The following is a 235333-nucleotide window of genomic DNA, read 5'->3' as shown; positions in this document are numbered from 1 at the left end:
CTGCCTGTTAGTGCTTCTTGGAATATAAATCTGATATCTTTCCATTTCTTTTCATATATAATTGACCCTATGCAAAAAATAAGACAGTCTATGGTTACATCTAAGCATCCAATAACCCACATTTTAGTCCAATCTCAATCTTAATTACAAATCCCATTAACATAACTGTACCTTAAAATCAAACCAGCCTAAGTTAATAGTTAGATCATGGCTAGCCCTACTCTGCAGTATGTGTAAGTGTGTGCGTGCCGGTGGCAGGGAAGTCAGGCGCAGGAAATCGAACTTGGTATAAACGGAGTGCTAAAAACTCAGAAAACCAAAATATACAAAATAATACATGTGGGTACAAATCCCGTCGCACACCAGAACATAACTTGCACATAGCTTACAAACGAACATTCACCGACAAGGACATGAGTGGGAACAGAGGGTTAAATACTCAACATGTAATTGATGGAATTGGAACCAGGTGTTATACAAGACAAGACAAAACCAAAGGAAAATGAAAAAAGGATCAGTGATGGCTAGAAAGTCGGTGACTCCGACCGCTGAACGCCGCCCGAACAAGGAGAGGGACCAACTTCGGCGGAAGTCATGACAGTAAGTAACTTAGCTAGCTATAATTTCTTACACCTTTATGATAGCAAACAGGCTATCTAAAAATTGTGGTAATCTTTTGAGTAACGTTAACAGATTAATAATAACAATGGTTCGTTTTGGGTTCAAGTACGAAAATCTAACTGACTTAATGGATTTCAAGTTACTGAATGTTAACTTGCTGAACACTGACAGCTGTAGCCTACTAGTTACCCCACATTAGCTAAACAGTCATATACTGTAACTTACGACACTGCACTGTATATGCGTGTATTACTAGCACAGATGTAAACATAATGTTAGGTTAAATTGGGAACCAATCTCTCTTATCTGAGTAACTGTCTGTTAATGGAGCCAAAGGTCTAACATTAACTTACACAGCGACTCTACTGTTGTAAAAGTTGTTCAGGAAACCTAAACCCGATGCTAAATCAAATATGATGCTTTGCCGATCATGAAAAGAGTTTGTGGAGCTGTGGAAACACTCTCTTCTTCTTCTGTATGTTCTTCTTCTTCTGTATCTAGCAGCCAACGTTAATATTCTCTCTTCCTCATCCTCGATTTGAAAACATCAAAATAAATTATTCTTTCAACAAGAGGTGAAATGAGATGTCAAACAACATCAAACTGCCAGTAGCGAATAAAATTTGGGGGTGGCAAATCAGATCAGATGTCCAGTGCCACCCCAAACACCCCTCTGGCTCTGCCCCTGCATGGAAGCTAAAGACAGCAGCCTGCCGCAAAGCAGCCTACATTCCCAACGAGAGGCCCGGAGTGGATACAAACAACAAATAGTTTTGCTGCCCTGGATTCTGATCTTCCTGCACCTTCGTTGCTGTGGCTACTCCTACTCCTTCCCCTACGATTTCGAAGTTGACGTCGGCTACCTTCCGTCCCTGCTCTGGATTGAGCGGGGCTTCTCCATCTATCGGAGACCTGCACCATCCTGTGGAAGTGGGCGGATTCCATCATCCTTCTCTCCAGCCGTGATTTTGGGCAGCTCCATGGTAAGAAATGTGACTGTTCCTGGTGCAAAACAATGTCTTATCCCGGAGATTGAGTAAATTACATCACTAAGTTGCTCCCAAATGTATACTACACCAGGACATGGACATCGATTCTATCATGAAAGGCAGCTCTGAACAGTTGAAACTGCATTTAAAAGATGATTGACTCTCTGCGAGACACTAATAAAATACCCCTTATATCTGGCCCTACGCCGTCTCCGAATCGTGACATTGAACACTTTAGCAGTATTCTTTCACTTCACAATTGGCAATGGGATTATTGCAGCTCAATGGGTGTAACTTTAGTTGACAATTTCAATACCAAGAAAAAGCTTCACACTGTAACCAGTGCCTGCAATCTGGTTCAGGTTATCTGTCAACCTACCAAGGTAGTTACAAACAGCACAGGAATGAAATCATCAACATGTATTGATCACATCTTTACTAATACTGCAGAAATGTGCTTGAAAGCAGTATCTTGACCCATCAGATGTAGTGATCACAATATAGTAGCCATATCTAGGAAAACCAAAGTTCCAAAGGCTGTGCCTAATATAGTTTATAAGAGGTCATAACAGTACGTTTTGTAGTGATTCCTATGTTGTTGAAGTAAAGAATATTTGTTGGTCTGGGGTGTGTAATGAGGAGCAAAAAGACAATTAACTTGACACATTTATGAAATTGCTTATCCCAGTTACTAATAAGCATGCACCCATGTGGATTGATGAGGAATTGACAAATTGTATGGTTGAGGGATGAGGCAAAAGGAATGGCAAATACGTCTGGCTGGACAACCGATTGGCAAACATAATGCAAATTGAGAAATTATGTGAATAAACTGAATACAAAGAAGAAGAATCTACACTATGAAACAAAGATGAATTACATAAAGAATGATAAAATAAAGCTTTGGAGCACCAATGAAATTTTGGTTAAAAAGGCAAACTCAGCTCCATCATTCAATGAATCAGATGGCTCATTCATTACAAAACTGACTGATATTGCCAACTATTTAAATACATTTTTAATTGGCAAGATTAGCAAACTTAGGCATGACATGCCAGCAACAAATGCTGACACTACACATCCAAGTATATCTGACCAAATTATGAAAGACAAGAATTGTAATTTTGAATTCTGTAAAGTGAGTGTGGAAGAGGTGAAAAAATTATTGTTGTCTATCAACAATGACAAGCCACCAGGGTCTAACAACTTGGATGGAAATTTACTGAGGATAATAGCGGATGATATTGCCACTCCTATTTGCCATATCTTCAATTAAAGCCTACTAGAAAGTGTGTGCCCTCCGGCCTGGAAGAAAAAGTAATTCCGCTACCTAAGAATAGTAAAGCCCCCTTCAGTGGCTAAAATAGCCGACCAATCATCCTGTTACCAACCCTTAGTTGAAAAAATAGTGTTTGACCAGATACAATGCTATTTTACAGTAAACAAATTGATGACAGACTTTCAGCACGCTTATAGGGAAGGACATTCAACAAGCACAGCACATACACAAATGACTGATGATTGGCTGAGAGAAATTGATGATAAAAAGATTGTGGGGGCTGTTTTGTTAGACTTAAGTGCAGCTTTTGACATTATCGATAATAGTCTGCTGCTGGAAAAATGTATCTGTTTTGGCTTTACACCCCCTGCTATATTGTGGATAAAGAGTTACCTGTCTAACAGAACACATATGGTGTTCTTTAATCCAGGTAGAATCAGGAATTCCCTAATGCAGCTGTCTAGGCCCCTTACTTTTTCTATCTTTACTAACGACATGCCACTGGCTTTGGATAAAGCCAGTATGTATGCGAATGAATCAACACTATACACTTCAGCTACTACAGCAACTGAAATGACTGCAACACTTAACAAAGAGCTGCAGATAGTTTCAGAATAGGTGGCAAGGAAGAAGTTAGTCCTAAATATTTCAAAAAGCAAAACCCTAAACTTCAACTAAATCGTGTGATAAATAATGTGCAAATTTAGCAAGTTGTGGTGACTAAACTGCTTGGAGTAACCCTGGCTTGTAAACTGTCATGGTAAAAATATATTGGTACAACTCAGATGGGGAGAAGTATGTCCATAATAAAGTGCTGCTCTACCATCTTAACAGCACTAGCAACAAGGCAGCTCCTACAGGCTCTAGTTTTGTCGCACCTGGACTGTTCAGTCGTGTGGTCAGGTGCCACAAAGAGGAACTTAGGACAGGGCAGCACACCTTGAATGTACACAGGGAGCAAACATTACATGTTAATCTCTCCTTGCTCAAAGTAGAGGAGAGATTGACTTAATCACTATTTGTATTTGTGAGAGATATTAACATGTTGAAAGCACCGAGCTGTCTGTTTAAACGACTAGTACATAGCTCAGACACCCATGCATACAAGAGGTCTCTTCATAGTCCCCAAGTCCAGGACAGACTATGGGAGGCACACAATAGTACATAGAGCCATGACTACATGGAACTCTATTCCACATCAGGTAACTGATGCAAGCAGTAGAATCAGATTGAGATAAAAAACATAAAATACACCTTATGGAACAGCGGGGACTGTGAAGCAACACAAACGTAGGCACAGACACATGCATACAGACATGATAACATAGGCACACATACACATGGATGTTGTGTTGTACATACCGTATGTGGTAGTGGAGTATGGGCATGAAAGCACACCCTTAGTGTGTTGTGAATTCTGTAATGAATGTAATGTTTTGAAAATGGTTTAGCTGCCTTGGCAGCAGCGAATGGGGATCCATAATAAATACAAATACAAATACAACATTGTATTCAGCCGCATGTGACAAATAACATTTAATTTGATTTTGAGTTAGAATCTGATCAATGTGCTGCATTTGGAATGCCATAGTGATTAAGGTCTTATAGCAGCAACGTATATGATGAGTGTGTGTGTATGTGTGTGTATGTACAGTATGTAGTGTATTTTTGTTTGTTTGTGTGGGTTTGTGTGAGTGTGAGTGTCAGTGTAGTGAGTGTGTGGATAGAGTTGTGTGAGTATGCATAGGGTCAGTGCAAAATAGGGTCAATGCAGATAGTCTGTGTAACCATTCGATAACCAATTCCGAAGTCTTCTGGCTTGGAGATAGAAGCTGTCTTGGAGCCTGTTGGTCCGAAGACCCGATGCCCCGGTAACGCTTGCCGGACACTAGCAGGGAGAACAGTTTATGGCTTGGGTGGCTGAAGTCTTTGGCAATTTTTCGGGCCCTCCTCTTACACCGCCTGATGTAGAGGTCTTGGATGGCAGGGAGCTCGTCCTCAGTGATGTACTGGGCCGTCCGGACCACCCTCTGTAGCGCTTTGGGGTCGAAGGCAGTTGCCATACCAAGGCCAGTGCTCACTTTCAGTAATGAGATTTCCTGGCCAAAAATATATCTCACTAAAATTGAAGGTCAATATGTTTATTGCTTTCTCTAAAACTATTTGTATGACAAAAGATGCCAGAGCAATAATACTCTCAAACCAAGCTATTAAATTAAATATAACCAAATATAACCAAAAACACACAGTATGCCTTATAAAGTCTGGAAACTGTTACAGTATAATGTAAAATGTAGACCTACTATAATAGCCTCTGGATTGTAGACAACATGAGTCGTTTCTGTGTATGTTTGCACACAGTGTTATATCAGGTCAGTGTTGGAGAGACATACTTGGTAATGACCCCCTGTTGTGTTATTGCAGTGCTTTGATTAACAGAGAAAACAGATTAAGACAGCATCTGTTTTGGATGGTCTGTTTACAGTACAACTTAATGTAATTAACCGAAAGGTAATCCATATACAGGCGTCACACAGCCAGTATAACCTCTATAACCTCTACTAGCTAACTAACAGGAATATAAATTATATCATGTAAAACATGAGTATTACCTCTATCATTTTCCTCACTTACAATTTGAGCATTATCTCTGTGCTTATCTGGTTCGAGGGAGGAGGAAGATAAGGATGACTGATTCTGTATCCGTTCTCCCCCCCCATACTCAGCCCTAGGGGGAGTCACCCTGCATTAGCATCAGAGCCGTGGGAGGGGATGTCGCTGCGCCTTCCACACTGATCTGTGGCCATACCAGTCCATTTCTTGACTCCCCCTCGCTTCTCATTGCAAAGGCTCTTACTAAATGCACACATGTGGCCCATTTGTGTGTGTGTGTGTGTGTGTGTGTGTGTGTGTGTGTGTGTGTGTGTGTGTCATGTCTTCATACTGTATTCGCAGTTTCATCATATTGCTCACTCTGTTGCACTTAGATCACAGAGCCCACGTGAGACCAATGTGACAGATTGAAGGAGAGAGGAGAAAAACACACAGGGGGAAAAGGGAGTGACTTGACAAGTCAAAATAAAATACATTTGCTACAGATTAAAGGGTGTATGTGTGTGTATTGGCTTTAGGCAGCCTGACATGGGTAGTTTATTGGGGGAGTGTGACCTTTATAGACTAGTGTTGGTATGTGTATTCAAAGTGTATCTAAACATGTATGTGTCTATGGACTCCTTTAGTGGCCATCTAATCTACAATTCTCATCTTGGTCTCATCTGGACCAGAGAGCTAATTTAGCCTTTTCACAGCCACTGTGGAGACTGGCAGAAGCCCAGTAGCAGTCCTCTTATAGGGCTTAACACTTATCTTACTGATGACTGCCCCCCTGGGGTGAACACTGGACATGCAATGGTGTCACAGTCATCATGGGCCGCTGAAATCTCTGACTTCCGACTTCAGCGCGTTCAAGACAACTAGGAACTTTGGAAAAAAACTAGCTCCGACTGGCATTTTTTTTTGAATGGTTATCCAAATCGGGATTTCAAGCCGCAAACTCAAGCCTCTTTCTAGAGCTCCAACCTTCCGACCTTAATATCACAGATGTCATGATTTGACCCTGTTTTTTTCAGAGATCTCAGTTGTTTTGAAATTACCATTACAGTTTACCAACACAGATCATCTCACAGTTCATCTTTTACGCTGCTGCTACTCTCTGTTTATCATATATGCATAGTCACTTTAACTATACATTCATGTACATACTACCTCAATTGGGCCGACCAACCAGTGTTAAAAGTATGTTAAGTTTGCTGAAAATAAACGCAGTTGACAGTGAGAGGACATTTCTTTCTTTGCTGAGTTTATGTAAGTTGAAAACATTGTAAATTAAAAGCACTTTTGAATGTGTGTTGGTGTCCCTAATGTTTTTGCTAAATGTGGGCCAACTAAAAATGTCAAATTCAGTTCACACTTTGATCGAAAAGTTTAGTAAAACAAAGGCTATGGAACCAGTTACTATATAATGATTAGTTGAATCAACTCCATTTTTGTAAGCACATCGCATTGCATGTCTGAAATATGCTGTATAAATAAAGCTTGGTTTGATTTGAATAGACTTCCAGACACTTTGAAGCTGCTCTGGCAGCTCCTGGTGGCCTAACACCCTATTAAGACACTTTTGCAGTTACCTGTACATTGGGTACACAGCGCAATGAAATGATTACTTGCAGGATGTCATGTGGGAGTAAACTGAAATGAAAGTATTTCCGATTCACTTAGGCCCAAACATGACTCTAAATCACAAGGACGGTCTTGATTAAACTAAACTAAATGTAGACTAAATAACTGTGACCTTAGACACTGACAGTTTGACTTTGTGAGCCAGAGCTGATGAGGATAGAATCAAAGAAAGCACAGTTGCGTAACATACAGTGAATTCACAGTGTTCAGACCTCTGTGAAGCCAAGTGCGTTTGTAATGTTCTGACTAAACACTATCATGGCCAAATCTGATTATCTGCTCTAAGAATTTTGGGAATTATGTAAAAAAAAATTTTTTTAAATGATGTAACGATGTTTGCCTGTCAGGGTACTGGTCTGTTGTGGGTTCACTGCTGGAGGGGGGTCATTGAACGCATGGTTAGTTTGCAATTAAATACCCTTTAGTCTCCATGGTTCATTCTGTGACGCTATTGTAGTACTAGCAGTAGCAGCCTCTCGCTTTGGAACAGCACTTAAAATATACATTTTCACACAAATAAAGAACTTCTGCTGTTCCATTACATTATACTCTATGATTTAATTTTAGATATACAGTTGAAGTCGGAAGTTTACATATACTTAGGTTGGAGTCATTAAAACTCGTTTTTTAACCACTCAACAAATTTCTTGTTAACAAACTATAGTTTTGGCAAGTCGGTTAGGACATCTACTTTGTGCATGACACAAGTCATTTTTCCAACAATTATTTACAGACAGATTATTTCACTTAATCACAATTCCAGTGGGTCAGAAGTGTACATACACTGAGTTGACTGTGCCTTTAAACAGATTGGAAAATCCCAGAAAATGATGTCATGGCTTTAAAATCTGTTGATAGGCTAATTGACATAATTTGAGTCAATTGGAGGTGTACCTGTGGATGTATTTCAAGGCCTACCTTCAAATTCAGTGCCTCTTTGTTTGACATCATGGGAAAATAAAAAAAATCAGCCAAGACCAAGCCAAGAAAAAATATTGTAGACCTGCACAAGTCTGCTTCATCCTTGGGCGCAATTTCCAAACGCCTGAAGGTACCACGTTCATCTGTACAAACAATAATACGCAAGTATAAACACCATGGGACCACGCAGCCGTCATACCGCTCAGGAAGGAGACGCGTTCTGTCTCCTAGAGATGAATGTACTTTGGTGCGAAAAGTGCAAATCAATCCCAGAACAACAGCAAAGGACCTTGTGAAGATGCTGGAGGAAACAGGTACAAAAGTAACTATATCCACAGTAAAACAAGTCCTATATTGACATAACCTGAAAGGCCGCTCAGCATGGAAGAAGCCACTGCTCTAAAACTGCCATAAAAAAGCCAGACTACTTTTTGGAGAAATGTCCTCTGGTCTGATGAAACAAAAATAGAACTCTTTGACCAAATGTTTGGAGGAAAAAGGGGGAGGCTAGTAAGCCGATGAACACCATCCCAACCGTGAAGCACGGGGGTGGCAGCATCATGTTGTGAGGGTGCTTTGCTGCAGGAGGGACTGGTGCACTTCACAAAATAGATGGCTTCATGAGGAATGGAATTATGTGGATATATTGAAGCAACATCTCAAGACATCAGTCAGGAAGTTAAAGCTTGGTCGCAAATGGGTCTTCCAAATGGACAATGACCTCAAGCATACTTCCAAAGTCGTGGCAAAATGTCTTAAGGACAACAATGTCAAGGTATTGGAGTGGCCATCACAAAGCCCTGACCTCAATCCTATAGAACATTTGTGGGCAGAACTGAAAAAGCGTGTGCCAGCAAGGAGGCCTATAAACCTGACTCAGTTACACCAGCTCTGTCAGGAGGAATGGGCCTAAATTCACCCAACTTATTGTGGAAGCTTGTGGAAGGCTACCCAAAACATTTGACCCAAGTTAAACAATTTAAAGGTAATGCTACCAAATACTAATTGAGTGTATGTAAACTTCTGACCCAGTGGGAATGTGATGAAAGAAATAAAAGCTGAAATAAATCACTCTCTACTATTATTATTAGGACATTTCACATTCTTAAAATAAAGTGGTGATCCCAACTGACCTAAGACAGGGAATGTTTACTAGGATTAAATGTCAGGAATTGTGAAAAACTGAGTTTAAATGTACTAGGCTAAGGTGTATGTACATTTCTGACTTCAACTGTACATTTCATTCATGTGGCAGCTGCCCAAAAAAACAGGTATAAGTGTTCTAAAAATGAAACCTCTCAAAAGCAATATACTGTGGAGACCAGGGTCAGAGTCAAATCCATTTGATTTTCAATCAATGCATTATTTTTATTTGTTATTTTATTTAACCTTCAGGTAACTAGGCAAGTCAAGAAGTTGAATAGAAAGTACAGAGTATTTCTACAAAAGTCATACATTAAAACAGCGAAGCTACTAAGGTGACAAGAGGTCAGGTGATGACACTGTCTGGAAAGCCTTCCCTGTCCGGAACTATCCTCAGTGACATTTGCAGGGGAGGAGAAAATATTTTTGAATGCCATATTTTTAACTCATATTTTTTAGATATCACACCGTCTTCGTTGATGTCAAAAGGGCAGCACTGTTTACAGGACAGATGAAATATTTCTCTGTTGTTATTGAACTAACTTATTTCAAATAGAGTAACAATTCCAATAGGTATTTCTTCTTCCCACCACGTCCATTGGACATGAACTATAGATTCACATAAATGCAGTGTTATGTTGTGTAACATAAACACATTCAGCTTTCTCTCCCCAGCATGGCTCCTATTCAGATAATGATGCTCTGTGAGATAATAAGGGGAATTATAGTCTACACACGATGCTTTAGAAAACAGTTAAATGAAGTCACCTGTTTCTAGGGTGAAAGGAGAAGATCCATTTGCAATGGATGAAAGATTTCTACACAGAGACCATTAATCTGCTGTGGGAAAGAGGGCGGCAATGGGCCTCAAATTTTACAACCTCATATAAAATGAGCATAATTAAATCATTCTGTAAGCTAAATAAGACGTACCATAAATAGGCCTACATGAAACATAGTCCTACATACAATAATTCGAAATGTTAACACCAGTAAAACGATTAACAATTATTTCCTCTTCATTTCTGTAAAAGCCTAATAAATAATTTAAAGAGCATGTTCTGATATTAAGGCCAAGTGGAGTGTTTTTGTTACTGTAGTACCCCCTGGAGGAGATAAACACAACCATTCAGTCAGTCATGGATTGGATTTACATAGTGTTTTTTCCACCAGGTGCTGATAGGGCTTTACATCGCATGCAGCAGAAACTGCCCACATCCACCACCAATGTGTAGCACCCACCTGGGTAATGCCATGGATGCCATTTTACGCCAGAGAGAGAAATACAAAAGATTGTCAAAGTGAAAAAGGGAAAGGGTATAGCTGTGACCTGAGTGGAAGGATGATGCATTCAGCAGAACATGTTGCTACCCTCAGTGCACCGCTGACCCTTGTGTCACTATTACACAGGACTGGATTACATCTGCCAGCTGGTGCCTCTCTCACTCCCTCCTCTCTACAGGTCATCTGAGGAAAGAGAGGGAAATAGAGAGGAGGGACAGATACAGTGGAAAGATAACAGTACAGCATCCCTGTTCAGTACGGTGTCAATGCACGCAGGATGGTTGGTATGCGTTAGTGTTAGTGTGGTTCCTCTATGGGGTGGATGGTATGGGTTAGTGTGGTTCCTCTATGGAGTGGATGGTATGGGTTAGTGTGGTTCCTCTATGGAGTGGATGGTATGGGTTAGTGTGGTTCCTCTATGGAGTGGATGGTATGGGTTAGTGTGGTTCCTCTATGGAGTGGATGGTATGGGTCAGTGTGGTTTCTCTCAGGAGTGGATGGTATGGGTTAGTGTGGTTCCTCTATGGAGTGGATGGTATGGTTTAGTGTGATTCCTCTATGGAGTGGATGGTATGGGTTAGTGTGGTTCCTCTATGGAGTGGATGGTATGGGTTAGTGTGGTTTCTCTCAGGAGTGGATGGTATGGGTTAGTGTGGTTCCTCTATGGAGTGGATGGTATGGTTTAGTGTGATTCCTCTATGGAGTGGATGGTATGGGTTAGTGTGGTTCCTCTCAGGAGTGGATGCTATAGGTTAGTGTGGTTCCTCTATGGGGTGGATGGTATGGGTTAGTGTGGTTCCTCTATGGAGTGGATGGTATGGGTTAGTGTGGTTCCTCTCAGGAGTGGATGGTATGGGTAGTGTGGTTCCTCTATGGAGTGGATGGTATGGGTTAGTGTGGTTCCTCTTAGGAGTGGATGGTATGGGTTAGTGTGGTTCCTCTATGGAGTGGATGGTATGGGTTAGTGTGGTTCCTCTATGGAATGGATGGTATGGGTTAGTGTGGTTCCTCTTAGGAGTGGATGGTATGGGTTAGTGTGGTTCCTCTATGGAGTGGATGGTATGGGTTGGTGTGGTACCTCTATGGAGTGGGTCAATTCTCTGTGATTAGATCAAGTAGATCCTGCCTCTGGGGATTAGTGGAAAGCTCTGACACCAATCGGACATCAAGAACTGATTATCGGAGCTTGTGGGTCTCACACACAGGCTTACCTCAGCTATGGTTACCAGAGTGTTCTATCAATGTCATGCTTCACACTTTTGCACTGAATATTCTTCCTCACTGTAATAGTCAAATGTATGTGCTGTGAACAAAAACTAAAGGAAACATCTTACTGTATACATTTATTACCTTTGTAATAACACTTCAATGTTTTGAACAAACTTTTTTGCTTATTTGATAACTCCTCCAAAACACATCTGTACTATATTTACAGATATAACAACATATCTAAAACAATGTCCTTCTCAACAATCATATCAACAAGAGCTTTAGGCAAAGTTCCTCAATTCTTCTGTAGAACCTTTTTTGGAACAGTACCATTCTCTCACACAAAACTGGAGATAAATTGCTAACAAGCATGGCTGCACAGGATACAAAAGAGATGCAAAACATACATAAATTCCTTAGTGGTTTACATTCATTATAAATGTTGTACCATTTCATCCAACTCTGTATAAAGTAGACCCTTCAAATGTATCCCTTTGGGAATAACAGGAACTAAACACAAACATTTAAGACATAATAAGTGTAGGGACAGGAGGCTGGTGGTAAACTTTGATTGCAAATGACTCATTAAAAAAGCAATAATTCTCACTAACAACATTCACTTGACAGACATCTCTATTACCCTCCAAGCACACAAATGACTGCAGGCTTAACTTTACAGAAGCAAAAGAAGAACAAAAACATTGTCTGGTTTGCAGGGTAGCTACCATGGCTCAACATAACTGCACTGACATAATCAATGCTGAACAGCTTCAAAATAGTACCGTGATAAAGGGTTGAACACAGACCCATATTTTTGGTGGAACAAATCCCTTTTAATATCCTGTCTTTTCAAGATTTCAAAGAAAATGACACTATTGGTCAAAAATGACAACAAAGTCAGGATATCTTATTGATACGATAGTGACATTGGCACAAATCAGTTAGAAGAAGTGGTATGGCGTAAACACAGGATACAACAGATCTTCATGAGAAAAAGCATGCAACATGAGAAACAAGTGACTTCTCTCTGTGCGTGATTACAGAATGGTTGATGCTAAGACGTCTGCTGTCAGTGATGTTGCTGTTGTGTGGAAACAAAGCTTTGGCATGTAAGTTGCTTTGAAATGTTCTCTCTACATCTGCTTCAGCATTCTGTACCTACTGTCATTTAGCTTCAAGATTTAGTTTTTCACTTTGGGCTCTACATAGAGTTCACTGCACTGTCCGTCAAATACCGTACCATCTACCAACAAACATTCTGCAAATGAAGAGTACTTCAAACTAACAGTCTTATATGATAGAATGCACAAAGACTATCAACTTCCAGGCTTAATATGGGGGTTCAATCTAAAACAGTTACAGCAAAAACCTTCCAGAGTCAGACAGCGTTAACAAAAGGGTATGAGAATACTGTTTTACATGAACATAATACAGAGATCAGAGTGACTTCGTCCTTTGATGATAAGCAGCACCACTGCACACGTAATCCTGTTACTTCATCAAATATAGCTTTACAAGAATCCCAGATATCTGATTGCACAACTGATCCTGAAAATTGTATTTTTCCACTATTCTTAATTTAAGCTAGAATACATGTTGAGGACACAATCTTGGTAAATGTAGAAATGTGTCTAGGCTAGGGGCTGTCATATGAAATAGAGTTGAGTTTACACCTATGGTGTGAGTTCCCTCCTAGGTGAGAGGTAGTGTCAGTCCAAATAGCTATATTCTAATAGAAACAATTCCCTGCTGAGCAGCTTAGAGAGAGAAGTAAAGGAGGCATTCGACACTGTAGTAGTGTGGAGGCATTCGACACTGTAGTAGTGTGGAGGCATTCGACACTGTAGTAGTGTGGAGGCATTCGACACTGTAGTAGTGTGGAGGCATTCGACACTGTAGTAGTGTGGAGGCATTCGACACTGTAGTAGTGTGGAGGCATTCGACACTGTAGTAGTGTGGAGGCATTCGACACCGTAGTAGTGTGGAGGCATTCGACACTGTAGTAGTGTGGAGGCATTCAACACTGTAGTAGTGTGGAGGCATTCGACACTATAGTAGTGTGGAGGCATTCGACACTATAGTAGTGTGGAGGCATTCGACACTGTAGTAGTGTGGAGGCATTCGACACTATAGTAGTGTGGAGGCATTCAACACTGTAGTAGTGTGGAGGCATTCGACACCGTAGTAGTGTGGAGGCATTCGACACTATAGTAGTGTGGAGGCATTCAACACTGTAGTAGTGTGGAGGCATTCGACACCGTAGTAGTGTGGAGGCATTCGACACCATAGTAGTGTGGAGGCATTCGACACCGTAGTAGTGTGGAGGCATTCGACACTGTAGTAGTGTGGAGGCATTCAACACTGTAGTAGTGTGGAGGCATTCGACACTATAGTAGTGTGGAGGCATTTGACACCGTAGTAGTGTGGAGGCATTCGACACTGTAGTAGTGTGGAGACATTCGACACTATAGTAGTGTGGAGGCATTCGACACCGTAGTAGTGTGGAGGCATTCGACACTGTAGTAGTGTGGAGGCATTCATCACTGTAGAAGTGTGGAGGCATTCGACACCGTAGTAGTGTGGAGGCATTCGACACTATAGTAGTGTGGAGGCATTCAACACTGTAGTAGTGTGGAGGCATTCAACACTGTAGTAGTGTGGAGGCATTCAACACTGTAGTAGTGTGGAGGCATTCGACACCGTAGTAGTGTGGAGGCATTCGACACTGTAGTAGTGTGGAGGCATTCGACACTATAGTAGTGTGGAGGCATTCGACACTGTAGTAGTGTGGTGGCATTCAACACTATAGTAGTGTGGAGGCATTCGACACTATAGTAGTGTGGAGGCATTCAACACTGTAGTAGTGTGGAGGCATTCAACACTGTAGTAGTGTGGAGGCATTCGACACTGTAGTTGGTTGCTTCTCTGTCCGCAGCTCTAAAAGCGGATAAAGTGTAAGGAAAGATAAAAGCACACAGTCTGGGAATAATGGCATGTCGCCTGAATAGATAGAGGAACACATAGTAGGTTTCAACACAGAATATAGACCACAGAAAGACTAACTGACAAAGACCATTGACATGACTACAGGAGACATAATGACAATGACTAAGAAAACCACAGGAGGCCAACAAACAGAATCAAAGAGAGGGGCCTGCTGTTTTGACAGACTGCTCTCTTTTTCTGCTGCAGTCTCATGACACAGCCTGACAGCACCAAAGATTATGGGGTAAAGGTATTTATCAAAAGAGACTAATAATGAACTAATTAGAAACCACAGGAACTCATTTGTGAATGTATAAAGTAATGAAAACATTAAAAAAATACATGAAACTGATTATTACCTCAGAAAGATAAAAAATAATAATGTGAATACAAAATAATACTTTTCTAAATACATATGACATACAGACTGCAGCCCAACTACAGCAGCTGCTGGTGGATACAACACTGACCTTCGTGGAATGTCAATCAATCAAAACACTGAGGGGTCCAAGGTCAATCCACTAGGTTCTGCGTTTAGTTGTTGATGTCACTTTATTGACTTCATTTCCCCATCTCACTAAGTGCTTACATTTGGCTTGGTACAAATACATCTGTGCTTTGAGTTAATACAAAATGCATAGGTATTCCAATATGAGGAATCAGGCTTTCACAGGCAAAATTGTTAAAGTGCATGTCATTGATAAAACAGCGTACTACGAATGCAGTATCAATGTAATTATTTTGTACTAATCATTTGGCCTGTTCCCTTTAACAAAAATTGACAACTACTGGGCAGTACCTGTCCTTCATAATTAGTAAAATACCCTTCATGCATAGATACTCCACAGAAACATCTAACCACTATGTGGAGTGAACACTGGACTTTCTATACCACAGATGGCTCTTCTCTTTTTTTGGCACTTCTGGTTAAACTATGGCTTCTTGTTATGGCCTTTAAAAAAAGAAAAGAAAAAAAAAGAAAAAAAAGAGTTGAATAGTTATTGTTCAGCATAAGCTGGAGGGTGGACAACTGAGAACCAGCTAGGCTGGAGACTGGCCTACAGAAGCCCAAAGAGAGGCACTGAAGGCTGGTTCTCTGTCGTGTTAAGTCCTGGCGGAGTGGAGCTCTACCACCGACCACTGACACTAGCCATGTCAGCGTGGAACTGACGAGACAGACGACCGCTGGCTCCCCCTTCCAGGAAGGAGGATCTGATAGGAGCCTCAAAGAGCTTTCTTCGGTTCTTGTTCAGTTCTGGAAAAGACAAAAGTACACAATATTGCATATCAATTGCAATTCTTACAGATATAAATGTTAAATAACATACTATGTTTTTCCATTAAGAAATACAAGTCCGACAAGTCAATTCAAACTGTAATCCATATGAAGGGAAATTCCATTTTATTGGTCTTCCGATGCAGTCAAGAGTTAAAATCAACAGTGACAGGAAAATGTGGTTCAAATAGCCAATGAAAAATGAGAAAAGCTCACATCAACAAGACCCCTCTTTGTGGCCCATGAGTTTGCCGGGCAGATCACCAAACTATATTGGACACAATTCTTTCAAAATGCGTCAATAAAACAGTTCAGCATCCTTTGAATGATTCATTTTATGGCTGAATCATCACCATCTGTCAGCAAAAACCTGACATATGATAATTGAGACTGGTAGCTTCAAAATTGCTCTTTTTACTGGCAGAAATACAGGAAGTGGAACTTAATGAGTTGGGGTTGCCTTTAGGAAAGAAAGAAGGGGGAAAGGGAGTGTATTCCGGTTTTGGTGCCCTTAGAGTCCTTCAACAGAGATTAGAGCTGATCTGAGCTTTGCAACAGAGCGCATCAGTGGAACTAACTCACGCCTAGAGCCCTTCTCCTCACAACAGAACACGAATACCTCCCTCTCCCAACCTCAATGTGACCCCCTACTGCACCAATAACAGAAAACTGACTTAGATATGATCCCTTCTAGATATAATCCCTTTACTCTAACAATACTACAAACACATGAAATCATAATACATGAGATGAAGGACAAAACATGTTATAAATGTAACATCCCAGAAACTAAAGGAATACATATACACAGTGTACAAAACATTAAGAACACTTCCTAATATTGAGTTGCTGACCCTTTTGCTCTCGGAACAGTCTCAATTCGTCAGGGCATGGACTCTACAAGGTGTCGAAAGCGTTCCACCGGGATGCGGGTCCATGTTGACTCCAATGCTTCCCACAGTTATGTCAAGTTGGCTGGATGTCCTTTGGGTGGTGGACCATTCTTGATACACACAGGAAACTGTTGAGCGTGAAAAACCCATACAGCGTTGCAGTTCATGACACAAACCGGTGCACCTGGCACCTACTACCATTCCCTGTTCAAAGGTCCTACAATATTTTGTTTTGCCCAGTCACCCTCTGAATGTCACACATACTGTAATTGCAACAAAAGGTGGCTCTACAAAGTCCTGACTTTGGGGTGTGAGTAGTTATGCACGCTCAAGTTTTTTTGTCTTATTTCTTGTTCGTTTCACAATAAAAAATATTTTGCATCTTCAAAGTGGTAGGCATGTTGTGTAAATCAAATGATTTCCCCCCCCCCAATTTAATTCCAGGTTGTAAGGCAACAAAATAGGACACATTTCAAGGGGGTTAATACTTTCGCAAGCCACTGTATGTCATGGAAAGAGCAAGTGATCCTAATGTTTAGTACACTCAGTATATATTCAATCAAAATGCCACCCTTCTGAATCCTGTTCACTCCTGGCAGACAAAAGGTTTTACTCCTGTAGTCATGCATTTATAAACAAGGATTTGTTCATGGAACCACAAACATGTCGGGCATTCATTGCCTTGGAACCGTATGAGGATCCGAGCTCCTCTCTGTCAGCCAAAAAGAGGGACATGACTTGCACCACGGCCTACTGAAACCAATGGATGGCAGTGAAGATTATAATTAATGTTCAGCTATGGGTCAGTGGAAGTACGTGGCTATACTCAGGCATGTGGCAGAGCCAGAAATGAGAGATTTAATGAAAAGCATTGAAGTCCATTTCACACCGTCTCCATCAGGAGAGGTTCTGGGACGCCCAACACACCCCTCAACACTTCTGACAGACTTCTGACAGGAGCTATTATCAGCACATACAGCCCAGCAGGATCAGCCTGATCTCCCACATGTCATTGGAACTGGGTTCACACAAACACACAATGTTTGGACATTACCGTAGTCATTCACACCAGAGATGGCAAGCAGCATTTTCCTGCGTGCTCCAAATGTGGTGATGCCCAGCTCTTTCAGGTCCTGGTCTGTAAGAGTGAGGAAGGTCTGGAGATCGATCTGAAAAAGAGTGCATGTGTACAGTCAATATGTTTATTATGTCACTGCACACAATACCATTTTTGGGATTACAAAATAAAATCCCCCTTTGCAACATAAAATACCTGGGGCCTCATTTATAAACTGTGCATACGTACAGAATATAGCCCAAAATGTTTGTGCGCCAGTACACACAAAAGTTGTCATTTATAAAAATGTAACTTAATGTGAGAGTTTTCACCTCCCTGCAAACTTTAGACCATGTGTACACACATCTGTTAGTAGTTTAAATATTGTATTGCAAGCTGGGGTGATATGACAAGCTTATTCATTAAAAAAATGAAAAACAGGAAAACATTAACAAGAATGCAGCCATTTGCCATTAATGAGAAGAGCGAAAATTGACGTGTTTTGTTTTTAGGATCTAAAATAACTATTTTCTTTTCATAACCATTGCAGAATTAATTCCTCAACTTTTCATAGGACCTAGCAGCCAAGTAAATAGATAGGCTATATGCATTTCAAGTCTTGCAATCCCATAGGTAGCACAGTTTATAATGTGCAGTCGAATTTAAAAGGTGAACAGTTGATATTTTACATTGAAGTAGGCCTATTTATGCTACTGTTACTGTACTGTAATTGCATTTGGGGACATTCGTGTAATCTTTTTTTTTTCCCCCTTTAAGAAATCGCTGGCATTCCATCATATTTAGGTTGGGGGAAACGTTGATGCAAAACATTGTTGAATTCGGCCTCCCGGGTGGCGCAGTGGTTAAGGGCCGCGCAGCGCCAGCTGTGCCATCAGAGACTCTGGGTTCGCGCCTAGGCTCTGTCGTAACCGGCCGCGAGGTCCATGGGGCGACGCACAATTGGCCTAGCGTCGTCCGGGTTAGGGAGGGCTTGGTCGGTAGGGATGTCCTTGTCTCATTGCGCACCAGCGACTCCTGTGGCGGGCCGGGCGCAGTGCCATTGTTTTCTCTTTCAGAAACTGACAAAGTCCTTTACCAGATACAACATAAATTACTGCTAAAGATAACCTACATTTTGAGATTATTATGGATAAAAACAATATCATTTCTATTTGTCAAACAGCAGCCAAGCATCGATCATCATGTCACCAGAACAAGACCCTCATTATTTATTGGAAAGGAGCATCAAGCTCATCACCTTGCACTTTCACCACCATGTGAAGTTCATCATCATTTATTTCATCGGTGGCCTAATAAACGACCTGCTTTCCCGAGTTGTAGTGGGAGGACCACACAACATATCACGTGACTCCAAGTTTACATTGGTTATTCTATTAATATTTGCGCATAAAGGAGTTACCTCTGCCATTTCTCGCATAATTACATTTTACAGATACAAAAAAATCCCACCATGCCTAACGAACAAATTGTCTGTCGGCATTTATAAAATTATACCAGCATTTCATGTTTCCATCAGCTCGGTCGTGACGTTTTTTCATGCGTCAGTTAATTCATCTGCATGAAATGGTTGGATGGAAACGTGGTTATTGTCACCTTAAAAGGTGAATGGCGAGCATTTTCCAGGAAGAGTTTTAATGCTCGTTCACAATCACACAGTTTTACGACAGGTCTGATTTATAACAGGAAACATGCATATGAATGGCGTGCACCAAGTTGATATATTTCAATATTTTTGTAGGTGTGAAATTTACAATGGTTATAAATGAGACCCCTGAAGCCTATCCATTATTAAGTATTTGCAATATGTGTGCTCGCTCTGATTTCAATAAAAGTAGTTGGATATAAATAGTCTAGCCACTGGACCATGAGGACCACTCCAAAATATGTTGCAAAAAAAGCTAGGTCTAGGTCAAGCGATGGGCAGCTAAAATGGAACTCAAAGCTCCCAGCAAAATGTTTAAATCCATTTATTTATTGACAATTTCTACCGGAAAAGTTTAATATCAGCGTGAAAATCTTAGCCTAAGCACTGATCTATCCATCCGTAAATTCTAGCCTCTCTCTGATATAGTCAGCCAAGCAGGGATGGATGGAGGTGTCTGCTCCCATATTAATGTGGCTATCCCATGCTACGACAGCTATAGACCAGTACCTCCTGCTGTTGGAACACGTCTGTGTATTTCCCCAGGCCCAGCTTGCTGAACAGCTCCGGGAGGTCCGACCCTTTCAGAGAGGACTGGAGACTGCACCCGTTGCTCCCGGTGATCGAGGAGATACAGTCCATGTAGTTACTGCTGCTCAGATAGTGCTCTGCAGCTGTCAATCACAATGTGTCACGGGAAGACAAGACAAGTCAGACAGTCGTCATTAAAGACTTTCATAGAAAGTTATCATTGTAAAAAAGAATGTATGCAACGTAAAATAAACCCTGACATATCTCGCTGCCAAAACATTGTGACTAAATATTTGTATCCAATTAGAGCAAGAGAATGATTTTTGATTGTTTTTAATGTGTGCAATATAAGCCAACATACTGTGGATAAAATGTGCTTCTCTACAGCATTACCGGTAGTGATAGGCTTTGATAAATAATTGGAGACAAGGGCAAAAACAGGAGTCGGATATGAACGGAGTATCTGGTCTCTAGTGCAGGTGTGTTGGAGGAATGAACCCATCTACTCCCACACACCCTAACGTTTTAATTAATGAGACAATCTTTACACAGCATCTGCTGTTCAAGGTTAGATGTTTTGAATTATGCATCATCAAAACTTTTAAGAGAGTTTACTTTAATTACTTGGGAGTGTGATGATCTAGCCTTCTTGCCTTTCATTCAAAGTTCAGATGGGTATCTGCCGAGTAGCTCACCGGATTTGTTCTGCTTCCTCTTAGGACTGCAGACAGACACGGGGAATTCGGCATGGCTGGGAAGACAGTTCCCACCCCCATTCCTGTCTCTCCAGTTGTCAGAGTCACTGCCGTTGCCCACCCCCTCTCTGCTGCCGGAGCGGGAAAGAGACAGAGGGGAGCCCTGGGGGCACAGAAAGGGGACATCAGATCATACTGGGCTGTAGTTTTAACTTCTCATTATTTGGTTTAGTTCTGTGAATCAGAGTATCAATTTAGTTTAGTTTTCAATAATTTACTTTTTGCTTTACATATTTACATGTTGGCTTTAATTTTTAATGCAATCCATGATGATGCTTCATATTACAGTCTTTGCATAAGCTTCATATCAGGAATGTTACTATGAACACGTTCTCTTCAACAGCAGAAAAAAACCTGGTCCATTGGTGTTTACCTCATAGTCGGAGTTTACCTCGTAGGTGGTACTCATGGTGGGTTTGTAGGGCACGTGGTTGGCCCTGCGCAGCTCCTTGATGGTCTCTGCTGGCATAGACTTGGAGAAACCCAGGCCACTCCACGTGTTAGTGGGGGTCCGCACCTCAGTCACAACAGGCTTCTTCAACATGGCTGGACACAGACACAGATAAACACCTCTGTTACCAATTAGTGCGAAAGGTCAGAAAAAACAGACTCAGTATCCCTTTATTTATTTATCCCTCTTCCTCCCCAATTTCGTGATATCCAAATTGGTAGTTACAGTCTTGTCCCATCGCTGCAACTCCCGTATGGACTAGGGAGAGGAGAAGGTCGAGAGACGTGTGTCCTCTGAAACACAACCCTGCCAAGCCGCACTGCTTCTTGACACAATGCTCGCTTAGCCCGGAAGCCAGCCGCACCAATGTGTCGAAGGAAACGCCATACACCTGGCGACTGTGTCAGCATGCACTATGCCCGGCCCGCCACAGGAGTCACTAGAGCGCAAAGGGACAAGGACATCCCGGCCCGGCCCACCCTCCCCTAACATGGACGACACTGGGCCAATTGTGTGCTCCCTCATGGGTCTCCCGGTCATGCCCGGCTGCGACGCAGCCTGGGATCGAACCCGGATCTGTAGTGACGCCTCTAGTGCCTTAGACCGCTGCGCCACTTGTCAGGAATACAGAATCCCTTGAGACTAGACAGGAATCGCCTGAAAGATTGACACTTACCCTTGGTTGCTAACAGCTTTTTCTGTTCATATTCAAGCGCCTGAAATAGAAATGGAGAGGAAGGTCAATGTCAGTTTTAATACTTGTCAAGTTCCCATTAGTCATTTATTGATACGTGAGTGCGAGTATGTGAGAGAGAGAAGTGGAGTTGGAATACCTCTAGTTGGCCCTGCATGTTGGCAAAGGAAGAATGTGGTGCCAAGCGGATCCTGTCCCTCTCGTTCTGCTGTGCTGCCCTCTCTGCTGCCCGCTCACTGCCCGGTGCCCTCTTATCTGTCACTGGGCTGTCTGAAGCACTCGACTCTGGGTCTGACAGTAAGCAGTCTGAGCTGTGGGTGGGGCACAAAAGAGAGGAACAACTATATTAAAAGGACAAGTTACAAACGCCATCACAATAGAGTAGCCTATAGCACAGAAAAGACATACAGCACAGCTCAACAGGGTAATGGTATATTAAGATAAAGCATGACAGAATGCAGTACAACAGTGCAGTCCCCTGCTTTGTCTCCAAATAGCACCCACCTCAAGCCCTTTTCCCCACTGACGTTCCTCCTGGAAAACTTAAGTCCTTTTACAACAGCAGTTGTCACAAAGTGCTATTATTTTCTATTCTATGAATGCATGGGAGTCATACCAACTGAACTAGAATGAGTTCTAGTCCTATGTTCATATCCTTTAGGCATGGGAATGGAAGAGTGAGGACATCTGAGATGTAGGTAGTGTCTTACTGTAGCTCTGGACAGACATACTGGAGATGGGAGTTCTTGGTCCCCTGGAGGAGCTCCACCGCCTGCCGTTTCCCTGACGTCTTACAGGAAGCCAGCATCTGCTTCAGCTCGTTTCCATTTGCTGAGTGAGATGGGCTTCTGGGCATGCCCACTTCCACAAAGGTGTCAGAGCCTGGTGGAGAGAACGTAAAAAAGCATTTGTGAAGAAACGGTAACGTGGGATATTATATTTCTTCCTTCATGATTTAATAATGTCGATCAGTAGGCTAAATATACTATTATATCCTTTACATGTGACAAATAAGATACAAAGAATTGCTAGATTCTTATAGAATCCCTGTGTTTGACAACCAAGCTTTTGTACTTCCATAGAAACCTCTTCTTTAGAGTGTATTATTGCTTAGCTTTCCATTGCCTGTCATGCATATATTACAGTACGTTCTTTGCACCTGTAAGTCACTCTGCATGATGGCATGAGCATGACTAAATGTAGCTGCTAAACCTCACAGTTGGCACCTGTGTTATTAAAAAACAGAAGCGGTCAATAATGAAGGGGCTTTTTTCTTCCAGGCAGTAACCCAGCCTGCATAACATGATCTGTGTGTGTGTGTGTGTGTGTGTGTGTGTGTGTGTATCTAGGCCTTGACAGCGTAAAATAATAAGATGTCAGTCACCTTAATTAACATCTCCAAGCTATTATGTTTAGTTGATTCACCCTGGGCTCGATGGTAACGGGGAGCAGAGCCAGTTGGGACAGGTTGGAGAACACAGGAGGTGGTCAGGGAGAGGAAACAGTTACTACTGTCACCAGCCAAGCTGGGGCTGAGGAGACCACGGAGCTCCAGCTCCAACAACATGGGAACGTGAGGAGTGTGAGAGCAAGGCTACACTCAAACCACACATGTTAGAGATGCAGGAATCTCGGGACCTCAACCACTGGAATACCAGCCATTGAATGTCACCTTGTTGCAACCTAATAAAAGTGGTTTAAGAATGGGGACTAGACCGCATAAAACAAATATATTGTGGTATAAATTAATTTAGCAGTTTACAAGGCCAAATACCTAGGTTTCCTTGTGGGTTCTATAAACCTCTTTATAGTAAATCTACAAGAGCTATACATGTCTATGTTGTCTGTAGGTGCGGTGTGTGTGTGTGTGGTACCTTGGTCTTGGTTGGACTTGCTGGAGCGGGGTTCTGATGGGTTGTGTCCGCTGGCCTCCTGGACCGAGTCACACTGGTTGGGGTTCAGAACTGTGTCTGCCAGTGACGCACTGGACATCCTGCCATAGACTGAGCCAGGATGCTGCATATACAAACACAAATGTAGCTCTATATATTATACTCACTATAGGCAAGGTATATATTCAATGTAACAGCTAGTGAGTATATATCTATGAAAGTCATTCACCTTGACATGTCCATTGATGGTACAGGGGCCTTTGGAGCAGTCAGGGACCCCGTTGGTCTGCTTGTCGATTGGGGAAAGCCCGGGGGGAGGGGAGGGGGTGTTCTGGGTGTACCCCTGGACCCCAGAGAGCAGGATACTGCTCAGAGTGGCCTGGGCTACAGGGTGCATCATCAACTGAGACGAGAAGCCTGGATACACGAGGGAGAAAATACTACACCTTTAGCATAACATTTTCATCATATAATAATTTATTACATTATACAGAACAATCTCAAAGTGCATAACTATTTTTTTTAAATGGACACAACTGACAAAAGGGCAACTGACAAAAAAAGCACAGCTGATGCTACAAAGGACACAGCTATTAACAGAAAGCCTTCCTAAAGACAAAGGTATTTAGGGCCGTTTTAAAGAGCCCAGAGTCTGTGGTACCTTCAGGTAGTCCAGGAGGGAAATCCAGAGGCTGGGTATCAATCCCTTATAGCTATTTGTGAACAAGGTACGAAACCTGAAAGTGTGAGACAGAGAGAGTTTGTGCACTAGCCGTCAGTACTCACCTTGGGTGCTGGTGAGAGAGCTGGGCCACAGTGAGGAGGAGGGAGATGGGGTGCTGGGGCTGGGGTTCTGCATAGGGCTCATGGAAGAGTTCAGACTGTTGAGAACAGAGTTTGGAGCCGGGGAGCTACTGAGAGAATGGGGCACTGATGCACCTAGGAAGCCTGGAGGAGAGGAAAACACAGATAAGGCTGTATCTCAATACAGTATCACTCTTAAAAATATTTTCTTCCCACACCAGTGATTGATATTGTTGCACACTACCACATCACTCATCAAGTCCTTTCATATCAGTGGTCAGAAAATAAAGAGAGACACTGGGTCTTTGAAAAATATAACTCAACAGTCAATAACTCCATGTTAAACCGCTACTCTATGTTTCAACCAAATGTATCAAAGAAGACTGAAACAGGTTTGTGGGTTTTACAAACAGATAATTTAACTCCAGAAATAAGGCTCGGATTTCCTTGGCAGGCTGAGCTGTAATCTGATGGAGAGGGATGTAGTAATTAACTATAGGCTGAGATGTGGAGGCCCATATCTTACCCATGGGCCTTTGGGTTCATACTGTACACCCCAGGAAGGGACTGTCAATGTGGTCACTTTCCAGACATAAACCTCCTAACAGTTTATCCCATGATACATAACTCAAGATTTATTCCGTTGTAAAGGAGTTTGTCTCATGTTATTTTCAATTGTATTTCTTATTATTTATTTTCGCAAGATAACAATACAGTTGGATTACATACAGTATGACACAAGCCTCTTTCTCCAATCACTGGTCTATAAACGTGTGGGAAAGAGCCTAGGGATGACATTTGTATAAAGACACAATAGATTTCCTTTGAGCATTCTCATAATGGTTTAAGAGGTGGATGCAAAGAGAACTCCATTACTCAGGCTGCTCAGCCCCAGGCCAGCAGAGGCCAGGATGTCCAGGCCGACAGGACAGATGAGGGTGGGGCCGTTGGTGGAGGGGGACATGGCTGATGACACCCCGTTGCTCTCCAGACCCAACAGAAACTTCCGGGCCTCGTACATGTTCACTGCATTCCGCTCCACACTCTTTACTATCACAGACTGAGGAAGGGAGAGTGGGAGAAAGAGAGAGATGGGGAGACAGACAAGCGGAACAGAGAAAACAACAACATGACAGGTTGATGTGCCTAATATATTGTTTGGATTTGGATTATGATGTGCAGTGCTTTACAGTTAAGGTCAGGAGATTTTCCTGACCGTTTGACCTGACCAGAAAACATCTTGGGCCCTAGCTGTACCATTACTCTAGTAAAGTAGCTCTGGATTTGACCACTATGTCTACCATAAGCCACCTCCAAAGTCGTTTTCGAGAATTTGACAGTACGTCCAACTGGCCTCACAACGGCACACCATGTGCAACCACGCCAGCCCAGGACCTCCACATACAGCTTTCTTAACCTGAGGGATCACCTGGGACCAGCCACTAGGACAGCCGATGAAACTGAGGAGTATTTCTCTGTTTTAAAGCCCTGTTGTGGGGAAAAACGAATTCTGATTGGCTGGAACTGGCTCCCCACAGTGGGTGGGCCTACACCCTCCCAGGCCCACCCATGGCTGCGCCCCAGCCCAGTCATGTGAAATCCATAGATTAGGGCCTAATTCATTAATTTCAATTGACTGATTTCCTTATATGAAATGTAAATGTGAACTGTAACCTGTAAAATTGTTGAAATTGCCGCATGTTGCATTTATATTTTTGTTCAGTATATGCCAATTTATCTTACATTTTCTACCGATCTGCGTGCCAGTTATGGTTGAAATATCAAAATTTTTGTGTAACGGTTTCATTTAAATTTATAATAACGTCTTCGATTTCTCAAATTCATTGTTATGTGCTTAATCAAAATTCTATTTAAATCTAAATGATACAAACCTAAAAAGTAACTTTTATTGCCATCTCTTACAATGCTGTGTAGTACTCCCTTCACAGAACAGAGCAAACTGGCTCTAACCAGAATAGAAAGAGGAGTGGGAGGCCCCGGTGCACAACTGAGCAAGGGGACAAGTACATTAGAGTGTCTAGTTTGAGAAACAGATGCCTCACTAGTCATCAACTGGCAGCTTCATTAAATAGTACCCGCAAAACACCAGTCGCAACGTCAAGAGTTAAGAGGTGACTCCGGGATGCTGGCCTTCTAGACAGATTTCCACTGTCCAATCAATGTATGTGTTCTTTTGCACATTTTAATCTTTTCTTTTTATTGGCCAATCTGAGATATGGCTTTTTCTTTGCAACTCTGCCTAGAAGGCCAGCATCCTGGAGTCACCTCTCCACTGTTGGGGGGGGTATACAGAAGCCCTATTTGGTAAAAGACCAAGTCCATTTTATGGCAAGAACAGCTCAAAGAAGCAAAGAGAAATGCCAGTCCATCATTACTTTAAGACATGAAGGTCAGTCAATCTGGAAAAGGTCAAGAACTTTGAAAGATTCTTCAAGTGCAGTCGCAAAAACCATCAAGCGCTATGATGAAACTGACTGCCACAGGAAAGGAAGACCCAGAGTTCCTCTGCTGCAAAGGAGTTACCAGCCTTAGAAATTGCAGTGGAAATTGGTGGAAATCTGTCCTTTGGTCTTATGAGTCCAAATTTGAGATTTTTGGTTCCAACCGCCATGTCTTTGTGAGATGCAGAGTAGGTGAATGGATGATCTCAACATGTGTATTTCCCACCGTGAAGCATGGAGGAGGTGTTATGGTGTGGAGGTGCTTTGCTGGTGACACTGTCTGTGATTTATTTAGAATTGAAGGCACACTTAACCAGTACGGCTACCACAAAATCAAAATCTCATCAAACCACAGCATTATGCAGATACGCCATCCCATCTTGTTTGCGCTTAGTGGGACTATCATTTGTTTTTCAACATGACAAAGACACAACACACCTCCAGGCTGTGTAAGGGCTATTTGACCAAGAAGGAGAGTGATGGAGTGCTGCATCAGACGACCTGGCCTCCACATTCACCCGACCTCAACCCAATTGAGATGGTTTGGGATGAGTTGGACCGGAGAGTGAAGGAAAAGCAGCCAACAAGTGCTCAGCATATGTGGGAACTCCTTCAAGACTGTTGGAAAAGCCTTCCAGGAGAAGCTTAAATGCATTTCAGGTGACTACCACATGAAGCTGGTTGAGAGAATGCCAAGAGTGTGCAAAGCTGTCATCAAGGCAAAGGGTGGCTACTTTGAACAATCTCAAATATATTTTGATTTGTTAAATACCTTTTTGGTTACTACATGATTCCATATGTGTTATTTCATAGTTCTGATTATTCAACAATGTAGAAAATAGTAAAATAAATTAAGAAAAAACCTAATTGGGGTCAGCCCTAACTTGATGTTCATGTTTAGTGTGGTACCTTGCTTGGCTGCTTTGGTTTGGGCTTGATGCTGATGAAGACATCCAGCTGTTCCATCAGAGCTGTGATACACTGGGGCTCCACCTCGATGTCCTCTTTTATGTCAAACATCAGCACCAGGGGCAGGCAGCCCTGTGGAAAACACACATCATCACATCCTATGAAACAGACCCTTGTTAAAGAACTATCACCATGGGGCAGAGTTTTTCCTGACCAGACATTTAAATTACATGACATTTAAAAGTATCCCCACAACCCGAATAGGGGTTGAAAATAGCAGATTTGGTCACTGATAAGCACCTAAACTGGAACGCAGTGGCTGTACAGTTATTAACATGCTATATATGATGTCAGAGCTCAGGGTCTCCACTTTACAGCGCTGTATGGGATTCAACTGACTGACGCTCTAAGCGTGAGCACCAAGCACAACTAGACGATGCCCCCATAGCAACATTTTTTTGTTGTCTGAGAAGGAGGACTCTATATTTTCTGAAAGATGAGAAATGTAAGATTATAATAAATACCGCTTTGATGTTATACAAGCAAACCACACACCCTTGAGTCCAAATCAGCGCTTCACATTTCCAAATGATAAAACTCAAGTCATTTACATTATCGTCATTTGTGATCGCTATGTTCGATGTACAGCTGCAAGGATGACATGGAGTCATACCCTGGGTTGTTCTGAACAGAATGAGCTTATGTTTGTTGTATTGTGAAAGTTAGCTGCGGAACCTGCACCTGAATGCAATCCATAATATGCGCATCACAATTACCAACCGTTTCCCTAAAGTGCTTCTGAAAGCCTAACACTAAGATTGTATTGTATAACTTAGCTCGTCATGTTGGCAATAGAATAAGCTTTCAAATGATGCCCACCTGACCCCGACAGCGATTTATAATGGAATGTTCTTGGATTGCATAACCAACAACAGTAATTGTGTGATGGTGGGGATGCAGGGCTGTGCTGCAAACAAATTGTGCACACTTTGGAGAGGTTTGCGTCCTCTTGGAGATACCAGTTAGACCTCTCACTCAAACCCTTGACATTTGTTTGTCTTATGTTGCACCTATCACACAATTTCCACTAATATTTTTTATTTTGTTTCTAAATGTATCCAGAGTATTTTCTGATTTTGTTATCGAGAAATGCCCAAGAAAAGCACAGTAAATGTAAAATGCACAAAAAAAATCCAGTGTAATGTTTGGAATCAGTCTTGTGTCAGGTGAACTGTTGTATCCTCACATTTGGTCTATCATTTCCCCATAACCTCCAAAGTGTTCTCCTTTCAATTGCTACCATGGGTATGCATATGCTTCTCATATTTACTCTGTTTGAAACATTTTAATGTGGCCCTATCCATCCATATAGGACAATTGTCACAAGTGTAAAGGGTTGAGAGAAGCATCAGTTGAAAAACAACACTACTTGGGAAATTCCAAAACAATTGACCAAAACAGCCTGTTTTGCATGATCCCACCACGAACTCCTTCCTACTTTATATTCAGCTGAGCGATAGAGGACTTCCCATCGTGTGTAATTAAATCAGTTTGGGCCAAGCTGGTGGTGACAGGCAGGGTCCGGAGCTGTAATTTACAGTCTGAGAGATGGTCTAAAGATGGCTCTCTGTGGGGGAGGCTCATCTCCTTGTCAAATGCCCAAAGGGGCGTCTTCTTGTGTGTCCCACTTCCCGACAGAGAAAAGTTAAGTTTACAAAACAATTTCTACATTTTTCTACTTTGGTTAAGACTGATGCCACAGACAAAGAACGGCTACACTGGCTAGCATAGCTGCTCTATATTATGGTTAACGTTTAAGCAGGATGCCAATAAGTTTTTTTTACCCAAAAGACAATTAAATGACCAACATATTACACATTTGCAACCCACATAGCTGATAAAGTGCCTTGGTCAGAGACAAAACAAAATAAAACTGTGGTTTAAATCAACAAAAATCCACATGCAGGGTAATTTTCCAACAGAAACAAGGCAATTATTCTAATCTATACAAACCATGCATGGACACATACCATGAGGTACTGGCGCGCCAGGCAGACAGACTCGATGGTGCCCTGGATGTAGACAGTAGATTTCTTCTGGGGGCTGTTAGGGTCGGGGAAGTGGATCTGGGCTCCTGTTCTCTGGGTGATGTGTTTAATGTTGCTGCCATTACGGCCCATCATGAAGAGGTGGTGCTGAGGGGCGATGTCCAGGTGGGTACTGACTGAGATGGCACTGGCAAGGCTTCCCGCCAGGTGCTCCAGCAGCATGGCAGTGCCCCTCTGGGATGAGAAGAAAATCACAAATCTATCAATTCAATCAGTAAATCTGCAGCATCTAGTAATATTTTGACTAGGATAAAAAAAAGATCTTACAGTGTGTTGACAAATGCTCAAAGGTGAGTGAGTGACTGTGTGGATAGAACTTTCTACTAAAGTTACCTGGGGTAAGTCTGGGGCAAGGAAAAAACACAGCTAAAATTAGATTAATTTGCACATCCAAATGTGGCAGAAGAGCAGGAAGAAAAACCAATGAAAAGTGTCCACCCTCTGTTTGCTTCTCCTAAGAGCTAGTGAAACAACATTTCAACCATAGTTTTACACCAAAGTAAACCACTGTTTTTCCCTTTCACCAGGCAGCCGACAGAATTGTCGGATTCCCTGCCTCCTCTGCAAACAATCACTGGAGGAATTGGAAGGACTTCCAATGGAACTCCAGCCTTCAGCCACTGAGGCCAGCACAGCAATCCACAGTGGTTTTGGCAGACCCCTTTTACAGAGCAAGATCTCCAACCACATAGCATACATAGTCCCCCAAAACCCCAGGCCCGATCTGGCAAGCATCCCAAGACAAAATGAACCCTCTACCCATCCACTAACTCAACTCCCCCTAGGCTGGGTTGTACTGAAGGCCATAGTGAGGGTGGGTCAGCGGTAGGTGGGTGGAGGGGTCCAGGGATGTTGGATTGAAAGGCTCTAGGCACCAGCCATAGCTCTAAGGCCCAGGGTGGAGGGTGTGGGAAGGGGAGAGGGCGCTCCAGACGACTTATATTAGACATTTACTCAGGAGGGAGATTTACTTGCTGGGTTAGAGAACAGTGCTTGGCTTTAAAAGCAACAGTACTGTAATTCCCACTAGGGAGCTGACCAAGCAACCCTCTGGTCACAGCAGTCCACTTCTCTAACCACAAAGCCCCAACCCCTGCTATTCTGTAAGTAGTGTGGTTCGATGATGGGTAGATGTGTGGGGTGTGGCCAGGCCTCACCTTGACGGCACTAGAGTTGTTCTGGGAGCCGCGGACCACTCCGGTGGTCCCGTAGAGACGTGTGGGGGGCTTGAAGGATACGTTGAGGTTGTAGGTCTGGGAGATGTGCTGCACTGTGGGGGAGCCTGGGTCAGGCTGCACGATGGCCGGCAACTCAAATGACAGAACTAGAGGGAGCAGCTCCTGAGAGAGATCGACGAATAGACAAAGATTGTGTGTGTGTGTGTGTGTGAGTGAGTGAGTGAGTGAGTGAGTGAGTGAGTGAGTGAGTGAGTGAGTGAGTGAGTGAGTGAGAGAGAGAGAGAAAGATGCATACAGTTATTGCCATCTTGCTATTACCATCATCATACTATTCTTTTGCGAACTTTACACAAATGCCCTGTAGTAAGTAACAGAGTCCATTTGAATAGTGAAGGCATAAGAGAGAAAACACATGTTGAGAGAGATCTCTTAACATAGGGTAGAGGCATGTGCACATCTACAGAGACATAACATGTCCCACTTCAGCTGGGTTGTGGCCAAACACGGCATAGAAATGTTAAGAAAAAACCCTTGGTGTCTATCACAACGCATTGAACTGTGCCAATACTCAGTAGGGACCTAACGCGTTACGCCCTTCATCAGGCACATGCTACAGCACACTTCCATTAGGAGCCGATTAAACATACAGTACCAATGCTGTAGTAGCAGATCATGTCTGCTCCTAGACGGTCTGTTGATATTCAGACTGTAAAAGGTCAAGTCACTAAATTATACATCAAGTCACGCCATCAAAGAGAAGAGACCTGACTAAAAGTGGACCCCATCACTCAAATCACAGCAGTCATTCAAACAGCCTGGAGGCGGCAGATTTTGCTGTAAAGTTCATACATACACTTAGGTCTACTCATGTACGCGCACGCACACACTTATCCAAACACTCTGTCTTGGGCAGTGCGCCATAGCTTAGGCTGCCAGAGAAGGGCATACAGCATGAATTACACTGACCAAAGAAATGAGCCCATGATTAATCCCATATGTTTCTGGGCCTACTTTTATATCACATTTCAGGGGTTCCACTGTTAAGGCAGAGATATTTAGGTCAGTGAGAAGGGAAACACAGAGAGGACAAACAGTACGGCCCCGACCAGGCTATGAATGAAGAATGGCTCAGACAGAGCTGACATAAGCTTTTTAAAACAGGTCTTCCTGGCAACTTTAAGCTTCATATTTATTCAATCTGAAGGTGTGCATGAGTTCTGCAGACAAGGGCAGAAAGGCAAATATTGCAGAAAGGCAAATATTGTATAAAGACTGTATAACGACTACATAAATCATGGACAAAGCTACAGACTAAAACTTTCATCATACACCATCACGTCTTCAAGGGCTGCAGTACAACTCAACTTTAACCTTTCCTTCAAAACACCTCTAACAAAGACCTGGCACAAACAAACTATAGCGAAGGTAAAAACCCATCTAATCACTGTTTTGGTCACAGGCAGAGAGGGATGAGGCCACCCAGGACCATTTACTTTTAACCCAAACAGTACAGAGTCAGACCCGGAGCAAACAAACTATGAAAGGTTTATATCAAAGTGGCAACTGACAGTGATTTGTTCATTTTCATTCATTTCTTATGGCAGCCAACATGGATATCAGTGCGAAGCAAAGTAGGGCTTGTATTTGGGTGAAGGGGTGGAAGGTTGCTGGACGTTTGGGATGAGGGTCGCTGGGCAGATGTTAATACTGTATGTGGGGTGGCTGTACAGATGTCATATGGTTGGTGAGTAGTTGTACTAAGTGGTATGAGTAAGAACAGTGTACAGGTTTGGGTAGTGGGCAGTAGCTGGGCTGCTGTTTGAAAAGAGGGGTGCTGAGTGATTGGGTGAACTGGTGGAGTATGGCTGCTAGTGTTTGGCTTTGGGAGGAGAGGATTCATGTCGCTATTACAGCTTATTTTCTAAACCCCTTCCTACAACAATGGTACACTCAAACATTACTTCTAAATTCAATTGGTTAACTTTGTTAATCAAGGAAGTGCATGAACTCGGTTGCTCCCTGTTGCCTGTGAAAACACAATCACGTGTGCTCGCACTCTTGCGCTCTACTTTCTTCTCCCTCTTCCTTTCCTCTCTCATTGAGCTTATTTGTCTTGGTCCACTTGTAAAGAAAGCACATGCGTGTGAAGAATTGTGATGGCGGCGAAACACAAGGAAGGTCTGGAAGGCAGAGGCTCACACGAGCGGAATGGCCCACCGCCCTCTGAGCTGGAGCTGAATCTGAGGCGAGCCGAGCACACTCTACAAGGCCAGACGCACTGTGTGCTGGGTTTGAACTGTTTCCTATGTGCCCTGTGCCACATGGGCTACGGCCAGAGCAGTACCTCGGAGTTCACAGGCTCCACAGCTATCACATGCAGTTATACGACAACTAAAGGATGACTGTATTGACACAGGCTTACAATATAACAGCCTGTTCCGAGTGCTATAGTTCAGACCTCATAGACCTCCATAGAAATGACATCCAACTTACCCTGATTTTGGCTCGAGCTGCCTCTACCCCTCCTGGCTGACCTGCAATGGACACCTGTTCAGATGGAGCGACAGAAGTCATTGTTATAGTTGAGATATTACAGTTCAATCAAACCTGGAATCTAAAACTGGAATCAAAACTGGGAAAAAAGGAAAAAGCTTAGAGCCAAAGCTCTTCTCTCTTATTTCCATTTGGTCCGGTCATTCTAATTTCCATAGCTTATGTTATGTTTTTATCAAAACCCAATCAGAATAACATCATAAAGAGAAAAATGGTTTGTAGGCTTTTACCATATTTAAAAACCCCAACCCGTAATTTCAAAAATTGCCTTTCAACACTTCATATCCTGAATGCGTGCCTGCAATTAAAATAATTGCGACAGAAATCTAAAAAGGAGATAAATGCCTTCATTAGATATCCTGCCAGCGGAGCGGTAATCTCTCTCCTCCACTCTTCCTTTTCAATCCTTTCATCTGTAACTCACCATAATGGAGTAAGGCATGCGCTGACCTAAAGAACCATAAATTCTGCCAAATTTAATCAGCACTTCTGAACAAATTAAGCCTCAGTATTTGAGACCAAGCGGTACCATCTAGTTTGGGTCAGCACTGCCTCCTCACACAAATGCATGCACACACACTGGGTTTGAGGTACAAGGTGTTCAAGGTAAGGGATAGCTTGCAAAGTTTGGTGTGTGATTGCATGACACATGCGAAGAGTTTGGCAGCTTGCCTCCTCCAGAGGTGTATGTAAATGGAAATTACAGCCGCTTCCAACTGCTTGTCTATCCAATCCAGCCCAAACACACTGGCTTCCTATGGCACATCCAATCAAAACAGCCAATTACAGCAGCTCTCTGCAACATGGTCATTTAAAGCCACTCTAGCAACTAACAAATGGGACATACTCAAATGAGAACAAACCAGTTTAATATGTGGTTAAAATAGTAAATACAGGTGAATAAAGCCTGTGCAAACAGAGAACCTTTGACAGTCCCACACAAATGTGGTTAATGATGGCACAGAACATTCATTCGTATTCAGTCTATCAGATCCTGTGTACATTGTTAATTGTACATATACAGTGGTGTCTCTCTCCGTACCTGGTTGCTCTTCTCCGCCTGATTGTTGCGGTTGGAGTCGGGGAAGTGGATGTGGCAACCCGTGTCCTCCATCACCTTCTTGATGTTGTTGCCTCCCTTGCCGATGACGTGGGAGTGCTCTGTATGGGACACGTCCATCTTAAGGGTTACCCTGTTAGTCTGCTGGAGGAGAGGAAGGAGGGGGAGACACTCTTCTTAAGCATGGCCTGCCATACAATGTACTTAATAATACTTAGTGAATGATATGATAGAAATCTTACATGCATAAATATTAAATTCTATACCACATAACTGTAAATCATGGCAATATTGTGAATATTGACACAGCTTGAATAACCCTCGGCTATTAAGCCGAAGACAAATAGGATGCATCTCTAACACCAAGACCCTTGCTCTGGTCCGACACCACTGCCAGGCAGATGGGGACACCATGAGAAGCTCCACTTAGAGAGGCATAAGGACTATAACCAATCATATCAAACATAAACCCTTTCAGGTGGCTAATTACACAGAGAGCTAAAGCAGATGACTCTAAAAGTATGTTAAATATTTCAAAAAAGTTTCATTCGACAAATCCATTGCTATAAAATGGCGACTTTTTTTATTTGTATTTTTTATTATACCTTTATTTAACCAGGCAAGTCAGTTAAGAACCAATTCTTATTTTCAATGACGGCCTAGGAACAGTGGGTTAACTGCCTAATCATGGTTGTTTCATGTTGTTTCATGTTGAACTCATTGGGGTGAAATATGTGAATACATTCAGTTGGACAACTGACTAGGTATCCCCTTTATGGAGGCAATCATGTGTTGACTGTGTGCAGAGAAAATACTTGTTGAGAGTGTTAGGATAAAAACTGCCCACAGGGGGTGCTATGGTGTGCCCATTTTGGGATGTGGTTTTTTGTTGCCATAGAGACAGGACATGCACCATGCCGAGCCAATACACACTCAGGAAATTAAGTACTGGCCATCTTGGTGGCAATTCATATCACACGTCTGAGAAAGCCGCCTGTCATTTGAACTCTGTTGGAGATGGAGTGAGTGAGCCAAATAAGGTGTGAGAGAGAGGGAAAATGGGCTGGGAAAGATGTGGAAGGGAGTTATTTTCTAAAATGGTGGACCCCTGCCACCTCGGTGAGATCCACAGGGCCCCTTACTCTCCATCCATCTCACTTTGCCTCCATCAATCCATTTCTCAGTGTGTTACCAAGCCACTCAAATAGAAACAGAACCAATTAGGAAGTAAACCAAGGTTTCTTAGGGCATGAAATGACAGCCAGAGACACTCACTGGATACATCTGTGACTACCTTCCCATAGTTGATAAATTACCAATGTCAGTATTGGTGTTGTCATGAGAACAAAACAAACACCTTTCCATCATTCATACGCACCTTTGTGTCGAGGACTGACATGATTCGGTCTTTGGCTTCCCTCACATTGTCTCTCTTTCCACAAACCTTAATGTGCGGATCTGAAGGGAGAGACGTGATGGAGAGGTTGAGATTGAGGTACGGAGAGAACAAAAGGAGACAAAGAGGTTATGAAGAGATTATATCATCACCCTTTCCCAAGACTGTACACCAGGTGAATGCATTGATGGCATTCATGATTATGACATCATACAAAACACTTGAGGTAAATGCTAATTTCTTATGTGCCAACTCTCATTATGGGCTGTTACACAGAAATGTTGGATCAATTGTGTGATCCCCCCAACATTTAGAAAGTTTGCATAGAAAATAGACACAACAATTGCCTGCTAGGGTGCGTTTCCGTTTAACTATCTTGTGTCGATAAAAACAGCTGGACGTATGCTCAATGCTCATGACTGTAGAGTCCATTTGGCCGTGCGGCAAGCCAGGTCCTAGGAGCCCCCTGTGTTGACTGTATGGAGGGGCAGGAAGTCAGTTAAGCTCCTTCCAGGAATCCCCCTCCCCGCACACACCACAAATAGCTCAGATTTACTGTACTCCTACAGAAGAAAATATTTATATTTAGAGTTCACTTAGACACTTTGTAACCTATTGACATTTGTTGGGTTTAGAGTTTTTAGAGCTGTTGAGCAGGAAAATGCAGATAAAAGCCTATACTGTTAAACAGAATAGTACATGGAAATGTAGGTAATGATTGAAAGAAACAGTGTGTTATACTGCGCTGTATAGACCTAACACCACAACAAACTCATTACACAAACCAAACAGAAACTCTCCATAGAGTTTGGGGCGGCAGGTAGCCTAGTGGTTAGAGCGTTGGACTAGTAACCGAAAGGTTGCAAGATGGAATCCCGGCGCTGATAAGGTACAAATCTGTTGTTCTGTCCTTGAACAAGGCAGTTAACCCACTGTTCCTAGGCAGTCATTAAAAATAAGAATTTGTTCTTAACTGACTTGCCTAGTTAAATAAAGGTAAGATTTGTTTTAGTTTTAAAGAGAGTCACAAAACAAAAAGTGAGGAGAGAGCACATGAACTGGCCCTGATCCCCACTGAGGAGAGATCTGGGTTGGCTAGGCTCTGGAATGCTGCTGCAGGGAAGCGTTTAGGAGCCTCTGTGCTCTACGTTTTACGGGCCTATGGGGGGATTGTGGGAGCAGTGGAAGGCTGTGTGGATATCGTCAGTGTGACATGGGACTTTCGTGCTCTCAACGCTGAGGTGAGATCACAGAAGGGTGAAAAAACAGCTGTGAGACGATATTTTGTTCCCCACAAAAACAACCCAAAAGCCTCTCAAGTCCACAATGGGTTACATCACGATAGGAGTGGGTGCCGTCTGAGACAGAAAAACAAAGTAAAATCACAGCAGTATTAGAAGAGACCCTCACAGCTTTGGTTTCAGGAAACATTCCAAACACACAGCTGTGACTAGAGACCAGCAGAGGGTGTTGGCCTTCCGCTTTCCCTACCCATCTGGCACTCATTACATTAGGGGGCTAAATTAGTGTTGCTATGTGTGATGTTAAACACCCCCACATTTTTTAAGTGTGACGCGTGTACTCTTATGATTGATTGTGGAACAGAAAATGAACACCCAAAGTCTTAATTTGGCACACCAAACATTCAGAAATACATACAATATGACAGCTGAGAAGAAAGGTCTTAGAAGTTGACACTTGACACAAAAGAAACCATTTGACCCTCTCTGCTTACCGTCAACGCTAATGACTTTTTCCAGAATGGGTTTATATTATTTAAAGCCAGGCACCACAGGCTAAAATATCATTTTTGCATCTACTTATCCATGTAGATTTTTTTTGGGGGGGGGGTATTTTAGTCCATTCTTCTTATTTTCAAGAAGAAAAAACAAGTGTCAAAAAGTTAAATATAAATTTATATTTTCATTTGTTTATACTACCGTCAAACTTTCAGGAATTGTAACCACTTTCAAATGGACATGGATCCATAATTTCATAGAATGTAACAAACTGAACTACATACATTAGTAACTTACTTTGAAGAGACAGTGACTGATTGAGTCTAATAGGTGTTTCTCATTTGGCAGTGTAAATCCATTGTACTTGGTCTTTAAAGCAGCAATCACCGCAGCTGAAAGAATAACGTATTTTCCCTCACCCTGTTTCGGTAAAAAGCTTGATCTCTCTTTTGTTGCTGATCATTTTCCTGCACTGCAGGTAATGCAAACTTGTAGTGTATTAGAGGTTTAATAAGGCTTCTACAGTTTGTAATTTCCACTTAAAAATGTCAGACTTGCTTGATTTGCCCTGACGAAAAATGTATCAACCCCTATAAAAAATGCCCATTAATTATAGTCCACATAATAATCCATATTTCTTTACACTGCAGGATTATTTACCTGCTGTAGCAAACTGGCTCAAATTAAGATCCTACATCTGTAGACAGCGCTATGGATACAAGGACTGGATATATAAAATATCAAAATTATAGTTTTTACTATGTTTTAGGTCTATATAGTGTTTGTTTACATTTACTTTGTTTACAAACATTGAAGTAAAACAAGTATATACATTGGGCTGTTATGGGGTATGACAGTTGAACTAAGTTCATTAGCCATTTATAAGTTATATTCTTCAAGAATCAATGGGTACATATCATTCATTTATATGCCCAAAAATTGATGTATCAACTGCAGATTGCCCCTTTAACTGCCATTTCCCAAAAGTCAGACTCTTCCCACACGTCAAAACATTTCTCAGTCTCAGAAGCATCTGCATTCACCAAATTCTACGTGGTTATTCTTAAACATATTCTCCAGACTTGAACAAAGGGAATTGTTGATATGCTGTCAAAACACTTTTATCGATTACATTTTCTTTTTTAAAAGTGTACCTTTATTATTTTACAGATAGAAAAAAGAAAAAAGTATTCATCCACAATCTGCTATGTATAAATCCAGTCCTGGAGTGTCTTAACAAAATAAAAGCTAAATATTTCAGCTGAATTCATCTGGTGTCCAGAAAAATGTATTTGCATGATATGCAAATACATTTTATGTCTTGTTTGTTTTACAATAAAAAATATGTTGCATCTTCAGTGGTAGGCATGTTGTGTAAATCAAATGACACAACCCCCCCAAAATCCATTTTAATTCCAGGTTGTACGGCAACAAAATAAGAAAAATGCCAAGTGGGGGTGAATACTTTCGCAAGCCACTGTATTAGTATACCTTTTCAGAAAAAAAGATAATAAAAAAAACATTATATTTGTGTCTACATTCAACTGGTAAAAGTTGACTGTGAAAATGATCCGATTAGGGTGTGGTGCCTGGCCTTAAAAAGGGAGTGACCAGGGCCTCCCGAGTGGTGCAGTGGTCTAAAGCACTGCATCACAGTGCTTGAGGAATCACTACAGACCCGGATTCAATCCCGGGTTGCCTGAGCAATACAGCACAAGACAAATATTCAAGAAAAACAACTAAATTCTTTAATAACAAGGTCCCCAATCTATATTTTCAATTGCCTGAGCGGCACCAGAACATCCAATTGTATTGCATTTTGTAGTTGGTTCCTGCAATGAGCGCCTTTAAAATTAAAAGTGGATTTACCTATTTCGGTGAAGACCCGAGGAACCTCAAGAGAACCAAAACCATTCACAAGGATGGTTCTCTCATATTTTAATATTTTAACAGCAACGTTAGGGAAGTCGGAAGCTTGTGCAGTGGAGCTTTGTAAACAAAAAATGAAGTGATCTACAGGACTAATGAGGAGCAGCCAACCTTTTGATACAAGACATAGTGGTGAGTAATAAAACTGTCACCTGTGATAAATCAAAGGGCGCTATGGTAGACAGTATCCAAAGGTTTAAGAGTAGTGGCTGCTGCAATCTGGTAAATGGTGTCACCATAGTCAAGACCTGGCAGGAAAGTTGACTGTACAATCTGCTTCCTGCTATTTAGGGAGAGGCTAGATCTATTTAAAAAAATAAGCCCACTTTAAAATCATAGCTTTTTAACTAGTTCATTCATACACCTTTTAAAGCAAAGTATTTTTCAATCCAACTGCCCAGATATTTATAGGTGGGAATCCGATCGTTGGGAGAACAATGCAATGAATAAATATGTAGACTAGCATTTTTTGGGGGCGAGAATTAGAATACATATATTTTGTCTTGCCCGCATTAAGTACACATTTTAAACCAACCAGGGCTTTCTGTGAGGCAACAACAACAAAGTCAGATTGCAGCTCTAACATAGCATGGTCAATAGTTGGGGCAATGGCATACATAACAGTGTAGTCTGCATACAGAATGAATAGATAGACCAATAATATTTATGTAAATAGTCAAGCGAACAGGTCCCAATACCAATCCCTGCAGTACACCTTTAGCAATATACAGGAAACCAGACTTGGCACCATCAGAAATCACACATTGTGTCCTATCTGATAGATCATTCTCAAACCACTTGCAAGAAGCCTGATCCAGGCCTATTTGAGCACGCCTTTGAATTAGAACATAATGGTCAACAGTGTCATAAGCCTTGGAAAGGTCTATAAATAAGGCAGCAATGTTTTTTTATGATCTAGATGATGTGTTAACTTACATTTCTTAGAACACATATAGCAGACTTTTGAACAAATAAAACCTGACTGGTACACATTTAAAAGCAGAATAGTTTCAAAAGTTATTAGCTGAGAGTTGGCATGTGATTCAGTCAGAAGGATCTCCTCTGTGTAGGGGGAGGACTTGTGCTGCTTTCCTAAAGTGGAGCGAACCACTCGATTTTGTTATATCTCATTGAACATGTCACCCTCCCTAGGAGAGGCGGTGACCTTGACAATTTATTGTTAAAACGAGAGGCCGCCTGGATCTTTAATTTAAAAACCCTTGCTACCTTCGGTCTTAACATAGACTTTGACCTGAAACCATTCTTGTGATTCTGCTATTCATTGAAAATGTCTCTAGGCCTCTGTAGCCAAATTGTATCTATGATCATATGCGATCATTCACGCTTTTTGTATGTTATTTTTATATCTAATAATTAACCAATGATATCAGGTCACACCCGGCTATGATTAGATACACCTGTGTGTGTGTCCTTTGACACCATATAAAACTAGTGACCAGCAGTGTATGTCATCATACCCTGAAGAAGACAGCTTGTCTGTCGAAATGTTGGATATTAGGTTATTCAATTATTGCATCTGAGCTGCTAGAGTATGCGGCTCTCTTCTTTTCTACTCAGCTAGCCAGCACCTCGCCTAAACAGGTGGGCGTTTCTTTCGGCTCCCATTTTCCTAAAGTTCCATTCAAAAGCTCGGAATTAAGTCAATTTGGCTCAAGGTACACTTTTTTTATATCCGCAAAATGACAAAGACGAAGAAAGATTGGGGAAAGAATGGGGGCTGAACCAACGTGAAAAGTTGGTATCCATTTAATCGCTGTGCTGCTGTCCCGAAAAGCGAAACATTTTCAAAATGATTCCCGTGTGTAAAGAGTGTGCGCCATGACCGAATGCCATGAATCTAGACTACTCCCTCGAGTAGTGTTGATAAGTAGAGAATAAAGCCATATTTACACTTTTACCTTTGATTGGGCTATGTGTTGCCTTTGAGCACTCTGGCAGGACACATATTTTCCTAAACTTTAAGTGCGAGCATGGCCATAGTCCACTTCAGCAGGAGAGGAATGGCTCCAAGCGTTATACACGTGCATAGACATTGTAAACACTGCTTCGCGAACTTGGAAACGATTAATTTGTCATATCATTGCGAATAGAGAGATTGATAGTATTCGTTTGTCAATAAACTTAGTTTACCTGCGCAAACCCCACACTCACCCTCCCTAAGTGTGTGGAGGTTGACTAATCTGTATGTAACCATTTCAAATGTTGTTCTGATGTATGTCGTATGTATGTCGCGTGACATTTCGCTGCGCAACTTCATAATGAGTAGGCCAATTATTTTTTTTGCCTTGTCAAAAGGCTTGGTCTGACCTAGGCGCTGCGGATATGCTCTATCGTTTTTTATATTGACAACTTTTTACAGGTGTATACAGTGCCTTCATAAAGTATCCAAACCCCCTTTACCTTTTTAAAATGTTGATTGAATATTAAAACAACCAGGGTCAAGCACCCTGCCCAAGGCCACGTCGAAAAATCTCCCACCAAGTCAAATATTGTGTGTAGATGGGTGAGAATTTTTTTTTTAATCACTACTGAATTCAGGCTGTAACAACAAAATGTGGAATAAATCAAGGGGTATGAATACTTTCTGAAGGCGCTGTATGACAAGTCACCACTCTGTGGCTATGTGTGGAGTGTAGTGATAAAGGGCAAAAAGGTGTTTAAAAAGCTACACATGAATGAAGTCTTCCATTTTCATGACTGGATGTCATTAATGAACAATTGATAGCCTACTGTTGTAATACCACAGATAAGCTTACTATACCATATATTCTCTGCAGAAGGAAGTTGATCGTTCATTTGGGTAACACCAAGTATAAAACAATGTAGGAAAGAAGAGTTAAACACAATGCAATGCTGTCAATTCAAAATGGATAGTTAGAGCATTTCCCACTGGTCATACATAAATGTGTAAGGACAGTGACCATTTATTCTCATGGTGAAATGTTCTGGTAAAGTGTAATATTAGCCTAAGATACTGTTTCTCCTATGAATCACTGACAGAATATTTATGATTCCAGAAAGTGGTACAAATAGTTTGTTTTGACAACCCCCAATTTAAAAATGATTGACTTTCAGATAGCTGGTGATTCAAAATTTAAACATAATGGAGAAGCAGAATGGCATGGGTATCCATAATTTGTCTCCTGTAGATGTGTTGATGGCTAACTTCAGCTCAAACTCACAGGTGTATGACATCCATTCATTGTGGGTAGATGTCAGGGTTGATTACAGTACCTAGACGATAGAGTACTCTCTCCCCTCCAGCTGTTAAGCAGAAAGGGTCACAAATACATGTCTTTTTTTCCTACAAATGTGCAAAAATGCAGTGCATGCACCCATGAGATAACTGGAAGAGATTACCGGACATTGTTCATACCCCTCCGTTTGGAATATATAATACTAAAAGGCTGATAGCCAACAAATCATAGGGCTGAAAAATGGACAAACTGTTCTTCCAATGTTAGTTTTGTGAATGAGCTTAAGAGGTTGACTAGGAGTAGAAGAGCTGTTAAAAAGATTTAGGGCTGTCCGACTCAAAACAAATCTTAGTCGAGCGAGAATGGTCTGTTTTTTCGGTAAATCGATTGGTCAACATTTTCAAAACGTGTATTTTTTTTCAATATATAGTTGTAACAGGTTTGCTTCCGCCTCTACCTGGGCTTGAACCAGGGATCCTCTGCACACAAACAACTGTCTCCCACGAAGCATCGTTACCTATCGCTCCACAAAAGCCGCGGCCCTTGCAGAGCAAGGGAAACAACTACTTCAACAACTACTTTGAAAACGCTATTAGTGTGCACCCCGCTAACTTGCTAGCCATTTCACACTGGTTTCATAGACACAACCCGTGTTTCAATAAAATCAACTACTTGTAGGCTACTGAGGTTGTCTAATGCTTTAAGCACTGCGATTAAAAATGAAGACACACAAATTACTAAAGAGGGAGGGAGCCGAGATCAATATAGCCTAACCAGACCCTCCTCGTTCTACAATCTTTTCCATTTGGAGTGCCAAGTTATCGAACCATTTCTACATGCCAGTTATGATTTTCGTGGAACAGTTACATTTCATTTAATAGTCTTCATATCTCAAAATCAAATGTCATGTCATGTGGTTAATAAAAATTATATCTAAATGAAAACGATACAAATCTAAAATAAACTTCTGTTGCCATCGCCAACATGTAAAAATAGCCTACATAAAGCCAACAAATAAAAACATTGCAGCCAGCAGGTTGAAAATATCCTGATAAAAATAAATACCCATTAAATCACATTGGCTAAGCATGGCCTGTCTGCAAGGAACTTGAAACATTGTATCAACTATTGTATTAATTGGTGCAGCCCAAAGCTCATGCTAGCAAACTTGTAACATTGTATAAAATATGCTGGGCCCTCAGAGTTTCCCTGCCAGTGAGCTGGACAGACACAGCTGTAGGCTATTTGCGCAAAGGATAAGAAGTAATCAGGTAGGACGATTTTATGATCTTTCCACCAGATCAGAGCATGAAGACTTTTCAAATAGGCTACATTGTGGAACTATTGCCATTCTCAATGGATATAAAAACAGACTTTGTTGACTTGCTGTTTGAGGCAAAGAAAAAAATACTTTGAAAAGCTCCACAGTGATGGTGAGTTAAGACAATCAGAAATAGTATCAGATCCCCAAATGGGCACATGTATAGGCCTACATTTGTGAGCAGGCCAGGTATTCTAGGCCTAGTTCTATGTGCAATCAGGTGCGTGTCCTTACTCTAGATGGACAGGAGCGCTACAAACAAAAAGACAATGAACATATTGAAACTTGTAAATGGAATGAAATAAACCAAAACTTGAAGCCTAGGTTGTGCGCTCTGCAAACAACGTGTCCACTCCTACAGTACAATGACAACGGTAAGACAGTAATAATAAATTGAATGCATTAACAGAAACTACATTAACCAAACAAACATTGTAGATTAGAAATGTACTACTGGTGATACTGGTGTGCCATTCCTGCGGCCTTCACAATGGATTAGTCCACTCAGACAGGCGTGAATCAGACAGGTGTCTCATGTGCCATCATTTAAAACATACATATATATATATATATATATACATACACACACACACACACACACACACTCGACTAAAAAAACTCTTGGCTCGACCAACAGCCTATTGACCAAACAATCAGCCCTAAAACAAATCCAGTGTAAACTCATCAACTTCTGGGTCAAGTTCAGGAAGTTGTTTTGGGATTTCACATCTGGCATGAAGATGCACACTGGCATTCCATTGGGGTCAACAAAGGGGGCATGTCGAAACCACCCCCCCAAACAAGCTTTAAATAGCAGTGGTATTTCATTGGCAGTGCACTGGAATTTCAGACATTACATGCAGATAACTCCTAACTCAACATCCCTCATACAAACTCACAAATTGGTGCAAATTCTGACCAGAGAGAAAAGTAGAAGGTTTAATCTTTAAACATAAGTGTTTTTAAAGTAAGTGGTGAAACAATGAAGGCTGCTGCGACCTTGATATACTTGTCCCCTCTATAATTACTTCCAGTGGTGTAAAGTACTTAAAAGTAGTACTTTAAGTACTTAAGTATTTTAACTTAAATAGTATCTGTACTTTACTTTTGATATTTTTGACAACTTTTTCTCCACTACATTCCTAAAGAAAATATGTACTTTTTTACTCCCATACAGTACATTATGCCTGACACCTAAAAGTACATTTCAAATGCTCAGGCAGGGCAGCAATATGGTACAATTCATGCAGACTCACTAAAACACAAATACTGCATTTGTAAATGATGTCCAAGTGTTGGAGTGTGCCCGTTTGTCCATAAATAAAATAAAAAAAGACATTTGGTGTATAACTTTTACTCAAGTATGACAATTGAGTACTTTTTCTACCACTGTACATTTAAAACTAAATACTTTTACTCAAGTGGTATTTTACTGGGTGACTTTTACTTGAGTCATTTTCTATTAAGGCATCTTTACCTTTACTCAAGTATGACAAAGGAGTAATTTTTCCACCACTGATTACTTCACTAAGCACATTCTTTCAGTTAAAAATAAAACTGATTCTTCTCGATTATAAAAATGACTTATGGGGGGTCATTCAGGGCTAAAACTAACAAACCTATGTTGTCATTGCAAATTCACTGATTTATATAGTCTTCATGTACAGATATCAGCAAATATCTTCCAAAAACAAAACTTAAGACTTACATCCGGGAATGAAAAGGCAACATTGGAGTCAAATGTAGAGCAGTTAACAAGAAGGATGTTCTGTTACACTTTTGACATAACCACAGCTGAGCTGTTGTTGTAGAATCAAAACATACAACATTCACCTTTTTTGGACTTGGCTCCGATCTTCAATTTGGAAGGCCACGCTATCTGTGTTTTGGTTTCATCCATGACCTGAAACAGATATTGGTCATAATCAATAAAAAGGAAAAAGAAAGCATCATTACATATCTATGTTTAATATACTGAACAAAAATCAGAGAAAACAATAACACCCAGGAAAACAATAACACCCTAATGCTTCTTTTTGAGACTGCCTATACTGTAGTCCGTTTAAATGTCCAATTTTACATGACAGATAACTGCATGGTACACATTGATATATACAAATCTTAACACGTGTCATTTTAAACATAACAGAAATCCAGCCTCACTTCAAATAAACAGTATAAATGAGGACCACGTTCTAGGAACCACTAGCCAGAAAAATTCACATGTCTGCTGTGTTTATGGCTGATTGAATGTGGCTCAAGGCTTGTCTAAACTTTGGACAATGCCTCATTGCCTCTACTGCCCTACACCTCCTCCAACCTCTTGCCATGCTGACTTTGGAGAGCACCTATGAAGAGAGGTCTACGATCTACAAATTTTAGGGAGAAATCAACCAGAAATGGTATGATCCAGCGAAAACATGGCTTTTGATATAAGCTTACTGAAACAAATGTACTCTGTGACAAAAAAAAAGCCAACATCTCCATATTTTGTGAAAGTGGACTGGGTGTTGTTGGCTTAGGAATACGTGAAAAGTGTCAGCTGCAATCTATGTGAGAGCCCTTTTACAAAGCTACCCATCGTAACCAGGAGCATATGCATGAATGTGAAACAAAAAAAGAAAGAGCAAAAGTACAAGTCCGAGAGGAAAGAGTGTGTTATTCTGAGGTACTACAGGCATCGTCCACACGCTCACGAGGCCGCTCACCGTCACATAACTTCCTGAACATAGACTGGGGATCAAACAGTTCAGCCATGAGAAACATGAACCATCTGCATCGCCTAATGGAGACCTGCTGACTGGTGGTTTACATTAGAAATTAAAATCTCAGAAAACCATCCATCTCCAAAACACAGAGATCTGTCCTTGTCCTTCAATTTCCTTGTTTTCACAAAGGTCCTGTCGTGATTATTTGTTTTAACGCGTACCAGGGGCTCGTGTTTTTGGGTGGAAAAGGAATGAACTCAGACTGGCTTGGACACGTGAGCACCCTATGAATGTTCCCTCATACAGTATGAAGCTGCTCCATGTTCTTCATGGACTCCAGTGGTTATGCAAGGACCTCCAAACCTCACATGGGAACCCACGCAGAGAGAGACAATATGCTTAGAGCAGATGTCCATGTCGATAAAAAGTTTGGATGGAAACCTGGTTATGTGAATAAAGTCTAATAAAAAATGTCATGACAGACCTGATGGAAACTTAGATTCACGCAATGACATGTTGTGTGGTCCTCTCACTACGACTCAGGAAAGCATGCAGTTTATTAGGCTCAAGATGAAATAAGTTACGATGAACTTCACATGGTGGTAAAAGTATGTTTGGTTTTTGGCATAATGGAGCCCATGTCATTCAAAGTTTTCCAAAAAGCACCTGGATGATCATCAAGACTTTTGGAAGAATATTCTATGGACAGATGATTCAAAAGTATAACTTTTTGGATGACGTGGGTCCCACGCCTGGCGAAAACCAAACTGCATTCCACTGTAAGAACCTCATACCAACAGTCAAGCATGGTGGTTGTAATGTGATGGTTTGGGGACGCTTTGCTGCTTCAGAACCTGGACGACTTGCCTTAATAGAAGGAACCATGAATTCTCCAACGTATCAGAGAATTCTACAGGATAATGTCAGGTCATCTGTCTGTGAGCTGAAGCGCAGCTAGGTCACGCAGCAAGACAATGATCCAAAACACACAATCAAGTCTACATTAAAATGGCTAAAATGAACACATTTGAAGTTTTGGAATGGCCTAGTCAAAGTCCAGACATAATCCCAATTGAGACGTTGTGGCAGGACTTGAAACGAGAAGTTCATACTTAAAAACCCACAAATGTCGCTGAATTACAGCAGTTCTGCATGGAAGAGTGGGACAAAAATCCTCCACAGCGACGTGAGAGACTGATCAACAACTACAGGAGGCATTTGGTTTTAGTCATTGCAGCTAAAAGGTGGCAGAACCAGTTATTGAGTGTAAGGGGACAATTACCTTTTCACACAGGGACATTGGGTGTTGCATAACTTTGTTTATGAAATACATTGAAGATCTGATAACAGTCAGTATCAAAAATATAAGTGGGGAAAGGGAAAAGGGGACAAATGCTTTTTCACGTGACTATGTGATCGTACACAAATGTAAGCAAGGTTTGAAATGATTGTTTCAGTCAAATATTATATCAGTTTGGGCTTTTTGCAGTCTACAAATTATTCGTAATTATGTTCCGGCCCCCTGATCAACCGCCCAAGAAAAAGATTGTGGCTGAATCCTAGTTAATGAGCCCAGATTTATGTACTGCGATGCATTTCTATAAAAAATACAAAAGAAAAGCAACTCTTTCAATAAAGGACACAGCCTTCATTCTGCAATTTTCAATCTTAATCCAGTACATTATTCATAGAGGAAATGTCAAAATTCTTCCATATGTTTGGGAAGTATAGGCCTGCTTGGCATCCTCCAAACTGACTGACAGACCTTCCAGAGCCAGTCTGAAACACCTGTTGGGCAGTGCTAGTTGAACGTGTGCATTTTCACTCCAGTATGACACACTCTTAAAGACCACTGATGGTTGAGTGGATGGCCCTTCAAGCATCACTGAGTTTCTCAAACATACTATAATCAAAACACAAATATGGAAAGTGAAGTGGAGCATAAAAAGAATACTTCACAATCTTACTTTAGGCCAACAATATGAAGATTAGGATACATATTTTTGCAGTTATTAGAGGGCCCCATGTAAACATGAATAATGATTATATCTATTTATAATCCCATTTGACTGCTCTGGTCAATTCAAATTGCAAAGATAAGATTTATTGAACCTTTGAAAATGTAGCCTACATATAACATACCTCAAATATCTGGTCAGAGTTAGGCTAGATTATTCATCCCTGTTGTTTACACACCACAGATGGGCTGATGAACTGCCATGCAATAACATAATTATGCTATGTAGCATTACTGATTGTGGGGCCTATCCACAAACACAGATTTTGGAAAAAAAATAAGAGACTTACTATTTTTTCATAAAAAAAGTCTCAAATTTAATCCAGTTGCTATGTCTCTGCATTCTTCATTGAAACCAATAAAACAAATCCACTACAGTATTGGCAGCTAAAAAATGCTTCCACGATACAAAACCCATTCCTACAGTATAACAAATGTGTCTTGTTGAGTTGCATTTTTCATTCTCTCACTAAAGACCTTGGCTCATGTTACTGGTCTTGGGTATTATCTTTGTCTAATGGCAAGAAAAGCCCTGCCAAGCTGGAGTTCTCATGAAAGCCCTTGGCTGTGACATTTCTAACCATTTCACAAGATAATACAAATAAAATAGACAACCAAGAAGGTCGTCTTTTGGGTGAAGGTGGAAAAAAAAATCAACATATTTTTGGATGGACTTCCTATCTAACGAACAGAATAGAACAGTTTGTTTTCTGAATCGAACAGATACTGATGTATAGGATTCTAAACTGCAAGGAATTCATGTGGGGGGCGGCAGGTAGCCTAGTGTTTAGAGCGTTGGACTTGAAGTGAAAGGTTGCAAGATCGAATCCCCGAGCTGACAAGGTAAACATCTGTTGTTCTGCCCCTGAACAAGGCAGTTAACCCTCTGTTCCTAGGCTGTCATTGAAAATAAGAATTTGTCCTTACCTTAAAAAAAAAAAAAAAAAAAAAATGTGGAAACAGTTTTGCTTCCAACTATGAGGACAACATGGTATACAGTAGACCTCCAATAATCTAGGACTCTGTAAATAACATTTTACACTGGGAAATCTAGCCCCGAGGATTTCCAAATTCAACATATATGATAAGTCCCATCTTTACCAACATTCCACACCAGCACTGAATCAGAGACAGTCTTTAGCACATTCTCTCAATCATGATACACGTGAGCTTATTATCATACATTTTATACGAACCACCAACGTAGACTTTCACTCTATAAACAAAACTATGTGCTCCCACTCAACAGTATGACAAACACATCTCTGGAACATTTTGTTCATCATATCCATCAGGAATTTCGCTCTGTGCCCCTCCCCACTTTGGCTCTTTCCCTCCCCAATTTTATCAGTCTCATGGGCCAATAATGGGGTTTCTGCTTAATTCCACAAATTGATTTTGTCCCGGTGAAGAAACACAACTCGCCTTTTTATTCTCTATGGTGCTTTGAAATTCTTCAGGTACACCAGAGCAACTACAGTATGCAGATTTATGCATTTCTTTCAAAATATAGACATTTCCAAAACTAGACACATTCCAAGAAAGGCCAGGGAATGGACTATGATCAGATATGATATCACATGATACAATAGATATAGGGATTGTATACTGTAGCATAGCAACATGCAATGCAACAACAGTTATGAGATGATCACTGCCCTATGTTGCATCCAATCAGGAAATGTATGCCTCAGTAAAGGCCAGGCATGTTTGGAAAGCCAGTTAATACAAAATCAGATCAAAACCCTATTAAAGGGATGTCAGATAATTGTGATGAAACCGACAACCAAATGTTTATGGAGATATATGCAATCATATAGATTCCCTAAGTCCAAACTTTACAGCCAATTACATTTTTTGCCGCCCTCCATTTCTTCTCTATAGGGTCTTGTTCAGGAACTTGCTTCCTCTCCATAGTTGCGGTTCTTGGCAAGGCCATACAGATGGGAGTGATTTCTGACAGACCACACACCATTTCAAGGGTGGATAGCGTTTATTTTTATGAAGGGCCCAGCAAATACCTCTCAAATGGGTCAGCTATTTGCACAAATTAGGTTAACTATACATTTAACGTTCCACTCTTCAGTCTTTCTGCTACTGTGCCCTTTTCAAGTAATGCATACATTTAGCATTGTGATCAGTTTCATTACATATTACACTGATTGGATCTAGCAGGAAGGTCAGATACATACGTAGTGCTATAACCCAAATCAAACAGGATGTCATTTTGGGAATGTCATCAAAAACAGTCACATGTGCCATGTACACGTGAGAGTATACAATGCCTATAGAAAGTCTACACTCCCCTTGGATCTCTTCACATTTTATTGTGTTACAAAGCGGGATTCAAATTGATTTAGTAATTTTTTGTCAACCATCTACACAAAATACTTGAATGTCAAAGTGGATGAAAAATTCTCACATTTTTAAAAGATTAAAGAAAAATAAAACCCTAATACGCCTTGATTAGGTAAGTCTTCACCCCCCTGAGTCAATACATGTTAGAATCACCGTTGGCAGCAAATACAGCTGTGTTTCTTCTTGGGTAAGTCTCACAAGAGCTTTACTACACACCTGCATTGTGCAATATTTACCTTTTTTAAAATTGTATTTAATCTTCAAGCTGTTAAGATATTGGGGATCATGGCTAGATAGACATTTTCAAGTCTTGCCATAGATTTTCAAGCAGATTTAAGTCAAAACTGTAGCTTGGCCACTCAGGAACATTCACTGTCTTCTTGGTAAGCAACTCCAGTATAGATTTGGCTTTGTGTTGTAGGTTATTGTCCTGCTGATGGTGAATTCCCCTCCCAGTGTCTGGTGAAAAGCAGACTGAAACAGGTTCTTCCCTAGGATTTTGTCAGTGCTAAACCATCCTGTTTCTTTCATCTTAAACTCCAGTCTTTGAAGATGTCAAGAATACTCATACCTAGGGCTGTTGTGGTGACCATATTACCACCACACCGGCGGTCACGAGTCATGAAGGCAGTAAAATTCCATGTGAACCTTTAGTCACGGTAATTAGGCTTCTCCAAGCTCTGATGCTGCTGATGGTCATTAGTAGCCTGCCAAACTTGATAACTCACTGGTACTCAGCACTCTATCATCCCTCTAAATGAACTAGTGTAGCCCACAGCCATTTGGCATAGCCAAATCAGGACCAAACGTAAGGACAATTCAGAGTATGCTATTCTGTTCTTCTGAAATAGACTACATTTTCTTCATATCATGCTTCTTTAGACCTGTCGAAAATAAAGAATGGATTTATTGTGAAGGTGTAGGCTATATTACATGGATTTATTAGACTTTAAAAAAATGTGCATCTGCATCAGTGGCTTGTAGGCTGTGTGTGGAAGCCAGAAGATGCTAAATATGTTTATGTTAATTAACGGTCAATTCCCGTGAGATCGACAGCTATTTGCTTGACAATCACCGACTGATGAAATTTCATGACCGCCACAGCCCTACTCATACCCTGATGCAGCCACCACCATGCTTCAAAATAAGGAGGCAGTTACTCTGTGATGTGTTGTGTTTGACTCAAACATAAGACTTTGAATTTAGGCCAAAAAGTTGTGTTTTTTTGCAGTTTTATTTTAGTGCCTTGTTGCATACATATGCATGTTTTGGAATACTTGTATTCCTCGTTTCACTCTGTCATGTAGGTCATTAAGGTAAAGGTCACTACAATGTTGTTGATCCATCCTCAGTTTAGTCCCATCACAGCCATTGAACTCTGCCATAGCTGTTTAAAAAAATTGCCTCGGGTGACAGCCCTAAGCAGTTTTGTTCCTGTCCTGCAACTCAATTCAGAAGGACAACTGCATCTTTGATGTGCCTGGGTGGTTTAATAAGTCATCCACAGCATAATGATTAATTTGACCATGCTTGAAGAGATATTTAAATGTCTGATATGTTATTGTTACCCATCACTGCCCTTCTTTATGAGGCTTTTAAAAATCTAACTGGTCTTTGTAGTTGAATCTGTGCTTGAATTTCAATACTTGACTGAGGGACCTTACAGATGTTGTATGGGGCACAGAGGAAGGGGTAGTCATTCAAAATCATGTAAAACACTATTATTTCACACAGTGAGTCCATATAACTTATTTGTATTTATTGTGGATCCCCATTAGCTGCTGCAGCTACTCTTCCTTACTTTGGGATTTATTAAGCAAAATGTTACTTCTGAACTCATTTAGGCTTGCCTAAACGACTATATTTTAGTTATTTAATTTGTTATTCATTTGAAAAAGTTTGTCGAATTTTCTTCTCACTTTGACATCATGGAGTATTTTGTGTAGATCAATGAGAGAGAAGAAATGACAATGAAATCTATTTCAATCCCACTTCGTAATGCAACGAAAAGGTTCAAGGGGGTGTAGACTTTCTGTAGAGTTTTCTATGTGTGTGTGAGGCACGGTGGCAATCAACATGGATGGAGTGGACTGTCTTCCTGTATCACTGTTGATTCAGCTGTGTGTGTGTGTGTGTGTGTGTGTGTGTGTGTGTGTGTGTGTGTGTGTGTGTGTGTGTGTGTGTGTGTGTGTGTGTGTGTGAGATAGACAGAGGGTTTAGGAGTTAAAGGGATGGGGTGGGTGTTCTCCTGTTTCAGTTGAGAGTCTTAGTTAGTGATCCATCCACTGTTTTCTTCCCATGAGACTGATCGCATGAATTTAACATGTGCCAACAATCCATGCGCTAAGTCTCACGAGCTCCATTATGTTTGGGGAGAAGACCTTAACCTTAAGGTGTTCAACTAATATGTGCATAGTTCAAAAGATTATCCCAAATTAGGAGCAACTGCACAATATCTGCTACTTTTTAAAACATAAAAAGTTTTCAAGTACTTACAGAGGAACCAACCAATTTAGAGGGCTATTGGTTTGCTGTAATGGACACCTCGCAAAGTCAGCAACTTCACTTAAATAATCATACAATTAATTCCTTCATTGCGATGTGATGACTCATTTTCACCCTTTCACTTACTTCCTCTACCTTGCTATCCCTCTATTCTCTACCAAAATAATCAAGACTTTCCTTTCTCACCCACTAGACAGCATAAAACTACAGGGCGGTGTTGTACTTCTAAAATAATGAAGTAGAATCCTTCTGGCCTCCGATCGGAGTGCATCAGTGCTCGTATATCAAGCTGGCGTTGTTTACAGAACCACAGCCGAGGGATGAGGGAGGGAGAGAGGGACTGGCTCAGCACTCAAATAAATTTGCCTGAAGCCTCCACTAAAGCTCTGTGGTCCATAGTCTACCAGTCCAACTCTTCACAGTCTAATAGCCCACCAATCGAACACGCCAAAAGGTTTAATGGTCCACGATCTACCAGTCAAACTATTCACCGTCCAAACATCGTATGGTCCAACAGCCTGTCGAACTGTTCAATGGTCCATGGTCTTTGAGTTAAATTGTCAAGTAGTTTTCACAATACATAATAGCCTACACAAAGTATGTTGTCCAACAGTCAAATACACCAAAAGGTCCATGTCACAATACATTACAAATGGTTTAATACACTGATCTGAGTGGGAAACAATGCTTGGACCCAGCATTAGAGGGAGAGAGAAAATGGGGATGGATGTGGTTGGGTCTGAGAGCTGGCCTGAACGGAACACAAACAGACAATGAGTAAGAGAGTGATCTACCACAGGGAAATGCCTGCAAGAGTGTTTTGTTTTTCTCTTACTGACCTCACAAAAACTTGCAGTTTATTTCCAAGGAATTGCTGGGACGCCAACCCTCACTATAAAACTGTATGTGCAGGTGTGTGTGTGTGGAGGGGGAATCATTGTGTGCATTTTGTGTGATATATGAGGGACTGCATACGTGTGTGTGGTACATGGGTGTGTTTGAGGGAAGGAAATGGTGTACTTCCCATTTTCATCGACTTCAACATAGTCCAAACACCCCATACATTTTATTTAGAATAAATCGTTCCAGATGTCTACAATGTTTATTTTTCTGACATTAAATTGGGTCTGTGTGCTGGTCATGCTATCGCAGGGAAATTCCAGACCCATTTGAATGGAAATTCTTCAATAAAAACTTCACAGTCTGTTATTGTCCTTTTCCGATCGCCAAACATAACTACAGTTAATGTACAATTATTGACCTTTTAAACTTCTGACCAGCATAGTTTGGAATGGAACATTGGCATAGTAATGATTGCATGTGAAGACAGGGCAGTGGCTTTGGAAAAGCATAATTGGCAAGCCAAGGCACCACCTACAATTATGTCAGATAAGTTTAATTGAATAAGCTACATACAGTGCATTCGGAAAGTATTCAGACCCCTTGACTTTTCTCACATTTTGTTACCTTACAGCCTTAGTCTAAAATTGATTAAATAATTTCTCTCCTCAATCTACACACAATACCCCATAATGAAAAACAGGTTTGTAGAAATGTTTGCAAATGTATAATGAAAAACCCCAACTTAAATATCACATATACATAAGTATTCAGACCCAGTTTGGATGGGAAGCTTTGCTGCACAGCTATTTTCAGGTCTCTCCAGAGATGCTTGATAGGGTTCAAGTCGGGGCTCTGGCTGGGCCACTCAAGGAAATTCAGAGGCTTGTCACGAAGCCACTCCTGCATTGTCTTGGCTGTGTGCTTAGGGTCGTTGTCCTGCTGGAAGGTGAACCTTCACCCCAGTCTGAGGTCCTGAGAACTCTGGAGCAGGTTTTCATCAAGGATCCCTCTGTACTTTGCTCCGCTCATTTTTGCCTCGATCCTGACTCATCTCCCAGTCCATGGCTCTGAAAAACATCCCCACAGCCAGATTCTGCCAACCCCATGCATCACCGTAGGGATGGTGCCATGTTTCCTTCAGATGTGACGCTTGGCATTCAGGACAAAGAGTTCAATCTTGGTTTCATCAGACCAGAGTATCTTGTTTCTCATGGTCAGAGTCATTTAGGTGCCTTTTGGCAAACTCCAAGTGGGCTGTCATGTGCCTTTTACTGAAGAGTGGCTTCTGTCTGGCCACTCTACCATAAAGGCCTGATTGGTGGAGTGCTGCAGAGATGGTTGTCCTTCTCCCATCTCCACAGAGGCACTCTGGGGATCTGTCAGAAATAACCAATTTCTTGGTCACCTTACTGACCAAGGCCCTCCTCCCCTGATTGCTCAGTTGGCCAGCAATAGGAAGAGTACTGATGGTTCCAAATGTCTTCCATTTAATGATGGAGGCCACTGTGTTCTTTGGGACGTTCAATACTACAGAAATGTTTTGGTACCCTTCCCCAGATCTGTACCTTGACAAAATCCAGTCTCGGAGCTCTACACACAAATCCTCCAACCTCATGGCTCGGTTTTTGCTCTGACATGCACTGTCAACTGTGGGACCGGTGTGTGCCTTTCCAAATCATGTCCAATCAATTGAATTTATCACTGGTAGACTCCAATCAAGTTGTAGAAACATCAAGGATGATCAATGGAAACAGGATGCACCTAAGCTCAATTTATAGTTTCATAGCAAAGCGTCTGAATATTTGTAATTACACTTGCTAACATTTCAAAAAACCTGTTTTTTGCTTTGTCATTATGGTTTATTGTGTTTATATTGCTGAGGATTTGTACTTATTTAATCCATTTTAGAATAAGGCTGTAACATAACAAAATGTGGAAAAGGTCAAGGGGGCTGAACATTTCAGAAGGCACTGTTTTTAGAGACAAAACACATGTCTAGAATATATGGTAAAAAAATAATGGGACGGCGCCCGGTTTGCATTTCTTGGACATTAAATGGCTGTAGGGACAGTTAAATTAAATGACATAGCAGTAGGCAATTTAACTTTCCTCAAAACCAGAGATGGAAAATAAACAAATAAGAATGCTAAAATAAACCAATGTCCATAACTTTTTAATTAAAAAGTATATTAACATACTATGGAGGGAGTTCAAACACTTCAGGAAACAGCACTTTAAACAGGTGCAGTGTCTTCAAACACTTTTCCATTTTCTTTCAGGTAATTACTTGGATGCCTATGCAATAACGTAGAGCAGACTAGTACAAACTCAAATGAGTCTTAGAAAAAAAAAAGAAAATATTTGATGGTAACAAAATATGACAACAAAGCGGATGCATATGTGTATGAATGTGTTGTATCCATCTCTGTCTGTACATGCTCTGTGTGTGGAGAGTAGTCCAACATTGGCCTATCAAATGTGCAGCCTCAACCTGTCAAGCACACGCCTGACTTGTGCATGGCCCACAATAGTTTCAGGTGCATTTGTTTCAAGTCAAAATTATACTAACGTATCTACAATCAGGACCCTATTAAACGAACACCGGACACTTTCATCACCTGAAGGAAAGTGCTCTTCTCTGGTCTTGAACACAATCCAAACATGATCCAATAATACAGATTAGAGATTTACCTTCTGAAAGAAATCCTCTCCACCATTGACTCGTCCCCCAGCGGCCGCTGTAGAGGAGAGGAAAAAGAAACAATTCATGAAACCATTAACTGTTAAATATACAATACTGTATAACATTCACAGAGCCAAATCACACTTCGGTTATCCAAATGTGAGGATACCATGACTAAATCCAAAAATCTACTTTTCAGTGGATCTCCATTCCTTGGGTATTGTCATTGGCACATCAGTATATACAATTTTGGGATTTAGATAGACGTCAAACTCATTCTTGATAATCCTTATAATTAGATACAGCTTCCTTTTAACAAATTGCTGAACTTTGTATAAAAGGTCTCAGTGCTATATTACCATTATGGGTGATCCATCTTTTTTGGATATTCACACTTTTGGACAGACAATGTCTCCTCCTGTATTAGCATGGTGCCATAAGGGTGGCATGAGGAATGTTAGCTACCAGAGAACTGACTGACAGATACCTGGCAGAGCACACAATTATGTAAAGATATCCATGAGTATAAGAAATATTATTTGAAAGACTTGCCATGAAAATATACTAAAGACCTCGGCTTCTGGTACTATATAATATGGGCAAGGAACAGTCTCCCAGCCACAGTGAATATACAATCATTTGTTTCTGATACAGATCATTCTGCAAGTCCTTTTGTCTGGCCTGTGGCTTTTCTGTTGATGTAAAATACATAGTTGTTCTCCGCAGAGCATTTAACCGTCATTTGAGGTGGTTTCTGTATTCACTTGATGGATTTACCACGTTTTCAGCGGAACTGGGTCAGGGTCACCACAGAACTGGTGTACAGTGATAAATAATGGCCTTGATGTAATGACAAGAATTAATGTTATGATCAACTTAACCCAATGTTCTGATTAGTATCACCTCTGGATAGCAATGCATTTTCTTCAGAAAAATTACAGAAAATGTCAACATTCAAAATTATTAACTGGCTATAATTTGTCCATGGAAACACACAGTATGTACCTTGGCAAAATACTGTAGGACAATGTCATATGTATGGTTGCAAAAAATATACAGGTATATATAAAAAAAATCCATCCACTTTCCCAAAATGTACAGGGTTTACAAAAACCCAGTTGGAAGATTCACACAATAAGCAAAATAACCAGAATACGCCAACCAGGATTTCTTTAAAAACTGGATTTTTCTGAAAGTTTCCAGAATTGTGCAACCCTAGTCATACGTCACCATGGTTTTCTATTGGAATACAGCACTTTTGCTTTCTTGTAATCAACATGTAAATAATGTTGTGGAGGGTTTGACAACTTGAGTATCAATATATCTGGTCCTGAGATTTATCCAAGTTGCTTCCCCACTCTGAAACCTGTCCAGTTTCATTAGATTTAAAAAGGTACCTTCTTAATTATCCGTCACCATGTGATCCATAAGGAGTGGTGAAATGCAATACTAGTGGCTTGACATTTGAAAGAAAACAAATATTTCACTGTTCATTCTCAATATAACATTTCCTCAGTAAGAAAAAATGTAGGAATAAGATAAATGACCCCAACAGGTGTTTTATTTTGTGTCCTCACAAACTGGCCCTTGGTGATGGAGTAATACCTTCATAAAGTACATTGCACACATGCTTGTACTTACTCCCCCGCAAAAACACCTCTGCAGTTATTTCACACGAGGGCCTGCTTCATTCAGAACAATGTAGCCCATAAATTTCACATTAAATACTATTCACAGTCCCCGATTAGTCTGAAAGCGGCTGCTTTCTTACAGGGAACATTATTTTAAAAATGACCAATAGTTATACGAGTTTGATATTTTAACAGAAGCAACAAAACGGCCTATGTGGCATCGATTCCAGTCAGAAACAGTTATTCTAGTGTCAAAAATGACTACAAAGTGTAAATTGGATAATTTTGGTCATAAAGTCAGTCTCGTTTAAAACGGAGTTTGAAACATCCGTGCGCCTCAAGGGTAAATGAAGGTTGGGTTTTGATTTGACGATGTCCATTTGCCCACTAACATGGGTAAACATCTGCGGTGATTGCACACTATCCAATAGTATATACAGTGAGACAGACCTGCCCAGCAGCTCCAACTTTGTTTACACAAGACATGTCACATTTTATTTTACTTGAGAAATACTGCGCCAATCACAGATGTAAAATTGCGCAACTGAAACATCCTCGTCAAAATGAAATACAGATTTCTTGAGTCATATTAGATTCATTCTGGGGATTTTGAGGAAGTGAAATAGGCTTCCGCGTCTAGTGTCTCATCATTAAACAAAAACACGAAATCGGTCAGAAACACACCTCCAAGACTGGAATCTCGTTTTCCTAATGTCCAACAGACAAACATATGTTCAATGGCTTTAAGGAAATGCTGTGTTTAAAAAAAAGTGTCTAACTGCAGGGAGCCTGGCTAATATACCCGTAAGACATGTCGGCGCTGCCAGTATGCGGTGTTTGAATAATAGGTTAAAATCCTCAAATTGGAATTGAAAAAAGAAGTGCAGGTTGGGGTCAGCATGCCCTGTGGGAGTTGTTGGTCATTGTAGATGAGGAGTGTGGTGAATCACACAGTTGAGAGGAGGTGGGAGTATTAGAATTGGAGGTCAAATGGATGAGGTAGATGGTACAGCCTATTAGGGCCACACTTGGAGAAGGGATGATACTGGCCTAGCATGTCTGACTTTGGGAAAGATTAAGACTCTGGTAGGGGGTGGGCCGGCATTATTGGAAACATACAGTATCAAATGACAGAATTGCACCAACAGAAAGGAATACTGTTCAGTAAAAACAATACACACTCTGATTCATCAAAATACTAACATTGTCTTAGTTCTGTAGGTTATGAGACAATGGAGACATAGCAGCAGGTGTACTGTAGCTTAGCATTTTCAGGTTTAGCCAACAGTTCTTAAAAGACACACAGAAAACTAGACAGAAATAAACCACACAAAACTCTGCTCTGTAAGGCTCTCAAGCAGAAAATGTGTTGATCAAATCTCAATGTCCACAACATAACATTGTTATTCAAGTGGTAGAATGAGAATTTAAACAGGGGTCATATACCAAGCCCTGGAAGGAAAGCCACTAAATCTGTGACTGTAAATTATTTAAGGTAATTTCCATGTAAAAGGACCCATGAGCACCAACATGAAGTTCATAAGAGATTGGGTGTCAAATGAAAGCCTTTTTTTGTAGTGCTGAGCGATTAACTGAGAATCCTGTTATGTTTCGTTTTTTAAACAACTAAGTCGGTGCAATTATTTGATTTTTTTTCTTTTTCTGAGAGCTCAATGCACACATTGCACAGTTTCTCTAGAAATAAATCAGATCCAGCCTGAACTGTGCAATGTAGTAGGGAGTTTCTAACAGGCCAATTCTACATAGTTTAGCACATAAAACGTGGTAATTAACCAATGTGACGATAATCCATTGCGTATCTACTTGTCCGGTCTGTGTTCCTTTTAAGCCTGCTACAGAAAAGACAGAAGAATACCCAATAATTAGGTGATATAGAAAGCAGCTGTTGCTTCGGGAAGTATCTCTACCTGAAAATACATGACCTAAGTGATTGATAGTTGGTATTCAGCAGTCATAAAAGTATACCTTATTTACATTGAAGAACTACAAAAGTGATTGTCAGACAGCATAGGCAGCAGCTCTATAGATAGATGACTTGAAATTAAATAAAGTCAGAAAAATAAAACAAATGTAATGTACACAACTAAACTATTTTATAAGAGTTAAGTAATGTGAATCAATTATAGTTACTTGTAAGCAGTAATGGGCAGACACTACCATCAAGGAACTTTTATTAATTGTTTTATTCTGTGTTGTTACAGCGTTCAACCCACATAACTCATAGTACATTTAATGTTTAAAAAAAATTGAAACCAAAAAACATTTTTTTATTTTAAATAATCGAACTGAAACATCCTCAAAAAGCAGTAATCGCTCAGCACTATTTTCGATCAATTCAACCATTTTCCATCCTAAAAATGTGGAATAAGCAAAGGCTTTGATTACTTGTCATACAGATGGAAAAGGGGTCTTAGAAAACATCTACCAGAAAAAGTTAAGGTATTACAAATACACCAACAAATACACCAACGTTGAAGAACCCTGCCAACTAATATCTAATGTACTTATATTTAGTTTAGTCAAATTTGTTCTGCTTTCTGTAAGTTTAAGAAACATTGCCTTGTGCCTTGAAATTCCATTACCAAAACACACAGCTTTAAAATATTTTAAAATGTATGTACCTCATGAGGAGAATAATGAAAGTGCACAGAAGTAACAAGGTAGACCTATCAATTAGGTATAGTATTTTTTTACAGATACATTTTGTTAATGAATTAGTAAGTGATTAAAACTCAATTCTGTTACCAAATCGATAACACATTTTCAGACAAATTGGTAATGCAATTTCTGCAATCAAATTGGATACAAAGGGAATTCATAGTAGTCACAAACCAAACTCGGCTAGCCGAACAAGTGTGCTCACATACTCTCTCGAAAGACATTTGGTTGAAAAACGAGAATAAAATAGGCAATAGTACTGTTTGTCCATTATGAGATGCCATAGCCAGTATACTATTCCTCAAAATAGAATGAATCTAAGATAATGTCAAAATTTGACAGATTTCTTGAGTTTTTGCGGTGGAGACCTTAGTCGCGCAATTTTACAATCAAACTAAGATGTTTGGTGCAGTATTTCTCAAAGAGAAAATGTGCATGACAACAAGTAATCTCTCCTTGAATGACAAAGACTTTGAAGAATTCCTACTGTTGACCAATCACAGATGAAGGGGTGTAGACTACAGCTCTGAAACTTCAGCTTGCCTCAAGAAAACACTTAATGTGCCCATACAGTTGAAAAACCTCTTACCGAAGAGTGTGCAAAGCTGTCATCAAGGCAAAGGGTGGCTATTTGAAGAATCTCAAAAATATTTGATTTGTTTAACACTGTTTTGGTTACTACATGATTCCATATGTGTTATTTCATAGTTTTGATGTCTTCACTATTATTCTAAAAAATAGTACAAATAAAGAAAACCCCTTTAAATGAGGTGTTCTACTCATTCAAGGGTTTTGACCAGTAGTGTACATTTACTGTACTGAACTCTACTTACTGTGTCCTACTTTGATGTCCTTACTTGTAAAACATAGAAGTCTACGACTGGTTTTTGATTTTGTCGGGTCCACACCAACCATAATAGCCATTATGTAGAATAATACCCCCAAATGCAAACGAGGATATTGCATACTTTTAGCTTTGTGTACCTACTTAAGATATGTCACCATGAAGAGAATGGCATTCTTATCCATAATTATGCATTTCTGTACAGTACAGGTCAGGGACCCATGATCAAATCCCATTACCGGATGTAAATCCGCTTCACTTACTGTAGTTCAATAATCAAAAGTTAATTCATAGCTGACACCCCATTCTTTTGTATTTTAGCCTCTTTTCTCCCCACTTTCAATCGTCTCATCGCTGCAACTCCCCAACGGGCTGGGGAGGCAATGGTCGGGTCATGATTCCGTCGAAACATGACCCACCAAACCACGCTTCAACACCGGTCCGCTTAACCTGGAAGCCAGTAGCACCTATGTGTCGGAGGAAACACTGTTCACCTGACGACCAAGGTCAGCCTGCAGGCGCCCGGCCCGCCACAAAGAGTCGCTAGAGCGCCATGACCCCCCCCCGGCCAAACCAACCCCTAACACAGAGGACGCTGGGCCAATTGTGCACCGCCCTATGGGACTCCCGATCACGGCCGGTTATGATACAGCCCGGGATCGAACCCGGAACTTCAGTGACGCCTCTAGCGATGCAGTGCCTAAGACTGCTGCGCCACTCTGGAGGCTGATATATTTTAATGTTGTTAATTCGAAGCAGATATTTAAGAGTTTTTGGAAAACATGGTCACATAAAAAAAACTGAGGCAGATATTGCCAAAATTCTGTTACCAAACTTTGCATCTGAACAGTTCTTCCAGTGAAAACATGTTTGTAAAATGTCCAGTGTAAATAGTTAGTCCTTGTGCATAGTTGTTAGGTATGTTAAACTTTTAAGTAAATGGTTTCCGTTTCTGAAAAATCGGAGTCTCAGCACAATTCTGTTACCGTGGAATTGCCCTTAATAAACAAAAGCACATTCATCTAAGAATGTTCATCCTCCGGCGGACCCCAATTAAAAACAGTCTGAAATAAAACGTGAACTAGATCGAATGATTAAAGTACTAATGACAAACATCCGTAATGCACAAGAAGGACCATCAGACCAAAATACTAAGTCCAACTATAAATGTCTTTGATGCCTGTGCCTGTCACCATGTTTGAAGTTATTGGCCATTCAAATGTACTCCATCCTTCTATTATGAAAAAGTGGAGAAAAAAAAAAGAAAAAAAAAAATATCTGGCATATGATGCAAGACTGTCGTAAAACAGTGTGCAACAACAGTGTTTTTTAAAGATGCTGGCGGGCAAATATAAACAGATTATGATGATTTGAGATAAAAGGCTTAATAATCACACAAGTGGGTATGTGTTGCACTTCATCAACTCAGCCTCAGTGGAGGAATACAAATAATGTGTTTTCTAAAATTCCTTATTCTGTAGACTTTTACACTCATACCCGTATATACGGGTTGAAAATGGCAGATTTGGGTAGGCTTGGGCAGTGTACAATATATACCACAGACCGGGGTATTTGGAAATAGCCACAGGATGGTTTTTCAATACCATCAATATCATTTAAACTACTACATTTTCATATTTGTAGCAATTTAAAAATAGTAAATACCTGCAGTCAACATTTTCAATACATTAGGAGATAAAGCAGATCACGTTCTTTATGTCAGCTGTCACATGACTTTACATTATGAAGCTTACATCGTTCTCCAGAACAGTTGAGCCAGTCATGTATCTGTTTGTAAATAGCACAACGGGAGACAACGGGAGCAGGTGAGTCCAGCTGTGTGTTGACAGGGGTTGCGTTTTATATTGAAAGTCAGTATTGTTACACTTCAATAGAGTGATCAGGGACAAGCAGCTATAGTTTTCATTCACAGAAAATACATTAGTGCAAGACATTCGGTAGAAAATAGCTTAATTTTCATCAGACGACAACATAAGTGCTGCGCTATTTCGCTGGCAGCCACACAAGTATATGAGCTTACAATGAAAAAGCAAGGTGTTTTTTGCAAAAACGATGCATGGTCATCATATGTCTAACGTTTAGGCCTATCATAATGTTTCTTGTTCATTCACTTTTAAATGTCCAAACTCACCAAAAATGACATTCGGTTGCTCCTACCTCCTGTATGTATAACTTGATGAGCTGGATTGCCTGTCTTTGCAATCAGTTTATTTTCATTTCTGCTGGTTGGCATATTTCACATGTGCTAACTTTGTTAGCATTCTGCTAATAGACGCCCAAATGGATTTTTTTTGGGTGTTTTGTTTTGCGCCACCTTGTGTACAAAGCCGGTAATAATGTGAATCCCGGTGTGAGATCAAGTATGACAATATGAAAATCTGGATACCGCCCAACCCTACTAATAAGTGCCTAATTTGGAATGCACTGGCTACTGCAACATGCTACAAATGATGTCAGAGTGCAGGCTCTGCACTTCACAGTGCTGTATGGGGCTTGACTGACAGCCGTGCTGAACTTGAGCACCGCACTCAACAAGAAGCTGCACACCTCCCACCTGCAAAATTGGGCAACTTTTGCAATTTTTTTGTTGTCTGAGTGAGGAACTGCTGTAAATTAAGAGGACTCAATGTATGTTCAAAAAATACAGTAGAAGTCGAAAGTTTACACACATCTTAGCCAAATATATTTTAACTCAGTTTTTCACAATTCCTGACATTTAATCCTAGTAGAAATTCCATCTTAGGTCAGTTAGGATCACCACTTTATTTTAAGAATGTGAAATGTCAGAATAATAGTAGAGAATTATTTATTTCAGCTTTTATTTCTTTCATCACATTCGCAGTGGGACAAAAAAAGTTTACATACACTCAATAAGTATTTGGTAGCATTGTCTTTAAATTGTTTGACTTAGGTCAAACTTTTCCAAGTAGCCTTCCACAAGCTTCCCACAATAAGTTGGGTGAATTTTGGCCCATTCCTCCCGACAGAGCTGGTGTAACTGAGTCAGGTTTGTAGGCCTCCTTGCTCGCAAAACACGCTTTTTCAATTCTGCCCACAAATATTCTATGGGATTGAGGTGAGGGCTTTGTGATGGCCACTCCAATACCTTGACTTTGTTGTCCTTAAGCCATTTTGCCACAACTTTGGAAGTATGTGTGGGGTCATTGTCCATTTGGAAGACTCATTTGCGACCAAGCTTTACCTTCCTGACAGATGTCTTGTGATGTTGCTTCAATATATCCACACAATGTTCCACCGTCATGATGCCATCTATTTTGTGAAGTGCACCAGTCCCTCCTACAGCAAAGCACCCCCACAACTTGATGCTGCCACCCCCGTGATTCGCGGTTGGGATGGTGTTGTTCGGCTTGCAAGCTTCCACATTTTTCCTCCAAAGATAACGATGGTCATTATGGCAAAACAGTTCTATTTTTTTTCTTCATCAGACCAGAAGACATTTCTCCAAAAAGTACGATCATTGTCCCCATGTGCAGTTGCAAACCGTAGTCTGGCTTTTTTATGGCGGTATGGAGCAGTGGCTTCTTCCTTGCTAAGCAGCCTTTCAGGTTATGTCGATATAGGACTCGTTTTGGATATAGATACTTTTGTACCAGTTTCCTCCAGAATCTTCACAAGGTCCTTTGCTGTTGTTCTGGGATTGATTTGCACTTTTCACACCAAAGTACTTTCATCTCTAGGAGACAGAACGCGTCTCCTTCCTGAGCGGTATGACGGCTGCATGGTCCCATGGTGTTTACACTTGCGTACGATTGTTTGTACAGATGAACATGGTACCTTCAGGCATTTGGAAATTGCTCCAAAAGGATGAACCAGACTTGTAGAGGTCGACAATTTTCTTCTGCGGTCTTGGCTGATTTCTTTTGATTTTCCCATGATGTCAAGCAAATAGGCACTGAATTTGAAGGTAGGTGTGGAAATACATCCACAGGTACACCTCCAATTGACTCAAATGATGTCAATTAGCCTATCAGAAGCTGCTAAATCCATGAAATCTCCATTATTTTCCCAAGCTGTTTAAAAGGCAGTCAACTTAGTGTATGTAAACTTCTGACCCACTGGAATTGTGATATAGTGAATAATAAGTGAAATAATCTGTTTGTAAACAATTGTTGGAAAAATTACCTTTGTCATGCACAAAGTAGATGTCCTAACCGACTTGCCAAAACTATAGTTTGTTAACAAGAAATTTAAGGAGTGTTTGAAAAACGAGTTTTAATGACTCAAACCTAAGTGTATGTAAACTTCCAACTTCAACTGTAGATGTTGAGGACTATAATGAATATCACTTTGTCATACAAGCAAGCCAAACAAGTCCAAATGTGCGCTTCACATGTCCATATCATAAAACTCATGTCATAGTGTCAACATTTATGATCACTATGTTTGATCTACAATTACAAGATGACATGGTATCATACCCTGGGTTGTTGCGAACAGAATGAGATTGATTTGTCTATTGTGAAGAAAATTTGCTGCAATTATGATTGGTTCTCTCTGAATTTCCATGTGAAATCCAAAAACTGTAAAATCATGTTTTATAACTTAGCTTGACATGGCAATAGGACAAGCTTTCGTTTTTGGATTGTGTAAACAACAGTAATTGTGTGATGGCGGGGATGCAGGGTTGTGTTCCAAACAAAACTAAGTGTGCTTGCTTAGTTCCTCAACGACACAGCTAGGAGAGCTAAAAAAAAGCACCTTATAGTTGAAGTCTCTTCCGAGTCATAAAAGTGCATTGAAATTAATGAGGAATGGGCACACTTTGGAGGGGTGTTGGGCCACTTGAAGACACCAGTTAGTCATCGCACTCAAACCCCTTGCCATTTTTTGTTTTGTTATGTTGCCCCTACCCCACATTTTTCAGGAAGATTCTCATGTTACTGAGTGTCTCCAGAGTATCTTCTGATTTCGTTATCAGCAAATGCGGTGAAAAGTACTGTAAATGTCAAATGCACATAAAATCAACAGTTTGGATTCAGTCTTGTGTCAGGTGAGTTGTTGTGTACTCAACTTTGGTCAAATTTTTTAACATTTTAAATTTTTTTTAATTTCACCTTTATTTAACCAGGTAGGCTAGTTGAGAACAAGTTCTCATTTGCAACTGCGACCTGGCCAAGATAAAGCATAGCAGTGTGAACAGACAACACAGAGTTACACATGGAGTAAACAAGTCAATAACACAGTAGAAAAAAAGGAGAGTCTATATACATTGTGTACAAAAGGCATGAGGAGGTAGGCGAATAATTACAATTTTGCAGATTAACACTGGAGTGATAAATGATCAGATGGTCACGTACAGGTAGAGATATTGGTGTGCAAAAGAGCAGAAAAGTAAATAAATATAAACAGTATGGGAATGAGGTAGGTAAAATTGGATGGGCTATTTACCGATAGACTATGTACAGCTGCAGCGATCGGTTAGCTGCTCAGATAGCAGATGTTTGAAGTTGGTGAGGGAGATAAAAGTCTCCAACTTCAGCGATTTTTGCAATTCGTTCCAGTCACAGGCAGCAGAGAACTGGAACGAAAGGCGGCCAAATGAGGTGTTGGCTTTAGGGATGATCAGTGAGATACACCTGCTGGAGCGCGGGCTACGGGTGGGTGTTGCCATCGTGACCAGTGAACTGAGATAAGGCGGAGCTTTACCTAGCATGGACTTGTAGATGACCTGGAGCCAGTGGGTCTAGCGACGAATATGTAGCGAGGGCCAGCCGACTAGAGCATACAGGTCGCAGTGGTGGGTGGTATAAGGTAATCATTTTACCATAATCTCCAAACTGTTCCCTTTTGCTTGCTACTATGCATATGCATTCCATATTTCTTCCGTAAGAAACATTTCAATATAGCCCTATCCGTATAGGCAAATTCCCACGAGTGTAAAGGATTAATAACACATGTACTCTATAGGGAACGCAACACAGCATTTCCAGCCAGAGGAGCTGGTGGTATGACTGGAGACAGTAGTGTAGTACAGGACATAAGGCTATGCGAGGAGTGAAAAACATCCTGACAGCAGATGCATGGCGTGCAACTGCAGCAAGCAGGCACGTGTATCAGAGTGCCTTCTCTATAAAAACCCCAAAATGCGTGACTGGGTTAAATGAAGATTAGGTTAAACGAGGACAAGCCATGGACTCATGCTTCCAGCTTCTTAGAGGAATCTATGGGTTTCACCATTCAACATTGTAATGTCAGGGGTGTATGTGAAATATGAAGTAAATGTATGATTAGTAATTGCCTATGTCACCATTTAAAAAAAGCCATCAAAATGAATCATACCCACACAGCCATTAGTTTAACATGTGAATATTCCAGCAAAACATTCCAGCAAAACAAAAGCATAATTTCTGTCACTATAAAATAGCTCCAGGGAGCAGTATGGAGGATGCACCACGAGCCTGGGCAGATTAATTAAGTCTGGTATCCATTAGGAGTACAGAAAGTGATATTCTCCCTTGTTTAGTAGGGTTGAGGGGTAAGTGGAATGATCATTCCACATACATACATAATCATTCCACATACAAACTAGGCTTGGGTGGTATACCGTATAGCGGGGTATTTGGAAATAGCCAAGGGATGGTTTTTCAATAGCGTCAACACCGTTGAAACTATTTTCTTTAATACAGTTGAAGTTGGACATTTACATACACTTAGATTGGAGTCATTAACTCGTTTTCAACCACTCCACAAATTTCTTGTTAACAAACTATAGTTTTGGCAAGTTGGTTAGGACATCTACTGTGTGTATGACACGTAATTTTTCCAACAATTGATTACAGACAGACTATTTCACTTATAATTCACTGTATCACAATTCCAGTGGGTCAGAAGTTTACACACACTAAGTTGACTGTGCCTTTAAACAGCTTGGAAAATTCCAGAAAATTATGTCATGGCTTTAGAAGCTTCTGATAGGCTAATTGACATCATTTGAGTCAATTGGAGGTGTACCTGTGGATGTATTTCAAGGCCCACCTTCAAACTTAGTGCCTCTTTGCTTGACATCATGGGAAAAGCAAAAGACCTCAGATAAAATATTGTAGACCTCCACAAGTCTGGTTCATCCTTGGGAACCATTTCCAAATGCCTGAAGGTACAACGTTCATCTGTACAAACAATAGTATGCAAGTATAAACACCATGGGACCATGCAGCCGCGATACCGCTCAAGAAGGAGACACGTTCTGTCTCCTAGAGATGAACATACTTTGGTGCGAGAAGTGCAAATCAATCCCAAAACAAAAGCAAAGGACCTTGTGAAGATGCTGGAGGAAACAGGTACAAAACTATCTATATCCACAGTAAAACAGAGTCCTATATTGACGTAACCTGAAAGGCCGCTCAGCAAGGAAGAAGCCCCTGCTCCAAACCACCATAAAAAAGCCAGACTACGGTTTGCAACTGTACATGGGGACAAAGATCATACCTTTTGTAGAAATGTCCTTTGGTCTGATGAAACATCAAAACAAATCTATTTGTCACGTGCCGAATACAACTGGTGCAGACCTTACAGTGAAATGCTTACTTACAGGCTCTAACCAATAGTGCAAAAAAGGTGTTAGGTGAACAATAGGTAAGTCAAGACATAAAACAACAGTAAAAAGACAGGCTATATACAGTAGCGAGGCTACATACAGACACCGGTTAGTCAGGCTGATTGAGGTAGTATGTACATGTAGATATGGTTAAAGTGATTATGCATATATGATGAACAGAGAGTAGCAGTAGCATAAAAGAGGGGTTGGCGAGTGGTGGGACACAATGCAGATAGCACGGTTAGCCAATGTGCGGGAGCACTGGTTGGTCGGCACAATTGAGGTAGTATGTACGTGAATGTATAGTTAAAGTGACTATGCACATATGATAGACAGAGAGTAGCAGCAGCGTAAAAACAGGGGTTGGGGGGGAAGGCACACAATGCAAATAGTCAGAGTAGCCATTTGATTAGCTGTTCAGAAGTCTAATGGCTTGGGGGTAAAAACTGTTGAGAATACTTTTTGTCCAAGACTTGGCACTCCAGTACCACTTGCCATGCGGTAAAATACAGAACAGTGGCTGGGGTCTTTGACAATTTTTAGGGCCTTCCTCTGACACTGCCTGGTGAAGAGGTCCTGGATGGCAGGCAGCTTAGCCCCAGTGATGTACTGGGCCTTACGCACTACCCTCTGTAGTGCCTTGCGGTCAGAGACTGAGCAATTTCCGTACCCGGAAGTGATGCAACCAGTCAGAATGATCTCGATATTGCAACTGTAGAACCTTTCGAGGATCTCAGAAACCATGCCAAATCATTTTAGTTTCCTGGGTGGGGGGGATAGGCTTTGTCGTGCCCTCTTCACGACTGTCTTGGTGTGTTTGGACCATTCTAGTTTGTTGTTGATGTGGACACCAAGGAACTTGAAGCTCTCAACCTGCTCCACTACAGCTCCGTCGATGAGAATGGGGGTGTGCTCGGTCCTCCTTTTCCTGTTGTCCACAATCATCTCCTTAGTCTTGGTTACGTTGAGGGATAGGTTGTTATTCTGGCATCACACGGCCAAGTCTCTGACCTCCTCCCTATAGGCTGTCTTGTCGTTGATCAGGCCTACCACTGTTGTGTCGTCTGCAAACTTGATGGAGTTGGAGTCGTGTCTGAACAGGGAGTACAGGAGGGGACTGAGCACGCACCCCTGTGGAGCTCCAGTGTTGAGGATCAGCGTGGCAGATGTGTTGCTACCTACCTTCACCACCTGGGCGAGGCCGGTCAGGAAGTCCAGGATCAAGTTGCAGAGGGAGGTGTTTAGTCCCAGGATCCATAGCTTAGTGATGAGCTTTGAGGGTACTATGGTGTTGAACGTTGAGTTGTAGTCAATGAATAGCATTCTCACATAACTGTTCATTTTATCCATGTGGGAAATGGCAGTGTGGAGTGCAATAGAGATTGCATCATCTGTGGATCTGTTTGGGCGGTATGCAAATTGGAGTGGGTCTAGGGTTTCTGGGATAATGGTGTTGATGTGAGCCATTACCAACCTTTCAAAGCACTTCATGGCCATGGACGTGAGTGCTACGGGTCTGTAGTCATTTAAGCAGGTTGCCTTTGTGTTCTTGGGCACAGTGACTATGGTGAACTGTTTGGCCATAATGACCATTGATATGTTTGGAGGAAAAAGGGGGAGGATTGCAAGCCGAAGAACACCATCCCAACCATGAAGCACGGAGGTGGCAGCATCATGTTGTGGGGGTACTTTGCTGCAGGAGGGACTGGTGCACTTCACAAAATAGATGGCATCATGACGGAGGAAAATGATGTGGATATATTGAAGCAACATCTCAAGACATCTGTCAGGAAGTTAAATCTTGGTCGCAAATGGGTCTTCCAAATAGACAATGACCCCAAACATACTTCCAAAGTTGTAGCAAAATGGCTTAAGGACAACAAAGTCAAGGTATTGGAGTGGCCATCACAAACCCCTCACCTCAATCCTAGAGAAATGTTGTGCAGAACTGAAAAAGCATGTGCAAGTAAGGAGGCCTACAACCTGACTCAGTTACACCAGCTCTGTCAGGAGGAATGGGTCAAAATTCATCCAACTTATTGTGGGAAGCTGGTGGAAGGCTACCCGAAATGTTTGATCAAGTTAAACAATTTAAAGGCAATACACTCAATTAGTATTTGGTAGCATGTAAACTTCTGACCCACTGGGAATGTGATGAAAGAAATGAAAGCTGAAGTAAATAATTCTCTCTACTATTATGCTGACATTTCACATTCTTAAAATAAAGTGGTGATCCTAACTGACCTGAAACCGGGAATTTTTACTAGGATTAAATATCAGGAATTGTGACAAACTGAGGTTAAATGTATTTGGCTAAGGTGTATGTAAACTTCCGACTTAAACTGTACATTTCAATATTTGTACTTACTTTTTAAGTAAATATCTGCTGTCAACTTGTGCAATACGTATAGGTGAAATGAAGAACAGGATCTTTATCTCCAGTCACAATTTTTCGTTAGGAAGTTTACCGGCAGTCCCCATTCACGTGGTTTATGAGCTGGGATCTTATCAATAAATAAAAGGCACAAAATTGCTGAGGGTTCACAAGGAGGGCATGTGTTAAGTTGTATTGTTACATCATCTTCTGGTATAAAAAACATAGAAAATAAAACACTAAGTGAGAATAGGCATTGGCTTGACATGTCAAAGTGGACAGGGATGAAATCTAAGTGTCATACTCTCACAAGGCTTTAGCAGTGGAATTATTAAGTTTGGAGCTTTTTGGGGCATGAAAAGTAAGGAAAACCCAAAGGCACCAGCTAAAACTCAAAATCATTAGGCCTGGTGAGACAAATCCTGATGGGACAGCAGTAACAGAGTGACTTAAGCACAGATGATATTGGGGTATAGACTAGAAGAGCAAGGTTTCGGTAGCCTACTTAGTGTGTTTATGTTTTAGAACTAAAACGAAACACATAAAACTATCTTTGCTCTGACACAAATAGTAAAAAAAGAAATACTAAATGACCAGTAATCATCTCTTTAAAAAGAGAAGGACCATTAATACAAGGTAAATTAATACTTATGGTGGCTTAATTACCAACAGCTAATATATCACAGATACAAGGCAATGTCAGCATATTAAGACTGAGATGGATCTGCCACATGCTGGAGCAAACAAATTCTAGGTTCTGAACCTCTGAAATTTCAGGTTTCCAAAATTTCTGTCCAAACTCTCGTGTGTACTTGTTAGCGGATTGTACAGTGCCTTGCGAAAGTATTCGGCCCCCTTGAACTTTGCGACCTTTTGCCACATTTCAGGCTTCAAACATAAAGATATAAAACTGTATTTTTTTGTGAAGAATCAACAACAAGTGGGACACAATCATGAAGTGGAACAACATTTATTGGATATTTCAAACTTTTTTAACAAATCAAAAACTGAAAAATTGGGCGTGCAAAATTATTCAGACCCCTTAAGTTAATACTTTGTAGCGCCACCTTTTGCTGCGATTACAGCTGTAAGTCGCTTGGGGTATGTCTCTATCTGTTTTGCACATCGAGAGACTGAAATATTTTCCCATTCCTCCTTGCAAAACAACTCGAGCTCAGTGAGGATGGATGGAGAGCATTTGTGAACAGCAGTTTTCAGTTCTTTCCACAGATTCTCGATTGGATTCAGGTCTGGACTTTGACTTGGCCATTCTAACACCTGGATATGTTTATTTTTGAACCATTCCATTGTAGATTTTGCTTTATGTTTTGGATCATTGTCTTGTTGGAAGACAAATCTCCGTCCCAGTCTCAGGTCTTTTGCAGACTCCATCAGGTTTTCTTCCAGAATGGTCCTGTATTTGGCTCCATCCATCTTCCCATCAATTTTTACCATCTTCCCTGTCCCTGCTGAAGAAAAGCAGGCCCAAACCATGATGCTGCCACCACCATGTTTGATGGTGGGGATGGTGTGTTCAGGGTGATGAGCTGTGTTGCTTTTACGCCAAACATAACGTTTTGCAATTGTTGCCAAAAAGTTACATTTTGGTTTCATCTGACCAGAGCACCTTCTTCCACATGTTTGGTGTGTCTCCCAGGTGGCTTGTGGCAAACTTTAAACGACACTTTTTATGGATATCTTTAAGAAATGGCTTTCTTCTTGCCACTCTTCCATAAAGTCCAGATTTGTGCAATACACGACTGATTGTTGTCCTATGGACAGAGTCTCCCACCTCAGCTGTAGATCTCTGCAGTTCATCCAGAGTGATCATGGGCCTCTTGGCTGCATCTCTGATCAGTCTTCTCCTTGTATGAGCTGAAAGTTTAGAGGGATGGCCAGGTCTTGGTAGATTTGCAGTGGTCTGATACTCCTTCCATTTCAATATTATCGCTTGCACAGTGCTCCTTGGGATGTTTAAAGCTTGGGAAATCTTTTTGTATCCAAATCCGGCTTTAAACTTCTTCACAACAGTATCTCGGACCTGCCTGGTGTGTTCCTTGTTCTTCATGATGCTCTCTGCGCTTTTAACGGACCTCTGAGACTATCACAGTGCAGGTGCATTTATACAGAGACTTGATTACACATAGGTGGATTGTATTTATCATCATTAGTCATTTAGGTCAACATTGGATCATTCAGAGATCCTCACTGAACTTCTGGAGAGAGTTTGCTGCACTGAAAGTAAAGGGGCTGAATAATTTTGCACGCACAATTTTTCAGTTTTTGATTTGTTAAAAAAGTTTGAAATATCCAATAAATGTTGTTCCACTTCATGATTGTGTCCCACTTGTTGTTGATTCTTCACAAAAAAATACAGTTTTATATCTTTATGTTTGAAGCCTGAAATGTCGCAAAGTTCAAGGGGGCCGAATACTTTCGCAAGGCACTGTATGTCCTTAGGCCAAGTCTGAACGAACTACTACCACTCACAGAATGGAATGGAATATAGAAAGAGCAGGATGTTGTTTTCTCACCAAGATGCTCCACCAACCAGAGGCTCTCAAGCTGAACACTATGAACTTCAGTACCTATCAGCTGATTCAACATGGACCCGACAAAGTGCGCATATAGGGGAGTATTTTTAAAACACACCTGCATACATGCCTAACTGCACACTCCCCCACATGCACATACACACTTTAGTTATTGCTTAAAACAAAAATAATTCACCAGTCATTAATGTGCTGCATGCAATACTACACCGTTTCAATCTTGCCATCCCCATCCTTCTCTCTGAGAAATGATATGACAGTGGGTTAAGATGGATCTACATGTAAAGCTATAATAAAGGACCACTGGAATGTTTAGGCAGGACGATAAACAGAAGGATGTGTCACTGACAAGCATGTTCAAATAAATCTACTCTAAATGAGCAGGATCAAAGACCTGATATTTTCATCCAGTATACAGTATCACCTTATAACAGACAGGTTGCTGGCAGCATTTGAGTGGGAAATCAAAATGAAAACAGATACAGAGTATTATTTTGTCTCTTCTTCTGTGGTCCATAGACAAACCATCACACAGGTTTGCATCCATTCACTAAACTTCAGTTGCCAAGTAGCTCTCAACTCCCACACTATAAACACAAGTAAGGACAGTAAAGACAGAAGAACCAGGGAAGTAGTAGCAGTGTTTCGCCTATATTTATTTAGCAGCGGCGCAACGCTGAAAGATGCACTGTGTGACAAGTTACAACATTGAATTGCCCGAGAAACCTCCTGTAATCCTGGAAGTGTAGCCAACCCTTTAAATATATGTACAGTGCACTCAAAAAAGTATTCAGACCCCTTGACTTTTTCCACATTTTGTTACATTACAGCCTTATTCTAAAATTGATTAAATCGTTTTTTCCCCTCATCAATCTACAAACAATACACCATAATGAAAAAACAGGTTTTTGGATTTTCTCTCTCAATTTATTACAAATTTTTGAAATTAAAATATCACATGTACATAAGTATTCATACCCTTTACTCAGTACTTTGTTGAAGCACTTTTGGCAGCGATTACAGCCTCGAGTCTTCTTGGGTATGACGCTACAAGCTGGGCACACCTGAATTTGGGGAGTTTCTCCCATTCTTCTCTGCAGATCCTCTCAAGCTCTGTCAGGTTCTACACAGCTATTTTCAGGTCTTTCTAGAAATGTTCCATCAGGTTCAAGTCCGGGCTCTGGCTGGGCCACTCAGGGACATCCTTCCATTTAATAATTATGGAGGCCATTGTGTTCTTGGGGACCTTTGATGCTGCAGACATTTTTTTCGTACCCTTCCCCAGATCTGTGCCTCGACACAATCCTGTCTCAGAGCTCTAGGGACAATTCCTTCGACCTCATGGCTTGGTTTTTGCTCTCTAAATCATGTCCAATCAATTTAATTTACCACAGGTGGACTACAATCAAGTTATAGAGAGATCAAGGATGAGCTCAATTTTGAGTCTCATATCAAAGGGTCTGAATAGTTATGTAAATAAGGTATCTGATTTTTATTTTAAAGAAATTAGCATACATTTCTAAAAACCTGTTTTCTCTTTGTCATTATGGGATATTGTGTGTAGATTGAGCAACATTTTTTATTTAATCCATTTTAGAAATAAGGTTGTAACGTAACAACTTTTGGAAAAAGTAAAGGGATCAGAATTCTTTCCGAATGCACTGTATGCCCCAGGAAGACCCAAGCCCTTATTGTGTTCCTGTCCAGAACGCAGACTGCTGTCATCTCCAAATGGCTCCTTTCACAGGGAAAAAAAGTATGTGCAGTTGCCAGGCAACTGTGAAATAATAAATACATAAATAAACAAACTCCCAGATGTGTAATGTTGCAGTGGAGTTGACATAGTGCCAGTACTGGACTCAGTTACCAAGGTCATCAGGTTGAGAAAATATGATACAGAGCTTACACAACTCACAACTCAACATCCATAAACACTAGACAGTTTAAGACATCCGACATAAACAGTTAAAAATAAAACGCACTGCTAACGAAATTGTTCCTTTTTCCAACTATAAATACAAGACAAATGGACAATTCCACAGTGACGGAATTACTCTGACACTCCGACTTTACACTTTAGAAAAAGGTAAACCAAACAAAAAACATTGATTTCAAAAAGTTCAACAAACTATATACAAACTCTATGCACAATGACAACTTCGAACAATTTACAAAGTAAAAAAAATTTTTTACTGGAAAAAATTTGCAGATACATTTTTCAAACAGAATTACAGTAAAATCTCCCTCAGTTTTATTCTGTTATCAAAGTTTGTATCATCTGCACAGTTTTTCCTGTAAATGTGTTTTTGTAAAATATTCTGTGGAATTTGTTGAAAGTACTCCTTGTCCATGGAGTATGGTTTGTTAAACTTTGAAAATCAATGGTTTTTGTTTGGTATACATTTTAAAGTGAAAATCTGAGTTTCAGCGTAAATCCATTACCATGGAATTGCCCATAACAAAAAAATAGGAGACAAACAATAAAACATATCTACAACCACTGATTCAGTCTGTTGGTTTAATTGCTAAGTAAAAGGCAAGATAATCAGGTGAAGGAATGATGCGTTATCACATCCTGGGCATCTGGGTATTTTCCCATTTCACCCCCATGTGTGAATTGTGAGTGAGTTGTTGCAAACTTTCCAGAAGCATTTCACAACCTGAGCATTCTCCTAGTACCTGGTATGTAGCGTGAGATCTAGCTCCAGAGGGGCTGGAGGAGTGTGTCTCACCCCAAACTTCTTGTTTTGCATTTTATAGCAGTAAACCAGACAAAATGTAAATCTGCACTTTGAAGGTGCAGAAGAAAAAGGGCTTTGAGTGAAGTAAAAAAAAAAAAAACAGGTATTCATTTCACCTCATTCACAGTTCCAGAAGCAGAGAAATGGGTCAGAGAGCTCAAGTCAAGTCAGACCATTGAAATACAATTCCAGGTTTTATTTTCATGAGTAAAGAAACAGGTTTTTCCACAAGACCCAAGCTAAATTATATTAGGGGATCTTGAAAGCTTCATTATGCTTTGGAGAAAGGACTTCACTGCATAAGAAAAGTTGAACATAATTGTATCACCATTTTTCCAGAAAAGGTTGGAAGAGAGGTGAACTATAGTATACAAAAGGCACAGATCCAGATAAAATAACAGTATGATTAGAAAATCAATTAAATCATTTTTAATCACATACCGTTTTGGCATAATGTATGCTTCCCACAATGTTGAGAAGTACTGCGTGCTGTTAAAGCTCCAATTATTTTATTCTACTATGGTATATTTAGGTTTACACAACTTTGAGCTCCCTCAAGATCCGTTACAGTAACGTCCACAGTAAACACCACTTAAAATAGCCCATTAGTTTAATAGTATATGACTTTGGACCCTTTCAATGTCTGACAGCATGTGGTTCTGGAGGTTAAAACAACAGGCCTGTGTTCTCCTGCAGTAGAGAGAGAGCCTACAGCACATTCCACACACGACACTCACTTCCTGTCAAAAGCTCTTACTCAGCACCAAGGAGGAAGACAAGAATGGGGGCCTGTATACACACGCACACTCCAGACTGTTTCAAGACAGAATGTGGACATGTGCAGCAGAGAGGAGACATACCCTTTTTTGGCATTTTGACCCAGTTTGTGAGTCTCCCTTTTTCCATACAGAATCAGTTTTACATACGAGCTCAGCATCAACGTACTCGGTTCTATTCCTATTGGGCGAGAGTGGGTAATGTTGCAGGGCATGGACTACTTGGTGTCACTGTACAGTTAGTTATTGTTACAGGCTTTGTTTTTTCCATTTATGTTTTGTGGTTGGACTTTAGCACGTATAGCTCATTGGCCCGTGGGGCGCACCAACTGGTGTCACCTTGTTGGTCAGTGTGTGTTACACCTGTGCTGGTTGCCATCATTGGTGGGAGGGTATTTCACCTGTGCTGGCCTAGGTACTGTTTAAGAGTGGCTGGCCCAGTGCTCCAGTTGTCTTGAGAGATGTGGAAGGTCACACCTTTATTTGGCTCTCCCTATTTTGATTTCTAGACAAACAATCCTTTATCCAAATCCCCTGGTTTCGTTTTGCACCACTTTTTTGTTTTGCTTCCTGTCTTTCACTTTAGTGTTTTTCTTTTGTTTGCCTCTTCTTGGGCAAATTTAGTGGGCACTCAGTGGACACCCCCAAGAGTGTCTTTCAGAACCCCTCCTGTTTCGTTTTGGTTGTTGGTCAGGTGACTCTGTTCCCCTTTCTGTTTCAGCAACATTTTTGGTTCTTGCTGAGGAACATGACACTAATGACATTTGGTTAGCATGAAATGAACAATAAAATGTAGGTCTCCAAATACACATCTGTTTACCTTGCTTGTAACTATGGAAACTACTCATACATGGACATATTCACATTTGTTTTTAGAAATTGAGGCAATGCTTTCCCACACTTGAGTGAATAAAAATCCTCTTATTATACTGAACAAAAAGTTACAGTTCATATAAGGAAAATCGGTCAATTAGGCCCTAATCTAGGGATTTCACATGACCGGGAAGACAGATATGCATCTGTTGGTCAAAGATGCCTTGAAAAAGGGTAGGGGTGTGGATCAGAAAACCAGTCAGTATCTGGTGTGACCACCATTTGCCTCATGCAGTAAGACATCCCTTTCACATTGAGTTGATCAGGCTGTTGATTGTGGCCTGTGGAATGTTGTCCCACTCCTCTTCAATGGCTGTGCGATGTTGCTGGATATTGGCAGGAAATGGAACACGCCATCATACACTCGATCCAGAGCATCTCAAACATGCTCAATCTGTGACATGTCTGGTGAGTTTGCAGGACATGGAAGAACTGGGACATTTTCAGCTTGCAGAAATTGTGTACAGATCCTTGCGACATCATCATGCTGAAACATGAGGTGATGGCGGCGGGTGAATGGCACAACAATGGGCCTCAGGATCTCATCACGGTATCTCTGTGCATTCAAATTGCCATCGATAAAATGCAGTTGTGTTCATAGTCTGTAGGTTATGCCTGCCCATACCATAACCCCACCGGCATGGGGGTACTCTTTTCACAAGGTTGACATCAGCAAACCGTTCGCTCACACAATGCCTTAAATGTGGTCTGCGGTTGTGAGGCCGGTTAGAAGTACTGCCAAATTCTCTAAAACAATGTTGGGAGGGACAGCTTATGGTAGAGAAATTAATATTAAATTCTCTGGCGACAGCTCCGGTAAACTCTCTCGTGACATCTGTGGCATTGTGTTGTGTAACAAAACTGCACATTTTAGAGTGGCCTTTTATTGTCCCCAGCACAATGTGCACCTGTGTAATGACCATGCTGTTTAATCAGCTTCTTGATATGCCACCCCTTTCAGGTGGATGGATTATCTTGGCAAAAATGCTCACTAACAGGGATGTAAACACATTTGTGCACAACATTTGAGAGAAAGAAGCTTTTTGTGCATACGGAACATTTCTGGGATCTTTTATTTCAGCTCATGAAACATGGGACCAACACTTTACATGTAGCTTTTATATTTTTATAAAACTCTACACCACATTCAAGTTTTCTTCCTGCACCAAAGTACTTGAGGTAAGGTGACCAGATTTTGGAAATTAAATGCACAAGAAAAAAAAGGAGGAAAAGGGATTATTGTTTTTGTTAATTATAGCACAGATATGTACTAACCCATCCACAGTTCTCGTTATCTTATCCTTTCTAGTAATTATAGAATCACCCATGTTTTGTAGCCAATGCTGGGCATGTTGTTCATGTGGTGGTTAAAATGTAGCCCATCACTGATCAAACATTCTCAGAAGGTCTCATAAGGTCTGAACAAACGAGTTTTACATGCAAATCTGATCGGACACAGGGTTTATTTAAATATCAGCCTCAATTTAACTTCCAGAGTTGCTTTTTTCATTCTGAGAGCTAATCAGTGACATTTCCGGGATGCTCTAACTCGGGACAGGCCACCAAAATCGGGGACTTACCCCGGAAATCAAGGATGTCTGGTCATCCTAACTTGAGGGCTGCAGACAGTTTGACACCTTACAATCATTAATGGATTTAAAACAGGTAATGCATTGACAGGAAATTTGAGGCATTTCAATATGACCATATCATTTTATTTAGAAGTAGGGCACCAAAACAAATTGTAATAATCTGTAACGGAGGTTCTCCATGGTCAGGGGACTTTTATTACTATTCAGCTCATTATTTCCCATAATTCTTCGGAAAAAGGATCTGATCCAAACTGGTAGGGAAAATATGCCACATAGGCCTAAACAGTGTTAGTGGGTATTTCCTACTAATGTGGTGATGTACAGTGTAGTCATCGTGATGTTTCTGGGTAACTGTTTCTCTCCGACAACAACCCCTACTCTCCTCAAACTTAAAAACTTACACACTCCCTTCAGCTCAACAACTCTGATACAGATAGCAGGGGAAACAGACAAAACAGAGGACACTATAAATACGTGTATATCCTCAGCCCCACTTAGTATACACGTATCAATTCAGTTAGAAGTGATATAATGCCTCTCAAAGTAAAAACAGTCTTGACATACAGTAGATCCGTGTGTGTGAACGTGTTGGAGAAAATATGTATTTCAACACCTCATGACCATCTGGAACAACAGATACTGGCTTAATGGATTTTATAGGGAGGATTGGAAAGAAGGTCACGCTGCAATGCAAGCCAAGAGAGACCTATGTATGGCTATTCAGATAAGATGTCTTATTACTTCACTAAATAAAAACACACACATTCCTAACAGTTTTTTTTTTTTACTACTCTAAATGAAGACTTCCAAAACTTCTCAAGGCTGGAGGTTGAGATGGGAGGAAATGTTGTTAAGCACCTGTAAAACATTAGCAAGGCTTTATACAGATCCTTGTCCTTTTGCATAGTGCAGGTTACACAAGTTTCAAAGCAAGGGAGTCCAGAGATACGGTCACAGACAATAAAACCTGGAGTAAACATATACTGGAAGTTCCCACACAATGATTTCATTATGGGTCAAACTCTGGGCTGTGTCCACTTCAGGACAGAGTCCCACATCAACAAAGCCCTCTCCTCTAATGAAAACAGAGCCAGATGTTCCAACGCTGACGATAACATGTAAGGACCAATCAGAGCATCCTAAACAGGCTTGGAGGTACATATACAGTGCATTCGAAAAGTATTCAGAACCCTTCCCTTTTCCACATTTTGTTACATTATAGCCTTATTCTAAAATTGATTAAATTGTTTCCCCCCCTCAATCTAAACACAATACCCCATAATAACAAAGTGAAAACAAATTTTTAGAATCTTTGCAAAATTACAAATTAAAAAGGGGGGGGGGTGACCAAGAATCCGATGGTCACTCTGACAGAACTCCAGTTCCTCTGTGGAGATGGGGGAACCTTCCAGAAGGACAACCATCTCTGCAGCACTCCACCAATCAGGCCTCTATGGTAGAGTGACCAGCGGAAGCCACTCCTCAGTGAAAAGACACATGACAGCCCGCTTGGAGTTTGCCAAAAGGCACCTAAAGGACTCTCAGATTCTCTGTTCTGATGAAACTGAGATTGAACTCTTTGGCCTGAATTCCAAGCCTCACATCTGGAGGAAACCTGCCACCATCCCTACCATGAAGCATGGGGGTGACAGCATCATGCTGTGGGGATGTTTTTCAGCAGCAGGGATTGTGAGACTAGTCAGGATTGAGGGAAAGCTGAATGGCGCAAAGTACGTAGAGATCCTTGACGAAAACCTGCTCCAGAGCTCTCAAGACCTCAGACCGTGGTGAAGGTTCAACTTCCAACATGACAATGACCCTAAGCACACAGCCAAGACAACGCAGGAGTGGCTTTGGGACAAGTCTCTAGATGTCCTTGAGTGGCCCAGCCAGAGTCCGGATTTGAACCCAATATTACTTCTCTGGAAAGACCTGACAATAGCTGTGCAGCAACGCTCCCCATCCAACCTGACAGAGCTTGAGAGAATCTTCCGAGAAGAATAGGAGAAACTCCCCAAATACAGCTTGTAGCATCATATCTAAGAAGACTCGAGGCTGTAATCTGCCAAAGGTGCTTCAACAAAGTACTGAGTAAAAGGGTCTGATTACTTATGTAAATGTAATATATTTCAGTTTTTTTATAAAAAAATAGAACGTTTTTTTCTTTGTCATTATGGGGTATTGTCTGTTGATGAGGGGGGTGAAACGATTTAAGCAATTTTAGAATAAGGCAGAGGCATAACAACACGTGGAAAAAGTCACGGGGTCTGAATATTGCTTAATGCACTGGTTAATTGTGCATATATAACATTTTAAAAACACAAGGATACTCTTACTAATGTTGAAGAAAGCATGTCTTTTAAAAAAATTGACAAGCCCCATGGGATAGAGTACATCCTGGAACTCCACCAGATAAGAGGTAGTAGATAAAGGCTATTGCTGTTTCACGGTTGAGATTGTATGACCACTCACCCTGAACCACTTAGAGATTCTCAATTGGATTGCCTTAATTCCTTACATCCTTTCCTCCCCTCCTTTTTGAAAAAGGTGAAAGGTAATCGAGGAGGAAACAAATACACTTGTATAAAATTAAAACTATCCTTTTCCACTAGGGCAATTTATGGTTAGAGGTGGAATCCTCAAATACATGTGTAACGTGGTTAAAAAAAGAAATGTAGCTAGTTATGCTAGACATTTTATTGATAAAACAAGTAGTAAATGTAAATGTATGCGTGCTTTTCTCCTGAGAGTACAACAGCTGTTTCAAAGGGGGTGTGGCAGATTTCAAAATGATTCCACCAGAGGCACTCGAGGAGAGGAGCAAACTCCTCTGTTTACCTATTAACGAATTGACACGCTCATACATATGGCAACCACTTATCGGTTTTCGGGTCCAGGAGGAAAAGAAGGGATGAGTTGAGGAGGATTGACTTCTCCCAATTGAGAAAAGGCCAATGACTGACCAGAGATGGAAACAAAGAGTAATATTCACTTCATGCCATGGGCTGAATGTTAACGTGGAGAATTCCTGCCATGGTCATAGAAGGCACTAGAAAAAAACATGTTAAAGAGATTGCCTCTGTGCACGCACACACACGCACAACGTTGCATACAGTATGTCCGGCAGACTTGGGTTTAGGGACGCCCTCTTGTTAAGTTGTTTTCCTGGAAAAGGCAGGGATGACATGGAGCTTTAAGGAATGCAGAGCAGCGTAGCAGCAACGGGGCCACAACCAGGTGGAGCTGAGCTGGAAGTGAGTTTGAGTGTGTGAGAGAGACAGAAAAATGGGTGTTACTTTAAAACCAGCTGCCATAATTCCTGTATACAAAAGACAAACTGCATATTTTCTTTTAACCAAAAAAAATAAAACAAGGCCATTAAATTAACAAAGAGTGCATCCTCAAAATCCTCAGGCTCGCCTAATTAACCTAAAACTGTTTTTATTTCAACTTCAAAACAGAATTTAAGAGCAGGTTTGATAACTGTTCTCCAATAAACAATGATTTTTATTATAACATCCACCCAAACAGACCTGGATTATATTGGGCACACTCATACACTGAGGAGAGGCTTAGATCACGAAACATTCATCAGATATTAACTCGTCATAATCAAAAGAGTACTGTAATGAAAAAGAAAATAATCAAGGGAGAGTAGAGCAAACAGAATCCCACTGACTAGACATCTTCATATCCAACAGGATAAGAAAGAACAGTCAAGACAGACTAAGGCATGGGTTGTCTTGTGTCAAGCTGAATATGAAACCCCTTGTTTTGTATGATATTATTTGAGCTTTCATGGGTTGTTTTCATTGGGTTGATTATCTCATATCTTGTTAATGTTCCCCGTATGGTCTCCTTTGGCTGTTTCTCCAGCTGATGGCGACTCACTATCTTCATGTGGGATTGATAGAGAATCTTCTTCAGTTACATAACGCTGGAATCTTCCTCTACAAGATTGTGTGTTGCAATAACAGATGATGGTCTCATCCTTTACACACTCCTAGGGACGTCTCATTAGAGACTGACCACACACAAACCTGACATCAGTCATTTAACTGTTCACTGACATGACAGTGACAGAGATTGATGATTAGATAGGAGAGTGAAAAAAAAAGATCACCACCTGGAAAACTATAACATTGGATGCAGGTCCGCTTTGTATCTCAGCCAGATCTATGATTATAGGTTTGTACAGTACAGCAAATATAGACTATATGATCTATTAACTAAAATGGTCTTCATAGACACTTTTAATGAGGTTTAATAAGCATTTTTAAAAATGTAGGATTTTACAATGGTGATGCTACCAATGACCAGGACATATTTTTAGGATAGTTTGGTCTCATTAAGGGGTCTTACTGAGAGAAGTGTTTTCGCCAGCTATTGAGGAAGGTAAAACTTGAGTCATGACCATAACACACACTTGTTCATAGCGACTCCCATTGGTTGAGTCGTGTGCATGCTCCTCAACTGCTGACCACAGCACAAACATTATTGATGCATGCGTGCTGACCATAGCCGTGGGAAGTAGTTTGGGTGCGGCGTTGCTGCGATCGTTTTGCTAGGGGGGTGGGGTAGAGCTGTAGAAACATTACTGAAGACATCTATATCGGTCTGCTAATACAGGACTAGTAAAGGCCAAGTGCACTACTTTTTTGAAAAAAATTAAACTAAATGTATTCTGAACAAAAATATAAATGCACCATGTAAAGTGTTGGTCCCATGTTTCATGAGCTGAAGCAAAAGTTCCCAGAAATGTTCCATACACACGAAAAGCTTATTTATCTAAAATGTAATGCACTCACAAGTAACCCGGATGACGCTGGGAGAATTGTACGCTGCCCAATGAGTCTCCCGGTCGCAGCCGGCCTGGACTCAAACCCAGAATCTCTAGTGGCACAGCTAGCACTGCCTTAGAATACTGCTCCACTCGGGAGGCCCCAGCATTTGTAACTTGGGTCTGATAATTATCTGTACAAAACCGTTAATCTGATAGTACTTGTGGAATATACAAATACTTGCTTGATGTTTTCCAGGTTCTTGAAATACTTTGCAAATGCAACTTACTTCTATGTGAAAACTGAAATGGTCTACTCTATTTTAGTAGATGCTCTTATCCAATGCATACATTTTCATACTTTTCTGTACTGATCCCCCATGGCAATCAAACCCACAATCCTAGCATTTCAAGCGCCATGCTCTACCAAATGAGCCACATCATCATCACAAACCACTTGATGTCTCAATGTACTCAAATATTGTATTGTGCATTGTTATTCTTCATGGTGATGGAAAGTCTCAGGGTACAAACCTACATGACCATACAGTAGTGTACATTTGCATTACGTGGTTTGTAAGGATGGTAAATTAATACTGCACGAAAAGTGTTTGTTTGATCAAGAAAACATTTTAATTTAATGTGGATGTTGTCTTTTCCCATAACTTTGCACCTTTTGATGTAAATGTTTGAGGAATTATTTTTATTTTGTCTGCGATTGTCATTCTAATGGTTTTCAGAGAAAAGTACAGGGCAACAACTCTTACAATTCCACCTATTGAATCCTGCAAGATACTGTGGATATTTATTTTTTTGCTCCTGCTACAGACTTCTATATCAGTCTGCTAATATTAGTAAAGGCCCAGTGCACTAGTTTTGTGAAGAAAAATATATTATTTATTTATTTTTAACAGGGGTGTTGCAGCACCCCTACTTCCCGCGGCTATAGTGGTGACCGTGACCACACGTAACAATGCTAAACTTAAGTCAGAATTAAATAACTAGTGTTGCATAAACTATTGTACCGTGTCTATAAAGATTGTTTTGATTGAGGCAACGTTCTATATTAGACTATATGCCCATCCTAGGGGGGAATAAAATACGATATGACATTGATTATATCTCAATTGCATCCCAGCAGAAGCCACAATATCTAGTTGCTTTCTGTGGTCAAAAGAAAGTACAAAGAAATGTTTCAAATGATGACCCAAAAAAATCTGCTGGACAGTCTAACGGCAAAGTAGACAAAGTAATACATAGGCCTACAAATGACTGGACACGAAAATAAGCAACTGAATGTAGATGAGAAAACTACAAATACCATATGAAGAGTAAAACATCGTTTTTGGAAGCATACCGTTGGCATCGTTCCCATTCTCAAAACAAAGGAACGTTTTAAACTTTTGCAAAACATGGCAAAAATATCTGTATTTCTTTCTTTACCTAATAACATGATTTCCAGTTTCTTGCGGTCCACTCGAAATCTCTCCTCCGTCCACTCCGGGTCTGGTAAGGCATGGGGTCCGCTCAAGTCATCCTCGGACCCGGGGACCGGGGAGTCAGTACTACGCTCGCTATTTGAGCCCTGATCCGACTGTTGCAAGTATCCGCTCAGAGAGTCGCACTGGGTAGCCATTGCGCTGCACAGCAACGTTTCCAATGGCCACTGCGTTTCTAAAAAAAAAATGGAAACTACCACGTTGTGGATTGTAAAACCTACTTTCCCTTATTTATCTATCACTTTGAGATTTTGTCCAGACACATTGTTGCGCATTGACTTCTTCCTCGACCGTTTCCTCGAGCCCCTCTGTTTTCCCCATTGAGTGGCGGTTTGCTGAGTCTAGAACACAAGTAAAGTTTCAGGTGTCAGACACAACTCCAATATGTGGGACTCCTCCCAAATGTAGTTTCTTTAGCATGTACTATTAATTTCTCTCATTTGTCCCAATCAACAGGTTTATTTTCCATTGACCCAGGTTTATCCGACAAAAACGTCGCAAAAAAAACCAAACACTCGCAAATGTGTAATGAAGATAAGTATAGGAGGAATGTTCTATAGATCGACAACATTTGTATTCGTTCGAGAGGTGTTCCTCTTCTTTTGACTAACTTTTTCCATTGCGACAAATTATAATGTAAACGGTGTTTTCGAATAAATTAGGATTGCCGAATAATTTTGACGGTACGCAGTTCACATGATGTCAACAAGTATCCTACCCTAACTATAAAGCTCCACTCCACATTTAATTCTAAGGGATGGATTGAAATTTACAGAATGGTTACCTGGAGGAAAATGGGGGCGGGTCATGCTTTTTCAATTTCAATCAAGGGGAGGATTTAGTATTTTTGTTCAATCTAGTTCAGGGGAAGGTCGTGTAATTTATTCTCAGTGTTTTAGAATCAGTTACTAATTAGGCTATAAATTGATGTGTGCTCGATGTTGCCCCTCATCTCTGATTCTCAGCTGGTACTGCAATGTCAAGTGCGCCTATAGGCTATTTCGTGTGTTCTCAATCAAGTGATTCATTATATTTCTATTATAGCTGCTGGGATGGTGTAAATGACATAATGAGGAGGACCGAAGGTCAGCATTGATAGCTTGTTACTACTATAATTTATTTGATTAAAATCAATAGGTTTCTTGCCCATGATGTATTTATCAGCGTTATTCGCCTCACAATAAGCCAGATTCGAGTAACTTACATTTTAGTGCTGAAACATGAAGCAGCAGCAGCTATGCCACAATCAATCTGCCTGTTTGACAGATTCAATTAGGCTGCTATATCCATAGATTTGTCGGTCAATTCCGCCTCTGTGTCAGTGAAGGGCTGTAAGTTTAAAACCAAGACTCAAATTGATGGGGTAAGAGAGGGTATGTCATAGGCCTACCTTTTATTAAAGAAAATGGCAAAAAGCACATGCCTATCCCTTGTTAGCTTAAGATTTTGAAGAAAATAAAACGGATCCGAATATACAAAGTGATCTATAAGTTATTTAGGGTGGCAGGTAGCCTAGTGGTTAGAGTGTTGAGCCAGTAACTGAAAGGTTGCTGGATTAAATCCCTGAGCTGACTAGGTAAAACTCTGTCATTCTACCCTGAGCAAGGCAGTTAACAACCCACTGTTCCCCAGTCACTGTGGATGTTAATTAAGGCAGCCCCTTGCACTTCTCTGATTCAGAGGGGTTGGGATAAATGTGGAAGGCACATTTCAGTTGAAGGCATTCAGTTGTACAACTGATTAGGTATCCCTTTATTTGGTCCGCGATGCTTTATGCTAGAAACATGTCTATCCATGCTGGCTTTTGCGGGCAACCTGAGACATGAAACAGATAGGTGGAAGGGCATACAGGCTGTAGCCAATTTATTATTGAGCAATTTACCTAAATGGGTAAAGGAAACCTTTAAAAACGACTTCATTTTTATTCAACAGTAAACATGTTTCCATCCACAGCTTGTATGTGAGGAGAATCATACTGTATAAAAAAAATCATGACAGCTGTGATGAAAACAGGAAGTTTCAATACAATTTTATAAATGCCGACAGATCATTTGTTAATTAGACATGGTAGGAACTTTTTGTATCGGTACAATTAACTATACGAGAAATGGTGGTGGAAACACCTTTATGCGCAAATATTGATATAACAACCATCATAAAGTAAATTTGGATTCATGCGATGATATGGTGGTTTGTGGTCCTCCCACTATGACTCGGGAAACCATACAGTTTATTAGGCTACAGATTAAATAAATGAGGATGAACTTCATAGGGTGGTGAAAGTGCACAGTGATTGATGCTTCTTATGTTAATATTGCTGTCATTTGGATTAAGGTATTTTGGACCATTCCTCCTTACAAAACATCTCCAGTTCAGTTTAGGTTTGATGGTTGCCGAGCATGGACAGCCCGCTTCAAATCATCCCACAGATTCTCAATGATATTCAGGTCTGGGATGGCCATTCCAGAACATTGTACTTGTTCCTCTGCATAAATGCCCGGGTAGATTTTGAGCAGTGTTTTGGGTCATTGTCTTGTTGAAATATCCAGCCCCAGCGTAACTTAAACTTTGTGACTGATTCTTCAACATTATTCCCAAGAATCTGCTGATATTGAGTGGAATCCATGCGACCCTCAACTTTAACAAGATTCCCAGTACCAGCACTGGCCACACAGCCCCACAGCATGATGGAACCCCCACCAAATGTTACTGTGGGTAGCAAGCGTTTTTCTTGGAACGCTGTGTTATTTTGCCGCCATGCGTAACGTCCCTTGTTATGACCAAATAACTCAAACTTTCATCAGTCCACAGCATCTTATTCCAAAATTAAGCTGGCTTGTCCAAATGTGCGTTTGCATACCTCAAGCGACTCTGTGGCGTGCGTGTAGAAAAGGCTTCTTCCGCATCACTCTCCCATACAGCTTCTCCTTGTGCAAAGTGCGCTGAATTGTTGAACGATGCACAGTGACACCATCTGCAGCGAGATGATGTTGTAGGTCTTTGGAGGTGGTCTGTGGGCTGTTTTTGACCGTTCTCACCATCCTTCGCCTTTGCCTCCCCGATATCTTTACTTGGCCTGCCACTTCTGGCCTTAACAAGAACTGTGCCAGTGGTCTTCCATTTCCTCACTATGTTCCTCACAGTGGACACTGCCAGCTTAAATCTCTGCGATAGCTTTTTGTAGCCTTCCTCTAAACCATAATGTTGAACAATCTTTGTTTTCAGGTCATTTGAGCGTTGTTTTGAGGCCCCCATGTTGCCACTCTTCAGAGGAGAGTCAAAGAGAACAACAACTTGCAATTGGCCACCTTAAATACTGTTTCTCATGATTGGATGCACTTGTCTATGAAGTTCAAGGCTTAATGAGCTCTCCAAACCAATTGTGTGTTCCAATTAATCAGTGCTAAGTAGTTACAGGTATTCAAATCAACAGAATGACAAGGGTGCCCAAATCTATGGCAAGTCTTGAAAATGGCTGTCTAGCAATGATCAAAAAACAACTTGACATAGCTTGAAGAATTGTAAAAAGAATAATGGGCAAATATTGTACAATCCAGTTGTGCAAAGCTCTTACAGACTTACCCAAAAATACTCACAGCTGTAATCTCCGCCAAAGGTTATTCTAGAAAGTATTTACTTAGTGGTGTGAATTGATTAAATTGAGATGTAAATTAGATATTTCTGTATTTTATTTTCAATAAATTAGCAAATATTTCTAAAACATGTAATTATGGAGTATTCTATGTAGATGGGTGAGGAAAAATATGTAATCCATTTTGAATTAAGTCTGTAACACAACAACATGTGGAATAAGGGGTATGAATACATTTGAAGGTACATAAACAGCCTAGGATGACATTGGAAGGAATTAGAGGGAAATAAGAGTAGGAAAGGAAAGAAAGGACAATTGGAGAATCTCAATTTCATGGTTCTCGCGTAGTCTCTCACCTTCTCAGAACCATTGGAGAAGAAGCTCAGAGTGGTGGGACCTCTAGCTATCTGATCCAATGGGTTTTGAGGAGGCAAGAAAAGAGAACTCAAGGAGTAGGCCTATGCAATTGGGATTCTTGGAATCGAGCTTGGAATGTCCCCAAATCAATTTTACAAGGACATGGAGAGGGTCTAGTGAAAGGTTGTCATTTTCAAACAGTGTTATCTAAGCCTCTACAAAGTCTTGACGAGGTAGAGTGGGACACAAATGTATTTCTAATGAGAAAAGTGTCCGCTTCATGTACATAAGTGTGCCACTAACACTGAAAGACACGCTTCAGCAAAAGTAGGGTTATGATGTTTTAGGGGTTGTAGCGTCCACCGAATAATAAATTCTTGTTTCATATTTTTTTTTTTAGACATTACCTTAATTGAACATCACAGGATTTGTGGTAGAGTGATTTATCTACCAAAAAGTGTCCCACCAATGCAGACTTCAGCTTATGTCTTCTATTCATTAAACATTTAAGAAGCAATTCACATTCTAAAGCATCCTGAGGCAGTGTGCCCAAATTACATTCAGCCAAGGCACATTTTTTTCTTGAGTGGTATGTCGAGAGGTTAGAACATAAATAATATATACACTGCAAAATAACCACAAGAAGCTCAAACAGATATAGTACTTGAATACAATCATTTCAAACCTTGATTACATTGGGGTATGAGCACATATGCCTCTATTTATCCATGGGAATACTTAGGAACAGATTTCCTAAATAAATAAAAATCACTGAGCTGATTTCCTGGTGATTTTAGTCCTTTGGCCAACAATGAAAATATATTTTTGGGGGGAAAACTTTGGGGGCCAAATAAAATCACCCGCGGCCACCTATTGCAACCCTCCAATACAGAAACAAGAGCCTTAATCTTTCAACTGCTTCTGTACAAGTTGATACCGTGAGATAACATTGTCGATCCCAGTAAAGATAGTTGAATTACCTCTGAAATTGAAACATTCATGAATTGACTTTAGGCCTACATTTTACAGCTCTATTCCACAGCAATTCAGGTAGTGCATAGGCTACATCAAGGGGACTGAACAAACAGTATGTATATTTTATTATAATTCAATGTTTAAGTTCACAATGTCAACTTCTATCCTCACCTAGAGCCTCTGTGAAGTCAGAATTCCCTGTCAAATAATTAAACCTGAGAGTCACAGAAGTAAGCAACCGTACCATGCCATTAACTGTGGAGGTATTGATTAGGAAAAACAAGGTAACTGTAATTGATTGGTGGTGTAATTTGCCATTGAACTGAGCATAGCAGGTGAGAACAGGTAAATGCTGTCATCTAGTGGTGAAGTAAAAAAAATGTCATGGGGACAATTTCTGAAATCTGCTGCCCTGACCAGAAAAAGCCTTAGATCTGAAAGAAATGGACAGGTATAAAAACCAATGTGCTAGAAGCCCCAATTTCCCCTCTGATATGATAAGAGGGTGCTTTTTGATGTTGCCATAATGTAGCTTCCTTTCAATCACTTCAGTTAAAGGGTTGATGCACAATGGGAAAGAAATACTGTACTTCTCTAAACACTAAGGTCCAGAACTGGAAATCACAATACAACACATCTCCAGTATCACAATAAAGACAAGATCCATTTGTTTTACTTTTTAATGCAAAATAATAAAAATAGATTAAGTATAGCTTGATACTATACAATAAAAATATCTAAAAGAAAGAAAAAATTACCTATAAGATGAGGGATGGGACTGGATTCATATATATATTTTTAAATCTTTATGGCCATCTCAGCAATAACTGAATAATAATTTATATAACATTGGGAATGTCAAAGAAAATAATGAGTTCAAAGCATAAAAACAGTTAATTTGGGCATAGAAAGTGCTTCCCATATAAAACACTTTCTTGAACCAGTGTGGATGAGGGGTGGCAACAGTACTTTGTTTTCAGAGGTGTCCAGGAAATACATTTGCTTAAGCTTTTTCCGTTGTCTAAAACGTCAGTCCTTTACATTGCATACTTTTGAGTCCAATCTCTTGCTAATCTGTTGTACCTGTAAAAACAAAAGAAAATGAAAACCAGGTTTAACAAAGACCGATTGCGCAATCTACAGCTAAAACGTACATTCAGCAAGTCTTGTTGTTTCAGCAGCCATATCACTATACAGTACATACCCTGGTAGGAGTGTCTATTTTCAGAATGTATGTTTATTCTATAATTGACTAGAAGCTGTAAACATGAAAGAAATTCAGTTAACCCACTGTTCCTAGGCCATCATTGAAAATAAGAATTTGTTCTTAACTGACTTGCCTAGTTAAATTTTAAAAAATATATATTAAAAAAATCCAAATTTTCCTGCTAAAAGAGGGATCGGGTGTGTGTGTGGGAGAGTTAACTTACTTTTCTTTGTCCTGCTTGTAGATGTGTGCTATGTCTGGGACTAGGGGGTCATCTGGGTTTGGGTCACATAGCAAAGAACATATGGACAATAAAACTGGAAGAACAAAAGGTGAGGATAACCAGGATGAGTTTATTTTGCAATTACACCATCACAATAGTCAAGGGCAACAGTTGAACAAATGAGGAAAACATTTGAGATGCATTTTGCTTTACTTATTTCATATTGTGCAATTAGGGTAGAAATGAGACAAAACAAAGTTGGTTTACAAACTGTGAATGTGAGCCAGTTTGTCTTACCTTTCGAAACTGTAAGTGCTGGGGACCACTGTGACCTCAGAATGTCCAGACAAATGCTACCATTACTGTTTATGTTTGGGTGATAGATTTTCGTTGTGAAGGCTACCTATGGAAAGACAATACATGCAGAGAAAAAATGTCAGGCCTAAATATGTGGTTGAGGGTACTCTACACCCAGGGGAATATTGAGCTGTGAGGTGTTTCTAACCTTTGGTGGTTTGAAGGGATAGTCTGTGGGGAAGTGGATGGTGAGGAAGAATACTCCTCCCTGATACGGGCTGTCAGTCTAAGAGAGAGATAAAGGTGAATTGTTAAACCAGTGATGTGAACCATAAAGTAACATCCAATACTCCAAATAATGTTAAAGCCCACAGTCAACCTCACTTTACGTGTCATTGTTTATAGCAACAAGAATGTGATGGGGGTTTACTGGAGACGATACACATCCAAGCATATCATGTAAGTAACTCAGTTACAGAAGGCTATACAGTAAGACAAGGAGACCATTAACACTTGTTTCTTTGGTGGTGCAAAAAGGTTGAGCTTATAACAAATGGGATCAATGCAGAATAAAGAGCTTCTACCAGCAATCAACAATGTTGACAATTATACTAGAAAAAAATGTGAATTTAGAAAAGGGCTTACAGGTCCCATGATGGTGGCTTGCCAATGAAACACTAAAATAAAGATGAGACAGAATAAATCATAATTATTGACAATAATACAACACAAATAGTAATCTAAAAGGAATGAGTTGACCAGGTAAACTCCCCTTCATGTCCTATCAACTGAGTCACATACAAAGTCCGTATTCATCCAATTTTATTTCTGCATTAATTTTTGTTTATTTGGGGTGGCCACAACAACTGTACTGGAACTTACAGTCCTCTCCAACTGGTCCAGCTGAGCATTGAGCAGGAGGGTCCCTTTGCAAGTCATGCAACTCCTGTTTAAAAAAAAACAAAAAAGCATGGTAGCACAATGAAATTTGTATAGGGGGGAAAATTCCATACATGTGCATTGACTACTTTAACAATGTTTTTACTTTGACAAGCCAGCCTTGTGGTCTATGACTTTATACAGATTCAAGTAGGCCTTGCTATAGCTAGCTTAGATCTGTAGATTGGAATTGATCGCCATATCAATAACTTACTGCAACATTTAATGAAGGATATCATTTAAGGCACATTGCTGATATGTTATGTTGAAATATACAGTGTAAACCAAGCAGATATAAAATAGCCCACTCGTGATGATCGCGGTTCCAGAAGCGTTTTTATTCAGGCCCACATTTCTGTCTATGAGCAATAACCAGAACAGCGACACAACTACCGAAAGGTAGCTAATTTATCTAGTTAACTAAAGTTACACCGAAAGCTAGTTAATTTGGCCATTTACTGATTGATAATGAATTAGTTAATGATTGACTGATGCTGGTAGTTAACGTAACTAGGCTAGCTAGTTGTAGCACAGAGCATCCAGATCAATAGCTACTAGCTAACGTTATGCTATCGTTGGATTTTGTGTCAGGACATTGACCAACCGTTTATTAGCATGACGACGTAAAAACATTTATTAGACACACTTACCTTCTGTATTCTTTTCAAAGCCATGTCAGCCCCCTGCTTTTTATGTATGATGTAACGACTGGACACTGTCAGTTGTATACCCGTTTCTCGGCTCAGCTCACAAAAATTAGTTTTGAGATATGTATGATTTCTTTTGTTTCCGCTTTTTGTTCGAGGAAGCAAACCGCGGTGAATTCTGGGGATTATAGTTTTTACTTCTAACATCAGCCTGTTAAAGTGACAGTACACTCTGGACAGCTGCAAGTAATATATTGGGCGCGTCCTCAGCCGAGGCGTTGCTGACGTATGCCAGATATGACAAGGCCTGGATAGGTATTTAAAGAATCAGCAAACCATGTAATAGTGTACCCAAGAATGCAAAGGTAACTGAACTAAATGACTATCGCCCTGTAGCACTCACTTCTCTTATCATGAAGTGCTTTGAAAGACTAGTCAAGGATCATATCAGCTCCACCTTACCTGTCACCCTAGAGACCCGCTTCAATTTGCTTTACCGCCCGAATAGGTCCACAGACGATGCAATTGCCATCACACTGCACACTGCCCTATCCCATCTGGACAAGAGGAATACCTATGTAAGAATGTGGCCCTGGGTCGGAACCCCTCCCTGTGAAACTGTATTCTATTATACTGTGTTTTAGTCAATTCCTCTCTGATATTGCTTGTCCTAATATTTATAGTTCTTCATTCCATTATTTTACTTTTCGATTTGTGTGTATTGTTGTGATATGTTAGATATTAACCTCGCTGTTGGAGCTTGGAACACAAGCATTTCACTGCACCCGCAATAACATCTGCTAAATATGTGTATTTGAAAATTTGATGGAGCGAGACACGTACAAGGCAAACAGGGTTGAGCTCCGCAAATCCATTAAGGACGCAAAAAGACAATACAAACTCAAACATGAATCGATGTTCGCGACGCATGTTTATCACAGACTACAAAGACAAAACCAGCTGTGTGGTGCCCACCTAAGCCTCCATCCCAGAGGAGCTTAACACATTCTATGCTCGCTTTGAGGCAGACGATAATGAGTCATCCAGGAAAGCGCTCACTGCTCTGGATTACCAGGTGCTTTCTCTCTCCAAGGCTGACACGAAGAAAACTCTCAAAAGAGTGAATATTTACAAAGCCGCAATGCTTCTTTACACTCTGCAAGCTTAAGCCGGAAGCCAGCCGGACCAATGTGTTGGAGGAAACGTCATACAGCTGGTGACCAAAATCATGCATGCGCCTGGCCCAACACAAGGAGTCACTAGAGCATGATGGGACAAGGACATCCTATCCAAACCCTCCCCTAACCCGGTTGACACAGGGCCAATTGTGTGCCACCTCATGGGTCTCCCGGTCGCAGCCGGCTGCAACACAGCCTAGGATGGAACCCTAGTCTGTTGTGACGCCACTAGCACTGCGATACAGTGCCTTAGACCGCTGCACCACTTGGGAGGCCCAGATCACGCTTTTCTAAACAGAAACACGCTTCTCTCATTGATCTTTCCCGACTGAGAGGACCTACTACATACACCTTAGCCTAATACATTTAAACTCAGTTCTTCACAATTCCTGACATTTAATCCTAATAAAAATTCCCTGTTTTAGGTCAGTTACGATCACCACTTTATTTTAATAATGTGAAATGTCAGAATAATAGTAGAGAGAATTATTTATTTAAGCTTTTATTTCTTTCATCACATTCCCAGTGGGTCAGAAGTTTACATACACTCAATTAGTATTTGGTAGCATTGCCTTTAAATTGTTTAACTTGGGTCAAACATTTCGGGTAGCCTTGCACAAGCTTCCCACAATAAGTTGGGTGAATTTTGGATCCTTTCCTCCTGACAGAGCTGTTGTAACTGAGTCAGGTTGGTAGGCCTCCTTGCTCGCACATGATTTTTTCAGTTCTGCCCGTAAATGTTCTATAAGATTGAGGTAAGGGCTTTGTGATGGCCACTCCAATACCTTGACTTTGTTGTCCTCAAGCCATTTTGCCACAACTTTGGAGGTATGTTTGGGGTCATTGTCCATTTGCGACCAAGCTTTAACTTCCTGACTGAGGTCTTGATGTTGCTTCAATATATCCACATAATTTTCCTCCGTCATGATACTATTTATTTTGTGAAGTGCACCAGTCCCTCCTGCAGCCAAGCACCCCCACAATATGATGTTGCCACCCTGTGCTTCATGGTTGGGATGGTGTTCTTCGGCTTGCAAGCCTACCCCTTTTTCCTCTAAACATAACGATGGTCATTATGGCCAAACAGTTCTATTTTTGTTTCATCAGACCAGAGGACATTTCTCCAAAAAGTAAAATCTTTGTCCCCATGTGCAGTTGCAAACCATAGTCTGGCTTTTTTTTATGGCAGTTTTGGATCAGTGGCGTCTTCCTTGCTGAGCGGCCTTTCAGGTAATGTCCATATAGGACTCGTTTTACTGTGGATATAGATACTTTTGTACCTGTTTCCTCCAGAATCTTCACAAGGTCCTTTGCTTTTGTTCTGGGATTGATTTGCACTTTTCACACCAAAGTACTTTCATCTCTAGGAGACAGAACGCGTCTCCTTCCTGAGCGGTATGACGGCTGCATGGTCCCATGGTGTTTATACTTGCATACTACTGTTTGTATAGATGAACGTGGTACCGTCAGGCATTTGGAAATTGCTCCCAAGGATGAACCAGACTTGTGGAGGTCTACTATTTGTTTCTGAGGTCTTGGCTGATGCCTTTTGATTTTCCCATGATGTCAAGCAAAGAGGCACTGAGTTTGAAGGTAGGCCTTGAAATACATCCACAGGTATACCTCCAATTGACTCAAATGATGTCAATTAGCCTATCAGAAGCTTCTAAAACCATGACATCATTTTCAGCTTGGAATTTGCCAAGCTGTTTAGAGGCATAGTCAACTTAGTGTTTTTTATTTTATTTTTTAGTTCACCTTTATTTAACCAGGTAGGCTAGTTGAGAACAAGTTCTCATTTGCAACTGCGACCTGGCCAAGATAAAGAAAAGCAGTTCGACATATACAACAACACAGAGTTACACATGGAATAAACAAACATACAATCAAAATACTGTACAAAATTCTAGATACAGCATGTGAAAATGAGGTAGGATAAGAGAGGTGAGGCAATAAATAGGCCATGGTGGCGAATTAATTACAATATAACAATTAAACACTGGAATGGTAGGATGTACAGAAGATGAATGTGCAAGTAGAGATACTGGGGTGCAAAGGAGCAAGATGAATAAATACAGTGTGGGGATGAGGTAGTTCATCATTAGGTGAGCTATGTACAGGTGCAGTGATCTATGAGCTGCTCTGACAGCTGGTGCTTAAAGCTAGTGAGGGAGGTAAGAGTCTCCAGCTTCAGAGTGTTTTTGCAGTTCGTTCCAGTTATTGGCAGCAGAGAACTGGAAGGACTGGAAGTGTATGTAAACTTCTGACCCACTGGAATTGTGACACAGTGAATTATAAATTAAATAATCTGTCTGTAATCAATTGTTGGAAAAAGGACTTGTGTCATGCACAAAGTAGATGTCCTAACTGACTTGCCAAAACTATAGTTTGTTAACAAGAAATTTGTGGAGTGGTTGAAAAACCTAAGTGTATGTCAACCTCCGACTTCAACTGTAGATCTAAATGTGTAAAGATAAGTCAAATAAGGCACATCTGGCATATTCTAAAACTATGTCTGGTTGTTGGCTAGCAGTAGTCACTATTCTATTATCATTGCACCAGTTTGAGAAGTGTTCTGTCTTGAACCACCAGATGGCTCTAATGTTCTTTACTGTGTGAATTCCCTGAACTGTGTATGATCCTGTGAAAAAAATGCAGACATCTGAAATAAAATAACATAAGCTTAAAGTATAACCTCCACTGTTTGATCAAATATAGAGGAAAAATGTATTGCATTTGTTTTTCTATTGAAAATTGAATGAAAAATAAAGCAAAACAGGGCTTTTTTATAATGAGCAAAGATTTGGCTTTCATCTTGGTCATACGATAAATACTTGCATACATTTTGCGGCGAACAGTAATAGCATCTTCCTCCAGAGCTCCATATGGTCTCCCTAGGACTGCTGCACTCAGTTGTAGCTGACTTTTGTGGATAGATCAGTCTTGGCAAGTGGGCAAGAAGGATGCAGGGAATGTGACATATGTTAAACCCACAGGGTTCTCTCACAGGATGGGCTGCAGTTCTCAGAAGGTACCCAGGTGGCTGTAGTTAATTATACGGAGGTGTTCAATATAGGGAGATCCCCAGTAACATGTAGTCAATGCTGCATAGAGGCAGTGCTTGACTTGGGTAGGAGCTCACCGGAACTGAGTAAGGCACCTCGAATAGATATGGAATGATGGGAGAGGGAGAAAGTGTTTTAAAAGACAGTTCTGCTTGATGAAGTGAGAGGCCCCTAGATATGATTGTAGACAAACTGTTGGTGATAGATTGCCAGTTTTAGGCATCCTGGGTTAACAACATAATGTCTATGGAAATACAAAGTATCCGCGGATTTATATATGCCAACAAATGTATGACACTGTGCAAGGTGTACTGACAGTCTTCAAGGACCATCTTATTGATTAATTCTGACCCTTTGAAAACATTTTTTCATTATATGAAGTTTGGGGGAAAATGAAAGGGAGATGGAGGAACAGGGTGTGGGGTTGGGATGAGACACATGAGTCTTGAAGCTAATTTCTGTGCAAATCCTTTGTGCTCCGACAGTGGTGTGACTTCCAGTCAAAGATGCTTCAGTGAAAGAGGTTGTTCATTATTTCTGGATATTCAGGACTGAGTACAATGCATCTATTTGACCATAGCAGCAAACAGGACGGAAGACAAAAAAAAGTTAGGACACAGTGGCAGCTAAACCCGAAAGCTATACATACTGTGCATGCATAATGAAGTAAATCGAGATGTATTGTAGGCAACCAAGTTCTGGGACATTGTGAAGTCCATGGAGAATATGAGCACCTCTTCCCAGCTGCCCACTGCACTGAGGCTAGGAAACAATGTCACCACCGATAAATCCACGATCATCGAGAATTTCAATAAGCATTTTTCTATGGCTGGCCATGCTTTCCACCTGGCTACCCCTACCCCAGTCAACAGCTCTGGACCCTCACAGCAACTTGCCCAAGCCTCCCTCATTTCTCCTTCACCCAAATCCAGATAGTTGATGTTCTGAAAGAGCTGCAAAATATGGACCCCTACAAATCAGCTGGGCTAGACAATCTGGACCGTCTCTTCCTAAAATTATCTGCCGCAATTGTTGCAACCCCTATTACTAGCTTGTTCAACCTCTCTTTCGTATCGTCTGAGATCCCTAAAGATTGGAAAGCTGCCGCGGTCATCCCCCTCTTCAAAGGGGGAGACGTTCTTGAGCCAAACTGTTACAGACCTATATCTATCCTACACTGCCTTTCAAAGGTTTCGAAAGACAAGTTAACAAACAGATCACCGACCATTTTGAATCGCACCGTACCTTCTCTGCTATGCAATCTAGTTTCCGAGCTGGTCATGGGTGCACCTCGGCCACGCTCAAGGTTCTAAACAATATCATAACCGCCATCGATAAAAGACAATACTGTGTAGCTGTCTTCATTGACCTGGCCAAGGCTTTCGACTCTGTCAATCACTGCATTCTTATCGGCAGACTCATCAGGCTTGGTTTCTCAAATGACTGCTTTGCCTGATTTACCAACTACTTCTCAGATAGAGTTCAGTGTGTCAAATTGGAGGGCCTGTTGTCCGGACCTCTGGCAGTCTCTTTGGGGGTGCCACAGGGTTAAATTCTCAGGCCGACTCTTTTCTCCCGATACATTAATGATGTTGCTCTTGCTGCTAGTGATTCTCTTATCCACCTCTACGCAGACGACACCATTTTGTATACATCTGGCCCTTCTTTGGACATTATGTTAACAAACCTCCAGATGAGCTTCAATGCCATACAACACTCCTTCCGTGGCCTCCAACTGTTCTTAAATGCTAGTAATACGAAATGCATGCTCTTCAACCGATCACTGCCTACACCCGCCCGCCTAGCATCACTACTCTGGACAGTTCTAACTTAGAATAAGTGGACAACTACAAATACCTAGGTGTCTGGCTAGGCTGTAAACTCCCCTTCCAGACTCACAGTAAGTATCTCCAATCCAAAATTAAATCTAGAATCGGCTTCCTATTTTGCAACAAAGCCTCCTTCACTCTTGCTGCCAAACATACCCTCGTAAAACTCACTATCCTACCGATCTTTAGCCTCCAACACTCTACTCAGCAAATTGGATGCAGTCTATCACAGTGCCATCCGTTTTGTCACCAAAGTCCCATATACAGCTTACCGATCATTGCACCTGTACACTGCCCGTCTGAAAATAGCCCATCCAACTACCTCATCCCCATATTGTTATTTTTTTGTTTGTTCCTTTGCACCCCAGTATCTCTACTTGCACATTCATCTTCTGCACATCTATCACTCCAGTGTTTAATTGCTAAATTGTAATTATTTCACCACTATGGCCTATTTATTGCCTTACCTCCCTAATATTACTACATTTGCACACACTGTATACCGATTTTTCTATAGTGTTATTGACTGTATGTTTGTTTATCCCATGTGTAACTCTGTGTTGTTTGTGTCCCACTGCTTTGCTTTATCTTGGCCAGGTCGCAGTTGTAAATGAGAATTTGTTCTCAACTGGCCTACCTGGTTAAATAAAGGTGAAAAAAAGAGATTTAATGACCTAAATGCTAATCAGATTTCTCTAGGCTTTGTCAATATGATTAACATTCTAGCAATGTATGCTTAGAAAAGACTAATTGAAATGACTCTTGACTATGCAAAATGTAACAGTGTGTACAGAAATATAATCAATTCATAAAGTCTACAGGGATACATTTATTTATTGGTTTGGTCGGTACTCATTACACTATTAAATGCAGTTTACTAAATGTGTATTCCCAATTATCATCATCGTCATCGTCATCATCATCATCATTACTGTTTTATAACAACAACATAGCGCTATCCTACTTCAAGCTGATGGTCTCCTGTAAATTTGCCAGAAAGGGGTTTAGATTTCTTGCACATGATTGGTCATGGATCGATGCTCGTTCACGTTATTCTGCGCGTCCATTCTTCAGCGTCATTGTGGAGAGGAGGGAAGCGGTAAAAGTAACAACCAAGTCTGCATCGTATGCCTGCCTTTTCCCATTGCCAATGAATTGTCCTCGCATTCCTATGTCTTCCAGTTGACATACTGCACGCACGGCACACCAGTTCTGCAAAGAAACAGGATATTCGCAGGCTGTGTGATTTTCAGGTAAATCATCCAAGAACGATTTCTTATGTATTTATTTGTATTTTATTCGCAATAGATTAACGGTCGATAAAGGGAGCGGGCATTTTTGCTGTATCTGTCCATGTTCCTGATATCATAGGGTTCTTGTCTTGAAGGAGATATTTCATTGACTATTAGCTATGTGATGATGAGAGCTTTGTCTTTATCGGAAGCATCCTTGAAAGGATGTTGTGGGTGTCTTTGGGGGTGGCGATAAAGATGCTGAATCTCGGATGCACACAGAATACCCTCGAACATTTCTCACAGTCTGTAATTAAACGGTCTTTTCTAACCTTTATATATACGTTTTATCTTAAAATGACACTAAATGAAATATTTGTGTAACAACTCGGGCCTATTTTCGATTTAGAGCTTGGGTGCACGTTATCTTGCCACGGTGTGTGCTGCCTTCTCGGATCCCAGGCTATTGAATTCTCCAATGTCAATAAGCACTATCCTATAGCAGTCATCTTAGGCTACATATGATAATGAATACAGAAATCAATAATGTCTTTGTATCAGCTTTCATTTAAGCTAGACATTATGCATTTGTTTAAAAGGTGGAATACTGAAGGAATTAATGACAGAAGACAATAATAATAATGATGAGGATCACATCACTGTAATTACTACAATTTGTACTAAAATGAACCAGCCATAACATGTCGTTAATACATCAATTAGTTGATCACCATTAACATTTCTACCATGTTAGCCTATGATTAAAAACAGACTCACAACTGATAGGTTATTTAAATGTGCATAGCCATGCAAAGGAGAGAGTTGCATTGGGCATTTGTTTTGTTTTGTGTGGATTCTTCTATAATGTATCCATGTTATAATGTTCTCCACTGTCCAATCTCTCTGCTTCAGCACCTGATCATTGCTGACTCTGTTCACCCTTCTGGATCATGGCACAGACCAACAGCGTGGGGCAGGGGAGCAATGGAGTAGCCGATGAATCGCCGAACATGATTGTATACAGAAAGGTAAGATGTGCAGAACAGTGCTTAACCCTTTACACCTGTGGGAATTGGCCTATATGTATAGGGCAAAACTGAAATGTTTCTTACAGAAGAAGTATGAAATGCATAAACATGGTAGCAAATGAAAGGGAACAGTGTGTATATTATGGGGAAATTATTAGACCAAAGGGAGAACACAACAGTTGACCTGACTGACCAAGACTGAATCCAAACATTGCACTGTTGATTTTGTGTGCATTTTACATTTATTGTACTTTTTTGTTGAATTTGTTGATATCTGAAAATAGTCTGGATACATCCAGTAACAAGATAAGAATATTCCTGGAAAATATGGGGTAGGTGCAACAAGACAAAACAATTAAAAGGGTTTGCGTGAGAGGACTAACTGGTGTCTCCAAGTGAACACAGTTCCTAAGTAATTTCAATGCACTTTTATGCCTCAAAGAAGAGTCTTCAACTATAAGGTGCTTTTTTGAGCTCTCCTAGCTGTGCTGTTGAGGAACTAGAGGAAGCACACTTGAAGTTGTTTTGTTTGGAACACAACACTGGATCAAAACCATCAAACAATTACTGCTGTTGTTTACGAAGTCCAAAAACCGTCCATTATAAATTGTAATCTGGATCAGGTGGGCATCATTTGAAAGCTTGTTCTATTGCCAACATGACTCGCTAAATTATACAATTCAATATTGCAGTGTTAGGCTTTCACAATGCAATTCAGGGAAACAAATCATAATTTCTGTGTGCATAGAAAGGAGTTATTCGTCCAAATTGCTTTACAAATGACTGTCACCGGGTGCACAGTTGCAAACATGCATAGACAGACACTTGTGCTTGCATGCCGACACACTCAGGTCACATGCTCTGGTTTGTTCTAGTTGCTCTGGTTCTATATGTATGACATTCAGCCATTTTGAACCAATTGAGTTACATATTTTGGAGCAAAAGAAAGGAAATTGCATTAGAATGTCTAGTATGTTGTCAATGCAGTATTTCTTTAGATTCAGCTGTGGAATCTAGTCCATCAATGCAACTCCCCCCCGAGAAAGATAAATGTATTGATGTTTTGTCAAGATATCTTCTTACTGGAATATATTCTTACTTCAAGCTTCAAAATAGCTTGAAAAACGTAATGTAAAGTAACAAGCCCTTTCCCAACAATGCAAAGTAAAACATTTAGAAAAATTGGCACAAAAAAAATACAAAAACAAACAGTAACACAACAAAAGAACAATAACGAGACTATATACATGGAGTATGTGCAGGGGTATGAGGTAGTTGAGGTAATTGAGGTACTATGTACATGTAGGTAGTGGTAAAAGTGACTAGGCAATCAGGATAGATAATAAACAGAGTAGCTGCAGCGTATGTGAAGAGTGTGAAAGAGTGTCTATTTGTGAGTGTGTGTTTTGTGTGTGTGAGCATATGTAGTGTGTGGGAGTGTCAGTGTTGTATGTGTGAGTAAAGTCCAGTGAGTGTGCATAGAGCCGGTGCAAAGTGTCAGTGCAAATAGTCAGGGTAGCCATTTGAGTAACTGTTGAGCCGTCTTATGGCTTGGGGTTAGAAGCTGTTCAAGAGTCTTTTGGTCCCAGACTTGGCACTCTGGTACCGCATGCTGTGGGTAGCAGAGGGAACAGTCTATGACTTGTGCGTAGGGCTGACCCCAATTAGTCAACTGGTCGATTGTTTGGTCGTTCGGCTGTTGGTCGACCGAGATTGTTTTAGTCGAGGAATAACAAATATACAGTTGAAGTCGGAAGTTTACATACACCTTTGCCAAATACATTTAAACTCAGTTTTTCACAATTCCTGACATTTAATCCTAATAAAAAATCCCTGTTTTAGGTCAGTTGGGATCGCCACTTTATTTTAAGAATGTGAAATGTCAGAATAATAGTAGAGAGAATTATTTATTTCAGCTTTTATTTCTTCCATCACATTCCCAGTGGGACAAAAGTTTACATACACTCAATAAGTATTTGGTAGCATTGCCTTTAAATTGTTTGACTTGGGTCAAACGTTTTGGGTAGCCTTTCACAAGCTTCCCACAATACGTTGGGTGAATTTTGGCCCTTTCCTCCTTTCCTCCTTGCTCGCACACGCTTTTTCAGTTCTGCCCACAAATGTTCTATGGGATTGAGGTCAGGGCTTTGTGATGGCTACTCCAATAGCTTGACTTTGTTGTCCCTAAGCCATTTTGCCACAACTTTGGAAGAATGCTTGGGGTCATTGTCCATTTGGAAGACCCATTTGTGACCAAGCTTTAACTTCCTGACTAATGTCTTGAGATGTTGATTCAATATATCCACATAATTTTCCTACCTTATGATGCCATCTATTTTGTGAAGTGCACCAGTCCCTCCTGCAGCAAAGCACCCCCACAACATGATGCTGCCACCCCCATACTTCACAGTTCGGATGGTGTTCTTTGGCTTGCAAGCTTCCCCCTTTTTCCTCCAAACATAACGATGGTCATTATGGCCACATTTCTGTTTGACCACATTTCTCCAAAAAGTACGATCTTTGTCCCTATGTGCAGTTGCAAACCATAGTCTGGCTTTTTTTATGTCGGTTTGGAGCAGTGGCTTCTTCCTTGCTGAGTGGCCTTTCAGTTTATGTCGATAAAGGACTCGTTTTTACTGTGGATATACTTTTGTACCTGTTTCTTCCAGCATCTTCACAAGGTACTTTGCTATTGTTCTGGGATCGATTTGCACTTCTCCTACCTAAGTACGTTCATCGCTAGGAGACAGAACGCGTCTACTTCCTGAGCGGTATGACGGCTGAGTGATCCCATTGTGTTTATACTTGCATACTATTGTTTGTACAGATGAACATGGTACCTTCAGGCGTTTGGAAATTGCTCCCAAGGATGAACCAGACTTGTGGAGGTCTACAATTTTTTTTCTGAGGTCTTGGCTGATATCTTTGATTTACCCATGATGTCAAGCAAAGAGTTACTGAGTTTGAAGGTAGGCCTTGAAATACATCCACAGGTACACCTCCAATTGACTCAAATTATGTCAATTATGTCAGAAGCTTCTAAAGTCATGACATCATTTTCTGGAATTTTCCAAGCTGGTTAAAGGGGCAGTCAGTGTGTAAACTTCTGACCCACTGGAATTGTGATACAGTGAATGATAAGTTAAATAATCTGTCTGTATTTGCGGCCTTCTCAGTGAACTAATCCATTGCGGAGACTAATAGCCAAAATGTGGTCAGGCTCAATATGGAGGGTGTGATGCAATTGCATAGCCTCCAGGGGCATGCAGAGGCCAAATCAAGCTCCATACTGCATCACCATGTGCCTCACAAATGTTTAACAATGCAGAGGGCTCTGTATATCTCCGCATTGACATGATTGATTGACGGTAGGTGGGGACGGTACATCCTGTAGAAAACACAAACTCACTTCCTTGACAACAGCTCTGTACTGCTCCGCGAAGTGCAAGAAGTATGAATGCCCTGATTTCTGCTGTGGCTGTATCATCGTAAATGCTAGATGGCCAATGCAGATCGGATTGACCATGTGCCCAGATGCACAATGCACTTCTCTCCAGAATGCGCTCTCTCTCTCACAAATTTGTGCACGTTCATTGTTTCATAACTTCATTGTGTGAATTGTTTGTGTTTGATTGTTGGTGTATGTCAACTCCCCATTACAGTATCAGTAGTAAATTTACCGTTAATTCCTATAATTTATAATCTACAATGTTTGTTACTTTTGTTATGGTCATTTCAGTTAATGCATTCAATATTATTATTATTGTAGTCTTCCCATTATCATTGCTGGAGTGGACATTGTTTGCAGAGTTCACAACCTATGCTGAGCTTGTGAGAAACAAGTTTTTAGTTTAAGTCCATTCCATTTTGGAGTTTTGTCAATTTAGTTACTGTCTTTTGTTTGGAGCGCTGTCAATGTTTAGTAAGGACATGGACACATAGAAGTAGGCCTATAGGCTCCCTGGCCTGCTCGCAAATATAGGCATATCAATGTGCCCATTTGGGGACCTGATAGTATTTCTGATTGGCTTAACGCACCACCACTAAATACCTGTGGAGCTTCTCAAAGTAAAATGTTTTCTTAACCTCAAACAGCAAGCAAACAGAGTCTGTTTTTACTTCCATTAAGAATTAGAATAGTTCCTCAATGTATTTGAAAAAGGTTTCCAGCTCTCTCCCTTTCGATAACCACTCAGCGTGAAAGGGAGAAATGTCATGCTCTGATCCAGTGGAAACGTCATAAAATAGGCCTACCTGATTACTTCTTATCTGTGTTTGACTTGGACTGAAATATAGTGTATTCGGAAAGTATTCAGACCCCTTGACATTTTCCACATTTTGTTACGTTAGTCTTTTTCTAAAATTGATAAAATAAATTTTTTCCCTCATCAATCTACACACAATACCCCATAATGACAAAGCAAAAATAGGTTTTTAGAAATGTTTGAATAATGTCTATATAAGGTCCACAGTTGACAGTGCATGTCAGAGCAAAAACCAAGCCATGAGGTCGAAGGAATTGTCTGCAGAGCCCCGAGACAGGATTGTGTTGAGGCACAGATCTGGGGTAGGGAACCAAAAAATCTCTACAGCATTGAAGGTCCCCAAGAAAACGGTTGCTTCCATCCTTCTTAAATGGAAGAAGTTTGGAACCACCAAGACTCTTCCTAGAGTTGAGCCATATGGGGAGAATAGCCTTGGTCAGGGAACCTGATGGTCACTCACACAGAGCTCCAGAGTTCCTCTGTGGAGATGGGAGAACCTTCCAGAAGGACAACCATCTCTGCATCACTCCACCAATCAGGCCTTTATGGTACAGTGGCAAGACGGAAGTCACTCCTCAGTAAAAGGCATATGACAGCTCCCTTGGAGTTTGCCAAAAGGCACCCAAAGGACTTTCAGAACATGAGAAACAAGATTTTCTGATTAAATCAATATTGAACTCTTTGGCCTGAATGTCAAGCGTCACATCTGGAAGACACATGGCACCATCCCTACGGTGAAGCATGGTGGTGGCAGCATCATGCTGTGGGGATGTTTTTCAATGACAGGGACTGGGAGACTAGTCAGGATTGAGGGAAAGATGAATGGAGCAAAGTACAGAGAGGTCCTTGATGAAAACCTGCTCCAGAGCAGTCAGGACCTCAGACTGGGGCGAAGGTTCACCTTCCAACAGGACAATGACCCTAAGCACACAGCCAAGACAATGCAGGAGTGCCTTCGGGACAAGTCTCTAAATGTCCTTGAGTGGCCCAGCCAGTGCTCGGATTTGAACCCTAACGAACATCTCTGGAGAGACCTGAAAATAGCTGAGCAGCAACTCTCCCCATCCAACCTGACAGAGCTTGAGAGGATCTGCAGAGAAGAATGGGAGAAACCCCCAAATACTTGTGTGTTAAGCTTGTCGCGTCATACCCAAGAAGACTTCAGGCTGTCAAAGGTGCTTCAACAAAGTATTGAGTAAAGGGTCTGAATACTTACATGTAAATGTGATATTTCAGTTTTTAATTTTTATGACATTTGTAAAAATGTCTAAACACCTGTTTTTGCTTTGTCATTATGAGGTATTGTGTTTAGATTGATGAGGTGATAAAAACGATTTAATACATTTTAGAATAAGGCTGTAACATAACAAAATGTGGAAAAAGTCAAGGGGTCGTAATACTTTCCGAATGCACTGTACATACATATAAATACACTGCTCAAAAAAATAAAGGGGACAATTAAACAACACAATGTAACTCCAAGTCAATCACACTTCTGTGAAATCAAACTGTCCACTTAGGAAGCAACACTGATTGACAATAAATTTCACATGCTGTTGTGCAAATGGAATAGACAACAGGTGGAAATTATAGGCAATTAGCAAGACACCCCCAATAAAGGAGTGGTTCTGCAGGTGGTGACCACAGACCACTTCTCAGTTCCTATGCTTCCTGGCTGATGTTTTGGTCACTTTTGAATGCTGGTGGTGCTTTCACTCTAGTGGTAACATGAGACGGAGTCTACAACCCACACAAGTGGCTCAGGTAGTGCAGCTCATCCAGGATGGTACATCAATGCGAGCTGTGGCAAGAAGGTTTGCTGTGTCTGTCAGCGTAGTGTCCAGATGGAGGAGCTACCAGGAGACAGGCCAGTACATCAGGAGACGTGGAGGAGGCCATAGGAGGGCAACAACCCAGCAGCAAGACCGCTACCTCCGCCTTTGTGCAAGGAGGAGCAGGAGGAGCACTGCCAGAGCCCTGCAAAATGACCTCCAGCAGGTCACAAATGTGCATGTGTCTACTCAAACGGTCAGAAACAGACTCCATGAGGGTGGTATGAGGGCCCAACATCCACAGGTGGGGGTTGTGCTTACAGCCCAACACCGTGCAGGACGTTTGGAATTTGCCAGAGAACACCAAGATTGGCAAATTCACCACTGGCGCCCTGTGCTCTTCACAGATGAAAGCAGGTTCACACTGAGCACATGTGACAGACGTGACAGAGTCTGGAGACGCCGTGGAGAATGTTCTGCTGCCTGCAACATCCTCCAGCATGACCGGTTTGGCGGTGGGTCAGGTGTGGGGTGGCATTTCTTTGGGGGGCCGCACAGCCCTCCATGTGCTCGCCAGAGGTAGCCTGACTGCCATTAGGTACCGAGATGAGATCCTCAGACCCCTTATGAGACCATATGCTGTTGCGGTTGGCCCTGGGTTCCTCCTAATGCAAGACAATTCTAGACCTCATGTGGCTGGAGTGTGTCAGCAGTTCCTGCAAGAGGAAGGCGTTGATGCTATGGACTGGGCCGCCCGTTCCCCAGACCTGAACAGACTGTCCAGGAGTTGGCGGATGCTTTAGTCCAGGTCTGGGAGGAGATCCCTCAGGAGACCATCCGCCACCTCATCAGGAGCATGCCCAGGCGTTATACGGAGGTCATACAGGCACGTATAGGCCACACACACTACTGAGCCTCATTTAGACTTGTTTTAAGGACATTACATCAAAGTTGGATCAGCCTGTAGTGTGGTTTTCCACTTTAATTTTGAGTGTGACTCCAAATCCAGACCTCCATGGGTTGATAAATTTGATTTCCATTGATCATTTTTGTGTAATTTTGTTGTCAGCACATTCAACTATGTAAAGAAAAAAGTATTTAATAAAAATATTTAATTAATTATTTTTAAAATATATTTTCCTTCATTATTTTCCACTAACCTCCCCACTCCTCCCCTAATTGGAGTAAACGAATGAACAACAACACTTAGCCTTCTTCTTCCAGCTTATACACACTATATAAATTTTACGGAGACAATCTATTTTACAATAGTTATATATTTTTTGTTTTTAGTCTTGTCCTTCCTCTACCCTCAACCTCTACTTCTGGGTATTATTTATTCCATCTTTCCATAGAAACACTTCACTTTTGAAAACTGTCACTTCTGTGAGCTGTCAGTACAGAGGGCTCAGTCTGGTGTGTGGGTAAACCTTTATCATTAATAAACCAGTTCTGAAGACATCTAAATTGTGGTGGCTGAACCTTATCCGTCGGCACCTATAGCTCTCTAGTGCCCGTTCTGCATGGTCCTCCTGGATCAGCTGTTTAGTATTTTTCAAAGTGTCTCCTTTCATGCTGTAGCTAGTGAAAAACAATGGTACAGTACTTTATATCCTCCTCCTACAGCTGCCTCCTACTCCACTGGAAGAGAATGGCATTCAACGTTGGACTGTTTGAAAAGTAGGGAAAACATTAAGGGTTAGAGGGTTGGTTTGGTATATTTCAACAGATTTGTTATTCTACATTTGTTTCAGCCGGAGTGTGGGAGGGACATTTTGTTACTTATTTGATTAAACAAAGGAAGCAGTTTGGAGAAACAGTATCAAAGACTCCCAGGCAGAAAATCATAGCATCCTCTAAGAGCATTCGTATTGATTTGTGGTCTTTTTGGCTACTCAATTACACATATGATGTATCTTCATTCCTCCCACTATTGATCTCAAACCCTTTTTAATCACTTAATGATTGGTCATGGGATATAATAATGTAAAAATGCAATTCTACAAAATATTTCATCCTGTGCAGTTCTGGCCAATTGTTTAAGTACAAATCTCTGATCTCCTTTTTGTCTTTTTATATCAACATTTAGCCCACACACCTCAGGCTTCCACACATCTCATCCTCACGACTATGAAATTGAACCTTCATTTTCATCAGGGTAGAAAATTGGTAATGTGAATAAATGAGTAGCGTCTGTAAAATAAATGTCCAAGCAACCTCCTTACACTTGGCTTCGATATCAATGTATTATCAGATCTATTTCTGTTCTATGACTGTGATCTTTCCTGATCTCATATACATTTCCATTCGGTCACTTCTTGACCACATGTGGCCACTGCACAGCCACGGAATACTGGATGACCCACATCTGAAGACATTTCTAAGAGAGCTAACTCAAATTAGAAAAGTACTGTGGAGTGTGTTTGGGTGAACTGATGACCCAAGTGCTTTCACATGGACATGTATTGGTAGTCTGGCCCTCAATAGGAAGGAATATTTTCAAGTGGCTAAGATGCACTTACTTTCATGTGAAATGACTTTTATGAGTAAGCTTGGTAAGGTCTACAATGTTGTCAGAGATCCTCAAAGTTCAGAAAACCCAACTAGTCACTATTCTCATAATTCCTTACGTAATCCATTCCTTGCACAATATTTGCACAATCATGCCATTTCTCAGTTGTTTGAATTCCCTTTTTCAAAATGTATTGTAGGCCATCGTCAAATTCCTTTCCTGCAAGGAGCTTCATGAGATATTGGTCTCTGCTCACTAGGCATCAAATAAAGATACACTTTCTGATAGTGAATGGTGGTTTTACAGGGACTCCATTGGGAGTAACACTCCATATCCTCTCTCAGCTCTAGTTGTTTACCTCTAATGAAAATGGATGGAAAGGGGGTAGAGGTGCTGACCTGATTACTGGGGAGCTGTGGGCAGCTTTTCCTTCACACACATATGAATAGCATGCACTGTGATTACCTGATTTATTGACAGTACTATTGGGTGACACTGATGTTAATTTGTCTAGAATATCCCACATGAAAAAAATACTACAGTTTACTATAGAATTCTGTAGCAAAATGCAGTATACTTATGGAAAAGGCCCATGGAGTTGGTGGAATCGCCCTTTAATTCATGGCAACTTACGTAGCTGGGCCAGAGCACTTTAATTAGGTCAGGTGGGAATGTCCGACAGATCTCAACTCATTAAAAGGAGGAAATTGCCACCGCCCAACCTTACGGCTTTCTCTCCCTTAACTCCCTATAATCCAGACATTGTGTGCATCCATGAATCAAGTAAATATACCACTTTGTGGTTAAATTAATTTCTGCCTCAGTCTCCTCCATTCCTCTCAGTCACCTGACCCGTGACCATCTGTTCACCTTCACTATTGTCAGTCATCTTACCTGTCTGGCTACACACACAGAGATCCCACTAATCTTTCAATACTGTCGAATACTATACTAAACACTGTAGTATCCCTTGATCATGTCTACTACTTGCTATAGAATTGTGTAGTATATTGTAGAATACACAAAATACTACATTATAAACTGGGTGGTTCGAGCCCTGAATGCTGATTGGGTGACAGCCGTGGTATATCAGAACATGGGTATTACAAAACATGTATTTTTACTGCTCTAAATACGTTGGTAACCAGTTTATAATAGCAATAAGGCACCTCTGGTTTTGTGGTAGATGGCCAATATCCTACGGCTAAGGGCTGTATCCAAGCACTCTGCGTTGCGTCATGCATAAGAACAGCCCTTAACCATGGTATATTGGCCCCATATTGCCACATCCCCTCGAGCCTGATTGCTTAAGTATACTACAGACCGCTAAAACACCACAGTAAATACTACAGTAATGTCCGCAAACACACTACAGTAATTTATACAGTATATTATACTACAGTGTTTCATTTGCATATACCCTGCCCATTATCCTCCCCCATATCTCAATTTGTGCCACCCATAAGTGAGAAACCTACAGTCGTGGCCAAAAGTGCATCTGCTAATATGGCCTGCACGCACAGTGAGGTGAAGACTTTTGGAGGATGGCCTGGTGTCAAGAAGGTCAGCAAAGAAGCCACTTCAGGGACAGACTGATATTCTGCCAAAGGTACAGGGATTGGACTGCTGAGTACTGGGGTAAAGTCATTTTCTCTGATGAATCCCCTTTCCGATTGTTTGGGGCATCCGGAAAAAGCTTGTCCGGAGAAGACAAGGTGAGCGCTACCATCAGTCCTGTGTCAAGTAAAATATTCTAACTCAATAATTGTTTAACCCAAATAATGTTGTTGTCAAACCAGTTCTGGAAAAATTAAGACTTGTTTTTGTATTTTATGTCTTTATTATTCCAGATTGTATACCTATGAGGGGAAACATAGTGTTTGTACATGAGGTTCCAAGTTAGAAGTACTTGTTTATGAAAGTTTGCACGCTTAGTAGGGATTTTACCCATATCAAAGTTGCATTTGAGTAAGAATTCTAGACCACCAATCTGTTGGAATATTAAATTAGGGATGATATTCCAAATGCAATCCTTATTTCTTAAATAGTTTTGTATCCATTTAACCTTACATATTATATTAGAGGTTTTACAATCCAGAGCATTCAACCCTCCCTCACTTTGGGTGCTACATATTACCGCTTTTCTTAAATAATGAGCTTTATTCCTCCATATGAAGTTAAATAATTTAGTATCAACCAGTTTAGTTACTGACAGAGGAACACCCAAGGCAAGAGAGGTATAAACTAATCTGGACAAACCTTCAGATTGTGATAAAAGTACACGTCCAGATAAAGGAAGATCTCTTAATAACCAGGAGTTAAATCTCTTTCCAATTTTCTCTCAATAGGAGATAAATTTAAGTTGGTCCTTTCTTTCTGATCTTTGCTAACTGTAGTACCACAATATATGTGATCACGTCTTTTACAGAGATATTACATGATGAGTTTAAGTCACATCTTTTCACATTTCCTAATATTCAGACATTAACCTGATACGTGTGAGAAGGCATTAATACACTCAATAGCTTTCCTGACTTCATTATGATCTTTAAAAAAATGCTGGTGTCGTCAGCCAATTGTGAACATTTTATCTCTTTGTTTTGTATCTGAATACCCCAAAAACGATCCTTATTTATATGAAGTGCCATAACTTGTGTGACCAATAAAAATAAGAAAGGAAATATTGGGCATTCTTGTTTAATTCCACGTCTAAAGTCGAATCTTTGAAGTTCCATGCGATAATTTAACAGCGCTGTTACTATTATTGTAAAATGTCTTAATTACACTTTGAAAATATTGACCAAAACCACAAAAGTCTCAAAAAGAAAATAATGTTCAACTGTATCAAATGCCTTGTAAAAGTCTACAAATAAAATAAAGCTATCTTCCATAACATTATATGTCTACCCTTCATAAAACCAGACTGGGTATCATCAATGATTTGGTCAAGACCTTTTTTAAGTCTTTCTGCAAAGATGGATGCAAGTAGCTTTACATCATTGTTCATTAATGTGATTGGTCTCCAATTTTCTAACATCATAGAATCTTTGTTTGGTTTGGGTTTTACAGAAATTAGGCCTTGTGTCATAGAAACAGGCAGGACCCCCAAATCAATTGCCTCCTTATAAACAAATATAAATTCAATAATATCCTCCTGAAAATATTTATAGAATTCACTGATAATGCCATCATTCCCTGGAGATTTGTTCTCTTTTAACTTGCTGATACATTTTTTTATTTCATTGATAGAAATAATTTAATCACAAGACTTTTGGAAGTCTTTGACAGAGTCTAGAAAGGCAGATATGTCACTAGTAGGACAGGCATTACTGGTATAAAGGTTACCATAGAATTCTGAAACATATTTTGAAATATCTTTGGGTTTTTCATTTTCTTTGCCATCTATATTAAGCTTATGAATAGATGTAAATTCAGATTTTTTTTTTTCAGAATTTCTTTCTAAATTGTAAGAGCATTTTGTATTTTTTTCACCTTCCTCCAACCATCTCCTACTTGATCTTACAAATGCCCCTTTTGCTCTCTCTTCATACATTCGGTCCATTTCTAGTTGTAAAGAGAATAACTGACCCTTTCCTTCTTCATCAAGGTCCTCCATAGAGATTAGAGAAAGTATTTAACTACCAACGTGGGTGTTTCAGGGGACGGGGGTGTATCTGATCTCAATCACCTCGGACTTGACAATGGTTAATCAAATCTCCCATTTTTGCCAGTTTTTGCTAAATTTTACATGCCTTTTCATACAGCTGCAACTGTATATGAATTCGTAAATCAGGGCCTTTCTTGAGTTGGGCTCTGGGATGGAACAACTGTTGAGCATCTGAGTTCATGGTTGTTTGTGGGGGACGGGGTTGAGTGTGTGTGTGTGTCCCACAACTGTTGCTAGGGAGTAAAGAAGTTAGAGACCATATTGGATGAATCACAATAATTGTTTGCTAAAATAATAAATGCTTGCCAAAATGTAATTTTTGTAACGGCAATCCTGGAAAGAGGTAACAATCATTTGCATGAACTACCTACATTTTTACAAATATGAATTGTTAATTATCAAAATTAAGAAAAGCAGGATTTTTTTATTTATACATATTTTTTAATAGCTATATATAATACAAATTGAGGTGAGGGCGATGGAAATGCTTTTGCCGGCTGATCTGCTTCTGTTCTGTGGGTGGCACTGTGTGCTCTTTTCAAAGGATGTGTCTTGGGGGCCCTGGTATCCAGGGGGGGGGGGCGAGGGTGGTCTGCCGGTCACTGGGAGGACAACCCAACTCAGGATGGGGAGGGGTTTTAGCATGTGGAATAGTGGGGATAAATTTGAGGTTTACTTTGTAGCAATGCAAATATCATGGTATAGATATATGGACACTCAATAACTATAGTACTTTTAATGGTGAGTTTACAAACTGTTACGGTTTTCTAGGTGTGAAGGAGAGTCGGACCAAACTGCAGCATGTAGATTGCGATCCATGTTTAATGAACAACGTAAACACGAATTAACACAAAACACTACAAAACAATAAACGTAACGAAAACCGAAACAGCCTATACTTGTGTCAACTAACACAGCGACAGGAACAAAGACACTAAGGACAATCACCCACGACAAACTCAAAGAATATGGCTGCCTAAATATGGTTCCCAATCAGAGACAACGATAAACACCTGCCTCTGATTGAGAACCACTCCAGACAGCCATAGACCTTGCTAGATAACCCCACTAGCTACAATCCCAATACACACACACCAAAACCCCAAGACAAAACACACCACAATACAAAAACCCCATGCCACACCCTGGCCTGACCCAATACATGAAGAAAAACACAAAATACTTAGACCAGGGCGTGACACAAACATATATTATGATATATAGATTTGAAACTTTTCATAATAATTTCATAATGGTGAAATAACTATAGCCAGTTATAATTGTAATGGCTTAGCAGATAATAAGAAAAGACGGTCAGTATTTACCTGGCTAAAAGAGAAGGAATATAATATATATTGTTTACAGGAAATTCATTCAACAATTTTAGATAAAGTGGGATATTATAATATGGTTTAAATACCTCTACTGACCATAAAGGAAATCACACCACAAACTATCACCATCATGCACTTAAAGAAATCATGAATGTCATGGATATATTGGAATTAGCGGATATATGGAGGCTTAAATACCCTGACTTAGTGAGATATACAATCTTGATTACTTTCTTAAGTCATTCTCTCTGGCACCAAAAGTTTAAAAAATTGTTGATAGGGGACAGAATGTGGTCGGACCATCACATAACGGCGTCGGAGAAGAAGGCAGACATTTTACGGGCCCCCAACAGATTGTGTTTTTTGTTTGTTTATTTGCGTTGCTTGTAACTTATTTTTGTACTTATTTTGTACATAAAGTTGCTGCTACCGTCTCTTATGAACGAAAATAACTTTTGGACATCAGGACTGTGATTACTCACCACGGACTGGCAGAATCCTATTTTTCCTTTAACAAGTCTGACGAGCCCGACGTGAACGATATACTGCTTTCTCAGGAACAGGCTCAGATCCCTGTGATTTGTGTGAAGAGGAGGTGGAGAAAAAGGGTCCGGAGGGCGGGCTGCCTTCTGAGAATGGAAGGAAACTTCCTTCCATTCTGCCGGCAAACATAAAATCTTTAGACCAAAAAATATGACCTACGCGGAAAATTAAACTACCAACAGGACATTCAAAACTGTAATGTCTTATGCTTCACGGAGTCGTAGCTGAACGACGACACAATCAACATACAGCTGGCTGGTTATACGCTGCACCAGCTGGATAGAACAGCAGCGTCTGGTAAGACCAGGGGCGGCAGACTATGTATTTTTGGAAGTAACAGCTGGTGCATGATATCTAAGGAAGTCTCGAGCTATTGCTCGCTATTATCTATAGCTATTGCAGCTATTATCTCATGAAAAGCTGTAGACCCCACTATCTACCGAGAGAGTTTTCATCTGTATTTTTCATAGCTGTTTACATACCACCACAGTCAGTGGCTGTTACTAAAACAGCATTGAATGAGCTGTATTCTGCAATAAGCAAACAAGAAAACGCTCACCCAGAGGCGGCGCTCCTAGTAGCCTGGGACTTTAATGCAGGGAAACTTAACCCTTTCACAACTACCATCACATGTGTGTGATCGTTCTACAGTGGTCCCTGAAGCCTACGATCACACCCGTGTGATTAGAATGCTTATTTAGAACGGCCAGTTTCAAATGACGCAACAATCAGCATTTGTGCTGGCCACACTTTTTTCAGAAACTATTTACACAAACACAGTCCTTACAAAGTTATGTCCAGAATGTGAGCAGTTTATTTTTGGATGCAATGTTCAGATATTCACATAAGTATCTATAGCATAACGCAATCATCCAAACCGGAAAAATGTAGGCTAACTGAGGAAACGGTCATATTTTATAACTCCCGGCTGACATAAATTACAACATGAATTAGCTAATAGAAATGACTATTTATAATTAATCACATCATGGGTGAGCTCACCATTGTCAAAATAATTGAGTAAAACACTTTCTAGAAATCGAAAGTAATCCGACGCTGATTAGTTTCAGCGTGCCGCCATGCTTTTTTTCCTCACAGAAACCAAAGATAAGAGAAGACTAGATGCGTTTGGTCTGTTTATAGTACGCATGTTGAAGGGGTGTGTCGTCTACCATCGTTCACATTCCACCATTCACTTCCTGAAGTTCTCAAAAAATGAGTGAGCCCTTACTCACCTCATTTTATTATAGCATATTTGGGCTGACAGACGATTACGTGAAACCCAGAATTCATTGTATGTCAACAAACATGGCTCCACACATAGCTGGAATTAGCTTAGCTCATCATAATCAGTACAACCTTCAAAAAAGTATTTTACACACATATTATATTCCATTACAATCTATGCAAGAATCAGACTTGAAAAACATGTGAATAAAACAGTAAATATATCAATAATTACCACACTAAATATTCTCTGATAGTGATTTATTGATACAAATGGTGCGGGCAGGCAGTCAATCACGTCACGTCTCACTCCCTCTCACTGAGCCATTTAGTGTTGTTGTTTATGTATGTAGCTAGTGAGCTACGATGTAGCATTAGCAATGTCTTATAAAAGGAGACAACTCGGAAATTCTGAAGATTTAAAAAAATCTGACAATGAGTCTGAAAGTCAGGAATCAGATTCTGCCAGTGACAGTGAGGAGCTGCCCCAATGCCATTGAGAACCCTGAATCTGAAGACCCCTTGTCCACTGACAAAGTCCAAGTTCCCTTTGAAGATACTGGTGGTGATGGAGGCAGACCGACAGTGGATGAAGTACAGGAGTTCTGTGGTAGCTGGAAGGCTGCCAGCCATTTCACCCCTCCTGACCCTGCTGTTTGCTTTGATGAGTCCCAGTCTGGAGTGCTATGTCCCTTGCCATTTCCATCTGAGGCTGAGTGCTTCACGTTGTTTCTGACAGAGGAGCTGGTGGGAGACATATCAGAGACCAATCGTTATGCCTTGGAGCTACAGGAGAAGAGAGAGCCAGGAGTTGGGGGGGGAAACTCGCTAAATGGGTGACAACCACAATTAGTGAAATGTATACCTTCCTGGTGACAGTCCTTCTCATGGGAATAGTAAAGAAGAACTCACTAAGATAATACTAGAGCACAGATCCTGTTTGCAACTCCCTTTTTTTCCACCATCGTTTCCCAAGACTGCTTCCTAGTTCTGCTGCGATGACTGCATTTCATCAACAATGCTACTGCCATCCTAAATGATCCGTTATTCAAAATAAGAAATGTTAACAGCTGGCAGGAAAGTGGCATGACAAACGAGACATCCATGTCCTCTCCACTGTCCATACAGCAACCATGTCGGCCATAGGGAAGGTGGACCACCTGACGGGAGAGAGAAAAATTAAACCAGACTGCGTGCTTGACTATAACCTCAAAATGGGGACAGTGGATAAGGCGGACATGATAAACAGCTTTGTGGAATGCACTCAGAAAACGACCAAGTGGTATAAGAAGATATTTTTCCATTTTCCCAGGGTAGCTTCAAAATACAACAAGCCAATACTTCTCTGACACAATTAGCATTGTTTTACAGAGCTAAAAGAAGAATGTAGCTAGCTATATAAGCACAATTAAATATAACACCATAAAGGTTATGAAAAGAGTAATGTTACCTCGCGTGTCCGCGGTTATGAGGAATATACACTAATAAATTATGCTCCATACACACAGTGAGCTACAGTAAAAATGGCATAACACGACATACAGAAACTATTATAATGTAATAAGGTAGTTACTTTGATAGAAACGCAGTCTGGATTTGAGCTTGGGTGTCTGTAGTGATGCCTCTAGCACTGAGACGCTGTGCCTTAGACAGCTGCGCCACTTGCGAGTCATAAGGCCAGGGTAGCTTTAAAATACAACACATGATAATACTTCTCTGACGCAATTAGCATTGTTTCCCAGAGCTATTAGAGGAATGTAGCTAGCTACCTAAGCATTGAGTATAACACCATAAAGGTTATAAAATGAGTAACGTTACCTCGCGTTTCCGCGGTGATAAGGAATATACACAGAATATTATGCTACAGTAGAAACAACAACACGATATGCAGAAACTATTATAACGTAATAAGGCACTTACTTTGATAGAAACTCACACATTTCCAAAGTTAGTATTGGTAATGAAAACAACTATGACTGCGACGTAGGCAACAGACGGAAGATGTGAACATGTGTGTGCAGGACGAGAGATTAGCACATTTCTGCAGACTTGAAATGCACAAACAATTGGGAAGTGTTTGGGGAATTTTGACAGGGTCAGAAATGTCCAAAAAAGTAATTGTTCTGCAAAAGTAAAAACAACTACTTTTATGTGAATGCATGAGGTGGAACACACCTCAATTCAAATTGTTCTTAGAAAAAAACATTTGTTCGAAAATAATTTGAAATTAACAAGTTGAAAATTTCCTATAAATAAAAACAGGCTGCGTGCCTTGGTTTGAGGGCAGTGCGGATTAAATGTACTGTTGCATAACAATCACATTCTGGAATGGAGAGAGCGTTCTAACATCACCTGCATAAAAAAACTCATGCTGGGACGACCGTTAGAGATATTTGGAACTCACGCATGTAAGGGTTACATCCGTTTTACCAAATTTCTATCCGCATGTTAAATGTGCAACCAGAGGGAAAACAATTCTGGATACCACCTTTACTCCACACACAGAGACACATACAAAGCTCTCCCTCACCCTCCATTTGTCAAATCTGGCCATAATTATATCCTCCTGATTCCTGCTTACAAGGAAAAATTAAAGCAGCAAGCACCAGTGACTAGATCAATGAAAAAGTGGTCAGATGAAACAGATGCTAAACTACAGGACTGTTTTGCAAGCACAGACTGGATTATGTGCCGAGACAAAGGAGATGATTGTGGACTACAGGAAAAAGAGGCCCAAGCATTCCCCCATTCTCATCGACGGGGCCGTAGTGGAGCAAGTTGAGAGCTTCAAGTTCCTTGGTGTCCACATCATCAACAAACTAACATGGTCCAAGCACACCAAGACATTCGGAAAGAGGCACGACAAAACCTATTCCCCCTACGGAGACTGAAAAGATTTAGCAAGGGTCCTCAGATCCTCAAAAGGTTTTACAGCTGCACCATCGATGGCATCCTGACTGGTTACATCACAGCCTGGTTTGGCAACTGCTCGGCCTCCGACCGCAAGGCACTACAGAGGGTAGTGCGTAAGGCACAGTACATCACTGGGGCCAAGATTTCTACAATCCAGGACCTCTAAACCAGGCTGTATCAGAGGAAGGCCCTAAAAATTGTCAACGACTCCAGCCGCTCTAGTCATAGACTGTTCTCTCTGCTACCGCACGGCAAGTGGTACTGGAGCGCCAAGACTAGGTCCAAGAGGCTTGTAAACAGGTTCTTCCCCCAAGCCATAAGACCCCTGAACACCTAATCAAATGTCTATCCAGACTATTTGCATTGCCCCCCCTCTCTCCCCCTCGTTTACACCGCTGCTACTCTCTGTTGTAATCATCTATGCATAGTCACTTTAATAACTCTACCTTCATGTACATATTACCTCAACTAATCGGTGCCCCCCTGTATATAGTCTTGCTATTGTTATATTATTGCTGCTCTTTAATGTTACTTTTATTTCTTATTCTTATCTGTATTTTTTTAAACTGCATTGTTGGTTAAGGGCTCGTAAGTAAGCATTTCACTGTAAGGTTGTATTCGGCGAATGTGACTAATACCATGTGATTTGATTTTGATCATTGGCATATATATATATATATATATATTACTTTTCAGAATTTCCACTTGGGCGAGTATATTGGAAATTTAATCAAAGTCTATTGGATGATAACTTGTTTTTAACGAGGAATGTATAAGAATGTACAACTGTTATTTTCCAACTTAACATAGGTACAGCAGATCCCCTTATTGTATGGGATGCTTTTAAATGTGCCTTTAGAGGCCATCCAATTCAGTACTCATCTATAAAACAAAAGCAATTTAGGTCAAAAATAGTCCATATTAACAAAGGAAATGGAAGGACTAACAGTACAGATATATAGCAGTAAAACCTGTACCATAGAGGCTCAGAATAAGTTAGCAGAAAAAGAAAAGGGGGGAACTTCTTCAAGAAAGATCCAGTATAATATATCAGAAAAATAAAGCGAACTGGATAGAATATGGGTAAAAATGCACCAAAAATATTTTTTAATATTCAACATAGAAATGCTACCAAAAATAATTTACTGAATCTTGTTACAAATGATGGAGTCACTCATGATTCACCAAACAATATTTTGAAAGAGGAAGCAAATATTTTAGTTTCAGTCTCCTCCATCTCCACTAACTGAAGCTAATTGTATGGATTTTTCCCGATTAATAATGTAAAATTAACATCTGTACAGAACGACTCATGTAAAGGCCAAAATACAGAGGAGAAACTTCTTGATGCATTTAAAGCCTTTAAGGCTGGGAAAACTCCAGGGCTGGATGGTATACCAGTGGATGTATACCAATCTTTTTTTTATATTCTCAGAAGACCGTCATTAGCATGTTTTAACCACTCCTATATAAATGGTAGATTATCGGACAATAAACAACGTCTGATTTCATTATTACTGAAACAGGATCCAAGTGGTAAATATAAAAGATCCAGTCCATTAAAAAAAATACCTCTTACTCTTCAGTGTTGTGATGCAAAAATTCTAGCTAAATGCTTAGTGCTTTGAATTAAAAAGGTATTGTCGGATATTTTGCATCCTAATCAGACAGTGTTTTTTACATGGACGATACATTGGAGAAAATATAAGACAAGTACTGGAAACAATGGAACACTATGAAATATTTGGGAAACCAGGCCTGGTATTCATAGCGGACTTTGAAAAGGCCTTTGATAAAGTACGACTGGAGTTTATTTATAAATGCCTGGAATATTTCAATTTTGGAGAATCTCTTATAAAATAGGTTAACGTTATGTATAGTAACCCTAGGTGTAAAATAGTAAATAATAGCTACATCTCAGAAAGTTTTAAACAATCAAGAGGAGTAAAACAAGGTTGTCCACTATCGGCATATCTATTTATTATTGTCATCGAAATGTTAGCTTTTAAAATCAAATCCAACAATAATATTAAGTGATTAGAAATCCAGGGCTTAAAAACTAAGGTGTTAATGTATGCTGATGATTCATATTTTCACAATTAGAATCCCTCCACAGCCTCATAGAGGATCTATATACTTGATCTCACCTCTCTTGTCATGTTCTGAACTTAGTTCCTTTGTTATGTCTTTGTTTTAGTTTTGTCAGGGCATGAGTTGGGGTAGGTTGTCTATGTTCTTTTTTCTATGTTGTGGTTATGTGTTTGGCCTGGTATGGTTCTCAATCAGAGGCAGGTGTCGTTCGTTGTCTCTGATTGAGAATCATACTTAGGTAGCATTTTCCCACCTGTGTTTTGTGGGTGATTATTTTCTGTTTAGTGTTTTTCGTCACCTTACAGAACTGTTTCGGTTTCGTTTCATTCTCTTTGTTATCTTGTTTAGTGTTCTGAGTTTAAATAAATACATTATGAACACATACCACGCTGCGCTTTGGTCCTCACCTTCTCCCACCTACGAATATCGTTACAGAACTACCCACCAAAAAAGGACCAAGCAGCATGGTAACCAGGAGCAGCGTGGAATGGACTCATGGACATGGGAGGACATTCTGGACGGAAAGGGTTCCTACACATGGGAGGAGATCCTGGCTGGAAGGGTTCGCCTGCCATGGGAACAGGTGGAGGCAGCCAGGAGAGCGGAGGCAGCAGGTAAAGGGAGCCAGCGCTTTGAGGGAACACAGCTGGCAAGGAATCCCGAGGGCCAGCCCCAAAAATCTCTTGGGGGGGAGGCCACACGGGGAGTGTTGCTAAGTCAGGTAGGAGACCTGAGCCAACTCCCCGTGCTTACCGTGGCGAGAGGTGGACCGGGCAGGCACCGTGTTATGCCATGAGGCTCACAGTGTCCCCAGTGCGCAGGCATAGCCCGGTGCGCTACATCGCAGCTCCACGTATCGGCCAGGCTAGAGTGGGCATCGAGCCAGGAGAAATTAAGCCGGCTCAGCGCATCTGGTCTCCAGTGCGTCTCCTTGGTCCAGGTTAAATGGCACCAGTCCTACGCACGGTGTCCCCGGTTCGCCAGCATAGCCCAGTGCGGTCTGTTCCACCCCGCCGCACTTGCTGGGCTACGGGGAGTATGCAGCCAGGACAGGTTGTGCAGGCTCGGTCCTCGAGACCTCAAGTGCGCCTCCACGGTCCGGTCCATCCGGTGCCTCCTCCACGCACCAGACCTCCGGTGGCAGCCCCACGCACCAGGCTGTCTCTCCGTCTCCTCCCTCCAGGTGCTCCCGCCTGTCCAGCGCTGCCAGAGTCTTCCTCCTGTCCAGCACTGCCAGAGTCTTCCTCCTGTCCAGCACTGCCAGAGTCTCCCTCCTGTCCTGAGCTGCCAGAGCCGCCCGTCTGTCCTGAGCTGCCAGAGCCGCCCGTCTTTCCTGATCTGCCAGAGCCGCCCGTCAGTCAGGAGCCTCCCTTCACTCCGGTGCTGCCGGAATCGCCCTTCACTCCGGAGCTGCCGGAATCGCCCTTCACGCTGGCGCTGCCGGAATTTGCCCTTCACTCCGGCCGTGCCGGAGTCTCCCGCCTGTCCGGTGCTGCCAGAATCTCCCGTCCATTCGGGACCCGCGGCAAGGGTCCCCAGTCAGAGGTCGGCGGCGAGGGTCACCGCTCCCAAGGCGCCACTTAAGCGGGCCGAGACTATGGTGGAGTGGGGTCCACGTTCCGTGTCAGAGCCGCCACCGCGGACAGACGCCCACCCAGACCCTCCACTATAGGTTCAGGTTTTGTGGCCGGAGTCCGCATCTTTGGGGGGGGTTGTCTATGTTCTTTTTTCTATGTTGTGGTTATGTGTTTGGCCTGGTATGGTTCTCAATCAGAGGTAGGTGTCGTTCGTTGTCTCTGATTGAGAATCGTACTTAGGTAGCCTTTTCCCACCTGTGTTTTTTGGGTGATTATTTTCTGTTTAGTGTTTTTCGTCACCTTACAGAACTGTTTCGTTTCATTCTCTTTGTTATTTTGTTTAGTGTTTGGAGTTTAAATAAATACACCATGAACACATACCACGCTGCGTTTTGGTCCTCACCTTCTTCTTCATACGACGACCGTTACATCTCTGGATTACACCAAATGATGATATGTGTGTATTACATATTGGATCACGAAAAAATGCAACTTCTACATTACCGTGTAGTTTACCAATAAAATGGTCTGACTGGGATGTGGACATACTCGGCATACATATCCCGAAAGAAAGAAATGATCTCACTCCAATCCATTTGAATAGAAAGTTAGCAAAAATAGTTAAGATATTGCTACCACTTTTGTGAAACATCACAGCACAGTTGAAAAATATATGGCAAATAGAAATCCAATACGGATGGTGTTAAGAGATAGATGGGAAGGGTTGAAGGAAGCTGAAGAGTGGGACTAATAACAACAAGATAACAAATGTAAAATATACTGTCTGTAAAATGTACACTACGTTAAAAAATTGGGGTCACTTGCAAATGTCCTTGTTTATGAAAGAAAAGCACAGTTTTTGTCCATTTAATTGATCAGAAATATAGTGTAGACATTGTTCATGTTGTAAATTACTATTGTAGCTGGAAACGGCTGATTTTTAATGGAATATTTACTTAGGGGTACAGAGGCCCATTATCAGCAACCATCACTCCTGTGTTCCAAATGGCACATTGTGTTAGCTAATCCAATTGGTCATTAGAAAACCCTTTTGCAAATATATTAGCACAGCTGAGAACTGTTGTACTGTTTAAGGAGCAATAAGACTGGCCTTCTTTAGACTAGTTGAGTATCTGGAGCATCAGTATTTGTGGGCTCGATTACAGGCTCAAAATGGCTAGAAACAATTAACTTTATTCTGAGACTCGTCAGTCTATTCTTGTTCTGAGAAATGAAGGCTATTCCATGCAAGAAATTGCCAAGAAACTGAAGATCCTGTACAATGCTGTGTATTACTCCTTTCTCAAAACAGAGCAAACTGGCCCTAACCAGAATTGAAAGAGGAGTGGGAGCCCCCGGTGCACAACTGAGCAAGAGGACAAGTGCATTAGAGTGTCTAGTTTGAGAAACAGACGCCTCACAAGTCCTCAACTGGCAGCTTCATTAAATAGTACCCGCAAAACACCAGTCTCAACGTCAACAGTGAAGAGGCAACTCCGGGATGCTGGCCTCCTAGGCAGAGTTGAAAAAAAAACCGCCATATCTCAGACTGGCCAATAAAAACAAAAGATTAAGATGGGCAAAAGCGCACAGACACTGGACATATGAACTCTGCCTAGAAGGCCAGCATCCCTTCACTGTTAAATTAGCTAAAGCTATTTACTTTAACTTCGGAAATGTCTGTCTTTTTCAGCTTCAGACAAAAGCTAATATTTGACTTTAAACTATTTTTGTATTAATTAGATCATATATATAACCCTGTAGGTTATAGAAAAGAGCAAAACTCAATATTTTCTACCTCCAGGTTATGGAACATTTGCTCTTTTAATATCAAGGAGAATGCTACAGTAGCCTATACAACATCTACTTAATGATGCTTGGCAGATGCACATACAGATAGATGTAGGACCTTCATTTGATCACCCTGTTGCAGGAGAACTTTGAGGTTTAAAAAGGCTTCTGATGTTTGGAATTTCACAATTGGTTTTGTATGGACCACTACAAAGATGTCCATTCATTATCATTTACATTTCCTGTTGTTGCAGGATTATTTTCCTGATGTAACAAACTGCTCAAATGAAGATCGGTACTACATTGGTACTTAAATTTGTGGTGTTTCCAGTCACAGCCCAATCATTGTCTACTCCCTCTGATGTATTCTTCCCAATCATATATAAAACATATGGCTATATCATATATCACGGTTGTGAGTGTGCTATGATGAATAATGCTCTGCTGTGTTCTGTATCTAGGCCGAATGATGCAAAGAGAAAGTATTGAATTTTTTATGTGGGCCAAAAACAGCCCTGGCGAGACACTCAGTACAGAGTCACACGGAGGAGAGAACAACATCCTCCCCCAGTAGCCAGAGCCAGGCCACAGCCATATATATATATATATATATGCGTGTGTGCATGCATGCATGCATATCTGTGTGTGTGCCTCATGGGCACACAAATCCAAAATAATCAATGCTTTGCAAAATCGAATGCTTCTAACCGAAAGAGTCACCTTACCTTGATACTTAAAATCGATACTGTCATTCATGTGGTTCTTCAATAATTATGCATTATACTTGTTGGATGCGCATTTGATGTTCAGCTGATTAGTTACGCTGTGATATTTTCACACATTATCAACTGATCCAGGAAGGAATTTTCTAAATGACAGTCAAGTGACGTACAGCTGTTTTGATAACGCATGTGATGCAATAACAGCCCAATTGCTGGAAAAAAAGGTATTCGCGAGGAATGTCCAGAATATTGTGGGGTCTCATTCATTACGCCGGTGAAGACAGTTGTGCCTGGATCCATGTTGGATCTAATACCCCTAGCGAATTGATGTTGATCATCTGTTGTCTGCTTGATTTGCAGCAGGGCCTCATTAGATTTAACAGAGATGGGCTTTACTTGGCTCATCGCGCTCTAATGACTACTTGTGGCGGGCCGGGCACCTGCAGGCTGACTTCGGTAGTCAGTTGAACGGTGTTTCCTACGACACATTGGGGTGCAGCTGGCTTCCAGGATAAACGAGTGGGTGTTAACCTCTCTGAGATATGTGGGACGCTAGCTTTTCGGCGAAAGCAAACAATGCTGTTAGCTGAGGATAGCAAAGAGAGAAAAGCATATTTCAACCCTGCAGGCACGACACAAAACTCAGAAGTAAAAATATAACTCATGCCTCACCTTTGATGAGCTTCTTTTGTTGGCACTCCAATATGTCCCATAAACATCACAAATGGTCCTTTTGTTCGATTAATTCCGTCGATATATATCCAAAATGTCATTTTATTTGGCGCATTTGATCCAGAAAAACACCGGTTCCAACTTGCGCAACGTGACTACAAAATATCTCAAAAGTTGCCTGTAAACTTTGCCAAAACAATTCAAACTAATTTGGTAATACAACTTTAGGTATTTTTTTACGCAAATAATCGAGCCCGTTGGGGGGTTGGAGCGATGAGACAAGATTGTAATTGGATCACAATTGAATATCACGAAACTGGGGAGAAAAAGGGGTATAAAATTATAATTATATTACTACACAGATCATACACATAACATTAGCTAGCGAGCTAACAGTACTCTTTAACTTGCAATGAAAACAACTTTCTGACAAAATTAGCAACGTATAATATCTGAAAATGTAGCAAGACTCTTACCCGCATTTCCTCATTGTCTGATTCATTTTTAGAATTAGAGAGTGTCATCATGGGCGATTGTACTACAGAAAGTATCCCAGCAAAACTTTTTCATTTCTTCATGATATCTTTAAAAAAAGTGACATTAGAAAGAATTGTCCACACTTACTGAACAGCTCATATTATAGACAGGAGCATGCTACATGGCAGACCAATCCGAACCCATCTCTCGGCATATCCAGCCTGTCCATTATCTCAGCCAATCATGGCTATCGAGAAGGTTCCTGTATTCTTCCGTGGCTAAACCAACTAGGCTCATAATTTAACAATGTTATTCATATTTACAGATGGCATATACATTTGTTATGAAGGCACATGAAAGTTCACATGTTCCAGAAGGCATTTCTGCCAAAAAACACGTTTGGATAAACCAAAAAAAAGAATACTTCCAATACCTCTCCTGTGAAGTAATGAAATGCGACATACGCCTAGCTTTTTGGAACCGGTCACAATTATACAATAATGATGTCCTTGAAAGTCATGGTCCCACTTTAAATTATGTGCAGCTTATTATTTTTTTACCTTTATTTAACCAGGCAAGTCAGTTAAGAACAAATTCTTATTTTCAATGATGGCCTAGGAACAGTGCCTGATCTGCCTGTTCAGGCGCAGAACGACAGATTTGTACCTTGTCAGCTCGGGGATTTGAACTTGCAACCTTCTGGTTACTAGTCCAACGCTCTAACCACTAGGCTACCCTGCCGCCCCGGCTTATAAAGCCTTCATAAAGCCTTCATAAAGCCTCAAACATAAATCAGATTAAATTGAGGCTTCACAAAACATATTGTCATGCATCCTTGTCATGCATCCTGGTAGAGCATTGCAATGCCAGGATAGTGGGTTAGATTGCCGGGACCACCGATACATACAAATGTAAGCAGGCGTGACTGTAACATGCTGACCAAACCGGACGTGCCCCCCATCGCGTGCCCCATCGAGTGCATGTTGATTTTGTCCCCCCATACCAGACACGATCAGGACACACAGGTTGAAATATCAAAACAAACTCTGAACCAATTATATTAATTTGGGGACAGGTCAAAAAGCATTAAACATTTATGGAGATTTAGCTAGCTAGCTTTCTGTTGCTAGCTAATTTGTCCTGGGATATAAACATTGGGTTGTACCTGAAATACACAGGATCCTCTACTACGACAATTAATCCACAGATAAAACGGAAAACCAAATTCCTTTCTCGTCATCTCTCGTCCTTCCTCAGACTTCTTTTTTACTTCTTTGGACTTTATATGGTGGTTGGCAACCAACTTTACGGTGCTTTAATACAACCGACTGGATTGTGGGCGTCAGTTCATCTATCAATCACCCACGTGGGTATATGCTCCTAAACACCAATGAAAAGATGGCACGTGGGTATATGCTCCGAAAAAACAATGAGGAGATGGCAGAGGCCGGACCTGCATCGTGTTGAGTGTCACAAATAGAACATATTTATATTTTAGTGCCTGTCCACGCAGACGCTCGCTGAGGCGCACGAGCAATATAATGATATTGCAAAACAATAAACTTTTGACAGGATTTATCGTTTAGATCCCCACTGACCATTTCACACATCCATTATGTTAGAAATATTGTTTCAATGTCCAATCTTTTGATGTTAAAGTTTTGGTAGAGTCTCTTTCTACACACAAATGATTTTTTTGACTTCTCCATACTGCAGTGGAAGAGAGAGAGAGTTTAGGACCGGTCGTTAAGTCATAAAATCATTGAGGAACATGTAACTTGTTTCCAGAAGAAAGCCACATTCAATGTCCTTATGTTGGGGACTTTCATCAAGGTAAGTGTTTCTTGGTGACATGTCATCCCCAGGCTATTGCTCACACAGCACATAAAAGCCTGGGTTATCAACCATTCATAGTTGGCCTTAGTGGGAGTGACCATAGAATTCTATGGGAGTGACCTTACTAAGTGAAGTATTTGTCATAAGGCTATGTCCTTTGTTAGCAAAAACATTCTCACTGGTCATCACTAGTTAACACAGCCACAAAGTCATCATTATGGCTAAACTATGCCTATTTCCATAATTTCTAATCTGTCATTTAATTTTAAACCTAACCCTAACATGTCTGGGAACGAGATTAGGTGTAATGTGCCTAACATGACTTCACTTCCTTCAGCACAACATCAGCCATCCTTCAGCACAACATCTCACCCTTAATAAAGCACATGTTTATATCATATTCGACATAGAGGGTTATGTCACATTTTACATTGGCGATTATGTCACAGTTATGCACACTTTATAAACCATGACATAGTTATATATGCTTTGTAAGACATGCATGTAGTTCTTATGAAGGCATTATGAAGGCTTTATGAAGCCTTTATAAGTTGAATGGCATTTAAAGTAAGACCAATATTAAGTGCTTGAAAAAGTCCCTGACAGTCCTTGAATTTGAGTTGCCGATGTCTGTATGAACCCTGCCTGAAGGATGTATAGTCCTAGGCCTATGTTGTTGTATAGCTGGAGTTATGGGTCAATTTGCATATATTTATACTTCTATTCCTTCAAGTACACATGTGGAACAGCATAAAAATCCTTTTGATTAAAACCATTTTGAAACGTTAATCCCAATGTCAGACATTTGCCCCATTATTTATAGAAAGACGCCTGTGTTAATTAATTGTACACTATGTTATTGATTTGTTGATTGATGAGGGCATAGTGTGTATGCAGGTCATTATGTAGGAACAAGCCTAGGTTTGTCTTCGTCACACTAATACAGCTGTGGAAAATGTATCTTGTCTACAGACACTACAGTGAATCATCAGCTGGTTATCAGGTCTATTCAGGCCCTTGCAGTTGTACATATGAAACCGAGTGAAGAGCTGTGAAGTGCCAAGCTCCCCAAGCAGCAATCAATGAGATGCTCATTAATTGGAAGATCAGAGGAACCTTTGTGTGAAGCCCTTTGTGTGTTATATAGGCCAGCGGAAATGACTACCAACTGGGCACACCATGTCATTTCAACGTGTGTAATTGGGTAATATTTGGTTGATCGATTAGATTACAACCTGTATTCTCATTTTTGGTTTAGTTGTCACTCAAATGTCTATCCCTGTGCTTTGAAACATTTAAAAGCACAGCAAAGTTCAAATGGGAATATAATGTCAGATATTTTGTTTATTTATACGACAGATTAAAGTGTTATCTCTGTGCTTATTCTAATAGCAGAACCAAAAGACCTGGATTGCAGTTGAGATTACATTAAATGTACATGGTACAAGTGATCAATGCTGTTCAACAATCTGCACAGATTATTCAGCAATTTTAAAGATCTCCACAGACCTGCGACAACCTATGTGTTATATCTTGAACATGCACACTTTATATGATTACATAAGAAGACATTTATAGTTACGGTAACTTCAAAATGTGGCCACGGACGTCTTACTCATTTTAAGGTTGAATGTTACATTAGTTTGTAAAATAGCGTTACCTTTAGGCTATTTACTCTATTACAAAAGCAATATTGAATTATTTTTGATTGACAATGCAACCAAATATTAACATTAAAAGGAGATGTATTGACTGCTTGGATAGTTTCATCATCATTATAAATAATAAAATTAAACAGGTATGGAGAGCCTTTACACACAATGAACTCAGCAAAAAAAGAAACGTCTCTTTTTCAGGACCCTGTCTTTCAAAGATAATTTGTAAAAATCCAAATAACTTCACAGATCTTCATTGTAAAGGGTTTAAACACTTTTTCCCATGCTTGTTCAATGAACCATAACCAATTCATGAACATGCACCTGTGGATCGGTCGTTAAGACACTAACAGCTTACAGACGGTAGGCAATTAAGGTCACAGTTATGAAAACTTAAGACACTAAAGAGGCCTTTCTACTGACTCTGAAAAACACCAAAAGAATGATACCCAGGGTCCCTGCTCATCTGCGTGAACGTGCCTTTGGCATGCTGCAAGGAGGCATGAGGACTGCAGATGTGGCCAGGGCAATAAATTGCAATGTCCGTACTATGAGACACCTAAGACAGCGCTACAGGGAGACAGGGCGGAGAGCTGATCGTCCTCGCAGTGGCAGACCACGTGTAACAACACCTGCACAGGATCGGTACATCCGAACATCATACCTGCGGGACAGGTACAGGACGGCAACAACAACTGCCTGAGTTACACCAGGAACGCACAATCCCTCCATCAGTGCTCAGACTGTCTGCAATAGGCTGGGAGAGGCTGGACTGAGAGCTTTAGGCCTGTTGTAAGGCAGGTCCTCACCAGACATCACCGGCAACAATGGGCACAAACCCACTGTCGCTGGACCAGACTGGACTGGCAAAAGGTGCCCTTGACTGACGAGTTGCGGTTTTGTCTCAACAGGGTTGATGGTCAGATTCGCGTTTATCTACGAAGGAATGAGCGTTACACCGAGGCCTGTACTCTGGAGCAGGATCGATTTGGAGGTGGAGGGTCCGTCATGATCTGGGGCAGTGTGTCACAGCATCATCAGACTGAGCTTGTTGTCATTGCAGGCAATCTCAACGCTGTGCATTACAGGAAAGACATCGTCCTCCCTCATGTGTTACCCTTCCTGCAGGCTCCTCCTGACATGACCCTCCACAGCATGACAATGCCACCAGCCATACTGCTCGTTCTGTGCGTGATTTCCTGCAAGACAGGAATGTCAATGTTCTGCCATGGCCAGCGAAGAGCCCGGATCTCAATCTCATTGAGCACGTCTGGTACCTGTTGGATCGGAGGTTGAGGGCTAGGGCCATTCCACCCAGAAATGTCCGGGAACTTGCAGGTAATTTGGTGGAAGAGTGAGGTAACATCTCACAGCAAGAACTGGCAAATTTGGTGCAGTCCATGAGGAGGAGATGTACTGCAGTACATAATGCAGCGGTTGGCCACACCAGATACTGACTGTTAAAAATAAAGTAGAAGGTTTCTCGACCTTATTCATCGCTTCCTCGCGCAACAACTAGGTGGGATTATGAGGGAATTAAGTCAAGGTCAGTATATGGCATATCTGTAGACAGACCACTGCTACACTTCCATTTCTGTGATCTCCACCCCAAAGAATACCTGGCTGGCACATGTGCTCCCCCCTTTGTTCAGGGACACATTATTCCATTTCTGTGGAACTTGTTCAGTTTATGCCTCAGTTGTTGAATCTTTTTATGTTCATACAAATATTTACACAAATAAATGCAGTTGACAGTGAGAGGACGTTTCTTTTTTTTGCTGAGTTTACATTGACATACCCTGACCAGGTGAAAACTGTGATCCCTTATTGATGTCACTTGTTAAATCCACTTCCATCAGTATAGATGAAGGAGAGGAGACAGGTTAAAGGAGGATTTCTAAGCCTTGAGACAATTGAAACATGGATTGTGTATGTGTGCCATTCAGATGATGAATGGGCAAGACAAAAGATTTAAGTGCATTTGAATGGGGTATGTGTTAAGAACTGCAATGCTGCTTTGTTTTTCTGCTCAACAGTTTCCTGTGTGGGGGGTCGGGGGACTGTGATGACAAATGTCCATTCATAGTGACCATGTGCTAGGCTCCAGGTTTAAACATCTACAAATGGTCTGCATTCCATAATAATTCAAATAGGCTACATGTCCCAAATGATTGCACAACTTGTAATATGTTAGCCTAATATGATCTACTATTGCTAGCACGTGGCATAGCAAAGAATGGAATGATGCAACATTTAAGGAAACGAAAACTGAAGTGACAGTTATAAATGGATGTGGGTATAGCTGACGGTGGCTACCGATAGTGGCTAATATTTAACACCATACAAATGATAAAATAATTCCCTGAAAAGTCTAGCCATATAATTCAACCATTCAACTTGGTAGGTTGTTGCTGTAGTCGTTTGCGCATGGCCTATAGCGTGGGTCTACACATTTCATGGCATCCCTAGCCGCGTCCTCAGAGCATGCACAGACCAGCTGGCTGAAGTGTTTATGGACATTTTCAATCTCTCCCTATCCCAGTCTGTTGTCCCCACATGCTTCAAGATGTCCACCATTGTTCCTTTACCCAGGAAAGCAAAGGTAACTGAACTAAATGACTATCGCCCCGTAGCACTCACTTCTGTCGTCATGAAGTGCTTTGAGAGACTAGTCAAGGATCACATCACCTCTTCCTTACCTGAAACCCTAGACCAACTTCAATTTGCTTTACCGCCCCAACAGATCCACAGATGATGCAATCTCCAACTCACTGCACACTGCTCTATCCCATCTGGACAAGAGGAATACATATGTAAGAATGCTGTTCATTGACTATAGCTCAGCATTCAACACCATAGTACCCTCCATGCTCATCATTAAGCTCGAGGCCCTGGGTCTGAACCCCGCCCTGTGCAACTGGGTCCTGGACTTCCTGACGTGCCGCACCCAGGTGGTGAAGGTAAGAAACAACCTCCACTTTGCTGATCCTCAACTCTGGGGCCCCACAAGGATGCGTGCTCAGCCCCCTCCTGTACTCCCTGTTCACCCATGACCGTGTGGCCACGCAGGCGTCCAACTCAACCATCAAGTTTGCAGACGACACAACAGTTGTAGCCTGATTACAAAAAATTACGAGACAGCCTACAAGGAGAAGGTGAGGGCCCTGGGAATATGGTGCCAGGAAAATAACCTCTCACCCAACGTCAACAAAACAAAGGAGCTGATCGTGGACTTCAGGAAAGAGCAGGTACGGCAACTGCACCACCTGCAACTGCAAGGCTCTCCAGAGGGTGGTGCGGTCTGCCCAACGCATCGTCGGTGGCAAACTACCTGCCCTCCAGGACACTTACACCACCCGATGTCACAGGAAGGCCAAAAAGATCATCAAGGACAACAACCACCCGAGCCACTGCCTGTTCACTCCACTATCATCCAGAAGGCAAAGTCAATATAGGTGCATCAAAGCTGGGACCAAGAAACTGAAAAGCAGCTTCTATCTCAAGGCCATCAGACTGTTAAATGGCCATCACTTGCACATTATAGGCTGGCGCCCTATATACATAGACTTGAAATCACTGGCCACTAATAATTGGGACATTAGTCCCTTAAATAATCTTTACATATTTTGCATTTCTCACCTCATATGTATGTACTGTATTCTGTCCTATTCTACTGTATCTTAGTCTATGCCGCTCTTACATTGCTGGTCAAAATATTTATATGTTCTTAATTCCAGTGGAAATTCTTACTTTACTTTAGATTGTGTGTATTGTTAGATATTTTTTGTTAGATATTACTGCACCTTTGGAGCTAGAAACACCAGCATTTCGCTACACCCGCAATAACATCTGCTAAACATGTGTATGTTACAAATAAAATTTGATTTGATTTGAAGTTGAATGTTCATATGCTTCAGTTTGCTGCCACATGACTGTTTTCGCTAGCTCTTATCAATATCTCTTATCAATTTGTAAGTTGCAGTGCTTGGAGAATCGTGTTATTTCTATCTGGAAAAAAATTAAGTAGAAGGTTTCTCGACCTTATTCATCGCTTCCTCGCGCAACAACTAGGTGGGATTATGAGGGAATTAAGTCAAGGTCAGTATATGGCATATCTGTAGACAGACCACTGCTACACTTCCATTTCTGTGATCTCCACCCCAAAGAATACCTGGCTGGCACATGTGCTTCCCCATGATTAAAGAACAACTGAATGTAATGAGCAACTTCTCCTTCTGAAAATGTTTGATATGAGTCAGAAAAATGTATTAAAGTGTCAAAATTGACCACAAAGTCTAAATAGGATTCGATATACAATGATGGCAAAAAAAAAAAATTGAGAGTGTGCTGACCCTGGTGCTAGATGGGGTACGCAGCTGGAGGTTGAATGTTTGAAGGGGTATGAGACTATAAAACATTTGGGAATCAGTGGTGTAGACCAATTAGGGTTTCCAATCTCTCCAAACGAATGTGGTGTTTTATGGTGTCAAAATCAGCACTATGGTCTAGGAGTATGAGGACAGATGCAGAGCCTTTGTCTGACGCAATTCAAAGGTAATTTACCACCAAAACAAGTGCAGTCTCAGTGATATGATGTGGTTTAAAACCAGACTGAAGCATTTCGTATACATGATTTGCCTACAACAGCTTTTTCCCCAAAATATGAGAGGAATGGGAAATTCGATATAGGCCGATAATTTTATAGATTTTCTGGGTCAAGGTTTGGCTTTTTCAAGAGAGGCTTTACTTCTGCCACTTTTAGTGAGTTTGGTACACATCCAGGGGATAAGAAGCCATTTATTATGTTCAACATAGGAAGGCCAAGCACAGGAAGCAGCTTTTTCAGTAGTTCAGTTGGAATAGGGTCCAGTATGCAGCTTAAATGTTTGGAGGCCATGACTATTTTCATGAATGTGTCAAGAGAAATATGATAAACTTGAGTGTCTCCATTGATCCTAGGTCCTGGCAGTGTTGTGCAGACTCAGGACAACTGAGCTTTGGAGAAATATGCAGATTCAAAGAGTCCATAATTTGCTTTCTATTGATCATTCTCTTTTATTTCAGGAAGTTAACCTGTCTAGAACCCCGTTCCGCTAGCAGTACCCCTCGCCAACAGCCAATGAAATTGCAGGGCGCCAAATACAAATCAACAGAAATCTCATAAATCAAATTTCTCAAACAGACAAGTATTAGGCACCATTTTAAAGATAAAATTCTCCTTTATCCAGCCATAGTGTCTGATTTCAAAAATGCTTTATAGAAAAGGCTCCACAATCGATTATGTTAGGTCACCACCAAGCCACAGAAAACCCAACCATTTTTTCCAGCCAAAGAGAGGAGTCACAAAAAGCACAAATAGAGATAAAACTAATCACTAACCTTTGATGATCTTCATCAGATGACACCCATAGGACTTCATGTTACACAATACATGTATGTTTTGTTCGCTAAAGTGCATATTTATATCCCAAAATCTCATTTTACATTGGCACGTTACGTTCAGTAGTTCTAAAACATGCAGTGATTGTGCAGAGAGCCACATGAGTTCACAGAAATACTCATTATAAATGTTGATGACAATTCAATTGTTATGCATGGAACTTTAGATACACTTCTCATTAATGCAACCGCTGTGTCAGATTTCAAAAAAACTTTACGGAAAAAGCATAATCTGAGTACGGCGCTCAGAGCCCAAACCAGCCAAAATAAATATCCGCCATGTTGCGCAGTCAACATTAGTTAAAAATAGCATTCAAAATATTCACTTACCTTGGATGATTTTCATCAGAATACACTCCCAGGAATCGCAGTTCCACAATAAATGTTTGTTTTGTTCGATAATGTCCATCATTTATGTCCATTTATGTCCAAATAGCTTCTTTCGTTAGGGCATTTGGTGAACAAATCCAAAAGCAGGATCCGTTCCAGTCGGACGAAAAGTTCAAAACGTTATATTACAGGTATATTACTTGTCAAACTAAGTATAGAATCAATCTTTAGGTTGTTTTTATCATAAATGTTCAATAATGTTCCAACCGGAGAATTGTCTGTAGAAAAGCAATGGAACGCAGGTCGCTCTCATGTGAAATGTGCGTGACCAGCGGATAGCTCTCTGCCAGACCACTGACTCAAAGAATTCTCATCGGGTCCCACTTCACAGTAGAAGCCTGAAAAAACGTTCTAAATAAGGTTGACATCTAGTGGAAGCCTAAGGAAGTGCAACATAACCCATATCCCACGGTGAATTCGATAGGGGCTGAGTTCAAAAACTACAAACTTCAGATTTCCCACTTCCTGTTTGGATTTTTTCTCAGGTTTTTGCCTACCATTTTTGCCTGTTTTTGCCTTCTGTTATACTCACAGACATCATTCAAACAGTTATAGAAACTTCAGATTGTTTTCTATCCAATACTAATAATAATATGCATATATTAGCATCTGGGAGGCAGTTTTCTCTGGGCACGCTATTCATCCAAAAGTGAAAATGCTGCCCCCTATCCCAAATAAGTTTTTAATGAATTAATCACTGTTGAATTCATCACTGTTTTGTCACAATGTTTGTAACTTATTTTGTACATAATTATGCAACTACTGTCTCTTATGACCGAAAAGAGCTTCTGGACATCAGGACAGCAATTACTCACGTTGAATTGGACAAAGAATTTGTCTTTAATGAGTCGGAGGAGAGGGATTTATTCCAGACACCGAACAAGGCCCTCATCCTCGTAATTCGCAGGAGAAAGAGACCGAAATATCGCAGAAGGAGATCGGGGTGCCTGGTAAGGAGCCAGCGACGAGTGACTAATCTGCCTTTGCCATCAGTTATATTGGCCAACGTTCAATCGCTGGATAATAAAGTGGACAAACTACAATATATCCTACAAACGGGACATTAAAAACTGTAATATCTTATGTTTCACGAGTCGTGGCTGAATGACGACATGAATAACATTTAGCTGGCGGGTTATACACTGTATCAGCAGGATTGAACAGCAGCCTCTGGTAAGACAACAGCTGGTGCATGATATCTAAGAAAGTCTTGAGGTTTTGCTCGCCTGAGGTAGAGTATCTCATGATAATCAATCAAATGTATTTATAAAGGCCTTTTTACATCAGCCGATGTCACAATGTGCTATACAGAAACCCAGCCTAAAACCCAAATAAGAAATGCAGAAGCACGGTGGCAAGGAAAATCTCCCTAGAAAGGCAGGAACCTAGGAAGAAACCTAGAGAGGAACCATAAGCTGTAGATCTACCAAGAGAGTGTATCTATATTCTTCGTAGCTGTCTATTTACCACCACAAACTGATGTTGGCACTAAGGCCACACTCAATAAGCTGTATACCGCCATAAGCAAACAGGAAAACATTCATCTAGAGGTGGCTCTCCTAGTGGCTGGGGACTTTAATGCAGGGAAACTTAAATCCGTTTTACTTAATTTCAACCAGCATGTTAAATGTGCAACCAGAGGGGAAAAAACTGTAAACCACCTTTACTTCACACACAGAGACGCGAACAAAGCTCTCCCTTGCCCTCCATTTAGCAAATCTGACCATAATTCTATCCTGATTCCTGCTTACAAGAAAAAACTAAAGCAGAAAGCACTAGTGACTCGGTCAGATGAAGCAGATGCTAAGCTACAGGGCTGTTTTGCTAGCACAGACTGGAATATGTTCCCGGGATTCTTCCGATGGCATTGAGGAGTACACCACATCAGTCACTGGCTTCATCAATAAGTGCATCAATGACATTGTCCCTTCAGTGACTGTATGTACATACCCCAACCATAAGCCATAGATTACAGTCAATGTCCGCACTGAGCTAAAGGGTAGAGCTGTCGCTTTCAAGGAGCGGGACTCTAACTCGGAAGCTTATAAGAAATCCCGCTATGCCCTCTGACAAACCATCAAAAAGGCAAAGCATCAATACAGGACTAAGATCGAATCGTACGACACCGACTCCGACATTCGTCGGACGTGGCAGGGCTTGCACACTGTTACAGACTACAAAGGGAAGCACAGCTGCGAGCTGCACAGTGACAAAAGCCTACCAGACAAGCTAAATTATTTATATGTTTGCTTCGCGGCAAGTAATACTGAAACATGCATGAGAGGATCAGCTTTTCTGGACGACTGTGTGAGTAAGACCTTTAAACAGGTCAGCATTCACAAGGCCGCGGGGCCAGACGGATTACCAGGACATGTACTCCCAGCATTTGCTGACCAACTGGCAAGTGTCTTCATGGACATTTTCAAACTCTACCTGTCTGAGTATGTAATATCAATATGTTTCAAGCAGACCACCATAATCCCTGTGCCCAAGAACACTAAGGTAACCTGCCTAAATGACTACCGACCGTTAACCCTCACGTGAGGAATAACAATATCCCTATACTCTCTACACCTGCCAGTTTTAGCCTTAGCCAGCACCCTCTTCAGATTAGCCTTTATTTCGGTAGCACTGCCCTTCGGGATGATTGCTGATGATTATTTTTAAGTCTAGTACTGCCGGTAATGGAGTCACCAATGACTAGGGGTTTTCAATTTGTCAGAGCTAATGGTGGGAGGCTTGGGTGGCTCAGACCCTGTAATGGGTGGAGGAGAGACCAGAGAAGGCTCGGCCCTGACTCCGACTCATTGCTTAATGGGGAGGACTGATTGAAAGTTTGAGCACCGGTTGAGCATGCCGACAGCATTTCCTTCCAGAAGCCTTGAGAAAATTGTCTGTCTGTGGAGACTGTGCGAGGCGATTTATACTGCTATCTGTACTTACTGGCGGCACAGACACTGTTTCATCCTTTCCTACACTTAACTTACCATTGCCTAACGATTGCATCTGAAGCTGGGCTTGTAGCATGGCTATCCTCACCATAAGGTGATAATTCTTGTGTATATTATGAGTACGGCGACTGCAATTAGATGGCATAGTGTTAATATTACTACTTAGCTTTGGCTGGTGGAGGTCCTGGAGAACCATGTCCAGATTAAGCTTCCCGGGTGAAAAAGTTGAATGAAAAAAGTAGAGCGAGGAAAAAACATAACGTTGGTAAATGTGTAAAATTAAGATTTTGATTAAACAGTTATAGAAAGTAAAAACCATAATGTTGGCATGTAGCCAAGTAGCAACAAAGTAGCAACAAACAGCACAGCAGCACGGAGAAGTGAAATAAAAAAGTGAATGCAGCGATCAGGTTGGTTCCACCATGCTAATCATAGCAATCAGTACTAATCAGTAATCAGTACTGTGTGTGTTTGTGTGTGACCGACCAGTATCTTTGATGAGGGCACAGAAGATGATCTACGCTGCCATGCCCATAAATGGGGTGCTGGCAAAGAGCTCAACGTTGTCGATGGGGAGACCAGAATTAGGTAGGTTTAGTCTGACCTGTTCAAACATCAACATAGTATATGCTCATTAGTCAGATATCACCTATCCTAATTGCCATTGGTATTACAATATTGACTATATGTGTTCACAGATGCGTCAATGGAGCCAGCACTTGCAAACTTGCAAGATGATGTGATGGAGTCCTGACCGACAGACAGGCTTGATGCTGATGTCTCTGAATGGAGACAGGCCTTGCACTCAACACTTCCACAATGTGGGACTGAAGGTGATTACTGATAATACAGTACATCAGAAATGTCCAGTATTTGCAACACCTTTTCCATTCCTTCACTGATGTCACTGATGAGTCACTGATGAACTCTGCCTCAACCTTGCCTATTTTTACAGATGGATAGGGCTGTAGATGCTTTTGCCAGACGCCATCCTCGGTTGTTTGATGGGGAGACTCATAATTGGATAGGTTTTATCTGACCTGGTCAAACTTCAACATAGTACCTGCTTGTGTGTCAGATATGACTTTTACTAACTGCCATTGGTAATAGAACAGTGACTATATGTGTATGTGTTCACAGAAACATGTATGGAACCAGCACATAGAGTCTTGATGATGTGATGACTGACATACGGCTTGATTCTGATGTCTGTGAATGGAAAGAGACCTGGCACTCGGCATTAAAGTTTTACTAGACACAATTATTACTTGTATTGTCTTTTTTCAATTATTGAATTGAATGGTACCAGTCAATATGGGGAGGGAGAACCCTGTGCATTCTACACCAGAATCAGGGAACTCCTGTTGTATACAAATGAAATCAAATGGTATTTGTCACATGCTTTGTAAACAACAGGTGTAGACTAACAGGGAAATGCTTACTTACAGGCCCTTCCCAACAATGCAGAAAGAAGAAAATAGAAATAACAGAAAAATAGACAAATTATAGTAGAATAAATACACAATGAGTAACGATAACTTGGCTATACCAGTCCCGAGTTGATCCCGAGATATGAGGTAATTGTGGTAGATATGTACATACAGGTAGGGATAAAGTGAATAGGCAACATAATAGTAACAATAGTAACAGTAACAACAGCAAATGTGATGAGCCAAAAGAGTGCAAAAGCTGTCAATGCAGATAGTCTGGGTAGCTATTGGTTACCTATTTAACCAACTATTAATTTTCATTTAACCTTTTTTTTAACCAGGAAAAGCCCATTGAGACCCAGAGTATCTTTTTCAAGGGAGACCTTGCCAAGAAGGCAGCAACAATCAATACATTACAAAATTACAACAATACAATACAACAACATGATCCATTTACACTCCTCTGTAACAGAGTCTCCCATCAATATTTTTAATGAATTCAGTGGCACTATCATATCCAGATGAAGCATGTATTGTAGACTATTCCATGCGTCTGGTGCACAAGAAGAGAAGGCAGTCTTGCCTTATGCCGTGAATGTCCTGGGGACTTTAAGTAGCAACCACCTAGCAGACCGGGTATGCTAACTGCTGGTGGTGAAGGAGACCAGACTAAAGAGGTAAAGAGGGAGTTTACCCAAAAGGGCTTTGTAGATGAATACATACAAATGTATCTTTCTGTGCATATAAAGTGAGGTCCAACCTACCATTTAGTACAATGTGCAATGGTGGGGGAGTGACTTGGCATTTGTAATAAAGCGCAAGGATGCATGATAAACAGAGTCCAGTCTCTAAGACGGAGGAGGCTGCATGCATATACAACAAGTCACCATAATCAATTACAGAGAGAAAAGTGGCCTGAACAAGCTTCTTTCTGGCCATAAGCGAGAAGCTAGCCTTATTACGAAAATAAAACCCCATTTCAATTTAAGCTTTGTCACAAGATTATCCACATGAACTTTAAAGGACAACTTGACACTTTTTCAATGGATAAGCCACCAGGTGTGACAATGCTAACGTTCTCTGGCAGAGTTCTAGCTCTGATAAAGGTCATGATTTTAGTTTCTTTGTACATTCAATACCATTTTGAGACTATAAAGGGAGGCCTGCAGTGACTGAAAAACAGCTCTTCAACAGCATGAACCAGAGAAGGAGCACATGAAAATATAACTTATAGCTTGGGGATAGAATCTGTTCAGGGTCCTGTTGCTTCGAGATTTTGTGCATCGGTAATGCTTTTTGTGCGGTAGCAGAGAGAACAGTCTATAACTTGTGTGGCTGGAGTCTTTGAACATTTGTAGGGCCTTCCTCTGGACATTGCCTGGTATAGAGGTCCTGGATGGCAGGGAGCTCGGCTCTTTTCTTGAGGGGGAAGAAGTGTTGTCGTGCCCGCTTCTAGACTGTGTTAGTGTGTGTAGACTATGATAATTTCTTAGTGATGTGGACACTCTTGACTTGCTCCACTACAGCCCCGCTGATGTGGGTGGGGGCGTGATCGGCCCGTTTCCTGTAGTCCACGATCAGCTCCTTTGTCTTTCTGACGTTGAGGGAGAGGTTGTTGTCCTGGCACCACACTGCCAGGTCTCCAACCTTCTCCCGGTAGGCTGTCTCATCGTCGGTGGTGATCAGGCATACCACCGTCGTGTTGTGGGCAAACTTAATGATGGAGTTGGCGTCGTGCCGGCCATGCAGTTGTGGGTGAACAGGGAGTACAGGAAGGGAATAAGCATGCACCCCTGAGGGGCCCCGTGTTGAGGGTCAGCGTGGTAGATGTGTTGATGCCTACCCTCACCACCAGGGGTAGCCCGTCAGGAAGTCCAGTATCCAGTTGCATAGGGATATATTTAATCTCAGGGTCCTTAATTTAGTGATGAGCTTGGAGGGCACTATGGTGTTGAATACTGAGCTGTAGTCAATGAACGTAAGTGTTCCTTTTGTCCAGGTAGGAAATGGCAGTGTGGAGTGCAATAGAGATGGTGTCATCTGTTGATCTGTTGTGACGGTATGCGAATTGGAGTGGGTCCAGGGTGTCTGCGATGATGGTGTTGATGTGAGCCATTGACAGCCTTTCAAAGCATTTCATGGCTACAGATGTGAGTGCTATGGGGCGATAGTCATTTAGACAGCTTACCTTGGCATTCTTGGGCACAGGGACTATGCTGGTCTGCTTGAACATTTTTGGTATTACAGATTGGGTCAAGGGAGGTTGAAAATGTCAGTGAAGACACTTGCCAGCATGCTCTGAGTACGCATCCTGGTAATTTGTCTGGGCCTTGTGAATGTTTAAAAAATATATATATATATATATATATATATATATATTATTTTATTTATTTCACCTTTATTTAACCAGGTAGGCCAGTTGAGAACAAGTTCTTACCCACATCAGATATGGAGAGCGTGATCACACAGTCGTCTGGACAGCTGGTGCTCTCATGCATGGTTCAGTGTTGCTAGCCTTGAAGTGAGAATAGAAGGTATTTAACGGGACACCACACAGGAAGGTATGACCACTCTGAAGGTATGACCACAAGGTAGCACCATTAGTAATAGACAAAATACAGATAGGCACAGTATCTGTATCGGCTCGGAATGAGAATGAAAGGTGAAAGGTGCACATTGTTATATTAGCAGAAACTGTTTCTATGTTATTATGTAAAGGTTTGTTTATTCTATATGGACTTGTTACTACATTTTAAAGTTATACAAATGCTTGATTTAGAATACATAAATTCAGTAATTCAGTAATCATATGACTCTGTAGGCTACTGACCTATTCAAAGCTTCCTCCTGCATCTCACTGTACAACTGCCTGTAGTTATTGAACTCAACCTGCAGGAGGTTTGTATGTTGTGATTGAGTGGGGGGAAACAGCAATGTGCAAGATTCTGACAGATGAGTGTGCGTCGGTGGTGGCAAGAACACACCCAAGAAACACCCACATCAAACCACACCCCCGAGCCAACTCACATTTGGCTTCTGTCATGGCCGCCAGCATTTCGAGGAGCAAGCAGAAAAAAAAGTCAAATCAGCAGGTGCAGTTCCTTTTTAATGGTGAAAGTGCCATGTCCGTTTGCAATATTACTACAACAAAGAAGTTACTGCAAACCACAACATTTTTTTTAATACGTCATACAGCATTGCAAGTGCGATGGAACAGCAGAATATGTACAGCTTTTTTCTTACATTGCTCCCCATCTCCGCTCTGCCTCTGCTTTGTCAACAAAACAATAACAATGCAGAGGCAGACAGTGGCACTGCTTCCCCTACTGCGGATTCCATCTTTAATGAGCTTGTAGATGGTCAGCTCTTAACATCTCCACAGAGGGAGAAAAGCTGACAGATTGGCTTAAAGGGATAGTTCACTCAAATTACAAAATGACACATTGGTTTCCTTACACTGTAAGCAGTCTATGGACAACGTATGACTGGCACTGTTTTTAAATGCTAACATTTTAGCATTTGTGGCACAAGTCTTATTCGATTCATGGTACCAACGTAAGCATCCAGAAGTATCTAAAATTGATTTGTGAATAACAGTCACTTGTAGATGTGGTTTGAACATGATTCATGACAAATGCTAATATTGGTACCATGACTTGATTTTCTTTCTCTCCATCTCTTGCCTTTTATTTCTTTCACTTTCACTCATGCTCCTCTTTCTGGTACCACCTCTTCTCCCCCCTTCACTCTCTCTTTCTCGCTCTCTCCTTTCTTTCATTCTTTCTACCCCCCCCCTCTCTCTTACCCCAGTGTGAAGTCCAGAGAAAGAGAAAGAGAGAGATTGTATTTAGGTGTTGCGTAGCACAATTATTTTTCCCCCTATATGAAATGTTGATTCTCTCATGGGTAACAGCTTTTTTTGGTAGGAACACTAAACTACCTTTTTTGTTGCAGTTTCATCAAAACTGTTATTCGAGGGTCTTACTTCTGTTCTATGATGTATTTTTTTAACATATCAGTCCTCCAACCATAGTCATATTTGAATAAATAGTGTATTGCATCATGCCTATGACAATTATATTACACTGAACAAAAATATAAATGCAACATGTAAAGTGTTGCTCCCATGGATCATGAGCTGAAATTAAAGATCCCAAATTTCCCAAAAGATTATTACACTCAAATTTTGTGCACAACTTTGTTTACATCCATGTTAGTGAGCATTTCTCCTTTGCCAAGATAATCCATCCACCTGACAGGTGTGGCATATCAATAAGCTGATTAAACAGCATGATCCTTACACAGGTGCACCTTGTGCTGGGGACAATAAAAGGACACTCTAAAATGTGCAGTTTTGTCACACATCACAATGCCACAGATGTCTCAAGTTTTGAGGAAGCATGCAATTGGCATGCAGACTGCAGGAATGTCCACCAGAGCTGATGCGAGAGAATTGAATCGCAATTTCTCTACCAAAAAGCCGCCTGCAAAGTTGTTTTAGAGATTTTGTTAGGATACTCAACCGGTCTCACAACCGCAGACCTTGGTGTGTGGCGTCCTGTGGTCGAGCGGTTTGCTGATGTCAACGTTGTGAACAGAGTGTCCCATGGTGGCAGTGGGGTTATGATAAGGGCAGGCATAAGCTACGGACAACAAACACAAATGCATTTTATTGATGCCAATTTTAATGCACAGAAATACCGTGACAAGATCCTGAGGCCCATTGTGAGGCCTATTTTGTTAAGGTATCTGTGACCAACAGATGCATATCGGTATGCCCAGTCATGCGACTGATTTCCTGATTGACCGATGAACTGTAACTCAGTAAAATCTTTGAAATTGTTGCATGTTGAGTTTATGTTTTTGTTCAGTATACTTATTCACCATACACATTCCAGTGCAGTGCTGAATGCTGGAAAATATTTGAGACCTCAATATTGAAAGTCACATTATTCATGGGCCAGCGGTCACAGCACTTGCAACCCAGCTCACAGCTTCATGCCATTAGTTCAGTTTGGCAGCCCTAGCTCACCTCAACTACCCATTCTCCATCCAAGCTCTCTGCTTTGTCTCTGTTCACCCAGAGAATGTCTTCCTGTAATATTATTTGTGTTTCGTTTCTGTATATATACCATGGTTTTGATATTGATAATGATGACAATATTGTTACTACAAAAGCAAACTACTTTGATAAACTTTCATTTATGTAGGGATTTTCAGTCTCCAGTCTACAATAGGTACTCAAATCATGCAAGTACATTTCTGAATAAGTTTGAAGATGTAATCATACTTGCAATGTGATGAAATTAATGTATAACTCTGTTAAAAATGAACCATTATAATTGTAATCAAAATCATTTCTATTTTCATTCAGTTAACATGGTGCAATTAATTACAGCCTCTCTAGTTAAAGTAGATGGTAGTGTGCAACTCTGTATAAATCCCTGGAAATTCTCCTGAAGCTAATGACAGGGTCTCCATTCAGGATGGTTAAACAGTTGCAGGAATGCTATAGGAAGTTTTCAAGATTTCACAAAATGGAACCACCATAGGAAAATGCAAGTCATTCTTCCATGTGACATGTCTTGTCATTATTTGTCTCACAGAGTGTTTCAGTCTCCTTGTCTTGGTTATCTACTGATTGGAAAGTGACATTCCAGTGGACAATACTAGTGTCTGGGAAAGTTATGCTTTTTCACTCTGCTCCACTCTCCACTGGGGTTACTGATGGATAGCATTCCCATGACTAACAGCACTCAGTCAAATGCTATTATCTCCAACACTTCAACAGGATGTCCGACAGATCCCTGGCTAACTGAGGGAGTGAGGAATGTGTCAGGTTTTGTGTGTGTGTGTGTGTGTGTGTTCATTTTGAATGTATTTATTTTTTGCATTATTTGAGGTCTGACAACACTGCATCTTTTTTTGTTATTTTAACAAGCTGTAATTTTCTGCAAATAAATGCTCTAAATGAAAATATTTATATTTGGAATTTGGGTGAAATGTTGTTAGTAGTTTAAAGAATAAAACAAAAATGTTTATATCTTTATGTTTGAAGCCTGAAATGTGGCAAAAGTTCGCAAAGTTCAAGGGGGCCGAATACTTTCGCAAGGGACTGTATATATGTATACGTACACTACATGGCCAAAAGTATGTGAACACCTGCTCATCGAACATCTCATTCCACAATCATGGGCATTTTGATTGATCCCCCCTTTGCTGCTATCACAGCTTCCACTCTTCTGGGAAGGCTTTCCACTTGATGTTGGAACATTGCTGGGGGGACTTGCTTCCATTCTGCCACAAGAGCATTAGTGAGGTCGGGCACTGATGTTGAGCAATTAGGCCTGGCTCGTAGATGGTGTTCCAATTCATTCCAAAGATGTTTGATGGTGTAGAGGTCAGGGCTCTGTGCAGGCCAGTCAAGTTCTTCCACACCAATCTCGACAAACCATTTCTGTATGGACCTCGGATTGTGCATAGGGGCATTGTCATGCTGAAACAGGAAACGGCCTTCCCCAAACTGTTGCCACAAAGTCGGAAGCACAGAATCGTCTAGAATGTCATTGTATGCTAAGATTTCCCTTCACTGGAACAAAGGGGCCTAGACCGAACCATGAAAACAGCCCCAGACTATTATTCCTCCTCCACCAAACCTAACAGTTGACACTATATATTGGGGCAGGTAGCGCTCTCCTGGTATTTGCCAAACTCAGATTAATCCGTCGGACTGCCAGATGGTGAAGCGGGATTCATACCTACAGTTTGATTGAAGTGGATTTAACAAGTGACATCAATAAGGGATCACAGCTTTCACCTGGATTCACCTGGTTAGTCTATGTCATGGAATGTGCAGGTGTTCTTAATGTTTTGTATCCTCAGTGTAGATGTATCAATAGTATGTATCAAAAAGCTTATGATCTCTATACATTTGCTTCACAGTTTATGCATTATTTTGCCTGTCGGTATAACATTCATGGCTGAGTGTCTGTCCAATCTGACTCTCAGTCCCGTCTCTCTCTCCAGAGACAGGGATGTGGCCCGGAATGCCAATCCGGATCCAGCTGCTTCCAACTTATTGGTATTCAGGAGACAGCGCATTCCGAGCATCTGTTGCACGTGTCAAGGAGGTGCTTGGCTGGGCTAGAGATGCTCCTCTCTCTCTCTCTCTCTCTCTCATGTTATTAGGATCTAAAAATAGGAGCCATCCTCCCTCCAATTCCAATGCACCTCTGTTTTCCTCTACTACTTCCCTCCTTCTCCATCCTTGTCTGTGTTTTGTCTCAGTAAACATGGCTGGTGTTCACAGATAAGACTCTTCACATCTATACCCAGACTATTTAGACTGTAGTTACGCACTTGCCTCAATTTGGGTGAAGCCATACCCAGCTAGCACAGTGGATCTGGGCCGATTCCGGCTGAGATTGGGACATCTGGCTGAGAGTCAGACTCGGGCCGACATCATGTGGCCTGAGTCTGGACCGTCTTCGGAAGTATTACTTATTACTAGGATGCGGGGATTGAGCTCGGGCCGATTCCGATGTGAGTTATCTGGCCCAAATGTATTACTTGGGGTTCAAGCTGATTGGGGCTACTCTCTGCCAGATGATTACATGGGCTGCTTTATGTAATTAACATTTCATTATTTATTTATTTTGCCATATTTTCCTCATTGTTTCTGTGATCAAAACATACAATCAACATTTAAATAAAATGATTTAAGAGTCCTGTATAGTATTTTAGTATTTTGATACTTTGTGCAAAGCAATTGATGAGCATGAAAAACTTTGTGGCTAGAACCTAAGGCGCAGCGGTCTAAGACACTGCATCGCAGTGCAAACTGCGTTGCTACAGATGCTGGTTTGAGACCCGTGCCAGCCGCGACCGGGAGACCCATGTTGCTGCTTCCGTCTCTTATAAACGAAAAGAGTTTCTAGACATCAGAACTGGGATTATTCACCTCAGATTGGACGAGGAGTTCTTCTTCAATGAGTCGGAGGCCAGGGTTATATTGCAGACACCCGACCATGTCCCGATCCCAGTGAGATTCGCTGGAGATAAAATACCATGAAATCCTTGAAAGTTACCAAAATTCTGGTAGTTTACAGGTAAACTTTGAAAGTTCATATACTGTAACTTAACAAAATGTGGAAAAAGTCAATTGGGTCTGAATACTATCCGAATGCACTGTACATAGCGAATGCCCCATGCTGCTACATCATTATAAAACTGCTTTTGATGAATTGATTGTGCGGTCATAGAATACATTATAGATGAACATGTACAGTAGCAGCAATAATATAAAATACATTTACAGGACAGGCAGGGTTTATATTTGTTTTGTAAATACCCTTATAAACATGGTCACCTTTTCTCGGATTTCTTAATCATCATTAACTCCTGTGGCTGATTCTTCAACAGGGCAAATCAGCCAGCTTAATTAGTCACTGCAGAAAATGTTTCCTGGATCCCAAAAATATGCAGCTTTTATTTGTACTTTATTTTTACATTTTCAGCAGGCTGTTTGAGTGATTAAACCACAGTAGGTGGGCAGCGATATATGCACTCGGTAGAATCTGTTCCAGCACACGACCAACCTTGGCTTAGTCATTTCGCCCACCTTCCGCCCACTAAGAAACACAGCGAGAGAGATAGGCCTTTCCCCAGGATCTCTATCCCACCATCAACCAGGGAGATAGCCATCCAAACAGTAGAAACAATAACAGAGAGCACAGACCCAGCTAGAGGCATTATACAGACAGCAAGCCAAACAATAGAAATCAAAAACACTGAACCTAGAAGCAATAATGTACGACAGCGTATGAAGAACAGAAAACAATAGAGACAGCATTGGAGTTCTAAACAGTGGTTGTAAAGGCAGACTTGGCTATAGAAGCAATGACTATGGTTACAAAAGCGGTATTAGAATCAGCAAAATTGAGTATTGGGACCGTAACTGAATTAGTAGTATCAGTAAGATAAACCACAGAGCCATGATATACCACTGCCAAGTCTGTGCTAACTGCAGAGAGATATCAGCGATAGAATCAGAGACAGCAGCATATTGTTGTTGTCAGACAATTTATTTTTTTATTTTTTTTAAATATGGCATTTTTTGAAAAATGTATGTTTTGAAGATAATACGTTTTTATCCAACAGCGATGATATATATGACTGCAATCTGAGTGAGCCTCTATCTAGGGAGGTGTATGAGAATGGTAGGTGGAAATAAACCAGCAAAGAGATGAGAAAGCTGACTGGCATAAAATTCCTGTCAGACATATAGTGCCTTCAGAACGTATTCACACCCCACTTTTTCCACATTTTGTTGTGTTACATCCTGAATGTAAAATGTATTGAATGTATTTTTTTCATCACTGGCCTACACACAATACCCCATAGTGTCAAAGTGGACTAATGTTTTTCGAAATTTTAACAAATTAATTAAAAAAGAAAATCTGAAAATATCTTGAGTCACAGCCCAATCCAGATCCAGAAATTTGACAGTGGCTTCTGATTAAATTACATTTTCACAGAACCGCTTGTTACAATTTCGATGAGGCTCTCGTTCAGATATCGGTAAGGCAGGGCATGAAAGGGATAACGAATCCAGTGGTTTGTGTCGTCCGTTTCGGGAAAGTACCTGCACAATTGTGCACCCAGCTCACTCAGGTGCTTGACTATATCACATTTGACATTGTCCGTAAGCTTGAAGTCATTTGCACACAAAAAATCTTACAATGATGGAAAGACCTGTGTGTTGTCCAGAGAAGAGCTCTAACATCTTAATCATAGCCTCAATTTTGTCCCACAATTTGAAAATAGTTGCGGAGAGTCCCTGTAATCCTAGATTCAGATCATTCAGGCGAGAGAAAACATCACCCAGATAGGCCAGTCGTGTGAGAAACTCGTCATCATGCAAGCGGTGAGACAAGTGAAAATAATTGTCCAGTAAAGAAAACTTTAAGCTGTGTCAATACTGTATGTTGTAAAAGCATTACATGGTCACTGCCCATATTGCATAGTGCAGAAAATACATGACAGTTCAGGGGCATTGCTTTGACAAAGTTAACCATTTTCACTGTAGTGTCCAAAACGTCTTTGAAACTGTCAGGCATTCCCTTGGCAGCAAGAGCCTCTCGGTGGGTGCTGCAGTGTACCCAATTGGCGTCGGGAGCAACTGCTTGATGCGCGTTACAACCACTATGTCTCCCTGTCATGGCTTTTGCGCCAACAGTACAGATACCAACACACCCTGACCACCAAAGTCCATTTGATGTCACAAAGCTGTCCAATACTTAAAAAATATCCTTTCCTGTTGTCCTGTTTTCCAGTGGCTTGCAAAAGAAGCTGTCTTCCTTAATTGACCCCCCATAAACATAATGGACATATACCAGGAGCTGTGCAAGGCCCACCACGTCTGTTTACGCATCCAACTGTAACGCATAGAATTCACTGGCTTGTATGCGATGTAGTAATTGTTTCAAAACATCTCCTGCCATGTCACTGATGCGTCGTGAAACAGTCTTGTTTGAAAGCATTGTCTGTATAGTTTTTTGGGCCTTTCCCCCAGCATTGTCCCAGCCATATCCACAACAGCAGGAAGAATGAAGTCCTCTGCAATAGTATGGGGTTTGCCTGTCCTAGCCACTCACCATATAAGGTGCTTCTAGCCGCTTCTTATTAATGGTATCTGTTACTTTTATACATGTCTTACTACTCGAAAGTCGTCTTAATTCTCGCTCAAAATACTGGCATGTTTTGTTACTAAATGTCTGCGCAAGAGTGAAGGTTTCATTGAGTTGTGAAATAGTACTTTTGCACATATAACACACTGTGGCTAGGAAAAGGCACTACTCCCAATATAAATGAACCCCAAGTCAATGTAGTTCTCATCATATTTGTCCTCTTTGATGGTCCAACGTCCCTGTCTGTTGTTCAGTGTTTTCCCGAGTAAGGGGGTAGTAGGCTGATTCACAACTGTCAGTGTCCATGCTAGCTTGGCTAACAAACGTAGAATTACTGATGTTAGCATTGGATGTGCTCGTGGAAGCAGAACAACTTGTGTCGTCGACAGGTGCAGGAGTAGTACTGTGGTAGCAGTACTACCACTAGAGCTGGTATGTGTCTCTATGGACGCGGGCCTTACTTTTTATAACCATTTATCAATTTTCGAGCAAACGGAAAGAGCTACATTTGGCTACATATGGACCGTTAGTGGAAGTCCCGCGAGAGAGTAACGGTTAATATGATTAGATGTTAATTATTTGACTAGGCTACCTGTATTTGACATTGTGTTGTTATTTCACTGAACACTAGATGGTTGAATTTTATATTTGGTCGTGAAACAAGGGTACTCAAGTGAGAGAAAAAACTAACCCAAATGTATAGCCCCGTTGGGAAAATATAAATGGACTGTTTGAAAATGTGGAGAACGATTTAAAAAAAAAAGTGAATCACATTTTTATTTGGCGTACCCCCGATGGCATTGCACATACTTTTGGGAATACCTGCTATAGAGGATGACGATATTCCAAATCCTGCATCCCGTTTGCAATAAGGCACTAAAGTAATACAGCAAAAAATGTGGCAAAGCAATTCACTTTTTTTGTCTTGAATACAAAGTGTTATGTTTGGGGAAAAGCCAATACAACACATTGCTTAGTACCACTCTTCATATTTTCAAGCATAGTGGTGACTGCATCCTGTTATGGGTATGCTTGTAATCGTTAAGGACTGGGTGGTTTTTCAGGATAAAAAATAAATGGAATGGAGCTAAGCACAGGCAAAATCCTAAAAGAAAACCTGGTTCAGTATGCTTTTCACCAGACACTGGGAGATGAATTCACCTTTCGGCAGGACAATAACCTAAAACACAAAGCCAAATCTACACTGGAGTTGCTTACCAAGAAGACAGTAAATGTTCCTGAGTGGCCGAATTACAGTTTTGACTTAAATCTGGTTGAAAATCTATGGTTGTCTAGCAAGTTTGAAGAATTTTTTAAATAATAATGGTCAAATATTGTACAATCCAGGTGTGCAAAGCTCTTTGATACTTACCCAGAAAGACTCACAGCTATAATTGCTTTCAATACATTTTCAATACATTTGCCCAAAAATTAGTTTTTTTGTTTGTTGACTTTGTCATTATGGGGTATTGTGTGTAGATGGGCGATTTAAAAAAGTATTCAATACATTTTGAATTCAGGCTGTAACACAACAAAATGTGGAATAAGTCAAGGGGTATGAATACTTTCTGAAGGCAGTGTATCTCGCCTGTGAACTGTGTTAACCCCAGAAAATGTCAGATGAGGATACATTTTTCCAGGCAGCAGGCTTACCTGAAAGGTGGCATCATATGCGACACAGCTCAGCTTCCAATACATGGAATTTCCTGGGGAGGGGTGAGAGAGAATTCAACATTTCCCTGTAGGTATCCAGACATTTGGCTCATTCCCTCTGGACTCCGGGTTAGAGCAACCACATCTTGTGAGCTTTGTTAGCCCCAGGGAGTCTCTCTCTCTCTCTCTCTCTCTCTCTCTCTCTCTCTCTCTCTCTCTCTCTCTCTCTGTGTCACTCTCTCTTCTCTGTGTCTCTCTCTCTGTGTCTCTCTGAAAGCTCATACGTAGGAGAGATGTGAAAATGGGGGCAACATGTTCCAAATGCTTGCCTTTGAAAATACACTGGTTTGACAATTCAAAGAGATGGGTGATTGGCTGAGGTGGAGGGTGAACAATCTCTAACAACTTACATCTATCTATCTATACCTCTACTCACATAAAAAATAACCCAGCATTACTTTCATATTATTCTCTCATCTCAATTTACTTTAGCATGGCTAATACACTGTGTTTGATTAGATCAGTTAAAGTTGCCAACACATCATCAGTGATACGTCTGGGAAAGCTTCAAAGCCAAATAGGAACTTTGGTGTCAGTCTGTCGACAACCATCTGGAGCACAAGCTAAATGGAATACAGAAAGTGAGAATGCCATCTGTCAAAACCCTCGTAGAAATCACAATAATATATTATTAACTGTGAACTGGGGTAGAACTTTCAAATCAAAATCAAAGGTTATTGTTTATTGTGGCATGTGCTGCTAAATGTTTCTAGCTCTTACCCTGTTGCACATTTTATACCAACTTTTCAGGGTGTTGTGTGAGTTCATGTTGTCAGTTAAAATGTAATTATTTCTCGGCCAGAAGGGAAATGTTGCGTCCAATGAGGGAGAGTTACAAAATTAGACAAAAAAGAAAAGAAAGAAAGGAAAGATTATTTTGCAAGAGGAGACTTTCAATGAATGGATGCTCCACTGAATTGCTTTGCCTTATGGGTTGGAAGGTACTACACTACAATACCAAAACTATGTGGACACTTGCTCGAACATCTCATTCCATAATTATGGGCATTAATTTGTAGTTGGTCCCCCCTTTGCTACTTTAACAGCCTCCACTCTTCTGAGAAGACTTTCCACTAGATCTTGGAATATTGCTGCGGGGAGTTGCTTCCATTCAGCCACGAGCATTAGTGAGGTTGGCACTGATGTGAGGTCTGGCTTGCAGTTGGCGTTCCAATTCATCCCTAGCCCGAATCATGAAAAACAGCCCCATACCATTATTCCTCCTCCACCAAACTTTACAGTTGGCATGCATTGGAGCAGGTAGCATTCTCCTGGCATCCACCAAACCCAGATTTGTCCGTCGGACTGCCAGATGGTGAAGCGTGATTCATCACTGCAGAGTATGCGTTTCCATTGATCCAGAATCCAATTGCGGTGAGCTTTACACCTTTCCAGCTGATGATTGGCATTGCGTATGGTGATCTTAGGCTTGTTTGGAACTGGGTAGTGAGTGGTGCAACTGAGGACAGATGATTTTTACACGCTACGCCCATCAGCACTCGGTGGTCCCGTTCTGTGAGCTTGTCTGGCTTACCACTTCGCAGCTGAGCTGTTGCTGCTCCTAGACATTTCCATTTCACAATAGCAGGTCAGACATTTGACGAACTGACTTGTTAGAATGGTGGCATCCTATGGCCATTCTACTGCCAATGTTTGTCTATGGAAATTGCATGGCTGTGTGCTCGATTTAATACACCTGTCAGCAACGGGTGTGGCTGAAATAGCCAAATCCACTAATTTGAACGTGTGTCCACATACTTTTGTATGGATAGTGTATATGTTCATTTAACACTGGACCATTGTTACTCTAACTTCCGGGATGCATACAAGGCCCTCCCTCTCCCTCCTTTCTGCAAATCTGACCACATCTCCATTTTGATCCTCCCTTCCTATAGGCAGAAACTCAAACAGGAAGCACACGTGTAAAGGACTATTTAATGCTGGTCTGAACAATCGGAACCCACACTTCAAGATTGGTTTGATCACGCGGACTGGGATATATTCTGGGTAGCTTCTGAGAATAATATGGACGTGTTCACCGAGACAGTCACTGAGTTTATCAAGAAGTGTATAGGAGTTCCTCTGTCCAGTGTCTGTGCGCTTTTGCCCATCTTAATCTTTTCTTTTTATTGGCCAGTCTGAGATATGGCTTTTTCTTTGCAACTCTGCCTAGAAGTTCAGCATCCCGGTGTTGCCTCTTCACTGTTGACATTGAGACTGGTGTTTTTCTGGTACTTTTTAATGAAGCAGCCAGTTGAGAACTTGTGAGGCGTCTGTTTCTCAAACTAGACACTCTAATGTACTTGTCCTCTTGCTCAGTTGTGCACCGGGGCCTCCCACTCCTAGTTCTATTCTGGTTAGAGCCAGTTTGCTCCGTTCTGTGAAGGGAGTAGTACACCAGCTCTTCAGTTTCTTGGTAATTTCTCGCATGGAATAGCCTTTATTTCTCAGAACAAGAATAGAACGAGTTGCATTTTGAGCCTGTAATCAAACCCGCAAATGCTACTGCTCCAGATACTCAACTAGTCTAAAGAAGGCCAGTTTTATTGCTTCTTTAACAGTTTTCAGCTGTGCTAACATAATTGCAAAAGGGCTTTCTAATGATCAATTCGACTTTTGAAATTATAAACTTTGATTAGCTAACACAAGTGCCATTGGAACACAGGAGTGATGGTTGCTGATAATGGGTCTCTATACGCCTATGTAGAAATTCCATAAAAAATCATCCATTTCCATCTGCAATAGTAATTTACAACATTAACAATGTCTGCACTATATTTCTGATCAATTTGATGTTATTTTATTGAACAAAAAATTTGTTTTTCTTTAAAAAAACAAGGACATTTCTAAGTGACCCTAAACTTTTGAACGGTAGTGTATATACTGTATTCTATACTATCTATTGCATCTTAGCCTATGCCGCTCTGACGTTGCTCATCCATATATTTAGATATTCTTATTCCAATGCTTTACTTAGATTTGTGTGTATTAGGTATTTGTTGTGGAATTCTTAGATATTCAACAACTGAGACATAAACTGAACAAGTTCAACAGACATGTGACTAACAGAAATTGAATAATTTGTCCCTGAACAAAGGGACAGTATCTGATGTGGACCCCAGCTGCATTAAGTACTACAGTGCATCTCCTCCTCATGGACTGCACCAGATTTGCCAGTTCTTGCTGTGAGATGTTACCCCACTCTTCCACCAAGGCACCTGCAAGATCCCGGACATTTCTGAGGGGAATGGCCCTAGCCCTCAACCTCTGATCCAACAGGTACCAGACGTGCTCAATGGGATTGAGATCCGAGCTCTTCACTGGCCATGGCAGAACACTGACATTCCTGTCTTGCAGGAAATCATGCACAGAACGAGCAGTATGGCTAGTGGCATTGTCATGCTGCAGGCTCATGTCAGGATGAGCCTGCAGGAAGGGTACCACATGAGGGAGGAAGATGTCTTCTCTGTAACACACAGCATTGAGATTGCCTATGATGACAACAAGCTCAGTCCGATGATACTGTGACACACAACCCCAGACCATGACGGACCCTCCACCTCCAAATCGATCCTGCTCCAGGGTACAGGCCTCGGTGTAACGCTCATTCTTTCGACAATAAACTCAAATCCAACCATCACCTCTGGTGAGACAAAACCACGACTCATCAAAGAGCTCTTTTTTCCAGTCCTGTCTGGTCCAGCGACAGTTGGTTTGTGCACATAGGCGACATTGTTGCCGGTGATGTCTGGTGAGGACCTGCCTTACAACAGGCCTAAAGCTCTCAGTCCAGCCTCTCCCAGCCTATTGCAGACAGTCTGAGCACTGTTGGAGGGATTGTGTGTTCCTGGTGTAACTCAGGCAGTTGTTGTTGCCATCCTGTACCTGTCCCGCAGGTGTGATGTTCGGATGTACCGATCCCGTGCAGGTGTTGTTACACGTGGACTGCCACTGCGAGGACAACCAGCTCTCTGTCTTGTCTCCCTGTAGCGCTGTCTTAGGCGTTTCACAGTACGGACCTTGCAATTTATTGTCCTGGCCACATCTGCAGTCCTCATGCCTCCTTGCAGTATGCCTAAGGCACTTTCACACAGATGAGCAGGGACGCTGGGCATCTTTGTTTTGGTGTTTTTTAGAGTCCGTAGAAAGGCCTCTTTAGTGTCCTAAGTTTTCAGAACTGTGACCTTAATTGCCTTCCGTCTGTAAGCTTTTAGTGTCTTAACGACCGTTCCACAGGTGCATGTTCATTAATTGTTTATGGTTCATTGAACAAGCATGGGAAACAGTGTTTAAACCCTTTACAATGAAGATCTGTGAAGTTATTTGGATTTTTACAACTTATCTTTGAAAGACAGGGTCCTGAAAAAGGAACAATAATTTTTTTGCTGAGTTTATGTAATTCATAATTTGGGGTTTGATATGATGTCTCTCCCCAAAACGGTGAGCTCATACCACTGTCTGACTGTTATGTTAGAGAAGGACAGCTTCAAGCCTGATATGTTTGATAGTGGATTATCCTGTTAAAATGAGGAGAGAATGGTTGCTTGGTTAAAATGTGGGGGACAGATTGACTTAAATGTTGATGAATAGAAAGGTATTTTATGAAAACTAAACAGGCTAATATTGCATGATTTTCATGAAGACTGTGCTTAATGTATTAAAACACCTCTATAACACTGGCTAGAAAATTAATAATGAATTTCTCCATATATTTTACACTATATGAGCATGAATGTTTATTTTAAAGGGCACAGTCTTGGATGGATTTAGCTGATATAGCCACCATATCAGATATTTGATCTATTCATATTTAACTCTATTCTTTAGATCTATTCATATGGCCTGTTCATTTGAATGAGGATCACAAACAAAATGTTATTTTTTGCCAGTGAAGGTGTGACTTTCAGGGTCCCCCAACTGGTAGCCCGTGGGCCCCACAGCTGTTCTGAACAACAACAAAAACAACTTGTTTTATTCGTTTCTTACATGTTTGGGACATTAAAGTCTGTAAAAACACCAGAAAGTGATTTTAATTTGAATGTATGTTTCAAAGTATTTCCACGCATAATAGAGAGAGATATATGTGACCGTATACAAATGTCAGCAAGGTTTGAAATTATTATGTTTTAGTCAAATATTATATCTGGTTGGGCTTCTTGTGGACAATTTGCAGTCTACAAATTTATTTGTAATCATGTTCCGGCCCCCTGACCATCCGCTCAAGAAAAAAATCGGCCCACGGATGAATCTAGTTGATGATCTCTGCCATATGGTTGAGAATTGTTTTTGGAATGAGTCAATACACAAATGCATCACACTGTTCAACATTGTGTTTACTATTGCTTGTCAATATACAGTGTTCTAAATTATAACATCACACATTTTGCCAAAGTATTATGAACAATCCCCTGTTTCTGATTGCAGTGGATGATTTAAAAATGCTACGGGAAGAAGAAGTGTACATGACCAACTCTCACTCAAATCTGCATGAAATCTGCCTGTGTACTCCGTAATGTGTGGTGTACTGTGTGCTACTCCAAAATGTTGCTTTTCTATAGTGTGTAAGGTGTCGGTCTCTGTGTGGAGTGCTTGTGGGGTCTCTAGCTGTGTGAAATTCTATACGCTTTGTGTACTCAGATAACAGCAGCTGGATAATTCCATTCACCCACCGTTGTTTCAGCATTGCAGTTGGACAATCATCTATCACAGAGTAGGAGAATAATGGATGAGCTTTTCATTTCATTACAGTGGGCCTGCTGCTAGGGCTTTATTCTCTGTGTAAACCACAAACAGACTTGAACTGCTTATTAGACATTCATAATGGAATTGGATCAATATTTCTTAGCATGTATTATTCCTTCCTTTCTCTGTCTTTTTCCTGGTAGCAAGCAGTTCAAGTGAGTAGATAGATGTATGAGGCACTTAGATGCAGAGTAAGAAGCAGAGTAAGAAGTAGTTGGAATAGCACCATGGAAGCCTTTGTTATATTTGGAGCTTTTGTTGGTCATGCCATATTTGCAGACTTGTGTTTAGTCATGTTTGTAATGAAGACAAGGGGAGACAGAGAGCTGGTTTCAAGCGCAGGGCGCAGCAGGTGTTTATTGAAAAGGACCACAGGAGGAGGCAGGTAGCTGGGTCCAGGGGCAAGCAGAAGGTCATACACAGGAGGTCCAAAAGGGCAACAGTACAAGCAGGGAAAAGGCAGGGAAAATGCTAGTAACGTAGTCCGGGAGATCAGGCGATAGGTAGATATCAGGGGATCTATGTGTTTGAGAGTGTGAGCTGGAAAGTGAGCTGCGTTCAGGGGATCTACGTGTTTGAGGGTGTGAGTTGGAAGCAGACATTACAGTACCCCCCCATGGGTGGCTCTTGACAGCTTAGGAAGCTGAGCAGGGGGCCTCCGCCGTGGACGTGGAGCTGGGCAATCAGGACGGTTACGGTGGAAAGCAAGGATCATGGCTGGGTCAAGGATGTCCTGGGCAGGGACCCAGGACCGCTCTTCAGGTCCGTACCCCTCCCAATCCACCAGGTAGTGGATGCGACCACCCAGACACTTGGAGGCAAGGAGGGCTTGGACAGAATAAGCCGGTGCACCGCCGACGTCAAATGGAGGTGTGCACCACAGAAGGATGGAGGGCTGTACCTCACAGACTCGAGAAGGGACACAATGGAAGGATGAGGAGATCTGGTAATGGCGGGCCAACTGGAGACTGTAGGTGACAGGATTGATGCTGTGTTTTATTTTGAAGGGACCAATGAACCGAGGACTGAACTTTTTGCAGGGGTCACGAAGCTGGATGTCCCGGGTAGAGAGCCACACACATTGCCCAGGGTGGAAGAGTGGAGTAGGTTGGCGACGCCGGTCAGCGAACCATTTCTGGAAGAGGGAAACTTGATGGAGTTACCGATGTGTGGTCTCCCAAACCTGCTCGTTCCGTCGAAACCACTCATCGACGGCAGGCACAGTTCCGGGCTCTGTCTCCCATCGGAACGCGGGGGGTATCCGAGGACACACTGAAAAGGAGTGAGATGGAGTGAGGTTTGCACCAGGGAGTTCTGTGCGTATTCGGCCCAGGCTAGATAGCGACACCACTCATGTGGTTGGTGGGTGCAGTGTTGGCGAAGGTACTTCCCTATTTCCTAAATCAGGTGTTCCGTCTGCCCATTGGTTTGAGGATGGTATCCTGAGGATAGGCTGATGGAGACCCCCAGTCGTTCAAGGAAGGCTCACCACACCCTGGAGATAAACTGGGGTCTCTGAAACGATGTCTTTTGGGATCCCATACAGACGAAACACATGTTGGAACATGAACTCGGCCATTTTCATGCATTATAGATGCGGAAGGGGGATGAGTCGGCACATCTTGGAGAACCGGTCCACTACAACTAAAATAGTTGTGAAGCCCGAATAGTCAGGGCAGATCCGTGAGGAAATCCATGGCGATATGAGACAATGGTCTGTGTGGTGTAGGTAAAGGCTCAAGCTTACCGGTAGGTAGTTGGCGAGGGCTCTTTGCCCAAGCACAGACGGGATAGGAAAGAATGTAATCTCGGGTGTCTTCTGTTAGGGATGACCACCAGAGCATGTCAGTAGCTCCGTGGTCCGGGTGATTCCGGGATGGCCAGAACTCAGCGAGGTATGCCCCACTGCATTAGTTGGGGTCTGACGGACGCAGGAACGTGGGTCTTGCCTGCAGGGGTGTCAGGAGGTGCTGGGTCGTGGCATAGGGCCTCTTGGATGGCATAGGGCCTCTTGGATGGATTTCCCACTGTATGGGTCTCACGACACAAGCCGGAGGCAGAATGGGCTCAGGAGCTGGGTTAGAGGAAGGGGGGTGAAATAGACGGGATAAGGAATAAGCTTTCACATTTTTTCTTGCCAGACAGATTGGTGACGGTAAAGGTGAAGCGGGTGAAGAGTGCCCAGTGAGCATGTCTGGGGTTGAGCCTCTTAGCACTTTTTAAGTACTCCAAATTGCGGTGGTCTGTAAGGACAAGGAATGGGTGATGAGCTCCCTCTAACCAGTGGCGCCACTCTTCGATAGCCAACCTAATGGTGAGGAGCTCTCGGGTTCCCGACATCATAGTTCCTCTCAGCGGGTGACAGTTTCTTGGAAAAGAAGCCACATGGGTGTAATTTGGGAGGTGTCCCAAACCGCTGAGAGGGAACCGCTCCCACGCCGACCTCGGTTGCATCCACGTCCAGAACAAAAGGAAGGGTAGGATCTGGTTGCCTAAGGATGGGTGCAGAGGTTACGAGGCGTTTCGAGGTCTCAAATGCAGTAAGGGCGGCGTCGGTCCATTGGAGGGTACGGGTGTTTTGACTGGTAAGAGCTGAAAGAGGAGCGGTTGTGCTGCTGCAGTTTCGGATGAAACGGCAGTAGTAGTTGGTGATTCCTAGGAACCGTTGTAGTTCCTTTATTGAGGGATCGGTAATCAGTCCTCTAGGCGATGAGAGCAGAATAGACGCCTTTCATGCTGAAGACACTCAGAAACTGGGCATATACAGGTGGGATGTGGGTTGGAATGGCAGACCCCGATCCTTCTATAGAGGTGGCTCAACAGGGTAGACTGAAGCAGTTCTTAAAACAGGCGGGAGACCATGACAGCAGTTCCCCTTTGCCCGCCAGGCGATGGCAGGGTTGTCAAGGCTTAGCCAGGGGTTGAGGGGTTCTTTAGGTGAAGACAATACCATTAACTGAATGACCTCAGAGTGAAGGAGACCAATCTGAAGGGTTATACAGTCGGTCATGCGAGTCACAAGACCAGTTCCGAGAGGTTGTCCGTCCAGCGCATTAATCCTAAAGGGAGGATTAACAGGGATTTATTTGACCCTTAACTGTTGTGCGAATTGTTCGTGAATGAAATTTCCTGCAGCCCCCGAGGCCACTAGTCCCTCCACAAACTGAGTGACCCCATTAGCAGAAAGAAGAGCCAGGATCCCAAACTGCCTTTTGGTAATGTTCTAAAACGTAGAGGTGCTTACCCTGGCGGAAGTGGAGGGGTTGTGGTCACCCCTTTGTGGGGGGCGAATCGGACAGCTCTCTCCACAATAGAGGCACAGGTTCACGTAACCTCCGGTGTCTCTCGGCAGGCATGAGAGGGGCGTGGCCAAGTTGCATGGGTTCGGGGCTATTGGACCGTGGTGGAAGAGAGAAGGACGTGGAAGACTCGCAGGCCATGGTCAACTGTATAGGTCTGCGGTCCACCAGTAGGTTGCTAATGGATATGGACATCCGGATGTATTGGTTTAGGTCTGTTAAATCTCCTCTGCAGGCCAGTTCTGTTTGCAACTCCCGATTAAGACCCCTCCGGTAGACAGTATTGAGAGCTGGTTCACTCCATCCACTGCTGGCTGCCATGGTACGGAACTCAAGGGCATACTCAGTGGTGGAGCGATGGCCCTGTCGCAGCTCACATAACAGGTCCCCGGTGTGACGACCTGGAACTGAATGGTCGAACACCTCATTGAAGAGGGCGTGGAAACGTGATTCAGAGGACAGATCAGAACTTTGAGCGGCCTACAGGGCTGTGACCCAATCCAGAGCTTTGCCTGTGAGTATGGAGATGACGAAGTCCACCCTGTGTTTGTCAGAGGTGAAGTCAGCGGGGTGATGGTCAAGGTTACACTGCATGAGAAATCCTTGATATTTTCATGGGGAGCCGTCGTATTTATTAGGCATGGATATGGGGGGAGATGAACGAGAGGAGGCTGCGGCACTCGATATCGGTGAAGCAGGAATGGTCTGGCGAAGGAGGTCGCAGAGTTCATCGATACGTTCCTCCTGTCGGGCCAGACGTAGCTGCAGCTCCGCTGAATCCATCTGTCATTTTTGGTGAGGTATTCTGTAATGAACACACGGGGAGACAGAGAGCTGGTTTCAAGCACAGGACGCAGCAGGTGTTATTTGAAGAGGACCATAGGAGGAGGCAGGTAGCTGGGTTCAGGGGCAAGCAGAAGGTCATACACAGGGGGTCCAAAAGGGCAACAGTACAGACAGGGAAAAGGCTAGTAACGTAGTCCGGAAGATCAGGCAATAGGTAGATAACAGGAAATCTGATTAAGTACAGGCAGGGAATAGGCAAAAGGCGCCGTTAGTGAGGCAGGAAAAAACTATCATACACGGGAGGAGTAAATCAGAGCTCTGAAAGACATGTGGTACAAAACAAACAATGCCTCACAGTGATCGGGTGCAAAGAACTTAACTAAATAGTGTGTGATAATAACACAGGTGTGTGAACAGGATATTAGAATTCAGGTGATTGGGATCTGGAGAGTGAGCTGCGTTCAGGGGATCTAGGTGTTTGAGAGTGTGATCTGGAAAGTGGGCTGGAAAGTGAGCTGTGTTCATGGGTTCTACGTGTTTGAGGGTGTGAGTTGGAAGCAGACGTTACAATATTTAATAAACCACTGTTCAGAAAACATACCCTCTGCTGTAGAAGGCAGCAGGGTCTAGTTATAGTCTGTTTAAGAGACAAACACTTCTTCTTCATGACATGTACATGCATGAATATCTTAAATCCAAAATATTTAGGCTGAAGGCATTTTACACTGAGTGGGAGGGAGAGACAGTGTGAAGTATCTATCATCACTCTGTTATCCTGCTGGTTAGCTCAGTGAATTACGTAACTAAGTTCTAAAAAGTGTCAGCCAATGTGATGTCAATCTGCCAGCTGTCATTTAGCTATGGCTGACCTATTGGCAATGTGAATACTGGAAGTGGCTGTCTTTGACCTAAGGATATCTGTTTGTCATAGTGACAGTGCTTTGTTAGACTGCTCAAAATGATCTAATGAGAGCTGTCCAGCACGGCTCTCAATCCTCTGTCTGGCACCAATTTCACCTGTTAAGTGGGGAGGACATACATATATACATATTTATAAATCTGATCTCACGTTAGATAGGCATCTCTGTAACCCCATACACTGCCTACAGCTCTTTATGTTCTATGTCTGTGTTCTATCAGTCCATTACAAACCAATTACTCGATAGGTTTTGGCTTCAGTGTACTTGAAATAGGGCAAACTCTTTTTGTAAGATGCTGGTCCCATTTTCTACAAATATTTAATTGATTTAAATTTTTTGGAATTGTTTACTTATCTATAGTTGATTATTATTGATTACAGTGGAGTCTGCTCTCCACTGTTCCATATTCAATATATTTCAGTTGATACATTGGTACATCCTAAATTGCTATGGTACTGTATCTAGCATTTACAAATAATTACGTGTTCTCGTCAGCAAATTCTTAGGACATCCAAATAGTCCATTAGAACAAAAAAATAAAATCCTGACCTTCATTTAAGATCTTAAATGAAATACAACAGATCTGATGATTGAACAACATTTTGAAGTAAGTAAGTACCTCTATTTTAGACTCTATGGTACACAGATCCAGTGCTTAGGTAACGGTAACTGAGACTTACATGGCAACTTCAGGTACTCAGGATAAGAGTACAGCCACAGCATTTTTGCAAATTACCATAGAAAACAGTTTTATGGTGCCTACACAATCCCTTCCAGAGCACAGCTGCCAGAAGAAAATGTAGTTGTCAAGATATTGTACAGACTTAGGGCGAAAGTTGATGAGGCACAGGGAAGCCAGTCAGATTAGCAAAATGCATTCTACGAGGATAGAAAATGAGCTTTTGTAACCAACACTAACCAATAAACCTTAATGGTTCCCAATTACTATCCAATATGATACAGTATATGGGCAGTGCATTGTAGTCTATGTTGCAGAAAGAGAGCAGCAGGCCTTGCATTGTGTGTGTGTCACATTGTTAGCATGTATTTATTCATGCCACAGGGCTGGTTTGAGATATCTCTTGGCATCCATCCGTGAAGGCAGACAAATACGGGCCACGCTCTGCTCCACTCCGTCCTGTCTGTTCCTGGAAATAGGGCCATCTGCCAGGGCAGCTGAGCCATGGTGCAGAGCAGTGCTCCTGTCCTGGAGAGTTGTAATGCAGATCTGTCTTTCTGTGGCATGTCTGTTTTGAGCCAGGTTGTCATGTCCAAACACACCAAGACAGTCGTGAAGAGGGCACGACAAAGCCTATTCTACCTCAGGAAACTAAAAAGATTTGGCATGGGTCCTCAGATCCTCAAAAGGTTCTACAGATGCATCATCGAGAGCATCCTGACTGGTTGCATCACTGCCTGGTACGGCAACTGCTCGGCCTCCGACCGCAAGTCACTACAGAGGGTAGTGCGTATGGCCCAGTACATCACTGGGGCTAAGCTGCCTGCCATCCAGGACCTCTACAATCAGGCGGTGTCAGAGGAAGGCCATAAAAATTGTCAAAGACCCCAGCCACCCCCAGTCATAGACTGTTCTCTCTTTTATCGCATGGCAAGTGGTACCGGAGTGCCAAGTCTAGGACCAAAAGGCTTCTCAACAGTTTTTACCCCCAAGCCATAAGACTCCTGAACAGGTAATCAAATGGCTACCTGGACTATTTGCATTGTGTGCCTCCCTCCCAACCCCTCTTTTACTCTGCTGCTACTCTCTGTTTATAATTTATGTGTAGTCACTTTAACTATATATTAATGTACATACTACCTCAATTAGCCCGACCAACCGGTGCCGCTGCACATTGGCTACCCGGACTATCTGCATTGTGTCCCACCACCCACCACCCGCCAACCCCTCTTTTACGCTACTGCTAATCTCTGTTTATCATATATGCATAGTCACATTAACTATGCCTACATGTACATACTACCTCAATCAGCTCGACTAACCGGTGCTGTATATTGCCTCGCTACTGTTATTTTTCACTGTCTTTTTTAACTGTTTTTATTTCTTTACTTATCTAATACCTTTTTTTAACTTACAAATTGCACTGTTGATTAGAGCCTGTAAGTAAACATTTCACTGTAAGGTCTACACCTGTTGTATTCGGCGCACATGACAAATAAACTTTGATTTGATGTCACATTTCTTTTAGGTTTTAGCTCAAAAGGTGTGATTTTAAATGTACCTGAGATGTGACATTTAGTTCTGTCCTGTTTGTTTTAAGACACGCGGGATGGGGAAACATTAGGCAGAAACTTTGCTGTAAGATTAGCACTAATCCAATAACATAGACTGACATTGATAAGAGAAGGGTCTCTGCTGCAAATATCCAACTCAGATCTGTGTCACAGAGGCCATTCAGAACTCAGTAAGACACCACCACTCCCTCACTTCAGCCTCTTTCCTCAGTCTCTCCTCCAGACAATAATAATCCTATGTTATCTTAAATAATGTCTTCTCTCATTTCTTCCAGATGGAGGACGTAATAGCACGCATGCAGGATGAGAAGAATGGAATTCCTATCCGCACTGTGAAAAGTTTTTTGTCCAAGATTCCAAGTGTTTTTTCAGGTAAAAGTCTTGATTTAACTAAAGCTTTTGTGCTAATACATGGAGTATACCAAACATTAGGAACACCTTGAGTTGCATGGTGGACCATTCTTGATATACAAGGGAAGCTGTTGAGGTTGAAAAATCCAGCAGCGCTGCAGTTCTTGACACAAACCGGTGCACATGGCACCTACTACCATACCCTGTTCAAGGGCACTTCGATTGTCTTACCCCATTCACCCTCTGAATGGCACACATACACATCCATGTCTCACTTGTCTCAAGGCTTAAAAGTCCTTTAACCTGTCTACTCCCCGTCATCTACTCTGATTGAAGTGGCTTTAACAAGTGACATCAATAAGGGATCATAGCTTTCACCTGGACCCACCTAGTCAGTCGATGTCATAGAAAGAGCAGGTGTTCTTAATGTTTTGTATACTCAGTGTATATTAAAATGGTAATGCCAGGTAATAAGGACTTTTGGATTCTGACTGACTTGAGAGCCGTCGTTGGTTCTGAAAACTAATTTACGTAAACCAGAGAGTAGACAGAATAATGTTGCAGGGAACTGTCCAGAGTTCTGAAAAGAGAACCTAAGGCTGAGTAACAAAAACTCAAAGCTAAAAACAATGCTTATGGAAATTGGAAAGGCTAGATAGCCTTATAAATGTGGCTTGTTCTCTATAACACCTTGTAAAAAAGTGGTATGCTTATTCCCTTTGCAGGACTGCAAACAACAGATATGATCTGGAATCGGCCAGGGTGTCTCTTAGTTGATATTATTCATTATACAACAGGTGGGTCTAATCCTGAATGCTGATTGGTTGAAAGCGCATTCCAGCCGGTGTCTATTCCACAAGTTACCACCTGCTAAATCTATGACGTTAAAATGCCTATGTACTTTGTTCCATCTGACTGCGCAATCCACTGTTTCACCAGCCTAGGCAGGCTGAGATCAAGTTATAAACTTGATCTCCACTATAACAAGCATCGAGACATTATCTCACATTTCTTTCAGAATAACATTTAGTTTTCAACAGCGGAGATTTGTATAAACTTTGTTGTCTGGCTCTCCGACATTTATAACATTGTTTCAATATTCAAATTCGATCTCCAAGTGTCCCATAGTAATGCACGTGTAGGGGTCGGGAGTCGGGATGAGAGAGAGAAGCAGGCAGTGTTTCTCAGTCAGTCGAAATCATGAATGAATCAGCTGGCATCATTTTTATGGATATATACAAAGAAATGTCAATTGAAAAAATGTCAAACGAAACATGTGCAGCTAGTTTGCAGTCTTTCCAGCTTCAGTTTGAATTCATTGTGTTAGCTGTGTTGTTGGCTAGCTCCTCTGAACAACACTGTCCTAATGAGAGAGCACATTTTCTATGCCAGGTGAAATCGTGCCTCATTAGCTCATTGTTATGGATGTATCCAAATAAATGTCACTAGAAAACAAATGCAGCTACTGTTGTTATTCTGTCTGCACTGTTTGACGTGACTGTAAGTTAGCCGTAGTTGGCTAGAAAGGGATAAGAACATTGCCAGCCAGAATGGCAATGGAACATTTTGAATGAACAACTAAGTCGCGTCCATAGATACAGAACAAAAAGACTAAACGACTGGGTCGCATCTCTGGCAACCGAACAAATAGAACGAACAACCAGCCGGCTTGGGTAGCAACCCTAGATTTGTTTCGGGACTATATCTTCTGGAAGGATGAAATAGTATGAATTAATTCATCATAATAATGTTTTTAATGACCATCTGTCAATCATTATTTGAATATGTTGGTAACCCGTTGAAACAAAGTGATAATGCCCTCAAAGGTGGTGTTTGGAGAATATATTGGCACGGTTTGGCAGCCCTCGACTTCATCTCAGGCCTAACAACACCCGTGCCAATATATCCTCCAAACACCGGCTTCTCGGGCATTATCACTTAAGTATGTCACTAGTGACTTTCCCCAGAGTATACAAATAGAACAGTTGATGTAATGTGAGTGGGGTTCCTGGAACAGTAAAGCACTCCGGGGCCGAGATGACTAAATTAATAGCACAGCCACAGGATGAATGGATGAGCTGTTCTGTTCATTCTTATTCAGTGTTGCTCAGCATTCGGTTAAAATGAAATGCCCTCTATTTAGTAATAGCTGCTGTTCAATAATGTGTTAATTGAGACACACATAAACTCTCCTCCAGATTTATTTGGACAGTGAAGCTACATATTTTAAACATGGCTCTATACTCCAGCATGTTGAGGATGCTGGAGGATTTAAGTACAGAATGTCACCTTTTATTTGAGGGTATTTCCATACACACGGGTAACTGCCAAAATAAAGGAAATTCTTGTGTAAATGAGGGATGCAAAGTATGTTGAAAGCAGCTGCTTCCACACAGGTGTGGTTCCTGAGTTAATTAAGCAATTAACATCCCATCTTGCTTATTGTCATGTATATAAATTCCCAGTTGGCCATTATTTTGGCTACCATGGCCAGAAGAAGAGATATCAGTGACTTTAAAAGAGGGGTCTCAAAGGAGCAAATCAAAAGAAATGTTATTTGTCACATGCTTTGTAAACTAACACTGAAATACTTACTTACAGGTAATTTTCCAACAATACTTACTTACTTACTTACTTTATTGCCCCATGGGGAAGTTTTGTTGCAGTGTCATGTACACATTTAAAGTGGCGTTTAAATACAAAACAAAATTGATAATATAACTTTCATAACAGTTACCTACCAATAAAACATTCTTTTTTTAAAGACTAGCCTGCTGGCCTTACTGAGTCAATAGGAACATTAGCCCAAGTTTTTTAGGAGGGATTTCACACCTGGCACAAATTATTGTCTAGTTCTGTTTTTCCTGCTGAGGGGTGCCCTATACCTGCGCCCATAGGGGAGTAGTTCCAAGTCCGAGTACAGGGGGTGGCTTGGGACTAATGCAGAGATCAATATAAAAAAACAACAACATTGAAATAGTGACACGAGGAATAAATACAAAATGAATAAAGAGTAACAATAACGAGTCAAAATAACATAGCTACAGTATATACAGGGAGTACCAGTACCAAGTCGATGTACAGGGGTATGAGGTAATTGAGGAAGCTATGTACTGTACATACAGTATCAATCAAAAGTATGGACACACCTACTCATTCCAGGGTTTTTCTCTATTTTTACTATTTTCTACATTGTAGTATAATAGTGAAGACATCAAAACTATGAAAAATCACATATAGAATCATGTAACCAAAAAAAGTGTTAAACAAATCAAAATATATTTGAGATTCTTCAAAGTAGCCACCCTTTGCCTTGATGACAGCTTTGCAATCTCTTGGCATTCTCTCAACTAGCTTCACCTGGAAATAAATCAAATTAAAATGTCTTACTTTTTGTAGTTAATAAATCTAATGTGAAAGATTTTCAGCTGGCAGGCAGACACTGGAATATGTTTGAGTGACAGAATGAGGACTTTGCATATGCACTTTGTTGTGTTTTTTGTGTTGAATCTTTTATGTAGCTACAACATTTACTTGAGAGAAATGTGAACACTTTAAACACCTTCGGATGTTTAAAGGGACAACTACATAATTATATACATGAGCCAAGTGATTACTGAGCAATAGATAAATCAAATCAAATTTTATTTGTCACATACACATGGTTAGCAGATGTTAATGCGAGTGTAGCGAAATGCTTGTGCTTCTAGTTCCGACAATGCAGTAATAACCAACAAGTAATCTAGCTAACAATTCCAAAACTACTACCTTATAGACACAAGCGTAAGGGGATAAAGAATATGTACATAAAGATATATGAATGAGTGATGGTACAGAGCGGCATAGGTAAGATACAGTAGATGGTATTGAGTGCAGTATATACATATGAGATGAGTATGTAAACAAAGTGGCATAGTTAAAGTGGCTAGTGATACATGTATTACATAAGGATGCAGTAGATGATATAGAGTACAGTATATACGTATACATATGAGATGAATAATGTAGGGAATGTAAACATTATATTAGGTAGCATTGTTTAAAGTGGCTAGTGATATATTTTACATAATTTCCCATCAATTCCCATTATTAAAGTGGCTGGAGTTGAGTCAGTGTGTTGGCAGCAGCCACTCAATGTTAGTGGTGGCTGTTTAATAGTCTGATGGCCTTGAGATAGAAGCTGTTTTTCAGTCTCTCGGTCCCAGCTTTGATGCACCTGTACTGACCTCGCCTTCTGGATGGGGCGGCAGGGTAGCCTAGTGGTTAGAGCGTTGGACTAGTAACCGGAAGGTTGCAAGTTCAAATCCCTGAGCTGACAAGGCAGGCAGTTAACCCACTGTTCCTAGGCTGTCATTGAAAATAAGAATTTGTTCTTAACTGACTTGCCTAGTAAAATAAAGGGAAAAAAAATAAATAGCGGGGTGAACAGGCAGTGGCTCGGGGGGTTGTTGTCCTTGATGATCTTTATGGCCTTCCTGTGACATCGGGTGGTGTAGGTGTCCTGGAGGGCAGGTAGTTTGCCCCCGGTGATGCGTTGTGCAGACCTCACTACCCTCTGGAGAGCCTTACGGTTGTGGGCGGAGCAGTTGCCATACCAGGCGGTGATACAGCCCTGCTCTCGATTGTGCATCTGTAGAAGTTTGTGAGTGCTTTTGGTGACAAGCCGGATTTCTTCAGCCTCCTGAGGTTGAAGAGGCGTTGCTGCGCCTTCTTCACGATGCTGTCTGTGTGGGTGGACCAATTCAGTTTGTCTGTGATGTGTACGCCGAGGAACTTAAAACTTACTACCCTCTCCACTACTGTTCCATCGATGGGGATAGGGGGGGTGTTCCCAGTTTCACGCGAATGCTGCCATCAATCCACGGTTTCTGGTTTGGGAATGTTTTAATCGTTGCTATGGGAACGACATCTTCAACGCACGTTCTAATGAACTCGCTCACCGAATCAGCGTATTCGTCAATGTTGTTGTCTGATGCAATACAAAACATATCCCAGTCCACATGATGGAAGCAGTCTTGGAGTGTGGAATCAGATTGGTCGGACCAGCGTTGAACAGACCTCAGCGCGGGAGCTTCTTGTTTTAGTTTCTGTCTGTAGGCAGGGATCAACAAAATGGAGTCGTGGTCAGCTTTCCTGAAAGGAGAGCGGGGCAGGGGCTTATATGCGTCGCGGAAGTTGGAATAGCAATGATCCAAGGTTTTTCCAGCCCTGGTTGCGCAATCGATATGCTGATAAAATTTAGGGAGTCTTGTTTTCAGATTAGCCTTGTTAAAATCCCCAGCTACAATGAATGCAGCCTCCGGATATATGGATTCCAGTTTGCAAAGAGTCAAATAAAGTTCGTTCAGAGCCATCGATGTGTCTGCTTGGGGGGGAATGTATACGGCTGTGATTATAATCGAAGAGAATTCAAATTAACCAATGGAAGTTTAAAAGATAATTAACAAAATGTTAATAATTAAAACAAATTAAAACAAAAATGAAATCAAGTCCAGTTCAGAACTATTGCCTTTTTGAGTGTACTTTGGAGATGGCGGACCAATTTCGTGACAAAAAAAACCTCTGCAAAAAGTACTGAAGGACATCAATTACTTAAGTTTAGGGACATTATGTCCAAATGTGTTTATTAGCATGGAAACATTTAATGTACCATGTTACACTATAACCAACAGTGCAATGTTAGCTGCATATAAAACGAACATAAACAATTGCTGGTGCCAATTCACTACTGACCAGTCTTGGGACAACTGTTATTTCAACAACACTCAAAATTAAGGGAAAAAACATAGGGCCTCACTGACTTGCCCTCCTCGTTCTCTCTTTTATCATGGCATGTGTCTTAGTTCTGTGGCCTTACTCTCCAACTCTGTCTAATTCACACATTATCTCCTCCTGAGAGTGTTGGACTTGGTGATGAGCTGATCCATCAAGGTGCCGGATTTGCACTCTGCTTGCTCTGCAAATTTGTCCGCATTCTTCTCCAGGCTGTCAGATACCTTCAGCAGAGTTATTATTTTCCATCTCATCTTTGGGGTGGCAGGTAACCTAGTGGTTAGAGTGTTGGGCCAGTAACTGAAAGGTTGCTGAATCGAATCCTCAAGCTGACAAGGTAAACATCTGTTGTTGTTCTGCCCCTGAACAAGGCTGTTAACCCCCTGTTCCCTGGTAGGCTGTCATTGAAAATGAGAATTGTTCTTAATTGACTTGCCTAGATAAATAAAGGTTACTTAAAAAATCTGTGGTCCTCTGCAGCCTTTTTCTTCTGACCTTGTAGAGCACTTTCATTCTTCCTCTTCTCCTGGTCCAGGTGTGCTCTGTATTTTGACCTTGCTGATCCAGCAGAGGTCAGCAGCTCCTTGGTGAGTGGGACCTTGACACCCCCAATGACATAATCACACACCAGTCTCTGGGCGATGACTGGGCCTTCCTGGATGTTACAGGTTTCCACCTCCTTCTTGATGGAGATGCCTCTCGGTGGTTGCTTGCCCATGGGAAGCCATGCTGGAACACATCCAGCCTCGTCTATGTGGGCCGGAAAGAGAGGAAGTGCTCACTTTTGGCCTCGGGATAGGAAGTTCCCAAACGGTTGGGTAATCACGTCACCTGAAACCAAACAGATTAAAGGAAATAAGTGAAAATGAGTCATTATATTACATCAGATAGGCTTCTTTCACTTATATAAGTTATAATTGTGTATACATTTGGTAATAATCGGGAACAAAACATTTTCCAGAATTTTCTGGACAAGACTGCTCATCCTTCCATGGTTCCAGTCTGGGTCAGAATACATGAGAGTGGGGTCCAAACCCGCCATCTGTCTCCCGGTGGGGTATTTCAGGGGGCTCTTCTCCTGCACTTTCTTTAGGATGTTTGAAATACCCTTCATGCAGTTCCTCCTAAACTCTAGGACAGTAGGCTCTCCTACATTGGATTTTCTCTGCAGTTCTTGACAGAGTGATAATGGATAGAAGGTGCTAAATAACTTAATACAATAGTGAGGATGCAGGCAGCATATAGATAACTATCATTTAGGAATGCTTTTCCAACTATCTTGAAGCAGTTCCCACATATGCTGAGCATTTGCTGACTGCTTATTCTTCACTCTGCGGTCCAGCTCATCCCAAACCATCTCAATTGGGTTGAGGTCGGTCGATTGGGTAGACCAGGGCCCTTCTTGGTCAAATAGCCCGTACATAGCCTGGAGATGTTTTGGGTCATTGTCCTGTTGAAAAACAAATGATAGTCCCACTAAGCCCAAACCAGATGGGATGGCGTATCGCTGCAGAATGCTGTGGTAGCCATGCTGGTTAAGTGTGCCTTGAATTCGAAATAAATCAGCATCACCAGCAAAACACCCCCACAGCACGTCCTAAATGCTTCACGGTGGGGACCACACGTGGAGATCATCCGTTCACCTACTCTGCATCTCACAAAGACACGGCGGTTACAACCAAAAATCTCAAATTGTAACTCATCAGACCAAAGGACAGATTTCCACCAGTTTACTGTCCATTGTGTGTGTTTCTTGGCCCAAGCAAGTCTCTTCTTCATATTATTGGTGTCCTTTAGTAGTGGTAAATCTTCATGAAGGCCTAATTCACGCAGTCTCCTCTGAACAGGTGATTTTCAGATGTGTCTGTTACTTGAACTTTGAAGTATGTATTTGGGCTGCAATCTGAGGTGAAGTTAACTCGAATGAACTGATCCTCTGCAGCAGAGGTAACTCTGGGTCTTCCTTTCCTGTGGCGGTGGTCATGAGAGCCTGTTTCATCATAACACTTGATGGTTTTTGTGACTGCACTTGAAGAAACTTTCAAATGACTTGAAATGTCCCAGATTGATTTACCTTCATGTCTTAATGATGGACTGTCATTTCTCTTTGCTTTTTGAGCTGTTCTTGCCATATATACCACAAACCTTGTCACAACACAACTGATTGGCTCAAATGCATTAACCCTCTTTGGGCTAGGGTCCCACCTGGCCAACATCCGGTGAAATTGCAGAGCGCAAAATTCTAAATACAATATTCTTAATATGAAACATTCATGAAAATACAAGTGTCTTACATCGTTTAAAAGCTTGTTAATCCAGCCACTTTGTCAGATTTCAAAATAGCTTTACAGCGAAAGCACACCATGCGATTATCTGAGGACAGCGCCCCGCATACAAAAGCATTACATACATTTTCCAACCAAGTAGAGGCGTCACAAAAGTCAGAAATAGTGATAAAATAAATCACTTACCTTTGAAGATCTTCCTCTGTTTGCAATCCAAAGAGTCCCAGCTACATCACACATGGTCCTTTTGTTCGATAAAGTCCTTTATATCCCCAAAAAGTCAGTTTAGTTGGCACGCTTGACTCAGCAATCCACCTGTTTCCCTCATTCAAAATGCATATAAATGAATCCCAAACGTTACCAATAAACTTCATCCAAACAAGTCAAACAACATTTCTAATCAATCCTCAGGTACCCTAATATGTAAATAAACAATACAATTTAAGACAGAGGATAGTATGTTCATTACCGGAGATAAATAACGAAGTGCGCGCTCTCATCCACGTGCACCACAACACTACAGCCAAAATGTGATTTTCAAAAAACAAGCCTGAAACTCTTTCTAAAGACTGTTGACATCTAGTGGAAACCCTAGGAACTGCAATCTAGGAGGTATTCCTTTTATATTCCCATAGACAGCCATTATAATCAGTGGTGAGCTCAACAACAAACAAAAAAATTCTGGATGGATATTCCTCGTGTTTTTGCCTGACATATCAGTTCTGTAATACTCACAGACATTTTTTTAACAGTTTTAGAAACTTGAGTGTTTTCTATCTAATACTACCAATTATATGCATATCCTAGCTTCTGGGCCTGAGTAACAGGTAGATTACTTTGGGTACCTCAGTTATCCAAACTTCTGAATACTGCCTTCTACCCCAAAGAAGTTAAGGCAAGAAATTCCACAAATGAACTTTTAACAAGGTACACCTGTTAATTGAAATGCATTCCAGGTGACTACCTCATGAAGCTGGTTGCGAGAATGCCAAGATTGTGCAAAGCTGTCAAGGCAAATGGTGGCTACTTGGAAGAATCTCAAATATATTTTGATTTATTTAACACTTTTTGGTCACTACACGATTCTATAGTTTTGATGTCTTCACTATTATTCTACAATGTAGAAAATAGTAAAAAATAAAGAAAAACCCTGGAATTAGTAGGTGTGTCCAAACTTTTGACAGGTACTGTATAATAGTGATGCACGGGTATGACATTTTTGGCTGATGCCAATGTCTGATATTTTCCTTGCCAAAAAAGAAAACGATTGTAACAACTGCGCTGAGAGTCGGGAAGCAAGTACAGGGAGTGAGTGTTTTAATAAATGAACAAAACACAAACAACGCACCGACATGAAACAGAGTCAATAACACCGGAGGAAAGAACAAAGAAAGAACCAAGGGGAGTGACAGATATAGGGAAGATAATCAAGGAGGTTATGGAGTCCAAGTGAGTGTCATGAGGCACTGGGGTGCTTGACGATGGTGACAGGTGTGCGGGATAATCAGCAGCCTGATGATCTAGAGGCCGAAGGGAGAGTATACGTGACAGTAACCCCTCCCCGACGCACGGCTCCTGCCACAGGATGCCAGCAAAGGGGATGAACCTGGGGATTAGGGGCGGAGCGAACCTGTCACCCCTGCGGAGGCGTGGGAACCCGTCACGTCGGCTGAGGCGCCGGAACCCATCACGTCGGCTGAGGCGCCGGAACCCATCACGTCGGCTGAGGCATGGGAATCCGTCACGTCGGCTGAGGCGCGGGAACCCGTCACGTCGGCTGAGGCGCGGGAACCTGACGATCTGGCTGAGGCATGAGAGCCTGTAGCGGCTCCCGGACCCGACATCATTTACACTGACACAAAAAAACACTCCCTTATGCTTCCCTTAGGTGAGGTGTTATTCTATAACGAGTGTGCTGAGAGTCGGGAAGCAAGGACAGGGAGTGAGTGTTTAAATAAATAAACAATAAACACGAAACACAACCAACGCACTGACATGAAACAGAGTCAATAACACCCAAGGAAAGAACCAAGGGGAGTGACAGATATAGGGAAGAAAGTCAAGGAGATGATGCAGTCCAGGTGAGTGTCATCAGGCACTGGTGCGCTTGACGATGGTGACAGGTGTGTGGGATAATCAGCAGCCTGATGACCTAGAGGCTGGAGAGGGAGTATACGTGACAACGATACTGATAACCGATATTAAACATATTTGCGGCCTTTTAAGCATTCTAGTACAGTTAAATTGACCACTGTGTCCATGTGTGTGTGTTAACTAAGGCACTGCCTCTCAGTGCAAGAGGCATCACTACGGTCCCTGGTTCGAATCCAGGCCGTATCACATCCGCGCCGTGATTGGGAGTCCCATACGGCGGCACACAATTGGCCCAGAGTCATCCGGGTTTGGCTGGGGTAGGCCATCATTGTAAATAAGAACTTGTTCTTAACTGACTTGCCTAGTTAAATAAAGGTCACACACACTCCACACTGACCAAAAAGTTATTTTGTTGGCATTTACGTAAGTCCCCATTACCAGTAAAACATAATAAAAACCTATTTCTTTCACTTACTTGCTGTGCTGTTTCGTTGTTCATTTGTTCAGTCGTTTCATTGTCAACCAGGATTTCCTCATACATGTCAAGCAGTGAAGTTTCATCTCTGTCTGTCCGTGGTCTCTCTTCCTCGGGGGTGCACTGTCACTGTGTCCATTTCCAACTTATCCAGCTGTGTCTGTAACATTTCACGTAAACCCTGTTTCTTGTCTGCATCGATGTAGCGGTCCTTGTACATAGCATCGAGCATGGTGGCGACACAGTAAAGAGAGAATGCCACCGAATCGCTTATTCACAGCCTGTGTCGGCAGTTTTGTTGAGCAGGCATTTCAATGCCATGACAGAGGGTATCACGTCTGCTGCAGGCGCAGTTGAGGAGATTATTTCTCGAGTCAGTTGTTTGAATGGAGCTAGCTAGTGTGTTCAGGTTTCCAAGTTCATGTTTCCAAGTTTTCAGACATGTTATCAAATGCCATGCACATTCAACCAGCACATTCATGAGCAATATGACTTTTCTCAGTATGAAATCCTCAACGACCCACTGTGAGACTCAGCATGCTCATGAGGCTGATATTGCTGGTCCAAATGTTAGTTGTGAAGCTAATAGCAGTGACGCTATTACTGTGTTACTCCGGTAGGGCAACATATGAAAAATGGCGCACTTGGTAGTGTGTACCGGTGCTCGACCAGTCGGCGAAAGCCAACATCACCCATAACAAGGAATGGTTGCTTGTCAAGGGCAATGAATTCCATTATCTTGGCGTTAATGGATTTCGCCTTTGAGTTGTCTCACTGAAATGTTCTTACTCTTTCAAATGACTGCTTGACTTGTTGACTGCTCGATCCACACAGCTGACACTGTGGGCTAGGTTAGGAATGCTATGTTGCACGGGTAGCACAAAATTGTATGGCATCATTACGTCATGTACCTACATTATATATGTATGCACGTCAGCTTTGACATCAGTTTTGTACATCGGCGTTAAACTAGACACCGGGCCGATGTCGATGTTGGCATTTTTAGCTAATATCGGACGATTCTGACATGTCCACCGATATATCGTGCATCCCTACTGTATAACATTCCAAGTCTACTGACCAAAATGAGGCAACAAAAGATATGGAATAGCCTAATGCTATTAAATGGCATCTTCTGTAGATTTCCCTATGCTTCTGTTGAATAGATCCTAATACATTTCCATAATTAGCTAATGAGCAAAATATTGTGAACGCACCTGTGACATTAACTAACATTTGTTAATAAATAATATAAATAACATTAACAATAATTAAATATTAATTGATTGATTATTTACTTTGAAATGTAGTAAATCCTGAGCTGTTGCATGCCCCATGAACTGTGACCCCAGGTACGTTGACTGAATGCAATCTCCCTCCCAATAGCATACATGCAGGTCCAGTTTTTAACTTTTTGTCCTTTGGTTGAGGCTTTTGTTGGGGAACATCGCCTGAAAGACCTCTCCAAATTGCTCATTGGCAATATAGGACTGACGCCTCTGGAGTTTAGACTCCATAGCACCTCTGCTTTTAGTGTGGGCGTAGAGCCAAACATTGTTCGAGAGATTGCGTGATGCTGCTGTTCCCTGCAACAAGATTGTTTTAGTGCTAATGTGTCTGGCTGTAATTGGGACTGTCATCTGTGGTACTGTGGCGGAGACGACTGAACAGAACTGAGAAATTCCGGGCGTTGGCGGCTTTTCACAGCGGTTTGGTGTTTTTCACACTGCATGTGGGATTCTACAGCTTTAATTCCCATAGTGCCAAGTGATTTCAACCACGAAGTAAAGTTGCTGTTCTCCAACCAATTCTGGTTGAATTTGCACTTTCCGATGGTAGCTGCAGACTAAAATTAACTGTCTAGCATAGTTTAGAGTCTACCTTCATTACCACTTCACCGTAGCCAATATTTGCTAGCTAACAGACGAACGCACCAGCAGCATGAAAGAAAAGCAGCCAACAGTCAGGAGTGTCTCGCTGACTTCTGACAGCTGCGGGAAAGTTACTAAGTGTGGTTCCACTCTGTGCATAACTCAAGCTTAAATTGCGTTCCATTGAAGTAAATCGGAACGTAATAAAAAGCAGTCCATCTCCCAGTCTACTTTTTTTAAGACCTTTGAAAAATGTGTTGTAGAAAATGTAAGATTTTTATTAAGACCTTTAACTTCTTTGGGACTAGGGGGCAGTATTGAGTAGCTTGGATGAATAAGGTACCCAGAGTAACCTGCCTGCTACTCAGGCCCAGAAGCTAGAATATGCATATTCATAGATTTGCATAGAAAACACTCTGAAGTTTATAAAACTGTTTGCCTGATGTCTGTGAGTATAACAGAACTCACATGGCAGGCAAAAACCTGAGAAAAAATCCAACCAGGAAGTTGGAAATCTGAGGTTTGTAGGTTTTCAAGTCATTGCCTATCGAATATACAGTGTCTATGGGGTCATATTGCACTTCCTAAGGCTTCCACTAGATGTCAACAGTATTTAGAACCTTGTTTCAGGCTTCTACTATGAAAGGGGAGCGAATAAGAGCTGTTTGAACCAGGTGTCTGGCAGAATGCCATGAGCTAAGTCAGGCTCGCGGCCGTGAGAGCGAGCTGCATTCCCTTTCATTTCTAAAGACAAAGGAATTGTCCGGTTGGAATATTATTGAAGATTTATGATAAAAACATCCTAAAGATTGATTATATACATCGTTTGACATGTTTCTATGAACTGTAATAGAACTCTTTTGACTTTCGTCTGGACTAAGTGCCTGCGCCTTGTGAATTTGGATTTGTGAACTAAACGCGCGAACAGAAAGGAGGACTTTATCGAACAAAACAAACATTTATTGTGGAACTGGGATTCCTGGGAATGCATTCCGATGACAATCATCAAAGGTAAGTGAATATTTATAATGCTATTTCTGAGTTTTGTGACACCTCTGATTGGTTGAAAAATGGCTATGTTATTCTGTGGCTAGCTGCTGACCTAACATAATTACATGGTGTGCTTTTACCATAAAGTTTTTTTTGAAATCTGATACAGCGGTTGCATTAAGAAGAAGTTTATCTATAATTGTATGTACTTGTATCTTAGATCAATGTTTATGAGGAGTATTTCTGTAATTTGATGTGGCTCTCTGCACTTTCACCGGATGTTTGTTATAGACAATGCATTTCTGAACATAACGCACCAATTTCAAATTAGGTTTTTGGACATAAAGATGAATTTTATCGAACAAAACACACATTTATTGTCTAACATGGGGTCCTGGGAGTGCCATCCGGTAAAGATCATCAAAGGTTAGTTATTAATTTTAACGCTATTTCTGTCTTTTGTGACACCTCTCCTTCTTTGGAAAATGGCTGTGTGGTTTTCTGTGACGAGGCGCTGACCTAACATAATCGCAAGGTGTGCTTTCGCCGTGAAACCTTTTTGAAATCAGACACTGTGGTTGGATTAACAAGAAGTTTATCTTTAATATGGTGTATAATACTTGTATGTTTGAGGAATTTTAATTATGGGATTTCTGTTTGAATTTGGCGCCCTTTCACTGGCTGTTAGCTAGCGTCCCACATATCCCAGAGAAGTTAATTTAGATAATTTAGAAATTCATTTAAGACCTTTTAAGGATCCGCAGGCACCCTGTATATAATGCAACAATTTGTGACGAAACTATCAGTAGAGTTGAACATGCGATTGAACTAATTTGAATTTTTTCCGGTACATGAGAATATAACGGCGAAAGTTATTTGTATTTGCAAAACGTCATCATGCACAGCCTTTTATCCGCAAAGAGTCTGTATGCTGGAAACGCACATATTATAATATGCAGATTTTTAAATATTTGCATTAAAATCTGTCTCAAATTGGATGGAAACATAGCTTATGTCTTGGCGTGTTCTGTTATGCGTAACAGATTTTGGAATGCTGTTCCTTTCATTCAAGATTTACAAAATGCCATTTAATTTCCCCATCAATCTCCCAATGCCTATCCACTATTTAAACTTACAGGCTGCAGGTCAATGAAGGACTGTCTGGTCTCATTGAAGCTGGGTAGGAATATCTTCCTGCCTTTTTGTAGACTGATGTTGGGAGGATCACTGGCAGAAGTCTTAAAGCAATGTCACCTTGTGTATCTGGAGAGAAGAATGTTTAGTGAATAACTTAATTGTTTCAGGCTATAAATAAATGAGCATCTGAGACCCCACCAGCAGGGTCATTTCAAACTAAACCTGCATTTCAGAGAGAAGATCTTGGCCCTGCTCCTCTCTGGGCTGGCGAAGCAAAGTTTTGTCCTTGAAGACCGTGATCTAGTTAAGTGAGTGAAAAACGATAGGGGTTGCAAATCACAGAGTCCATGTGTGTTTCTGAGCAGGGGTTGTGAGAGAGAGCTTTCAATTTTGTGCAGATATGGGATATACATTTAAAATAAATTATGAATATAGTTTATTTATTTACTGTCCTATCATGATGCAATGGTCCCCAACCCTATACCCTAGACACACACCTGAGCAACCCATACACTAAGGAGAAGTCCTTAAATGTTTTATGTGCTTACTGTAAGTAGCCTATACGCAGCCAAATCAGAAAGATGAATGTGGTCGGAGACGTACTAAAGCAGCAATGTCCCCTCAAGATTCCGAGCCTGCCTGGCAAGGTTGGTTCTACAAAACCAAAGCCCCCTGAGGGGAGAGCATAATATACAAGTAAATTCTCAAAGCTGCTAATGTGAACCTTGACGACCTTGTACCCAGCCGGTGGGGATTCCGGTGGGGTGCCCCCACCCAGGCAGTAATGGCAACACTAGCTGCAGTATCCCGTGGGGAGGGGGTCACACATTCAGAGAGGGTACACATTATTGTGGCCCTGGTGGCACAAAATCATCAAATGTCTGACTGCACATAGATGCTTGGGTATATGGTCACAACATGTGACCAGCGTGTGGGTGTTTCAGGGGAAGGGGGTGTAATCTGATCTCCATCACCTAGTACTTGACAATGGTTAATCAAATCTCCCCATGTTTGCCCGTTTTTGCTAAATTTGGCATGCTTTCTCATACAGCTGCAACTGTATGCATTCATTAATCAACTCCTTCCTTGAGTTGAGCTCTGGGATGGAATGATTGTTGAGCATCTAAGTTTATGGTTGTTTGCGGGGGAAAGGGGTTGAGTGTGTATGAGTGTGTGTATACATATCCTACAATTGTTGCTGTGGTAGCTGGTTCAGTGTGCCTTGAATTATAAATAAATCAAAGACAGTGTCACCAGCAAAGCACCCCCACACCATAACACCTCCTCCTCCATGCTTTACGGTGGGAAATGTGGAGATTATCCGTTCATCTCAAATTTGTACTCATCAGACCAAAGGACGGATTTCCACCGGTCTAATGTCCATTGCTCATGTTTCTTGGCCCAAGCAAGTCTCTTCTTATTATTGATGTCCTTTAGTTGTGGTTTCTTTGCGGAAATTTGACCATGAAGGCCTGATTCACACAGTGATAATGAACTTATCCTCTGCAGCAGAGGTAACTCTGGGTCTTCCATTCCTGTGGCGGCCCTCATGAGAGCCAGTTTCATCATAGGGCTTGATGGTTTTTGCAACTGCACTGAAGAAAATATCAAAGTTCTGTCATTTCTCTTTGCTTATTTGAGCTGTTCGTGCTGTAATATGGTCTTGGTATTGTACCAAATATCTTGTCTTCTGTTTACCCCCCCTCCACACCTTGTCACAACACAACTGATTGGCTCAAACTCATTAAGGAATGAAAATTCACAAATGAACTTTTAACAAGGCACACTTGTTATTTGAAATGCATTCCAGTTGACTACCTCGTGAAGCTGGTTGAGGGAATGCCAAGAGTGTGCAAAGCTGTCATCAAGGCGAAGGGTGGTTACTGGGCAGGTGGCGCAGACATAGGCCCACCCACTGGGGAGCCAGGCCCAGCTTTATTACAGACATAAATACACCTCAGTTTCATCAGCTGTCCAGGTGGCTGATCTCAGACGATCCCGCAAGTGAAGAAGCCGGATGTGTAGGTTCGGTGTTGGCGTGGTTACACGTGGTCTGTGGTTGTGAGGCTGGTTGTACGTACTGACAAATTCTCTGAAACAATGTTGGAAATGATCATTAAAATCTCTGGCAACAACTCTGGTGGACATTCCTAGTGGTAGAGTGTAAATTGCACGCTCCTTCAAAACTTGCTACATCTGTGGCATTTTGTTGTGTGACAAAACTGCACAGATTTGCCTTTTACTGTCCCCAGCACAAGGTGCACCAGTTTAATGATCATACTGTTTAATCAGCTTCTTGAAATGCCACACCTGTCAGGTGGATGGATTATCTTGGCCAAGGAGAAATGCTCCCTAACAATGATGTAAACAAATTAGTGCACAGAATTTGAGGGAAATAATATTTCTGGGATCTTTTATTTCACCTCATGAAACGTTGGACCAACACTTTACGTGTTGCGTTTATATTTTTGTTCAGTATATATTTTTTGTAATATTATTTTAGTTGGAGTTATTTTGACAAACAAAAACATACATTGACAAAAACAATAGACAACTTAACATTTACAAACATATCCACAAACATTAATGAAACATGAATGACATCACACTTGCTCAGATTCACATCGGTTCCCACCGTATCCGCACCCAATGCCTCACCCCTTATGACTTAATATTGTGTTATGTTGTTCCACTCGTCAGTCACTCAGTTGCACTAGAAATAGAAATAGAATACTTCCAAGTATTCTGGTGGACTTCACATGCTGGTGGCAGGATAATTATCCATAGCCCAACCTTAATAACCAAAAAAGCCATGCATGCAAGACGACTTGACCTGTCTGGTGCACACATATTTCTCTGTCCTTAATTTGATTGAAGGCCTCAAATCTGTATCTTTGCCTTGTAACTGACTCATTCTAGAAAGAGAGAAGGAACAATACTTGATCAAGATGAGCTATCTACTAGTTTAAAGCCATGAAGTATATAATTCATTTCAAAGAATGAATGTATGGGCTACATTTATGAGAATAATACATGCATTTGCTTACCTTATCAACCTTGAAGATTGTTGTGACTTTACTTTCATTAATCTGATGACTGTTATTTATCGAATCAACTAACTATACTTAATTATTACACAATTAACTCATTAGGAATTTAGAGCACCACGAAACGGTTGTTAAAAGAGTTACCATTTCCCGAATTAAACACTACAGGACTTTACCTTTCACATCCATAAAACTGTCAACATATTAAATCATAACCTCTTATCATATCATCATTCTGAACAGTCATAACCTCATGCATCTGCTAAAATAATAACACAGAATAAACATACACTTAATACATGAGAAAAAAGTACCTAACGGACTGACAACATATGGCGGCTTGTTACACAAGGGGGCGGGGGGATTGGGGGGGGAGAAAAAGGGACACATATCGTTGATACATTTTTAAACTATTCTAACAGTAATCATATACCTTGCACATGAACCGCCTCGCATTTGAAGTAATAAATCATGAATGTATTTAACGTTACGTGTGAAGGCCTTTGTTCAACATTCATCTCTGTCGCAACCAGCCCTCCTTAGGAAGGTTGTTGGCCTTTCAGCGGCAAGCGTGTATGGCTCTGAGTGTCCGAAAGGCATCTACCCTTTCCCGTCTTCTACTGTTGTTCAATCTGGAAGATAGCTAGCCAGCCGTGTCGACGGTTCCCATTGGTGATGAGCGTAGTAAGCTACAGTGATTTGAGAAGAGAAGTACAGTAGGATGATTTGAAGAGTATTAGGACGGTCCCCCTTAGATTCGATTTTCTAGATATTTGACTTAGGACAGCTGGTCAGTCTTACCAGTGATTGTCGCCGAAAGGTGAGTTTTCTCCTCTCTTCACTTCGTGTCAATAGTCAGAGTTTGAACCACTTTAAACATGCAGCTGCAGCCTGGTGATGTTCTGGTCTAGTCCTGGAGGTTAGTTTATCTTCTTCACCTCATGTTGAGATTCAAAGTTCCAACCATTTCAACCGTGTAGCTACCACCTCATGTCTTTCTGGTCTAATGTTAATCTCTTCTACCAAGCCTTTTATGCACTCTGGCCGAAGGGGACGGTTCCATCAGCCTGACACACTCTCTGACCTCACTCGGGTGCTTGGCTACTTACTGTGCACAGTTTATAGAAGATAAATTCTGTCATGGCTCCTAAAATCACATATCACATTCCTTTCTTAAACACTTCTTACGGCTGAAATCCTGCTAACGGGATAGATACGACAACATCCAGTGAAAGTGCAGGGCGCCAAATTCAAACAACAGAAATCTCAAAATTAAAATTCTTCAAACATACAAGTATTTTACACCATTTTAAAGATATACTTGTTGTTAATGCCACCACAGTGTCCAATTTCAAAAAGGCTTTACGACGAAAGCACACCAAGCAATTATATTAGGTTAGCTCCTAGTCACAGAAAAACACAGCCATTTTTCCAGCCAAAGAGAGGAGCCACAAAAAGCAGAAATAGAGATAAAATTCATCACTTTTGATGATCTTCATCAGATGACACTCATAGGACTTCTTGTTACACAATACATGTATGTTTTGTTCGATAAAGTTCATATTTATGTAAAAAGATCTCAGTTTACATTGACGTGTTATGTTCAGTAATGTTTTGCTTCCAAAACATCCGGTGATTTTGCAGAGAGCCACATCAATTTACAGAAATACTCATAATAAACATTGATTAAAGATACAAGTGGTATGCATGGAATTACAGATCCACTTCTCTTTAATGCAACCGCTGTGTCAGATTTCAAAAAAACTTTACGGAAAAAGCACACCATGCAATAATCTGAGTCCGGCGCTCAGACACAAATACAAGCCATACAGATACCCGCCATGTTGTGGAGTCAACAGAAGTCAGATATAGCATTATATTCACAATATTCACTTACCTTTAATGATCTTCATCAGAATGCACTCCCAGGAATCGCAGTTCCACAATAAATGTTTGTTTTGTTCGATAAAGTCCATAATTTATTTCCAAATACCTCCTTTTTGTTCACGTGTTTAGTTCACAAATCCAAATTCACGACGAAAAGTCAAAAGAGTTCCGTTACAGTTCACAGAAACATGTCAAATGATTTATATAATCAATCTTTAGGATGTTTTTAACATACATCTTCAATAATGTTTCAACCGGAATATTCCTTTGTCTTTAGAAATGCAATGGAATGCAGCTACCTCTCACGGGCACACGCCTGACTGAGCTCATGGCACTTTGCCAGACCTCTGGTTGAAACAGCTCTCATTCTCTCCCCCTTCACAGTAGAAGCCTCAAACAAGGTTCTAAAGACGGTTGACATCTAGTGGAAGCCTTAGGAAGTGCAATCGGACCAAATTTACACCAACTTGGATTGGCAAAGAGTTGAAAAACTACAAACCTCAGATTTCCCACTTACTGGTTGGATTTTTTTCTCAGGTTTATGCCTGCCATATTAGTTCTGTTATACTCACAGACATCATTCAAACAGTTTTAGAAACTTCAGAGTGTTTCCTATCCAAATCTACTATCATGTGCATGTCTTAGCTTCTGGGCCTGAGTAGCAGGCGGTTTAATCTGGGCACCTTATTCATCCAATCTACTCAATACTGCCCCCCAGCCATAAGAAGTTAACAAAAATACTTTTATAATTTTTCACATTTCATATATAATGTTAAGGATGGAAACTTGACAGAAAAAGGGGATATACTTTCAAGTTACAGTATTTCCTTTATAACCTTTTTAATGACATCACAAAATAAAAACCAATGTGACATTAGTTTTCTATAGATCATCTCCGACCATTCCCCACGTTCTTAGGTTAGAAATATTGTTCCAGAATTCACTTGTTGAACGTTTTAGAGTTTTGTCGGGAAGACTCTGTGTAGACAAAGGAACATTCCTTTGGTTAATACTGGAGAGGGAGACCCTAGATTCCGTTTAATCCTTTAATTTACAGCAGGGTGTGAGCTGTCAAACTGGCCCAGTTCCCTACTCCCCTCTTCTGTGGGTGAGAGAGGTCTGGTTATTGTCATCCATTGCCAAGCTGATCTGACCCATTCGGATCCTCACAGGACAGTCAGGACAAGATGTTACACTCATTTATCACCCAAAAAATGTTTGAGTGAGTGCAACACAAACATATTTCCAGGGTGTTGATGCATCCTCCTCCCAATACAGCCTCTTCCAACATCAAGGGTAGGGGAAGGGTATCCATCTGCAAAAGTAGAGTTTTGCTTTGATTACAAATCAACTCATATTGTTGCTAGCTAGCTACCATAGCTGTTGTACTAGCTAACATGCTACTGAACTGTGACACTAGCATATTAACTTGCATCTTGGTATTAAAAGACAGCAATGTATTCACATAAAAATATAAGTGTTTCGACAAATCATTAGTTAGCTAGCTACCTATGACCTGAATTGTGAAAAAATATAATAGCTAACGTTAGCTAGCTAAGCGCTAGCCAGTCAGTCAGTGGCACTGACAGATTGGAACTGGTATCAACTAAATGTGAAATTACATTGTGTGTCTGTCTTTATTGATTTGTCGAAGGCATTTGACACTGTGGACCATGCTGTGTTGGTGCAAAGGTTAAAATGTTGTGGAATGACTGGTCATGCTCCAGATTGGTTTAACAATTATCTATTAAATCATACACAATGTGTATTAGAGTTGTGCTCAGGTGTTCCCTAAGGTTCTATTTTTGGCCCAATATATCAACAACGTAGGATTATATTGAAACAGCGGATGTTCATTTTTATGCAGAAGATACTGTTCTTTATTCAAGTGGTGGTAGTTTTTCTTTAGCATTTGAAAATGTCCAAAGAGCATTTAGCACCATACAGAACAGAATCTGTATGATTTGAGGCTGGTTCTGAATTTGGGTAAAACAAAATTCCTGTTATTTTCAAATGCCAGGCATGTTATTAATCATGTTGTGGCCAAACGTTTTGAGAATGACACAAATATTAATTTTCACAAAGTCTGCTGCCTACATTTGTATGATAGCAATTTTCATATACTCCAAAATGTTATGAAGAGTGATCAGATTAATTGCAAAGTCCCTCTTTGCCATGCAAATGAACTGAATCCCCAAAAAACATTTCCACTGCATTTCAGCCCTGCCACAAAGGACCAACTGACATCATGTCAATGATTCTCTCGTTAACACAGGTGTGAGTGTTGAGGAGGACAAGGCTGGAGATCACTCGGTCATACTGATTGAGTTCGAATAACAGACTGGAAGCTTCAAAAGGAGGGTGGTGCTTGGAATCATTGTTCTTCCTCTGTCAATCTTGGTTAACTGCAAGGAAACCATCATCATTGATTTGCACAAAAAGGGCTTCACAGGCAACGATATTGCTGCCAGTAAGATTGCACCTAAATCAACCATTTATCAGATCATCAAGAACTTCAAGGAGAGCGGTTCAATTGTTGTAAAGAAGGCTTCAGGGCACCCAAGAAAGTCCAGCAAGCGCCAGGACCATCTCCTAAAGTTGATTCAGCTGCGGGATCAGGGCACCACCAGTATAGAGCTTGCTCAGGAATGGCAGCAGGCAGGTGTGTGTGCATCTGCACGCACAGTGAGGCAAAGACCTTTGGTGGATGGCCTGGTGTCAAGAAGGGCAGCAAAGAAGCCACTTCTCTCCAGGAAAAACATCAGGGACAGACTGATTTCTGCAAAAGGTACAGGGATTGGACTGCTGAGGACTGGTGTAAAGTAATTTTCTCTGATGAATCCCCTTTCCGATTGTTTGGGGCATCCAGAAAAAAGCTTGTCCGGAGAAAACAAGGTAAGCACTACCATCAGTCCTGTGTCATGCCAACAGTAAAGCATCCTGAGACCATTCATATGTGGGGTTGCTTCTCAGCCAAGGGAGTGGCCTCACTCACAATTACGACTAAGAACACAGCCATGAATAAAGAATGTTACCAACACATCCTCCAAGAGTAACTTCTCCCAACCATCCAGGAACACTTTGGTGATGAACAATGCCTTTTCCAGTATGATGGAGAAGCTTGCCATAAAGCAAGAGTGATAACTAAGTGGCTCGGGGAACAAAACATTGATATTTTGGGTCCATGGCCAGGTAACTCCCCAGACCTTAATCCCATTGAGAACTTGTGGTCAATCCTCAAGAGGCGGGTGGACAAACAAAAACCCACAAAATCTGGGTTTTGTATTGATTATGCAAGAACGGGCAGCTATCAGTCAGGATGTGGCCCAGAAGTTAATTGACAGCATGCCAGGGCAGATTGCAGAGGTCTTGAAAAAGTAGGGTCAACACTGCAAATATTGACTCTCTGCATCAACTTCATGTAATTGTCAATAAAAGCATTTGACACTTATGAAATGCTTGTAATTATACTTCAATATTCCATAGTAACATCTGACAAAAATATCTAGAGACACTGAAGCAGCAAACTTGTGAAAAATCATATATGTATCCTTCTCAAAACTTTTGGCCACAACTGAACATTGGATGGACATACAGTGAGGAGAAAAAAGTATTTGATCCCCTGCTGATTTTGTACGTTTGCCCACTGACAAATAAACCTAATGGTAGGTTAATTTGAACAGTGAGAGGCAGAATAACAACAACTAACAACAACAAAATCCAGATAAACGCATGTCAGAAATGTTATAAATTGATTTGCATTTTAATGAGGGAAATAAGTATTTGACCCCCTCTCAATCAGAAAGACTTCTGGCTCCCAGGTGACTTTTATACAGGTAACGAGCTGAGATCAGGAGCACACTCTTAAAGGGAGTGCTCCTAATCTCAGCTTGTTACCTGTATAAAAGACACCTGTCCACAGAAGCAATCAATGAATCAGATTCCAAACTCTCCACCATGGCCATGACCAAAGAGCTCTCCAAGGATGTCAGAGACAAGATTGTAGACCTACACAAGGCTGGAATGGGCTACAAGACCATCGCCAAGCAGCTTGTTGAGAAGGTGACAAAAGTTGGTGCTATTATTCGCAAATGGAAGAAACACAAAAGAACTGTCAATCTCCCTCGGCCTGGGGCTCCATGCAAGATCTCACATCGTGGAGTAGCAATGATCATGAGAACGGTGAGGAATCAGCCCAGAACTACACGGGGGGAACTTGTCAATGATCTCAAGGCAGCTGGGACCATAGTCACCAAGAAAACAATTGGTAACACACTACGCCGTGAAGAACTGAAATCCTGCAGTGCCCGCAAGGTCCCCCTGCTCAAGAAAGCACATATACATGCCCGTCTGAAGTTTGCCAATGAACATCTGAATGATTCATAGGACAACTGGGTGAAAGTGTTGTGGTCAGATGAGACCAAAATGGAGCTCTTTGGCATCAACTCAACTCACCGTGTTTGGAGGAGGAGGAATGCTGCCTATGACCCCAAGAACACCATCCCCACCGTCAAACATGGAGGTGGAAACATTATGCTTTGGGGGTGTTTTTCTGCTAAGGGGACAGGACAACTTCACCGCATCAAAGGGACGATGGACGGGGCCATGTACCGTCAAATCTTTGGTGAGAACCTCCTTCACTCAGCCAGGGCATTGAAAATGGGTCGTGGATGGGTATTCCAGCATGACAATGACCAAAAACACATGGCCAAGGCAACAACGGAGTGGCTCCAGAAGAAGCACATTAAGGTCCTGGAGTGGCCTAGCCAGTCTCCAGACCTTAATCCCATAGAAAATTTGTGGAGGGAGCTGAAGATTTGAGTTGCCAAACGTCAGCCTCGAAACCTTAATGACTTGGAGAAGATCTGCAAAGAGGAGTGGGACAAAATCCCTCCTGAGATGTGTGCAAACCTGGTGGCCAACTACAAGAAACATCTGACCTCTGTGATTGCCAACAAGGGTTTTGCCACCAAGTACTAAGTCATGTTTTGCAGAGGGGTCAAATACTTATTTCCCTCATTAAAATGCAAATCAATTTCTAACATTTTTGACATGCGTTTTTCTGGATTTTTTTGTTGTTATTCAGTCTCTCACTGTTCAAATAAACCTACCATTAAAATTATAGACCATTAAAATCATTTCTTTGTCAGTGGGCAAATGTACAAAATCATCCCTCACTGTACATAGAGCAAGTACAAATGTTTGTGAATGTGGGTGGATGACAAGCTGAGCTTCACTATTCATGTGGAGAACTTGATAAGGAACCTTGCAGCAACAAATTCATTTTTGTAAGGGACTGGCTCAAATTAAGATTCTACATCTGTAACATTTTGGATAATTAACGTATGGTTGGGGGAAGTGTTATATAACATGGCACAGTTATCTCTGACAGTTGTGTTATACGCCCACCCATACTCCTTGACCAACCTCCCTACTTTCATTTCGGTCTTAAAGATGCACTATGCAGAAATTGCTCCGTCATTTCCTCATTGCAAAAATTCTAATAGTTCACCTAATTTCAGTGTATGTGACAAAGCAAGCAAGTATAGTGTAGAGTATCATTGTACCATCTAAACTACTGTGAAATATCTTTAACATGTCAAAAATTATTGTATTTTCAGCTGTTTGAAACTGGTGTACAAAACCAAAAGTAAAAGAAGCAAAAATGAAACTTAAGAACAGGATGCATAGAAATAGCGCACATAGAACATATCTAATACTTCTCTTTTCAATGAGAATGACAGATCTATAACCCACATGTGAATTTGGTCAGGTCACCCAAAAAGTTACATATTGCAACTTTAAGTAACCAGACCATTATTCCATTTGTAACGAACATGTACTAAATGGAGGTACACAAATTTAAGTAACATATCCTATGTCTGGCTAATGTGGTCAGGCTGAAAATAGTGTCGTTTTCAGGTATCATGGTAAGACCCAGATGCAGACCGTGTCGAAGTAACAATGTTTATTACAGCAACAGGGGCAAAGGTGCAGGACGGCAGGCAGGCTCAGGTCAGGCAGAGGTCAGTAATCCAGAGGTTGGGCAACAGTACAGGACAGCAGGCAGGCTCAGGGGCAGGCAGTGGTCAGGTACAGGGTCAGGACCGGCAAGGGTCAAAAACCACAGAGGCTGAGAAAAGAGAGACTCGAGAAAAGCAGGCTCTGACACAAAAACGCTGGTTGGCGTGACAAGACGAACTGGCAACAGACAAACAGAGAACACGGGTATAAATACACAGGGGATAAATGGGAAGATGGGCGACACCTGGAAGGGTGTGGAGACAATCACAACAACAGGTGAAACAGATCAGAGTGACAGTAGGAGCGATTGTTAACTAACTATAAACAATTTTATCTGGCATCTTGGATAACAGTGAGGTGAACAAATTCACATATTTACCATTAATTAGTTACCTCTAGTCTCCAAAATGGCAAGGTGTCTCCAGCAATGTTTACTTTTTGACGTCCTTTTACATTTCCACTTTCCAAGCGTATTCTATTCTGTCCAGTTGTTTTAGCCTATCTTAACTAACTACATCGGTAACACTGATGTACTGCAGATAAGATGTCTCATTGAGTGTAGGCGACTCTTCAGCATTACACTATGCACTGAATATACAAAACATTAAAAACACCTGCTCATTCCATAACCATAGACTAGAAAGCTATGATCCCTTATTGATGTCACTTGTATGTGACAAAACACTTCAATCAGTGTAGATGAAGGAGAGGAGACAGGTTAAAGAAGGATTTTTAAGACTTGAGACAATTGAGACATGTATTGTGTATGTGTGCCATTATGGGTGAATGGGCAAACAAAATATTTAAGTGCCTTTGAACAGGGTATGGTAGTAGGTACTAGGCGCATCGGTTTGTGTCAAGAACTGCAACGCTGCTGGGTTTTTCGAGCTCAACAGCTCAACAGTTTCAGGTGCGTATCAAGAATGGTCCACCACCCAAAGGACATCCAGCCAACTTGACACAACTGTGGGAAGCATTGAAGTCAACATGGGCCATCATCCCTGTAGAACGCTTTCGACACCTTGTAGAGTCCATCCCCCGACGAATTGAGGCTGTTCTGAGGGCACCTAATGTTTGGTATAATCAGTGTATATGTATTAAGGTGTCCTCCTTAGCGTTAGTTAGACAGGTTATGCCATGACTGTTCCAGCCACTCTTATCAGGGGTGTAATTTGTATTAATGGGAACAGAGTTAGGTGGTTTCTAATGAGAGAGCTTGGGACTCTAAGGTTCTATCTGCAAAAAGATGATTCTGAGATAATTGGCTTTAACGTTCTGATTTGAATGGTGTCAGCAATTTTTATCTACTATTCTTTTGAATTCAACAACATGCATTGGGATATTTAGAGTACTATATACAGTGGGGAGAACAAGTATTTGATACACTGCCGATTTTGCAGGTTTTCCTACATACAGACCTTCTCCGGATCCTTCAGCCTTCTCCTTAGTTGCCCTGGCTGTGTGTTTCGGAGAGATCGTTATCATGCTGGAGGACCCAGCCACGACCCATCTTCAATGCTCTTACTGAGGGAAGGAGGTTGTTGGCCAAGATCTCGCGATACATGGCCCCATCCATCCTCCCCTCAATACGGTGCAGTCGTCCTGTCCCCTTTGCAGAAAAGCATCCCCAAAGAATGATGTTTCCACCTCCATGCTTCACGGTTGGGATGGTGTTCTTGGGGTTTTACTCAACCTTCTTCTTCCTCCAAACAGGGCGAGTGGAGTTTAGACCAAAAAGCTCTATTTTTGTCTCGTCAGACCACATGACCTTCTCCCATTCCTTCTCTGGATCATCCGGATGGTCATTGGCAAACTTCAGACGGGCAAACTTCAGACATGCACTGGCTTGAGCAGGGGGACCTTGCGTGCGCTGCAGGATTTTAATCGATGACGGCGTAGTGTGTTACTAATGGTTTTCTTTGAGACTGTGGTCCCAGCTCTCTTCAGGTCATTGACCAGGTCCTGCTGTGTAGTTCTGGGCCGATCCCTCACCTTCCTCAAGATCATTGATGCCCCACGAGGTGAGATCTTGCATGGAGCCCCAGACCGAGGGTGATTGACCGTCATCTTGAACTTCTTCCGTTTTCTAATAATTGCGCCAACAGTTGTTGCCTTCTCACCTTGCTGCTTGCCTATTGTCCTGTAGCCCATCCCAGCCTTGTGCAGGTCTCCAATTTTATCCCTGACGTCTTTACACAGCTCTCTGGTCTTGGTCATAGTGGAGAGGTTGGAGTCTGTTTGATTGAGTGTGTGACAGGTGTCTTTTAAACAGGTAACGAGTTCAAACAGGTGCAGTTAATACAGGTAATGAGTGGAGAACAGGAAGGCTTCTTAAAGAAAGAGCCGGAATTCTTACTGGTTGGTAGGTAATCAAATACTTATGTCATGCAATAAAATGCTAATTAATTACTTAAAAATCATACAATGTGATTTTCTGGATTCTTGTTTTAGATTCCGTCTCTCACAGTTGAAGTGTACCTATGATAAAAATGACAGACCTCTACATTAGAGGTCGACCGATTATGATTTTTCAACGCCGATGCCGATTATTGGAGGACCGAAAGGCTGATACCAATTAAATCGGCCGATTTATTTAAAAAAAATGTATTTGTAATAATGACAATTACAACAATACTGAATTAACACTTATTTTAACTTAATATAATACATCAATAAAATCTATTTAGCCTCAATTAAATAATGAAACATGTTCAATTTGGTTTAAATAATGCAAAAACAAAGTGTTGGAGAAGAAAGTAAAAGTGCAATATGTGCTATGTAAGAAAGCTAACGTTTCAGTTCCTTGCCCAGAACATGATAACATATTAAAGCTTGTGGTTCCTTTTAACATGAGTCTTCAATATTCCCAAGTAAGAAGTTTTAGGTTGTAGTTATTATAGGAATTATAGGACTATTTCCCTTTATACCATTTTTTATTTCATTAACCTTTGACTATTGAATGTTCTTATAGGCACTTTAGTATTGCCAGTGTAACAGTATAGCTTCCGTCCCTCTCCTCGCTCCTCCCTGGGCTCGAACCAGCAACACAATGACAACAGCCACCATCGAAGCAGCGTTACCCATGCAGAGCAAGGGAAACAACCACCCCAAGGCTCAGAGCGAGTGAAGTTTGAAACGCTATTAGCGCGCACTAACTAGCTAGCCATTTCACTTCGGTTACACCAGCCTCATCTCGGGAGTTGATAGGCTTGAAGTCATAAACAGCACAATGCTTGACGCACAACGAAGAGCTGCTGGCAAAATGCACGAAAGTGCTGTTTGAATGAATGTTTACGCGCCTCTTCTGCCTACCACCGCTCAGTCAGACACTTGTATGCTTGTATGCTCAGTCAGATTATATGCAACGCAGGACACGTTAGATAATATCTAGTAATATCATCAACCATGTGTAGTTAACTAGTTTTTTATAAGATAAGTTTAATGCTAGCTAGCAACTTACCTTGGCTTACTGCATTCGCTTAACATGCAGTCAGTCTCCTTGTGGAGTGCAACGAGAGAGAGGCAGGTCGTTATTGCGTTGGACTAGTTAACTGTAATGTTGCAAGATTGGATCCCCCGAGCTGACAAGGTGAAAATCTGTCGTTCTGCCCCTGAACGAGGCAGTTATCCCACTGTTCCTAGGCCGTCATTGAAAATAAGAATGTGTTCTTAAATAACTTGCCTAGTTAAATAAAGGTAATTTAAAAAATATTTAAAAAAATCAGCAAATCGGCGCCCAAAAATACCGATTTCCGATTGTTATGAAAACGTGAAATCGGCCCTAATTAATCGGCCATTCCGATTAATCGGTCGACCTCTACATGCTTTGTAAGTAGGAAAACCCGCAAAATCGGCAGTGTATCAAATACTTGTTCTCCCCACTGTAGGTAGAGAACATTGAAAAGAACAACTACATTTGTACAGTATGCTTTGGGTGTATTTATGTATGTTGTTTTCCATTCCAGGTTCTGACATTGTACAGTGGATGATCAAAAACCTGAACATTGATGATCAAGGTAATGTATGCTCATTAGTGTCCTCATGTCTTTACTTAGGTGACACTAGACATGTGAAAGAGTGAGTCATTTGCAGTTATGTTACATACAACACCCATATTCTTGAGAAGTTCCTTCCATGTTTAACATGTCAATGGCTAATTAGAATCATTGTAACATTAGTTGAAAAGTAGCCTAAAGTCAGACTTTGTTTCTCTAAAACCTCAATGCATTCGGTAGCAGTGCTTTTCTAAAGCAATTGATTTGATTATATAACCTAGTAGGCGACATCATGTTAGGTCACGTCAATCGAAGGGAACAACATGTTTCAAAAGGTTGGTTATTATCACTTTGCCATGGAGTGAGAGGAAGGGGGAAGGTTTTCAATGGCGGACAGAGGGAGGCAATAGGTATAACCCATGTCACTGATTTAGAGGAGAGGGGAAGCCTTTGAGTGCTGGACAGAAAAAGAATTGGCCTGTCTTCTCTCCCTCAGGCTCCATACCTGGATAAAGTCTGTTGAGACTCTATTGCATTGCCTCGTCTACCTACCTGTTTTCAAAGCACTCAGTTAACAGCTCCACACACGGCCTGTTCAATAAGACAATCACAAAGAGCCCTTGATGTGTGTGTGTGTTTTCCTATGTGTGTACCTTCTGGTGCATGCCTTGGTATGGAAGGGTCGATTCACCCGCATTAGTGATTTTAGTTTCACTTTTTAAAACAAAGCTGACTCAACAGCACTCCACAAATTGTGCATGGACCGTGGAGCACTGGAGAACTCTCAAAAGCACTGCAGTCAGGCTGAAATACCTGCGCCTATGCTTCAGCAGAAAACAGATTCAGACTGAATCTCTGATTCCTTTACTTCAAGAGGAATGATTGAGGAATCTCATTGCACTGTGTCGTCACTCACAAGGTCTGATGAGCAGGAAATTGCACAGAAACACATTTAAGCTTGAGAGAATCTTGTTTGAGGTCCCAATGGTCCTGTGAGAAAAATTTGATTACAAATGATATAGAACACAAAAGTCCCAATATGCTCATTAGAACATTCTAGTATAGAAATGACCTCAAATTAATTATAATCTGCATGCCAGGGTATTCACGAGGACAGTACAGTACATTTTAATGGCTGAGTCACTGTAAAGACGATTACAGTGCACACGAGTGGAGTCGGGGGTCAAAAAGTCAGACAGCTTTACATTAGCTAGGGAATAAAAATTTGAGGACACTCCCCAAGCCAGACACTCATTTCTATTTCAGTTTAAGAAAGGATATTTTTTATTCTCCTGTTCCATCCTTTGTTTAGGATATGAATCCAATTAGCCTACAAAGCAGCTATGTACCTCTTGGTTCTAGACACTTTTGTCCACAGTTGGTGGATATAAATGCATGCTTTAGCACTTAGGGCTATGTGCTAACAATCCATAAAGTTGTTAAAAGTTATTTTGGGGGGTGACTGGATTCGTCTTTAATCCTGTTTGATATCCACTGTGTCTGAAGCTCTAACCAGACAGTAATATAGATGAATGTGCAAATCCTCTTTCAGAATTCCTGAATATACAGTATGTCATCTGTGTAGCTTCCCAACAGAAGAGAATATCTGTCTCTTTCTTTCTGTAATTGCTTTATCTATAACAATTTAGCTGTTTTGGTTCAAAACACTGTATCCAAATTGCAGACTAAGAATCTGACACAAGCATACAATGCATAAAACATATCACACACATCCACACACAAATACACTGAAAGGGCACTCACATTTATGAGTAAGCTAAACATACACTATATGACCAAAAGTATGTGGACACTTGCTCGTTGAACATGTCATTCCAAAATCATGGGTATTAATATGGCGTTGGTACCCCTTTGCTTCTATAATCACTCTTCTGGGAAGGCTTTCCACTATATGTTGGAACATTGCTGCCGGGGACTTGCTTCCATTCAGCCACAAGAGCATTAGTGAGGTCGGGGCACCGATGTTGGGCGATTAGGCCTGGCTTCCAATTCATCCCAAAGGTGTTCGATGGGGTTGAGGTCAGTGCTCTGTGCAGGTCAGTCAAGTTTTTTCACACAGATCTTGACAAATCATTTCTGTATGGACCTCGCTTTGTGCACTGGGGCATTGTCATCCTGAAACAGGAAAGGGCCTTCCACTAACTTTTGCCACAAAGTCGGAAGCACAGAATTGTCTAGAATGTCATTGTACGGTGTAGTGTTAAGATTTCCCTTCACTGGAACTAAGGGGCTTAGCCTGAACCATGACAAACAGCCCCAGATAATTATTCCTCCTCCACCAAACTTTACAGTTGGCACTATGCATTGGGGCAGGTAGCGTTTTCCTGGCGTCCACCAAACCCAGATTTGTCCGTCGGACTGCCAGATGGTGAAGCGTGATTCATCACTCCAGAGTATGCGTTTCCACTGCTCCAGAGTCCAATGGTGGTAAGCTTTACACCACTCCAGCTGACGCTTGGCATTGCACATGGTGATCTTAGGCTTGTGTGCGGCTGCTCAGCCATTGAAACCAATTTCATGAAGCTCCCGACGAACAGTTCTTGTGCTGACGTTGCTTCCAGAGTCAGTTTGGAAGTCAGTAGTCAGTGTTGCAACCGAGGACAGACTATTTTTACACACTACACGCTTCAGCACTCTGTGGTCCCGTTCTGTGATCTTGTCTTGCTTACCACTTCGTGACTGAGTCGTTGCTGCTTCTAGACGTTTCCACTTCCCAATAACAGCCCTTACAGTTGACCGGGGCAGCTCTAGCAGGGCAGACATTTTACGTACTGACAGTGCCACGTTGAAAGTCACTGAGCTCTGCAGTAAAGGCCAATTTACTGCCAATGTTTGACTATGGCGATTGCATGGCTGTGTACTCTATTTTTTTAAACACCTGTCAGCAACAGTTGTGGCTGAAATAGCAGAATCCACTCATTTGAAAGGGTGTCCATTTTGTATATAGTGTATCTTTAAACATTAATGAGTGATCATTTATTAATGCATAGCTGGGTTGTACACATTCTAGATACAGAGAGACAATGTGGAAATAGTGATAAAAATATAATGTGTTTCATTTTACATTAGGAGGGGTAACGGATATGGCATATGAGGTCAGAATTACCTTTGAGGCCGTCCCTAAAGGTACTATGCTGACCTCATATGCCATACCCCGGTGGAAAGGGGGAAGTGGGATGTTTCAAAGGGGACAATGGGAATATTAGGGGTGCTGTGGTGGAAAATGATATGATGTTGTTTGTGTTGTCTAGTGGAGGCCCTTCACATAGGGACCCTGATGGCTGCCCATGGCTACTTCTTCCCTATCTCAGACCATGTACTCACACTCAAAGACGACGGCACTTTTTACAGGTTTCAGGTACAGTGAATTCATAGGCTGTATGGCTCTTATATGTACTATAATGTACTCCTTCTTTATCTCATCCAATCCATATCAGACCACACAGGCAGGACTCAATCCATATGTCTTTGTTGAGTGCTATATCTTTTACGCTTAATCCATTTATATTGCTAGATGTTTTACCGAGGCAACTAAAGTGCTTCGCTGAAGGGCCTAATGGAAATTTTAGCCAGGCGTCTCAGTTCTTAGATCAGTTCTTAGATAAAGGAGTCTCAGTTCTTAGATCAGTTCTTAGATAAAGATGTCTCAGTTCTTAGATCAAGGCATCTCAATTCTTAGATCAAGGTGTCTCAGTTCTTAGATCAGTTCTTAGATCAAGGTGACTCAGTTCTTAGAACAGTTCTTAGATTAACGTGTCTCAGTTCTTAGAACAGTTCTTAGATAAAGGTGTCTCAGTTCTTTAGCTGCCTCGTTCCTCACTCTTTTCTTCTTACAATCACTCTTCTCAGACCCCCTACTTCTGGCCATCAAACTGCTGGGAGCCAGAAAATACAGACTATGGTAAGAGCCTTAGCAGAAGTGAATAGTATTACACAATGGAAGGCTGGATGGTGCATTGAATGTAACCATATATAGATAAAAATAGATTTTGGGCTACTTTCAATCCGTAGCACGGAAGATCCGCCTTAAAGCGTGATTGGAATTAAAATAGTATTTTCGATTGAGCCGTCATATGCGGCGTATACCATCAATGCAGTCAGTCCCCGCAAACGCAGGAACATTGCTTTTAAATTTCAATTGCGCTATAGCACGGATCTTCAAACCTTTGGATTGAATCTAGGCACACATTTGTATAGCTGACATGCTGTACATTGTAACCCAAAGCTCCAGCTTAGCAGAAGAAAACAGAACCAAAAATGGTGGTTTAATGGAAAAGATAGGGCTATGTTAATTTGAGTCTTATTTTGTATGTGAGTTGCAAGAACCACACCAGCCATATAGAGAGCCATTTGCATCCCCAATGCAGCTCTTTGATTCATCCCTATTGTGTTGTTGAAGTGCTGATTGCATGGAGGGAAATGGAGATGGGGGAAGGGATTGACCAGGCGAGGGAGATGTTTGATTGTGTAAACCGATAAAAGAGGAAATAAAGCTGAGTTTATTAAACACCTGTAGCGCATAGCTAACACCAAACACATTCATTTCCTCTCCTTTTGTGTTGGGGTAGGAAGACTAATGAATGAAATGGGAATAACCATAGCATTAGGGAACCTCTAATTACTTTGTACTAGACAACAGACTGGCTTGATTGACACTTTCTAATGAATACACGTACAGGGGTAATGGAATAATGGAAATTCTACAGATGGTGAGAGTAGAGAGGGATAGAGGGTAGGAGAAATATTGATGAATGGGAGGGAAGGTGTTTCCATCCAAGTCCCTGTTCAATTTCACAGATGTGCTATGGTTATTGACCTGTGTAATTTACAGGCTAGTTTAGATTGGCCATTGAGTGGTTTCGGTAAACAGGTTAGGACCAGGATTTTGTTAAGGTGCATTAACAAGCCACATTGTACTCTGGTCATAGGGATTTACTTTTCCAGAGGCATCTCAATGTTGTGGCCTAGTCTACAGCTGTTGCAGGAAGGGTTTGGCAAAGTAAAACTTGATCAACAGCCAGCATCTGTCAACAGTAGTTTTCTCTGTTTTCTGATACGTTTGTTCTGTCTCTCAGCTGTTTACCTGTGCAAAAGAACAATGCAAAACAAAGCTCGTCTGGAGCTAGCAGATTATGAGGCGGTAAGAGGTCTTCTCTGTTCATATCGCAATTCTCTCTTTATTTTGTTAGCAGTAGAGTAATTAATATTGATATCAGCCTGATTTGTATCCTCACAGCGAAAGCCTTTTGTTCCGTTGGTATTATTGTGTTATTGTATTACAGTGCCTTGTAAAAGTATTCATCCCCCTTGGCGTTTTTCCTATTTTGTTGCATCACAACCTGTAATTGAAATAGATTTTTATTTGGATTTCATGTAATGGACATACACAAAATAGTCCAAATTGGTGAAGTGAAATTGAAAAAATAACTTGTTTAAAAAAAACAATGAAAAGTGGTTTGTGCATATGTATTCATCCCCTTTGCTATAAAGCCCCTAAAAAAGATCTGGTGCAACCAATTACCTTCGGAATTCACATAATTAGTTAAATAAAGTCCATCTGTGTGAAATCTAAGTGTCATATGATCTGTCTCATGATCTCAGTATGTATAAACATGTTCTGTATGGCCCCAGAGTCTGCACACCACTAAGCAAGGGGCACCACCAAGCAAGTGGCACCACAAAGACGAAGGAACTCTCCAAACAGGTCAAGGACAAAGTTGTGGAGAAGTACATATCAGGGTTGGGTTATAAAAAATATCAGAAACTGAAAATCCCACAGAGCTCCATTAAATCCATTATTTAAAAAAATGGAAAGAATATGGCACCCCAACAAACCTGCCAAGAGAGGGCCTCCCACTAAAACTCATGGACCAGACAAGAAGGGCATTAATCAGAGAGGCAACAAAGAGACCAAATATAACCCTGAAGTATCTGCAAAGCTCCACAGCGGAGATTGGAGTATCTGTCCATAGGACCATTTTAAGCCGTACACGCCACAGAGTAGGGCTTTATGGAAGAGTGGCCAGAAAAAAAAGCCATTGTTTAAATAAAAAAATAAGCAAACACTTTTGGTGGTCACCAAAAGGCATGTGGGAGACTCCCCAAACATATGGAAGAGGGTACTCTGGTCAGATGAGACTAAAATTTAGCTTTTTGGCCATCAAGGAAAACGCTATGTCTGGCGCAAACCCAACACCTCTCATCAACCCAAAAATACCATTATTTTTCATCGGCAGGGACTAGGAAACTGGTCAGAATTGAATGAATGAATACAGGGGCTAAATACAGGGACATTCTTGAGGGAAACCTGTTTCAGTCTTCCATAGATTAGAGACTGGGACGGAGGTTCACCTTCCAGCAGGACAATGAACCTTAGCATACTGCTAAAGCAACACTCGAGTGGTTTAAGGGGAAACATTTAAATGTCTTGGAATGGCCTAGTCAAAGCCCCGACCTCAATCCAATTGAGAATCTGTGGTATGACTTAAAGATTGCTATACACCAGCGGCAGCCATCCAACTTGAAGGAGCTGGAACAGTTTTGCCTTGAAGAATGAGCAAAAATCCCAGTGGCTAGATGTGCCAAGCGTATAGAGACATACCCCAAGAGACTTGCAGCTGTAATTTCTGCAAAAGGTGGCTCTACAAAGTATTGACTTTGGGGGGGTGAATAGTTATGCACTCTCAAGTTTTCTGTTTGTATGTATTATTTCTTGTTTGTTTCACAATAAAAAAATATTTTGCATCTTCAAAGTGGTAGGCATGTTGTGTAAATAAAATTATACATACCCCCCCAAAATATATTTGAATTCCAAGTTGTATGACAACAAAATAGGAAAAATTCCAAGGCAGGTGAATACTTTCACAAGCCACTGTATGTCATGAGATAACTGTCTGGATTTTTTATGCTTATTGTTGATTCAGGAGAGCTTAGCGAGGCTACAGAGAGCATTTGCCAGAAAATGGGAGTTCATATTTATGCAAGCAGAAGCACAAGCAAAGTAAGTTTCCAAATGAAACAAATGTAGTACTGTATGCGTTGATATGCCCTCATCTCTAACTACCACTTCTCATCAGTTTCCTAATAACACCAAATTTTAGGCCAGGGGAAGTGGCAAAGAAAAAACAGTAATAATTACACAAAATATGTTTATGTAAAATACCAATAAAGTAATTGCCTGTACTGTGTATCTCCTCAGAGTTGACAAGAAAAGGGATAAGATTGAGAGGAAAATTCTCGATAGTCAAGAAAGAGCATTTTGGGATGTGCACAGACCTGTGGTGAGTTTATTGTGCTTTTAAAATCTTATGCTTCAAGAGTCACATTATTTCCATAACATAACATCTAGCTACTGTATTTGGGCAAATTTTCCACTGCAGTATTCAGTTAACTGGAGGCTGTGCTCAAATTAAATCCATATCGCTGATGTTCAGCTTTGTAGAATAATTACAATTTTAAGTTAATTTCCGATTGAGCCGACATATGCAGCGTATACTGTGAATGCAGTCTCCGTGAACACGGTAACATTTAAATTGAAATAGCGCTGAACTTCCACGATAGGTATTGAATCGAGTAAACTTAGTATTCCTTTGTGCAATATTGTTGTCGTTTGTCATGTATACATGTTTAGAAATATTAATTGTCAACAAGCTAAGTTGTTCTTATCTTAGAAATTGTATACATTTTCATGGATTATTTATTAATGTCTTTTTATAAAATGACAAAGAACGTAACCTGTGCATTTTTTCAGTCTTCAAAGCAATTTCCTTCACCGTGGATAATAGTCACATTTTCAGAGCTTGGTAAAGGCAGAGATTTTTTCTTTCTTCTTTGTCTGCTGTAATATTTAAATGTTATCACGGTACTGTCAATTCCTCCCCCCCAAAAAAATAACATAGAGCTCTCCAGTGGTCTGTTTGACCTCATCATCCATTCAGACACATATCCTTCTTAGCATTAGCTTCCACTCGGGAATGGATCTGCCTCTCCGGCCATGAGCTTAATTGGAAAATAACAGGATTAATTCATGCATTCTCTGAGCATTATAATCAGGTTCCTTTCTGATTTCACAGCAGCCTCGTCAAACCACTTAATCACCGTGATCCTGGAGGATGCCTTGATTGTACCCTTTGTTTAACCATGCAGGATGTACCGACAATATGTTTTATTTCTCAGTGACACATTGATTGTTTGGAATTTTTGTTGGAATTTTTACATTAATATTTCACAAGACCATGTTTGACTGCGCATGCAGCAAATTGCAATAGAAGAAGTAGGCTATGGTTTGCTGGGTTCACTAAACAGTTCTATCTGAGCCACTAGTGAATCAATAAGAGGAGGCAGAGAATGCTCTCTGAAGGTGTTTATTTTATTAATTTATACTGCTAATTTTTGTTGCTCTCCAGCCCGGATGTGTAAACACAACAGAAGTTGACATAAAGAAGTCCTCCAGAATGAAAAACCCCCACAAGACAAGAAAGGTAAGAGTGTCTGATAAATCCATTGCTTCTGAATAACAGGTCACTTGAAAACACTGTTGTTCGAGTTTGACTTTGGTGGGTTCTGTTTGATTGTCTCTCTGCCTCAGTCTGTATATGGGCCTCAGAATGATGTGCGCACCCACAGCCCCACCCACACCCCTGCCCCAGAGGCCAAGCCGGCCACAGAGGAGGAGCTACAGGATCAGGTAATGTAGGGTGTGCTGGACTGCCTGGTTGGTTTTCTCTTCTCAATAATATATTCACAAAATATTATTTCCCCTTGTTTTTCCAGATCACTTATTGGGGAGGGCAATTAGACAGACATCGACTGAAAATGTCCAAAGTGGCCGAGAGGTGAGCTACGTTCTCCTTCTCCCCCCCCATTGATCCATTGTTGAACTCTTTAATGTTTATTGTAGCCAGTAATTAAGAGCTTAGACAACCTTGAAAAGTGTTTAGTCCAAACAATACCCGGATGTGTATCATCAGCACTAAGGCTTTTTGTCATGTCCTGTGCCGTAACACTGAACAGAATGTAGATTCCCATCCTTAGTTGCCTGGGTTACTCACTATTGTGTTAGAGTAAATATGCTAGATTATTTCACTTCCTGCTATCTTCGAAGGTCAAATACTGTATAGCACTGCTCTTAGTCATATCCTGAGTTCCCCAGGCGGCATGAAACATTGTTACCTTTTCTGTCCACTTTACCTGACTGAACTGAATAGTTTGTTTTCTTTTTCCCAGTTTGTTGGCCTATACAGAGCAATATGTGGAATATGACCCCTTCATCACGCCAACCGACCCCTCCAACCCCTGGATCTCAGACGACACCACTGTGTGGGAGCTGGAGGCCAGGTTTGTCTTCTTGCACTGTCTTTTTTACTTTTTAAAATGTTTTATCTGTGTTGTTTTACACTGGTACAAGTATAGTGTGTGGTACCAGTAAATGCTTTGTAAGTTGCACTGCTGAAAACCATCTCCTGAGGGATGTCAGGTAATAATATAATGATTTGTAGCTGTGTAGTGTGTACTGTTCACTGAGGTTTCCCGCTATACACTGTGGTGTCTGACTGCGTGTGTCTCTCCCCAGTAAGGAGCCAGGTCAGCAGAGGGTGAAGAGGTGGGCATTCGGAATCAATGAGGTTCTCAAGGATCAGGTGGGGAGGGAGCAGTTCCTCAAGTTCCTGGAGTCTGAGTTTAGCTCAGAGAACCTGAGGTAGGGGATACAGTGCATACACATACACATAACACATATCTACGCACGTACGCCCCCACATGCATACACTCACTTCCTTTCTCTCACACAATCATAATGTATCCTTGCATAAACTTTCACGTTGCCTGTACTCCCTCTGCTGGTACTTCTCTTAACTGTTTTGCCCAGGGGTAATCTTTAGGTCAATCTGGTAATGTAACTAAGTGAGAGTTGATATTATCTAACTGAGTGAGAGTCAGAGGTGAAATTTTACACCTAATCCGTCACATGAATTACCCTATAATTAGATAGATGTGATGTTATCACCAGCAAAGGGCATAACTGAGTACTGAAAATGAATTCAAATACAGTTGAAGTCGGAAGTTTACATACACTTAGGTTGGAGTGATTAAAACTCGTTTTTCAACAACTCCACAAATTTCTTGTAAACAAACTATAGTTTTGGCAAGTCGGTTAGGACATCTACTTTGTGCATGACACAAGTAATTTTTCCAACAATTGTTTACAGACCGATTATTTCACTTATAATTCACAGTATCACAATTCCAGTAGGTCAGAAGTTTACATACGCTAAATTAACTGTGCCTTTAAACAGCTTGGAAAATTCCAGAAAATTATGTCTTGGCTTTAGAATCTTCGGAAAGGCTAATTGACATCATTTGAGTCAGTTGGAGGTGTACCTGTGGATGTATTTCAAGGCCTACATTCAAACTCGGTGCCTCTGCTTGACATCATGGGAAAATCAAAAGAAATCAGCTAAGACCTCAGAAACAAAATTGTAGACCTCCACATGTCTGGTTCATCCTTGGGAAAGAACCTGAAGGTGTGAAGATGCTGGAGGAAACAATTCCGCTCAGGAAGGAGACGAACTTTGGTGTGAAAAGTGCAAATCAATCCCAGAACAACAGCAAAGAACCTTGTGAAGATGCTGGAGGAAACAAGTACGAAAGTATGAATATCCACAGTAAAACAAGTCCTATATCATAACCTGAGAGGCCGCTCAGCAAAAAAGAAGCCACTTCTCCAAACCCCCATAAAAAAAGCCAGATTACGGTTTGCAACTGCACATGGGGACAAAGATCATACTTTTTGGAGAAATGTCCTCTGGTCTGATGAAACAAAAATGGAACTGTTTGGCCATAATGACCATCGTTATGTTTGGAGGAAAAAGGGGAACGCTTGCAAGGCGAAGAACACCATCCCAACCGTAAAGCACGGGGGTGGCAGCATCATGTTGTGGGGTGCTTTGCTGCAGGAGGGACTGGTGCACTTCACAAAATAGATGGCATCATGAGGCAGGAAAATTATGTGGATATATTGAAGCAACATCTCAAGACATCAGTCAGGAAGTTAAATTCTCTTCCAAATGGACCCCAAGCATACTTCCAAAGTTGTGGCAAAATGGCTTAAGGACAACAAAGTCAAGGTATTGGAGTGGCAATCACAAAGTCCTGACCTCAATCCTATAGAAAATTTGTGGGCAGAACTGAAAAATCATGTACGAGCAAGGAGGACTACAAACCTGACTCAGTTACAACAGCTCTGTCAGGAGGAATGGGCCAAAATTCACCCAGCTTATTGTGGGAAGCTTGTGGAAGGCTACCCAAGACATTTGACCCATGTCAAGCAATTTAAAGGCAATGCTACCAAATACTTATTGAGTTTATGTAAACTTCTGACCCACTGGGAATGTGATGACATAAATAAAAGCTGAAATAAAACACAGTGATCTAATTGACCTAAGACAGGGAATTTGTACTAGGATTAAATATCAGGAATTGTGAAAAACAGAGTTTATATGTATTTGGCTAAGGTGTATGTAAACTTTCGACTTCAACTGTATATCAGACAAATATTTAAAGAGAAAATCTCTAATACTATACAGAAATTCCTTTAAGAAGCCATGGTGAGAAAACGGCTTTTTCTAGACTAGACATGCACAAGCATGCACACTTAATACATTGGTAGTCCTGTATTAGCCTCAAGATTGATAGAGAAAGGCAAAAATAGAGGAGTTAAAATGATAAACGCAAATAGACGCAACATGTTTAGCTGAAATAAAAGATAAGTGTCGTGACGTTGTATTAGTTAATGTGACGACTGCTGCTCATCGAATGGTTAACGGTTTATAATTGCGTGATTAAATGATTCAGGCAATTATTAACTCATTAACCTGGGACACCATGGGAAAATCCGTTTTAGAATATCGATCAGAATAGCGATTTTACAATAGTTGATAATTCATCAATTTCCTCTACAGTCTCATTCTGACGTCGCATAATCCGTGAATCTGCAAAATCCCGAGTCCCACCAATGAGTTCGTACCACACCAATTGTAGTTAATTATGTATTTGCTAGAAAGCTAAAATGATAATAAAAGATACACAAAACACAGTCTAGGCTATTGATTAGAACTTAGTACAACAGGCCAACACACTCTGGCGAGAAAGAGAAAAAGAGAAAGTACACGAGAGAAATATACACTTGGGTGCATTTATCAGCTATGCTTATTTGAACCCTAACCTTGCCCCAAACTTATGGGTCAGAATATAATGATGTAATTACGTGTTGAAGGTCTCTGCTGTGGGTCTCTGCGTCGACCGTTTCGTCTTCTCGGATGGTGCACTTCTCTGGTTGTCCTCCTTTTTGCTTAACGGTCTGATTCCTCCCCCTTATTCTGAAAGGGTTCTTCTGAGGACAGCCAGCCCTGTAGCTCAAGGTTCACAGCATAGGAATGAAAACAGTGTATATACCACGATTCGATGGGGGGTGGAGACCGGGTGGTCCGGCTTGAATTCACCCGCTTAGACGCAGCTACTCATCTGTAGCATGGGTAGAAAAGGATTCCTTTGTCTTCAACCTTGTGTTGCGTTTTGGGTTTGTTGTCTTCTCAGACCTTTGCTGCAGCTCGGGTCACTTAGTCTGGTATGTTCATTCTTAACTTCTATGGCTGGGGGGTAGTATTGAGTAGCTTGGATGAATAAGGTGCCCAAAGTAAATGGCCTGCTCCTCAGTGTCAGTTGCTAATATATGCATAGTATTATTAGTATTGGATAGAAAACACTCTGAAGTTTCTAAAACTGTTTGAATGATGTCTGTGAGTATAACAGAACTCATATGGCAGGCAAACACCTGAGGAGAAATCAAAACAGGAAGTGAGAAATCTGAGGCTGGTATGTACTCAACACAGTTCTCATTGAAATCCCCTTGAGATATTAATGATGTTGCACTTCCTAGGGCTTCCACTTGAATGAGGCTTCTACTGTGTTGTGGGACTGAATGACAGCAGAATGAATCAGGTGTCTGGCAGTCAGCCATTTTCTGGTAACGCGTATTCCACATGATAGCGACCTGCGTTCCATGGCTCCTGAAGACACAAAGGAATACTCCGGTTGGAACTTTATTGAAGATTAATGTTAAAAACATCCTAATGATTGATTCTGTACTTAGTTTGAAATGTTTCTTCGACCTGTAATAACTTTTTGAAGTTTTTGTCCGACGTAACGCTGACCAGAACGAGCGTTTGGATATGTATACCAAATACAAAAGTAGCTAATTGGACATAAATAACAGGCATTATCGAACAAATCAAGCATTTATTGTGGACCCGGGATACATTGGAGTGCATTCTGATGAAGATCATCAAAGGTAAGGGAATATTAGCATGTAATTTATGGTTTATGTTGACTTCAACATGGCGGCTATTTTGACTTGATTGTTCTGAGTGCCGTCTCAGATTATTGCATGGTTTTTCCGTACGTTTAAAAAAAAATCTGACACAGCGGTTGCATTAAGGACAGGTATAATTCCATGTGTATAACTTGTATTATCATCTACATTTATGAGTATTTCTGTTGAATCGTGGCTATGCAAAATCACTGGATGTTTTTGGAACTGGCGAATGTAACGCGCCAGATTTTTTAAAATAAAAATGAACTTTATCAAACAAAACATACATGTATTGTGTAACATGACGTCCTATGAGTGTCATCTGATGAAGATCATCAAAGGTTAGTGATTCATTTTTATCTCTATTTGTGCTTTCTGTGACTCCTCTCTTTGGCTGGGAAAATGGCTGTGTTTTTCTGTGGCTTGGTGGTGACCTAACATAATCGTTTGTGGTGCTTTCACCGTAAATCCTATTTGAAATCGGATTCTGGGATTAACAACAAGAATACCTTTAAAACTGTATAAGATACATGTATGTTTGAGGAATTTTAATTAGGAGATTTCTGTTGTTTTGAATTTGGCGCCCTGCACTTTCACTGGCTGTTGTCATATCATCCCGTTAACGGGATTGCAGCCCAAAGAGGTTTTATACCCTCGGGTCAGAAGTGGGTGTAACCGCCTTTAGGGAAATTCTCTGGGCGTACCAAGTTGAGAGGCTAGGTCTAGATTTGACTCAAATCCAATTTTAGACAACTAACTTCACATTTCATCTTTACCAAAACATTCTCTTTGATTTGGACATTTTACACACAACGTACAATGTATAAACATCAAGCATATACTAGGAAAACTCTTGAAGTTACAATGTTTTCGTAATAACGTCGCCCTTTAACCTTTAATAACAAACAAAAAAATGACATTCATTTTCATATTCCTCATTACCACCATTGTGGCTGACGGAAACTATTGTTCCAAAGTCCATTTATTGCATGTTTAATGTTCTGAGGCCGGTTCTCCATGGTGAGGGGACAAAGGAATTTTGTCTGTTGCCTAAGATTTACAATGGGCGTGAGGGGTCATGAAACCCCCACATCTTCATACCCTTAGATCTCTCCTCCTCTGTTGGGGTGAGAGATAATCTGTAGGGTTGTGGTCTCCTGTAACCTGACCTGATCAGGACAGTCATGACACAAGTCCCTTCTTATTGGTGTCCTTTTAGTAGTAGATTCTTTGCAGCAATTCGATCATGAGGCCTGGTGCGTGGTGCCGGCACTGGTGGTGCCGGGCTGGTGACACGCACCTCAGGCAAGTGCAGGGAGGTGGAACAGGGCGACCCGGGCTGCCAAGGCGCACAAACTTCAGACTGCCGAGGCGCACACACCTCAGGGCGAGTGCGGGGAGAAGGAACAGGGCGTACTGGACCCTGGAGGCACACTGGAGGAATGGTGTGGGGATTAGGAACAGAACACACTGGGTTGTGAAGGTACACTGGAGACCTGGTGAGTATAGCCGGCATCAATTGTTCCGGAACTTTAACACATGTTTCAGGATGAGTACGAGGAACTGACACAGGTGGCATCGGACAGCCAGCACGCTCCTCAGGGTGAATGCTGTGCATACTACGCCAAACCAACAGCTCTCTCTCTTCACTCTCTTCCAATTTCATCAACAACTCCTCAAATGTCTCATAATCTCCCCTCCATTCACTCTCCTCCATTCTGTCCAATAACTCCTCGACAATCTCAGACTCACCCCTCAACTTCGCCGACTGCTCCATGTGTCCCCTCCCAAAATGTTCTTGGGGTTTCTGTGGCCTACCTCCCCGACGTCGTTGCTGTCCTCTCTTACTTCGCCGTTCCACCTGCCTCTATGGTAGGCGATCCTCTCCTGCCCCGAACGTGAAGCTACAGTGCCTTGCGAAAGTATTCGGCCCCCTTGAACTTTGCGACCTTTTGCCACATTTCAGGCTTCAAACATAAAGATATAAAACTGTCTTTTTTTGTGAAGAATCAACAACAAGTAGGACACAATCATGAAGTGGAACGACATTTATTGGATATTTCAAACCTTTTTAACAAATCAAAAACTGAAAAATTGGGCGTGCAAAATTATTCAGCCCCCTTCAGTTAATACTTTGTAGCGCCACCTTTTGCTGCGATTACAGCTGTAAGTCGCTTGGGGTATGTCTCTATCAGTTTTGCACATCGAGAGACTGAAATTTTTTCCCATTCCTCCTTGCAAAACAGCTCGAGCTCAGTGAGGTTGGATGGAGAGCATTTGTGAACAGCAGTTTTCAGTTCTTTCCACAGATTCTCGATTGATTCAGGTCTGGACTTTGACTTGGCCATTCTAACACCTGGATATGTTTATTTTTGAACCATTCCATTGTAGATTTTGCTTTATGTTTTGGATCATTGTCTTGTTGGAAGACAAATCTCCGTCCCAGTCTCAGGTCTTTTGCAGACTCCATCAGGTTTTCTTCCAGAATGGTCCTGTATTTGGCTCCATCCATCTTCCCATCAATTTTAACCATCTTCCCTGACCCTGCTGAAGAAAAGCAGGCCCAAACCATGATGCTGCCACCACCATTGACAGTGGGGATGGTGTGTTCAGGGTGATGAGATGTGTTGTTTTTACACCAAACATAACGTTTTGCATTCTTGCCAAAAAGTTCAATTTTGGTTTCATCTGACCAGAGCACCTTTTTCCACATGTTTGGTGTGTCTCCCGGGTGGCTTGTGGCAAACTTTAAACGACACTTTTTATGGATATCTTTAAGAAATGGCTTTCTTCTTGCCACTCTTCCATAATGGCCAGATTTGTGCAATATACGACTGATTGTTGTCCTATGGACAGAGTCTCCCACCTCAGCTGTAGATCTCTGCAGTTCATCCAGAGTGATCATGGGCCTCTTGGCTGCATCTCTGATCAGTCTTCTCCTTGTATGAGCTGAAAGTTTAGGGGGACGGCCAGGTCTTGGTAGATTTGCAGTGGTCTGATACTCCTTCCATTTCAATATTATCGATTGCACAGTGCTCCTTGGGATGTTTAAAGCTTGGGAAATCTTTTTGTATCCAAATCCGGCTTTAAACTTCTTCACAACAGTATCTCAAACCTGCCTGGTGTGTTCCTTGTTCTTCATGATGCTCTCTGCGCTTTTAACGGACTATCACAGTGCAGGTGCATTTATAAGGAGACTTGATTACACACAGGTGGATTGTATTTATCATCATTAGTCATTTAGGTCAATATTGGATCATTCAGAGATCCTCACTGAACTTCTGGAGAGAGTTTGCTGCACTGAAAGTAAAGGGGCTGAATAATTTTGCACGCCCAATTTTTCAGTTTTTGATTTGTTAAAAAAGTTTGAAATATCCAATAAATGTCGTTCCACTTCATGATTGTGTCCCACTTGTTGTTGATTCTTCACAAAAAAATACAGTGTTATATCTTTATATTTGAAGCCTGAAATGTGGCAAAAGGTTGCAAAGTTCAAGGGGGCCGAATACTTTCGCAAGGCACTGTATATAACATGAGTCCTAACATGCAGCTACACATAGACAATAACCCACAAAACAAAATGGAAAATGGCAACCTAAATAGGATCCCCAATCAGAGACAACGATAAACAGCTGCCTCTGATTGGGAACCAACTCAAGCCACCTTAGACCTACATTTACCTAGACATACGAACACCCCATAGATATACAAAAACCCTAGACAAGAAATAGCACACATACCACCCTCGTCACATCCTGACCTAACCAAAATAATAAAGAAAAACGAAGATAACTAAGGTCAGGGCGTGACAGAGAGTGATTGATTGATTTCATCTTTTATTTATTTATTCACATTCCCAGTGGGTCAGAAATGTACATACACTCAATTAGTATTTGGTAGCATTGCCTTTACATTGATTAACTTGGGTCAAATGTTTCGGGTAGCCTTCCACAAGCTTTTTTATTTTTTTATTTTATTTCACCTTTATTTAACCAGGTAGGCCAGTTGAGAACAAGTTCTCATTTGCAACTGCGACCTGGCCAAGATAAAGCATAGCAGTGTGAGCAGACAACACAGAGTTACACATGGAATAAACAATTAACAAGTCAATAACACAGTAGAAAACAAAGGGGGGAGTCTATATACAATGTGTGCAAAAGGCATGAGGAGGTAGGCGAATAATTACAATTTTGCAGATTAACACTGGAGTGATAAATGATCAGATGGTCATGTACAGGTAGAGATATTGGTGTGCAAAAGAGCAGAAAAGTAAATAAATAAAAACAGTATGGGGATGAGGTAGGTAAAAATGGGTGGGCTATTTACCAATAGACTATGTACAGCAGCAGCGATCGGTTAGCTGCTCAGATAGCTGATGTTTGAAGTTGGTGAGGGAGATAAAAGTCTCCAACTTCAGCGATTTTTGCAATTCGTTCCAATTCCCACAATAAGTTGGGTGAATTTTGGCCCATTCCTCCTGACAGAGCTGGTGTAACTGAGTCAGGTTTGTAGGCCTCCTTGCTCGCACATGCTTTTTAAGTTCTGCCCTCAAATGTTCTATAGGATTGAGGTCAGGGCTTTGTGATGGCCACTCCAATACCTTGACTTTGTTGTCCTTAAGCCATTTTGCCACAACTTTGGAAGTATGCTTGGGGTCATTGTACATTTGGAAGACCCATTCGCGACCAAGCTTTAACTTCCTGACTGATGTCTTGAGATGTTACATCTACAGGTAAACCTCCAAATGACTGAAATTATGTCAATTAGCCTTTCAGAAGCTTCTAAAGCCATGACATTATTTTCTGGAAATTTCCAAGCTGGTTAAAGTCACAGTCAACTTAGTGTATGTAACTTCTGACCCACTGGAATTGTGATACAGTGAATTATAAGTGAAATAATCTGTCTGTAATCAATTGTTGGAACATTTCTTGTGTCATGCACAAAGTACATGTCCTAACCGACTTGCCAAATCTATATTTTGTTAACAAGAAATGTGTGGAGTGGTTGAAGGACGAGTTTTAATGACTCCAACCTAAGTGTATGTACAGTATATTTCCGACTTCAACTGTATGTCTGTTACTTGAACTCTGCAAAGCATTTATTTGGGCAGCAATTTCTGAGGCTGGTAATTCTATTTAACTTATCCTCTGCAGCAGAGGTATCTCTGGGTCGTCCTTTCCTGTGGCGGTCCTCATGAGAGCCAGTTTCATCATAATGCTTAATGGTTTTTGCAACTGCAGTTGAAGAAACTTTCAAAGTTCTTGAAATTTTCCAGATTGACTGACCATGTCTTATAGTAATGATGTGCTGTCGTTCCTCTTTGCTTGTTTGAGCTGTTCTTGCCATAATATGGACTTAGTCTTTTACCAAATAGGGATATCTTCTCTATACCACTCCTATCTTGTCACAAAACAACTGATTGGCTCAAACGCATTAACAAGGAAAGAAATTCCACAAATGATCTTTTAACGAGGCATACCTGTTAATTGAAATGCATTCCAGGTGACTATCTCGTGATGCTGGTTGAGAGAATGCCAAGAGTGTACACAGCTGTCATCAAGGCATACTACATGATTTCATATGTGCTATTTCATAGTGTTGATGTCTTCACTATTATTCTACAATGTAGAAAATAGTAAAAATAAAGAAAAACCCTTGAATGAGTGTCCAAACTTTTGACTGGTGCTGTATATAAATTCTATATATAATTTTTTTACACACACACCCCCTGTGTTGTGTCTTGCAGGTTCTGGCTAGCCGTCCAGGAGGTGAAGAAGAGGCCAATCCGGGAGGTCCCGACCCGGGTTCAGGAGATCTGGCAGGAGTTCCTGGCCTCTGGAGCTCCCAGTGCCATCAATGTTGATTCTAAGAGCTACGACAAGACCACCCAGAATGTCAAGGACCCTGGACGCTATGCCTTTGAAGACGCACAGGTAACGCTATAATAATATGTCTGTGAACTTTACATAGGCAAGTTACTGACTTTTGTATCAGCTGGATAAGCTACTATACTGTTCAGTACATTCTTCAGAACATAAAGTATTCTGGAACGTTGAATCTTATCAAGGGTTCTTACTACGTGACCTATGGTTGAACCATTTCCTTGTGGTTGACAGGATCACATCTTCAAGCTGATGAAGAGTGACTCCTATAGCCGCTTCATCCGTTCCAGTGCCTATCAGGAGCTGTTACAGGCCAAGAAGAAGGTAAGGTCTTCAAAGCCTTAATGATTAATTTAAACAATACTATTCTAAGTTAGACACTTCTGATGGAACGGAACCAGCAATGATATACTGTTTACAATTGAAAACCAAAACGAACTAGATCGACCCTTTACAAAAACAGAAATCGTTTTAAAGGGAGTTTAAGGATTTGCTTATTCCTCTCTTGATGGATGTTCTAAATGTATCTGCTGAGACGCAGAGCCTTCCGGACTCCTTTTCCACGGCTATTATAAAACTTATACATAAAAAAATAAAGATCCTCTACAATGCTCTTCCTATAGGCCGATAAGGTTCCTCAATGCCAACTATAAATTGATTTCTAAGGTGTTGGCTAACAGATTAGGACAATATTTGCCAAACCTGATCCTCCACCAATCATTTGTGCTGGTTATTCAATGTAATTCACAGTGTGAGGAGTGATCATAGTATAACAGTATCTCTAGACGCTGAAAAGGCCTTTGATAGGCTGGAATGGCCATACCTATTATGGCCATACCTATTCAAGGTCCTTGGTAAATTTAACTTTCGTTTGTCAACTGGGTTATGACTTTATACCATAAACCGCAAGCTAAGATCACCACTAATGGCATGATGTCAGCCACATTCCCACTCTTTAGAGGTAGTAGACAGGGCTGTTCACTTTCCCCACTCCTTTTTGTGCTAGCCACAGAACCCCTCGCCATAAGAACGGATCCTGGCCTAAAGGGCTTTCAGGTAGGCCAGATAATGCATAAGGTCTCATTGTTCTTAGACAACATTATTTTGTTCCTCCCTGACCCGACCGGATCCCTCTCAAAACTACAAAAGCTTTTGGGTACATACAGCTCTATGTCAGGTTACAAAGTCAACATGGACAAAAGTGAAATACTTCCACTGACTCGCTTTGACTATAGCATCTGTGAGAAAACAGGTCCCTTCAGATGGTCCCCCCAGTGGTTCAAATATCTAGGAATCACAGTTGATAATTACTTAAGAAATTTGTACAAGCTTAACTACTGTCTTGGGTCAGAAGGTGGTGGATGACTTGAAAAGATGGATAGATCTGCCTCTTACATTATTTGGGAGAATTAGCTGAATTAAGATGAACGTTCTGCCTAGAGATGAGGAATAACTCCAACATCAAATGTACAGAAATCGCCCTGTCACTGCAAGAAAATATGTCGCATTGACATGGAAGGAAATCAGATTCCCCTCTCCCAATTACAAGATGGCTCTCTGAAATGAATAAGAGTATTCCTATGGAGAAGATTACCTATGCTTTAAGAAATAAATTCAACAACTAAAAATATGACAACCCTTCCTGGACTATATGGAAACTCTGCCATTGGGGTTGGTGGATGTGAGCTTGTAGATCGATGTAGCTATTGTCTCTTTGTAATTTACTGTTTGTATTGCTTTGTGAATATGTTGGTCTCTCTTGTCATTTGTCATATTTAGTCATTATTATTATTATTACTATTCTAATTTGTCATTGTTTTAATTTATTTTTTATTTTGGGGGGTGGGAAGGATTGACTTAACTTTGGTTGTAGTACTTATTACTCTTGCTGTATTGTAATGTTCTGTTGTTGAATAATTGAAGAAACCCCCCCCCAAATAAAAATAATAATAATGATGCTCAAATTGAAAATCATTAAACTAAATAATGAGGATTTCTATCAGCCTAATGAAGGTGTAAATGATATCTCACATTTCAGTGTATAATGGCGGGAGCTGCTTGTGGATTTGACAGCTCTAAAGCAGTTCCACCTCCAACACCATTGAAACATCAGATGTCGGCTAAAGCGGATCTAATTGAATCCGGCCATAAGAGATTTGTTCCTTTTGAACAGAATTATTGTGTTTCATTTGAGAAAAGTGCCTATATATTTCATGATTAACTGATTGATAAGACATTTAATGATGAAAACAATAATTTTGCCACAATGGTAGTTAGACATTCACCATTACATTTCAAGAGTTAGATGCAATAAGAACACAAGTACACTACCGTTCAAAAGTTTGGGGTCACTTAGAAATGTCCTTGTTTTTTAAAGAAAAGCACATTTCTTGCCCATTAAAATAACAGCAAATTGATCATAAATACAGTGTAGACATTGTTAATGTTGTAAATGGAAGATTTTTTAATGGAATATCTACGTAGGCGTACAGAGGCCCATTATCAGCAACCATCATTCCTGTGTTCCAATTCTGATTAGCGCTAGTTTGTGCTGTTCTGTGAAGGGAGTAGTACACAGCGTTGTACGAGATCTTCAGTTTCCTGGCAATTTCTCACATGAAATAGCCTTCTTTTCTCAGAACAAGAATAGACTGACAAGCTTCAGAAGAAAGGTCTTTGTTTCTGGACATTTTGAGCCTGTAATCGAACCCACAAATGCTGATGCTCCAGATACTCAACTAGTCTAAAGAAGGACAGTTTTATTGCTTCTTTAATCAGAACAACAGTTTTCAGCTGTGCTAACATATTTGCAAAAGGGTTTTCTAATGATCAATTAGCCTTTTAGAATGATAAACTTGGATTAGCTAACACAACATGCCATTGGAACACAGGAGTGATGGTTTCCGATAATGGGCCTCTGTACGCCTATGTAAATATTCCATTAAAAATCAGCCGTTTTCAGCTACAATAGTCATTTACAACATTAACAACTGTATTTTTTAAAATCAATTTGATGATATTTTAATAGACAAGAAACGTGCTTTTCTTTCAAAAACAAGGACATTTCTAAGTGACCCCAAACTTTTGAACGTCAGTGTATATTTGGATATGACCTATTCATTTTGTTTTTTATACAGTAGACGGGTTGGATGTAAACGTTACGAAAATGATGCACGTGCATCGCTGTGGCCTGGAAGGCATGCATTGATATGATTCTGAACCGTCAGATAGCTAGCAACAATTACAAGAAGCTGCCATGTGGGGTATCATAGGTAGCTCGTTTCAGCTCGTATCTTGTTATTGATACCATGTCTTGTTTTAAGGTGTTTTGACTGATGTCTATGCTAATATGGCAAAAATTCGGAAGCTAACTAGCCAACAACTATAACGATGTATTTCAGAGACAAAAGTGCTCATTGTGCAAAAAAGTGCTCATTTGGAGATTAAACATAGTTTACATGTTGTCAAGTCTAAACCAACCCCGTCTGTTTTGTGGTGAACAACCAACCCGTCTATTCTTGTGAAGTCACGTTTTATTAATGTAGGTTGCTACAAAATGCTGCATTTGATGAGTTAACTCTTCTGAGAGTTAGATGAGTCAGCTGAGCTGATTCAGGACAGAGGCATGTGACCTCTCCTGCATGTCTCACATTTTGGCCTCTGAAACCAACCTGCCAAAATGTCCTCCCTCATTCTGTGTTCTCTCCTTGTCCCCACAGAAAAGTAAGAACTTGTTTTGAAAGATTTTGCTTCCAGGTAATAATGCCAAAGCTCTGTGCCGAGTGTTACAGTAAATTGCATGTGGTTGCTCACCTCACTTACTGTCATCCTGTGTTTTCCCTCGCATTAGTGCATTAATAAAGCTCTTGATAGCTCTTGATGTAAACTGTATTAATTGAATGAACTTTACTCAGATTCAGGAACCTACAGCATGTCTGACATCACATAACACAGTATGATGCCATATCAAGTTGTACACTTGATGCCCATAGGATGTCAGTATAACCCAGACATTCCCTCACACACACTTCCATATTCCAAACTGGTAGAACTCTTACACCCTCTGCTGACATACAGTATGACTTTTCCACACGCTAAGATTACAGGATGGTGTCAGGATGGATATATGATTACATTTTCTACTGTATCTTCTCAATCCCTATCCTCTTCTTCTTCTGACAGGGGAAACCCCTTACATCAAAAGAGGCTGACCAGTCTTGTGCCATCATGCTAAAACATAGCCACTCTCGGATATAGAGGAGGACCATATCATTTCTACGTCATCGCCGTTTGCTTTCCACTCAGACGATGAGCGGACAGTACATCAGATGTTGCATGTCCAAGGAGAAGACTTGTTATTCCTTTTAACTGATCTATGTTACTATTGGAAAGGAGAGGCATTTGGAGACTTTTACAAATATTGGGGCTGGATAATGCCTTTCCAGAAAGTCAGTGTCCAGTTACTTACACCATATCTGATGGACACGTATGTCCCTCTCCAGCTGAGCTAATAATGTCAGAAATAAAATTAAAAAATGAAGGAAACGTGAGCTTAACAGTAAAATCTATTCAAAATATCATCACTATACAGTACTCGATCTGTAATCACAGATACTTTGGTCACGCTAAGGGAAGTGTTGTGCGGTATGCATAAATGTAAATTGTTATGTTCATTTTGCATTGATTTTATTGCACTACAATAATTAGCACAGTTTTCATTACACTTGTAAAGTCACATTTGAGCTGTAAGAAAAGGTGTTTTCTGTCTCATGTAAAACGTCATTCTTTGTTACTCTCTCCTGCATTTATTTTTATACCATATTTAAAGACACTTAAAAATGTATTAAAGTTGTCCCTTTATCTGTTTTCACTGTCCTGGTAATGAATCAATACATTTTGTACTGGCCAGCAAAGAGTAGATGTACATACTGATCTGGGGTCATTGTAATGGATCATTATTAATCTCTCTCTGCTCTGTCTGCTGAGGGGACAGACTGTCATTTGCAGTTTTAGTTGTTACAGCTAGATGGTGGTAGATTTAACAGAGCAGTAGCTCGTTTTCTATTATTTTACTGTAACTTAAGGGAATACGTTTTATGTTACAACAAATTATGCTTTGCTTGATTTTGTTCAAATGTGTTATTTGTCAAAAAATGTAGACATTTCCTATACTGTACAAAAAGTAAGGCTTAATTCTAATACAATATTCAAAGTTTCACAAACCATAACCTTTAGGTCACTCAGTATATTTTAGGCCACTCAGTATATTTAACCAATGAGAAACCATGACTAAACACATTAGTCAAAGTATGGACAAAGACTGAGGCCTGAATTCTGCTGCTGTAGTGTCGTGCCATTCTCTACTGGTATGATGAAATGATGAAATAGTTATTGTTTGGCGAGTCTGACGCTTTTTTTTTTGGTAGACGTTTCAGATCTTTGATGGTGAATGACAGACAGTGTTTTTTGTCTTAGTTCCAGTGGTCAGAAATCATAACCACACACATAATTGTCTTACTTCTGTATGCCTAAACCAAAGGAATGGGAATGGCAATTTCAAAGGGTCCTGTCGACATATGGAGTATGGAGTCGACGCAGGAGTAAGACTGATTTATGGATTATGTGATTTCACACACCCAAAGAGACCTCTGTATTGAAGACTTTCCAGTGGCACTGGAACACCCCTAATCATTGAACCCACCTCATGTTCAGGTGAGAAGAAAGGTGGATAGATGGAAAGAGAGAGAGAGAGAGAGAGAGATGAGTATGAAAGTGAGCTAGAGACGAACGGTAAGCCAGGGAGGAAATTGCGTGAAGGGGAAATGGGAGAGCAAGAGGGATTTGGGGTATCAGACTAAGAGAGGGAGTAATAGAGGGAAGAAGGGAACCGGGAGGGAGAGAGCAAAATACTGACGGGATTTCAAGACTGGAGAGTCAGCAGTGAGTATGTTTGTGGAAAGAGGAGGGGGGATAAGTATTGAGAAAAAGAGGTAGGGAAGGGAGAGAGGTGAGGCTTGGTTTGATTCATGTTGTGATCAGAGCCAATAGAAAGCCCCCGTCTATGTCTAGGAGGAAGCAGAAGTGAGAGTCCAAACCCAGCAGGAGACATACAGAGACGCACAGACCTACAGACACAGAACTAGGATACACAGACATAGAAACCCATTGGCAAGGAAAGAAAGATTACAGAGAAAGGTTAAGAGATAATTACATGTATTATTAGATAATATATATTTGAGATGGATATGAGATAGACATGGATTATTAATAAACTCGAAAATACAGACTCAGTGGAGAGAAACAGGACCACAGACCTTGGGACACGCAACTGACAATCCACCTCAGCAACCACTGCTGTTCCCATGGAAACCAATACCAGGATTCACTCTCCAGGACTGGTAAGGGTGGACAGCTACCCCTAACGGAGACAGGATCACCCCACTGTCCCGGGACACTGTGGCAAGAGGTACAGTCACTGTCTTTCTCCTTCAGGACATGCAGTGGTCCTTGGTGGCTGGTCAGTTATTCGGGCTGGAGAGAGACAAGTATAGAGGGTGGGATTCAATCATAGGAATCATTTTCCTGAATGTTAATGGAGGTGAGAGCCGTCTGTGAGTTAATGGGTGTGTGGGTGATTGCTGATTTGGCTAATGAATGAAAGACCTTTAGTAAGCAATGATTTGATGTGGGTAGGTGTGAGAGGTATGGTAGCATTAAGGTGAGAATGTAACTTTGTGTCAAAGTGTAAATCCATCAGTGTGCATGTGTCTATTAGAGAGAGTGTGAATATGTGAGAGATGAATTATGTTTGTGACATGAGTGAATGTTGTGTGAGTAGCGAGCATGGCTTCTGATCTGACTCACCGCTCTGGTTACTGCTCCACCTAGCGTCACAGAATCTGATTTCCATGTGGCTCAGTTGGCAGAGCATGGTGCTTGCAATGCTAGGGTTGAGGGTTCGATTCCCATGGGGGACCAGTGTGAAAATGTATCCACTCACTACTGTAAGTTGTTCTGGATGAGAGTGTCTGCTAAATGGTTGAAATGTCAATTCCAAAGAGGATTTTTAGGCAGGACACACATCTTTGTCCTGATATAAACCCTTCCCACACCCTTATTATATCCAATTTAATCCAACAAGCTCTTTGTTAATTAAGCAATAAGGCACAAGAGGCAGTGCTGTATCATGAATACAGTCACAGGTAAATGGCGATGTTCAGCCCGATATTCATGATACAGCACTGCCTCTTGTGCCTTATTGCTTAATTCATTCATGATGCAGCACTGCCTCTTGTAACTTATTGCTTAATTCATTCATGATGCAGAACTGCCTCTTGTGCCTTATTGCTTAATTCATTCATGGTGCAGCACTGCCTCTTGTGCCTTATTGCTTAATTCATTCATGATGCAGAACTGCCTCTTGTAACTTATTGCTTAATTCATTCATGATGCAGAACTGCCTCTTGTGCCTTATTGCTTAATTAATTCATGATGCAGAACTGCCTCTTGTGCCTTATTGCTTAATTCATTCATGATGCAGAACTGCCTCTTGTGCCTTATTGCTTAATTCATTCATGGTGCAGCACTGCCTCTTGTGCCTTATTGCTTAATTCATTCATGATGCAGAACTGCCTCTTGTGCCTTATTGCTTAATTCATTCATGATGCAGAACTGCCTCTTGTGCCTTATTGCTTAATTCATTCATGATGCAGAACTGCCTCTTGTGCCTTATTGCTTAATTCATTCATGATGCAGAACTGCCTCTTGTAACTTATTGCTTAATTCATTCATGATGCAGAACTGCCTCTTGTAACTTATTGCTTAATTCATTCATGATGCAGCACTGCCTCTCGTGCCTTATTTCTTTTATAAAACTGTTAACGACAAATACAAATAACAATGAATTACATATTTTTGATAAGGAAATTCATATACTTTCATTCTTCCACGAGAAGATATAGTCCAGATGAAAATCTGGTTGTTAGTTATTTTGGTCATGTTGCTACAAATGATTTTTCCATAGTTGCTATGCAAAAGGACTGGTCATCAGCTCTAAACAAAATGTTTGCTGTGCAGGCTGGATAACGTTATTGTCATGTTTTAGCTAGCAAGCCAACTTCACCTAACTCAGTCACATCAAACATTGAACCTGGAGTGACAGCACACATTGACGTTAGCTGTATATTTTGTTTGTTTGAGCTTTTTTTCTATTGGCATTTACTTGGATATGTCCATGATAATGACATTGATGCTTGATTTCACCTGGTTCAGAAGTTGTCTCGTCTAGTCTGGGCACTGTTTACTCTATGTATTGTAGCTACAGTGATAGAAATTCTAAAGAGAAACATTGTTTCCGAGGTTGGACAGGCAGACAGCAAGTCTTACATTAACCCCGCTCTACCAAACTAAATGCTAGGCTGGAGGCAAGGTGAAATAATGTGCGAGTAGTGATAAATACAAGAAATGATTTGGATGGCAACGTGAACATGATATTCTTATGGAGGCGCAGTGATCATTTTCAGATGGAACTGTTAGCAGCCATAGTGTGACTGTGACTTTCAATACAGCACGGTTGGGGAACGCTGCTTGTCCAATCAGTATCCAGGATCCTTAACAACCAGATACATGCATATTAAATATACATTTCCAAACATACTCTCTGTTTGTAAAATTTAAACAATGCCTTGCCTTGTTGGAGTAGAGCAATTGATTCTCACTGAATCTCCCAAGTTTAATTTATTCAAATACCACCTTCTCTAGACTTGTAATCGGTATATTTTTTAACACTGTTTTTCTCACTTGCAGTGGGGGCTGCTTAGGGGAGGATGGCTCATAATAATGTCTGGAACGGAGCAAATGGAATGGCATCAAAACATGTTTGAGATGTATTTGATACCATTCCATCTATTCTGCTCCAGTCATTACCACGAGCCCATCCTCCCCAATTAAGGTGCCACCAACCTCCTGTGCTCACTTGACAGATTTAAGTTATCCAAACAGACACTGGTAGGGACTGTACAGGCCTGTCGTTGTGTGTTCAGCAATTTAGGGTTGGTTATGTTATGCCGTGATTAACTCCCTCTAGGTGGGGAACACCCTTTCAATGATATTGTAGCGATCCTCGCTATATGAGCCACATTACAATTCCCACAATGTGGGTTAAACCCTATTGGTGCAATGCCTCTGGTGGTTTTGTCTTTCATGCCAGTGACCCAGGTTAACTTCTCTGCCCTGCTGTTTGCTACAATATGTTGTTCTCATTCTGTGTGTACTGTACAGAGCAGGGTAAACATCTCCACCAATGCTGAGGGCGATGGAGTCCAAACTGCCTCTCCTAACTGTAATAGACCAGCATAGCATCTCTCAGCTGGTAGAAATTATGAAGATGGATTGTGGTGACAAATGGCTGTCCAAACAGCTCAGGGTCCCCTCATGGCATGTTGGCATTCGACACATTCACTCAAAGTTCTTCAAAATGGATGTTTTCATTTTTAATGAGCCGGAAGAGGCCAGTTTTGGGAAATACAAGCCACAAATTAAGATAATGACATGCTTGCACCTAATGTAATTGCTTTCATGTAAAAACACAGAGTTTTGTTTTCTGTGTGTGAGCTTTGGCCTGTTGAATTGAATACAATAATTGACGTGAGTTATCTGTCTATGAAACTTCCTGGCGCACCTAGCTATAATTATAGTCTGGCTCAGGCTTTGTTTTGGCCTGTCTTTTTGGGCCAGTTCTTGTCATTGGTAGCACTATTTCAGGGCCCATGTGTAAGGTACTGCTTTGAACTTATTGACGGAATAATTAGCGGATTGGATTATTGAAGGACCCTTGACCTGACATGGTTGATCTGCTCCAATAAAGGAACTGGGTACTTTGGTTCAGACGGAATGTCCATCCAAGTGTTGCTGCCCACTGGAGTCAGTAAAGCTCAAGTTGCCATTGGCAATTCTTACTCTGGGAGATGGCTATCCCAGTTTTGTTTTTGGAGTCCAGTATTTGTAGACCCGAGGACTGAGTCTGTTCATTCAAGCATATAGACCCTAGTATTTGTAATTGTGCAATAATAGCGTGGTCCAGTTTAGCTCTGTCTCACTGATAAAAACAAAAGCAATAGTCTCCCTCCGGCTCAGTCTCCATGATGATTAGTAAGAGAGAGAGAGAGAGAGAGTCAGGGGGTAGATGAGGGAGGCCTCAAGTACTAAAGTCAGGGCTAAAGAGTTTGTTTTGTTTTCCAACAGTCTCTCTGTACACTATCATTAACCCCCCTACTTCCACCCCAACTTCCAAACCACAATTTGTCTAGCTGGGAGAATGATGACGATAGCTGGCAGGGTCGGCTGTATCATACATAGGCAAAGTTTGGAAGTGGGAAGGGACTGAAGCCGTGACTGTATAACATATGTCATCTGCTGTGTACGCAGTCAGGATATCCCTCCAACCCCCAGGGCCTTGTAAGTCACCAGACCTGGGATAGTCTTATCTAATGAATGGGATATAGAGAGACAACACCTTCCAGGACTGAATTCATACAATATGATCAGTATTCACTCAACATTTTTAGGGCAAATTGCATTTGTTTAACTGGTGAATAAATGACAGAATTATGGATGGGGTTAAGACAATGAGATGCAGTGGGGACCAAAGGAAAAATCATGATTAGGTTTGACACTGTGTGGTCGAGTGTGTATGTTTATGTAGGACGTTTGTCTTCATGCTAGAGTTTAGCCAGACTCAGTCGTGCGTAACATAAATATCTTACTGACATCAACGCATAAATTACGTTTAAAAAAGCATTCTTCTCTGGATGACACTGAAGAGGTGAGGTTCGACTTCCCTTGTCCTTCTCATGAACACCGTTATCCACAATACACCTTTCATTCAGTCTTCTCTAAACCTCCCACTACCATCCTGGTTCCTGGGTATACTGTACCTATAACCCTCCACCAACCTCATGGTTCCTGGGTATACTGTACCTAGCCCTCCACCAGCCTCATGGTTCCTGGGTATACTGTACCTAGCCCTCCAGCAGCCTCATGGTTCCTGGGTATACTGTACCTAGCCCTCCACCAGCCTCATGGTTCCTGGATATACTGTACCTAGCTCTCCATCAGCCTCATGGTTCCTGGGTATACTGTACCTAGCCCTCCATCAGCCTCATGGTTCCTGGGTATACTGTACCTAGCCCTCCATCAGCCTCATGGTTCCTGGGTATACTGTACCTAGCCCTCCATCAGCCTCATGGTTCCTGGGTATACTGTTCCATACTTAATTACTCTCTGGTCAAAGACCCAGTAGACCCAGCTGCTCAATAGATTACTGTGAACATTAGAACAGTTTCATTGAGACTGAGAGAGCTTAACAGGGTAGAGCGCCATGACCCAGGGTCAAGAGCAGAAACTAAACAGAGACAGAAACCCAAAGTGGATTATGATAAAGTCATTGTCCCCCGTCAAAATGTATGCAAGTCCAGGAAATGGAGAAGGGATGTAAAAGTCTTATAGGGAATAGGAACGGCCAATTACCTTGGGGCGTTTTGGTCCACATTCAGAATTGTTACTTTATACTATCTATGCAATTCAAGAACAACATCTGTTGCAAAGATTCTTGAGTGATTGACAAATTGTACTGGCATTAACACTGACATTTATGTACAGATACGTACATGCCAGTAATCCTCAGAGTCCCAACAAAGATATTCAACTTAAAGCATACTTTTCTCAACACAAATCAGAAAGTCAAATTCTAGAGAACGTTTCAGATGACATTGTGAATTGTGTGTGTGGTTGTGTATGTATGTCCGTGTGTGTATATGTATGTCTGTGTGTGTGTGCTTACGGGGGGGTTCATCTCAGTCTCACATCTGTCAATCGGCAGTGTGGAGAGAGACAGAGACTTGCTAGGTCACTCTCAGTTCATTGTGGTCTATAGGGCTTGGTCACAGAGTGGGGATCTGGACCCACAGTGTAATGTTTCACTCCCCTAATAGCATTACGATTGGCCTGCTAATGCATGTTTACATATCTGGGGCATAGTTTATAACTAGAGTAAGCATCGCCTAATTATTTCATTAATTACGCCTGATTATTTTATCCAGTGTTTATTTCTGGATAAAGTTCTGTAGCTGAGAAGAAAGCACATATAAGTAATGACAAAGAGACATTGACAAATGGAGTTGCAGATGATAGATTGATCTCCTCAATGATGCCTGAAAGGCTAGACTGAAAAGGGCACGTTCACACACATACATAGGCTAAACACCAAAACATTCACAGACTGACGGAGTGCTATTACACTGGAATAGCTTAAGAATTGATAGATACCTAGTAGACCTAACCTTGCTACATTCTTAAACCAATAGATGCTGCTCACGGTAGAGTCACTGCTTATACTGTGAAGGTACAAGGCTCAATCTTGGTTTGGTAGCATTGTTACTAATCTTTCTGTCTTCTCTTTCCCAGAATGTTTTGGAGAATCACTCTTCCAGTCCTACTGGCTGGGGTACTCTGTGTAGCCACAGAAACAAGGAAGCCCCGTCCCCAAGGCTCCATCCCCTCACCTTTCAAGACCAAAGGCAACCTGTCAGATCGTCAGCGCCTGTTGCCGCGGAAACCCGAAGTCCTTTCGTCAAGTCGGGAGGCCCTGGTGGTCACCGAGCGCCGGTACCTCCGACGTGACTGGTGCAAGACGCAACCCCTCCGCCAGACGGTGAGCGAGGAGGGCTGCCGAAGTCGTACGGTGGTCAACCGCTTCTGCTACGGCCAGTGTAACTCCTTCTACATCCCCCACCTCATGGGACCCAGCTCAAATCGAGGCCCAGGGTCCAGCCGGAAAAACCACAACAAGGTCCAGGAGCCCTTCCAGTCCTGTTCCTTCTGCAGGCCACACCGCTTTACCCAGCTCACTGTTCAGCTGGACTGTCCGGGCCTGCAACCTACCTTTCGCCATCGCAAGGTACAGCGTGTCAAACAGTGTCGCTGTATGTCGGTGGACGTGACTGGCAACGGGAAACTGTGAGGAGTTCTTTGGAACCATACCATGACAGTCACCATGGATACTAATGTGACAGTGAAAGTGAACATTAACATGAACATGAATAGCGTAGATATGACAGGGGACATGCTAGTACTTCTCCCTTATATTGGGTTATTCTGCATAATCACTTTGATTGGTCACACAAAATGAACCTGACAGGTACTGATAGTACAGAGTGACCCAGCTATAAGACCTTTGACTATATGGACAGCTATGGTGAAAACTACAATGTGCAGACATAAATGGATGGATGCATAGCACAACACCAACTGAAGCACAGACATGTTTCAGTTCAACACAGTCAATCATATGAAACAACTGGGTCCTTCAACTCTCTATAAGCCAATACAGGTTGTGATATTACCTTACCTAGGGCCATGGACTGATGGCCCCTTTCATCTGGCTGTTGGCTCTAGAAGGAACATACATATAAAACCACAAACACAAACAAGTTCTAGACTGAAAGTGGAGCTTGTAAGCTGGCTGTGTCATGTTTTACTGGGTTTTACCTGGGGGAACTCTCCAGCCAATAAGGCTACGGACTGAGAGAAAGCCCCCATAGCCTGTCTATGTTTCTGCCTTTGGATTCAAGAGCCGCCTGTGAAATAATTCTGACAAACATCAAGCTAACCAGTAAAGAAATTATATTATTATATTATGTATAACTGTGGTACTAAATAAGTATATGTCAAAAGATAAGACACTATAAATATATATACAATCTATTTCATGTGAGACATCTGTGTGGTCTGAATGTAAACAAGGTTGTGGCATTGAAGGATATGGTTGACTAACAATGGTTGATAAGAATAGGCTCAACAACTTGACATTTTATTTTTCATTTTCATTTATTTAACTAGGCAAGTCAGTTAAGAACAAATTCTTATTTACCAGAAGGCAAAAGGCCTCCTTTTGCGGGGGCTGGGGTTAAAAATTAAATAAAAATATAGGACAAAACACACATCACGACAAGAGAGACACCACAACACTACATGAAGAGAGACCTAATACAACAACATAGCATGGCAGCAACCCATGAAAACACAAGATGACAACAACATGGTAGCAACACAACATGGCAGCAGCACAACATGGTCGAAGCACAAAACATGGTACAAACATTATTGAGCACAGACAACAGCACAAAGGGAAAGAAGGTAGAGACAGCAATACATCACGCCAAGCAGTAAGCGTGTCCATGATTGAGTCTTTGAATGACGAGGTGGAGATAAAAACGGTCCAGTTTGAGTGTTTTTTTGCAGCTCGTTCCAGGCGCTAGCTGCAGCAAATTGAAAAGAAGAGCAACTCAGGGATGTGTGTGCTTTGGTGGACCAAAGAAAGAATGTGACTGGCAGAATGGGTGTTGTATGTGGAGGATGAAGGCTGCAGTGGGTATCTCAGATAGGGGGGAGTGAGGCCTAAGAGGGTTTTTAGAAATAAGCATCAACCAGTGGGGCTTGCGACAGGTATACAGAGACGACCAGTTTACAGAGGAGTATAGAGTGCAGTGATGTGTCCTATAAGGAGAGTGGCAAATCTGTTGGCCGACTGGTAAAGAACATCTAGCTGCTCAAGAGCACCCTTACCTGCCGATCTATAAATTATGTCTCCGTAATCTAGTATGGGTAGGATGGTCATCTGATTCAGGGTTAGATTGGCAGCTATGGTGAAAGAGGAGTGATTACGATAGAGGAAACCAAGTCTAGATTTAACCTCAGCCTGCAGCTTTGATATGGGCTGAGAGAAGATCAGTGTACCGTCTAGCCATACTCCCTAGTACTTGTATGAAGTGACTACCTGAAGCTCTAAACCTTCACAGGTAGTAATCACACCGGTGGGAAGAGGGCCATTCTTCTTACCGAACCACATGACCCTCATTTTGGAGGTGTTCAGAACAAGACTAAGGGCAGAGAAAGCTTAAAAAGAAACTGAATGTAGCAAAGCACATGCATAATTCTAGAGGAAAACCTGGTTGTCTGCTTTCCACCAGATACTGGGAGATGAATTCACCTTTCAGCAGGACAATAACCTAAAACACAAGGCCAAATCTACACTGGAGTTGCTTACCAAGAAGACAGTGAATCTTCCTGAGTGGCCGAGTTTCAGTATTGACTTAAATCTGCTTGATAATCTATGTCAAGATCTGAAAATGGTTGTCTAGCAATAATCAACAACCAATTTGACATAGCTTGAAGAATTAAACAAATTATAATGGGCAAATGTTGTACAATCCAGGTATGGAAAACTCTTAGAAACTTACCCAAAAAGACACACAGCTGTAATCACTGCCAAAGGTGTATTGACTCAGGGGGGTGAATACTTACCTAATAAAGATATTAGATATTAAATATATAAAGATATTTAATTTTTCATTCATCTTTTACAAATGTTCAAAACAAAAAGCCACTTTGACATTACAGAGTATTTTGTGTAGATCATTGACAAAAACACGGCAGTGAAATCCATTTGAATCCCATTCTGTAACACAACAAAATGTAGAAAAAGTGAGGCGCTGTAGCTAATCAAAAAAATAGAGGATGATGAGAAGTCCTGATGACGTACTAAATACCTTAGCAGCTAAGCTCAAGTCACGGTTCATTTCATGATTTATTGCATAAACCACAACTGTACATCACGTATCATTCTTGAACTACGGTGTATGATAAACTGATGATTGTCACAATGCAGGTTTTTACTGAGCAGGACTGGTTTCCATACAGGTTGTATTGACAGAGTAATTTAGTTGAATTTCATTGGCTCATTTGTCTTTAACTAGGCACTTGCTATCCGGTAGGCAAATATTTATATAGGCCCACTTTTGTGCTCCTCTTTATACTTGAAGGCAGTGCAGAGATTGATATAAATAGCTTATTTTCTCTGTAAAACATGATTGTCTTAACTGGTCTTATCTATAGCTACAGGGGACAGGCTGATACCACAACACATGTCTCACTGTAAAACAATGTATTTCTCTTTACAATGGCACCTGTCCAAAAATTATTAGCTCTTTAATTAAATCTACATTCTTACTTTGGACAGCAGAATGCGCTGTTTGGAACTGGGGGAAATGCATCATTGACAGATTACGGCAAAGTGTGGTACTGTGTTAATATCACACTTTCCAACAAGGTGACAACCTGTCAGGCATACATATACCCAGTTAGGTGACCGAAAGAAACAATTAAAAAAGAAAATAACACAGTAAATATATTTTTAAACACAATACAATAGCTAAAAAGCTTGTGTTGATCTCACTTGTGCAAACTTATCCTGGATAAGAGCAGTCCATTGGCTCAGATCTACTGACCCAGTTTGGCTTTTCTGTTGAACACAAAACAGATGAAAGTGAGTTACAGACATTACAATGGTGCACGTAAATGAATTAATCTGTGCATTTCCGAACAAAAATAAGGTATGCGAGAATCCTATGCACTCAAAGTGGTGACAGTTGGGGGGAAATTTATACAGAGATTTTCGAAACGAGTACAATATACGAGGAATAAGAAGCCAAAAGAAAGACAGAAAGGGGTTAAGACAAAGACAAAAGAGAAAAAAAAGAGAACTCACTATTCCAGAAGACTGTTTGGGTTTGATGCTGTACGAGGCCTTCTCTCTGGCTTGATTGAAGACCTCTGCCATTTTCAGTCTGAAAAGACACCAATAGTTTCAGCCATTTAAAATGTATCTTCTCCTAGAAATGGAGATAGAGTATGTTTGCAGTAGTAAAAGGTCAGGCAGTTCAGCAATGAGGTTCTCCAGGCAAGATTTGGGTCTGTGCTGTTGACACACAAGAAAGATTTGGGTGACCAGTTTCACTGTTTTAAGAAACTGCTCTAAACCACAACTTTCCACACTGCACGAGGTAAAAGATACATTCTAGACCAGTGACGGGCAACTTTGATGGGGGTGGGGGCTATAAAAAAAATCTAAACTCACCATGGGAGGCGTCAGTTGCTCGCAGTTCTGCGTACCTACATCCTTATCCACACATACAGCCGGCCCTAGCCTTTTCGGGGGCCTAAGCGAAATTTAGTTTGTCTGCCCCCATCCATTCTACACATTTTTGACGTGGGGCGGAGAGAAGATTTTGCAATTTTATAACAAATTTCCTGCAATTCTACCCATTTTGCCATGGGGCAGAGATAACTGTTTTTAATATGATATCTGACTGAGAGTGACTAATAAAATCAATGGGGGCCCCCAGTCGGTAAATCGACCATGATTTCTACAAGTTTAGATAGGTGGCTGCTAGACTAACATACCAATCTAAACAATG

The 235333-nt window shown here is 41.2% G+C and overlaps 4 protein-coding genes across 8 annotated transcripts; 2 read left to right on the top strand and 2 right to left on the bottom strand.

Moving 5' to 3' along the window:
• Positions 1–11806: 11806 nt before the first annotated feature.
• LOC112255015 (protein bicaudal C homolog 1-B) lies at positions 11807–88345 on the bottom strand. 4 transcript variants are annotated; one of them, XM_024428058.2, is made up of 21 exons: positions 87535–88345; positions 57682–57728; positions 46393–46462; positions 36335–36414; positions 34939–35100; positions 33837–33890; positions 31323–31505; positions 30088–30339; positions 28058–28189; positions 25563–25746; positions 24669–24830; positions 24112–24299; positions 23865–24006; positions 22701–22872; positions 22130–22301; positions 21973–22012; positions 21237–21391; positions 20786–20948; positions 20070–20233; positions 17894–18008; positions 11807–15925 (listed from the first exon to the last, which is right to left on the bottom strand). In XM_024428058.2, exons 1-21 carry the CDS (start codon positions 87725–87727, stop codon positions 15798–15800), a joined length of 2958 nt encoding a protein of 985 aa, XP_024283826.1. In that variant the 5' UTR covers positions 87728–88345; the 3' UTR covers positions 11807–15797. The 4 variants fall into 4 exon arrangements, with proteins under 4 accessions (XP_024283826.1, XP_024283813.1, XP_024283821.1 ...); XM_024428045.2 differs by having other exon boundaries at positions 21219–21391; positions 87535–88344; XM_024428053.2 differs by having other exon boundaries at positions 21219–21391; positions 34939–35097; positions 87535–88344.
• A 5184-nt stretch (positions 88346–93529) lies between these two features.
• Positions 93530–95991, bottom strand: LOC112255000 (ubiquitin-conjugating enzyme E2 D4). 2 transcript variants are annotated; one of them, XM_024428033.2, is made up of 8 exons: positions 95831–95991; positions 95124–95187; positions 94887–94918; positions 94450–94527; positions 94242–94347; positions 93945–94038; positions 93719–93773; positions 93530–93597 (listed from the first exon to the last, which is right to left on the bottom strand). In XM_024428033.2, the coding sequence occupies exons 1-7, from the start codon at positions 95852–95854 to the stop codon at positions 93767–93769; spliced, it is 405 nt and encodes a 134-aa protein (XP_024283801.1). In that variant the 5' UTR covers positions 95855–95991; the 3' UTR covers positions 93530–93597; positions 93719–93766. The 2 variants fall into 2 exon arrangements, with proteins under 2 accessions (XP_024283801.1, XP_024283793.1); XM_024428025.1 differs by lacking the exon at positions 93719–93773 and having other exon boundaries at positions 95831–95990.
• A 6918-nt stretch (positions 95992–102909) lies between these two features.
• Positions 102910–222886, top strand: rgs7a (regulator of G protein signaling 7a). Its single transcript, XM_024428014.2, has 18 exons — positions 102910–103152; positions 104044–104159; positions 169100–169196; positions 198723–198773; positions 202025–202131; positions 202623–202674; positions 203849–203913; positions 205697–205773; positions 205972–206053; positions 207179–207253; positions 207361–207459; positions 207546–207607; positions 207999–208109; positions 208345–208470; positions 217886–218072; positions 218256–218345; positions 221741–221777; positions 222204–222886. Exons 2-17 carry the CDS (start codon positions 104082–104084, stop codon positions 221759–221761), a joined length of 1380 nt encoding a protein of 459 aa, XP_024283782.1. The 5' UTR covers positions 102910–103152; positions 104044–104081; the 3' UTR covers positions 221762–221777; positions 222204–222886.
• A 1025-nt stretch (positions 222887–223911) lies between these two features.
• LOC112251869 (gremlin-2-like) lies at positions 223912–231782 on the top strand. The gene is made up of 2 exons (XM_024422802.2): positions 223912–224487; positions 230484–231782. Exon 2 carries the CDS (start codon positions 230485–230487, stop codon positions 231037–231039), a length of 555 nt encoding a protein of 184 aa, XP_024278570.1. The 5' UTR covers positions 223912–224487; position 230484; the 3' UTR covers positions 231040–231782.
• The last annotated feature ends 3551 nt before the right edge of the window (positions 231783–235333 follow it).

The sequence above is a fragment of the Oncorhynchus tshawytscha genome, linkage group LG01, assembly GCF_018296145.1.
Source record: "Oncorhynchus tshawytscha isolate Ot180627B linkage group LG01, Otsh_v2.0, whole genome shotgun sequence".
NCBI classification, from domain to species: domain Eukaryota; kingdom Metazoa; phylum Chordata; class Actinopteri; order Salmoniformes; family Salmonidae; genus Oncorhynchus; species Oncorhynchus tshawytscha.
This window is presented reverse-complemented; position numbering and strand designations above follow the sequence as displayed.

Coding starts and splice junctions, on each gene's coding strand:
- LOC112255000 (XM_024428025.1), bottom strand. CDS start 95,854: ATGGCTTTGAAAAGAATACAGAAG. Junction 95,188..95,830: donor CTTTGAAAAGAATACAGAAG/GTAAGTGTGTCT, acceptor TTTTTTAAACAG/GAGTTGCATGACTTGCAAAG. Junction 93,598..93,944: donor TACAAGCAGGACAAAGAAAA/GTAAGTTAACTC, acceptor TTGTTTTTACAG/GTACAACAGATTAGCAAGAG.
- LOC112251869 (XM_024422802.2), top strand. CDS start 230,485: ATGTTTTGGAGAATCACTCTTCCAGTCCTACTGGCTGGGGTACTCTGT.
- rgs7a (XM_024428014.2), top strand. CDS start 104,082: ATGGCACAGACCAACAGCGTGGGGCAGGGGAGCAATGGAGTAGCCGAT. Junction 202,132..202,622: donor GCACTTTTTACAGGTTTCAG/GTACAGTGAATT, acceptor CACTCTTCTCAG/ACCCCCTACTTCTGGCCATC. Junction 208,471..217,885: donor TTTAGCTCAGAGAACCTGAG/GTAGGGGATACA, acceptor TGTGTCTTGCAG/GTTCTGGCTAGCCGTCCAGG.
- LOC112255015 (XM_024428045.2), bottom strand. CDS start 87,727: ATGGCTACCCAGTGCGACTCTCTGAGCGGATACTTGCAACAGTCGGAT. Junction 20,234..20,785: donor GAGGAAGCAGAACAAATCCG/GTGAGCTACTCG, acceptor TGTGATTGACAG/CTGCAGAGCACTATCTGAGC. Junction 15,926..17,893: donor CTCTGGTGTGAATGACTACG/GTAATGTCCAAA, acceptor TGTCTTTTCCAG/AACTGAACAAGAACCGAAGA.